The sequence below is a fragment of the Podarcis gaigeae genome (genome assembly GCF_964106915.1).
Source record: "Podarcis gaigeae genome assembly, chromosome: 1".
Classification (NCBI taxonomy): Eukaryota; Metazoa; Chordata; class Lepidosauria; order Squamata; family Lacertidae; genus Podarcis; species Podarcis gaigeae.
Window position 1 is genome coordinate 12,287,993 of NC_139678.1, and position 257,278 is coordinate 12,545,270.

General features: G+C 44.8%; 5 protein-coding genes and 1 long non-coding RNA gene across 8 annotated transcripts in view; 4 read left to right on the forward strand and 2 right to left on the reverse strand.

The window, feature by feature from the left end:
• The window catches only part of LOC310842933 (inverted formin-2-like), a 30,219-nt gene extending 16,447 nt beyond the window's left edge, over window positions 1–13,772 (forward strand). The window contains exons 9-14 of the mRNA XM_083735263.1: window positions 1,918–2,025; window positions 4,360–4,430; window positions 5,778–5,898; window positions 8,861–9,025; window positions 10,931–11,030; window positions 13,107–13,772. Coding sequence (XP_083591389.1) covers window positions 1,918–2,025; window positions 4,360–4,430; window positions 5,778–5,898; window positions 8,861–9,025; window positions 10,931–11,026 — 561 coding nt within the window. The 3' untranslated portion in view covers window positions 11,027–11,030; window positions 13,107–13,772. The remainder of the gene's footprint in view (window positions 1–1,917; window positions 2,026–4,359; window positions 4,431–5,777; window positions 5,899–8,860; window positions 9,026–10,930; window positions 11,031–13,106) is intronic.
• Window positions 13,773–18,408: 4,636 nt separating this feature from the next.
• Window positions 18,409–44,855, forward strand: ADSS1 (adenylosuccinate synthase 1). The gene is made up of 13 exons (XM_083736202.1): window positions 18,409–18,737; window positions 26,800–26,902; window positions 27,850–27,912; window positions 29,725–29,775; window positions 30,818–30,884; window positions 34,051–34,158; window positions 34,523–34,604; window positions 35,605–35,731; window positions 36,515–36,669; window positions 38,197–38,321; window positions 39,229–39,326; window positions 39,993–40,142; window positions 41,102–44,855. Exons 1-13 carry the CDS (start codon window positions 18,537–18,539, stop codon window positions 41,152–41,154), a joined length of 1,383 nt encoding a protein of 460 aa, XP_083592328.1. The 5' UTR covers window positions 18,409–18,536; the 3' UTR covers window positions 41,155–44,855.
• Window positions 31,173–33,657, reverse strand: LOC310845221. The gene is made up of 2 exons (XR_014564581.1): window positions 33,398–33,657; window positions 31,173–33,302 (listed from the first exon to the last, which is right to left on the reverse strand). It is a non-coding gene; the product is annotated as an uncharacterized lncRNA (long non-coding RNA).
• Window positions 44,856–47,664: 2,809 nt separating the features above from the next.
• SIVA1 (SIVA1 apoptosis inducing factor) lies at window positions 47,665–56,295 on the forward strand. The gene is made up of 5 exons (XM_083738633.1): window positions 47,665–47,977; window positions 52,053–52,244; window positions 52,948–53,104; window positions 54,194–55,779; window positions 56,020–56,295. The coding sequence occupies exons 1-4, from the start codon at window positions 47,860–47,862 to the stop codon at window positions 54,249–54,251; spliced, it is 525 nt and encodes a 174-aa protein (XP_083594759.1). The 5' UTR covers window positions 47,665–47,859; the 3' UTR covers window positions 54,252–55,779; window positions 56,020–56,295.
• On the reverse strand, window positions 56,185–171,978 carry AKT1 (AKT serine/threonine kinase 1). The gene is made up of 14 exons (XM_083735941.1): window positions 171,133–171,978; window positions 150,534–150,696; window positions 95,506–95,634; window positions 88,921–89,032; window positions 86,107–86,254; window positions 84,937–85,068; window positions 84,731–84,796; window positions 75,064–75,132; window positions 73,780–73,905; window positions 70,104–70,232; window positions 63,160–63,374; window positions 61,876–61,963; window positions 59,772–59,874; window positions 56,185–58,291 (listed from the first exon to the last, which is right to left on the reverse strand). Exons 2-14 carry the CDS (start codon window positions 150,577–150,579, stop codon window positions 58,212–58,214), a joined length of 1,443 nt encoding a protein of 480 aa, XP_083592067.1. The 5' UTR covers window positions 150,580–150,696; window positions 171,133–171,978; the 3' UTR covers window positions 56,185–58,211.
• Window positions 171,979–204,282: 32,304 nt separating this feature from the next.
• ZBTB42 (zinc finger and BTB domain containing 42) lies at window positions 204,283–216,364 on the forward strand. Of its 3 annotated transcripts, none has more exons than XM_083735514.1 (2): window positions 204,283–206,063; window positions 209,472–216,364. In XM_083735514.1, exon 2 carries the CDS (start codon window positions 209,486–209,488, stop codon window positions 210,923–210,925), a length of 1,440 nt encoding a protein of 479 aa, XP_083591640.1. In that variant the 5' UTR covers window positions 204,283–206,063; window positions 209,472–209,485; the 3' UTR covers window positions 210,926–216,364. The 3 variants fall into 3 exon arrangements, with proteins under 3 accessions (XP_083591640.1, XP_083591639.1, XP_083591638.1); XM_083735513.1 differs by lacking the exon at window positions 204,283–206,063 and adding an exon at window positions 207,012–207,698; XM_083735512.1 differs by lacking the exon at window positions 204,283–206,063 and adding an exon at window positions 208,272–208,805.
• Window positions 216,365–257,278: the final 40,914 nt, after the last annotated feature.

A 257,278-nucleotide genomic window follows, 5' to 3' on the forward strand; every position in this document is an offset into this window, starting at 1 on the left:
TTCTTTGTACGGTAGGCTAGTTTATACACACAGGTGCTTAACTCCTTTCTATTGTCCATCCAGACAGGGAAGAAAGAGGCATTAGGGGAATTCAAGGATGCATTCTGGCCAGGCAAAAATGCTTGGGCCACTGAAAGTTGTAGCCTGGCAAAATATTGCTCAAAAAATGATAGGCTAATATGTCTAGATTAAAATGTGAAGTACCGGATGGAAGAAAAATTAGTAAGGAAAGAATATATAGATGATTTGAGAAGATTGTAGAATGCAAAGATTATTGTAAATTGTATAATGTGAAACAAATCAAGTGGGGGCAGAGGGAAGTAGGAAGAAGGAGAAAAGAATAATATGATGGATTGAGGAAATGTAAATGTATGGGGGGATGGGGAAGAAATGGTGTTGGCTTTGGTACATCTGTATTGTAATGTAATATGTGAAAACCAATAATAAATAAATAAATGTCAGTGAAAAGGAGGAATCAATGGGGGGGGGGAGAGAAATTTGTAGCCTGGAGTGGGTTCTGTGGGCCACATAGAGAGGCCTGGAGGACTGCATTTTGTACACCCACCACACCTCAGGCCTGATGTTCCCTATCCCTGGGGTAAAAGGTCTGATAGTGCCAAGGTCACCCAGGAAGTTTCATGGCTGAACAGGCATACCTTTTGTTGTTGTTCATGTACTAGACTCCTCAGCAACTATAATTATTGTTAATAATTTATTTGTATACCGTCCTATACCCGCAAGTCTCAGGGCGGTGCATGGCATAAAATGGCCATTAAAAACCACAAAATACCTCGGGTTACAGATGCTTCAGGTTGTGCACCACACCGAACTCAGAAGTACCAGAACGGGTTACTTCCGGGTTTTGGCACTCACGCATGCGCAGAACCACTAAATCACGCTATGCGCCAAAGCAGCACTGCAAGTTACGAACGTGCCTCCTGCATGGATCACATTCACAACCCGAGGGTCCACTGTACATAATACAACCCAGTAACCCCCTCTCCCCAACACATTTTAAAAGCGCATTGGATTCAATCAGCCAAAGGCCTGGTTGAAGAGGAACATTTTGTGCCCGGCGCCTTAAAGGTGTATAATGAAGGTGCCAGGCGAACTTCCCTGGGGAGAGCATTCCACAGATGGGGAGTGATGCAGAAAGGGCCTGTTTTCGTGTTGCCACCCTCCGGACCTCTCGAGGAGGAGGCACACGAAGAAGGGCCTCAGAAGGTGATCTCAGGGTCCAGGTAGATTCATAAGGTAAGAGGCGGTCCTTGAGGTACAGTGGTATCGCAGGTTACAGACGCTTCAGGTTACAGACGCTTCAGGTTACAGACTCTGCAAACCCAGAAATAGTACATCGGATTAAGAACTTTGCTTCAGGATGAGAACAGAAGAGGCCCCATTAGGTAAAGTGGTACCTCAGGTACAGTTTCAGGTTAAGAACGGACCTCTGGAACAAATTAAGTTCTTAACCCGAGGTGCTACTGTATTGCAGTCCTGAGCCGTTTAATTAGCCTTGGAGATTGGTCCAAGATCACCCAGTAAGCTTTGTGCATGGCTAGGTTTTCATTTTTGCTGTTGCTCAAGTACAATGAGATTCCTCACTTATATTTTATGGATCCTTTAGGGATGGGGAACCTGTGGTCCTCCAGGTGCTTTTGGATCCTGTAATCCCTGAATCCTGGTTAGGCCAGCCCAGGGCTGATGGGAACTGGAGTGGTCTGGTTCTCCATTCCATAATTTCATTATTGGGCCCTTTCATCCCTTCGCCTTGCGTGCTTGGTTTGGTGGCTTCTCAAGATATCTAAATGTCTGTGTATCTATTACAGTTGCCATCCAGCTGTGATGACAAAGGGGCATGTTGGGTGTGCCTCTTTCTTGGAAGTGTGTGGTTGGCTCATCTCACATCTGATCTTTCAGGGGCGTCACAGTGGGAATGCAGGAGGCTTCAGAATCAGCACGTTGCTCAAACTAACAGAGACAAGAGCAAATAAAAACAGCATCACTCTGCTCCATCACATCCTGGAGGTACGGATGCATTTTCTGCTTCTTTCTTGCGGTTGACTTTGATTCTGAGAATACATTAGGAGCAGTATTGCTTTAAGACAAGACAAAACTCAAGCCCCCTTATGAGAACTGATTGCACTTTTTAAGACATCAACTTTATGATTATAAATAAGCTAGGGGCTGCTGGCTTTCCTTGCTCTACTCACCAACCTGGCCAAACCCTCCCTTTACACCTGAACACCCCCACCTGCTCCACTGAACTGAAATTTCAGCCTTCACGACATAGGAAAATGGCCAAGTAAACAGCTATTTTCGTGGAGGAGGGTCAAGATATTAACTGATATGCATGAAATTTCAAATATAGCTATATAATCCCCAGTGTCATAAGATAAGACCTTTGGAGCAGACATTTAAAAAAAAAAGTATTTTATGAACCGCCCTACTGAACACCCAACAAAGAAAAAAGAAGAAAACTCCCTGGAAGCTGCTTGGCTTCTGAAAATTGTTACTTCTGGGTTTTCAGTGTTCGGAACCAAAATGTACGATAATGGAGGCTTTCGGGAACCGAGGTTTGACTGTACACACATTTTAATAAACAAATTCCCCTAATGCAGAAGGTCCCAGGTCCAATCTCTAATATCTCCTGGTAGAGATAACACTTCCTCAAATCCTGGAGCAGGCCATGAGAATGTTGAGCTATGAACCCAATGGCCTGACTCAATACAGTGGTGCCTCGCAAGACGAAATTAATTCGTTCCGCAAGTTTTTTCGTCTTTCGAGTTTTTTGTCTTGCGAAGCACGGTTTCCCATAGGAATGCATTGAAAATCAATCAATGCCTTCCTAAGGAAACCGCCTTCAGTCCAGGTCCGGGGACAGTCTGTCCCCCGACCTCTTCTGAAGGCTGGGGGGGGGGGGACAAGGGCTTTTCTTCCCACCCCCAGCATTTTAAAAAAACCCGGGACAGCAGAGGACTTCTCCGCTGTCCCGGGGTTTTTTAAAATGCTGGCGGGCGGCAGCACTGCCGCCCGCCAGCATTTTAAGATCGCCCCGGACAGCGGACTTCTCCGCTGTCCCGGGGCGATTTTAAAGCCCCCGGGAAGGCAGGCGGGGGGGGGGGGAGCAAAGACTTTTGCCCCCCGCCAGCCTTCAGAAGAGGTCCAGGACCTCTTCTGAAGGCCGGCGGGGGGCGAAAGTCTTTGCTCCCCCCCACCGCCTGCCTTCAAAAGCCGTCCAGGAAAGTGGAGAAAGCGCTGCGTTTTTCCGCTCTCCCGGGAAGGCAGGCAGGGGGGAGCAAAGACTTTTGCCCCCCGCCGGCCTTCAGAAGAGGTCCAGGACCTCTTCTGAAGGCCGGTGGGGGGCGAAAGTCTTTGCTCCCCCCCGCCGCCTGCCTTCAAAAGCCGTCCGGGAAAGCGGAGAAAGCGCTGCGTTTTTCCGCTCTCCCGGGAAGGCAGGCAGGGGGGAGCAAAGACTTTTGCCCCCCGCCTGCTTTCAGAAGAGGTCCAGGACCTCTTCTGAAGGCTGGCGGGGGGGAAGTCTTTGCTCCCCCCCCCGCCTGCCTTCAAAAGCCGTCCGGGATAGCGGGAAGCGCTTCCCTGCTATCCCGGACCGCTTTTAAAATGCTGGCGGTGGGGAGCAAAGCCTTTCGGCCCCCGCCGGCCTTCCTGGACCTCTTCTGAAGGCCGGAGGGGGGGGGAAAGGCTTTGCTCCCCACCGCCAGCATTTAAAAGAGGTCCCCGGAGATTTCCCTATGGGCTTTCTTCTTGCGGAGCAAGCACATAGGGAAATTCGTCTTGCGAAGCGCCTCAATAAACGGAAAAGCCTTTCGTCTAGCGGGTTTTTCGTCTTGCGAGGCATTCGTCTTGCGGGGCACCACTGTATAAGGCTGCTTCCTGTTTTCTAGGGACGCGGGTGGTGCTGTGGGTTAAACCACAGAGCCTAGGACTTGCCGATCAGAAGGTCAGCAGTTCGAATCCCTGCGACGGGATGAGCTCCTGTTGCTTGGTCCCAGCTCCTGCCAACCTAGCAGTTCGAAAGCACGTCAAAGTGCAAGTAGATAAATAGGTACCGCTCCAGCGGGAAGGTAAACGGTGTTTTCGTGCGCTGCTCTGGTTCGCCAGAAGCGGCTTAGTCATGCTGGCCACATGCCCCGGAAGCTGTACGCCGGCTCACTCAGCCAATAGAGCGAGATGAGCGCCGCAACCCCAGAGTCGATCACGACTGGACCTAGTGGTCAGGGGTCCCTTTACCCTTTACTACCTGTTTTCTAGTGCTTCTAATAATTGGTTGGTGCTTTGTACAGATGCAAAAACATGATTATTACCTTTTTTCCTACTTTTTGTTTTGTTTTGTTTTAGGAGGTTGAAAAAAAACACAGAGACCTTTTACAGCTTCCCCATGACCTGGAGTGTGTTTCAAAGGCAGCTGGGTAAACTCTCCTCCCTTCTAACATTTGAAATAAAAAGGTTAATGTGGGTTTGTTAAAGCAGAATTAGAATACAGTCGTACCTCGGGTTACAGACGCTTCGGGTCACGTGATTTCGGGTTGCGCACCGTGCAGAACCTGGAAGTACCGGGATGGGTTACTTCTGGGTTTTGGTGCTTGTGCATGCGCAGAAGCGCCTAATTGCAACCCGCGTGTGCGCAGACGCAGCGCTGCAGGTTGCGAACGCTGCAGGTTGCAAACATGCTTCCTGCACGGATCACGTTCGCAACCCGAGTGTCCACTGTATGAGCAAGTGGAGAATTCTGTGGCATGCTGACCGGGGTGGGGGTGGGGACACAGAACTGGGCGACGGCACTGCCTTCCCCTCTTCTTCCTGTTACCCCAACACAACGTCTAACCAGTTGCGCAGTGGCAAATTCAGAAGTGCAGGGTCCCTTCGTGATAGTCACAGCTGTGCCCCGCACAGCCACACCCCTTCTAAGATTGCACAATAATATTATACAGTTGTGTCATAATAATAATAATTAATGGATGCACTGCAACCGTTAATGCTGGTGTTGCCTTTCAGATAGATCCGCTGTTTTCTGTGCAGGTACCTGAGCAAATGACTTGGAGCGCTCTGATTCCGTGTTTTCCATGAAGCTCTGCTGTACGTTGCAGAACTTGCACACCGTTGCCTTGAAACGGAAGCCCCTTGTGCAGGCATAGGCAAACTCGGCCTTCCAGATGTTTTTGAGACTACAATTCCCATCATCCCTGACCACTGGTCCTGTTAGCTAGGGATGATGGGAGTTGTAGTCCCAAAACAGCTGGAGGGCCGGGTTTGCCTATGCCTGCCCTTGTGTTTTCAGCATTCCTAAATGCTTAGCTTTGGAGCAGCCTGTGGATGAAAAGCTCCCCTTTCGTGCTGGATGGGGTAGCTGTAGGGCAGGCTTCCTCAACCTTGGGCCTCCAGATGTTTTGAGACTACAGTTCCCATCATTCCTGGCCACTGGTCCTGCTAGCTAGGGATCATGGAAGTTGTAGGCCAAAAACATCTGGAGGGCCGAGGTTGAGGAAGCCTGCTGTAGGGTACTGGGGACAAGGACTCTGCAGGGACCCGGCTGCAGAAATGTGATTCCTGTATCCACATTCCACTCAGGTAGAGGACCATTGATAAGGCTCCTTCCTTTGTCTTGCATACGTCATCTCTCTCACCGCAAAGACTCTCCTTCTGTGTTTCCCACTGAGAGATATATGGGGGTGGGGGTGCTGAGGAAGGGAAGCTTCCACAATGGGTTTGCCTACAGCTGCTGCTTGTCATTTTTTTTTTTACTAAACCTCTTCCAGAATCAATGTAAAAGAGATGCAAGTGGAAGTGGAAGGCCTTCTAAAGAAATTGTTGGAAATCGAGCAAAAGATATTTTCATCCAAGGATGATGTGAGAGTCCAGTTTGGGAAATCTATTAAAGTAAGCTACGTGGATTTAATAATGGTACTCAAGCTTCCTTTTATTCCAGAATGTTTCTTAGTTGTGTCTGCTAAATGGGTTTCACAGGTCCTTCCTATCTTTAAGAGTCATGGGTCACATCCACAACATGCATTTATTGTACATATCTCTCCCCCCCAAAAAACCCCCCACATAAATGGGAACTGTAGCTTACCCCTGATGGAGCTACAATTCCCAGTACCTTTAAACTACAGTTCTAAGGATTAAGGGAAGCCATGCTCTAAATGTGAACATGCAATGTGGATGTGTGACTATGGTTTTCCACAAAGAATCCTGGGAACTGTAGTTTGTTATGGGTCTCCTAAGCCACTGATGGCCAAACTTGGCCCTCCAGCTGTTTTGGGACTACAATTTCTATCATCTCTGATTACTGGTCCTGTTAGCTAGGGATGATGGGAGTTGTAGTCCCAAAACAGGTGGAGGGCCATGTTTGGCCATCACTGTCCTAAGCTCTCTGCACCATTAACAAACTACAGTTCCCAGGATTCTGTGGGGGAAGCCATGACTGATACAACTACTTTAAATGTACGGTGTGAATGTGAGTCAGAACAATGGTCCATATAGCTCAGTATTGTACCCTCTCTCCATGACCCTCTGAAGGTCCCAGGGATCGAACCTGAGATCTTTTTGCATGCAAGCTATGGGGACACGGGTGGCGCTGTGGGTTAAACCACAGAGCCTAGGACTTGCCGATCAGAAGGTCAGCGGTTCAAATCCCCGCGACGGGGTGAGCTCCCGTTGCTCGGTCCCTGCTCCTGCCAACCTAGCAGTTCGAAAGCACGTCAAAGTGCAAGTAGATAAATAGGTACCGCACTGGTGGGAAGGTAAACGGCGTTTCCGTGCACTGCTCTGGTTCACAAGAAGCGGCTTAGTCATGCTGGCCACATGACCACATGACATGAGCTGTATGCCGGCTCCCTTGGCCAATAAAGCAAGATGAGCGCCACAACCCCAGAGTCGGCCATGACTGGACCTAATGGTCATGCTTACCTTTACCTTTACCTTTACCTTTACCTTTACCATAGAGCTATGACCCCTTTGAAATGAAAGAAAACGGAGTGGCCCCTAACATGGCTCTGCATGCATGTGCTGGAGCACCTGTGGCTTTTCTTAGGATCATAGAACTGGAGAGTTGGAAGGGCCCTTGAGAATCAACTAGTACCACTCCCTGCAGTGCAGGAATATGCAGCTGTCCCATACAGGGATCGAACCTGCAACCTTGGAGTTAACAGCACCCCGCTCTAACTAGCTGAGCTATCCAGTGGTGCAACGTGTGGAATAACGTTTAGGAGAGACCACTGGTGCGTGATGGTGCAGGGCGAGATTAGCCTTATGTTTTTAATTTGTCACCCTACATTTATTTATATATTATCTTTCTTCCATCATGCAACTGGCAGCATACATGTGGTTCTCATGCAGTGGCTCACTGTCCAGACCCCGGGTACCTTGGTTTTTGCAAAGTGGGGCCTCGTGTGCCTGGGATGCAAACCAGGTTGCTCCCCTCCACCCCATTAAGAGATGAGATGAATGCACTTTATTTTCAGCTGGCTGAAAAGAACAAATCGACTTGCCTGGTTAATTTAGGCAGCCTGTCAAGCAAAATTCTGAAAGCAAGGCCCCTTGCTGCCAAGAGATTGTGTGCACGAGAGAGTGAGAGATTGACAAGATGTTTGCCCGCATTGTGCCTAAAAACCAGTTGGTTCTGTCTGCAGTAGAGTCGTCTTCTCCTTCAGTTGACGGGTTTGCCACTTTGCACAAGCATATTCCGGACAGTATTGCAGATTGCAGGGGTCTGGCTAGCTAGAGACAGACTCCTCGCAATAATGCGTTGTGAACTGAATGGTGCGAAACAGGAGATCCATCCAAAATAAAAAGTGCTTCGTTGAGAAAGAAGTTGGGATCCCAGGCAACAACTGAGAAAAGAAGCTTGTTTTCCCCTTCTCTGAAGGGTAGAACTTGAACCCGTGGCTTCAAGTTAGAAGAAAGGAGATTCCAACTAAACACCAGGAAGATCTTTCTGACAGTAAGAGCTGCTCGGCAGTGGAACGAACTCCCTTGGAAGGTTGTGGACTCTTTTTCCTCGGAGGTTTTTAAGCAGAGGTTGGATGGCCATCTGTCATGGATGCTTTAGCTGAGATTCCTTCATTGCAGGGGGTTGGACTAGATGACCCTTGGTTCTATGATCCTACGATTTACTAGACTAAAAGATGATTGGCTAGAAAGGGCTTTATTCTATTTATTTCAGAAAGTTGCTCACAAGATGCTAGAGAGCTCTTTTAGACTATTTTCACATACCCCCCCCTTGATTCTGTTTTGTTTTTAAAAAAATGTATACCTTACCTTACAATTACTATTATTTTCTGTGGCTGCTTATGATAATATTAGTAAGTAATGGTCAAAGGCCTGGAAACGATGCCTTATGAGGAACGGCTAAGGGAGCTGGGCATGTTTAGCCTGGAGAAGAGGAGGTTAAGGGGTGATATGATAGCCATGTTCAAATATATAAAAGGATGTCACATAGAGGAGGGAGAAAGGTTGTTTTCTGCTGCTCCAGAGAAGCAGACACGGAGCAATGGTTCCAAACTACAAGAAAGAAGATTCCACCTAAACATTAGGAAGAACCTCCTGACAGTAAGAGCTGTTCGACAGTGGAATTTGCTGCTAAGGAGTGTGGTGGAGTCTCCTTCTTTGGAGGTCTTTAAGCAGAGGCTTGACAACCATATGTCAGGAGTGCTCTGACGGTGTTTCCTGCTTGGCAGGGGGTTGGACTCGATGGCCCTTGTGGTCTCTTCCAACTCTATGATTCTATGATTCTAAGACCAACAAAGTACAGACTGTAAAAAACAGTCAAACAAACCTGCACCAGGTGCAATGTTATTTTGAACAATATTTTCTAACATGTGCAAATTGTGTTTGCAAGTAGGATAGCATAAATGCTTCCAAGGAACTGGGTGAGGAAATGAATGCCCTTGTGGAAAAGAAAGCTGAGCTTGCTGATTATCTCTGCGAAGATCGAAACACACACTCATTAGATGATCTTTTTAACACTATGAAAACCTTCAGGGATCTCTTCATCAAAGCTCTCAAGGTTTGCAATAATAAACAAGGTTTGATAATGACAAGTGGGACCTGCAACAAAATTTTGCTATGTGGAATGTTCCCCTTCAGGGTTCCTGCCAGCCATGCCCTTTCTCAATATATTCTATTTCCACACCACCCGGTTTTAATTTCCTCTACCTAGCGGCCAGCAATTATTTTGAAGGGTGTGTGTGTGTGGACTGCTCACATTTTGTTCTCATTGGGCTGTATATTGTGATTTCCCCCTCTTATCTCCCTGCCCCTGCAATCATTTTTCTATTGCTGCAAAACTCGGGGTTCCCCTGAACTTACTGGTTCTTCCCTCATGTTTGTGGGTGAATCTGTTTTGGCTACATAAGTAATGGCACTCACAGCCTGAAAATCAGAAATAAGGGGAATGTATTAAAGCTACCAGGGACCCGGGTGGCGCTGTGGGTTAAATCACAGAGCCTGGGACATGCTGATCACAAGGCCGGCGGTTCGAATCCCCGCGACGGGGTGAGCTCCCGTTGCTCGGTCCCTGCTCCTGCCAACCTAGCAGTTCGAAAGCACACCAGTGCAGGTAGATAAATAGGTATCGCTCTGGCGGGATGGTAAACGGTGTTTCCGTGCACTGCTCTGGTTCGCCAGAAGCAGTTTAGTCATGCTGGCCACATGACCCGGAAGCTGTACGCCGGCTCCCTCGGCCAATAAAGCGAGATGAGTGCCGCAACCCCAGAGTCGGTCACGACTGGACCTAATGGTCAGGGGTCCCTTTACCTTTACCTTATTAAAGCTACCAATTAATGCCAAAAATGCGTGAAACTACCATTGTGGGAATAAAAAATTCTTGGACTTCACAAAACTGCATACTTAGAAAATCAAGCCATTTCTGGTAGAAGGAACCACCAGCTGCTCCTTAGTCTTTGCTAGAACTGAATAGAATACTCAGATCTCTAGCTTGCATGCTTCTTGTGGGCATTTTGATACCAAGAAATTATGCACAGAGACACCTCCCCTAGACTTGCTGATAGCAAGCCACTTCTGAAATTCGAAAGAGGGAGCTGCAAGAATAAGTTTCAGTGTTTTGTGAGGGGTTTTTGTTTGGAAGGAGGACATAAAGAACCCTGTTGAGAGAGTCTTTGCATCTACCCAGAACTCTGCTTTGTAGCCTTTGTCTGGTATGAGCAGCTAAAGTAGATAACATGGTTATAATAAAGCACACACTACTTCTCTGCGCATGGGTTAAAATGCATGGAGCATGCAGCAAGCTGCTTTGACTATTTTTTTTGGTAAAAAACCCCAAGTCTTATACACGAAAAAATACGGTAATTACAACATACAACCAGTTACTAAATTCAGCAGCAATTGTACAACTCCCTGTTCATTTGACTCATTTAGTAACTGGTTGTATGTTGTAATTACCGTATTTTTTCGTGTATAAGACTTGGGGTTTTTTACCAAAAAAAATAGTTTAAAATTGGAGCTCATGTTATACACGGGTAGTGGTGAGAGGTGTTTTCTTAATTTGGAGTCCCCCTCAAATAGGGGGGCGTTTTATACATGGGGGCGTCTTTTACACTGAAAAATACAATGTATCCCTGCACATTTTGTGGCTGTGAATCCCAAACATTAATTCGTAGTTTCATGAAGCAGTATTTTCCTCCTTGCATGTCCTGAGCCCTCCGCCAGTCAAATTAATTTAAATTGCATGCCGTTGACTGCTCTGATCTCATACTACTTTCGCATGGTTTCCGCCCCAGGGGACAGTGATTTACTGTGGTGGTTTGTAAATTAATTCAAGGAATGTGTTGTTGTTTTGTTTAAAAAGTGGGCTACAATTTTCAAACTAGGTGGGTTTATTATCCATGTGGATTTTTATATTTTTTTTGTCAGGCTTCTATTGAATTTTAGATTTTTGTGTGTTGGAATGTAGGAAAATCAGGACAGAAGGGAACAATGGGTAAAGGCAGAAAAGAGGAAGAATTTGCTTGAAGAAGGAGAAGCAGCTAAGCGTCGGAAGCATTGTTAAAGAGGTATAACCTTTGGAAATAAGTTTTCCTCTGTTCCCCCACTTTTCATTTATTATCACAACCAGTTTGGGTATTCCTTTTTAAAATTTGATTTTGTAACACTGGGTCCATGTACGGGTTTAAACCACTGAGCCTCTTGAGTTTGCTGATCGGAAGGTTGGCAGTTCAAATCCGCCCAATGAGGTGAGCTCCTGTTGCTCTGTCCCAGCTCCTGCCAACCTAGCAATTCGAAAGCACGCCAGTGCAAGTAGAAAAATAGGTACCACTGTGGCAGGAAGGTAAATGGCATTTCCATGCACTCTGGCTTCCGTCACGGTGTCCCATTGTGCCAGAAGCGATTTAGTCATGCTGGCCACATGACCCGGAAAGCTGTCTGTGGACAAACGCTGGTTCCCTCAGCCTGGAAAGCGAGATGAGTGCCACACCCCATAGTCGCCTTTGACCGAACTTTACGTTTTTACCTACCTAGATGCCTTCATGATTTCAACAGCTAACGCCGGTTATTAATTTACTTATTTACTGCTCCTTAAGTGTGTGACGCTGTGGCCTAAAATGCCCACCATTTCCCTTTTTATAGCAAATGTAGGACTTTTGGGGGGGAAGAGGAGAGAAACGGAGAGAGGCTGATCACAAAGGAGGAAGTTAAAAACAAATAAACCTAAAAATGGTTCCATGTTCCACATTGGGACTAGTGGTGGTTGGGTTCCGGGTTCCAAAAAGATTGAAGGTTTGGTAGATGCTGAACTTATGTTAAGATGGTTAAAGTAAAGGTAAAGGAACCTCTGACCATTAAGTTCAGTCGTGGCCAACTCTGGGGTTGCGGTGCTCATCTTGTTTTATTGGACGAGGGTACAGCTTCTGGTGCACAGCTTCTGGGTCATGTGGCCAGCATGACTAAGCCGCTTCTGGCGAACCAGAGCAGGGCACGGAAACGCCGTTTACCTTCCTGCCACAGTGGTACCTATTGATCTACTTGCACTTTGACGTGCTTTTGAACTGCTAGGTTGGCAGGAGCTGGGACAGAGCAACAGGAGCTCACCCCGTTGCGGGGATTAGAACCGCCGACCTTCTGATCAGCAAGTCCTAGGCTCTGTGGTTTAACCCACAGCGCCACCCGCGTCCCTCAGTTAAGAAGGTTAAGATGGGTTTATTTTCCTTTACTGTCTCAATTTGGCCTCCTTTTTTTTAGTGAACATTCCCATATTAGGAGAAGTAGCTTGTTGAGAGGTGGGGAGGGGCAGGCAAGGGGATTGTGATGGAAGAGGGGCCCTCCAAAGACCAGCTCCGGATGAGGAGCTCCCTGTACAGCCTTCTTGACCCCATAGATCCCTTAGGAACCCTGATAGAGCCCCCACACTGGGTGACAACAGCAGATACCAGTTCCGACAGCTGCCACTGTCACCTGCAGAAATCCCCCTACCAGCATGACAGCTTGTTCCTGTTCACTCAATGTTTTGCTCCCTGCTTCTTGATTTGGGGATGTGGTTAAAAGCAGCATTGAGAAGGGAGCACTTAAGAACTTTCTGCAGAACTTGGAGACTTCACCAATACGTTTTAGGGCTCCTTCACAGACCATATTTACGGCCCTAATCTAGAGGCCGGCAACCTTTGGGGCCAGATCTTGATCCACCCCAGTGGACCAACTTTGAGAGATGGGCAGGACTCTTCATCTGTCAGGGCATCCTGACATCATGATGATGCCAGGTGACTGATAAGCGAGCAGTCCTACCCACATGTCAGAGTTGACTGGCAGGATGGGGTAGGCTGGTAAAACATGCTGAATAGTAAAGCAATGCCCAGCAGGATTGAACCCTCTGCCTGCCAGCTGATGAACAGAAGGTTTAGTCCTGCTGGCTGCAGGGGTCTGGTTAGCCAGTGTAATGTCTGCAGGGAACATGCTGCCAAAGCAGCACCCAGCAGGACTGAACCCTCTGCTGATGTACATAGACTCGGGCTATTAGTCATTCTGTTTTTTAATTCAAAGGTGCTGGTATGTATTGGCATGATTTCACTGCATACAAATGTGAGGCATGCTCTCTCTCTCTCTCTCTCTCTCTCTCTCTCTCTCTCTCTGCATAGCTTGAAAATGAGCTGCAACAAAGGAAGCTGGCATCTCTGATGCTTTGTCGGGGAAAGGCTTTCGGTTGTGGGAAAAACCATCAATTCCTGGAAACTCTATACAGGAGCTGTCTTAAAAAGAAAGAAAGAAAGAAAGAAAGAAAGAAAGAAAGAAAGAAAGAAAGAAAGAAAGAAAGAAAGAGAATCCTGCTCTTTTGGGGGGGGGCTTGTACTTCAGTTTACTTTCTTAACTGGAAATAATAATACTTCATGTCCAACCAGTTATTTCCCCCTCCCCAACTTATCAAGTGAGAAAATTGAATTATTATTATTTTATATAAAAAAGAGGAACTTGATAGTGGATGCTTGTTTAGATTTCTGTGCTTTACTTAATAACATATTTATTAATTTATTATTTCCATTGTGTCAGTTTTGGTAAGAACAATGCCTTTATTAATTACTAAGCTGAACAGCCTATGGAAGAAAATAAAAAGCTATAATATGACTCCTTGTGGAAATTTTGATGTAAATTACCTGTCTATTGCACATAAAAGGAGGAAAAGGAATGGAGTTAGGTAACAGAGTACAGAAATCCCACTTCTTACTGAAATTTCTTGAATTGCATGGGCACTGATTTAAACTGGTACAAAGCGTTCCCTGTTAGGGAAAAATGCAGGAAATAAATGTGCAACAACAACAATTCAAATTAGCCTAATTAAAGTTACTGTAGGAAAATGTGTTGGTGCCCCCCCCCCCATTTTTTTCTTGTAACTCTCTGCCCACCCCAAAACATTTTTTTAAAAGTTCCTGCTTAGTGTTTAATACATAATATTGTGTACTCTTTTAATTACAGGACTAGAGCACATATCTATTTGTTTTTTATTCAAACTTTATATAAAGTACAACTTTCGCCCCTGCAGCACCCACTACTGGGGAGACTAAATGTTACACTATTTTGGCATTGGTTTGAGGCCAGCGGTGTAATATATGCAGTCAATTTTATTTAAATAACTGAAAAGCCAGAAATGAAATAATGTAATGTTTTGGAGCAAAGCAAATATTTGAGAGCCAGCATACTGGGCTTGGAGTGGGTGGCCAAAAGGGTTCAAATCACTGCTCAGGCATAAGGCTGACCTTGGGTTGGTCATGCTTTTGGGTTAACTGCTTCCCTGACAGGTTTGTTGCACAGCAGATAAAATGGGACAACGCCTGTGTGCATTCTGAGTGCCTTGCTGGTTGCACAATATGTAATCTGTCCCTCCACCCCACAATGGCTCTATTTCTAAAGGAAAGGGATAGCAGTGTTGTGGCAAATGTCACCACCTCCGCTTTGGGGGGTGGGGGGGAAATGTCAGCCAGCCGCTCATTTCCCTATAAAGCATGCCTGCTTTATAGGGAACATGCTCTGCTTAAGTAGCATGCCTGCCAGCTGCCTAGTGAACTTCGCCTGCCTAGCCTTTTGCTTGTTATTCCCTCTATGCTGTCATCCCTGTGCTCTGTGGAGTGGGAAGGCAGAAATAGTCGTGAATTTGACATGAGGATTTGCCTAATTCTTTCCAGTTTTTTTGCCTTGAAACTGTAGAGCATGGGGAACCTGTGCCCTGCTAGGTGGGTGCCGCTGAGTGGTTGTGCTTCTGCTTTCCAAGCTACCAAGGTTCAGTCCACAGGAGATCCAGGAAGGGCTAGGAGAGCCTGTCTGGAGCTGCCAATCAGTGCAGACAGTAATAAGCTAGGTGGACCAGCGATCTGATTCTGCGTAAGGAAGCTTTCTGTGTTCTGTGGACTACAATACCCATCGTCCCTGGCCAGCCTCAGACAGCATGGCCAATGGTGGGAATTGGCCAACAACAGCTGGAGCACCACTGGATCCTCACCCCTGATTCAGATGAAAGGACTTGCAAATTGTTGTTTCTTTAAAATCAAAAGCAACTTACATGCATCAATGCAGGACTGTATATGCATTTATTTAAATATATATATAAAAGTGAAAAATTAATTTGCTTTCTCTTCTTAAACTCCTCTGTCTCACTACAGTTTCATGGTAAAGAAGGTATTCACAAAAGTACCCCCCTCACCACTAAACCAGGTGATCTAATGCCACTAAATATGTTCTTACCTGAAAGGATTGTTCCACAATTGTGATGGAAGGTCTAAAGTTACTTAAAAATGAACTTCTTTAAAAAGTAGAATGATACTTGGGAGAAAATGGTAATGTGGTTCTCTGGATTTTGGAAATGAATTATTGGCAAGAAATTGTTTGACATTTTGCCACATTGATGGACAAAGCGACTAGAAAAAAATTGTAGATATAAGATATACTATTCCTTCCTTCCTTCCTTCCTTCCTTCCTTCCTTCCTTCCTTCCTTCCTAAATTTTTCTGCCGTCTTCCCTCCCAAAGGAGCCCAGGGTGGCAAACAGCAAAGTGGTAAACCAATACAATTAATTGATGTGTTTATTGTCAGGGAACTGACATCAGAACGAGAGGTGGAGGCAAGGCTCCAAAGCGATGCAGGAGAGGGGACCAGCAGGGGGGAAGGAATTCAGCGTAACACCGGCAGAGAAGGGAGGGAGATGGAGGATCCGGAGAGGGGTCTCCAAGACCCTTCACCCGAGACTAGTGGGGAGAGCGCGGACACGCCTCTGCCTTCCCCTTACTTGCGCAGACGAGTTCTGCGCAGGGAGAGTAGGAGGAGACTTGGCGTCAAACAGCTCTTATGCTAGAAGAGGTTCAAGAAACACCCACTGACGAATTCTGCAAGTGACTGAACGGCCACGGAGTGTGGGCTGTCAGCCAAAGCATGGTTGGCCAGGCAATCTAACCAAAACTGAAGGAAACTTACGCACAAATAACCCCTTACAACCATTACATTTATTTTAAAACAGCCACATCCCATCATAGGTAACAACTTCAAGGTTACCAAGCACATTATCTTTCAGCCATTAAGTACCTGGGTAAATGAATATTTCTAAGTTGCTCTTGAATTATTTTTTTGAGGGGGGAAGGGTCCCCTTAAGTCTGGCACCAGCCCTGCATGCCTGTACCATAAGATTAACCTCTCAGTTGCCATGTGCCTCTGTCATGCTTTGTCTCCCTCAACCTTCTCAAAATTGTGCATACCACAGACCATCTCATGCATCTCTGGCTGTAAATGGAGTAGTTGAGGGAGTAGAGCTCTGGAACTTTTCTCAGGACAGAAGTGATGCAGTAGCATGTTCCAAAGTTCCAGGCTAATTGATGGACCCTCCTTGTTTTGGCCAGTGAGGCCTTCAAGTTTGTGGCAATTAGCATAGAGGAAGTCAGAGAACGAGGAAAATAAATCAAGCAGATCCTTCTTTCCTTCCTTTGATGGGAGTCCCTAAACTTTATAAACGGTAATGCTTTTTGCAAGACTACATTTCCAATGAAAAGATAAAAGGTTGCATTTCGGTTGACTGCTGAGCAGTGGGTGGAATCTTGCAGTCAGAAATAAACACCGCTGAATTCACTGGAGCTTACTCCGAGGGAACTGTGCATAGGAATGCAATCAAGCTGATGTTAATAAACTGGGTTTTATACAATACACCTTTGCTCTTTGGGGTATATGGCACAAAAATGCTGCTGGCATTTTTGGACTCTCCTTGGACACGTGGTTATGAAGGGCAAACCATGGTAGCTCCTGCCATTTATATGTCACCACGGCACTCTAGTTTTCCTGTGATGCAGGCCAGTGTAGCTCTCTTCATATTGAGGCCGGGCAGGCCCACAGATGAGATAACCGCCTCAAGCGTCAGAAGCCCCAAAGGCAGCACCAGTGTTGCCCACCCCACCACCTCTCCAGCTGTACTGGTTTCCAGTGCTTTGTGGGTGCTGCCACACCACACAAGTAACAGAGGTGGGGTGGCAACAGGGCTTGTGGCAGGTTGCTGTTTCGAGATGTGCTGCTCCTGGGTCAGAGAGTGTGTGCATGTGAACATGTGACGCTAACAAACTGGCTTCCCTTAGGTCACTTCCACACCATACATTCAAAGCACTCGACTCCCCAGAGAATCCTGGGAGCCAATGGTTAGTGTTGGATAATGACCAGTGCTATTTTTCTAGAAAATGAGGTGCCGGCGCTCACCAGGAACAACTTCTTTGTTGTCTTAGAATGGCAATGACACCCACCTGAAAAAAGCCCCAACTGTGACCTGGGAGACCAGGGTTCGAACCCCGACAGCTCACTGGGTGACCCTGGTCCGGTCACTGCCTTGTGGCCTAACCTACCTCACAGGGTGGTTGTGAGGATGAAGTGGGGACTAGGAGAACCATGTGCCACCACCTTGAGCTCCTTGGAAGATAAAGGTGGTATTTAAATGTAATAAACAAACAAGCAAGCAAGCAGTCATTTACTCCTCACAGAACTGTGATTCCCAGCACCCTTAATAACCTATAGTTCACATCAGGGATTATTTTGGAGAATCCATGGTGTGTGGTTGTGTCCCATTGGCCTGAGGTAAAATTCAAGCCAGGACTGTCTTGACTTCAGTGTGCTATATGAACTTTCATACACAGAAATGTCTTTAAAAGTTTTCATCTGGGTTTATGTAACATTTGCAAGATATGTTTACATTCTTCAGGGGAGCGAACTCTTAGGTAACAAAATGCATGGTTTTAATAGTTATTTCAAATGCGTCATGTGTTTAATTCCACATTTTGGTTTTTCGGTAGATGCACAAATAATATTTGCATTAACCATTATTTGATAGGCATCCTATGCCCTTTTAAAGTACACGTGTGGGAGGTTATTGGGTTGTTGTTGTTTTTATTTTTATTATGTATTTTGTGGCTTTATATTCTGATTTTATTTTGTGAACCACCCTGAGCCTACAGGTATAGGGCGGTATATAAATTCTAATTCTTTAATAGTAATAACAAAAACAATAATAAACACCTTTCTATTTAAAAGTAAATAAATAATCTTGATTTCAGTGTGCTATGTGAACTTTCATACGCAGATTTTTATTCCTTTTTTATTTTTTAAGTTTTCGTCTTGGTTTATTTAACACTCGCTCGATAGGGTTACATTCTTAAGGGGAGAGAACTCTTAGCTGACGGAATGCTCGGTTTGAATAGTTATTTCAAATGCGTAATGAATTTCATTTCAAATTTGGTTTTTTTAGGGAGGGTAACGGCTTCTAAGCCCCCGCCGCCTCCTTCGTCTGAGGAGAGCCGCCCTTTCCCCTCAGGAACGCTTCGCGCGCCCTTTGGCGACGCCCGTAGGCCCGCCCCCAACTGCTTCCCCCGCACCACCTCCAGCTCTCAGACACCCAACCCCGCTCCTCCCCTTGTCTAACGTCACTGCTCCGACCGCCGCGATTGGCCGAGGGCCGGCACAAAAAGGCGAAGAGCGGGCGAACGGGCATTCGAGGTGGGCTCGTGCGAGCAGAAGGAATTCCTCTCAGGCCGCCGACAGAGCCGTCCAGCCAGCGTCATGTCGGGCACCCGGGCGGCGACGGCCGCGTCCAATGACCGCGCCCCTCACCCAGCCGGCGCCGGTGGCCTGAAGCGGCTGCGGAGCGAACCGGGCGGCAACCGGGTGACGGTGGTGCTGGGCTCGCAGTGGGGGGACGAAGGCAAAGGCAAGGTGGTGGACCTGCTGGCTACGGAGGCCGACGTCGTCTGCAGGTGCCAGGTGGGTGGTGGCACTTCAGCCCTTTTGAAGTCTTGCATGAAGAAATAATAATAATAATAATAATAATAATAATAATAATAATAATAATAATAATAATAATGTATTATTATTTATACCCCGCCCATCTGGCTGAGTTTCCCCAGCCAATCTGGGCGGCTTCCAATCAAGTGTTAAAAACAATACAGCATTAAATATTACAAACTTCCCTAAAGAAAAAGGCTCGCTGCCACTTTTTCAGTTGCTCTTGCATTTGTGACCTTTCTATCCTGTCCCGCTTATAAGTGGCTTATATGGTGGCGATGGTAGTTGCCGCCGTTTCAAAACCTTCCACTCTCCCTTTCAAAACTTTAGCCTTTCCCCGGGTTTCCACCCTCTTTTTATCCGCACAGCAACCCTGCGGTGTAGGCTAGGCTGAGAGAAGCAGGACTGGCCCAAGGTCGAGGCCACTGACTGAGTTTCATGGCTGCGTTGAGATTTTAACCTAGGTTGAAATTTGTATGATTGGAGATTTTATGAAAAAAATTAATAAAAAAAATTATTATAAAAGAGATTTTAACCTAGGTCATATTCATCCTCTCATCTCCTCTTCCTTCCCACTTATTTACTGTTATTAATATTATTAGCTGCTGTAAATCTCCAGTGGTTTGACCTTACCCCAGATGATGCATTCTTCCCTTGTCTCTTGAGACAGATGGATGCCAGCAAGGAATTATTATTATTATTATTATTATTATTATTATTATTATTAGAGTTGCAGGTTTGTTCCCGGCATGGGATAGCTGTCTATTCCTGCCTTGCAGGTGGTTGGAGATGATCCTCAGGGTCCCTGCCAACTCTACAGTTCTATGATTTTGGTGCATTAACCCTTATTATTCCCCCCCACACACCATATTTCTCCTTCTTCACTTTCAACCCACCCACCTTACTTTGTGTCCTCCCTCGCTGCTACAGCACAGAGGAGGGTGGCTTGCTGCAGACTGAATGCCGCTTGGGAAGAGGAAAGTAAGCCTGCACGCCTTGAGCTACAAATAGAAATAGCTGACCCTTGGCGATAAATGACATAAGATCCCGAGATCTAGACAAGCATGGTCTCAGTGCCAGAACCTGTGTGTCTGGACAGTAGTGAATCTGCTGGGGGCGGGTATTTGCAGCAGGTGTCAGGTGACGGCCTTCTGCAAGGGAAGGTTGCTGAAGGTGAAAAGTGCAGCCCAACACTCACACATAGTATGCTATCCGTGCATTATCGTGGGCCAAGCTAAATGTGACGAAGTTAGCTGCGTTTCTTTATTCTTCTGCCTGCCTTCTCCAGTCACATATTAAGAGTCTAAGGGTCTAGAGTCGAGGGTGGCAGCGGTAGTATAGATTTAGGATTGGGGAGAAAGGGGTTCATAGCCATTATGCCAATTGGAGTAGTCACATTTTCTGTCTAGCCTGTTTCAGAGGGTGGTTGTGATGATAAAATGAGCTGTGTGTGTGTGCACTCACTTGAGGAATGGTGAAATAAACCAGATATATGAAATGCAGTTGTGTATTGTCCAGTTCTTTCCACTATCAGTCTTGTTGTGGGGTTTGTGAAAATGTCACTCTGAGACTTGGGAACATCTTTCAACTGCAGTTAGTAATCATCTAGTGGCTTCTGTCTGAACAAGCGCCTCCTTCAGCCAGGTTCGAGGTGTTATCGTTGGCATATAAAACCCTTAACGGCTAGGAGCCAGTATACTTGTGCGATCGCCTTACCCTATGTATGCACTCTTGACTGCTTTGGTCTGTGGAACTGTCACTGTTACAGGCACCACAAAATACATGTTTTGCAGTTGTAAGAAATCAATCTAATAAAATGTAGGCAGTGTCTGCACTTCAGAACTCCCTGCCTGTTGACATCAGGTGCCTTTGTTGGACTCTTTTCAAGGTCTGCTCAAAACCTTTTTTTTGAAGGAAACCTATCCAGGCACGTCGCTGTTGAAATGTTTTACTCCCTTTTACTACTACTGTAATTTTATTTATTTTTAAATGCTTTGAATCATTTTGAAGTGGTATTTAGTTATAATTTTAATATTTCATGTGAACCACTTAAGAGGTTTTATTACAGTCAAGCGGTTTTATAAATTTTGTTAAATGCAAAAAAATCCGTAGACGGGTCCTCTCCATGGCACTAAACAAATTATTCTGAGAATTTCATGTTGCTATCAATTAATTGTTTTCTGCCTGGGCATACTTTCTAACTAACCAGAGCACTTCATCAGTTTATTTAAAATATCTGTCTAGTGCTTTTCATAACATATCACAAGGTGGTTCACAAAAACCATGAAGTACAAATAAAAGATAAGATCATCAACATATCAACATAACTGGTCAGGGAAAAGGCCTCAGAGAACAGATGGCTCTTTAGCAGGCATTGAAATGGCAGCCTTCCTTTCTTTTGGAGAGGAGGTTGTTCCACCACAATGGTAACATCTGCAGGTTTTGCCATGACCTGGGAAAGCTCAGTAGAAGAGCTTAGTGATTGGGCAAGTCTGTATGGATAAGACATAGTTGGGTCAGACTATTGGCCCACCACGTTTAGCACAGTGGCTGGACCTATGGGAAGCCCCACAAGCAGAAATTAGTGGAGCAGCACTCTTCCCACTTGTGATTCCCAACAACTTTTATTCAAAGGCATATTTTCTCCCAACAGTGGAACTAGTATATAGCTTTCATGGCTACTAACCATTGACAGCCTTATGCTCCATTAATTTACCTACCCCACTTTTAAAGCTGGTTTTGCCAACTGTTTCATCTCGTGGCAGTGGATTTCTCTGTGCGCTGTGCTAAGAAATACTTCCTTCTGTCTAAAACCTTCCAACATTCAGGTTCTAATTGTATGAGAAAGGGAGAAAAACATACCTGCTTTCTCTTCGCCACACGTCATCTTATACACCTCTGTCATAACCGCCCTGTTCACCTTTTTTCTGAACTAAAAAGTTCCAAATGTTGTAACCTTTCTTATGGGGAAGTTGTTCCACTCCTGATAATTTTGGTTGCCTTTTTGCAACATTGTGTAGCTACAGTAACCTTTTTGACATGTGGCGACAGTTCAGACTCTGTATTATATAGGATTTATTTTTTTTGTTTCAGTGTGCATCGCTTTGCACTTGTTTACAGTGAATTGCAGTTGACATTTTAGTGCCCATTCACCTAGCTTTGGGAGATCCTTTTGGAGGTGGTCCCAAGTTGTTTAGGTTTAGGGCTTTGTAGGTTAGTATTGAAACCTTAAACCTGGCCAAGAAGCTGATTGACAGCTAATGCCTTGCTTTTAAGAGCAGTGTTACAGGTTCGTGGTAAGAACCTTGGCACCTAGTGTTCACCACATCCTGTATCAGCTGGACCAAGAACAGTGCCATATAGAACACATCTGCAGTAGTTCACTCTTGAGTTTATCAACACCTGTGTCACTGTATCCAGAAAGTGTTGCAGCTGTCATACCACCTGAAGCTCTTAAAGGTGCTTCCAGCCACACAGCTGCTTGTGTCTTCAGCGACAAAGATGTATCAAGGAGACCCCTAAACTACATGTCATGTGCTTCAGGGGAAGTGCAATTCTTTCCAAATTGCACAGCTCCCGGAATGGTGGACTGTCTAGCCACAAGATCTCCAACTTACCAAGATTCAGCCTCAGTATGTTGGGCATCATTCTGTAGCATCCAGACACTTATCTAGAATTTGCATGGCCACGCCTGTTGCAAATGCAACTGAGAAATAATGCTGGGTATGAATACTGATTATACCGTGCTTAAAATCCCTTAGTGTCTACTCTCAGTGGCTTCATATTAAGGCTGGAGGGAAGTTGATACCATAGCAAGAACTCTCAGGTTATTTCTTTACATTTTTTAAAAGCTCAGGTACTGCTTGCATGCTTCCTATAAACATCTGGTTGATCACTGTGAGAACAGGATGGGTCACTGGCCTGATCCAGCTTGCTCTTATGATCTCACTTTTAAATCTTATGATAGTTTTTCAATTGTAAAACTGTTAGTAATGATGTGGAATTTTTAAATAGTTCGTTTTCCGTCAGTGAATTTAAATTTCTCTGTGTTTTTCATACTTCTCTCCCCCACCCCACTTTATTTTTACACATTTTTCAAATTACATAAAACATACGCGGGTGGCGCTGTGGGTAAAACCTCAGCGCCTAGGACTTGCCGATCGTCAGGTTGGCGGTTCGAATCCCCGCGGCCGGATGCACTCCCGTTGCTTGGTCCCAGCGCCTGCCAACCTAGCAGTTCGAAAGCACCCCAGGGTGCAAGTAGATAAAAAGGGACCGCTTACTAGCAGGAAGGTAAACGGCGTTTCCGTGTGCTGCGCTGGCTCGCCAGATGCAGCTTGTCATGCTGGCCACGTGACCCGGAAGTGTCTTCGGACAGCGCTGGCCCCCGGCCTCTTAAGCGAGATGGGCGCGCAACCCCAGAGTCGGACACGACTGGCCCGCACGGGCAGGGGTACCTTTACATTTATATTACAGTACATCCATTCATCACCTTATAGTAAGTAAAGACTTCCCGACTTATCTTTCATTGGCATCCTAGTCTATATTCTTTAGTTTGCTACATCTCCTTATGTTTTTATCCTGTCCCTTTCTCCATCCTTTCTAATCCCTTGTCTAGTCAACTACTGATCATAAGCTTATCCCACTCGCCAGTTAACCCTGATACCTCTTTTTAAAAAATATTCTCCCAAATATTCCCACTCCTTGTTTTCTTTTCATAGTTCTCAATTTGTTTAGATCTTTTTTCAGTACAGTCAGGTCCGTAAGTGACTGTGGAGGCCAATTCTGGACCCACACGTCCTTTCACAGTGGGGATCTTGGTTCCCAGGCAGGAGTTGATTACAGTGGGGATTTGCCAAGCAAGCCTTCCTCTTAGCACATTTCTCCCTTTTGTCCTAAGAGCGTCTTCAAAACACATGACACCTTTGGTAAAGGCTGTTCTCCAATAGGAGCGCCTGCAAGCCAGTGTTTCTTAGTTCTCGGTGTTTATACAACGTACTTTTTTAAAAAAAGATTTGCCTTGAGAGTCTTTGAACCTCTTTTGTTGACCACCAGCATTACGCTTACCATTTTAAAGTTCGGAGTAGAGTAGTTTCTTTGGAAGACTATAATCAGGCATCTGCACAACATGACCAGTCCAACGAAGTTGATGTTGAAGAATCATTGCTTCAACACTGGTGATCTTTGCTTCATCCAGTACACTGATATTAGTTCGCCTGTCTACTGTATGCTTGTGAAACATGGACCACTTACAAACACCATCTCCAACTTGAAAGATTCCATCAACGGTGGTAAAAAATAAGCAGCCAGTGGTAGGGTAGCTGTGCTCTCCTGGCTGCAGGTCAGTCACTGCTGCTCATTGGGAAGTAGATGGGGAGAAATGTCGTGTCCCCTTGCACCTCTTCTTGCATCAGCTGGTATGCAGCAGTGATGTGACTGATCGGAGGCGAGGTGTTTCTGTCCCACTGCACTGTTCCCTACTGAAATAAGCTAAAGCCACAATCATGCACTTACCTGGACATAACCTTTCGTGAACACAGTGGGGCTGCCTTCTGAGTATGCGTGCATCCCCTTTGATACAAATAACAACCTTTATTGACATCCTTTTAATGCTATCCCATTATCATTAAATGGTCTCCCTCAGGAGGTTGTGAACTCTCCATCCTTGGAAGATTTTAAGCAGAGTTGGATGGTCATCTGTCATGGATGCTTTAGCTGAGATTCCTGCATTGCGGGGGGGGGGGGCAATTTGGACCAGTTGGGGGTCCCTTCCAACTCTGATTCTATGAATATCTGCCACTTTAAAACTGGCCCTTTCATTACCCAGAGTGAGGCAGCCTGTCTAGTAACATAAGCAAAGAAAAACAAAGCAAAAACCCCATGAGTCCTGAGGAAGCTTGCTTCTGACAGCGTGAAAGACAGAGAAAATAAAATGAGTAGTGAGGGGAGATGCAGATATGTAGAATCATAGAGTTAGAAGGGATCCTGAGGATCATCTAGTCCAACTCCCTGCAATGCAGGAATATTCAGCTGGCCCTTAACGGGGATTGAGCCTGCAACCTTGGTATTATCAGCATCACGCTCTAACCAACTGGAATATGATAGTTCCATGATTGGTTTTGTTTCAGTCTCTTTCTTAGGTTTTGAACGTGGGTATCTTAATTTATTTTTACATCTCAAAAGACTAGAAAGGTTGTTCGTTAATACATTTCAGAGGCAACCTTGTTTATTCTTCTTTGTTTATTATATCTATCTCCCGGGCATCTGTTTGCATCTGAAGAAATAGCCTCACTTATGGGAGTCCTTACATCTGTGGAGGATTTAAAACTACATGGTGACATTGCTATTTTAAACTTGGGCTTCTCCTTTGGGTACTGATAAAATCGCTCCAGGATCACCCGTATTATATGAGAAGGTCAAGTTTAAAGTTACCAAAGCTCTGTAAGAAAACAAGGCTGGCTTGCAGTGCCCTCATCAAAATCTTACGTTTATTATCCTGGGTAACAATCAAGTCAGTAACTGAAAATTAAGTTCAAATGATACTTGTTTTATCTTCTTTGTTGTTTGAATTTATGATACTTGCAGGCAAGTTAATAGCAAAGTTCACTTCCTTGTATAACTTGCCTGGGTGAGTGGGGTGTTAATATTGTATTTCTATAATTTGATGAAAGGGAACAGAGGCAATTTTACTGTCTAATGCCTTTTAATCTAGACTTTTAATCACTGCAGTCTTTTTTTATAATTGTAGACACAGAAAATACAAAGGGCATCTTATGAAATTTGTCTACATAACCATAAAAAGACCTCTTGGGCTACTTGTGTACAAAGCACATGCTGCACAGCTCAGTAAATATGTTTTGCTCTTTTCCCTCTTAAAAGTCACATTTATTCCCACATCACCTTGATGATTGTGTGCATACGCATTGCAAGTGTTTCTTATTTGAAATGGAGAAGGCACCTTTAATTAGAATTAAGGTGTCTTGTGAAAAGGCTAACAGCTGTAAGAGAAGAGTAGGAAAAACAAGCTTCGCATAGTTTTTTTGTATAGTTACTGAGTAAGAGTAAATAAATAAGAGAGATTCAGTAATAACAGCTGGACTCACTTCTACAGTAAGTGCATTCCAGATCCTAATGGTGTCAAAATGCAAAATGTCCATGGATATTTTTCGGAGAGGAGAATCTTACAAGAAACTATATTTTGGTTACATTAATGTAATTTTGTTTTGCTTGGTAAGTAAAATGTACATAAATTTGCATGTGTGTGTGTGTGTGTAGCACATTACCTGACATTTACAGAAGGTAAAATAAAAATTCTTTGGTTTTCTAAAAGCAAGATTACGTAGACTTATCAATCTAAATGTTGCCCGGTAGTCACAAAAATAGCAGATTTGAATTTCTCACACCCAAGCATATATTTTTAGGACCCCCTCAATGAAGAAATTTGCGAAAATTAAGTTTCAGTTAGTAGCTACAGCTGAAAGATTTCAAGGAGCAGAGGAGCCAAAAGTTAGTGTTCTTGCAGTAGAGTTGATGAAGCCATGTAGTCCAGTTTTTCTCTGATGGAATGGTTGATGTGGATAACAGTTGTAGGAGGAGCCTGGCAGAGCTGGTCTTAACAACAGAGCAGATGGAAAAGCTCTGCAGTCTGTTTTATATGACCTACCTTAGTACAGTAAAAAGCAAAAAACGAATATTGAAGTACAGTAAATGAATTACAGTAAATCAGTTACAGAGTAATCCTAAGTGGTAGTAGTGGAAGTAAAGTGACTTGGGGGGGCACTGGTGCTGTTTTTCTTCATCTTTTGTCTTGGCAGATCTCCATTGTGTGACACCCTCCTCCCCACCCCCTCTGAAGCAGATGAGCAGTGAATAACAATATTAGTTCAAATCCTTAATATAGTTAGGCTGAAATTCAGTTAACTATGAATGTGATTAAAAAACATGAACACATATTTTCAGTCCAAATCAATAGCATTCTTTGCTTATAGTAAAAACAGGTTAACATTATTTAAGTAATCATTTTTTGTATTTCTTTTGGCAGGGTGGAAATAATGCAGGCCATACCGTGGTTGTTGATGGGAAGGAATATGATTTTCACCTCTTCCCTAGTGGTATAATTAATCCCAAGGCAATTTCTCTAATTGGTAAGTATAAATGTCTTGTTTGGAGACTTGAGATTCAAGTTGGGGAAATTCAGCTATAAATGGATTCTTTATTGCGTGAGCAATAACATTTATTGCTTCCACTACTGCGGCTTGAATCAGGTTAAGTTTAAACAGTAAGACAAGATTAATCACTCAGCTTTTTCTTCCCTCCTTTGATATCACAGGTGACCTATTGACTGTCACTAGTATGGAAAATAAGAAATTTCCAGAAGATTCAAAGAGAAGCAATTGCATAGTGGGTTTTTTGTCAGGGTGGGGGGGTGGGGAGTGTTATTGGGAACAAAAGGAACAGCTGTTACCATCCCTCCACATTTCTAATCCTCCTGTATCTTCAGCATGATTGCCATTGCTCCTGGAATTTAATTAGCAGCTTTATAAAAAGTAATAGGAATTCACGTATCAAAGCAGCTGCTTAGAGCTGAGACTATAGAAGATCTACTAAGTTTGGACTTGTATGCTTGTTTGAATGGTCCATTCAGTAGCATTCCAAGTTAATGCATTGAATTGATACAGATCAGGCATAGGCAAAATTGGCCCTCCAGATGTTTTGGGACTACAACTCCCATCATCCCTAGCTAACAGGACCAATGGTCAGGGATGACGGGAGTTGTAGTCCCAAAACATCTGGAGGGCCGAGTTTGCCTATGCCTGGGTACAGATCTTATGTTTTTATATGTGTTGAGCCACCCAGAGTGGCTGGGGCAACCCAGCCAGATGGGCAGAGTATTGTGGTGGTGGTGGTGATGATGATGACTGATTACTTCAGTTAATGGAGTTGGGAAAGCGTTTTTGACCCAGTCCATTGTCAGCTGGTCTGACTTAAGCATTAGGACAACTGCTAGTACCCTAGTGCTTTGTGCATTACTTTGAAAGATGACTGTTTAATGGTTTGCTGTCACAATTACACATTTCTATGTCTTTTTTAGGGAATGGGGTAGTCATACATTTGCCAGGCTTATTTGAAGAAGCTGAAAAAAATGAGAAAAAAGGTTTGTATGTAATGTTTTGATTTTCTTTAAAAGCAGTGTATTTTTCCTATTGCAGGTAATTTCACATTTATCAGGGAAATTTACAGGTCATGGTTATAGTATGCCTAAGCCTACATGCATTCAAATAATAAGATGCTTTAGACATACTATTATTTAAACATGACATCCAAATCACAAGTAAATAAACAGATTGTATGAAAGTTGCTAGAATGTTCACCTGATAAGGAGCTCCTGAAATTTGTTCCACACATTGCCTGCCACAGCAATATCCAGAGGAGGTTTCCTCTTAATGTAGCATATCCTCATTTGCAAATCACAACTGAGTAAATATGCTGTCACAAAATTGAGATCCTTGAATGCAAGGAGGAGTAATTAATGTTACAAACAAACAAACAAACAAACAAACACAAACAAACAAAAACAAACACAAAACTGCTTTCTATCTTTGCATTTTACAACTCCTACTATGAAAGGTTTAAATTAAATTAAAAGACGCCTTCTCCTTGGGAGAAAGGCAATGGCAAACCTAGACAGCATCTTAAAAAGCAGAGACATCACCTTGCCAACAAAGGTCCGTATAGTTAAAGCCATGGTTTTCCCAGTAGTGATGTATAGAAGTGAGAGCTGGACCATAAAGAAGGCTGATCGCCAAAGAATTGATGCTTTTGAATTATGGTGCTGGAGGAGACTCTTGAGAGTCCCATGGTGTAATGGGAAAAGGGGGCTGCTCGTGTGTAAGCGTTTAAGTCCTCCAAGCTTTACCATCAGTTCCTAAACTTTCCCAGTCCGAGGAGCCATGGGTGCGTGGCTACCTCAATCGCTGGCAGAATCCGTCAGTGGGCGTTTCCGGAATTTACGCCAACATAAGAGTTCCTTGACAGAACTCTCCTTCTGGATTCTCTGCGTGACAGTTTCCTCCGTGGAGTGGGCGTCCCCAGCGGAGGTCCTGAGCCCTCCCCGCTGTTCTCACTGGAAACATCTTGGAGCCATTCCTCCGATTGAGTTTCTGCAGAAACTCTCCCTCTCCCCCTACTGGTTCCTTCCTCCGCATCCGAAGCTCTCCTAGCCTCCTTGAGCCCTTCCACCACCTGACTCTCCGATGGCAGTTCCCTGACACATGGACTGCAAGAAGATCAAACCTCTCCATTCTGAAGGAAATCAGCCCTGAGCGCTCACTGGAAGGACAGATCCTGAAGCTGAGGCCCCATTACTTTGGCCTCCTCATGAGAAGAAAAGACTCCCTGGAAAAGACCCTGATGTTGGGAAAGAGTGAGGGCACAAGGAGAAGGGGATGACAGAAGACGAGATGGTTGGACAGTGTTCTCGAAGCCACAAACATGAGTCTGACCAAACTGCGGGAGGCAGTGGAAGACAGGAGTGCCTGGTGTGCTCTGGTCCATGGGGTCATGAAGAGTCGGACACGACTAAATGACTAAACAACAACAACAACTAAGAAAGGAGGTAAAAGTCACTCCTGGAAGCCAGAGCATGGCTGTATTTTTGTGCTTTAGTTAGCTGAATATAGCTGTGGAGGCAGTTGTGTGTAAAAAAACAACAACCCAACAATCTTGGGGGCTCCTTACTATGAACTTTGCCCTCTTAACAAAAACCACTCCATAAGGAGCACATATTGATTTGGTTTTGGTTTTGCTCACAATACAATACATGTGTATTTGCTGCATTTGATGTGTCTGCGTTTCTTTTCTTTAAATAAATAATTTTAAACTGATGGGACAACTGAATAAACTTGTATCTCAGTGTTGTAGCCTCTTGGGAACAGAAACCTAACTGGCACCGCATTTCTTCTGACAGGTTTAAGAGACTGGGAGAAAAGACTCATCATATCAGACAGGGCACACATTGGTAAGTGGCAGTCTGGTAGAGAAAGTCTTTATATACAAACAAATTATAGGCACTTTGCATTTCCAGGATCTTTGTTGGCCATCCAAACCCATTATTTGCACTGAGGAGAGTTTGTGTTTCATAACACAGATGGCGAGTAATCTCTATTTGAATATGCTCAGTGCGATAATTAAGAATAAAAAAAACCCCACCTCCCCCTGCTTAATATCTACGGGGTTGGATCAATACTTCCCATGAGTTGAGTTGACCGGAGGTGGGGAGGTGATTCTTGCCAATTACTCCTTGCTCCTGAAGCTCCCTGAAAACCTGTTACGGGTTTTTGAAGCAGGGGGGAAGTTCCAGAATAGCTGCAGGGGGGAGATGGGCTCTGCAAAATTTGCCTTCTCCTTCCCTAACTCCAGCAGGCACGTCTGTTGAACTAGTCCCTTATGTGAATGCCAATATTGTGATTAAGCTCATTATACAACAAAATTAATACTAATAAATATATATGTGTATATATTTAGCATAAGTTGCTAACTGCTAGATATCAGTAGTACTATGTATTGATAATATAACAACATCCTTTTATATGCATCAATTTCTTGTTAATAACTTTCAGTATTAAAATGCCAAGTGTGGTGCAAAAGCCTATTACTTTTAATAGAACTAGGAGGGAGCATTTACCTGTACCTTCCAGTAGTAGAAATTATTTTTTATTAAGATACATCTAAAAGTTGCTGGCAGTTTAGTATTTAGCATTTAATGCTGCTGTTTCTTGAAAATAAACCCCAGATATCGTCCAAAATATAAATAGCTTACAATGTTAACAAGGTAACAAAACAAATGTAGACACAGAGGCAGTTGGAGCAGGCACTCCATAAACATCACGGATCCAATGTCTGGATCCGATCCAGTTGCTTGACTCTCAGAAATAATGTTACTGAGAATCACAAAGGCTTATTTAACTTGGTCTCTTTGCTACTCAAATAATGTGTGTGTGATACTTGAAAGCCAAACTGGTTTTTTTTGTCTCCTTTGATTCTTCTCCTGTGCTGTACAGTGTTTGATTTTCACCAGGCAGTGGATGGACTTCAAGAAGTGCAGCGGCAAGCGCAAGAAGGGAAAAAGTAATTATGCATCTTAGTATACCTGAATTCTGCTACATAGATATGGCTTAAGTCTGTAAGAATAGGGTGCCCTGTATTTGATCTCCTCAGCATATTAATTAATAAATAAAAATTATAAATACATATTGACTTCCAAGAGAGCTCTGCATGACCAAACTCTGGATTTACAGGGACCACAGGCCACATGACAGCACCCTTTGAATTCCTGCATGGAGTAGAAATTATGCTGTGGGATGCTGAAGAGAATAATAGGGGCCCAGACATAATGGAAGCTCCTGCTCAGAAAAGTCTGATCCAGCAAACTTTTAGTTTTAATTGCCCTTAAGTAATTACCAAAATATCAAGGGTGTAGTATATGTGGTGCTGATCTCACAAGAAGTCTGGTTGTTTCTGCTCTAGGCTACTTCAGTGCTGCCAAGGCAGTGGTCTTTCACAATCACTTGGAAGCAGAATTAAAACAGCAGTTCCACGTGACAATATTGTGCTTTATTTCCCATAAAAATCCCACAAAGCCTGTTGCTTAGTATGTTTTAATTGAAAGTAAGTCTTGCTCAACAGTGGTTCCACTTACTCACTCCTAGCCCTTTAATTGTTTTCACATCAGCCATGGTATTTCTGAATTGAACTTTCAGTTCTTGGTACCTACTGGCATATAATTGTGTGTTTTTTTTAAAAAAATAAACAATTTATCTGGCTTAACAGAATAAATAAGGCAAGGATCAGTTCAGGAAATCATAGAATCATAGAGTTGGAAAAGACTTCAAAGGCCATCTGCCATTGCATGAAATCAGCATCAATGGTAGGTGCCCCAAAAGATTGGGGATATTGCAAAAAAACAATGGAACGAGGCATTTTGACATCAGGGTCATCTAGAGTCTATAAAAAAAGGAACAAATTATTTCTGTTCTGGATAAAATAGCTGGTTTGTTAGCAATGCTCATGAGCTTGGTTAGGCTGAGGATGGTGGCTGTCCCTGGGTCAATAGCCACTCTTCTCATTAGCTCTTCCACCTCCATGCAAGTCCTGCATCTTAGAACATGGTGGCTCTTCCTTCGTAACACTACACAGAAATGGCAACATGTTGCTTCCTAGTTACGGGAAATTTGGGCACTATTGATATCCTGTACAACTTGGACATTAAAAAGACATTAAGTTGTCCGGAGGCAGATATAATGGTGTTGGAATACCAGTCTGATTCTCTATGTGAGCTATATATTAGAGGTAACAAAATTGATGTATGGCAGTCTCTCCTTCTGCACTGCCCCTTTGTTCAAGAGGTTTCCCTTAATAAGGAAGTTGACTAGACCAAAATATATTTGCAATCTGGTCTAGTCAAATTCAGCACTCTTTGATTGATTGGTTTAGGGCTTGGAGAAGCAACTGGAATTGGGGAAAAGAGCAGCTGGGATTTCCCCCTCTCCTCCATTATATTTGTAGTTACTGAAGCTACTGCTAATCCTGGATCAGATAAGGTGTAGCAATATGTGGGAATCTGCCCTCATGGTTCTATGGAAATAATGTTGCATACACACCCTGAGACTTGATAAAAAATGCAGCAAGTAGTCCAGCTCGTAGCTAGTCTCAGCCCACCCAGGCAGGCCACAGAAGGAGATGCATTCTTTTCTGTAGTTGGAATCTGACCCAACAGTGTTCCCTAGGCATATCTCCTTCATGAAGCTTTGCAGTAGTTTATCTTCCAAATAGGTTGTATGTATGCCAGAATCCCACAGTGTCTGAACAGCATGTGAAAATTCAGCTTCAAGTAAAAGTGAATTCCTCATTATTAGGAGCAAAACCCGTCTTCCACTCATGATGGATGGCAAAGGTTTCCAGTATTTTACCAGGCTATGCTTGCAGTCATGCTTCTCTTCCTCCCAGTCCAACCCTGTCATGCCCCCGTAATGGCTGTTATAGTAGATAGGTCAGTGAGCTGGAAAGTGATACCTTGTCGACCTATTTAGAACAGCTCTGAAAGATTTGGCAGTGCAGTAATGAAAACAAGCAAGCCTACTGGCGCGTAGGAAGTTGGCATATACAGTTCAGCATGAAAAGTCAGTTTTATGTACCCTGCTTTCTGGTCCTGTGCATTGTTTGTTGTGCAGTAGTGTAAACTTTGTTAATAATGCCCTTGCTGAAAGAAATCACACGTAACAGTATGTAACTGAAGCACAGACTCAAAGAAGGGTGACTGACCCCTAGTGGATGTGAAGTCCAGAGAAGGAAGATTGGGAGCATATTGGAAATTAACTGTGATTTAACTGGGTTTCCCCACAGCACCACAAATCTGGTTAGCAAGTATGTGACGGAATAGCAACATAGAACTGGAGGTCAGGGAACTTATTTATATCTTACCCATTATGCTTATTGTTTATATTTCTGTGTCACCTTTTGTCAAAAGGGCTCCAGAATAAGAGTGCCCTGTAAGGGAAAACAGACAGGGTGATAGATAGAAAGGGCAGAGCTGCCATTTGGGTACTTTGAAAGTGAGTAATTACTTCTGCCACTGCTCCCACCACTGTTTCATCCACGTAGTCAGGCTTCAGGAGTGCTTGGTCTCAGTTCAGTGTGCCATTGGTCTTCAACTAGTGAGTCAGGCGCTAACTTAAGAAGTGGGGGGTTGCATCTGTGGTACTGCCACTATTTTCTTTATTTGAAATGGAGAAACAAGAAAGAGAGTATGATCAGGCACAAAGGACAGCATTCATTTATCTTTAGTAATTGTATAGAAGGTTGTATTTTTGTGTGTGTGCATGGCCAGCTTCTTTGGGGAAAATACTGTGTTTTTCCGTGTATAAGACTACGTTTTTTCCCTTAAAAAAGGTCAAAAATTAGGGGGCGTCTTACGGATACATCTCCCTCCATTTTCTTAAACCTGAATCCCCCAAAATAGGGGGTGTCTTATACATGGGGGCATCTTATAGACAGAAAAATACAATAAATCTTAATGACTATTAAAAATACAGGAGCCCCACGTTCCTTTACATCTCAGCCAAAAGAACAGAAACGGGCAAATAAATGGAGGAGGGTCTTTTTTAATGGTTTTGGTCATCAAGCAAAAAGTATACTTTCAACCAATTTCTATTATAATGCATTCTAAAAATGTATGTGTCTCCGTAAGTCTTCTTAGTTCAAGACTTGATACCACTCATTTGTCTTCTTTCACTAGTATTGGCACAACAAAGAAAGGGATTGGACCAACCTATTCTTCCAAAGCGGCACGGACAGGACTTCGGATATGTGATCTTCTTTCAGACTTTGATGAATTTTCTTCAAGGTATCCTACTGAAGCACACAGCAAGAAGTGGGTGGGGATTTTTGCTTAACGTGAAATATTTTTCTTACTGCTTCTATACCCCTTAAACACAGGTAGGGGGAATTGGGAAGCTATAAGGAATAGAGGTATATAAATATTGTCATTTGTGATTTCAGACAAACTGGTGCCTGGACAAGAGGTCTCTAGTTGGCTTTAACAGGGTACTGCTCAGTCCATCTTCAAAGGTTGAAAATGGGTCTCCCGTATCTTTTTTAGATAATCCTTTCATTTTGTGGCATTCTGTGTGACCTATAGACAAAGGTCGTTATATAATAAGACTCAACTTTAAAAATATGTGTGCTAGTAAATTGTTGATATTTTACAGATTTAAGAATCTTGCTCACCAGTACAAGTCGATGTTTCCTTCTTTAGAAGTTGACACAGAAGGACAACTAAAAAAACTAAAGGTAAACTAGTAATACTTCAGTGTTTAAGACAATAAAGCAAGGTTATATAACTAAATTATATAACTGATTTTTATTTTCTATAAATAACAAAGACTATGAAATAGAAAAGTTTGAAATGGAAATTTGAAACTGATAGAGTATAGTGTATGTGGAATGCAGTATATTGCTTTTCATTGATCTCAAGAGTATTTAAATATTTTACCTAGAAAAGATAGTACACTGTACTGTAATACAGTGGTTGAAATCTTTCACTGTTAAAATACCCAGGACCAGCTTGCTTGTTACCTGTGGTCACAATTCACTAGGAACCTTTACTGTGCAACCCCACAATATGAATGGGAGTTGCGCAAAAACACTTTGGAGAGACTGTGAGCGGACACTTCCTAGACATTATGGTTTGGCTGAAAGTTTGGTTTGGGGCCATTTGCCTCTGTAGCGATGTATGTAGCCTGAATTGTCCTGCCTATACTTGGGCTTAGGGATACTTGGCAGAGGGCATAACAGTGAATGACAATTGTTGGCGTTCATGAGTCTTGACTGTTACGGGGCTCCAAGGAGCTTTCTGCATATGTGCCAGCTAGGGTTTTAAGGCATAGTAGAAAGGAATATGCATCTGTTTGATGGATATGTGGGATTATGTCTGGCATGTTTAAATTTCAGAAGATGAAAGTACACTTTAGTTTCACCAGATATAATGTTGACAGTATGAGTTCCATTGAAAATGATTTGTGAATGCAGAAGACCACTTTCCATACTTGGGTTTTATCCCTTCTGTCTGTATAGCAGTTTGGGCATTACACTGAAAATGTGTGACTGTCCTGGGTAAGGTGAAACCTACAGGAAACTACCCTGATTTTATTCTTTATAGATCCCTCCACCTAGTTAACAGTTTAGAAATGGTTACTTTCCAGTTTGCCTTTTGGTATGCTTTTATTCTTGACTTGCAGCCAATCTTCTAGAAACATTTGATTTAACCTTGTGCATGTGTTGGATCTTGCAGGGCTATGCTGAAAAAATAAGACCAATGGTCCGAGATGGTGTTTATTTTATGTATGAAGCGCTGCATGGCTCTCCAAAGAAAATTCTTGTAGAGGGTGCCAACGCAGCACTGCTCGACATTGATTTCGGTACGCCTCCCTGTACAACATAATACTTTTCTGCCTCCATAAGATCTCCTGTGTGTGCAGAGGTAGGAAAGATTTTATACCTATTTCTCAGGTAAGGTGAGACAAAACTTGATATACCTTCACTGAAATCTGGCTGGCCAGTGTGGGAAACAAGATCCTGAACCGGATAGGCAGAGATCTTCTTCCATACGCACGCCTGCTTATTTGTGACACCTGCATGAATCTTCAGGCATATTAGAAGATGTCTGAGATGTGACATAATTTTTGTGTTGGCTTGAGAGAAGTGCACCAAATCAGAACTTACTAAAATTTGAGCGAGTTAGGATACTTTACACTGCTAAAGGTTCAGCTAGCTGTTCTTACCAGTCAACTAAACCACCTGTTCAGCCTCTCCCATTCTGTAACAGGGTATAGTGCAAGGGCAAGGGGAACCTGTGTCTCTCCAAATGTGTTAAGAATCTACCTTTCATCACTCCCTGCCAGCCTGGGCATTGGTCCAGAATGTTTGGAGTTGTAGTCCAACAACATCTGGAGGGCCACAGGTTCTCCATCCCTGGTGTATGTCCTTTTCTGTCAGCGTATATATGTGGAATTTTGCTCGTGCTTCATCTTCTGTGCTGTGCATTCCTTCATCTTCCTTGATATGACCAGGAGTCCCTTATCCCCATATTTTAAAGCACCTTGAAGTATCTAACAATGTACATGAGAAGCCATCTTGAAATAGAATAAGCAAAAGTCATTTGTTTTCCCCCATGCGTAATTCATCTTTCTTTCATTTGGCAGGCACATATCCCTTTGTGACGTCCTCCAACTGCACTGTGGGCGGTGTGTGCACCGGGCTTGGTATTCCTCCCCAGTATATTGGAGAAGTGTATGGTGTAGTGAAGGCCTACACAACAAGAGTGGGAATTGGAGCCTTTCCCACTGAACAGATAAATGTAGGTTTAGTGTTACCAAAGGCAAAGACATAAGGTCAGTGGGATAAAATGTCGTAACAAGATGATGGTCTCCTGCTAATGCACACATGTCTAGACTATGCCAAGGGGCCGTATTTTATCTTGGGGCCGCAGTAGATTCAACACAAATCTCAAGCTTCGTTTCAAAGTAAGAAATGCACCTATGTGATAACTTTACTCTTCTGACTGCTTTAATCTTCTTATATATACTGCTTATGTACTCTCATAATTCTGCTGTTTTAGGTAGCCCTGTTGCCAGGGTCATCCTTGATCTGAATCTAAAGTGATCTGTCAGTATCCTTGCAGAATCAGTATTTCTTTCAATTTGGAATTTTTGTTCTGTAGGATTTGTCTGCTTCTGCAGCTACTAGTTGGTGGATGCAATAGTGCTGGGGGGGGGGAGAACCCCCTCCCCCAAAAAAACCATATTTGGAGACAACTGTATCAAAGGCAACTGATTAAAATGAGCTGCTAAAAACAGAATCATTACACAGTGGTACCTTGGTTCTTAATCCGTTCTGGAAGTCTGTTCGAATCCTGAAACATTCAAAAATCAAGGAGTGGCTTCTGATTGGCGCAGGCACCCTGGAAACAATAGCTGACAACCACATTGGACGTTTGACTTCCAAAAAACGTTCGAAAACTGGAACACTTCCGGGTTTTTGGCGTTCGGGAGCCAATTTGTTCATCAACTAAGCCAGTTGAGAACCAAGGTTCCACTGTATAAGCTCAGATACTCTAAAACTGGTGATTTGGTATATGGTGAACAAGGTGACCTCCTTCCCATTCCTCTGCTCTTACATGCAGTGTTCCTCTGTTTCCTGTGATGTGCAAACTGGCAGAAACTGTACTTTCAAAAGGGTTTCTGACTCTGGTTTGGAGGGCAAATGCTAACTAAGGTTTGCCAAACTGAATGTTGGGGTAAACTCTGGTCATTGCAGAAGAGGATGCTCTTTTCTGATCCTCCAACTTTCATTTGGAGGCAAGGATTATCTGAATTGAGCATCCTTTATCCTATGACCTCTCAAAGAATTTATGTTAATAGTGTGGAAGACATATAATAAAAATAAATAAGACTAAGTGATTGATGAACTAATATTTTTTGACTCAGAAAATAATTTTACATATCCATTCTTAATGTTGGCTTTCAACGCTGTATGTAGTGTTTCTCCATCTTTTCTGTTCACATTCTTTTGAAACCCTGGTAGGCAAACATGCAGTGATGTCCATCAGATTTCTCCTTCCTGGACCAAAATTCAGGCATCTCATACAGCCCAACATCCTAATTTGTATTGTTCAATTAAGCAGAAATTTGGCGATAAAATATACAATTTATAATTCAGATTAAAAATACGTACCGGTAATTAGTATGGAAATTAGATTTCTAGTTCTGGTTTTTAGTACATCACACACCTGTTGAGTTTTAAATAAAACAAATATGTTACATTGATCGCCTGATGCTTAGGATTAATGTTGCAGAAATCTCACCTAAATATTTGTCTCTGGCAGGAAATGGGAGATCTCTTACAGTCCCGAGGCCATGAATGGGGAGTGACCACAGGCAGAAAAAGGCGCTGTGGCTGGCTTGACCTTGTCATATTGAGATACGCCCATATGATCAACGGATTCACTGCGTAAGCATCACAGATTTTGAGCTACACTTGGAACTCATAACTTTTTATCCCGTGGAGTACAAATATGTAGGTAACATTAAGATAAGATTAGCTTAGCAAAGTGTTATGTTTTGTGCATTGATAAGAGCCAATTGCTCCAGGTGTCATAAGGATGATAATATCAGTCTATATGGAATTGCTGACAGGATTGCAATATACACTGCTCACAATGTTTAGGAGGAGTGAAGCAGTCGATAAGAGCCAGGCAAAAGGAAACCGTGTTCATGGTCAGGTGAACATGGAGTTGCTTGGCAGTTTGGCAAGATTAAGGGAGGGGATACAACACTCTGCACTGCACAGTTTAGCTAAGCTGGAACAGCGATTAGCATTAACCAAGGTTCATAGGCTGCTGACCTAACCAAAAAACATGGTGATGAGAATGCTTGCTTGAGAGAGGAGGGTTTTGAAGCAAGAGGGCATGCAGTTCCATGGTCTGCCCCTAACCCCTTAGCCCAAGGGTCAAGTTGCATTTGCACTGGCCCAATGAGCATGCCATAGAAGTGGTTTCCTAGTCTGCTCTTGAGGTTCCAAATTTGGGTTGGTTCCAGCAGATCAATAAGAAATTTAAAAAATCGCCCCCACACTGCATTCAGGTTTTTAAAATGCATTTGATACTTACAAATCGTACCTAATCTTTAAAATACATGCATGTAATGCTTGACTTCATATTCTGCGAAGTTTCTGAACATGTTTATTAATGTACCTATAATATGCCTATTTATTATTTATTCCGTGATTACTCGTGTTCATATTTATTCATTCAGTTTGGCCGAATGAATTCAGATGAAGACAGATGGAGGGGATTAAAGAAGGTGTTGACTGAGGATTTGTTTTACATGTAATTTTACCTCATGTTTCTTTTGGGCAGCCTGGCATTAACAAAACTGGATATTCTGGATGTATTTGATGAAATCAAAATTGGCGTAGCTTACAAGCTGGGTGGCAAAAGAATTCCATATTTTCCAGGTATGTATCGATTGCTTAAATAGTTTCTTAATATCAGGCTTCCTCCCCTTCCTCCTTTTAACTGCTACATTACAAGTGTATGCACACAGCTCTGCTGGTAGAGCATGAGATTCTTAATCTCAGGGTTGTGGGTTTGAGCCCCACCTTGGGCAGAAAGATTCCTGCATTGCAGGGGGTTGGACTAGATGACCCTTGTGGTCCCTCCCAACTCTACAAATCTACGATTAGTGTCGTTGCTTGTGTCAACAGGTCCCTAGAGTTGACTTCATATCAAATATGACTTCATATTTGTTTTAAAAAGTGCCAGAATTTGGTAAACAGAACCAAATGCCCTCTCCATTATTCCCTATGTACATATTCCCTATGTACATAGGAAGTTGTCCTTATATAAAGACAGACCATTGGTCCATCTAGCTCAGCACAATTGACTGGCAGTTGCTCTCCAGGGTTTCAGGTTGGAGTCTTTCCCAGCCCTCCTTAGAGACTTCAGAAATTGAACCTAGGAATCTTTTTGTTTGCAAAGCACATGCTGTACCTCTGAGCTGCCAGACATGTCTCATGCTATCTAGTTTAAATTTAGCCAATTACACTTTGAATTTTGTTCATGCCAGTTGATTGCAACCATTGAGCTCATAGAAGCATCCTCACTTTGTCTCATTTTTGAAGCTAACCAGGAAATACTGCAGAAAGTGGAGGTGGAGTATGAAACGATGCCAGGGTGGAAAACCGACACAACAAGTGCCAGAAAATGGGAGGAACTTCCACCTAAGGCACAAAATTACATTCGGTTTGTGGAGAACCACGTTGGGGTGGCAGGTACATATCGTTTTGGCACTCTTCCTAGGAGGCATTCCATGTGTTCACCAAACCATGCAAAATTATTTCCAGTTGGGCAGAAAAGTTGTTCCAGCTCTGGGGGGATTTGACTAGATCAGCGGTTCCCAAGCACTGTTTGCAGTACTCTAGAAAAACCTTGTAGTGATTGACCCCTCTCCTATGCTTCCCTATTCAATATTTAGAGCCATCCATGCTGAAGTCCTGCATTGGACTGTGCCCCCCCAATCCAAAAGGCACCTGCCCCACAACATGTAAAAAGTAAATAAATCCCTGTGCCAGCTTTGAATATTTACAGGATCTGAACTGGCAGTCACTGACCAGGAACAATATATATTCAAGGCACACGGGATACCTCCATGAAGATGTCAACCCATTGTCCAACTGTGAAAAACGTGAATTTCTTGTTAGGAGTCATTAGGAAAAAGACTGAAAACAAAACAACCAATATCGTAATGCTGTTGTGCAAATCTGTGGTATTGCCACCTTTGAAATATTGTGTGTAGTTCTGGTACTCTTTCCTCAAGAAGGATGTTGTAGAATTCGGGGGGGGGGGGGGAGTTCAGAAACCAAAATAATCAACGGGAGGGAGCAACCCCATTTGAGGAAAGGTTACAGCATTTGGGGCTTTTTAGTTTAGAAAAGTGAGTAAGCAGGAAGCTGAGATGTATAACATTCACAGGGTGGGGGGAAGTGGGCAGGGAGAAGCTTTTTGTGTGCCTTTTAAAAAATGAAGTAGGTCTGTACAACTTCAGAGGCAAATCACAAGAATAAATTGTTAAATGTTAAAATGTCTATCTGCTACTACACTGCAGTTCTGAGTTCATTTGCTCTTGAAGACTCTGATCTACACATTAGGATTACATCATAAAATAGATTCCATTATGTTGTTTACTCCCCAAGTAATTGTTCTAATAATTTTTTATTTCTCTCCTCTTCAGTGAAATGGGTTGGAGTTGGAAAATCAAGGGAATCGATGATCCAGCTCTTTTAAACACACAAAGAACATATGTGCCAAGAAGCAGTTTATTGTACATTTGTTCCTTTCTGTACCCAAACAAAGATGAAGATGCTGTTCTTCCTAGACTATGATTAGACATGCCTTGTACTTGTCATATTCTCAAGTAAATGTATCCAAAAATTAGGAACACAGAATAAGAACAGAAATATTGGGGAGGGGAATCTTAAGGTCACATTTAAAAAGTGCCAAACCTGCACTGAATTATTTCTTCAACTTGCTACCAGTAGTGAAGTTTATTCCAGATTGCAGAAGGTGTAAGGAGGAGGTTCCAATTCATATGTCAGGAAGCAATAATATGGCAGTGTTCAATGTATGTGGCATTTAAACTTGTGCTGGTTATGGAGCACTGCACTTGTGTAAAAGCCAGCACAATTCAGTAATTCTCTTTCAAGCCCAGCAGTCAAAGCGACTACTTATTTTAGAAATAAAAGCTCTTCAGATATAAAGGGTGAAGAGATGCAAAAGAAGTTATGTCATGGGAGGAAGGAAGGCCATAGCTTAAGTCCTTTTTTTTGGCAGTGGGTCAAACTGAAAATAGCCGACAGACCTAAGGGATAAAGAGCTTCCCTTGAAATATTTCCCAATAGGCACTCCACATGAAGTCCTTCAGAGATGGTGCTCTCTTGTGCCATTGTGCAGTAGGCACAAGGACAAAGAAACCACAGCAAAGTAAGAAAATGCCCGGAGAAGCCAATCTTTGCAACATCCTGAAGTGCATCACTACATGGACACGGTGTGGCTTCACTACACCCTTCATTACAGCCGAGTAGATCCCTGGTCTTGGACCCTATGTTGCCAAGCCATAGCACGGATTCCCTTCCACCAACATTACTTGCCACTGTGCTGCTTGATCACCAACAGAATAAATAGGTAGATTTAAAAGAGGATTAGATAGATTAATGGAGGATATCTATCTATCGTCATCTACTAACCCTCATGGCAGTGTTCTGTCTCCACTTCTGAATACCAGTTCTGGAGTGGAAAGTGTCTGTTGTACTTGGGTCCTGCTTGTGTGATTCCTGTAGGGATCTGGTTGGCCACTGTAAGAACAGGATGCTGGACTGGATGGGTCACTTGCTTCAGCCAGGGGGCTCTTCTTATGTTCTTAAAACAAGTTAACTAGAGCGGCTCCTCATCAGCCTTTCAAATAATGAGTACAGAATGATAGTGCTTTTTTCTATGGAGCTGTGCTATTATGGACTGTGGAGCAATTCTTTTAAATACAATGAATGTCTCCAATCCCAGCAAAATAAGCAGTGTGTATGAAGGAGGAATCCTTTTGGTTCATGGAGAATAGCAGTGTGGTTTTTATTATTTATTCTGTGTAGTTATCCATGTGAAGAAGAGGGCCTAGGGCTTGGATCTGTTGCTGCTTGCCTCCATTTAAATAAATAATGATTAATTGTGCCATTGCAACCACATGTTCCCCATGAATATGAGTGTGTTGTGGGGCAATGAAGTGCCAAGCTGGAATGACATAATGGTGAGTGTTGGTCTGGATGCACTTTTAAGGTCACTGCTTCCAGTAGCAAAGGTTGTGTCAGCCTCTGTCCATCCATCCGTACCACAGAGGATACTTGCCTTACAAGGTTGTTTGAAGGATTAAAACTAGATATTGCCTGTGAAGTGCCTTGAACCCTACAAAGGGCTTATATAGATCCTAATATTGTGATTCTGACCTTATTGAGGCCATAAGGTCTACCATTACGCAGTGAACAAGTTCTAAAAGAAAGCAGCCAAGGTGTGTTGCAACTGGGTGCCCCTGAATTGTTTTTATTGTGGGGGATTGTGGCCCCTGCCCCTTGCAATACCATTGCCTTGGACAGCTTGGAAATGGAGGCTATAGTTTAGTTATTCATAACTAATAGAAACTCAGGAACAGAGAGCACTGCGTTGACTCTCACTGCCTTCTGCTTATTAGTTAATGGTTACAATTCAACACTGAACTAAGCACACCTAAGCTCAGTGAAAAGCAATGAGCTTTGGTGGGTTGGACTGTGACCATTGCCTTTCCTGGGATCCAGAGTAGTGTGTGCGCTTGCACAAAGGTGTCTCTTAATTTTTCCTTTTGGTGGCATCCTCTCACGGAGACTGCTGCCAGGAGAGCTGAAAAACCTTGTGGACAATCTTTTACAACTCTGGATCTTAGTCCTTATCTCTGCCTTAGTTTTGCCAGTTGTAACATGGCAGGTAATACTTGCTTACCTACCTCATGTCGACAAAGTAGGCTCTAGCCCGTACTCAACGATACACTTGTTAGTCTTTAAGGTGCCAAGGGGTTCTTTGTGTTTGCTGCAACAGACTGCTCTGGAATAATTTTTGTATGTTTTTATGAGAATGACGGTGGGCCTCACCCATTTGAGAAGACTAACTTTCTGATTCACAGATTATGTTGACTTAACTTTGAGACTTAAATGTTTTGTTAAATAATTTGTAAAAGCGCTTTTGATTGACAGGAGGACCACTGCCAAGTCAGTTTTCGTTGCTGTCACAAATAGCCCAAGAATTCTTCCCTCAAGCCATGGTGCCTTGGCGTATATGCATTTGGACAAAGTCCACTAAAGTGGCCTTTTGCCTTGCAGTTATCAAGCTTTGCTCTATAATCACTTAGGAGTGACTGGCACCTTGTGGCTTGCTTACTGCTTTGTAATTTGAAATGGCACTGTTGTCCATTATCTTTGCCCATTTGACATATTTTTTTTACACTACTAACAAGATGCATACAGAATTGTAAGAGGAGGAGGGGTCCTTGTAGGCCATCTTGTCCAATCTCCTGATTGCAATAGACTATCCAGAGCTAGTGGATCCTCAATAGATAGAAAGCTGCTGCAATAGAAGAAAGCTGCTGCAGTCTTGCAATATAGGATGCTTAAACTCTTTCCAAAGTCTGTGTCAGTTGAGCAGCCTAACCTGGGGCAACATGAACCACAGTCTACTGAGAAGTGTTCCCGTGCAACATCCAGTGAAATCAATGTGAGCTGTGCAAGACCTTTGCTTTGATAAATCACATTCACTTCAGTGGAGCTGGCATGGAAGAACTCACTAGCACATCAGGCCCAATGACATCAGGCTTTTTAGTTTGCACTAAATCACAGTTGACCTTTTGTTCTGTAGCCTTATTCTGTTTTAACTAATCTATGAGGAATGTTATTAAGTTATTTTAATTGCAATCTGTTCTCAGTAAGTAATAGCACTGAATAAAATTCAATTTATTTTTATTTATTAGGGAATCATGTTACAGTGCACAGTGATTCAAAGCAGCATAAGAAATGTGTTTCTGTACAATGCATGCTACTCTCTTGACGGTATCCTGTTAAATATTATATTGAACATTCACTTGAAATTTGTTTATAATTAGTTTCACAGGTTACATTTAATATTCATAACCTGAAGCAAATTGGTACGGTTGAATTAATAGGGTTGAGGACAGCATGGCAAGACAGTGAAAATGTCTTAATTGTGCATCACAGCAAGGACTACAGTAAAAAGGTCAGGTTCCATGCATAACACTTTTATGATGCTCTATATCACACTTGCTGATACTAGCTGGGTGCACACAGTTCAACAGATGCACTAGAAGTGTTCTCTTGATTTATTTTTGTATATGGTCAATAGGGCTGTACACTTTTATCTTACAGCTCTTTCCTTTGCTTTATAAAGCCTTACAAGAGTAAGAATTTGGTCTCTTGAGTCTTCTTTTGCATTCACAGAAAATCTTGATCAATATTCCACTGCTGTTCATGAGAATCTGTGGCAAATTAGCTAATGTATGTCCAAGAGGCAGTTCTGGCTTTTACATCAACTTGGTTTGTGTGTGTGGTAGAAGAAAAAGGTCAGTGAAACTCTTTTAACCTGGTCCCAAAAGCTCAGCTGAAACCTCTTTGGGGAAAGGGTTCTACAACTGGGCAAATCCACAGCAAAGGCCCTTAATCTCTGAAGGAGTTCTTAATGACTGGGCAGGTCCATATTTTTTTACTCAAGTTTCTTAGATCGTGGCCTTCCTCCCATCTTGAGTTCAGGGTAGCTAGTAACTAATAGACAATCATGCAAAACAACACATAATATAAATCACAATATTGTAACAGTAACAACTAAGCAGCATAAAATATCAGTAAAACCACACCTGAAAATAGTTTACCCCAGTATACAAATGCCTCACCAGTATAAAAATATATATGCTGCAGTCTGTAATGTGGAGCAGATAGTCCTTGATCTAATCTACTACCTACTGTGTTTTAAAGAAAAAACAGAATCCTGAATTGTACCTTAAACAGATGGGAGATCTTTTAACAGTGGTTAACATTGGTAAAATGTATGTTCCATGTTGCTGGTTTCATTAAATAATCTTAGCGCCAGCCTTTTAGAACCCAAGGGCACATTTGGAAAACTAAGAATGTCTTGGGTACCACCTCAAACTGTCTGCCATCAGGTTAGTAGTGATTGGCGTTTGTGGTAGACAGCCAAAAGAAGACAGCAGAGGAAGAGGATCTAGGAAGACAAAAAATAATGGGAAGGCAAAGCGGCACAATCCCCCTACAGTCATTAGAGCAGCATACCCGGGGCTTCAGTCCTCAGCTCTCCAAAGTTCCTGCCAGGGTAATTCCGCTCCTGCAAAATAAAGCCATTGAGTAACAGCGGCAAGAATATTAATGGCCCAAAAATGGAAACAAGAGGAGCTACCGACCCTTGAAGAGTGGAGAATGAAACTTATGGATTACGCAGAATTGGACAAAATGACTGGGAAAATTAGATACCAAAGGGATCACAAGTTCATCGATGACTGGGGAAAGTTTACGGGTTATCTGAAAAACATATGTGATGAACAGACAACGCTAGTGGGTTTTAAAGAGGCTTTGTGATAGTTAAAGGTGTATTGTAAAAAAGAAATAGAGATGAAAGGATAATATTAATTGGCAATATTATATATAAAAAATGCGTAAAGATAGAAAATATGGATGATTGGTGGAAGAGCTGGTGGAAGTACAAAAACTGGAAATCTGAGAACATGGTTGTGTTTATCAATTTGTAAAGGAAAAATTTAATAAAAATTATTATTTAAAAAAAAAAGCCATTGAACTCCAGAAACTTCAGGAGCAGCAGGATGCCAGAGAATGTGAAGTGGCTGCCACCTGGCACACCTCCACTGCTCATCATAGGGAATGCTTTGCAGGTGAAGACCAACAACCTGACTCAATACCTGGTTATGCTGTGCTACCCACACCCCTCACGCTCACCCCTTTCCAAGAGGAAGGCAAAGCACCAGCCTCAAGTCCCCCTGCCCCCGGTTTCCTAAGAAATATGCCGATGTGTTCCCTGCCGAGTTCCCCAAAATTCAAGAAAAAGCACAAAAAAATTGTAAAATAAATAAAGATTGGGAGGGGCAAAGTGCTCCCCAGGTCTGGCAGAGATTCCAGATTTAGCTACTGTGCCTTGCACCAGTTGACGTTTCTGTATAGTTTTCAAAGGCGTACAGTTTACTGGCCAGTTACCAGTTACCAGGGGGACGCAGGTGGCGCTGTGGGTTAAAGCCTCAGCGCCTAGGACTTGCCGATCGAAAGGTCGGCGGTTCGAATCCCTGCGGCGGGGTGCGCTCCCGCTGCTCGGTCCCAGCGCCTGCCAACCTAGCAGTTCAAAAGCACCTCCGGGTGCAAGTAGATAAATAGGGACCGCTTACCAGCGGGAAGGTAAACGGCGTTTCTGTGTGCGGCTCTGGCTCGCCAGAGCAGCGATGTCACGCTGGCCACGTGACCCGGAAGTGTCTCCGGACAGCGCTGGCCCCTGGCCTCTTAAGTGAGATGGGCGCACAACCCCAGAGTCTGTCAAGACTGGCCCGTACGGGCAGGGGTACCTTTACCTTTACCTTACCCCTGCCCTGGTATGTATGTTCAAGAAGGGGTTGCAAAGGGAACCTCAATCTAGGTTTTTAATTTGAAAGCAAGGAGGGGCAGGTATGAGCTCACACGGGCACAGTGTGGTTTTCTAAGCACACAAAGAGATAAGTGCAGGAGAAGATGGCTTAAGAAAGGAGGAAGCCGCGTTTGGGAATAGTTACTTTCTTGCTGCAACATTTTGAAGAGTAAACTCCTTGGTGAGGTTCTTCTCACCTGTACGCAGCTGCGCCCTTTAATTAAATGAACATCTCACGAAATCAGCAACGCAACAAGCCAAGCCCAATGAAATAGAAATGTTTATTTTATTATTTTATTTTTCATTTTATTAATGAAATAGAAAATTCCATAAGCATTTATTCAGCGTCTGATCGTAAGAAAAGCCAGAAAACGGTTTACAAATATATATATATATATAGCAACGGTACGACTTACCTTACACGGAAGAGCCTCGGCACCACCCCCTAGCGGTGACATCAGGGCTACGGTTCCCCTGCTTTGAGCCCCGCCCACATACCCTGTCAGAAATCCCGCCCACTGCCCCGCCTACCTGTGCTTTCAACGCCGCTCTGCGTCCTTCCTTATTGGCTGACACGCGCCGTGACGTTGCAGTAGGCGGGGTGCGTGGCGGCGAGATCCGAAAGAAGTTTGTTTTGCGTCGCCGTCGCCGCAGCTGCTGTTTTCCCGCGCGGGAGGGCCCAGCCAGCTACATAAAAAGCAAGCGCTTCCCCGCCGGCGTCGTCTTTTGGTTCCGCTGGTCTCCTTGGGCGCGTGGCGTGAGGGGAAGGGGATGCCGAAGCGCTCCTGCCCGTTCGGGGACTCTTCCCCGGTGCAGCTGAAGACCCGCGTGAGGCTGAGGGAGCTGAGCCAGGGCGTCCAGGGCGAGCGCTACCGGCGCGAGGTCTTCGGTGAGGAGGAGGAGGAGGCGGCGGTTGGGCGCGAGGGAGGGTCTCGGAGCCGTGTTCTCGCGAGGACGAAACTTTGGTCAAGGGCGCCGTTGCTTGACCAGTGTTTCACTCTCGCGAGAACTGAGTTCATTCTCTCGCGAGAACTGGACGCTTCAGCGGGATGGGGGGGGGGAAGGAGCAGAATGGAGCAAAATCCCCTTTTATTCTGGAAGGGGGAGTTGTGTGAAGAGATAACTCGGTCACCACATCTCCCAGCCTTTGCTAAGCACACAGCTCAAGCCTGCCTGGTGTATGTTTCTTCTGAAGGGAAAACACTCTGCACATGCCCAGGGGCAGTGGTTCTTTCCTGGAGGGCGTTGTTTGAAGAGATCTTCTCCCTAATTAACCTAATTAAGCCTGCCTGGTCTCTCTTTCTGCACATGTCCAGGGATCAGTGGGTTCTCTCTTGAAGCGGAGACCTCCCCCCCCCCGCCTCCCAACATTTCTAAGCATAGAGGTGCTTGACCTTGAACCTTCCTGCTTTTTCTTATGAAAGGAAAGCACTCTGCACGCACCCAGGAATTAGTGGTAATAATAATAATAATACATTTTATTTATACCCTGCCCTCCCCAGGCAAGGCTGGGCTCAGGGTGGCTAACAACCAATAATAAAAATGAGTTGAATGAATACAGCTTAAAAACAAGATAAAAATACATCATTAAAATAATTAACATGCAGCCTCATCACAGGAGGAGAAAGGAAAAAGAAAGAGGGGGAGGGAATCAAATTGGCTCCAAGCCAAAGGCCAGGTGGAACAACTCTGTCTTACAGGCCCTGCGGAAAGAAATCAGATCCTGCAGGGCCCTGGTCTCATGAGGCAGAGCGTTCCACCAGGCCGGAGCCAGAGTTGAAAAGGCCCTGGCTCTGGTTGAGGCTAATTTTAACTTCCTTAGGGCCCGGGACCTCTAGGGTGTTGCTATTTATGGACTTTAAGGTCCTCCGTGGGGCATACCGGGAGAGGCGGTCCCGTAGGTACAAGGATCCTAGGCCGTGAAGGGCTTTAAAGGTCAAAACCAGTACCTTGAACCTGACTCTGTACTCCACTGGGAGCCAGTGCAGCTGGAAAAGCACTGGGTGAATATGCTCCCATGGCAGAGACCCTGTAAGGAGCCTCGCTGCAGCATTCTGCACCCGCTGGAGTTTCTGGGACAGCTTCAAGGGCAGCCCCGCGTAGAGCAAATTACAGTAGTCAAGCCTGGAGGTGACAGTCGCATGCATCACTGTGGCCAGGTCGGGGCGGGAAAGGTAAGGGACCAACTGCTTGATGCGGCAACTGGTACAGTTCAGCGATTTTTACACTCCAGACTTCTCTTAACTGCCTTCGCCTCTTTAGGATAGGAATGGGCATTGTGTGTTGAAACACATGGCAGACCAGCTCTGCTGTGTTTTGGGAGGGAGATTCCTGACTGCTACCTTGGTGCTCTGGACTTCTACCCCAAAATCCTCCCTTGGGGGCACTAGCCCTTAGGTAATGCTATTGTGCTGCTTGCCTTGCATCTTCTGTGGATGCTGAATCGGGTTCTGTTAACAGGGCCTTTTTACAAGAGGGAAATAGGATTAAAGTACTACTCAGCAAAGGAGCAGAGATATATTTTTTCTCTCTTTAACCTGTCAAGGAAGCACAAGCAGTTGCTGGGGAGGCTGTGACAGCCTAGTTCCCCTTGCTTTGGAAACCACATGCATTGAAATGGATAGAAATAAACATTTCCGTAAAGCTGTGGTTGCCGCTCCACTTTGAAGTTAGGCTTGAAATGAGCATTCTATTTTAACCAATAGAATAAGTTGTGTACTTGATTGCAAGTGTGTGTGGTGCCCAAGGTCCCCCCAAAGTTGGTGACTCCTGCTGCAGAGCCACTCTGCCTTGCACTCTCTAACTTTAATCCTGGTTATATTCTGCAGTGTGATCTCTCCTGGTAGATTCTGCAATGTAATTTTAAAATTTCCAGCTCCTTACTAATTAATTTGGTTTGATCTCCATTGTACCTCACTTTCTTTTTATTTGCATGTTTATTCATGCGTCTTTATCTACATCGCACATTGGTGTGCTTTTGTGTGTGAAACCACACAGCTTTGCTTTTGTGCACATGCATCTGGTGGAAGGTGCATATATCCTCCCGCCCTCCCTGTACACAAATATTCTGTCTCTGCCTCTCATTTTCACCCTACGCCGCATTTCCTATGCCCTAATTTTGCCACAGTGTTCTTTGTGCCACAACTAACACAGCTGCAGGGATCTGTGCAACATAAAAACCTTTAAATGTCAAAGCTGGTATATCTATTACACGTTTAAATCTAAGAATGCAATGCATGTTGGGAAATCAGGTTCTTATTACTGTATAAGCTGTTGCTTGGACATAAAAAAAACCCCTTGACTTTAAGTAACAACTGGTGGTCGTAAGAGTTTGTGGTATAATAAGTTGATAAAATACAAAGTGCAGATGAGTTGCATATGTTTGTTTTTGTTCCTGTGTGAGAGGAATCTGGGGTCAGTGCTTTATCCTGTGAGTAATGAGCAGTGACTGAAATGTGGACTGGTGTTCTCATAATGGGGGATTGAACTCTGATGGGGATAGAGTATTGGGAAAATAGGGTCTGTTACTTGGGTTGTTGCCATCTGGGCAAGTTGTGAGCTACTTCACATTCTCAGAACCTAGCAAGGGATCTGTAGATAGCATAAAGAATCAGCCTTCCTTTCCTCCTATGATGTGGTCATAGAATTTTAAAGTTAGAAGGGACCACAAGGATCATCTAGTCCTACCCTCTACCCTCTGCAATGCAAGACACTTTTGCTCAATGTTGGACTTGAATTTACGACTCTGCAAGTGCTCCAATTGGAGCCTTTAAATAATAATAATAATAATAATAATAATAATAATAATAATAATACCCTGCCCTCCCTGGCCAGAACCGTGCTCAGGGTGTCTAGCACCAATAAAATTTTAGTAAAAACATAATAAGAAAAAAGAAAAAGAACAATTTAAAATACAGGTTAAAATGCAGTTCAAAACGCAGCCTCATTTTAAAAGTCAAAATCATAAAGGGGAGGGAAACATAAGGGTCAGACTGAGTGCAAACCAAAGGCCAGGCAGAAGAGCTCTCTCTTGCAGGCCCTGTGGAAAGATGTCAAGTCCTGCAGGGCCCTAGTCTCTTGTGACAGAGCGTTCCACCAAGTTGGGGCCAGTACTGAAAAGGCCCTGGTCCTAGTTAAGACCAACCTAACCACCTTGTGACTTGGGACCTCAAAATTGTTGTCATTTGTGGACCTTAAGGTCCTCCGTGGGGCTTACCAGGAGAGGTGGTCCCGTAGGTACGTGGGTCCTAGTCCGCATAGAGCTTTAAAGGTCAAAACCAAAGGTGTCATGGGCTTTGAAGACACTCAAACTCAGGACGAAAGGGAGAAACGTGCTAAGAGGAAGGCATACTTTGCAAACCCTCACCATTATCAACTCCCACCCGGAAACCTATGTCCCCTCTGTAGAAGAATGTGTGGATCCAGAACTGGCCTCCACAGTCACTTACGGACTCGCTGCCAAAACCCTGCTTTGGAAGACAATCTTACTTGGCTACGAGTGGTCGCCAAAGAAGAATGCAGGACACTTTTGCCTAATGTTGGGCTCAAACCTACAATCCTGTGATCAAGAGTCTCAATGCTCTCCTGACAGAACTAAAAACTGTTGCTGAATTGCTTTGGGGGAGGGGATGGAAATGTTTAAGAAATTTGGGAGAAGATCCTTACTGCTGGTAGTTATTACTTGCTTGGATTATCATCATGCATGACTGTGACATCTAAGAACATGCCAGGTTCTGGATTCAGTCCTTGGTGTCTGGGCAACTCCCATAAACTTTGCTGAACTAGGTGGGCAGCTTTGTTCTTTGCTTTCCTCTGAAATGGAAGCCCATTTCTGGGTAGGAGAGCATGTCATAATTTGATACAGCAGACTTCTTTCTTTCTTGGGGAAGATGATATTCAGTGGAGTGGGAAACCAGTTCCGAGATAGTTTTCCGTTACCATTCCCACCTTCTCCTTTTTTGCAGAGAAAACGAAACAGCTGCTCTTCAGGGGTGCCCAGGCATACATGGATAACACATGGAATGGTAGCACGGTGGCAGCACAGTCTCCAGAGCTGCTTGCAAGCAGACCAGAAGCTTGCTCTCGGCTTAGTTGCAGCGGACAAATGTTAATTGGGCAGGATGGAAAACTTCTACAGCCCTGTGCAAGAGAAACAGGTAAGTAAATGTAGCCGGCTGTCAAGTACCTGGTGCAGGGGATTCTTTTTCTGTTTGCTTTTCTTCTATTGCTTTGCAATGTTAAGTTTGGTTGTAACTGTGATATGCATGCACAGTGGTACCTCGGGTTACATACGCTTCAGGTTACAGACTCCGCTAACCCAGAAATATTACCTCAGGTTAAGAACTTTGCTTCAGGATGAGAACAGAAATCATGCTCCGGCGGCATGGCAGCAGCAGGAGGCCCCATTAGCTAAAGTGGTGCTTCAGGTTAAGAACAGTTTCAGGTTAAGTGTGGACCTCCGGAATGAATTAAGTACTTAACCCGAGGTACCACTGTATAGAGCAATTGACTTGCTCCAGTTGGGCTTCTCTGAAGGGAGGAACTGTAAGCCTTGATATTTGTGTGGCGTAGGGAGCAAACTGAGGCTCACGGCATATTCAGGTGGTCTGCGGCATTTCTGTGAAGAACAGCAGGCACAATTCCTCCCTTCAGAGCAGCTCAATAGGATTCCATATGTACCATCTAGTTTAGATTTTGGCATCGCAGAACCTTGGACTTGATGATCCTCAGAGTCCCTTACAACTCTACAATTCTACGTAGATGGCTTGAAGATTGCCATCTGCTTTCTGAAATGGGTGCTTTTTCTGACACTTGATGCTGAAATCTATTCTAACATACAATCCGTATGTTTCTACACAGCTCTGCCGGAATGTGTTTCCACGGCCTGCTCCTCGTGCGTAAGAACAGTTGACGTCAAAGAAACTTGCTCTCAGTGCGATCGGCACATATGCCACAATTGCAGCAAACTCTGCAGCTGTTGCCATGTAGTTGCTTGCTCCTTGTGTTCTGTTACAGAGTAAGTGTCCATGCGGACCAGGCATGAGTTAAAACTTCCTTCAGTTGGTTTGGGACACACTGCATGCTGAATGTAGCAAACTGGTTGGTAATAGCATTCCCCGCAAAATTGGTTGGGAGTGAGACATATGCCAAAAGCTGTAAGGAAGCATTGGCCGATTGTGTCATAAATGCAGTGGCCTTTGAACCTTGGATTGTAGTTTGAACCTAGGTAATTAAGAAAATTGAGGAGAGGGAAAGGCAGTCTAGCTTAGCAGAACTCCCTGCAAATATTGGCATCAGAAATTTTCTCATGCCCTGGAGCGGGGCTGGAGAACCACTTCCAACCACCAGTGAGCCGTCCCCAGCCCTTCCAGGCTATTTTAACAGTGTGGCAAATCAAACTTGCGAGCAAAGGCACAGGCCGTTGCAAGCACTGACAACCAGCTGATTAGCACTGTGTGCAAAATCCCTTTCTTTACCTGGCCCACAGGTAAAGGGCAAGAGATGGGCTTGGCTTTGGCATCAACAGCCTCGTGGGCCGAATAGGGAGGCTTCCCAGCCTGGGCTGCTTTGGGATGAAAAGAATATACATAAATAAGCTCTCCTGCAGCCAACATGAAATTGAACCATGAGTAAGCATGAATGAGTTTGAATGATTTCCCCCCGCCTCCAAATACCCACACACTATCTGTTCCTGCTGTTGCTGATCTCCCTGGAACTAAGCAGGGGAGGAGTGAAGCAGGCTTATGATGTTCCTATGAGTATCCACACACTTTGTTTAGCCATGCCTAGCCATTGTATGGCTTAGCATTGCATGAGAACTGTGCCATTGTTTAATTTGTTGCAGGAGTTCACGGTTACACCTGCCCACCTACATCTCTTAAAGCAGTTTCCCACCGTAGCTAAATACATCCTGCGTGTACAGGTTATTCTGGTGTGGGCCTCGATTTAATCCAGCAAGGTGATTCTTTTGTTTTTCGGCTTCCCCCACAGCTTAATTTATTCAGCCTCACGACTTGCATGTGGTAGAGGTGGAGCTGGTGTTCTCTTCCTAAACTGTACAGAACCGAAAGATGCACTGAATTGCCTTTTACCTTCTTTCTTCTAGGTCCAATGACGTTGGCGAGCGAATACTTTGCAATGGCTGCTCCATGTTTGAGGACTAAAATGCTTGAAATGACTTAAGTTTTAAGGACATAATTATCTCCAGGATCTGTAAAGGAACTTGTTTGTTTAAATAGCCGGACAATTCCCGCCCCGCCCTCCGTCTTGCTACTGTGACATTGTGGTGCCGCTTTATAAATAGTGTATATTTCTATAACTAATTTTAATAGAATAAACTTTTTATATTATCTCTCATGGAGGGTGCATTTGGCTAGCCTTGTTGGCATCTGTTCTGATAGGCGGAAGAGTTTTATTCAATTACATAGAAAAGCAACGTAATAGAAGGCTGAAACTCGAGGGAGAGCTCATTCTTCAGATGCGGAGTCTGGTTCGATCCGTGGCTTTTTTAGATAGGGCTGAGACAAATGGACAACTGTTGCCAGACAGTGTAGACAAAAGTGAAATACAGGGGCCAGTAATCTGACTGAATAAAGCATCTTCCCGTGGCCGTAAACTTTGAGGTGGTCAGAATTTGATTCAAACTATTCACTGTAAAACCTCCTTTTTCGGTGGCTTGAATCATTTAAGCATCTCGTGTTTGCAGCATCCAATACTACTTCTAAACAGACTGTCCAGATTCAGTTTGTTTCTCTCTATTCCCCAGTTCTTAAATAACGCTTTGTTAGCAGTAAAGAAATAAGCCATCTCAATTGTTTTATATATATTTTTATAAACCTACTCATATGACTTATTTTAACTCTCTTCCTTCCAAGTAAGAGTGTTTGGGTATGCATGAAAAGCTGAAGCAACCCTGCTCACATAACCTTCAAAGAGACTCAACCACAAACTTGTAGACTCTCCTGATACTACACTAAGTGGTCACGAGTCATATCATAAATGATGCCAAGTGGTGGTTCATGACATAGGGAACAGGTAAGTAGGAAACTTTAGGTACTTTGAACTTTTAAAGATCAGTTTCACATTGGACACCCATCAGGAAAAAGTCAAGGCAGAAAATGCTGAGGGAGAGCAAGTTATAGCAGGCTGCATTTTGGGATTGGTTAATTATCAGAGTATCTTTATTTCAAGCTAGAGCGGCCACATTTATGTCCAAGTAGTAAAAACCCACTGTTGTAAAGCAGGTTTTGGATCTGAAAGCTTGCCGTGTGTGTTTAAAAAAACCCCTTATGCTGCTCTCAGCCAGATTTTATTGCACAAGTGAACCCTTTGTAGCAGCTTTTCTTTGGAGAGACTTTTTTCTCAAGCTTCGGCCCTGTTTTCCCTGACCAGCTTTCCCCCTTCCCACCCTCCTCCTCTCACACTCACTCGCTTGATCTCAGCAGCATGGCTTCTCGCACATCTCTGTACCAAGCCTGATCAGTCTCCTGGTCGTGGGATCTTTGTGACAAAGACCTGCTAATGAGACGCTCCTTAAACACTTCCCATTTTGTATTTGCTGGAAACAAAGTTCTCATTATGGTCGAGCTCTCGCCTACCCCCACCCCGACTTTTATGGCAGGTATATATATTTTACTTATAATGTAAAATCAAACACACGCCTCGGTCTGCTCCTTTTTCTACCGTACAGTGGTACCTCGGGTTACATATGCTTCAGGTTACGTACGCTTCAGGTTACAGACTCCGCTAACCCAGAAATAGTGCTTTAGGTTAAGAACTTTGTTTCAGGATGAGAACAGAAATCGTGCTCCAGCGGCGCAGCAGCAGCAGGAGGCCCCATTAGGTAAAGTGGTGCTTCAGGTTAAGAACAGTTTCACGTTAAGTACGGACCTCCGGAACGAATTAAGTACTTAACCCGAGGTACCACTGTAGTTTCTTGGCAACAGCTTGTGTGCCCCACCTTCTTATAGCAGGCTGATAATTCAGCCTTTAGCAAGGCTCTCCCAAATCCATTGCACAGCAGGCACAGAGAAAAAGGTGCATCGAGTTTTGCTCTTTCAAAAGTCTGCATTGTTCCACCAAAGGCAAGGCCCGAGCTAACTTGTTAAAGCACATTTTATTGAAGTATTTTGAGGGAAACTTTCATATCATAAGTAAAAATACTAGAGTTGAATGTTGTAAAAAACAAACAAAAAAGAACACACAAAATGATGGGATTTCATGTAGAGGGAAAACTTGAGGGTACATTCCCTTTCAAATTAAAAAAAAAAAAGGTGTTAAGGAACTGCAGTATATTCAATCAACTTTTTTGCACAGATAAGAGAACAGAAACAAAAGCATATCTAAAAAGAACATAAAGCCACAACTGAATAAACTCATTCGCGGCACAAGCGAGCGTTCAGAAATCCTGGCCCGTGTCAAAAGGCAAAGAGACAATTTAGTTACAAACGTCCGGCAGATTCAAAATGAGGTGGCTTCTGTGAAAATGCAAAACGAAGTGATAATAAAGGGCAGGGCATGGGGGAAGAGAGCTCGCTTTTCGAACATGTGGAAGTTTCACCCAGTGTTGTTGTTTTTTACACCCATCTGCAACTGCAAAGGGCAGAGCTTCCTCCTCACCAGGGATGGGGAACTTGCAGACGCATGAATGTTGTTGGACCGCAATGCTCATCGGCCCCTGAGAGCGAGCACAGCAGCATCCAAAGGGCCACACATTCTCCACCCCTGGATCCAAGAGCTTTCCTCCCCACCCCCCTAAAAATAATCATTAAAAATGTACACTGCAGCAAGTGACGGAACACATGGATGTAGTAATTTCAACGTGCATTTCACGTTCCCATTTTTAGAACTGCCTTTTATAAATATACAAACAAAGCTATGGCTTCGGTGCCTGAAATTTGACTTGTCAACTCGTTTGGCAAGGTGTTTCATTGCTTAAGAATATTGTGCGGTTGCTGTCGGCATTCTTCCCCCCCCCCCTTCCTTTTGTCATTTAATATACAGGCATGCCTGCCCACCCCTCTCTCTGCTGATCAATTCTGCAACTAAGAAGCGTTTGGGTTTGGGTGTTTTTCCCCAGTTGAAGTTGGTAAAACTGGCTCGTTTCTCCAAGGCACAGCTAGTAGGAAACTGGAATGAGAATATAGTCTGGGAAGATGAGTGCAGAAAGACCCTTGTACGACTTCTGCTGGTTTCAACGTGGCCCATGGCAAGAGAAAATGCCCGTGGATATCTGCTGGTATTCAGCAAGATTAAACCTAGATAAATACACTCAGATGGAATAATTAAAACTCGCTGCCTTTAGTAGACTACCCCCCAGTGCACTGCAAAATATGGATAAAGTTCCATACAGCTCCATTTGATATGTAACTGTGTACTGTCTTTTAAGAAGGCGTGGTAGCATAACTATCAGTTCTGATTTTACCTCATTGAGGCCATTAGTGCCATTCCTATAATTAGTATCTTAACTTTGCTGACATTTTTTTGTTTCGTTTCTGTCCAAATAGCGGCTGAACCTATTGTTATCTCCAGAGTTTGTTCCGGCTATTTTTGCATTGTTGCTTGTATTGCACTACCTAAATCTGTCTCTCATCCTAAATATATCTAATTATTCAGAGTGCAGGTTCACTACTTACATAATGAAATGGTATGCAATAAATTAAAAAAAGAGGTTTTCTCAAATGGTCACTGCTGCTGCTAGGTTGAAAACCTTAAACTTCTTCTTTTTTTAACTTTTTAATAAAGTTTTCCACAAAAAAAACCCAAAACCAAATAATAATGGAAAATCTGAAACTGCTAGAAAGAAAACAGTTTTGGTGCATATTCTTAAAAACCAAAAAAGGTCGTTTTTCAGAAGAAAAAGCCTTTTTCTTACATTTTTAATTGCGCTCTATGAGTGGATCCTTTGTCTTCCTTCCTCAAAATTGCTTCAGAGATTCCGATTCAAAAATGCATCAGGATTGTTTTAAATACACAACCTGTGAGGCTTCCTACAAATTCAACTAAACTGTAGTACAAACATAGTTTGCAAATCATGTATCGTAGAGAGATCTCTAGTGTCCGTCGAAATTATAAGGTCCCCAAAATGCAGTCTGATTGGTTCCTGTGAATGGATAAATGAAACACTAAGCCGTTCCGCTGGCCGAGTAAGAGAACTGAGGGAAGTGCGGTCGTCGCTCGCTATCGACGTAATCCATATTGTCATCTGGAAGCAGAAAGAAAGCATTCTGTTAATCTGCCAAGATACCAATGCGTGCAATGCTTTACAAGCAAGGCTTTAAAGACTTCAGACTTGTCGGGTCTACTTTGTTTTAGTTTGTTTTGGTTACCCAAGACGTACTAACCAGAGCTAGATGCAAAAAGATGTGTTGTGTTACAATTAAAAAACAGGGTCCTCTGAGCATATTCCGAGCTGGGAATCATTGAACTAAACTGAGCTCACAGTCCTTTCACACAGGAGTTAGCTCCGGGTTAGGGGCTTTATGCAGAAAAGTCCCAGGTCCAATCTGTGCCATACTCAGGAGAGACCCCTTGCCTGAAAGCTGAGAGAGATGCTGCCATTCAGTGTTCACTACACTGAGGAAGATGGACCAATGTTTTGACTTGGTCCAAGGCAGCCTCCTATGTTCCTAACCTTTCTTTACCTTAGTAGCCTAATAAAGTTGCAAAAAGGAGTTTTGTGGTTGCAATTGTTAGGATTCAGAAACGCTTGTCCGTCTACTTCAAACATCCCAGTGATCTCCAAGTAGCTCTTGTTCTATCTTGTGTCCACTCCTAGTTTACCGGGTAACTTCAAAACACACACTGTGGCTCCCTGTCTCAAGAAGCTAAGTCTACACAGGTTGTCTAGCCAACGAAGGGGAAAGAGAGAGGCAAGAATAATGGAAGGAATGGGGAACTGGGGACCCTCCCAGGGCACTTCCATCATCCATGGCTCTTGGCCATGTTGGCTGGAGCAGATGGGAGTTGGGAACAGGCAGGTGAAGCCAAACGAAGTCTAAAGAAGGGAGCCTGCAGAACGACTTTCAACCAGCCCAGCATTCCTATTTGGACTTCGTAAAACCAGAGGTTCAAACAGGAGCTGGTTGAAAAACCTTTATTTTTGTAGGGGATTTCAATGCAATATCCTTCCTGAATCAGGAACAGGTTTGCATGGGATCCTGCTCAGCTAAGGAGGCGGGGGTTAAATCATGGCTGACTTGGTCGGGGGAAAAAATTCCTTCCAGTAGCACCTTAAAGACTAACTAAGTTAGTTCTTGGTATGAGCTTTCGTGTATCTGAAGAAGTGTGCATGCACACGAAAGCTCATACCAAGAACTAACTTAGTTGGTCTTTAAGGTGCTACTGGAAGGAATTTTTTTTGTTTTGACTATGGCAGACCAACACGGCTACCTATCTGTAATTGGTCGGGGAAAGATGTGCATAATTTAGCATCCTCCTCCTCTCCTCCAGTTGACATCTGAACCACTCTCAACCACTGGGCTGATGTTGAGCCCTCATAGACCCCCTGGTGGGCTGAAATTGGCCTACAAGCCAGAGGTTCCCAACCCTTTTGATAAAACTACAGAGAACTAGATTTAAGTCTTTGCTTTCTGGGAGATACCGGCTGAATCCATTCATTAAGACAAACCTGGTGATATTGAGTGATGGTAAGTCTTTATACTGACAACTGCAGCAGTTTTTACCTTGATCAGGAGGGGTGATAGTGATCATCTGTGCTGTGAATTCTTCATCAAAGTAGCGCGTGTCCGTTTCAGATGTCACCTGCGGTTTAAATGGTGGTATGAGCTGGAAGAAAGGAAGAGGGGAAAAACCATCAAAATTTACCACCCTACCATCGGCGGGTGTGTGTGTGTGGTTTCGCTCCTTTTAAAATGGCTAACTGCTGATTTCACTTAGCATAATGTAGTTCTGGCACCTGATCTGGCTTTTCACCCACTTTCTAAATGATTGCCTAGTGTACTGAAATTGAGAGAATGGGTGGGTCGTTTAAGAGCTCAGGACCCCCACAGAAAAGACAAATGGACCTTAAAGCTTGATGCTGACCAATTTAAATACGTCTATGTTTTAATTCACAATCCGAAGCGATGGGAAACAAGGTTATGATGCGCACGATTTAGGGGCAAAAAGGCAAGTGATTATACTGCCAGTTTTAGAAAACAGCAGAACTAGTTTATATATAACCACCTGCTCACATAACACTGCTATGTCCCAGAGCAGGCCACACGGATCCATTTATGGCATAATGCTAAGCCAAGAGTAGCCAATGTGGTGCCTTCCGGACTACAACTCCCATCATCCCTGACCACTGGCCATGTTGGCAGGGGCTGATGGGAGCTGGAGTCAAACAACATTGTGCCTCTCCAGTGGTAGTACCGCCTAGGGCTAGTGGGGGCTGGCAGGGATAGAGAACCTCCAACATTGCCGTGCTACAACCCCCATCCTCTCTTGAGCACTAGCCATGCTGGCTGGGGCTGATGGGAGTTGTAGTTCAGCGACGTCCGGAGGGCCACTGGTCAGCCACCCCATGATCAAAACAGTATTGCCCATTGGCATCAGATGGGCAAAAAGAGAAGAAGCCTATGCAGAAGAAGATAAAGCTGGAGCACAACTATTATGTGTTAAGAAAAGGTCAATGGGGGGGGGTTCTTGGGGGGCGGGAGAGGGAATTCTGCCATTATAATTCTGTTGATTGTGCGTGCCTGCATGGAATAAGAGTACTTTCCGTACTCATAAAAATGCTGGACCACTTCCCAACGCAACCTGAGAGCCAGCAAGGCTTGATCTGAATTCATAATGACGAGGCATCAACCAGGAGGACAGCTGAAATTTTGGTTCCACGGTGCGTCGCAGGTTACCTACACGGGAGACTACTGGCGCCCAGGAAGTTGAGCAAAGGCCTTTCCCAAGTGCAAGCAATGCAGCTGCACTCCTAGGAGTTCTTGCGTGAACGTGGAGTTGGGGGTGGCGGCAGCGGAGAGAACAGTCCGTTGCAAAACTATTCTGGTCTGCTAGAATGGGCTGCTGCGAAAAATATTAAGGCTTCAACCTGAAGCATGCTATGTAAAGATGCAGAAAGATTGGTCTTTTAACACTACGGCACCGCAGTGCGAAAACTCCTGCAGGGCAGCGACCAGGGGAAATAGTAGATAGACTTAAGCTATTAAAGTGTTCAAATTCCATGTGAAACATTCAAAAAATGCAACAAGACATGGAGCCAGTTTTTTAAAAGAGATGCATAGCGGAAATGGAGGTAAATGAGGGCATGGCTGGCACTCACTGAACCTGTCTCACCCCTTCTGTTTGGAGACAAGGGAAGCAGGATAGGCTCTGGGAAGTTTTATGGGCTCTGAACAGGGACAGGAGGAAGATGCTGACACACACGGGGCAAATGCAACTGTAAACCATCTTTCCCATCTGATTGCACAAGGCCTTTTTAATTAACCTGAATGGCATGATACTTGGAAACGTCCATTCTGACAGCAACGTTCAGTGAAATGTTAATCAAGGAACCATCCTCAAGGCCGCTGAATCCAACAGCCGTCACTAGATGAGCCAAAAAAGCCCATTTGTGAGCCAAAAAAGAGCCCATTTTGATTGACTAACAGCTATAAACTTGTGTGGGTGTTGAACACTAGAGGGTGGCAGAGAGCCACACTAGCAAAGCCATGGGTTATGAGGAAGGGGGAGGGGGACCGTCCTACGGTTCCCAATCCCTGGTTTACATTACTGCCTCCAGCTGTGAAGCACCAACAAATCACATCTTCCAACATGCAGAACTCTGAATACCTTTTTTTCATAGACATCTTGCCATACGATGCCAGCAAAAAATTTGTGTTGCATAATCTCCTTGGCGTCATCCTGTCCACCACCTAACCTGTGGGGAGAAAAATACCAGCGCCACTTTAGCACGGTGCAAACGTCTTGTGTTTATACGCGGTTTTATAATGGTGCTCATTTGGCCTTTGCGAAAATGACTCGTTGCTAAGTGACGATGCAGAAGTGTGTGGATGGTGCCTCTACCAAGTAGGCCCTGCGCGACCTTGAATGCTGATTGCGCCACTTATTTATTTAACAAAATTTATATACCACCTCGGAATAACCCTCTAGTAAACCTCTAATAAAAAAGCCGGTAATAAAAACTTCAAAATAGTTTAAACGATGTTATTAAAATTATCAGTTAAAAGCAATTCAAATGCATTTAAAAAGAATTAAAATGAACAGCGAGAAAAGGATAAAACACATCAATAACTACATGCCTGGACAGGCTTGCCTAAAACAAACAAACAAAAAACCTTAAGCATGCATTTCACAGAAAAACATTCAACAGCTTTGAAACCAGGTCAAATAATCACCCTGAACTGCAGTGTAGTCTCCAGATTGGGAATTTGGGTGGGTGGGGGGAAAGGAAGAAACGCTTTGTAATCTTTACTTGCTCTGTGATGTTCCATTTTCCCACATTCGGACACTGGGATGACACACAAGGCGTTTCACTGCTCATTTTAGAGGATGCTCTAGGCACAAAGGGGAACTCTGACTTAAACAATCCAGGAAATTACAGCACTAGAACCGACTGACAGCAGGAGAGCACAGGAGAACAAAGAGCACAATGGCCCATCTAGTACGGCTGGGCGGTATCTGGTTTTCAGCATCACGACATATCAACCACCCTGGAGTCTGAAATAAGGATGGAGCTATGAAGGGGCATCGGCTGGCTTCACGGTTTTCCCCGCACTGTGATTTTTGCTGGTGCCTGCTCTTGTGATTCGCTGCCCCCTGCATGAGGCCGGGGAGAGCTGAGCTGGCGGAGTTAACAGGGGCTACAGGAATCGAGAGAGGCATCATCAGCTGGCTTCCCCCACACTGTGATTTTTGCATAGCACACCCACCATGTGATTCGCGATACATCGCCATGTCAGAAATTACGATGCCGATATCACGATATGGACTTCAAACCAGTTTGGGATGATACCGTATTTTTTGCTCTCTAAGACGCACCAGACCATAAGACGCACCTAGTTTAGGGGTTTAGGAGTCGCCTGCATCGGAAGACCAGAAATGCCAAAGCCTCACCTTTGCTTCGGATCCTTCTTCAGCAAGCCCGACAGAAGCGACTTTGCTTCGGGCGATAGCGTGCGTGGGAACCGGATCTCTTCGCTGAGAATGAGCTCGAAGAGCTTCTCGTGGTCCTGGTTGTAGAAAGGGAGCCGACCGCACATCATTTCGTACATGACGACTCCTAAGCCCCACCAATCCACCGCACGGCCGTAGTCGTTGTCCTCCAGCACCTGCAAGAAGGCCAGAGCTTTATGTCAATGGCGAGTCTAACTCATCCATGGGTCAGATAAGCAGAAGGAAAAAATTCCTGTTCTGTAACAGCCTGCTGGCCTTTTGTTTCCTGCCCAGCATCCAATTAGGCCAGGGATGAGGAACCTTCTCCCCATCTCCCATGGGGTCTTAGTAAGACACAAGCTTAACCTGTCCACAGAGTGAGGCAGCAGCAAAAAAAGGCTAGTGCTATTCTAGTGTTCAGATCAAGGGAAGCAATAGTACCATTCTATTCTACCTTGGTCAGGTACCACACTTGGAATACTGTGTCCAATTCTGGGCACCACAATTTAAGGAGGAAGTTGACAAGCAGAGGAGGGCAACCAAGATGACCAAGGGTCTGGAAACCAAGCCTTCTAAGGATTGGTTGGGCATGTTTAGCCTGGGAAAAGAGGAGAGGTGATAGCCATCTTCAAATATCTAAAGGGCTGTCACATGGAAGATGGAGCAGGCTTGTTTTTTCCTGCTCTGGAGGGTAGGATCTGAACCAATGGCTTTGAGTTACAATAAAGGAGATTCTGACTAAACACCAGGAAGAACTTTTTTTATGGGAAAGAGCTGTTTGACAGTGGAATGGTCTCCCTCGGGACGTGGTGGACTCTCCTTCCTTGGAGGTTTTTAAGCAGAGGTTGGATGGCCATCTGCCATGGATGCTTTAATGGAGATTCCTACATTGCAGGGGGTTGGACTAGATGACCCTTGGGATCCCTTCTAACTCTAGAATTCTATGATTCTATAAGCTTCCATCATTCCTGATCTCTGGACATGCTGCCTGGGAGTAATGGGAGTTTGAGGCCAACAGCATCTATAGGGGCGTAACAGAAACCTGGTACCCAAGGCAGTCCGTATGTTTACGCATATGCAAAAAGAGGTTATTCTAATGGGACAAGAAATGGATGAAAGGGTTTATCATGATGGACCATGAAGCCAGTATTTAAAATATGGGTAGATGCACAGGAATACGTATAGAAATGGAGATTGTTTTGCATCCAATGAAGGGATTTACTGTTGCCATCATACAAAAGAATTACTGAAGTACAGTGGTACCTTGGGTTAAGTACTTAATTCATTCCGGAGGTCCGTACTTAACCTGAAACTGTTCTTAACCAGAAGCACTACTTTAGCTAATGGGGCCTCCTGCTGCTGTTGCACCGCCCGATTTCTGTTCTTATCCTGAAGCAAAGTTCTTAACCTGAAACACTTTTTCTGGGTTAGCGGAGTGTGTAACCTGAAGCGTATGTAACCTGAAGCGTATGTAACCCGAGGTACCACTGTACTTCAAAGCCGTGACAAATTCCATCATCATAATGGCAATTGAGAGCATTTTAACCCAACTGGCCAGAGATGTGAAAGCTCTCCAAAACTCCCCCAGACCTTTAACTATTCTGTTGACAGTTGTGCCCCCCCACACACAACTGGGAACTCTTAACGGGTTTGTTTTTAAATGCAGGCTAAGAACTTCGTTAGAAATTGTCTTGCAAATTCCACCCATCTGAAACAAAAATAAAAATCTATGAGGTTTCAACACTGGGGGGCGGGGCAGAGGATCACAAATACAGTTACAATACCCAGCATAAAGAAACAACATCTCACAGCAGAGTTAGGAAAAGTACCCCTCTCCCCTACCCTACACAAAGAGAGACATGCGGATGATCAAAAACAAACAGCAGAGATCAAGTGTTATGAAGATCAGTTTAAAAACTTTGTGTGTTTAGCTGGGGGAGGAATTACAGGGGAAGGGGTGAGCGCAGTGGGGTGTGCAGTGAAACAACAGAGGGTGCAAACTCACAACATGCTCCCAACCCCCTAAGAACGACTGCCTTATTGTTATTGCTACCGATATGCACCGTGCAATAAATTGCGCAGCAGGATTGCTGCAGAGGTTTCTACAGTTCTAACACTCTTGCTGTTAAGGCAGTTCATGTTCCTCTGTTTAAAAGGCTGGCCAAGAACAACCGCAATTTGGCCTCCCTCACCCAGAAGCGCTTCTGCTATGAGCCTTTCCACCAGGCTGCATCTCAAAAGAGAGACAGTGAGCGCCACTTGGTTCGCTCTCCTTGTACCTGGACATTTTAACCATCATGTAATTTTATGGAATACCTCTTTCTTTTAAACCACCCTGAGAGCACTGGCAGAAGGTGTTTTATGAATGTAAAAACCAAGTACAAATAGTCATGTAGACGGATGGAATTAGTCAACCTCCCCACAACACGGGAATTACAAAAAATACAATACAGTGGTACCTCTGGTTACGAACTTAATTCGTTCCGGAGGTCCGTTCTTAACCTGAGGTACCACTTTAGCTAATGGGGCCTCCTGTTGCCGTCGTGCTGCTGGCGCGCAATTTCTGTTCTCATCCTGAGGAAAAGTTCTTAACCCGAGGTACTACTTCTAGGTTAGCGGAGTCTGTAACCTGAGGTGCCACTGTATAAAAATAAAGGAAGCCTGTCTTTTCAATGCCCTCTTCATATCAGAATAGTGCCATTTTAAAATGTCTGGGGTGAGGAACCTTCGGTCCTCCAGATGTTCAATTCAATTCTCAACTCGGCCGTGATGTTCACTGGGTGAGACCCTGGGTCTGTCACTGCCTCTCAGCTGGAGCCTACCTCTCAGGGTTGTTGTGGAGATAAAATGGGAAGGACCAACCACGCTGAGCTCCTAGGAGGAAAAGTCGGAGAGGTGTGCAATAAACAAACCGACACACAGAACTACTTAAAAGCAAGAGGGTTAGAAGCTTTAAACCTCTGCAGCAATCCAAATTATTCTGCCCTGCTTTATGGAACTAGCCTTACAACTCAGAAAAGCAAGCTGGTCATGCCTAAGGTCTACTGAAGTGCCTTCCTTAAGCACAGAGATCGTGGAGAGAGCTGAACGATGATGAAGAGAGAGAAAAACCGAACATCAGAGAGTTTGCTCTTCTCCCTGCTTCTCCCTCCCATCCCTTTAGACTCATGTCCAAAGTCCATTTCGGGGGCCTAACGTGGCCTGCCGGTCAGATCATCCCAGCCCCTGTGGCAGTTTATTTCCTGGGGTTAAATCCTTAAAAAAAAATCAAAAATCTCAGCAACTGTGAGGGGAAAAGTCCCCCCAAAAGCTCAACAATTTCAATCCTAAAAAAAAGCTCAGCAACCTTGAGGTAAACTCATTAAAAAAACCTCAATCCTAAAAAAAGTCTCAACAGCTCTGGTCGGCCCTCACGCATGTTCACTTCATCAAATCTGGCCCTCTTTGGAAAAACTGTGGACACCCCTGCGGGTCTAGAGCCTGCTAACTGCTTAGTCCTCTGGTCTGAGGAGGGGTGGGGGTGGGGGTAGGACACTGGAAGCTGGAAGTCGGCCTGCAGCAAAAAGCCAGAGGCTGCCAGGTATTGGATTACCCCACGCAGGTCTATTTACAGCCTGCCTCTTGCCGTATGATTCGCACCAAGCGACAGCTGGCTCTGCAGCTGCCCCCATATATGTAGAAGACCAACACAGCTGCCTCGTCTGCCAGGATTCCAGGAGCCAGCCTCATCATCCTTTACGAGCAACCGGGACAAGGGCGGGGGCACGGGGGGGGGGGGGGCTTTGCACGCGGGACTGTGTGACAATGCAGAGGTGCCCTTTCCCGACAGCACTTTCTGTTCACACTTCTCAAGGCCCCCTTGGAGCAGCTGCAAACAAGAGCAGAGACTTTGCTATCGCGGGAGATTCACAGAATCGCAGAATTGTAAAGCTGGAAGGGACCATGAGGGTCATCTAGTCCAGCCCCGTGCAAAGCAGGAATCTTTTGCCCAATTATGGGACTAGAACCCACAACCCTGAGATTAAGAGCCTCATGCTCTAACCACTGAGCTATCCCAGGTCATCCATGCAGGAATCATTGGCCCATTGTCGGGCTCGGACCCTTGACCCTGAGATTAAGAGTCTCATAGTCTACCAACTGAGCTGTGCAGTGAGAGGAGAAGAGAGGAAGGCTGCTCTCTTTTTTGTGGAGTTCACCAGGTGAACTTGGGTCAGTCACTCACTCTCAGCCTAACCTACCTCACAGGGGTGTTGTGAAGATACAAGGAGGAGGAGGAGAACTATATCTACAACTTTAATGTTGTATTTTAATCTTGTTTTTAAGTTGTATTTTAATCAATTGTTTTATACTTGGTGTTAGCTGCTCCCTGGGCTAGGGAGGGCGAGGTATAAATAAAAATTTATTATTATTATTATTATTATTATTATTATTATTATTATTATTATTAGCCACCCTGAGTTCCTTGGAGGAAAGGTGGTATATAAATGCAATAAATAACAACAGGAGGAGGAGGAGGAAAGTTTCTGATCACAAGAGATCACGCCATATAACAATGCTATTCTACACGTTAAAAAATTTGGTGTTGAACCAAAGCTGAGATGTTAGGAAGCTCTGCAAACGCCAACTTGGTAGTCAAGAGAACCCCACAATTAGCTGGTAGTTGTTGCAGCAGTGGACTCTCATATATCTACATTCATTTGCTTTGATGTAAGCAAATTGGTTTGAGTTGATGTTAAATCCTTATCTGTGGGCTTTGGGTGCTGGGCTCTAAGCCCAGAAAGGGGAGCTATCTGTTAAGACTTGGGTATCTGCCACCTATGCCCTCATCTGGGGAGGTGAAGGGATGGGAAGTCTCAAGACAAATTGACGTGTGCTGCTTTGCGTATACAGGAAAAGCCATCTCCTTGCTGCGGTCTCTGTCCAGGGTCTGTAAAGGCTGGGAGACCTGGCAGGCTGCTTTGCTGCAAGTCTACGCCTTCTTTAATCAAGAGCTAGAACTGGCCCTTCCGATGTTTTTAACATCCTTCTTTGGTATCCCTGTGGTTCAGAACGTCTGTATTTGGAGTGTATCTGCAGCAGCACCACTGGGTGCTTCCATCTGCCCCTGCTGCAACAAAACATGTCTCCCCCTATCAGCCTCTACATTCACAGCAGGCGTTGCAACCGTCCAACAGTTTGACTTCACCTGCAAAGGTGCACTCCTGCAATGTCTCCTGAGACCAAGGCTTTTCCCCCCAGCCGGAACTCACTGAAACCGAGTTCTGGCACCCCTGAAGCATAGTGGGGCCATTCTCCAGACGCCCTCATCTGCCCCACTGAAATATGTCTCTCCCATAGCGGTCTCTGCAACCCCACAATGGCTGGACCTCACCCCCCAAAGGCTCACTCCTCCATTATCTCCGGAGTCAGATGGATGCCAACACCATCAAAAACAACACCTTTCTATTCGTATTTAAGGAATTATTTTCCAGCCACGATTTATAATAGTAGGTGGGGGGTGAGCAGAAGGCCAGAGGATAAAAAAGGTCATTTCACTTAAAATAAGTGGCTAGTCAGGTTGGGAGCCAACAGCTCTGAACAGCTGCACGGGTGGAATTTACAAGAGAAGGCACAACAGCTGTAAACACCTCGGCGACCGATGCACCAGGAACATCAAAGCCGGCCGCTGCCATCTATGTCCCAAATTCCAGCGTGACCCTAAAACAACTATGCAGCAACTGTACAAACAGGCTCCGAGGCCGGGCTCCGATTACAAACAGATGACCGGGATGCCAGCAGCACTGCTCCTTTTCTCTTTTAAGAAAGGGCGAGCAGCTTCACCGACGCAAGGAACCCGCTCACTCACAGACGCTCTCCGGATTGCTCAAATGCTAAACCGCCCCGCTGGGTGGCAAAAAGGACCGTGCAGAACCTAACGCACACGCACACACTGCAAACCGGAGGACAAAGACTGTGTCCGAGACGGAAAGCAACAACCGTCCCTAGCACTCTCGAGATAGCTCAAGTCACTTCCCGTACATCTCAGTCATTGTCTCAACACCCCCACATTGTGTTTCTGCCCTCATGGCAGGTTTAGGGAACCAGTGAAGTGGTCAGGGTGTTGGGTTATGGCAGGGATAGGCAACCTAAGCCCCGGGGGCCGGATGTGGCCCAATCGCCTTCTCAATCCGGCCCACGGACAGTCCGGGAATCAGCGTGTTTTTACACGAGTAGAATGTGTCCTTTTATTTAAAATGCATCTCTGGGTTATTTGTGGGGTCCGCCTGGTGTTTTTACATGAGTGGAATGTGTGCTTTTATTTAAAATGCATCTCTGGGTTATTTGTGGGGCATAGGAATTCGTTTATACCCCCCCCCCCAAAAAAAAATAGTCCGACCCAAGGCTGGAAAAGGTTGCTGACTCCTGGGTTATGGGGAACATACTGTGGGGGACATTTTTGGCTTCACGGGCCAGATCCTTATCAGGATCATTATGACACCCCATGATTGACAGGTGAGTGGCCTGCTAAAATGGGGGGGGGGTGCTTCAGCAAGTGGTTTGCTAGCATTGGCCAACAGTCTCTATTATTAATTATTATTATTATTACTACTACTACTACTATTATTTACATTGCTATACAGCCCTTTATCCAAAGATCACAGTTCACAACACAAAAACACGTATCATAATAGCAACAAAAACAATCCCTTCCCTGTTTAAAAGGCCATAGATTGTTTAATTAGCCAAAGACCTGGGAGAAGAGGAATGTTTTAGCCTGTTGCCCAAAGATAGGTACCAGGAGAGCGTCCCTGGGGAGAGTATCCCATAAACGAGGAGCCCCCACATGATGCCTTATGAACTGCTCTATTTTCTGTTACAGGAAGCGTTGCTTGTGATGATACAATCAAGGGCTGCATGAAGAGTACCTCTGGCGCAAGGTATTCCGGGGTGCCACAGAAAGTCTTCATCGTTGCTCCGTCTTTGATCCCTTCTTTGCAGAGCCCAAAGTCTGTTATTTTTACGTGCCCGTCTTTATCCAGCATCAAGTTTTCCAACTTAAATGAAAAATCAAATTTAAAGAGAGAGGAACAAGTCAATCATTTGAATAGTCAGTGCAGAATCTTCTTCTTTTTTACAAAATTGCCCATTTTTTAAAAAAGAAGTTTCTCCCTTCTCACTGCCTTCCCATTGTTGTTTATTTATTTAAAGCATGATCACCCTGCTCTTCAGCTGAAAAGACTCCCAAAATGGCTTACACAACAAGATAGCTCCTGCCCTGAGGATTACAATCAGAAAGACACAACACAAAAGGAAAAAGGGATGGGGAGGGAGAAAGAAAACAAGCGGACCTGGGCACCTGTTATGGCTCCCTTTGAACTGAGCTGAATAGGCTTTTGAGCTAATAACAATAATAGTAGTAATAAGGATTTCTGAAGTTATTTTTGAGTGTTCAGTGTGATGCACAACACATTATTGAGAAAATCCATGTAACAGCCTTGTCAGGTAGCCCGTAAAATTCCTCATTATTGTTGACAGCTGGGAGCCCAAGGCAGAGAGAATAGTGGCTGCATGGGGAAGGTCAGCTGAAGCCTGTGGGTGAGCCAGTCCGGACCAGGAGGCTCCCTAGCTTACACTTTTAGGGACAAACTGGACAGGCAAAGGAAATCCTTCAGGAGAAGACCTCTCCTCTCTCTGAATCTCTGCAAAAAGCAGACACAGTTGCCCAGCTTAGTTTAGGACTAAAGCAGAGATGGGAAGGACTAATGTTTTGGCCCTACATCCTTTTCTCAACACAGATCGTTCTCCAAAACTGCTCTTTGCCCCACTGCAAAAATATGTATGACATACCGTATTTTTCACTCTATAAGACGCACCAGACCAGTTTTTGGAGGAGGAAAACAAGGAAAAAAATATTCTGAATCCCAGGAGCCAGAACAGCAAGAGGGATTGCTGCTTTCGCTGCGCAGTGATCCCTCTCGCTGTTCTGGCTTCTGGGATAGCTGCGCAGCCTGCATTCGCGCCATAAGACGCACACACATTTCCCCTTACATTTTTGGAGGGAAAAAGTGCGTCTTATAGAGCGAAAAATACGGCACTTGTTTTCTCTTATGGGGAGAACGCCAGTGATTGGGAGGAAGAGGGGATTATCCACAGGAAAACAGCACGGGGAGGCGAGAATCACACACAGACCCCCTGATCAGGCCACAGGCTCATCTAGTCCACAGTGGCCAAACAGATGGCCCAACACAAAAGCCCTAAAGCAGGACCGGAGTGCATCAGATGCCCAGGGTGGGTGGGTCCTGGGCCTGCAACCTTCTGCATGCAGAACAGATGTCCTGCCACTGAGCTATGGCTGCTTCTACCTGCTTCTTGATCATTCTGCCTGCAGGACAGGAGCTGGGGGTTTTCTCTATGCAAAGCAACGAGCTTCACCACTGAGCTCTGTTTGCTCCTGTGCAGCCGGCAGAGAGACCGTGTTGTGCATTAAACCAGGGGAACTGCCACAGAGGTTGCTTGCACACCTCCATCCTCCTGGGCAGTCCCAGCACCTGAGAGTGGTTAGATGGCAGAGGTACGGAGAAGGGAAAGTGGGGAAAACAGCAGCAGGGCAAGCAGAGCGGCGGGTGGGCCTGCCTCCTCTTCAGCGCTTATTTCCAAAGCTGGCGAAAAGTATCCATGGCCACCAATGGCAATGCATGAATAACTCAGGTGTTGTCTGTCTTCCAGGAAAAAATTTGCACAGCGTTACCAGGTGGGAAACAAACACACACACAGAAAAGGAAGGCAGCTGGGAGGGAGGGGAAGAGAGGGACCCTTTTAATTCATTTATTTAAGCAGGCAATATATATATTCATGCCCCCAATTAGCACATGTTATTCAGGACTGTCAAGAGCAGCGGTACTTCGGTTAAGTCATTTTTAAAATCCAACCTGAACCTTCCAATGTTCGCCCAGTGCAATTAAATGCACCGATTCAGCGCAAGCATGAATGACTAACTAACTAACTAACTAACAACCATTTTGCCACACAGCCTTGTTTGTCCATCTAGCTCAGAACTGCCTACTCTGACTGGCAGTGGCTCCCCAGGGTCTCAGGTAAAGGAGCTCTCCATCATCATCTACTACCTGATGTTTTAAAGTGGAAATGCCAGGGGCTGAACTTGCTGCCTTCTGCATGCCAAGCAGGTGCTTGGGCACTGATTTATGACCCATCCCCATCTCTAATCCATGTGTCTGTTTTAACACACTGCAGAGCACCTGATAAAAAAATAAGGGCCACAAGCTTTTAAGCACAGGAGTGTGGAGCAAGCTACCAGGGGCTCATCCAGGAGCTTTAAGAGCACACCAATTAATTTTATTCTGAGCCCAACTTTGAAACTGGTGGGTTACTGTAATACAAAGTGAAAAGGAAAAAAACATTGCCTTCTGCTACTGAATATATTTAAAAAAATTATCAAGCTATTACAACACCTTTCCTTCAAATGCACGGAAAGGCGCCTCTATTTAAATATCACTGATCTTTAAATCAGTTAGAGAGAGAGGCAGGTAAAAAGAAATTATATAAGAAATATGTAACTGTGCGGTATAAAGTAATGGATAGATAAAGTACAGCGAGATTAATTGGAAGTCAGTTTTAAATTTCTTCTCTATAAGTTTTATAATTGTGTTCAGTATCAGGAATATATATGATGATAATTATATTAATCTTCTTGTATCTTATAGTGTGGTGGTTTGTTTGATTTTTCTGTTATTTGTTTGACTATGTTTACTTGTATGTACGTCTGTTTTCTCATAAATGTATTTATTTTAAATTAATAAAGATATATTTAAAAAGAGAGAGAGAGAGAGAGAGGCAATTAAACAACTAAAAAAACTTTAATTGGAGAATTGCCTGAATGAAAACCAACAGGATTCCAAAACGTCTCAGCCACCTAGCCCCTTCCTGTTTGCTACAGTAGGTGACTCTGCCCATGCAGGGAATTAACAGGGCTGCTCATATGTTAATTTGAGGAGCTATAAATTTTAAAAGCTGCTGCTTAACTAGAGGCAAGGTGAAGAAAAGAACAAAACAAGTATATCCCCAACATCTGGAGGGGGTGAGGGAAGAGAGCAGTCAACCCCCTCGCACGCTGGATTGGACTTTACCACTGAATTGTGTTGCTGGGTGGGTTTTTACTGCTGAGCACCTGCCTGTTCTGATTTTCTTTAACGCCACCACCATGTGCCATCTAGAAAATGTGTCTTTTCCCCCCAGCAGGGACTCAGTTCTGCCACCTCTCCAGTGGGCTCCAATGCCATTCTAAGAGAACAAGGGAGGCGTTCATTGTGAGTTCCAGCACCTCTTTTTCTAGAAAAATAGCGCTGAAAACGAGGCTGGGGGACCTCACGCCCCTGAGGGCCGAATGCTGCCTTCGATTTTTGTGTCCGGATTTTCACTTCTTGAAATATGGCACCCCTAAGCAACACAAAGTTTGAAACGGATATACCCCGCCAATACTCCAAATGAGATTTAGCACCATGAATCTGTTCCAGAAACGCCCTTTTCTTGAGATAAACGAGAAAAAGGCTGGCCTCCCAAACTCACCAGCTTCTGCTCACCTACCTTTAAATCTCTATAAACGACGTTCTTCTCCGAGTGCAGGTAGTCTAGAGCCGATACAATCTCAGCCCCATAGAACCGGGCCCGGTCTTCGGAAAAGACGCGCTCTCTCGACAGATGGAAGAACAGCTGGGAGGGAAAAGCACTTGTTAGCCTAAATTGGCACACCACAGCATTTAATGGAGACCTGTAATTAGGGAGGGACCACGGCTCAGGGCTGGAGCACGTGGTTTGGATGCAGGTTCAATCCCAGACATCTCTTCATTAGGAAGGTCTGGAAGCAGATAAGGGGGAAAGGAAATACTGGACGAGGCAGGCAAACAGATTCACTGGTATACCTCTGGGTCAACAAATTTGGCCCACCAGGCCATTTTGATTTAGACTGAGAGGACCATCTGTAGCCACTTTGGCAAGCCAGGAAAGCGTCGGTCTCTATGCTGCTTTCATAGCACCGGGGAGCAAGAGGCCCAGTGGGAACCAACAGCTACTTCCCCACCCCATTCAGAGGACAATAGGACTTTCTACCTGGCACGGACTACAACCTCTGTGATTCTTGAGCTGCATACCCCTTTCCTCACCTGAAGTCACTTAATGCAGAGTCAGGCTATCAGTCCACCTAACCAGCATTGTCCATAATCTAGGGCAGCCTTTCTCAACCTGTGGGTCCCCAGATGTTGAACTACAACTCCCATCACCCCTAGCTAGCAAGGCCAAAACTCAGGGATGATGGGAGTTGTATGTAGTCCAACAACATCTGGGGACTCACAGGTTGAGAACCACTGATCTAGGGGATTAGCAGTCCTCCTGCACTTCAGGTCTTTCCCTGCCCCACGGCCTGAGATTTATGAAATTATTAATACTAGGACTGGTTCTGAGAACTTCTACATGCCAACCATGCCCTCTACGACTGAGATATGCCATGACCTTAAGAAGCTCTCAGAAGGTTGCTGTGACAAACTTTGAAGATTCTCAACGCACCAAATGTCAGACTCCAGGCCAAAGGTGTCTCTCCAAAGATGTCCACAACCCTCACCCAAATTTACTTTGCACCCACTTTTAGCGCTTCCCCTGACTGAAGTTCATCACTGTAATGCTATAAAGTCTGGAGGGAGAATGGAGAGGTTTGTGTGAGTGCAGAACCCAGGGACTCGTGTGCGGCTGAAACGCAGCCCAGTGAAGTCATATCTATTCATCATCTTCCTTTTCCCTCTAAACCCAGCCACCACTGGAATGTGGCCCTCAGAAAGCACACCATTAACATTCAACCGAGGTGAATGCGATCCTTACCTCCCCTCCGTTAGCGTACTCCATAACAAAGCATAAGCGGTCATGCGTCTGGAAGGAATACTTCAAAGCCTACAAAAAGCGAATCACATGTGAGCAAAATGTGGTTTTATTTAACATGCAGTTCTTGAACCGCTTCCAAATTGACATAGCAGAGCAAGTTACTAACACAGTTTTTTTTTAGCTGCTATTGTTTCTACACTATGATTGGGGTATTAAGGTGAAGCCAAGCCCAATCTTTTATCACAGTGGTTTTAAAACACTCTGTCCCACCCACATTGACTTGTACTGTTTTAATCTGCTGTCGAATTGTCTTGGATACCACCTGATTGAAAGACAGCATCTACAATCTTCGACACACACACACACTGTCACACACACTTTGCAACCTGGAATCTGCCTTTTGAGGATAATCCACACCCTGCTTCCATCAGTGGGAGGTGTGATATGGATAGTACCGCAAGACAGGGCATTCTTGGTGGTAGCCCCACATTTATGGAACTCCATGTCAACCAGCTGAAATCAGGCCATGTTTAGGTGAACTCCTAAAACCTATTTGACATTTAACAAAGTGTGTGTGCTGTTCCAGACTTGGCTGTGTTACAAGGGTTGGACTAGATGACTTTTGGTTCCCTTCCCACTCTGCAATTCTGTGATTCTATGTATTTATATCGCCTTATGTTGTAAGCTGCTCTGCGCTCCCTTGTGAGAGGGAGGGAAACAAATGCGATAAAATAATAAAAGCCATGAAATAATCTTGGGACACCTCATCATCTCATCCCCTACCCTTACTCCTAACTCAAGCTTCAAAAAGATATTGGGTTTCATCTACAGAGGAATACTGACACCCAATTCCTGATCCAGAAGCCGGATGGGAAAAGCATGAGATGTAGCTGGCTGGATTTGCTACAGCGGAGGTGGGGAAATGGATCTGGCTAGAAGAGCGGAGCCTGGGTCCCCTTAATCCTGGTAGGCCACGTTTCTGGGGAACTAAACCCAGCAGGCTTGTAGTCACTGCCTAAGTGTTGACGGGCAGCAACACGAAGCCTCTCTTCCCAATCCACAATTGGGAGGACTTGTAGAACACAAGTCATCGTGGCTAGCAGCCATGGACAGCCTTATCCTCCATTCATTTATCCAATCCTCTTTCGAAGCCGTACAAGATGGCGGCCATTGCAAACATCTTGTGGGAGTTATGCAGTTCCGCACTATGCGCTGTGTGAACAACTGCTTCCTTTCGCCTGTCCTGAATCTTCCAAGGTTCAGATTTGTTGGGTTTCCCCTCCAGAGAACAGGAGTTAGGACCCAGGATGAGCCGAGAGAACCCATGGTGAGGAAGATGGGTATTTTCAGCCTAAACGGCCAGGACAGATATTTCCATTAGGTCCAGTCATGGCCGACTCTGGGGTTGCGGCGCTCATCTCACTTTATTGGCTGAGGGATCCGGCGTACAGCTTCCAGGTCATGTGGCCAGCATGACTAAGCCGCTTCTGGCAAACCAGAGAAGCACACGGAAACGCTGTTTACCTTCCCGCCGGAGCGGTACCTATTTATCTACTTGCACTTTGACGTGCTTTCGAACTGCTAGGTTGGCAGGAGCAGGGACCGAGCAACGGGAGCTCACCCCGTTGCAGGGATTCGAACCGCCGACCTTCTGATTGGCAAGTCCTAGGCTCTGTGGTTTAGACCACTGCGCCACCCGCGTCCCTTACCCCCTACCTTAGGGATATTTAAAACTGATGCACAGCCATGACTTAGGGCTGTTTTGAATCTGAACGGCCTGCAACTTAAGGGGATGAAGGACCCAGATTGAGCCGAGAGACAAAGTGCATACAGTTCCGCCTGAGAAATGGGGGTCTTTCCACGGATAACCCTATGATGTGTGGTGGCACTTGGTCAATGCAGGAAATCCTCTGCGGCTCACTGTGAAATTTGCCGCTCTCATCCAGAAATCATCATTTTTATCCAGCTCTTTGCTGCAGTTCCATGGAGGGCAGCTGCCCAGCTGAGGCATTCCATCCACATAAATCCGCTCTCAAGTCACTAACTTGGAAGGTGAAAGAGGGATTGGGGAGGGGGCATCTCTCTCCCCCTCGTTCGTCCTCCCCTCCCCACTCCACTCACAAGGGCTGGTGCCCTTCCCTCACGTCACACGCATTCCTACATCATGAGAACCGCTAGCTTGGTTTGACGTACAGTCCATTTTGTTTTGCTTGGGCTGCAGCCCAGAAGTTACAGATGGGTTTTAGAGCCAGAGAGGGAGTCACTGCTTTGGCTTTAGATAAAAATAAACATCTCCATAAATAATAACGGGTTTTACAGGCACCATTTTTTTGGGATACGTAACAAGGCTTAAATATATCTGCCTATCCATCTATCATCTATCTATATCTATATCTATCTATCAATCATCTATCTATCTATCTATCTATCTATCTATCTATCTATCATCTATCTATCTATCTATCATCTATCTATCTATCTATCTATCATCTATCTATATCTATATCTATCATCTATCTATCTATCTATCTATCTATCTATCATCTATCTATCTATCTATCTATCTATATCATCATCTATCTATCATCTATCTATCTATCTATCTATCTATCATCTATCTATCTATCTATCTATATCTATCATCATCTATCTATCATCTATCTATCTATCTATCTATCTATCTATCTAATCTATCTATCATCTATCATCTATCTATCTATCTCTATCATCTATCATCTTCTATCTATCTAGCTATCATCTATCTATCATCTATCTATCTATCATCTATCTATCATCTATCTATCTATCTATCTATCTATCTATCATCTATCTAGCTAGCTATCATCTATCTATCTATCATCTATCATCTATCTGTCATCTATCTATCATCTATCTAGCTATCATCTATCTATCTATCTATCTATCTATCTATCTATCTATCATCTATCTATCTATCTATCTATCATCTATCTATCTATCTATCATCTATCATCTATCATCTATCTATATCTATCATCTATCTATCTATCTATCTATCTATCATCTATCTATCTATCTATCTATCTATCTATCTATCTATCTATCTATCATCTATCATCTATCTATATCTATCATCATCTATCTATCTATCTATCTATCTATCTATCTATCATCTATCATCTATCATCTATCATCTATCTATCTATCTCTATCATCTATCATCTTCTATCTATCTATCTATCTATCTATCTAGCTAGCTAGCTATCATCTATCTATCTATCATCTATCATCTATCTGTCATCTATCTATCATCTATCTAGCTATCATCTATCTATCTATCTATCTATCTATCTATCTATCATCTATCATCTATCTGTCATCTATCTATCATCTATCTAGCTATCATCTATCTATCTATCTATCTATCTATCTATCTATCATCTATCTATCTATCTATCTATCTATCATCTATCTATCTATCTATCATCTATCATCTATCATCTATCTATCTATCTATCTATCTATCTATCTATCATCTATCTATCTATCTATCTATCTATCTATCTATCTATCTATCATCTATCATCTATCTATATCTATCATCATCTATCTATCTATCTATCTATCTATCATCTATCATCTATCTATCTATCTATCTATCTATCTATCTATCATCTATCTATCTATCTATCTATCTATCTATCTATCTATCATCTATCATCTATCTATATCTATCATCTATCTATCTATCTATCTATCTATCTATCTATCTATCTATCTATCATCTATCATCTATCTATATCTATCATCATCTATCTATCTATCTATCTATCTATCATCTATCATCTATCATCTATCTATCTATCTATCTATCTATCTATCTATCTATCTATCTATCTATCATCTATCTATCTATCTATCTATCATCTATCTATCTATCTATCTATCTATCTATCTATCTATCATCTATCATCTATCTATATCTATCATCATCTATCTATCTATCTATCTATCATCTATCATCTATCATCTATCTATCTATCTCTATCATCTATCTATCTATCTATCTATCTATCTATCTATCATCTATCTATCTATCTATCTATCTATCTATCTATCTATCTATCATCTATCTATCTATCTATCTATCTATCATCTATCATCTATCTATATCTATCATCATCTATCTATCTATCTGTCATCTATCTATCATCTATCTATCTATCTATCTATCTATCTATCTATCATCTATCTATATCTATATCTATCATCTATCTATCTATCTATCTATCTATCTATCTATCTATCATCTATCATCTATCTATCTATCTATCTATCTATCTATCTATCTATCTATCATCTATCTATCTATCTATCTATCATCTATCTATCTATCTATCTATCTATCTATCATCTATCATCTATCTATATCTATCATCTATCTATCTATCTATCTATCTATCTATCTATCATCTATCATCTATCTATATCTATCATCATCTATCTATCTATCTATCTATCTATCTATCATCTATCATCTATCTATCTATCTATCTATCTATCTATCTATCTATCTATCTATCATCTATCTATCTATCTATCTATCATCTATCTATCTATCTATCTATCTATCTATCTATCTATCATCTATCATCTATCTATATCTATCATCATCTATCTATCTATCTATCTATCTATCATCTATCATCTATCATCTATCTATCTATCTCTATCATCTATCTATCTATCTATCTATCTATCATCTATCTATCTATCTATCTATCTATCTATCTATCTATCTATCTATCATCTATCTATCTATCTATCTATCTATCATCTATCTATCTATCTATCTATCTATCTATCTATCTATCTATCATCTATCATCTATCTATATCTATCATCATCTATCTATCTATCTGTCATCTATCTATCATCTATCTATCTATCTATCTATCTATCATCTATCTATATCTATATCTATCATCTATCTATCTATCTATCTATCTATCTATCATCTATCATCTATCTATCTATCTATCTATCTATCTATCTATCTATCATCTATCTATCTATCTATCTATCATCTATCTATCTATCTATCTATCTATCTATCATCTATCTATATCTATCATCTATCTATCTATCTATCTATCTATCTATCTATCATCTATCATCTATCTATATCTATCATCATCTATCTATCTATCTATCTATCTATCTATCATCTATCATCTATCTATCTATCTATCTATCTATCTATCTATCATCTATCTATCTATCTATCTATCATCTATCTATCTATCTATCTATCTATCTATCTATCTATCTATCATCTATCATCTATCTATATCTATCATCATCTATCTATCTATCTATCTATCATCTATCATCTATCATCTATCTATCTATCTCTATCATCTATCTATCTATCTATCTATCTATCATCTATCTATCTATCTATCTATCTATCTATCTATCTATCATCTATCTATCTATCTATCTATCTATCTATCTATCATCTATCTATCTATCTATCTATCTATCTATCATCTATCATCTATCATCTATCTATATCTATCATCATCTATCTATCTATCTGTCATCTATCTATCATCTATCTATCTATCTATCTATCTATCATCTATCTATATCTATATCTATCATCTATCTATCTATCTATCTATCTATCTATCATCTATCTATCTATCTATCTATCTATCTATCTATCTATCATCTATCTATCTATCTATCTATCATCTATCTATCTATCTATCTATCTATCATCTATCATCTATCTATATCTATCATCTATCTATCTATCTATCTATCTATCTATCATCTATCATCTATATCTATCTATCTATCTATCTATCTATCTATCTATCTATCTATCTATCATCTATCATCTATCTATCTATCTATCTATCTATCTATCTATCTATCTATCTATCATCTATCTATCTATCTATCATCTATCTATCTATCTATCTATCTATCTATCTATCTATCTATCATCTATCATCTATCTATATCTATCATCATCTATCTATCTATCTATCTATCTATCTATCTATCTATCATCTATATCTATCATCTATCTATCTATCTCTATCATCTATCTATCTATCTATCTATCTATCTATCTATCTATCATCTATCTATCTATCTATCTATCATCTATCTATCTATCTATCTATCTATCTATCTATCATCTATCTATCTATCTATCTATCTATCTATCTATCTATCATCTATCTATCTATCTATCTATCATCTATCTATCTATCTATCTATCTATCTATCTATCATCTATCTATCTATCTATCTGTCATCTATCTATCATCTATCTATCTATCTATCTATCTATCTATCTATCTATCTATCTATCATCTATCTATCTATCATCTATCTATCTATCTATCTATCTATCATCTATCTATCTATCTATCTATCTATCTATCTATCTATCATCTATCTATCTATCTATCTATCTATCTATCTATCATCATCTATCTATCTATCTGTCATCTATCTATCATCTATCTATCTATCTATCTATCTATCTATCTATCTATCTATCATCTATCTATCTATCTATCTATCTATCATCTATCTATCTATCTATCTATCTATCATCTATCTATCTATCTATCTATCTATCTATCATCTATCTATCTATCTATCTATCTATCTATCTATCTATCTATCTATCATCATCTATCTATCTATCTGTCATCTATCTATCATCTATCTATCTATCTATCTATCTAGCTATCATCTATCTATATCTATATCTATCATCTATCTATCTATCTATCTATCTATCTATCTATCATCATCTATCTATCTATCTGTCATCTATCTATCATCTATCTATCTATCTATCTATCTATCATCTATCATCTATCTATCATCTATCTATCTATCTATCTATCATCTATCTATCTATCATCTATCTATCTATCTATCTATCTATCTATCTATCTATCTATCATCTATCATCTATCTATATCTATCATCTATCTATCTATCTATCTATCTATCATCTATCATCTATCTATATCTATCATCTATCTATCTATCTATCTATCTATCATCTATCATCTATCTATCTATCTATCTATCTATCTATCTATCTATCTATCTATCATCTATCTATCTATCTATCTATCATCTATCTATCTATCTATCTATCTATCTATCTATCTATCTATCTATCATCTATCATCTATCTATATCTATCATCATCTATCTATCTATCTATCTATCTATCTATCTATCTATCATCTATATCTATCATCTATCTATCTATCTCTATCATCTATCTATCTATCTATCTATCTATCTATCTATCTATCTATCTATCTATCATCTATCTATCATCTATCTATCTATCTATCTATCTATCATCTATCTATCTATCTATCTATCTATCTATCTATCTATCTATCATCTATCTATCTATCTATCTATCTATCTATCTATCTATCATCTATCTATCTATCTATCTATCATCTATCTATCTATCTATCTATCTATCTATCATCTATCTATCTATCTATCTGTCATCTATCTATCATCTATCTATCTATCTATCTATCTATCTATCTATCTATCATCTATCTATCTATCTATCTATCATCTATCTATCTATCTATCTATCTATCTATCTATCATCTATCTATCTATCTATCTATCTATCTATCTATCTATCTATCTATCATCTATCTATCTATCTATCTATCTATCTATCTATCATCATCTATCTATCTATCTGTCATCTATCTATCATCTATCTATCTATCTATCTATCTATCTATCTATCATCTATCTATCTATCTATCTATCATCTATCTATCTATCTATCTATCTATCTATCATCTATCTATCTATCTATCTATCTATCATCTATCTATCTATCTATCTATCTATCTATCTATCTATCTATCATCATCTATCTATCTATCTGTCATCTATCTATCATCTATCTATCTATCTAGCTAGCTATCATCTATCTATATCTATATCTATCATCTATCTATCTATCTATCTATCATCTATCTATCTATCTATCTATCATCTATCTATCTATCTATCTATCATCTATCTATCTATCTATCTATCTATCTATCTATCTATCTATCTATCATCATCTATCTATCTATCTGTCATCTATCTATCTATCTATCTATCTATCTATCTATCTATCTAGCTATCATCTATCTATATCTATATCTATCATCTATCTATCTATCAATCATCTATCTATCTATCTATCTATCTATCATCTATCTATCTATCAATCATCTATCTATCTATCTATCTATCTATCTATCTATCTATCTATCTCTGGCCCTGAGATCTGCTAGTTCAGGGGCAGTCAGTTTGTGCTGGGTCACATGTGGATCTTAGAGCATTTCATGTGGCCCTTGCCTTAACTTCATGCGTGTGGCAAGGAGGAGGAACATCAAGGGGGAAAGGGGTGGCAGAGAGAGTGGGGGTTTGCTAAGGAGGTAAGTGGTGCCTTCTTGGATCAGGCCAGCATCCTGGTCTTACATTGGCCAACCAGACACCTGTGGGAAGTAGGGATGGGCAATATCTGGTTTTCAACACTGCGATATATCACCAGCTAAACATCACAATATACTGATATATCACAATGTCTGAAATAAGGATGGAGTGATGTTGAGACACTGGCTAGCTTCACATTGTGATTTCTGCATCTCTCTCTCTCTCTCTCTCTCTCTCTCACACACACACACACACACACACACACACACACACACAATGATTCACAATAAAGGAGCAATAAAATGAGAATTAAAAACCATGCAGCGTCTAGTACAGTGCACCATAACAGGCTGTCACAGCAGGCAGAAAAAAACATTAAGGCAAAATCCCAATTTTCAAGTGGTCAATGGGGGGGGGGTGAGTTTAGGAGCCGCTGTTCTACCGTGTGCATGTGAAGTACAACAGGCAAGAGTGGTCAAAGTGCTGGTTGGCTGTAACCAACAGGACCTTCACGGCCATCTTTGGAAGATCAAACCTTGGCTTAATAAACTGAGATATAAACAAGTTTTTCGGCCAGGCGTGCAACCCATTTAATGCCGTCCTGAAGGGAGGCACGAGCAATCCTACTTTAGCTCTACTTCCCAGTTTTGTACAAATTGGGCAACTACAGTAAACGAGTCTGAAACAAGCCGGAATATTTAGCTGCAATCTGAAGTTGACAATATCCTGACTTATCCATCGTTTCCCAGTTCAGATGAAACTGGGAACTGTGGGTAATAGAAGGCTTCATGGTTCGCCTGTTCTTGCTATAAAGGGAGGAACAAAGGGGCTGAATGGTTGGGGGAGGGGGAGGCAAGATAATAACTCAAGATTCCTATGCCAAGATTTGGTTGCCTGAATGAGGCCTGTGTGTTTAAGAGAAGGCATCTTCCCCTTCACATTTGGGCGCTTAGTAGAGGGAAATATCCATGCAGCTGTGCTACGCGCAAAGCAGTTCTGAATCCCATTACAATCAACGGGGAGATGGTTGGCATGCCATCAAGTACTCAAATCTACCATTCTCTGATTTGGAAAAACATATGGCTCCAAGGTTCCTATTAATTAAAACGACCAAGGCACGCACACGCACACCCATCTCACAGATTATGGGCTGCCCTTAAGAGAGAACACATACCGTTAAGAAAGGATGTCTAGAGTTCTGCAAAACACGGTTTTCTGTCAGCGTATGAGCCACTTCATCCTGAAGAACAACCCAGTAAGTTGTGAGTGAACAACAGCTATTGGACTGATATTACTTTGGTGAATATATAGATGAAACCTGTTACTGTTATAGCCCTCCCCCAAAATTAATCTAAACATTTTAAAAAACAAAGCGCTTACCTTTGCGACAATGACTTCCTTCTTCAGAATTTTCATGGCGTAATATCGCCCGGTGGCTTTTTCTTTTACCAGGATCACCTTTCCAAAAGTACCTTTCCCCAGAAGCTTAAGATACTCAAATTCAGTCATAGTCTGTTGAAGGCACGTTTGAAAGGTGGTTAAGAGGCTTACAGGCCAACGTCCCGAAATACTTGAACAAAGCAAAATGAATGACAACATTGAGGAATCCTTTATTTATATATGTATGTGTGTATATACAGGCAACTCCACGTTTACGCTCATTTGAGCCGCTCGCAACCGCGCATTGCCGCAAACCTAGAAGCGGCACTTGAAGGGGCAAAAATGGCCCCCAAGAGTGTGAGAATGACAAAAATGGCATGAAAAAAGCATCTGACAATCCCACGAGCCTTTGCTAGCGCAATCCCAGGAGTGCTGCTGGTTTTTAAAAGGGTTTATCAAGGGTTTCCCAGAGGTTTAGAAGGTGCTCGCAGGTTTTTCCAATAGAGCTCCCAATATATGCGATTTCGCTTAAACACGTGATGCCTCGGAACATAACCCTCATTTAAATGGGGAGTTGCCGGTATGTTTGTGTGGAGACTTAAAGGAGAGTCTTTGCCAACCACCATCGAGAAGACACAGATAAATGATGGCCCTCTCACGAAACAGTGGGATCAGCTTTAGAAAGAACTCAATTCATGGAGACAAACAAAAATGCGCCTTAACTCTGAATGATTATGGCGCTGTGTGTGGTGCTGTCTCTGAAGATTGTTCACACACACACTCTCTCACACACACACGTAAAAAAATTCAGCAGCCAGATTGCTCGCTGGGGCAAGGAGGTTTGAGCATATTACACCAATCCTGGCCTGACTGGCTGCCGACTATTTTTCAGGCCCAATTCAAAGTGCTGGTTTTGACCTATAAAAATCCCCAAACTGCTCAGGACTGCAATACCTCAAGGACTGCCTTCCCATATGAACCGACCTGTGCCCCCTCCACAAGAGAATGGGCATTTTCTTCAGTTGTTCCCTGACCACTAGGCCATGCTAGCCAGGGATGATGAGAGTTGGGAGTCCAGCAACATTTGGCTACCTCTGGCTCTGTAGCAACACAGGCCATAGGGAATGTTAATGCTTGGGCGATAAAACCCACCCCAACCCCAATACTTACTACTTTGTGTTTTGGCTTTGTCATAGAAATTTCCATTTCTTCGGCACCTGAATTATCGCTGGGCGAACCGGATCGAAAATCCATTATTTCCTCTTCTTGTTTCTTAAGGCTGTCTGCTACGGTTTGGATGGCTTTTGTCCATTCATCCCTAAACGAACAAGCAGTCACAATTGAGATTCCTGCCCACCACATGCATATCCTATCGTTGCTTAAAAAGCTGCTAAAACACAGGTGGGTTCCAGGTATTTTGGAAAAGAATGCTGGCATAAACACAAACTCATGCAGCCACAGTTCGGCAACATCTGGGGGGCCAAAGGTTCCTACACCTGGCTTAGATCTACACTGGGGTCCCCCAGTTCTCCCTAGTTGGCTCATGGGGTGGTTTTCATGCCCCCATTCCTGACATCATGTCAGGAATGAGGCAGGTAAGGATAGAACTTAAAGCTCCTGGCTATTCCTTTATTTATTACATTTATATACCACCATTTTTCTTCCAAGGATCTCAAAGTGGTGTACATGGTTCTCCCCCTTCCAATTTCATCCTCCCAAGAACCCTGTGAGGTAGAGGTTGTTAGGCTACTGGTGTTCGGTTTCACCTAAACAGATACGTGGAGCTGTTGTATGTCTCATGTCTGTTTACATTCCAGCACAGCTTGCTGGGAACTTCTGTTTGTGTATAGCTTTTGCTTCCTCTCTTGGACATGAAAGAGAGCAGACATGTTTTCTTTGTCCTGATCTATGCCGAATAAACTGCTTGTAAATATGCTTTACATATGCCTCTGTCCGGCCTTCTGTCGCGAAGAGTTTCTTATCTCTGCTGGCTTGCGTGCTCAGCTTCTGAAAGCTCTGAGTCGTACTTTTGATGCAGAACCGAGGACTGGAGTTTGACCGGCTGCCGGCCGGTGGGCTGGAGCCAGCTGGGGGGGGTCCACCAATTGCCCCCATTCCCTTGGACGCATCACAACAGAGGTTAGGTGAAGAGATGGTGACTGGCCCAGGGTCACCCATTGAGTTTCGCGGCTGAGTGGGAATTTGAACCCTGCGCTCCCAAGTCATAGTCCGACATTCTAACCATTATGCCACACAGGCTCTCCCACCCACCTATCAGACGATGGGGGTGGGAGCACCCCTTATTCAAGGTTTTGAAATAATTTGTGGTACTTAAGTTAAAACAGAAAGTATAAGGGATAATAAAAAACTAAAAAGGAGACAGTTTACCAAAAATTGAAGAGAACTATGTTGAGGATGAGGGAAGTCAATTGGAATAAAAGAAGAGTTGAAATATGGTACAGTGGTACCTCGGGTTAAGCACTTAATTTGTTCCGGAGGTCCGTTCTTAACCTGAAACTGTTCTTAACCTGAAGCACCACTTTAGCTAATGGGGCCTCCTGCTGCCGCCGCGCCACTGGAGCACAATTTCTGTTCTCATCCTGAAGCAAAGTTCTTAACCTGAAGCACTATTTTTGGGTTAGCGGAGTCTGTAACTTGAAGCATATGTAACCTGAAGCGTATGTAACCCAAGGTACCATTGTATATATATTTCGTGGTCGGGTTGTTTTGTGTAAGTTTCCATATGTTATTAAGTTTCCCCCCTTTTTTTGTTCTGTTGTGGTTTTTTTGTTTGTTTTTTATTGGACATTATTATTTTTATATAAATAATTATATAACTTATAACACTTTTATAAGTGTATATGTGTTGTAAAATAAACTAAAAATAAAATGAAATGAAAGGCATCTCGCTCTCCTCTCTGCATTTCTCCTTCAAAGCTCTGCAGTGGTACAGATGGGGAGAATTTGAAGAAGTGCTCCCACCTGCTCATTACCTGATAAAATCAGAGAACTGCAGAATTAGAAGGGGCCCCTGTGGGTTATCTAGTCCAACCCCCCTCCATGCAGGGATATCATCTATGGCTCCCCGTTTGTGGAATGCTCTCCCCAGGAAGGCTCAGCTGGTGCCTTCATTCTATACCTTTAGGTGCCAGGTGAAAATGTTCCTCTTTAGCCAGGCCTTTGGCTCGTGAACGTCTGATGCCCTTTTAAATGTGTTGTGGAAGATGGGGTTATTGGTTTGCTTCTGTTCTTAATTTTAGCATAAATCCTGTGCTTTTTATATTGAAGCGTTAATGTTGTAAACCGCCCCAAGATCTACGAGTATAGGGTGGTATAAAAATTTAATACAGTGGTACCTTGGGTTACAGACGCTTCAGGTTACAGACGCTTCAGGTTACAGACTCTGCTAACCCCGAAATATTACCTCGGGCTAAGAACTTTACCTCAGGATGTGAACAGAAATCGCACGCCAGCGGTGCGGCAGCAGCAGGAGGCCCCATTAGCTAAAGTGGTACCTCAAGTTAAGAACAGTTTCAGGTTAAGAACGGACCTCCAGAACGAATTAAGTTCTTAACCCGAGGTACCACTGTATATAGTAATAATTATAAATAACTCAAGTACCCGTGACAGGTGGCCATCCAACCTCTGTTTAAAAACCTTCAAGGAAGGAGAGTCCACCACCTTCTGAGGGAGCCAAACAGATGGGCCTGGAGGGGAGAGCATTTCTGGACTCCCTGCCCAGTTCATCTCCAAATTTGTATGCATGTGTGTACACACCCACCCGCCCCCCAATCAGTCCCTTCTGCAAGAACCTCTAATCCACCCCCACCCAAGTGGGAAATGAGACTCTTAAAACCCACAGCACCAGAGCTCGTCATAAGCAAAGCAAAGCTCTGGAGAAGAAGGCGCGCTCTTAATAACGCTGAACGTTTACATCTGCTTTTTTGCAAGTTGCCTTTGTATTTAAGTCTGAACGAGACATACCGCTCCTCTGGAGTCTCCACATGAAACGTTCTTTCAATTACTGTAGTCCACTGCAGGCACCGGATGATGAATGTGTTTGGTTTGGGTCTCTCCGTCTTCATCAACTGGCACTCTAGCACAGATCGAGGGAGGGAAGTCATGGTACGTAAGCAGGTTTAAATAATCATTTGTCTTTATTCTTATCTAACAAACTGTTGCGATTAATCAGGCATGGAAATCTCCGCAAGTAGCTCTTCGGGAGAGGGGCAGCCGCTGGCTGAGAAGAGCAAACAGAACAGCCGGGTGGATAGGATGCCTTCAAGGATGCTGCACTCTTGACAGTGCAGAATACGGCCGCTGGAAATTCTGCCCGGCCAAAGATTAAGTTTGGCTGGTGTTGTGCGTTTTCCGCAATCTGCAGGACAGAAGTTTAGCACGGCGCAGAGGAAGTGCCCCAGATTTCTGCGAAGATTTAACGCCTGTTCGCGTGCCATGCTTTAAGCTCAACACACACACCACCCCCACAAAAAAAGAATTCTGTGCTCACAAAACTGAAATTCTGCACCAAGAAAAACTGGATTCTGCGACTTGCATAAAATGAGCTGGCACAATTTATCCTGGGTCTACCCACCAGGAGGCAGGGATACAAAAAGTTATGTTATTCATTAAATAACAATAATTTTATTATTTATACCCTGCACATCTGGCTGGGTTTCCCCAGCCCCTCTGGGTGGCTTCCAGCACATATAAAAACATAATAAAACATCGACCCTTAAAAATGTCTACCTCCAATGGAGACTTTTTTCAAAGCCACCCACCCGGCGTCTGACATTTCGGCCAGGCACTGCCCAGGCACTTTCACACATACCCTTGGTGTGTGGCCTTTGGAAGGCTGCCCAGCTGAGAACATGGCCCTTGAGTTGAGTGTCTTTTGTGCCATTCATTTTTCTTGCATCCCGCTTTGTGAGAGAGCGGCCCCCAAAAGCAGGTTTTAAAACATTTCTGAAGTTCCCTACCCTCCCTCTTGTAGTGTGCAGTGATTATTTTTTTAAAAGTGTGAGATCTCCAAGTTGTGCATTGTGCCTATGTCACTGGCAGCCAACAAGAGATTTGTTGTTGTTGTTTAAAAAAACTAAACAATTCCCCCACCCATTTCATTTTAATACCACACGCTGAATTGACTTTTGCTCCAGCAAAGCACTCTTGCTTACACAGGGTGCTTGAAACCTCAAGAGTATCCATGAAGATATGAACACAAATCCGCTATCAAGAGAATATAACTCACTCAACTTGCAAACCACTAGCTCTTTGGATATGTGCCATGCGCACACTCTGGCCAAGGGTGGTTCTATTAGTGTGGCAACTTAAAGAGCACGCCTGCTTTTAAAACTAAAAGCTTTTCATTTGCACACTTACAGCTAGATTAAATACTTATTGCCATTGGCTGAGTTTTCTCCACAACCCACCCTCCGCCCTTTCATCCTCCTTTAGATGCTGCATTTTGGACCGTATAGTTTATGCCTCATTTGCTGCTGAAATTGTGAAGCTTCTCAACGAGTACTTTTTTTTAATGGCAAGATCATCTAGTTTTTCATTCACGGCACACCAAGGTTACATGGCGTCCTACTAAAGAGAGTGCAATTAGGTTTTAAAAGTGCATTAAATGAGTAATGAAGAATGAAAGGCGCGCTTTAATGAGATCAGCACACAAATGCCCTAATTCTGCTAAATCTGGGAGTATTAAAAACTGGAAACGCAGGAAGAGCCAGAGACGCTGTCATCACCTGTGCTTTTTTTCAGCGTGTCAGAACCAGCACCTCCTAGGTGGGTGCCATAATAAGAGAATAAGGGAGGTGTTCCTAGTGAGTTCTGGCACCTTTTTTCCTAGAAAAATAGCATTGCATTTAACTGACCTGCACCAGAACCAGGGGCACCAGCATCTGTTCAGGGCTGCCCCAGCGACTTACTGTAACAAGCTCATGGTGAGTTCCGGCAATTATTTTTCTTGGGAAAAAGCACTGGTCATCACAAGTCTGCAGTCGTGGGTGTCACCTCACCCACTCAACAGGGCTGCATACAAATCTCCTTCCAGGGTTTTCTTGACTCTGGACCAGTGGTTTTCAAGCAGAGTGCGGTGCCACCCTGGGCTGCCTTGAATGATGGTCAGGGGTGCCGTGGGAAACACTGGCCTCTGTCCCTCTTTCCTTCCCTCCCTCCTCTGCTGCCCTCTCCCATCTCTGCCTCCCAAAGGCTTGCACAGCTGTTTGTTGCAGCAGCCCTGGCTACAAGCTCCACAGGCGAATGGTGCCTCTGGGAGGCAGCTCTCTTTGGGGCAGGGGGGACAGCTCAGGGGCCAGGGATGGCAGCAGCAGCTGCCCGGAGGACTCTCAAGGAGAGGGGAAAGGAGGGGAGGCTGAGGGAACACCCCACAAGGGAGTGTTTGAAAAGGGGTGAGAGGTTGCCAGCTCGGCAGGCAAGGGGTGGCATAACTGGGCTCCTGAGCCTCACTGGGGGGGAGCACAGGAAGGATGTATTTGGTCAAGGAAGCTGTGGACTCAAAAAGGTTGAAAACCTCTGCTTAGAATGTCGGTCCATTTACAGCCAGCTTGGGACTCTCAATGCCCCAAATCTACTACTGCCCAATCAGGGCTTGGGAAAATTCTGCCACGAACCAATGCCTTGCGTTTGTTTTCTTCCTTGGCTTGATGGATAAACGAGGCGGCCATTTTCCCAGGTGCAAAGACAGATGGCACCTGCTAGGGCAGCGTTCGGCAACTCTGGTTTAGACTACAACTCCCATCAGCCACAGGCAGAACAGCTGTAGTCCAAAATATCTCAAGAGCACCAGAGCTAGCGAAGGCAACTGTGGAGACAAGACACTAGGCACTCCCACCCCCTGCTATTTGGCATTGGGGGGGGGTGAAGACACAAAAGCCAAGATTAATCAGCCAGTGCCGATCCCAGCTTGGACTAAAACATGCGTTGGCAAAAGTGTGGAGAGCAAGACAGGAGGAGGAAAATGCGGCAGCAGTCGAAATTATTCTGACCTCAAGTATGACACCCTATTATTGCTTTTCGATACAAGGAAAGGAATGAGGCCATTTAGAATCGACACGTTTCCTCTAAATCAGCGCTGCCCCATAGATATTTGCTAAGCTTGCTGATCCAGCAGTCTTTAAAAGCACACAGCAAGATGAATAATAGAGATTTGTCAGTTAATAACCACTATAATTCAAGTATGTCACGCAGAAATGTTTTGTTTAGTGAACAATATGCTGTCTAATTACCCTGCTCAATCATTACAGAATGCATCAAGAAGGGGAGAAAGCTTCGTTTGAAAACTTGCACGGTACTTTAAAAGAAAAAAAGGGGATGGGGTGGAATTATGCCACTTTGTTGTGCTTCCTGAACTACAGCCTCACCCCACCCAATTAAACATCTTAAGCGCACTGGCAGTAAGGAAACTTGCACTGCGTTGGGGATTCCGAAGGATGGCTGTGTTGCTTCTGGAAGTATTAATTAGGAGAGGCCTTCGTTAGGACATCAAATGAACCTTCTCCTGGGCTTCACATTGGAATCCAGTTGGCCACAGTGAGAACAGGATTCTGGATTATTTGGGCCCTTGGCCTGATCAAGCAGGGCTCTTTCCAATGTTCCTGGGACGATGCTACATCGGGCATTCTGAGACATGGTGTGATTTTATTTTTAAATAGCTAGCAGCTTTCCAGCTGCAGTTGCCACGTAAGGCTACAGCTTGGGACACCAGGACGAGAAGGGGAAGGTTTCAATGCACCAACTACCTGAACCCCAACAGCCACTAAGGATGGCGCATACTGATGTCAGGATTCTTGTTCCCAGCAAGCTCTTTGCAGTGCAGTTGTGTTACGTTTCCAAGCGAAATTCAAAGTGTTGGTGCTGACCTTTAAAGCCCCAAATGGCCTCATATACCTGTATACCTGAAAGAGCATCTCCACCCCCATCGTTCTGCCTGGACACTGAGGTCCAATGCCGAGGGCCTTCAGGCAGTTCCCTCCCTGCCAGAAGTGAGGTTACAGGGAACCAGGCAGAGGGCCTTATTGGTAGTGGCGCCCGCCCTGTGGAACGCCCTCCCATCAGACGTCAAAGAGATAAACAACTACCTGACATTTAGAAGACATCTGAAGGCAGCCCTGTATAGGGTAGTTTTTAATGTTTGATGTTTTATTATGCTTTTCCTATTTGCTGGAAGCCACAAAGATTGGCTGGGGCACCCCAGTCAGAAGGGCGGCATATACATAATTAATTATGATGATGGTGATGTTTTTTCAGTACATCGAGATACAAACTTATGCCACTTTTCTTAAGGGCCTATTCTGAAAAAAACAATCCCAGAAACCAAAAACAAAAAAAAACACCAACCCAAACCCACCCCTATTCCTACCTTCCATTTCCTCATGCAAAGCAGTTAAATGTTAAAACTATGACTTGTTTGTGTTGGTTGGATCTCTGAAGGGTACCGTATTTTTCGTCCCATAGGACGCACCTAGTTTTTTGGGGGGGAAATAAAGGAATTTCCCCCCTTTATTTCCCCCCCAAAAGCAGGTCGGGGAAACCGAACCAGGTCGAGAAACAGCGGGATGGCGGCGCTGCGCCTCCCTGCTGTCCCCCAAGCTTGTGGGGCTGGCCGATGTCTGCCCGGTGCAAGGGGCGCTCTGCTTCAGGGTGCCGCGCGCGCCGGGTGGCAGGCTGCTATCCGCAGCATGGGGAGCCCTGCGGGGAACTCCCGCAGGGCTGCCTAGGCTGCGGATGTCTTCCTGAAGCCTGGAGAGCGAGAGGGGTTGGTGCGCACCGACCCCTCTCGCTCTCCAAGCTTCAGCGAAAGCCTGCATTCGCCCCATAGGACGCACCCAGATTTCCCCTTCATTTTTGGAGGGGAAAAAGTGCGTGCTATAGGGAGAAAAATACGGTAGGTTGGACGGTGCAAAAATACGGTGTCAAACTGGCTCCCCCTTTGATGACACTGAGATCAGCGAGAAAGGATCCTTCAATCTCCTGTTTGTCACTAGAGGGTTTTCTAAGGCAACTGGGGGAGATGCAGGAGTGATGCAGAGAAGGCAGTTGGGATACCAGGCTGCTTTCAGAAGCACAAAATAATGGGTGAAATCCCAGGACTACCAGCCATGCTGCTTTATTAATTACATTTCCTTCTGGGTTCAGGTGCAGTTTGGGTTGCCCTGATGGATGGCCTGTATCAAGGGCAGGACAGTGACTTCATATGGATCTTAAACAGCACTGGGGACAAGATGGCACCCTTTTCTAGTAGCCTGTTTGGTTTCTATGCTGAGCACACAGTGGTCCATTTCTCCACCACCGGCCAGTTCATACGCATGCATGAAATACCTGGTCACCGATTGTACCAGAAAAGCACTATAGGCGACCAGGAATTCCATGTAGGAGACTGAAATAAAAGGCAGGTTTTGTTGCAGCAAAACGAAGAGAATGATAGTCATATGATTCCTGGTCCTACGATCACTGAGTGGCCTTGTGGATTTTTTAATCAGATTTTATTTTTCAACAGTTCGTCTGGAAGGAGTTTTTGTTATGTCTCTGTAATGGTTCTAGGGGTTGCTCGTGCGTAAGTTGCTGCCACTCCTGGCTAGGTTACCTGGTTGAACCCTTTCTGTCTGGACAGCCCTTCACTTCGTGGCTGTCTCAGTCGCTGGCAGAATCCGTCAGTGGGCGTTTCTTGAACTTCTTCCAGCAAAGAAGTTCTTTGACGCCAAGTCTCCTCCTACTCTCCTTGTGCGGAAGTCTTCTGCACAGGGAGGGTGTGGGCAGCGGAGTACCCGTGCTCTCCCCGCTGGTCTCCGGTGAAGAGTCCTTGAGCCTCCTCTCCGATTCCCCCATCTGCCCCCCTTCTTCACTGGTGTTACGCTGATTTCCTTCCCCAGCAGATGGGCTGCCTCTCTCCCTACTGGGACCCTCTCCGGCATCCCTCTGGAGCCTTCCCTCCGCCTCTAGCTCCGATGGCAGTTCCCTGACAGTCTCTCTTGACTTTTTGGTTTGTCAGCTGGAAAGAAGCCCTTGCTCACTGGTGTGCATGTTGTTGTTTTTTTAAAAAAAGAAATTAAAAATAATAATTCATAAAATTTATACACCACTTGATTGTGAAACAACAACAACCCTCAAAGCAGCAACTGAGAGATGACATGGTCCCAATATGTGGGGTGACAAATACAGTGGTAGGTACCTTGGAAGTCGAACATAATTTATTCCGGAAGTCCGTTAAGACTTCCAAAACATTCAGAAACCAAGGTGCGGCTTCTGATTGGCTACAGGAAGCTCCTGCAGCCACTCAGAAGCTGTGTCAGATGTTCGGGTTCCAAAGAACATTTGCAAACTGGAACACTCACTTCCGAGTTTGCAGCGTTTGGGAGCCAAAACGTTCGACTCACAAGGCATTCGGGATCCAAGGTACGACTGTATAACTAAATAAATTAAATATGTCCATGGTACCAAGTCTGCAACAAACCCCACAGACCATCGAATCAGATAAATTACGCTTCAAATAAGTTTTAGTAAGCAAGCAAGAAACACTAATAGGATGGTTGTTGAGAAAATACTCACGAGCCACAGAAAAGTTATTTAAGGGGGATTCTCTTTGGTCCACATCTTGCGGCCGCTCCTTGTAGCCGATGAACGTTCCATCATTTTTCAACAGGAAATACCTTGGCCTCCATGTTTTAATGTACTCCCCTGGAAAGGTTGATGTCAAGAAAAACAAAACAGTAAATGTGGATAATTGTATTCGTTTCGTTTCAACCTTTTCTACGCCACTTGGCACCACAGTTTTTAAGCAGTGCATAAGGATGAGGTTGCAGTGGAGACTTGTAAGATACAACTGGCTAAAATGAAACTTGGAAATCAGATAATCTAATTTAAAATGCCCAGTGAAATAAATAAATACTTCGCTGAAGCCAAAAGCCTTGCTGCAGGTGAACAGCGTGTGTTGCACCTACCAAAGTTCAATTCTGAGTAGACCTGTGAAATGATACCAAGTTAGCCACATGCAGAAATTTCAAATAGTCCACCCTACACAGGAAAATAAACACCACCAACTTGACGGTGAACCCAGACTACGCCACGTAACTTAATAGTTAAATTATTCTCAACTTAATAATTAAATTATCCTTTATTTCACTTATCCTGTTGTTTTGGGGCAAGAGCTATATTAAGGTTACCAGATTTTTTCCAATGAATCCGGGGACACTTTTCAACTTCAGTAGGAATGATAGAATTTTGTATGGGGACTGATTTGTAAATCCAGGGACTGTCGCCGGGAAACGGGGACATCTGGTAACCTTAAGCTATATCCCCAAATGCAGCAGGGAATTGCAGCAAAGGCGAAACATGTCCCCCAAGCTTACCTAGCACACTGAGGGACTCTGCTCATGCCAACAGGAAACCTGCAGTTGTGTGCAATGACACAGTGTGACCCATAGGGGGCCCCCCTCCACACAGTCACAGAGCGTTTTGCTAGAAAGCATTTTTGATGCATTACTGTATTTTAATATTTTGTTGGAAGCCGTAGTAATATTATTATTATTATTATTATTATTATTATTATTATTATTATTACAAAGGCAGGTATAGCACAAGGAAGAATCTTGCGGCACATTAAAAGGCCAACCAGTTTTTATAATGGGATAAGCTTTCATGGACTTCTTCTGCAAGTTGCAAATATACCTGCAGTTAGCTTTTCTTCTGCAGCTGCTGCATAACTGCCTGTTTCGTTTCTTATATTAACAATTATGAGAATGGGGAGATGGAGGACTTCTAAAGCAGCGAGAAAAACAAAGATTTGTTGACAACTCCCCAAGTTTTCGGAATGCAGACCCATTTCAACATCCCCCTCCCCTTAATATATATATATATTTAACTACTTCAGAGTAATAAATAAATAAGAATAAAAATGATTCACAAATCACAGCAATCACAACTTGTCCTAAAACTGTTCAGAGCTTCTAGAGATTCACTTTCCAAGCAGAGAGGAAAGCGCATTTCCCCCCACTCAGCATCAAAGCCCATAATAATAAATGCAATAAGTCACCTATTTCATCCCCTAATTGCGATGCTTGACTTGAAAGAGATGGCGTTCTCCCCACGGTCCTTTCCTAACACCGAAAAGTAATCTTTACTCTCAGTGTTCTTGATCACAGGCCATGTTTATTTCCCAAAACTCAGATCTCTATTTAAGGCAGCTTATTTTTTTTTTAAGTACTACTGCTACAACTACCGTGAGTTATTGCAAAAAACAAACAAAACCTTTTAAGCAGTGAGGCGCCGGACAAAGAGAAAAGAAATAAAACAACTGCTATGTTTAAAGGTGTTTTTTTAATGCAATTTCAACAAAAATAGAAAGAAACGATGTTTACTTTGTGCAATTAAAAATAAATGTATTTAACCACCTTGGAGTCCAGACAACTGGACTAGAAACCAGATTCCAAGAGAAATTCTACCCATATACACCAATTGTTGCTGGAATCTGTCTCGAGAGACAATGGAGTGCGCCTCTTGGGGGGTTAAATAATAATAATAATAATAATTTATTATTTATACCCCGCCCATCTGGCTGGGTTTCCCCAGCCGCTCTGGGCGGCTTCCAACGAAAAACTAAAATACAATAACCTATTAAACATTAAAAGCTTCCCTAAAGTCAAACTGCTGCATTAGCAGCACCAAAGTGACCTCCTTGGGGTGCAAGCCCGGGCAGTATGTGTGTATGGAGGGTCCTGGGCTGCCCAGCCAACAAGACCCCCCTCTCAACCTCGCTGATGTGGTCCAAAGGAAAGCAGGGCAACACGTTTGGTGCCAGCTTGGCTGCAGGAGTTGCCGGAAGGAGACGTACAAGGCGCCATCCAACAGTCTTAGAGTTTGGAATTGGATTTGATATCCTGCTTTATTACTCCCCTTCAGGAGTCTCAAAGCGGCTAACATTCTCCTTTCCCTTCCTCCCCCACAACAAACACTCTGTGAGGTGAGTGGGGCTGAGAGACTTCAAAGAAGTGTGACTGGCCCAAGGTCACCCAGCAGCTGCATGCGGAGGAGCGGAGACGCGAACCCGGTTCCCCAGATTACGAGACTACCGCTCTTAACCACTACACCACACTGGCTCTCACTCTTAGGAACCACTCTTAGGAAGTTCACTCTGGATTTGTGTAGGTCTTAGCCTTTTCTTCTCCCAAGGCAGCAGAGTTTTAGGACCAGGGTTTTCCTTCTCCTAGGCGGGCAACCTTCCCAGGTTGATGAGCCCCATCTGCCCCTCACTCCCCTCTACAGCACATACAGAAACCGCCTTCTTGACCGTTGGACCCACTATTGGTCTCGTTTGTTCAATCCCCTGGAGCCTGTCTTTGCATGCAGAGGAAAGTCCCTAACTCACCAAGAGTTTGAGACACATTAGCCACCCTCACTTGGCTTAGTTGGTCAGTTGAAGACGTCCCCAGGGTGTGGCCTCTATCGCACACTGACAACTTCTAGGAGCCACAAGTGAGAGCTGAGTGCAGGGTGGGGGACAGGGCCGTCTTAAGAATATCCGGCATTGTGGTGCAAAGATCCCTCCGGCGCCCCCACCTCTTCCCATAAATTTTTAGGGAGGATGGCACTGCCGGTGGGGCTGGAGGAGGCGGGCAGCGGCTGGAGGGTGGCTCCTCTGGTGGGGAAGAGGCGGAGGATGGACGCGGCATCTCCCGGCTCAGCTGGACGCTTCGTGCCACAGTGGCCACGGCAGACGGAGGCTCCGGGCGTGACATTGCTTCGGCACAGCATAGGGGAGGCGGGCAAGGGCAGTGAGCTGATGCCGGGAGGCGCCGTGTCCGGCTTCCGCCTCTTCCCTGGCGCCCTCCAGAACTTGGCGCCCTGGCGCCCAGCGCCACTATGGGTAAGACGCCCCTGGGTGGGGACCAAAAGGTGGACAAACTACAGTGGTACCTCTGGATGCTAACGGGATTTGTTCCGGAGCCCTGTTCGCATTCTGAGTAGAACGCAACCCACAATTGCGCATCTGTGTGTGCACGGGTCATGCTTTGCCGTTTCTGTGCATGCGCGTGACATCGTTTTGAGCACCTGTGCATGCGCGAGTGGCGAAACCTGGAAGTAACTTGTTCTGTTACTTCCGGGTCGCTGTGGAGCGTAACTTGAAAATGCTCAACCTGAAGCATATTTAACCCAAGGTATGGTGGCGCTGAGGGGACACAGGTGGCGCTGTGGGTTAAAGCCTCAGCGCCTAGGACTTGCCGATCGAAAGGTCGGCGGTTCGAATCCCTGCGTCGGGGTGCGCTCCCGCTGCTCGGTCCCAGCGCCTGCCAACCTAGCAGTTCGAAAGCACCTCCGGGTGCAAGTAGATAAATAGGGACTGCTTACCAGCGGGAAGGTAAACGGCGTTTCCGTGTGCGGCTCTGGCTCGCCAGATGCAGCTTTGTCACGCTGGCCACGTGACCCGGAAGTGTCTCCGGACGGCGCTGGCCCCTGGCCTCTTAAGTGAGATGGGCGCACAACCCCAGAGTCTGTCAAGACTGGCCCGTACGGGCAGGGGTACCTTTACCTTTACCTTTATGGTGGCGCTGTGAGTTAAACCACAGAGCCTAGGACTTGCCAATCGGAAGGTTGGTGGTTCGAATCCCCGCAAAGGGGTGAGCTCCCACTGCTCGGTCCCTGCACTTGCCAACCTAGTAGTTCGAAAGCACATCAAAGTACAAGTAGATAAATAGGTACTACTCTGGCAGGAAGGTAAATGGCGTTTCCATGCGCTGCTCTGGTTCGCCAGAAGCGGCTTAGTCATGCTGGCCACATGACCCAGAAGCTGTATGCCATCTCTGTTGGCCAATAAAGTGAGATGAGCGCCGCAACCCCAGAGTCGGTCACGACTGGACCTAAAGGTCAGGGGTCCCTTTACCTTTACTATGACTGTACTCCAGATGTGTCCCCCACCAGAGGTACTACCCCTCTCATAACACCCCATACAATCCCCTAAACCAGGGGTGGCCATATTCCAGGAGACTGCGATCTACTCACAGAGTTAAAAACTGGAAGTTATGTGCCCCCCTTTTATTGGGGTTCAGGTCAAAGTTCCAGAGATCAGGTGAAAATGCAGGGAGGGGAGATGGGCCGGGGCCAGGTGCTCTTAGGCCAAAGGAAAAGGAGCCCACGATCGACCTGTTGGACATCCCTGCCCTATACCAATAGTGAACTCACGTTCCAAGTATGTGTCCCTAATGGGGCACCCTCACACAAGGGGCTGGGGGTAGGATCAGGTCTGGGGAAAAGCTCAAAGTGCAGAAACTGATAGGGTGGAGAGTCCAAAAAGACTACATGTGGTGGGGTTGCAAAAAAATAAATAAAGAGCCTTTGGGAACTTATAGACACTGATTTTTTAAAAAAACTGTTCAAAATGACATTGAATAAAAAACCTGAAGCCTTCCTATTAGGCATAATGGCACCAGACATCCCAAGGGAGAAAAGAAGGATGTTTTTGTATGCAACAACTGTAGCGAGGATGCTGATTACCAGGGGATGCAAAGGAGATAAAACTCCATCAAAAAGAGGAATGGCAAGTAAAAATGCTTGAATACATGGAACTAGCATATATGACGGAAAAGATCAGAGATTATTCAACCCAAAAGTTCAAAAGGGAATGGGAAATCTATAGACAATATTGAAATGAACAGTGTCGCCGTACAAAAACTTTAGAATGCTTTGAATAACTCTCGGAACTGATTAAGGTATAATGAAGTCAAAGAAAATTTAATAAGAATAAAGTTTATTGAAAAACAGAGGCAAGTAATTAAGAAAACAAAAAACTCATATCGAGGAAGTTGGAAGTTGACAGAACATTTTTGTGAATTTGTGACATATTGTTCTATTGGTTTTTTGTCTGTAAGAGATGCATTGGGCTTTTGTCTCGTTTTTCTTTTCTCAAGTTTTTGTTGTGTGTGTAAGTGTTGATTTAAACCAATAAAGATTATTATTTTTTTAAAAAAAAAAAAGCTCAATGAGAACTGAGCATGCTCAATGGTTGCAGAAAGCTCGTGACTGTTTCGGGGAAATGAAACGCTTGGGGAAGAAGGGGTAATAGAACGGAGAGTATCGTGGGAAAAGGCAGAACTTGCTAGCTGGAATCCTGAACAGCGAACATTCCACATTGCAAACCTTTCGTTGCAAGTCCCACTAGTGTACCCCGAACCACAAGAATATAGGAATGAAAACAATGATCTCTGAACTGAAGGTGAGCAGTACCTGGAGAGCTTTTTTTGTGCCTGTATTCCTCACATGATAGAAAATTATTTATGCAAAGTGGTAGGTAAAGGTAAAGGTACCCCTGCCCGTACGGGCCAGTCGTGTCCGACTCTAGGGTTGTGCGCCCATCTCACTTAAGAGGCCGGGAGCCAGCGCTGTCTGGAGACACTTCCGGGTCATGTGGCCAGCGTGACGAAGCTGCTCTGGCGAGCCAACACCAGCACAGCACACGGAAACGCCGTTTACCTTCCCGCTATAAAGCGGTACCTATTTATCTACTTGCACTTGGGGTGCTTTCGAACTGCTAGGTGGGCAGGAGCTGGGACCGAAAGACAGGAGCTCACCCCGCCACGGGGATTCGAACCGCCGACCATGCGATCGGCAAGCCCTAGGCGCTGAGGTTTTACCCACAGCGCCACCCGCGTCCCGTATATGCAAAGTGGTGCTGCACCTATGTTTTCTAGGTTGACCCAACTAGTGGGGCTCTGAGTGCTTGGCCAGATAATCAGTAGCAGCAATAGTGCTGAACTGTGTTTGGGGTTTGGAAGTGGGAGGAGGAACTATGGATTTTCTCCCCCTTATTCCCTTCACAAACAGGTGACCAGGACTTCCAGCAAGGATGCAACTGGCTTATGCACAATAGATATGGCCAGTACAATAGCTGCGAACTCCCCTTGAAGCGGTGCCTGGTATGAACGCAGCAAACTAAAATCCAGAAATGCCAAAGACAGAATCACTTTAGCGTTTCTTTCCAATGCTCGGGTACCTGGCATTTGCAACCTGTGATTTTGCACAGAATGTTCACATTGAAACTAACAAGAGATTATTTTTTAAAAAACTGTTCCCATATGTCAGGTAAGGTTTTAGACCTTTTACACATGGTGCTAACTACCAAAAAATATCCCATTAAAAAAAATGTTAAAACAGCTCCGTTTTTCTTCTTGACCAGCTTGCAATTTAACTTTTGAATTCTACCATCATTTGCCTGGAGTGCATTTTAAAACCCTGCCTTCAGAAGAAAAAAAAAAAAGAAAAGGGGGGGGGAATAAACCACAGCAGATGTCCTACATATTATTTTTCTGCTATTGTCATTTTTCATAGTGACAAGTGGAGGTTTTTTTTTCCATTTACATTTTGCAGTGCAAGTGTTTTAAAACAATGGTTTATTTCACTAATTAGCCTGCTGTTTTCTCAAACTAACAGTCGGCTTTAAACAACACACCAACCTGACCTTCCAGGGCTTGGCTAACACACTATACTAAGCACCCTTTTTAAAAGAACATGGTTTTAATAAGGGTCGCACACTCCTTTTTGTAGAAGGAAGGTCCTTCCACGTCCCAGAATCAGCCCCTGGCTATGTGCTCCCCAAAGGTGTTATTTACTGTAAACAGCAGAAGCAAGAAAGAACAGTTGAGGAAGCAGATGTTGAGCTGCTGAAGGGAGGAAAGAGGTAAATCCACTCTCCCCCATGAACCGTGCTCCAGGTCTGGATTATACTTATTTTCCTTGAAAAAGATAGTGACCAAAGTTCAGCATGATTTCTCTTAATGTAATTTGCAGTTTGCCTCCTCCCCGCCACATTTCAGAGCATCACTGTTGCTCCGTAAAGAAATGCTCCTCAAACCTGGGTGGCAGCTGTGGTTGGACTACAACTTCCATCATCCCTAGCTAGCAGGACCAGTGGTCAGGGGTGATGGGAATTGTAGTCCAACAACAGCTACAGACCCAAGTTTGAGAAACGCTGCCTTAAATCGGGCCTAGGCAAACGCGGCCCTCCAGATGTTTTGGGACTACAACTCCCATCATCCCTAGCTAACAGGACCAGTGGTCAGGGATGATGGGAATTGTAGTCCCAAAAACATCTGGAGGGCCGAGTTTGCCTATGCCTGCCTTAAATTATCTGATGGTGGAGCACAGGAGATCTGGCACTGGCAGGATGCTGCCTCTTGGTGTTCTGCCGCCTGAAGCAGCTTCCTCAGCCTGCCTCATGGTCTGGCTGGCTCTGATGCTCAGGTTCCACTTGCAGGCTTCCCATTGTAGCATCTGACTGGCCGCTGTGAGAATGGGATGGTGGACTTAGACGGACCCCTGGCCTGAGCCAAACCAAAGAAGCCAGGAAGAAGCAAAGCAACCAAAAAACCCCCAGAATTCTACAAATATTCAAAATACTAGGAACAGAATGAAGAAAAAACACAAAATACCAAACTTTGCATATATCTATCTATCCATATATGCATGAGCATGCAGATTATCTTTATTTAACTTATTAAAGAGTAATTACTAGGACACTAAACAACAACAACACTAGGACAGGAATTGGGGTTCGGTTTCTGTACTCCTTGTATAAAACTTAGGACATTTTAAAGAAGTAAAGTCTGAGATCAGTTGTCATTTTTAGAATGCTTTCAGAATGTTCATTATTAGCTGTTGTTATTATTGCTTAAGGCTAATAATAATAATAATAATAATAATAATAATAATAATAATAATTTATTATTTAACATGGCTTTCTCTAAGGCAGCATTTCAGCCAACATATATCGTCCACGTGCAATGCCAGCTGACACTAACCGCACAGGAACAAATGAGCAGCAACCATGTATTCTTCCATGGGCAAACGCTTCACACATGGATGAAACCAACTGACAGCAACTTTGCTTTCTCGGGAGTCAAGTTGCCAGGGACTCTTCCGAGCCGTTGGAAAGTCCCCCAAAGTTTACTTCCCCACCCAAAACTTTTTCGATTCCTCTCTTGCCAACTCTGGGCGAGGTGGGTCCTTTCAGAGGGAACACCTTGGGAGAAAGAAGATATTTAGGTGCTTTCTGAAGAGCAACTTGTAAAGGAAGAAGAGCAATAACTCTTCTTACAGAGCGTCGTTTCCCCAAGAGTCCGTTCCCTTTCGCGCTGGAAACAGGAAAGGGGAACACGCATGGAGAAAGGACATAAGAGCATTGTTGGCCTATCTAGACATAGAATTGTAGACTTGGAAGGGACCCCAAGGGTCATCTAGTCCAACCCCCTGCAATGCAGGAATAACTAGCCCAGCATCCTGTTTTCACAGTGACCAACTAGATCACAAGTGGGACGCAAGCACAAGCAAACTCTCTTCTCCTGTGGTTTCCAGCAACTGGCATTCAGAGGCATTTACTGATACTGCCTCTGACACTGGAGGCTGAACATGGCTATCCTGGTCCAGTAACTGTTGATAAGCTTTGTCCTCCATGAATTGCCCATCTAAAGCCATCTAAATCAGTGGCCATCATTGCCTCCTGGGGAAGTGAGTTCCACAAAGTAACCATGCACTGTCTGAAGAAGTGCTTTCTATTATCTTCTGAACGTCCAGCATTGCTGGATATCCACAAGTCCTAGCGTTAAAAGAACAGTGTTAGAAATTGGGCAGGTGTGTTTTGCGACTGGCATGGGTCCAATGGCGACCACGTGGAGACCTCTGGGTGCCAGGGTTGGTGACTAACATCTCCATCTGGCTGGCCACTCCTGCTTCTCAAGCAGGTAAGTATTAGAGATTATTTACTGCATTTATATCCCACCCTTTTCTTCAAGGAGTACTGTACAGTGGTACCTCTGGTTAAGAACTTAATTTGTTCCGGAGGTCTGTTCTTAACCTGAAACTGTTCTTAACCTGAGGTACCACTTTAGCTAATGAGGCCTCCCGCTGCTGCCGCACCACTGCCACACGATTTCTGTTCTCATCCTGAGGTAAAGTTCTTAATCCGAGGTACTATTTCTGGGTTAGTGGAGTCTGTAACCTGAAACGCCTGTAACCTGAAGCGTCTGTAACCCGAGATACCACTGTACATGGTTTACCTCCCTCCTCAGTGAATCCCTACAACAGCCCTGTGAGGTAAGTTAAGGGGCTGCGACTGTCCCAAGGTCCCCCAGTGAGCTTCATGACGGAGTGGGGATTTGAACCCTGATCTCCCAGGTCCTAGTAAGACACTCTAACCACTACACCACACTGGCTTCCTAGATCACTTCTGCTATGGGGCAGCTCTATACATTAATAGGTAAATAAATAGGGAGGAAGTAGAATGTCACTTCGAGAAGGATCTGAAATATTTTCTGTGAAGCTTGAATTTGTTTAATTCTGGATTGATTTTTTAATGCCTTGTAAACCGCTTTGAGTTTTTTCTTTAAAATACAGAGGTACAAAAATGAAAATAATAATAATAATTCCACCAATAATAAAAAAGCGCCTAGGCAGTCCATTGTGGCGACCGTAATCTAGGCTTAAGGCGATGAGCTTATATCTCTGAGTTTCTAGCACTGCGAGAGAAGAACTTTCCTCTATTCCCTTTCTGCATGCCCAATGTAATTTTATAAACTTCCGTCATGTCACTGTTCGCGTGCCTTTTCTCTATCTGCAACAAAACCCACAGAAGACATATATATCTGCAGTGGGGGTGGGGATCGATCCCATGACACGGCCCAGGTGAGGTCTATCCATGTCTATCTTCCTTTAAAAACCAGTAGGGGAAAAAATGGGGGAAAAAATAAAAAAGGGGGAGCAACGTCTCTGCCATTTACTGTGTGGAACAGCTATCCATTAAAGGTATCCACACACGAATTCGAAAATGATGCCCTGTACTTAGCAGACAGAACTTCCAAAGCGCTTCTCTCCTCCCTTATGCCTTGCCCACTCCAGCTGTTCTATCCTCTTCCAAGAAATGTCTCCCCTGAGAACGTGGACCCTGTCCCGGACACTCCCCTACAGATGGTGCTCCTCCGTCCCCCCCCTTCCTACAGACCTCCCCTCCCTCTGTTGGAGCCGCCTGCCACCGATTCTTCCACCTGCCGAAAGGCTGTTTTGCTCCTCATCAGCGCTGACCCTCCTTCTCCCTGCTCAACGCAAGGAACCAGCTGGCTTCCCTAGGCTCACTCGGGTATCACAACATTAGTTTTGCTTCTGAATTTTTTAAAAAGAGAAATAGCCACTGCAAGCGTTTCTCTTCCCTGTGTCTTTGGGGGAAGGGAGTGAACGAAGCACCAAAAATGGGGGGGGGGGGGCTGTAAACAAAAGAAGATACACCACGTTTATTTCTGGTTGCTTTTAATTCTTCTTAGTAAGTCCATCTTGCTGGTAAGAATACGAGAGACAGAAATCTCAAGATGTGCCAACACTCCTGTTTCATTTCACTCCCACCACCAGTTTGGGAAGTGTTAGTCACAATCCAGATCTATTCTGGATCTATTCTGTCCTATAAAATATTGCTTTTTGATGCATCCTTCCCCAACCCAGCTTTGATCCAAATTGAGAAGAACACAGTTGCATTTTAAGCTCGCAGTGCGTGTATTTGGGGTCTTCAGGGAAGCAACATAAGGATTCACTGCATCTCAAGTGTTGTTGTTTTTAATTCCACACACCTCTCTCCCTCTCTCTCTCTCTCTCTCTCTCTCACACACACATCCCAAAGACAACCATGTTTGGCCAAGCCAGCTTCTGCTGGGAAAAGGATGTCTTGGAAGGAAACGAAACAGAAGGTTGGGATGGGCAAACAGCAAATTTGGGCATGGTAGGAAAGAATGAAGATAGAGGGGTGATTCTTGCAAGGGGCAGGTGCTGCAAGGGGGCATTTCCAAAAGTGCAATACAAAACATTTTCCTGTTAGTTTGCTGCAGCAAAAGCAACAGAGTCTTGTGGCAGCTTTTTTTTAAAAAAAAAAAAACACCACAAAGTTATTAGGGCAAAAGGCACAAGAGCTTAATACCATAATAAAGCTGCTTGTTTTGAGTCCCACAAATTCTACACAGAGGTAAGTTCCACTGTATTCAATGGGGCTTGCTTCCAAGTAAGGGTGTTTAGAACTGCAGGCCAACAGCGGTCCATGACTTTCACAGAACCCTAATTCAGAGGTTCCTAAAGTCCATAGACCACCAGCCTTCATTCAGGTGCTCTACAGCATGTCCACATTAAACATCCACTTTGATTGTAAATTGCATTTTACTTGCTTCTTTGATTTCTTCCATTGTACCTTAATGTACAATGTAAGAAATGTGAAGCTGAGGCTCCAATACTTTGGCCACCTCATGAGAAGAGAAGACTCCCTGGAAAAGACCCTGATGCTGGGAAAGATGGAGGGCACAAGGAGAAGGGGACGACAGAGGACGAGATGGTTGGACAGTGTTCTCGAAGCTACAAACATGAGTCTGACCAAACTGCGGGAGGCAGTGGAAGACAGGAGTGCCTGGCGTGCTCTGGTCCATGGGGTCACAAAGAGTCGGACACGACTAAACGACTAAACAACAACAACCTTAATGTGCAGTACAGGCGGCAACCATTTTGCATGAGGGTTCCATTGCTGCAAATAGTAATAACAAAATGCAAATTGCAATAACAAAAAAGTAGAAAGTAAGAGGTGCGGGGAAGCAATAAAAATACAGCTAAAAATCATGCAGCGCCTAGCACAGTGTATGACAATTGCTAGCAAAAATCAAGCAGTCCACTAAGACAATGAGCAATTTTCAAGTGGTCTGTGGGGGAAAGTTTGGGAACCACCGCCCTAGGCTTCCCCATCTGCTTCTGCTCTCCAGAGAAATAACCAGCCTTCCCAAACTTGAGGCCTTCCAAATGCTTTGCACTACAATTCCCATCTGTCCCTGCCAGGACAATGGATGGCGGCGCTATTTTCTACCAATCCCTTTGGAGCACAAGTTGGACGTGTAAAAGCTTCATCAAAATATCCAATGAAACCAACAGCCACACAATTCAGAGGTGCGAAATTCAAATCGAGATAGGAAATTATGACGGGACCACAACTCAGTGGCGGAGTAAAGGTCCCAGGTTCAAGTCCTGACATCTCTAACTAAAGTAGATCAGGTAGCAGGGGATACGGAACAACATTCTCCCTGAGCGTTTGTGGACAGCTGCTGCCAGTCAAGAGTAGGTAATTCTGAGCTAGGTGAACAAATAGGTATACAGGACAGCCTCCTTATCTTTCTAGATCTGTAGAATCATGAGCACCTTAATGCAACAAATATTCTAGGGTTTTGAAGGGGTGCACAGGAACCTACCTTTGCCATCCTCACATATTAGTGATCTATGGGGACACGGGTGGCGCTGTGGGTAAAACCTCAGCGCCTAGGACTTGCCGATCGCATGGTCGGTGGTTCGAATCCCCGCAGCGGGGTGCGCTCCCGTCGTTCGGTCCTAGCGCCTGCCAACCTAGCAGTTCGAAAGCACCTCCGGATGCAAGTAGATAAATAGGGACCGCTTACCAGCGGGAAGGTAAACGGCTTTCCGTGTGCTGCGCTGGCTCGCCAGATGCAGCTTGTCACGCTAGCCACATGACCCAGAAGTGTCTGCGGACAGCGCTGGCTCCCGCCTCTAGAGTGAGATGAGCACACAACCCTAGAGTCTGGCAAGACTGGCCCGTACGGGCAGGGGTACCTTTACCTTTACCTATGGGTCATATCCTATTGAACAGAACTGCACGTGCAAGGACTTCCATACGTGCAATGGAACTTCTCCCTCTCCTCTCCCCACTGCAGCCTCCCCAAATCTGCTCTGGAGGATTGGGGGGAACGACTAGAGCAGATTTAGGGGTGTGCAAGAATAGGAAAGGGAGAAGTTCCACTGCACAAGCAGATATCTATGCATTAGTTCAGGGGTCAGCAAACTTTTTCAGCAGGGGGCCGGTCCACTGTCCCTCAGACCTTGTGGGGGGCCCGGACTATATTGTGGGAGAGATGAACAAATTCCTATGCCCCACAAATAACCCAGAGATGCATTTTAAATAAAAGCACACATTCTACTCATGTAAAAACATGCTGATTCCCGGACCGTCCACAGGCCGGATTTAGAAGGCGATTGGGCCGGATCCTATGTACCACATGATAGTAAAAGGTAAAGGGACCCCTGACCATTAGGTCCAGTCGTGACCAACTCTGGGGTTGCGGCACTCATCTCGCTTTATTAGCCAAGAGAGCCGGCGTACAGCTTCCAGGTCATGTGGCCAGCATGACTAAGCCGCTTCTGGCAAACCAGAGCAGCGCACGGAAACGCTGTTTACCTTCCCGCTGGAGCGGTACCTATTTATCTACTTGCACTTTGACGTGCTTTCGAACTGCTAGGTTGGCAGGAGACCACAGGATGGACATGCTGGTAAATTGCTAGAGCAAAGTTTATAAGAACACTCCAAAATATCAAACTGGCCACCCAAAACCATCCATGGGTAAAGAATTGGGGGTCTACTTTAAATTAAACCTAAGTTATTTGCTTTATATTGCACTGTTCGGCTATGGAACTCAAGGCGGCACAGGAAGTCTTAAGTAAAGGTAGAACCTTGGTCAGATCATGCCCTGCTCAGCTGTGTCAATATCACAGGTCTTCGTGCACAAGTCTGTTCTGCACCCTTTCTGCATCAGTCTGTGAATTACGATTATTATTTAAATATCTCTACAAAATGTAATATTTACATGTGTGGTGCGGTTTTGTTTGTTTGTTTACTTCAACAGACATTTTCAACTCAACACACACAATTCCAAATACAGATTATCCCCCCCCCAAAAAAAAGTGCATCATTAACCGCTGTTTGGGCAGAGCGCTGTATTGGAAAATTTGGAGCAATGCAAAATGCAAAGGGAAACTGCGTCCCTGCCCATCTAAAACTCCAGGTGGAGTGTATCTGGTTAGTTCCCTTAAAAATACAAAGCAAATGAAACTCATCCCTTTTTCCTATAGCTCCGTATCCATTCAGATCATGCATGCCCAGAGACCCACCAGTACAGTGGTGCCTCGCAAGACGAAAAGAATCCGTTCCACGAGTCTCTTCGTCTTGCGATTTTTTCGTCTTGCGAAGCAAGCCCATTAGCGGCTTAGCGCTATTAGCGGCTTAGCGGATCAGCTGATAAGCGTCTTAGCGGCTTAGAAAAAGGGGGGGGGGACCCGCAGGAACTTGCAAGACATTTTCGTCTTGCGAAGCAAGCCCATAGGAAATTCGTTTTGCAAAGCACCTCCAAAACGGAAAACCCTTTCATCTAGCGGGTTTTCCGTCTTGCGAGGCATTCGTCTTGCGGGGCACCACTGTAATCTGTTTGGAGGGATGTGGAAAGCCTTAGTGGCTAGAACTTTTTGGCTCTTTAAAAAAGCAAGACTGACTATTTAAAGCAGGAAAATCTCTGTACTAGAAAAGAAATAGGCTACCAATAATAGGGGGGGAACTGCTGCTTTTTGCTCACGCTCACTCCAGAAAGCACCATCAACCAATGCTTATACAGCCAAATCAGCAGTGCCTGCCATTGTACTTACAGAAGTTGATCAGTTTAGCCAACCTTGCAAAACAGAGTGCTTCCATCCAGTCAGCGGTGGTAGATAAAGATAGTATCGTAGAGTTGGAAAGGACCACGAGGGTCCTCAAGTCCAACCCTCTGCAATGCAGGAATCTTTTGCTCAACGTAGGGCTCTTATGTGTGTGTGTGTGTGTGTGTGTGTGTAACACATACGCACTCACACACACCACACACACAAAGGCAGCATAAAGGATTAACCCTGCTATCACTGTGCCCAGCCACAACACATCAACCCCTAATTTTATATTGCACTGACTTGCATCATCTTTTAAATTGGTGTAGAAATTCCCTATCATATTCTCTACCCCCACCTCCACAATCTGCTGCATGAAAAACAGGCAAGGCCGTTTGGGTAATCTGGCAAAAAAAAGAGAGAGAATAACAGCCCCATGCACATGACAAGATGGGGCAGCCACCCCACCCCAACCCCAAAGTCCTCACTCTACTTCTGCTTAAACAACATCACACATCACATAAGAGCCTTGAGCACAGGAGATTTAGATGAGCCGGTTGCAGACAGCAGAGAAAAGGGCCAGGCAGTACTGAACAAAGACTGGAAGCATCCATGAGGTTTGAGACGAAAGGGAGGACTGAGAGCTGCGCTTCCAGTTACTGGGGTGTAGTGCAGGAGAATGGGGGTGGGAGAAGAGGGGAACGAACGGAATGGGAGAGTGGAGGAGTTCATAATAAGGAAGGCCTTGTGCTTATATTTTATTTGCTTCCCTGTTTCCTTGCCTTCATGAGTGGTAGAAGCTTGCACACCAGGACTGGTAAGAACACAAGAATGTGCATCCAGAATGCACATAGGCTATGATGAGCTGCAAACTGGCCACTCAAGGAAGGGCCCACAGCTCCAACATCAAAAACACAAAAGCGAGGATGGTGTTCAGTTTTGGCAATGTGGGAAGGACCAGGGCTGGACCACTGAGCAAACACGAAATACAAACATAGCCATTAAGTTCCTCTTCTAGTTGTAAACAGGATCAGAGGGGGAAAGGGAAGTGGGAAGCCCTCTTTAATAACTATCACATTCCCAGGAGAAAAAAACAGGTTTTAAATTTGAATGTTAAGCAATCTACTTCTGCATCGTTTTGTAACCGTGCTGCTATGCTTCATGTTTTTTTGATGCAATCCATCATAAAGGAAGACTTATTGAAATCAATATTGCAATGTTACTTCCACAGCAGAAGCTGAAATTTAGCACATGCCCTGGCAAGATATACTAGAAGTGTCTGAAGTCAAGGCCACAGCACAAAAGTCTTTCTTTCACGTGTCGTCTCTACACACACCCAAGTGTTGGTGTGAATGAGTATATACTGGCTGATTTGTACAGACCAGCTAACGTGCATTCAGACGGTACAGCTGTCAAATGTTATGTGTGAACAACTGTACGAATCTACAGCTCAACTCTTTGCGTACACAAGATTGTACACTCACTGAGTGGAAATGTGTGAAGACACCTACAGTGTACTGTATCACACCCCAGCACATAGCTGCCCAACCCACACCTGTGATGAGAGACTAGACAAATGTGAGAGTATCCCTTTCACAGAGGAAAGGATCTGCAATAGGTAGCCAGAACGGGTGGTGCTGTGCTTCACCTACTGGGCTCCTCCCAACACTTTTATTACATCTTCCCTTAACCTCCTCTACTCCAAGCTAAATACACCCAACTGCTTCAACCGTTCTTCAGAGGGTTTGGTTTCCTTGCTGGTCCAGTCTCCCTCTAATCTTCCCTTCCTCTAATCTTCTTCCTCACCAGTTCTTGCCTTTGTATGCCAGCAAATGTCTTTATTTCCTGCCCCACTCCCCAAATGTGCATCATTGCACCTATGAGCGCTGCTGCTTTAATGCACGCCACCAAAAGAGGCAACAACACAAACCAGAACCAGGTCATTTTGGCCGCAGCTGCACTGCAGGATAACTCAGTTCCATTTGATGCAGCACTGCGCCTGCTATAAGCCTGTACTCAGAGACACGACGGCGTTGCAGCAAAAAACATACATAAGCCTTCACACTCTGCTTGCTGTTTTCAATACAAGCAGTCTCACTACTGAAGGGGGGGAGGGGAGAGACCGCAACATTACTTTTAAAGCCGACATTTTAATTGCACGAGTAATTTATCTTTTATTATATATTACTACATTTTTTAAATCTTGTCTTTTTTCCAGGAAGTTCAAGAAGGGGTAGCTGTTTCTCCTGTTCCCACCCACCCCGTTATAGCATCCAAACAAATTTGTGAGCATGGTGTCTGCACCCCATGAACCACAATCCCATTTTTCATTTTTAAACCTCCTAGCAGACACCTGAGATATGAGACAGAATGTGCAGACACCATTGTTCCCACTAGTCAGAAACTAGCCTGCTCCTTGCTTTCAGTGTCTTCCTTTGCTGCCCCCCCCCCCCCAAATAAAACCTGGGGAAAAGTCCTGCAGATGCCCATGTTTGTGCTGTGAGATAGTGACTGGTCCAAGGCCAACTCATGAGAGCGCCATGGTTGAGTGAGGATTTGAACTCTTACCTTCCTGGTCCCAGTCCAACACTCTAACCACACACCACACTGGCCTTGCATGTGCCATCTCTGGATTGTGGCCACTGCATTGCAGCTGTTGCTGCGATTGTGGCAGTTTTAGGTCTGCCCAGCCTCCATCCCCTCTGATAATCTCATAAGATGACTTCCCTTTTACAACATATATGAGTTGCTTTGTCGTCTGAAGTGGAGTCTCAACATGGTACTTCTGACCTCCTAGAGAAATGGCTCAAAGCTGAGCTTGCATTATTAAACAAAAACACAGCTCAGTACTGTAATAAGAGGAAATATATTTTTGCATGGAGAAGATTCCAGGTTTGACCCCTGGTATCTCTAGGAATATAAAAGGATCAGAGAGCAAGTGATGCAGAAGACCTGCGGCTAAGATCCCGGAGAGCAGTCAGCTAGAGCAAACCAGGCTACTGACAAGCATTTCATGGATCTATTCTTGGCTCATTTTCAGAATTAAAACACTAACAACCATAACAAAAAAAATTCCTTCCAGTAGCACCTTAAAGACCAACTAAGTCAGGTCTTTAAGGTGCTACTGGAAGGAATTTTTTTTGTTTTGACTATGGCAGACCAACACAGCTACCTTTCTGTAACTAACAACCATGTAAAGGAAATTAACCACCCATCCCCCCCCAAAAAAACCCTACAAATGAGATGAGTGATAATTTTTAGGTTGTAAAATGCTTGTTTGAAATCTACTCCGCTTCCAACTTGCCTGCTTTTAAACAGAAGATTTAAAATCTCCACCGACAGCAGCAGTTGCCCCAAAGCAATTTTCGCACCACTGTTTCCACGAATGTACACCCGTGCAAAGCACAAAAAAGAGATTTAGCTTCCACTCTTTCTCCTACCCCATATGCACACAGCACATTAAAATTCTCTGTACATACTTACTGCCAGACTTGCTATGCCAAAAAGAGAATGTGCTACCCCCGTCAAATAAGTGTATACATGCACTTAAATATTTCAGAACAGGAAACTCTTTCTGTTTCATGAAAAGTTAATTCTGCAGAGAATTGGACAATAAAATGCAGGGCTGTGTTGTGTTCCCTTCCACCCAACTTTACACCACAGTGTATTAACCAAATTGGGGAGCTGTCTACAACTGATGGAGTGCTGAACATCAGAAACAGCTGCCACTCCCTGGGAAGTAAGTAGAGAATAATGAACAGCAAAGCACCAGCAGAACAAAAGGAAATCCATCTTTATTTACCAACTGCTGCAAAGCTTGTTGCTGCATCAAGCCGATTTCAAAGCCAAAACCGCGCCCTCCAATTCGCAGCAGAGTACATTTGAGCAAGAGTCACTTAACAATGATTTTACCATTACCTTGGATATAGGATCCTTTTTTTTCTTTTCTTTTTTACTCTGCAGAAATATAGAGCAACCAATAAAATCACAAATTATTCCATTACTTCTATTACTGCACTGGTTTGACCTAGCACACTTCAGTAGAGCAGGTGGAAAATCAGTGGTGATGAGCATGAGTTGCTGCTGTTGTTGTTGCTGCTGTTGCTGTTGTAAAATCAGTTGTGAAGAGCATGAGTTGTTGTTGTTGCTGCTGCTGTTTTGCCTGTTGCAATTTGAATACTGGCTGCCCTTGGTTAAAGGCATTTCTTCATTCCCAGCCTTGCCTTTTAGGTATGCTGGACAGAATATTTCGTTCTGTAATTGTTTTGACTCCCACACCATCGAGATTTAGGCTAGAATTCAATATACACAGTTACCTGGCAGGAAATGCCACTGAACTCAACAGGATTGAACAGATTGCACTGTTCCACCTTATTCATCTCATTACAAGTGACATTTAAAAGTTCAGCTAATGTAAAGACCTATACACAAAGCTCACAAGGTTATGCTTTAAACATTTCCCTTATTAATAAACAACAACAATGTCCTTTGGGGTTTCAAATTGTCTAATGCAGTGGGACCTCGGTTTACGAACTTAATCCGTTCCGGAAATCCGTTCTTAAACCGAAACCGTTCTTAAACTGAGGTGCGCTTTCCCTAATGAGGCCTCCCGCTGCCACTATTCAGCTTCCATTCTTAGACCGAGGTAAAGGTCGCTAACCAGAACACTACTTCCGGTTCATATACCGAATAGTTCGTAAACAGGGCTGTTCTTAAACCGAGGTACCACTATATGTCCTGCATAGTTCACTAGGTTATTCTACCAATCTTCTTTTATCTTCTTTGGCGGTGGCTTCTTCCTTCTATAGGGATGGGCTGGTCTTGGCCTGGCGTCCACTCTCAGGTGCAGGAACAAAGTCTTTCTCCCAGTACATCCATTAAGTCCTGTACCTTTCAAAATGATAGCTTCTATTTTTTGTTTTTACAAAAGTCATTTTCAACATTCTCTTCAAATCTTTATACAGTGGATGCTCGGGTTGCGAACATGATCTGTGCAGGATGCACATTCGCAACCTGCAGCGTCGCGTCTGCGCACGCATTCAGTGCTTCTGCGCATGCACAACCGCCAAAACCCGGAAGTAACCTGTTCCGGTACTTCTGGGTTTCGGCGGTCTACAACCTGAAAAAACACAACCTGAATCATCTGTAACCCGAGGTATGTCTGTATGTTGCCTCCCAGGCCTTCTTAATAATTTTACATTGCCACCACATATGGTAACCTCTCATACTTTTTGCTCTCCCTTTCTGTTTCTTCTCTATCACAGTCAAAGCTTCCCAAATCGTTTCACAGGGGTACAACTTTTATCTGTCAAAGCCTCCCAGATCAATTCACATGTAGTGCCACTTTTACCATGAACCACATTTACTTTCGCTTGCATTTTCCTCACGCCTCCCACCTCTACCGTTCCCACCTCAGTGGTTTGTATGTTCACCTCTCTGAGTTGTGCCACAGCCTCTGAAAGTAAATTAGTATTTTCCCGAATTTGAGAGGCTGCCTTATCAGCATTTTCCTTTATCTTGGACAATTCTCTTTTAAATTCTGACAGCAAATCGTATAGTTGGGTCTTTTATATTCCTTTGATTTACAGCCTTGCTGGTTTGTTTCAGCAGTGGGATATTTTTCTTCTACCGTTTCTAATTTAAATTGGAAGAGCATGAGCTTTCACCAGGGAAGACCCCAGTTCAAATGTCAGTTCATCCAAGAAGTTAATCAAATGGTCTTAAGCAAGCAACCCATCATCTCTCTTTAATACAAGCATTACAGTAACGGTCTACCTTACAGGGCTGCTTTTAAGAATCACTTAGGGAACATCTGCAAAACGCTTTCAGCACTTAGGAAGATTGCTACATGAATGTTAAGTACAAATGCAGAGCTGAAAAACTGCTCTCTGCAGTGCCTGTTCTGTGTATGCTCCCTCTCACAATACTATTAGCAAACTACTCCTTCGCTCACAGAGATATCTCTTAATGATAGTCTAATAGTTGACTTTGGTTGCAAAATCACTGCTTTTTTCCCTTCTCCATTCCCCACCACCATCTAGGATCTGTGGGCTGCTAATTATTTAAGCTTCTTAGCACCCCACATGTATGTTTCTGCTACGGGCTGGCATAAAGTTGCATATATATCTGAATCTGGACCCCATCTTTGCTAAACACAAGCCAATCCTCGCTTATTGAAGAGATAGATTGCAGCTGTCCACACTCCAATACTATACACAGCAGCTTTCCGGGGTTTCAGGAAAAGGACATTCCTACCCCTTCCTTGGAGATTGTACTTGGGATGCTTGGTATACACTACCACTAAGCAATGGCCCTTCCCCAAATTGACTTCCTCCCTACCTTCACATATAAAAAAAGCACAGCCCCATCGCCTTGATGTCTAGCTTGGCCTTTCATTCACAGCAGAGGTAGGACTTGAACTGGGGATTCCCTAGTTCCCAGCTAAAGGTTTCTTCAACCACATTGGTAGAAAAACAACAACAAAAACTACAGGAATTCCTCCTTGCCGTCAAATTTACACTGCTATTTTGCACTTCTGGAAAACAGAAGGGCATGCCTGCATTTCCTCCTAGGCAGTACAGGAGTATCTGGAAGGAAAGGGAGAAATTTGCAGCACTATTTTGCTCAGGCAGCTGGAAACAGGGAGGGGGACGGGGGCAGCTGGGGGGGAAGAGAACGAGCAAAGCACAAAATATGCTAATGCTACTCCAAATATGCTGCCGGAAAAATGAAGAGTCCTGGGCTCACCTATTCACAGAGGCAGACACACACACACACAAAAGTGACAGTCGTATGATTCCACCTCCCCCTTTCCTCCCCCTCCCCCCACTCACAGCCCCCTTTTCGGGCCTGTTCACCCCCTCTGGATTCTCGCTGAGACTTTGCCTCCAGCGGACAGCTGCGGACGCCTGGGCTGTGCTCCGCATTTCAATGAGCCCACCGAGACTGCTGTGGAGGGCGCTCCCCAATAGAGGAGGTCAGGCTGGAGTCAGCAGACTGTCTGCACCCGGAGCCGGTCCTTCCCCAGGCTTAGACGGCCTCTTTTGCCTTTCTGGGAACCAAACACAGGAGCCTGCTGTAATAACAGGCTAACTTGGGGGGCAAGGCCAAATTTACACATGTGTTTGTGTCTGTGTGTGTTGCTTTCCTTTCGTTTTATTTGATGCATTTTCCCATAATGCTGCATAAGGGCTAGAGACGAACCACCCTGACCGCATGCGCCTTAACTCCCGCCCCTCCCCGATTCCAGCCCGCACAGCAATGATTGACAGGAACGGCAACAGGTTAAGAAGAATGGCCCTCCAACCTCATGGGCGGCACCGACTCTTCTTCTGAACCGACTGCTGTTTCTCACGGCCCGTGGAAAGCTAACAATATACACGGCACCTGCTTCATTATCATATCTTCAGGGAATTTGCAGGCGGGGGCGAAGGGGGAAAGAGGGATGTTAGGGGTAGGGGGTGATTAAAAGCAGGCTCATGTTCAGAGCAACGTTGTTTATAAAGGGGGCAGATGGGGGTGGGCTTTTTACACTGTATTCAGAAGCAAGCTCATGAAGAAGAAGAGGAAGAAGAAGAGGAGGACAAAACCCATCTGGTCTCAGCACACATCTGCATCTAAGAAGATGGTAATTACCCTGGCTGAGTCAGGCAAAAGAAAAGGAATGAATGAAAGATCCATCTACTCCAGCATTCCGGTTTTCAACTGTTGACGCTAGGCATGGTCCGATTTGTCCCTTTCACTTCTCTCAGTTTCTCATTTTTCCAGTCTTGAATTCGGTTCTCCACTTATACTGCAGCAATCTGCAATATTTCTTCATGGAAATTCATTAGCGTTTAAGTGTGAATTTACACATGCAGTCCTGACCAATGCACAAATTCTTGCAAGCAATTCCCCTAACAAAATGTATTTTTCTACACTACATTCAGTTTCTTCCCATTTTAGAAAGGGGGGGGGGTATAACCATTGATTGGCGTATGGAATCGCAAAATTCAGAGGTGTGCAAATTTCAAAGGGCAGCTGTGTTTCAGTCCTCAAATTGTTTTGAAAAGTGTGGATTAAGTAGTTTCACCCTTAAATGTGATCTTAATCAAATTTCATCCTCATTCTTAGTTGCCACTTGGATGTTTCCACAAAAGGAAAAGGTCCCCTCTCCTGTTGTTGGACCCAGCAGGTGGTATTCAGATATACTCTCTCTGAAAATGGAATCTCCATTTTAACTGACAAGGACAGCAAACCCAAATTCTATATGGATTTGTAGCCATCCAAATTAAGAGATCCTTGCTATACAAATCAAGAACGACCTAAATTCATCTTATGTCACCACTAACCAAACAGAAGCTTATCAGTCAAACAAGACAACAGCAAAGTATGTTTAAAAGTATGGATTAAGTTTTGAACAATTAACAAGGGATGGATCTAATTTAATTAGCCTTTGGCTAATTAAACAATCTGTGGCCTTTTAAACTGGGGGGGGGGGTATTGTTTTGTTGGTTATCACATTGTGTATTTTTTGTGTATTTATACTGTAAACCACTCTGTGATCCTCAGATAAAGGGCGGTATAGAAATGTAATAAATAAAACAAAATTAAAAATTAAAAACAAAACACATGTGTATGAAAAAGGGATATTAAGCTGTCTTTCAGATAACCTGCCAGGAAGTGTCAAAAATGGAGGGAGGGGAGAACCACTTTGGGGAACATGATAATGAGGAATCCCCCTCCAAATGTCCAATTTATGACTCAGGTCTGTTTTTACACATTTAGAACAGTCTTTGCCACCTTGGTACTTTCCACATATTTTGGACTACAACTCCCATCATTTCACTGGCTGCGGAAGCCTTTCATGCAAATACATCCCACAGCAGCTCACAATAAAATTTTACAATGAAAGACAATTACTACCATTATTTTTAAAAAAAGAAAAATCACTTTTCAAACTGACCACCATTTCCAAACCAATAGGCTGTGCCTATGACGTAGTGATGGTCCCATCACCTCCTGGCAAATAGAAGGGGAAGAAATGAAGGCAGTGAGAGATTTTACTTTCTTGGGTTCCATGATCACTGCAGATGGTGACAGCAGTCACAAAATTAAAAGACGCCTGCTTCTTGGGAGAAAAGCAATGACAAACCTAGACAGCATCTTAAAAAGCAGAGACATCACCTTGTCGACAAAGATCCGTATAGTAAAAGCTATGGTTTTCCCAGGAGTGATGTATGGAAGTGAGAGCTGGTCCATAAAGAAGGCTGATCACCGAAGAATTGATGCTTTTGAATTGTGGTGCTGGAGGAGACTCTTGAGAGTCCCATGGACTGCAAGAAGATCAAATTTATTCATTCTCAAGGAAATCAGCCCTGAGTGCTCACTGGAAGGACAGATCCTGAAGCTGAGGCTCCAATTCTTTGGCCACCTCATGATAAGAGAAGACTCCCTGGAAAAGACCCTGATGTTGGGAAAGATTGAGGGCACAAGGAGAAGGGGACGACAGAGGACGAGATGGTTGGACAGTGTTCCCGAAGCTACTAACATGAGTTTGACCAAACTGTGGGAGACAGTGAAAGACAAGTGCCTGGAATGCTCTGGTCCATAGGGTCACAAAGAATCGGACACGACTAAATGACTAAAGAACAACAACGAGGTAGTACTCAAGGGAGAGAGGCCAGGTGGTAGCCAAATTACTCCCACTCAGAGTAGACCTATTGAAACCAATAGACAAGTATTTTGTTTATATGTCACTAGTCACACAAAAAATACCCAAGTGGTTTACAGCAAATGCACGCAAAAACCACACAATAAAAGCAACCTTTTATTCCGGCTTGTTCTTATAACTATTGCATCTTGTTGTTATAATTATTATTGCATTTAAACTGGTGGTCCATGACTGTAATAAAATGATTGATGGGTTGGCATTAAAATCAGAGATCAGCTGACTATTACAGAAGGATAGCTGCATAGGTAATAGCAAAGTTTTCAGCAGGCATTTAAAAGTTGAAGCAGGAGGCACTAGCAGTGAATTTCTACTAGCAGTGAATTCCAGACAGCTGGGCCAACAGCACTAAAGGCCCAGTTTCTTGCTGTTGCCCAAATAGGCCTCGCCAACAGTTTTAACGCCACTCATTTCATAGTGTTTTTAACTTTGAGCATGGCTCTGTTGGATTCCGACCTGTGCCTTTGGCAGACTGTGACTTCTTTCTGAAAAGGCTAAGCCACATCCTTCACCTCAGTTATCGCCCCCAAACAATCCTTCCTGACGGGTGGAGGCAAAAACCATTTGGCCACTGTACCAAGGGCAACCCTGATGACCGGCGCTCCCTCGCCATGTCAGAAGGAAACAACTTGGCTTTCCCAACCACAAGTTAAGCACAGGCATGGGCTCTCTCCCCCAATAAAAGTGGTTTGCCTTGCAACGTTTATGCCAGCAATTGGCAGCTGCCCTGTTGCCTCTCACGTTTGTGGTGGGGCGGTGGCAGGCTTGCCTGCGGCTATATCATCTTGCCCAGGCTTAGGCAAACTCGGCCCTCCAGATGTTTTGGGACTACAACCCCCATCATCCCTATCTAACAGGACCAGTGGTCAGGGATGGTGGGAATTGTAGTCCCAAAACATCTGGAGGGCCGAGATTGCCTATGCCTGCTCTTCCTTAAAGCGCCACTGAAAGGAACCGTAAGCATCTACTGGAATATTTTTCGGCGTAGGGGAAAGTTGAGGGGAAGGTAAAAAACACTGAAAGGGGCGAGTGAGCTGGTTTCTGACTCAAAAATTAAAACATAAGAATAGGGCCTGTACATTTTGCTGTGTTTTTAAGGTTCTACAAGGACTAGAGAGGTGGGGTTTTAAAATAAAATAAAACAAAAGCTGTGGAGGATAGAGGTTATCAAGGGAAAGCAATTTATTGATCAATCGATGGTATTTATATCCTGCTTTTTCCTCCAAGGTGCTCAAGGAGGCATAAGTGGTTCTTTCCCCTCCTCATTTAATCCTCACAACTACCCTGTGAGGTAGGTTAGGCTGAGAGGCAGCGAGTGGTTTAAGGCCACCCAGGGAGCTTCAAGGCTGAGTGGGGATTTGAACCCTGGTCCCCCAGGTCCTAGTTCAAAGCTCTAACTGCTACCTGACACTAGCTCCCCCCTTTAAAAGCACCTGTGGAAGAAACACCACTCAGGTGATCTACTAATTACTGATCCAAAGTCATCTTTTGAAATCGGGCCAACGCCTTCTGGGGCCAGAAATCAGAAGAATTGCCATTTCGTTATTTCAAAACACATGTGCATACCGCATCACCCATAAACATGGCATCTTAAGGAGTTGTACAGGCAGCATAAGGCAGATCTCTGTCCCCAAGCCTAAAAATGCAGATCTAAAATAGGCAGTGGTAAAGCAACAGAAAGGAAGGAACAGACAAGATAAGCGAGTGGGGAGGGGTGAAGGCAAGCGAATGCCCTTACATGTTCTTAGAAGTTTTGTCACGGCTGGGAATGAGAATTAAGACAGTAAACAGAATGCCAAACACTGTGTGTGCGTGTGGTGCAATTGCTTTTGAAGGTGGCCTATCGTTTATAAAAAAACAAAACAAAACAAATACTAGACTACCATATTTATGCGCACCGCAGTGATGAGGCAGCATTGATAGGCTTGTGAATGGCTGACCACTTGGTCATTTCTGGGGAGTAAGAATCGCTTCCTGGCAAGCAGGGTGAGAGTTGGTTCTTTATAACTTTGTTTAGTCCAGCCTTGCAAATAAGCCCATGGAAGTTACTAGCCTGCTGAGGGCTGGCAGAGAACGCAGTGAAAAGTAGTCCCCCTCCTGAAGCAGCACACTGTCAGGCCGGGCGATATATTGAAATATCATCCAAAATGGGTTTGAAGTCTATATCTCGGTTTCATGATTTTTGACCTGGCATTGTATCGCGAATCATGGTGTGTTTGTGTGTTATGCGAAAGTCACAATGTGGGGAAAACCGTGAAGCCAGCCAATGCCTCTACATAGCTCCATCTTTATTTCAGACATCGTGATATACAGTGGTACCTCGGTTTAAGAACAGCCCTGTTTACAAACTATTCGGTTTATGAACGCCACAAAACTGGGGGTAGTGTCCCGGTTTGCGAACTTTACCTCGGTCTAAGAACGGAATCCGAACGGTGGAAGGGCACCAGCAGCGGGAGGCCTCATTAGGGAAAGCACACCTTGGTTTAGGAATGGTTTCGGTTTAAGAACGGACTTCCGGAACGGATTAAGTTTGTGAACCGAGAAAATCAGATACTGCCCAGCTCTAGCACACCGCTCCTTTCCTCTGGAGTGTATTCAGGGAGGAAACTGTGTGTGATCTAATGCCCTGTCCAGAACAAACAAGTAAACTAAACAATCCAGTAGCTGTGGCAATTTCTGAGCAGGAAGAGTAGGACTGGCAAATGAACCAACGGTCTTTGGATCGATCCCTGCGCAAGGAAGGCCTACAGTATATCTAGGCACCGCCATTTTTAAAACATGCCATTCTACATTTTTTGTCTGTTGGTTTTGGTTCCAGTGGATCTTATGCCGACAGTCTCCCTGGATACCCTTTGGGGAGGAAGGGTGGGGTATAAATTAAATAAGTAAATATGATTTCCCACAAGTGTGTGTGTGTGTGTGTGTGTGTGTGTGTGTGTGTATTCAGGAGGAGAGAGAGGAAACGCCGCCCAAAGCTGTGCCAATTCTTGCCATTCAATCCAGAATCACCTTGTCTTAATTGAGTCTAATCACGCTGTTTCAAAAGCAAATAAAACAGATCTGAGGGTGTGTACATGGGTTGCTGTGTTGTGTTGCTGTTTTCTGCAGTGCTTTGGTTTAGAAGGTCAAACAAACAACAACCGCTGCCATATTGCTTACAGCAATCAATTCTCACCAATGCTAGATATTCCCAAAGGGAGTGAAAGGGAATTAAATCAGCATATAGAACTCCTGACGTTTCCCTTTGGCAGAGCTTACGCAGACTAGTCCTTAACCTACAGCTGCCTCTGGTGGGAAAAAATGCAAATGAAGAAGCCTCATTAAGCACTAAGATCTTTACAAGTTGTTCTTCCCTTTTCCTTTTCCTTTTTTTTTCACAGGATAGCTGTAGCTCTTAAAAACAACAACAAGTTTCCTCCTTTTTAAAAAGTAAGCCTGGGTGTCAGTTTCGCCTCTTAATAACATTGTGGCTGGAAGAATCACAAAAGACTACTATAATATCTTCTTTAGAAAAAGGTGATTGAACATATTCTTCACTTTAGCCTAATGGTTGCCATCAATTTGATTTGAATTAATTTTATAATGGAATGATTTTAGAATGTTGTACTATTTTATTGTTGTTAGCCGCCCTGAGAGTGGCTTCAGCTGGGGAGGGCGGGATATAAATAATATTATTATTATTATTATTATTATTATTATTATTATTATTATTATTATTATTATTCAGCAGCTTCTACAGCATACAGTAATGTGGAATCTATGCAATTAGATGCGTGGTCAATCGCTGTTCAAATATATCTCTACTGTGACTGTTGATTTGCATGAATGCACATCAAGAATGCAAAAGGTTTTCTTAGGCTGAGCCAATCCATTGGTGTGCCTAAGCTCAGTACTGTCCACATTGGCTGGCAGCAGCTCTCCAGGAGTTCAGCAAGGGAACCTAGGAGCTTCTGCAATGCTTTGGCACTTCCCATCAGCGGGTGCTGAAAGTGGGGAGAAGGGAGCAGAAGCCATCTGTATTATTTTGCAAATATTCCTATGATTTTGATAGACTCCACAGGTATTTCTCCAAGGCAGTTTCAGTTTGTTTTGCTTTTTAAGGAAAGTGGGGCGCCGAAAACTATTGGCGCTGCTTGAAATAAATAACAGTAATTCCAAAAAGGGGTGCATGAGAAGCTCACATGGCAATGACAACCAAAGAGGAAAAACTATTCTCTCCTTTGCCTGAACTACATAGCATAGCTCAGCCTTCGGCAACCTGGCACCTTACGGGGGTTTCAGGCTACGAAAGAGGGACAGAGAAACACAGAATCATAGTATTGCAGAGTTGGAAGGGATCACGAGGGTCCCTGTAATGCAGGTATCTTTTGAACTCATGACCCTGAGATTTAAGAGGGCTCAGTTCTTCAGACACAAAACATTCCCTTCTTATTGCTCTGGATCCATTTTCTCCCCATCTTTCTCTCCCCCAACCTCCCGCTGCTGCAGATGCTCAAGGTTTTTGCTGCATGGGTCAAGCTGACAGAGGCCACCCTGAATAATTCTGCTGGTGCCAGCGACTTCGAGGGAGGGAAGTAACACTCAACGAGAAAGAGTAAAATTGGCTGCTGCTGATGCTGCTTCCACAGCTGCAATCGGCTGCACCAGAATTCTTGCTTCCACTGCTGGAAAAAAACAAACAGGGGGCAGCTCTAAGGAGAAAACCAAGCCCCACCCTCGCAGACAAATGGACATTTCTGCTGCTCCCCTTGCAGGGATGATGCCGCAGCAGCCACTGCTATGAGTGGAAGCTGGGAAAATGTTGTCTGGCCCTCCTAAGTCATCCACTTCCAGTAACATGAAAGTCTAACTCTCTAGATTGGGGGTTGAGAAGTCTTTTTCCTATTTGAGGTCCACATCCTCTTCTTGGGGACCACGTGCCAATGGTGGGAAAGGGCCAGGAGCGAAAGCAAGCAAATAATGCAAATTTTACCTAGGCTAGCTTCTACAAACACTAAAGCAGCCTCAAGAACGTAAGGGCACAAGAAGAACCCGCTGGATCAGGCCAATGGCCCATTGTGGCCAGCATCCTGCTCTCACGGTAGCCACCCAGGTGTCTGCAGGAAACACGCAAGCAACATGAGCACTCTTCTCACCTGTAAAGGTAAAGGGACCCCTGACCATTAGGTCCAGTCATGACCGACTCTGGGGTTGCGGCGCTCATCTCGCTTTATTGGCCGAGGAAGCCAGCGTACAGCTTCCGGGTCCTGTGGCCAGCATGACTAAGCCGCTTCTGGCGAACCAGAGCAGCACACGGAAACGCCGTTTACCTTCCCGCCGGAGTGGTACCTATTTATCTACTTGCACTTTAGGCTTTCAAACTGCTAGGTTGGCAGGAGCAGGGACCAAGCAACGGGAGCTCACCCCGTCACGGGGATTCGAACCACTGACCTTCTGATTGGCAAGCCCAAGAGGCTCAGTGGTTTAACCCACAGCACCACCCGCGTCCCTTCTTCTCTCCTGTGCTTTCCAGCAACTGGCACTCAGAAGCGTTGCTGCTTCCGATGATGGAGACAGACCACAGCCATCATGGCTGGTAGCCACTGCTAGACTTCTCCCCCAGGAATTTGTCCACCAAGCTGGTGGCCAGCGCAAGGAATTTTGGCTTTGCAACAAAACTCCCCCCCCCCCGCCTGCACATACCCTGCACCCTTCCCCAATGTTCTCCAGAGGTCATGAACACCCCCCAAACAGATTTAAAGGACGCATGAGGAGAGGAGTTGGAGAAGTCCACTGCACACCCATAAATCATTGCACTGGCAGAATGAGTGCACCAAGTACTGACCGTTGTTTTTACTGTGTTAGGAGACTTTGATCAGCAATGTGGGAGGGAAGCAAAGGAGCCCCAAAGGTTCATTTCACGCAAGCATGCAGTGACATACCTGAATTTATCCCTAAATGTTCCCGCAGCACAGGACCCCAGCCAATTGCAGCTCCCTAACAGATTTATGCACGTAGTACGCAGGTTCCTGCAAACAGAAGCTTATCCACACTTGACATTTCCCAGTGTGGGCTTAAGACATCTTAGGTGCACACCTAAAAGAGAGTGATGTGTAAAGCAGCTCTTAATTAGATTATAAACAGGCTACGCTGGTAAGCTTTCAACCAGCACAAAACTACACAGAGTCGGGAGGTGGGGAGACAGCATTTGAAGAATGGAAGAAAATCTCCCACTGGAAGATTACCACCAGAAACGTGGTAATGCTGGCATAATTTGAATCTCAAAAGGTTCCTTATAACAGGCACAGAACAGGGCAGAATAAATAATTTAAAAAAAGCAGCCAGTTGATATATTAGCAAAGCTGGTGTTTACATCTGAAGGCAGGCAGGCAGGCAGGCCACAGAGCCCATCGGAAACCAGCTAGACACTATTGTCAAGGATTTAGACAGCTTGGCGTCACATAGTTTTGAGAATAAAATTTCATGCAAGGTGAATCATGCCAGTCTACCACTAGGCCATGGATGGGGAAAACTGTGGCCCTCCATATGTTGTTAGACTACAACTCCCATCATCCTTGACCAGTGGTGAGCTGGGAAGGCAACAACTCCAAAGAACGCAGGCTTCCCACCCTGGGACTAAGCTGAGACAAGGGCCACATCTGCACGAAACACTTTAAGCACGCTTGTGCCCAAAGGAACCTCAGAACCGCAGTTTGTTACAGGTGCAGTTGCTAGGAGACCCTTACTTGTCTCACAGAGCTACAACTATCAGAGTGCTTTGTCGACCAATCTCTCCTCCCAGGGAGGCTCTAGCAATTGTAGCTCTGGGATCGTCCACACTTCTGCATGTCCTGTGTTTTCTAAGCACAGATCCGATGAGCTTTCCGTTTGCTTCCTGCCTCCCAAGTGATTTTCCCTTTGGTCCCCCACTTTCCCTCTGAAAATCTACTGCTTACTGCTCAATCGGAGCAGATGTCAACCTGAAGAAAACCGGATTGAAGTTAGTTCCGATTCAGGGGTAAATACCAGATTTCCCAGGGCAAAAGGGAAAAACAAGCAGAAGCAAGCCCTCTGTGAGACCTCCTAAGCAGCGTTCAAAATTTGCAAGGCACCAGGCACACCAGACCCCTGACCATTAGCGGACCAGTCGCAGACGACTCAGGAGTTGCGGCGCTCATCTCACTTTATTGGCCAAGGCGGCGTACAGCTTCCAGGTCATGTGGCCAGCATGACTAAGCTGGCGAACCAAAGCAGCGCACGGAAACGCCGTTTACCTTCCTGCCCGAGTGGTCCCTGTTTATCTACCTGCACTTTGATGTGCTTTTGAACTGCTACGTTGGCAGGAGCAGGGACCGAGCAATGGGAGCTCACCCTGTTGCGGGGATTCGAACCGCGACTTTCTGATCGGCAAGTCCTAGGCTCTGTGGTTTAACCCACAGCACCACCCATGTCCCATTTAAGTGTTATAGTGATGCTTTAAATGCATGGGGCAGACGTGGCCAAGGACCATGAGCAACTGCAGTCGATGGAGGTCACTTTTCTGACCAAATTGGAACCCAAATCACAAAGGAGGATGAGAACGGGACAGCCTTCTGCTTTTTCCTGGCAAATATTACAATATTGGGACAATAAACCTGGGTAAGGAAAAGAGGAAGAGAGGAAGAGAGAGAGAGAAGGTTATGATCCGTTTGAATGAAGGTTTGGCAATAAAAGAACAGCCAAAAAGAGTGTGTGTGTGTGTGTGTGTGTGTGTGTGTGTGTGTGTTGTACTGCGACAAGAGTTTTTTGATGGCTCGTTTAAAAAACAGACAGGAAACACACAAATAAGCAAATAAAAAAACCTAGCAAACAGCCATTGCTCCAATCCCTCCTTCTTCCTTATGGGAAGTTTAATACACATTATCACGGAGCTACCAGTGTTAAGAAAATTGCTGGGTGAACACTTGTGCTAAACCCGGCAGAATGGCTCCGCGCCAACCTTAATGCCAAACTTCCACAGTTGCGAAATGAGCTGTTTTTACACAGCAAAGTAACCACGCAGCAGGCCTGTGGAGTCTGAAGACAGCTGACAGAGATGACTGTGGCTGTCCCCCTGTCGAACAGACATCCATCCAAATATCAACATCTGCTGCACTACAATTTACTTTCTACACAACATTTAGCAAAACAGCGCCTCTCGACTGCAGCGTCGTTAAGAAGGAAGGAACAACAAATAAATCGCTAAGATGCGGGTCCCATCAGACAACCGCAAAATTAAAGAGTAGCTCTTCTTGTGTGAGCTGAGCTTCGGTTCCAGATTTATTTGACTTCTGAAGTCATGAGCAAAGGAATCTATTTTATTATTAAAAAGGGAAGAGACCTGAAGTGTTTGGGGTTTTTTTTGGAGGGGGGGGGGGTTGAGAGAGAGAAAAGCAGGAAGGAGAAACCAAACGCACAAGCCAGATTCGTCTCCACCATGACAAACATAATCCATCATTACAGTGAAAATTACAGTTTGGAAGAGAACAGGGTTGATGCAATAGGCAGCAAAAGCAGATGTCGCCGAGGCACCCCAGCCGGCCCCAGCACCAAAACGATGAAAAAAAGATTACATTATGCCTTGAAGCATTTTTATTTTGGGAGGTGGGGTGGGGAGAGAGAGAGACAATAGCATTTAAATGTCTATCCTTCTTCTAAAGCAATCCAAATGTTTGTGCAGTAAGAAATCAGTATATTAAGGCCAGAGAGAACTCTGAGCTTGTGCACATCCTCCGCACATGCTCCAAGGCATGCGCTCCTGTGTGCATTAGAGTCAGTTGTGTGTATATCCTTAGCATCAATGCCAAGCAGCCGCATTTTACTTTTTGCACGCATGGACTGGCAGAAACGAATCGGGCACCTGAAGAGGAAAATCCAGCAAGGGGGTATGCATGCATGTCCCTTCTTCTCCCCCATCCCCACCAAAAACAGAGATGTGGTGTGGGTCCACAAAAATTGTGGTGCACAGAAATATTGGGGGTTTGAGCATTGCAATTCTAACTTCAGATACACCCAAAACTAAAACCAAACAAGCAGTTCTGTGCAGGCTGATAAATCAACTTGGTCGCCCTGTGATTTTATCAATATGTCATATCACTGGGACAATGAAAATTAAGGGCATTGAAAAGTAAACTGGTTTGGGTGAAGATGGTGTGAGTTTACGTTCAGGCAAGTCCTTCTGTTCCCATCAATTCTCCACAGGCAGCCCTGGAACATGTCGAAGTTGAGGGTGCCTTTGAATATTGTCTTTCCATATCCAGAATCCATTCCTTTGCATTTCTCTAGATTTCTTTATTACTTTTTTTTAATACCCAATATCAGAACTTCCTGGCTTGCAGCAAGTCACATCTAAACTAGGGAACTATTGTTGGCGGGGCAAGCCGAAGTCACAGTCTGTCTGCTGGTTTGGGTGTAGTAGCAAATTACGGTTTGCTGAAAACCAGGAAACAATGGTTCAGCATTCCATGTGAACCCAGCATGTCTCGTACTGTGCCCAAAGAAAAAACTGAACAATATTATTGAGGAAGACTCTAAAGGAGTCAAGAGAGGAAAAAGAAAGGATTTTGATACTCAAACCATCTTGGAAAATTATCTTCAAGTAATTTTTTGGGGGGGGGAATCAGGTTAGAAAACACATACATGATGGGAGCTCGGACGATCATATCTCGGTTTGGTAAGCCAAGATATGAATGAGCATTTGGGGCATATGCTCATCAGGTTTTGCTTTTTCCTTTGCACAAAACAACAAACAACCCAGGAAGCCCTTTATTAGCTAGTTTCCCAGGGAACTATGGTTAACAGTTTCAGAACAAGCAAGAGTATTAACTCCATTTCAAGCCACAACTTCTTAACTTGTTCCGAAGGCGTTAACCAAAGTTTCTTGGTATGAATAAAAACAAGAAAACTGGTTAGTGGAAGACTTCCTGGTTTCCTAGCATGCTTGAGCAAAGGGGTTGCATATACCGTCAAAAGGCGCGCTCATATCTTGATTCAGTAAGACTTGACTCGGGGCTGCTCTCAGCCCCAGAGCCTATTTTCCCATAATATCTTGGGATATTACTACATGCAAGGAAGTTTGTTCTGATTTATCTGCTGATGCAAATGTGATTATGAACTACACATTTCTGGTTTTAATGCATTTTGGTGATTCACCAAGGAAGGAGAGTCCACAACCTCCCCAGGGAGTTGGTTCCACAGTCACAAACCTCTTAAAAATGGGTAAAGGGACCCCTGACCATTAGGTCCAGTCGTGACCGACTCTGGGGTTGTGGTGCTCATCTCGCTTTATTAGCCGAAGAAGCCGGCGTTTGTCCGCAGACAGCTTCCAGGTCATGTGGCCAGCATGACTAAGCCGCTTCTGGCGAACCAGAGCAGCACACGGAAATGCCGTATACCTTCCCGCTAGAGTAGTACCTATTTATCTACTTGCACATGATGTGCTTTCGAACTGCTAGGTTGGCAGGAGAAGGGACCGAACAAAGGGAGCTCACCCCGTCGCGGGGATTCGAACCGCCGACCTTCTGATCGGCAAGTGCTAGGCTCTGTGGTTTAACCCACAGCGCCACCCACAAAGCTCTTAAACTGTCAGAAAGTTCTTCCTGATATTTAATTTCAGGAAACTTGAAGGTCTTTCTACTACAACCACCACACTGCTCTCTCACCCACTCCCAATCCAAATACAACCGTTTGAAATGAAATTGTTCATCCCTGTGACGATGTGCTCAAAAATACTTACAGACTAACAGAGTTGTTCCCAGACTTTTGCTGCTCACCTGTGGGCTGCCTGAATCTCACTGACGGTCATGGTGGACCACTTAATGATTTATTTATTTATTTTGCTTTTTGCACTGCACTGTGGTAGGTGCTGTGTATCTTTTAATTGCATTTTAATTGCTTCTTTTATTTCTCATATATGGTATTTCAACTCTATTTTAATTGCTTTTTTTAGTTATTATATATTGTACAGCTATTCAATTGTATTTGTATATGGAATTCAATTTGTAATACAACTGTCCAACATTCAGCTTACTTATAGATACACATGCATTCCATCACAAGAATAAAAGCACTTTTAAAAAAATAATTTTAAAAAGCTTCTTTCAAGACTGCATCTCATGGCAGGAGGCAGGGATCAGTATCCTGGGAAGAACAACAAACCCCCTCACCTGCCACTGTAAAGACTCCTCTCGCCAGGAGAGTTTGAGCCAGGAGATCAGTAGAAGCTGTGTAGATACGGTCTACTTGGGTCTCCTTCCAATCAGGAGGGGTGAGATCTTCTAGGAAAAGAAGACTCTCAAACCAGTTAAAAGGGGTGTGGTGACCCCCAAGGTCTGTTATACTATTTGGAAATACCTCAGGAGTGGGAATGTTAAGTGGTTGGGTAACTGACAAAAAGTGGCCCTTGCTCATGAACCAAAGCTGTGAAGGAAGCTGTGCTGTGTCGAAAGTATTTTAACTGTGACATCTGTCATTAACTAAGTAAAGGAATTGAGAGCGAAGTGACAGAAACTGAGTTAAGCATTTTGCCACCAATTGTAGAAACCTGAACATCAACTGAAGGGTAACAATCAATTTCCCCTTTCCTGCTGGGTTGCAACCCCTGGAAAGTTGGCCCAGGAGGGAATGAAGACCATGGAACCAAAATCATTGGAGAGCCCTGGTTTAGACAACTGCTGCTTATACTGTGGTACCTCGGGTTACAAACACCTCGGGTTACAAATGCTTCAGATTACAGACTCCACTAACCTGGAAGTAGTACCTCGGGTTAAGTACTTTACCTCAAGATGAGAACAGAAATTGTGTGGCGGCGACGAGAAGCCCCATTAGCTAAAGTGGTACCTCAGGTTAAGAACGGTTGCAGGTTAAGAACGGACCTCCGGAACAAATTAAGTTCGTAACCAGAGGTACCTCTGTACAGTGAATGCATGCAGTAGAGTGCAGGATCAAGGCAGAAAGCACAGTTACGTTGTGCATAGCTTACAAAGGACAGAGCCTTTTTTGAAATGGCTCCCTATCAGTAGGATTCTCTCCCCAGACAGTCATTTAGACACCAGCTGGAAACATTTATTTAGCAAAGCTTTTTGAGTTTTTAAATATAGCGTTGGGGGGGGGGTTGTTGACGATCTCATATAGTTTATTTCTTATTAGCTGTGATGGTGATGGTGATTATTACTATTACTAGTGGTGACAAGAGTGTGATAATACTTGTACTGATTTAAACAAATTGTGGTAAACTGCCTTGAGGACGAACCGGCAGGATTTAAAAGGTGCTAAGATTAAAACAAAACGACAGGCAGGGAAAGAATTACAGTGGTCAAAAGCGACAAGCTGCTCCGCTTCTTGCAGATGTTCAGCACAAAGGCAGCTGCCACCGGTGGAGCAAGATGGAGCAGACTGCCCTTGCCCGTACCCGGAGAAACTACAGAAGAGGGTTTTTTGTTCTTCAGCAAAGCTCCCCACCCAAGTTTCACAGGCCCACGCTTGCTCTGCTCTTCCAGTGACAGCAGCGGCTCGCTTTCTGCAGGAAGTCCAAAGGATTTACCCTGCAGGGCAAAGACCAACAACAGTATGTTTATGTCCAAACTAGCTGCGTCATGTGAATGGCCGGTTTCGTTTTAGACATGAATGTTTGCCTTGTCCGTTGGCTGGGTACTTTTTGTTTTGTTTTTTTAAAAAAAGGAAAAAGGAAAATAAGCTATTCTACTCTCGTGGGCTTTTAATGCTGGAAAAAGTTGTAACAGAGGACGGAACTGTTCCAGAAGCAGGAAAACCTACAAAATTCTTACCATAACTTTGGCACAGCCCACTTTTCTAGTGTCACAAAAGCCGATTATACTGCAGGGTTACTTCATTTCCCTGCTCCCAGTTAAGTTCTGCATTTAATTATTAAGCTAGAATGTGGGGTGGGGGGATAGAGAATGTGGAAGACCCACTTCTCACTGAGCAATAATGCTCAGTGGCAGGCTGCTATCTAAACAACTTTTAAAAAGTGGAACTGAATTATAAGACATTACTAGAAGCAGGATCCTGGTTGAAGTTTATTTGCAGATAAAAGTGTCAACACTTGCTTCATTCCATGAATCTGGAAAATATGAATACAACAGCAATTACAGAGCTAACTCCTAGGCACTGGCAATTCAGCTTAGGAACGTTTTGTAGAATTCAGCTCTAAATCTGTATCGGGCCTGGTTCCTTATTTGATGTTATTGTGTCACTGAACAGCCTCTTGACCTAGTGCAAGGGGATCCCCCGGTAAAGTCCCCAAATCTCCTTTGAAGGGAAACCCAGAACAGATTTAGGGATCTATGGAAGGAGGAGATGGTTTCATCATGCAAGAAAAAAATAATTGCACCAACAGATCCAATGTTTAGCCTTAGCACGACCAATGTTTTAGATCACTGGTTGTGCTCCATCCAATTAAAAAAATATCTACATTTACTTTAGTTCATATTTAGATATTTTTTCATAAAAGCTTTTTATCTTGGGGTGGGCTTAAGAGGGTCTGCAGCTGAGCCAAAGAGATAGAGTGGGGATACCCCTGGTCTACTGACCACGCTTATTGCCCAGCATGGCCCACTCTCAAGAGAGCAATGGAACCTGACATGTTCCTGAATGCTCAGGGGGAATTTTCTAGTTACATAGTTCTCCTCATTTTGCCCTCACAACAACCCTGTGAGGTAGGTTAGGTTGATAGGCCGCGAGATTATGCGGAACTGGATAAATTGACTGGGAAAATAAGATACGCTCGAAACCAAAAGTTCATCGAAGATTGGGGAAAATTTGTAGATTATCTGAAAAATTTATGTGATGTACAAACAACGCTGGTGGGGTTTCAAGAAGCACTGTAAAAGCTTAAGTGTCAAAAGAAATATAAAAGGGAGGGAAGATAAATGGCAATGCAATTAAAGGAATGTGTATTGAAGAGTAATTACGGGTGATTACCAGAGAAGCTGAAGGAAGTCTAAAAAGAGTAATTTGTTAAAATCTGTTAAGATTTGGAAAATAATTGTATGATTGGAAAATTAATAAAAATTTATTATAAAAAAAAAAGGTTGACAGGTCGCGAATGGCCCAAGTTCACCCAGTGAGCTTCATCGCCAAGTGGGGATTTTCAAACAAGATGAAAACACGCCTGTTGTTTAAAACATGGAAATCTGGCCAGCAAGAATGTTCAGTATTTTTGTTTTCCAATGCATTTCTCATCAATTAAAAAATACACATTGTGGTGTTTTAGCTTGGTCTTCTGGACCAGTGTGAACGAAACCAAACTTTAGATAAGATTATATCGTATTTTGTTAAGAAGTGCTGGCTAAGGTTAGTAGGAAACCCTCAAAGCTGATACAACACCAGAAAACCAAGCGCAGTGAACCCAAAACAAAACCAACTAAGTTTTCCCAGCAGACATGACCTAATGAATAGCAGCAAGCGATCGCTTGTGAAAATGGCTCCAATAAATTTTGCAGTACTAAAAGGATATTTGGAGGTAGCTCTACCTACAGGAAAGGGACGCGGGTGGCGCTATGGGTTAAACCACGACTTGCCGATCAGAAGATTGGTGGTTCGAATCCCCACGCCGGGGTGAGCTCCTGTTGCTCAGTCCCTGCTCCTGCCAACCTAGCAGTTCAAAAGCATGTCAAAGTACAAGTAGATAAATAGGTACCACTCCGGCGGGAAGGTAAACGGCGTTTCCGTGCGCTGCTCTGGTTCGCCAGAAGCGGCTTAGTCATGCTGGCCACATGACCCGGAAGCTGTATGCCGGCTCCCTCAGCCAGTAAAGCGAGATGAGCACCGCAACCCCAGAGTCGTCTGCGACTGGACCTAATGGTCAGGGGACCCTTTACCCTTTACCTTTTACTACTTACAGGAAGAGTGAAGAAGCCACACACTACAGACAAAGAGCTTATTTTGCCATCTGCTGCAGACACTGTTGAAAACAAGTGAGAATCCTGCACTGCAGGGAATTGGACAAAATGACCCTTGGGATCCCTTCCAACTGCACAATTCTATGATTCTAAGTCTTAGGAGAGCACATGGTGAGCAAGATGCATGTCATTCCTCTTTCGAATAATGCCAGCAGTCATCGAATTTCTGCAATGCTAGATACAGTTATACCTCAGGTTACAGATGCTTCAGGTTGTGTTTTTTCGGGCTGCTGAAATCTGCAAGTACCGGAAAGGGTTACTTCCGGGTTTCGGCAATAGCTCATGCGCAGAAGTGCTAAATCGTGCTTTGCGCATGCGCAGAAGCACCGAATCACAACCCACGCATGCGCAGATGTGAGTTGTGAACACTGCGAGTTGCAAACATGCATTCCGCACGGATCACGTTCGCAACCCGAGCATCCACTGTACTGGGAATGAACAGTTAATCGATATATGTTGAAAACTACTTTGCAATACAGTTGAGATGACTCAGCTGATGTTGCAAATTGCTCAACACTTATGATTTAGGTACGCTTTGTTAATCCTGTCAAGGCGGTTATTGAGGAAGCAAGTTTCAGAGATGCCAACACAAACCACGGAAGAAAAATTCTCAATTGTTAAGAGACGTTTGCAACTGAAAGTGGTTTGGACTAGTTTAAGTGTGTTGGTGCCACCACAGATGGAGTGGCAGCAAAGGCAAGTCAACATTTAGGGTTAGTACGGCGAGTTATAAATGTAGATCCCAATGCTGTATCTTATCACTGCTTCATAAATTGCGAAGCATCGGCAGCCAAAGAGCTAAATGCAGTACTTCATGCAGGACATAAAAAGGCGTTGGCAAGCATAAACTTTATCAAAGCCAGTTCGTTTCAATGCACTTTTATGTGACATCTTACTTTCACACAGAGGTTTTCTGGCTGTCAGAGGGGTCAGAGACTCGTTCCAAGTCATTTGGTCAACACCAGGATACCTTGCCAACACGTTTGGTTAAGCTGGATCAGTTGACGAGGCAAGGACGGAAACCTCTTTACTCGCGTAGCAGAAGTTGGGAGTTTTCATGATTAAAATGGAGCTCTGGGCAGTTTGGGTTTGAAAGGGAACAAGAGATAACTTTCCCATGCGTGACAGAACTTCATGTTTCACGGGAAGATAAACCGTATGAGATTAAAAGCTAGCATTAAGCAAACAAGCATTAAGCAAACAACCATCAGCCACTTGGGATTTACTACATGGGAAATTTGCCTACTGGTTTCTGAGTGAGTGCAAGCAAAACCCAATTGCAACTGATGTCATGAATTTGTCTTTGTCTGCAAAAAAAGAAGGAACTCATTGAATTGTCGTGCACCTACAAAGATAAATTTTTGGAAATGCGGTTACCAAATTTTAGGTGCTACCACGGAGTACCAGGAGCTTGCTGATGGAGCAGTATCTGTGCTGCTGACGTTTGATAGTACTGTACATAATTTTACAAAACAGGTTTTCCAGCATTGACTGCTACAAAGACAAAATACAGCAGCAGCAGCAGCAGCAGCAGCAGCAGCAAGAAGAAGAAGAAGAAGAAGAAGAAGAAGAAGAAGAAGAAGAAGAAGAAGAACAACAACAACAACAACAACAACAACAACGAGTACATCTGACAGCAATCTGCACTAAGGTATTTGTTGGCAAAATACTATCTCAGCCATTCAGCTGACACTTGCCAAAATAGACTTTATCAATAATAAAGATGTTTAAAATGTCAACAGCTCATTATATTTAACACTGCGTAACTGCATGTTTTTAGAATAAACCTGTAACTTATTTATTTATTGCATTTATATCAAACCTTTTCCTCCAAGGAGCTCAAGGTTGTATACATGCCTCTCCCCCTCCTCATTTAATCTCCACAACAACACAATTTATGAAGGAACATCCTGCATTCAGGTGGTTGCTGTTCTCACACTTTGAGAAATGGAACGGTGAATAATTCTGTAAGCGCATATTAACAGGGGCGCTAAGAAAGTTTTTGCTTTGAAGGCTCAAGTAACGGTTATAAAATAGGGCCAACTAGAAGTGAAAATGCACCAAACACAGCTGCTGAAGACCTGAGGTCCACAATTCACATGGCAATAATCTGGTGAGTCATCATAACAAGCAAATTTGGATTTGTAGGTTGCCAGACCAAATAGGTTGAGAATGAGCACTTGCCTAGAGCAGCCTTCACTAACCTGGTGCCCTCTGGATGTTTTGAACTACAACTCCCATCATCCCCAGTTCGAAACATCTGGAGAGCACCAGGTTGACAAAGGCTACTCTGGAGTTTCTTCCAGAACTAATCTATAATCCTGTCTTAAAGGAAGAGGTAAGACTACATAGAATCACATACAGTGGTACCTTGGGTTAAGTACTTAATTCGCTCCGGAGGTCCGTTCTTAACCTGAAATTGTTCTTAACCTGAAGCACCACTTTAGCTAATGGGGCCTCCCGCTGCGCCGCTAGAGCATGATTTCTGTTCTCATCCTGAAGCAAAGTTCTTAACCCGAGGTACTATTTCTGGGTTAGCGGAGTCTGTAACCTGAAGCCTATGTAACCTGAAGCCTATGTAACCTGAGGTACCACTGTAGTTGGAAGGGACCATGAGGATAATCTATTATAGCCAAACCCGCTGCAATGAAGGAATCTTTCGCCCAAGGTGGAGCTTTAACTCACGACCCTGAGATTAAGAGTCTCATGCTCTTCTGACTGAGCTATCCTCTCCTTGGCAAGGCACATTCCAATTCTGCACACCAAAAGGAGAAATTGTCAAAAGCTGGAAAGTGAGGTTGGAATTCAACGTCACACAAATGCTTTGCCTTTGCAAGCTTATCAGCTTGCCAGACAGAACAATCTCCCCCCCCCCCTTCCTGTGCACTGTCCTGGGGGTTTTATTGACTCCTAAGAGCCATATTCGGACCCCCATATTTATTGAGCCCCAAGAAGCAATTCTGTAGGGGAGTTGCATGAAGGGAGGGAAATGGGGGGGGCCAGTTGCGCAAGCAGAAGCCCTTGCGTAGAGCTTCCACTGACAGAATTAGTTAGCTGAATCCCTCCTCAAGTATGTTTTCCCTATTAAATCTGCATTTCACTAGCTTAGCTCCCCATTACCTACCTGCCTACCTAGTGATGTATGGAAGTGAGAGCTGGACCATAAAGAAGGCTGATCACTGAAGAATTGATGCTTTTGAATTATGGTGCTGGAGGAGACTCTTTAGAGTCCCATGGACTGCAAGAAGATCAAACCTATCCATTCTTAAGGAAATCAGCCCTGACTGCTCACTGGAAGGACAGATCCTGAAGCTGAGGCTCCAGTATTTTGGCCACCTCATGAGAAGAGAAGACTCCCTGGAAAAGACCCTGATGTTGGGAAAGATGGAGGGCACAAGGAGAAGGGGCCGACAGAGGATGAGATGGTTGGATAGTGTTCTTGAAGCTACCAGCATGAGTTTGACCAAACTGCGGGAGGCAGTGGAAGACAGGAGTGCCTGGCGTGCTCTGGTCCATGGGCTCACAAAGAGTCGGACACGACTAAACGACTAAACAACAACAACCTGCCTTCCACTTTCTGACAGGGACTGTATCCTTTAACTTAAAAAGAAAAGCCACAACAGTTTCACAGCATTTATATTCTGCCCATCCACAATGGAGTGTAGAGTTGAGTCCCAGTTGATCTGCCACCCAGATGCTAACATGACCCTTAGTTTCAGTAGGGCAGCTGCACTGTGTATCTTCAGAACATATTCTAGGGCCTTTTGACCACTCCTTCGCTCTCAAGCACTGGAAATGTTGTTGTTGTTGTTGTTGTTGTTGTTGTTGTTGTTGTTGTTAGCAACAAAATGTATACAGCTAAACTCATCCTTCGGTTTCCAAAACATGCTGGCCGCTCTTCATTTTCCTCCTGCAGTGATGGCCAAACTTGGCCCTCCAGCTGCTTTGGGACTACAGTTCCCATCATCCCTGACCACTGGTCCTGTTAGCTAGGGATGATGGGAGTTGTAGTCCCAAAACAACTGGAGGGCCAAGTCTGGCCATCACTGCTCTAGTGACTGCCACTACCCAAACATTTACCATTAAATACATTCTGCAAAAAACAAAACCCATTAGCATGTTAAAAAACAACAAATAGGTAGCGCAACTACTACCATACTTGTAGTATAGTTGTATAATAATCCTGTTTTCAGATTATACAATGCATAGATGCAAAGGAGTCCTATCACACGTGAGGTAGAAAGTTTACCACCAACTGCGAATAAAATATTAGGCAATATTGGCAGTTTCAAAGTTGTACTTAATGTTTCTCAGGTAATCACCCCTAGCATTGTCTTTAAATGTTCACAAGCATTCTAATAAAATTGTCTACGAAATTTAACATTTAAACCTTATTAAGCGTGCCTTCATTCCCCTGCCCCCCCCCCAAAAAAATTCATATGCTTTGTGCCATATTGGTGCAAATAAAAGCAAATATAAATTAAGATGGTGTGCTTTATTTTTAGCTTTGTTTACCAAATAAAAGTAAACCAACATGCTAAATAGTTCACTCTCTAAGGCAGCAGAAAATTTTCCAATGCAAACAGAAAACCTTCCAATGCAAATTAGCCTAATTTGCACAAGAATATATTCCAATCCCATTTTGTTTGTTTGTTTGTTTTAAAAAAACAAACCTCACATGACTACACAGGCAAACAGAACTAGGCAATTTATTCCTTCTCTTCACCACCCATGCCCCTTCCAGTTAAGGGCACGTGAGCAGGAAAGGGCTACCGTGGTCATGTCTTGTCTGCAAGCTTTCTGTAAGTATCTGCTTGGCCACTAGAAACAGGATGCAGGGCTAGAAAGGCCTTGTGGTCCAGTCTTGCCATCAAGAGGTTTCACCTTGCATTCAACCAAGATCTACCCCTCCTGCAGCTTAAGCCCATCAGATGTAGCCCTGCCCTCTGGAACAGCAAAGAAGACATCTTTATCCTCTTCTATGTGAAAGTTCACTAGGTTGTCTCTGTGTTGCCAAGCCCAACATGTCTAGATCCTTAGGAAGCTGTCAGACCGTTGAACAATCTAGTTCAGTTTTGTCTACACTGATTGGCCAGTGGGTCTCCAGGACTTCAGACAGAGGTCGCTCCCAGCCCACTGAGCTACAGCTCTTCCAGACTGTTAACTATTCACACAAAGCTCTTGACATTTGCTGCATTAAGTGAAGTGCAATGTGCTAAGAGGAAGGCACGCTTGGCAAATCCACACCGTGATCAACTCCTGCCCGGCAGCCAATGTCCCCACTGTGGAAGGATGTGTGAATCCAGAATTGGCCTCCAGAGTCACTTACGGACTCATTGTTAAAACCGTGTTTATGGAAGACAATCTTACTCAGCTACGGAGGATCGCCAAAGAAGATTACCTCAGTGCATAACCCTACCAATCAGCAAAGGTTTGATCAGTGTTGGAAACTCAGATATTATATAAGCTGGGCGCAAAATGGCTCCTTAAACTAAGGTTACAGTCGCCAAAACAGAACGTCTAGTTGTCATTTTGGGACAGGACAACTCTGAAGTCCTATTTTAAGACTGAGTGTGATTGATTCTCAGTTAACCATCTGGCTAGTTCAGATGCCAACCTTAAGCTAGGTTAAGAGCTTTGAGAACTTAAAGAAGAAAAGTCACTTGATTCAGGGACAGTCCACATACTTATTGCCCAATTCTGACCTCTTTTTTCTTAATGGTGACACAAGACCGTTCATAACGTTAAGAATATTCTTCACAACTGTGAGCAAGGCAGTGGAGTGAAGACAAGCGACAACTATAACGTTGCTCACCGCTCTTGTTCCAGCTGCACAGGAAAAGCATTTTGGTACCTGAAATTCATTCCGATTGTGCAGATAAAATATAACTGATAGAAATCTACAGGATGTGGTATTTGTGTGTGAAAACAGTCCTGGTCCAATGATCCCCAGACATGCACCTCCAGATGGTGGAGATGTCCCAGCACCCAGGAATCTTCACTTGGTCGCAAGTGGTCGATAAGCAGGTGCAAAATGCGCCTGGCTAATTTCGAACACTGAGTGAAGTGTAGTGCCTTATGTTAGTGCATAACCCTACCGGTCAGCAAAGGTTAGGATAGGATGAGCTGGTAGATCTCTGGGTGGCTTGCATTCGATCAGCAAGGGTTTCTGACTCCAAAGCAAAATAACTCACCCCTCAGAAAATTTGTTTATTACAATCACTCATCTACTGCCAGTCACGCAAGTGTCCCCAGATGGTGTACAATAACAAGATACACCAAATAAAAAATACAGGACGATTAAAATCAGAGGACATCCAGCAGTCATAAGGACAAAGGAACATAGGAAGAGCCCTGCTGGATCAGACCAAAGACCCACCTCTTCCAGCATCCTGTTCTCACGGGGCCCATCAGATGCCAATGGGTAGTCTGCAAGGAAGGAGACTTGAAACCATAAACCGTTCTTAAAGACAAAAGCTAAGCTGGAACAGGCTTCTGTGAGAAAGGACAGCGAGCTGAATTCTCTTCTGACACTGAAAACAAAACCCTAGGATCAGAATGCATTTGAAGGCAACCTGTTCTTTAATTCTAACTCTCCAGCTTTTGCACCTGGGGTTGGTAAATCTTGGGGTTCTAGAAAAAGGCAGAGAAAATCCAACATGTCTGAAGTGTACCCATCCCTGCCCTTAGTGCCTCAACACTGACTCCAAAACCTTTTGTCTCAGAATTGAGGAAGACAGTGTCTATTGATGGCTGTCCTTCATCTCCCTCTGCGTCCAGTATTAAATGTTACCCTCAGCATCAGTTATTTTGTGACTTAACTTGCTCATTTAAGCCTTAACCTATCCTATCTGACTGTCTTCTTCTTCTTCTTCTTCTTCTTCTTCTTCTTCTTCTTCTTCTTCTTCAAAACTATTACTTAAATGCAGTTGCAAAACACAAATGTTTATGTGGTGTGTGTTTTTACATATGCTCTATTCACATGACTGTTTAGGAATAGTATTGTGCCTTTAAATGGTGGTCTTCATGATGTAGAGCCAGCTGTTTTTCAACTACAATTCCCATCATCCCCAGCCAACGGTCCTGCTAGCTAGGAATGATGGGAGTTGTAGTCCAAAAAACAGCAGGAAACCCAAGTTTGGGAAACCCTGATGTACAGGGTGTATACTTTCTTTGGCCCATGACATAGTACCAGCCAACTGGGGAAAGAAGGAATTACGGCAAAACAGATAAAAGAGAAAGATCCATTGGCTCAGGTCATAAGACAGGGATAGGGAACCAGATGTTGTTGGGAACCTAACTCCCTACATGCCTCAGCCAGCATGGCCAACAGTCAAGAGATTATGGGATTTGTAGTTCAACAACATCTTGAGGGCAAGAGGTTCTCCATCCCTGGTGCAGATATTACTGGCACCATATGCTACTGTGGTCCTCCAGATGTTGGACAACTCTCACCACCCTGATCACTAAGGGCCAATGGTTACCCACCCCTTCCATTAGGGGTATTCATAAAGACAGGAGTCAAGGTGTGTCCTTGCCAACATCGACTACCTCCAATGGTTAAGCATAAGTTTTTGACAAGAGTTACCCTTCAGCACAAAACCTGATGCATCAAGCCAAGCCATGACCAGAGCATTCTGTGATCTGGCCCTCAGTTGATATCTCCCAGCATCTTGCCTACCACCAAAAGGTCGATTTGACGGTTGAAACAGAAGAGCAACAAAGCCACAAGATCAAACTATTCTACTGCATTCAGCGCAACTCTTCTTCCACCCACACTGACAGGTTCTCTGCCCCACATACTGACTGAAGAATGACCTCCCCACCACCCCAAGGGTCCCACCCACCCGTGAGAGTCAGTGTTGCTACAAGGAGATCTTGGGGTGATGAAATCAGCTTATCATGGTTCCCTTGCATTTGCCACAACCCTAACTGTTGCATTTCATTATATTATTCCCTACGCGAGCTGTTAATTCCAGGTCTTTGCTTTGTTAAAAGATGGCATGGGCATTTTCACTTAAACTCAACTTTGATGTCTCAGTGCCAGACTAGCACATGGTCGCCAACCTTTCTGGACCAATGGGCACGTTTTGAATTTTGAGAGTGTTCTGGAAGTGCCAATCATAAAATAGCTGCTATGCAGCTGGGAGGGCGGGGGCAATAACACAAAATGACTGCTATAGGAAGTGTGTCATAACACAACATGAGACACACATCCACCCCTATCAACCTTATGCTTACCATGGTAAGTCAACTATGTCCTGCTGGTTCTGATTGTGGAGATCACACAATATTGATTTTGCACACTCTCACAAACACATGGAGAGATGCTGTTGCTAATAGCAACAAGGAGAATTCTTCAGCATCAGGATTAGACCCAGATTCTAACCACCACTCACTCTAATGAAGGCCCAGCCACTATCACTCAGTCTTGCCTAGCCTACCTTGCAGGGGTGTTGTCAGAACAAAAATGGCCAGAGGGACCATGTTTACCAGCTTGAGCTCCTTGGAGTAAAGGTGGGATATAATCTAATGAATGCTGCTTTTGTTTTTGTTTTGTTTTGTCTTCTTACTATCACACAGTATAAAAACCTTATGAAATAAATAATGCATTCAGCCTCCCATTACCACCTTTAAACTTGTCCTCAAAACATTCTGCACCTACCATTCTCCACCACCATCAAGCATTTGCCTAATTTTTTTACTGAACTATGTTTTTGATTTGCAGAGAGTTTACATTCGAAGAGTGTGTCTTGCTGGTTAATTAAATTGTAGCCCACCTTACGAAAAATGCTTCCAATGCACTTTTTAAAATGCTTAAAACAAAAACCCAACACTAATATGGAGTGAAGACTGTTGGTTGATCTAGTTCTGTACTGTTTACACTGACTGCGTTCAGCTCTCCAGAATTTTCACCCCTACTTGGCAATGCTAGAGATTGAACCAGCAGCTTCTGCCCACATAACACCAGGGGCAGCAGGAAAAGGAAGCCGAGAACTTATCCAGGGAAAACGTTCCAACATTTTGGTGCCATCTCAAAATATGACATTGGGATACATAGGACTGTAAAATCAAACGCAGCACCTCCAACCATCACCACACCTCCCTCTTACCGCGGGCATTATTTTAGGTAATATGCACATAGTGACACAGAGAACTGTTTTCCCCGCAACTTGTGGTCATGACAAGGAAGAGCTATTGCCCAGTTGCAGAGCAGGCCCTTTGCACACAGAGGCTCACAGGTTTAATCCCTGGAGAGCGTCTGCCAGTCAGTGTAGGTAAATACTGAGCTAAATGGCCCTGCACAAGACAACATCCTATGCTCCTGGCAATGCTGACCCTCCCTTCCCCTTGTCACAGCTTCTGCTATGCGCTTTTCTTGCGCTCCGCATTCCCCAAGAGAAACAGAGGAAGTTATTGGTAATAGCTGCTGCCGTATTTGCAGATGACTAAACCCCGGGCTATTGCAATTAGGGTCACAGGGCTACTCAACACCCATTGAAAGCTGAAGAGTTCATTCATGAGATCTGCAAGCTTCTGGCTTGAGGTCAGGGAGATGACTGGTCTTTCCACAAACGAAACATCTGCTGTCCTGGAAGTAGCACTTCCTTTAAGTGACTGACTCATGCCTCTGCCAGGAACTACCAAGACAGACATAGAGGAAGGAGTCTCATTTCATTTCTCCATTTAGTGCAGGGGGAAAGCACATGGGAGGCCGCAGTGGAAACCTCTTAATACGGCTATGCTCCGAAATATAATTCTGCAATGTGCTTAGAGGTACACAGCCACTGCATTCCTGAACTCAGATATGAAATTCACATGGCTGATCAATCTTCTGGCAGATGGGGGCAAGTCAAGTTGTCCAATGAGTTTTCAACATACTAACTTGAATAGATGGACCAATGGGTATGAGTAGCCCACTCTCACGAAAGCTTAGAAAATAAAAAAGTTAGATTTTACAACACAAACAAACATCCTTCCAGTGTACTATCCTAGATTTTTGAAGTACAGTGGTACCTCAGATTAAGTACTTAAATCGTTCCGGAGGTCCGTACTTAACCTGAAACTGTTCTTAACCTGAAGCACCACTTTAGCTAATGTGGTCTCCTGCTGCCGCCGCACCGCCGGAGCACGATTTCTGTTCTCATCCTGAAGCAAAGTTCTTAACCTGAAGCATTATTTCTGGGTTAGTGGAGTCTGTAACCTGAAGCGTATGTAACCTGAAGCGTATGTAACCTGAGGTACCACTGTAACTTGCACAACAATGAGAACTAGAAACTTGATGAGGCTCCAGAGAGGAGCTTGGGAAACATAGTTTGGTCCTGAAGCTTGTATGTCTTTGAGCCACATACTAAAAAGTAATTTTTTTAAAAAAGTGAGTTCCGCATGCTAGTCCATTAAGTACCAAAACTCATGTGGAGAACATTTCGCCCTCCAAATGTTGCTGAACCAGAACACAGGTTGTACAATGACAATAAAGATATTACTATTAACTGCCATCAACCCATGCTGGCAAAGCCAATGGCCAGGGATGATGGGAATTGTAGTTCGGCAACATCTGGAGGCCTCAAGGATCCCCACATCTGCCCTATATACAAAAAGCTTAAGTGCCTCCCATTCACAAGAGTTCCAAAGCATTTTGCAACCCAAATTGTAAACCGTAACAGCTCTCTAAATATAGCTGTGACTGGATGAAGAACTCAATTAAAACAGCAAATACGCTGTACTGTTCAGATGAGGGCATCTTAAAAAAATGAAACACAAGTGGCTCAGTTCACTGGTTTGTTTTCCTTTCAAAGGGAAATAATTTTAACAAACATACAAGAGTTGCAGCCAAGTAAGTTCTACCCATTAATTCTAATGGAACCGAGTTAGCCTTGTCCATTCATTTCAAGTGGTCTACTCTAAGCATGACTAACACTGAATACAACCCACAGTTCATAATCTGTATTTTCTTTCTGTAAGCTTTCCTTGTTGTAATTATAGCCTGAACATGTTTCACAAGCTCAAAATATCAGACACTGGTTTTGGAAACATCCTGTGGTCGGTGCACTTGAAAACCTTGATGCTCTTTTCAAAAGCCAGCCAGGTTCTTGTTTTTGTTTTTTTTGCACTCCAAGTATATTTTTACACAGCCATTGTTGTGAACGGAAAGCCGCTATTAAAAAGGCACACTCAGAAAAGCAGCCGAAAAAACAAAACAAAAGGTAAACGCAGGCCACAATTCCTTACGGTGTTAGCACAAAATTTAGAAATCGTATTGCAAGACAAGTTGTTGCTGAAACCAGGAACAAGAGTTAAGCGAGCATCATGTGCCGTCTCTAAGGCAAAGTTTGGGGAAAAGCAGAAGAGCATAATACAGTAGAGAGTGCGCTAGATCAGGACTTGGAAAAACTGGGTTCAAATCCCACCCTAAAGTTCATTAACTCTCAGAATAACAGCTCACCATGGGTGTTGATAGCCACCTATGACTTAATGCTGGGTTTTCCATAAACATGCGGTGTTAGAAACTCAGATATATAAGCTAGGTGCCAAACAGCACCTTAAACGTGGGTTACGGTGAACACAACGGAATGCCTATTCGCCAGAGGGTTAGACTAGATGACCGCTGGGGTCCTTTTTTCAACGCTACGATTCCATGATCTCAACTACATTGCTTGACTGTAGCTTGCTCCTGCAACAATTCAGTATGCAAGGAGAAACACAGTGGAAATGGAAATGGTATTAACAACGACTAAGGCAGAGATTTTTAAACTGTGGCCAACAACCTGGCGCCCAGAAATCTCCACGTAGCCACAGGTGGACCTCTGCCAGTAGCAAAACGGGCCTGGGGAATTTTGAACACTGGGTGTTCTGTGGGCAAGAGGTGGGCCCCTTTCCGAGACAGACGACGCTCCATAGAGATAGTCAACCCAGCTATCTGAGGCCAACCAAGGCTCCTTGACACCCAAAACCAGAGTAAAGCACACGTCCACATTCTACATATCAAGCAGTTGGTCTCTTACCTTTCTCGCCCTGATCTCGCCACAGTGATACATGTGACGGTCACGGCTTGATTACTGTAACTCGCTCTGCGCGGGGCTGCCCTTGAAGCTGACCCAGAAACTCCAGCGGGTCAGAATGCTGCAGCAAGGCTTCTTACAGGGTCCTTGCCGCGGGGTCACATTCATCCAGTGCTTTCCCAGCTGCACTGGCTCCCGGTGGAGTACAGGGTTAGGTTTAAGGTGCTGGTTTTGACCTTTAAAGCCCTATGCGGCCTTGGACCCTCGTACCTACAGGACCACCTCTCCTGGTATGCCCCGCAGAGGACCTTAAGGTCCACAAATAACAACACTTTGGAGGTTCCAAGCCGCAAGGTTGTTAGATTGGTCTCAACTCGGGCCAGGGACTTTTCAGTACTGGCTCCGACTTGGTGGAATGCTCTGTCACAAGAGACTAGGGCCCTGCAGGACTTGACATCTTTCCGCATGGCCTGCAAGACAGAGCTGTTCCGCCTGGCCTTTGGTTTGGTCTCAGTCTGACCCTTATGTTTCTCTCCCTTTATGGTTTTGATTTATGGACAACTATTAAAATGAGGCTGCATTTTAAATTGTATTTTAACTTGTATTTTAATAAATTAGTTCCCCCCCCATTATGTTTCATTGTAATTTTATTGGTTGGGGTATTATTATTATTATTATTATTATTATTATTATTAATAATAATAATAATTAGGCATCTGTTTACAGTGCCGGTTCTGCAGATGAAAGTGGTCACTCTTCCCCATGCTACTCATTTCTAAGTCCCTGACTACTGCTTGCTCTAAGTCTCGGGGCCATCCAAAGTGTTCCCCTTCTGAACTTTCTTGTTCACCAATGGTTTCACACTAGACAACGGACAGGGAGCTAGTGGATTCTGATGGGACTACAATTCCCATCTTCTGTGACCATTGGCAATGCTGGCTGCGACAGATGGGATTTGTAGTCTAGCAACATATGGAGGGCCTCATGTTCTCCACTCCTACTCTAGGTAAAATTACAATTAACACCCCTAGCGTTTGTTCTCCCGGATCAAAAAGGCCAGGCTGAGACTTTAAAAAAATAAAAACAGCAGTAAGAGAGAAATATAGACACGAGGCACAAACCTCCTGTTATTCATCTGCGGTTGCCAGTACTTATAAATGTGCCTGATTTACTGAAGGAAAAGTAATAGAGCTTCTCCAACATGTAAGAGGAAACTTTCCCTTTCCTTTCGTTCCAGCTGCTTTTAGCTACCTGAAGGTGTCATTCGTATGAACGACTTCAGCAATAAACTATTCAGGCTAGTAAAGACTGACTTTTTGCTGGGTTTACTGGGTTAGTAGAATGTAGTTTGGCAATTTGATTTAATAGATTTTAGATAAAAACTTAAAATATTTCACTTGTTTACTGATTCAAGACCCTATACATTCTGTAAAGTGCCTTGGGTATCATGTGATGGGAGACGCAGGTTAAGAATTAACATTTTCATAAGAGATAAAATCGCTCACTTCCCTTAATCATCAGCACAAATTGCATCAGGAGTCAACCAATCGACAAAACTCATTTACAAACCTGAATTTTTAAAGCATTTTCTCCTGTTAGAACATTCCTCATCAACTCAACAAAACTGTCTATTTTTCTTTCATCATCACAGGTATTATTTTGTACAAAAACCTACTAATCTGGGTTTTGAAGTGACCAAGACCCCCCAACTGCACCTGCAAATGTTTGCAAACATCCTGTGTCTTTCCGATCGCTTGTGGTCATTCTTAATCAAGGACATTTACATGACTGCTTATTCTCCCAGGAAGAACTTTGCAAAATGCACTGCTGAAATATGCCCTCAGCACTAGTTATGGGTCTCCTTCAAAAGAGTCAACGAAGTCCTCATATTGGATTATCGGCTGCAGCATGGAACTATGTATGTAAGAGAGAAAAGTATCTTTCCCAGTGCACAGTCTGTCAGATATGCTTACCAATGTTCCCCCACAATGCTTTGCGCCAAAGGAGACATGTTACAACGCATGAACAATTAGAGCCGTTCAAAGGAAGATGCTATTCAAACTCACAAATGTACAGCCAAAAATTCTGGACATTGTGCATTTTGCGTATGTCAGTTTTCTAAAAAGCAACAACCCAAAACCTGTAACCATTACATACAGAACCAGAAACATCCATCTTTTGGTGAGCTCCCTTCACATAAACATTTGGAAGCCTCAAAGGTAGGGCTGCCATATGTTCCAATTCCCCAGACATATCCAGAATACTGCCGTCGCAAGCAGAGTCCGGGCAGAAATCGCCAAATTGTCTGGTAAAATACGGATGCACGACAACCCATGTCAGAAGTCTAGAGCTTGACAAATGTTTAAAAAAATAGCTCAAAAAGCTGCATTATTTTTTGTGCTTTTGCAGAAAAAGCCCAACAACTTTGTCCCCCCAAAAAGCTGCTAAATAACTTTTGTTGTCTGTTCCCCTTTTCTACTGTCTATTTCAGATTTTAACTTTTTGAAATATGGCAACCCTACTCAAAGGCCCCATCCACATTGTACATTTAAAGCAATATCATACCCCTTTAAACAGACCCAAAGGAGCTTGGGAACCGCAGTTGGTTAAGGGAGTTACTAGAGGAGTGCTCACACAGCTACAATTCTCAGAGTGGTTTAACAATCAATCCTTCTTCCCAGGGAATTCTGGGAAATGGGTTCCCCATACAACTCGCAGCACCCGTAACAAACAACAGTACAACCAGAATTCTCTGGGGGAGCCATGACTGTTTTAAATGCATAGCGGGGCCTACACTGGGTTGCTCAGATAGACCATGTTTCTCCCGATTTTGTTAATTTACCGTATTTTTCGCTCCATAAGACGCACTTTTTCCCTCCTAAAAAGTAAGGGGAAATGTGTGTGCGTCTTATGGAGCGAATGCAGGCTGCGCAGCTATCCCAGAAGTCAGATAAGCAAGAGGGATTGCTGCGCAGCGCTCCCTCTCGCTGTTCTAGCTTCTGGCTTAGCCCATCAGTCCCTTCCCCCACCTCCCGGAAAAGCCCCCAAGAGCCGCGCTCCCTTTAAAGAGCAGTGTGGAGTTTGTGTGCGGCTCTTGGGGAGTTTTGTGGGGGCTTTTCCCTCCTCAAGGAAAAGCCTGCAAGCACCGCACACATGCTCCACGCAGCTCGTGAAAGGGAGCGCTGAGCAGAGCCTAGGATGCATACAGGCTCTGCTTAGCGCTCCCTTTAAAGAATATTTTTTTTCTTGCATTCCCCCTCTAAAAACTCGGTGCGTCTTATGGTCAGGTGCGTCTTATGGAGCGAAAAATATGGTGTTTTCTTACACTGATGTCTCACTTTCCTATCGTCACACACCTCAACCAAAGAACCCAAGGCAGCTTACTTGCAACTTGCATAAGTTATCCCACATCCAGGCACTGATCCTGAACTACTTAGCTTCAGCAAAGGTGAAGGGGAGGGGGACAGCACTTACCTCGTTTGTGGAGCCAGCCCTCTTTCACTATTGCAACTTCATTCATAATGGCAAATTCCTCCTCGACCTAGCGATGGAAGCCAGACAGACGTTTGCCCACAGCAGTGCACAGAAATTGAATTCTTTCCTCCCCGTCTTCCTCTTTCCCCTTTCTCAGCTATTCCTGAAAGATAAGGTGGGGGGGTGGGTGAATAATAACACAACGTCGATTAATCCAAACAGGTTATAAAAGATGCAAAGACGATTATAAATACAGAGCCAGGACCAAAGCTCTTTTGGTTAAACAAACACAAACACGCGAACACACACACGATGCAATGGAAAATACACACGAAAACAGAGAAGGAGAACAGCCCCAATGCAAACAGGGGAAGCTGACATAATTGTTTGGGGATTCCTGCGTGTTCAAGCGGTCAGGCAAAATACAGAAGCAGCCTCGATACGAGCACAGACTGTATCAGCCAGAGAGAGAGGAGACCTCTGGAATTAAGACCTTGTACTGGAAAAAGCTATGGTTTTCCCAGTAGTGATGTATGGAAGTGAGAGCTGAACCATAAAGAAGGCTGATCGCCGAAGAATTGATGCTTTTGAACTATGGTGCTGGAGGAGACTCTTGAGAGTCCCATGGACTGCAAGAAGATCAAACTTATCCATTCTGAAGGAAATCAGCCCCGAGTGGTCACTGGAAGGACAGATCCTGAAGCTGAGGCTCCAATACTCTGGCCACCTTATGAGAAGAGAAGACTCCCTGGAAAAGACCCTGGCGTTGGGAAAGATGGAGGGCACAAGGAGAAGGGGACGACAGAGGATGAGATGGTTGGACAGTGTTCTCGAAGCTACCAGCATGAGTTTGACTAAACTGTGGAGGGCAGTGGAAGACAGGAGTGCCTGGCGTGCTCTGGTCCATGGGGTCACGAAGAGTCGGAGACGACTAAATGACTAAACAACAACAACTGGGAAAAGTGCATATTTCCCTAGGAACGAATTTTAACATTGGCCCAGCATCCAAACTTTGCCAAAGCAAATGAGAAATGGTCAGTAATGCTTGCTCAGGGCTAGATTCCTCACTCACCCAACAGGGCCACCAACCATCAACTGCCCTGCTGGAAGGATCCCGGTGCGTTTCAAATCACAGAACCTTAAGAGTTGGAAGGGACCCAGGGGTCATCTAGTCCAACCTCCTGCAATGCAGGAATCTCAACTACTGGCAGATGCCAACGAAGTGCCCTTTAGGCAGCACACTGGAGACCCATAGATTACAGAGTGGGGCAAATCAGTCAGAAGGGCACTTGCCTAACCATGCATCCAATTCTAGTCTTTCACAAAGCAAGGATTTGCAGGGAGAAGCATTCAGACCTGAAGCATCTCCTCTCCCCTCCCCACCCCCGTGGGTTAAACCACAGAGCCTAGGACTTGCTGATCAGAAGGTCGGCGGTTCGAATCCCCGCAACGGGGTGAGCTCCCATTGCTCGGTCCCTGCTCCTGCCAGCCTAGCAGTTCGAAAGCACGTCAAAGTGCAAGTAGATCAATAGGTACTGCTCCAGCAGGAAGATAAACGGTGTTTCCATGCACTGCTCTGGTTCGCCAGAAGTGGCTTAGTCATGCTGGCCACATGACTCGGAAACTGTACGCTGGCTCCCTCGGCCAATAAAGTGAGATGAGCGCCGCAACCCCAGAGTCGGCCACGACTGGACCTAATGGTCAGCGGTCCCTTTACCTTTACCCCCCCCCCAAAAAAAGAAAACAAAAAATGCAAGTCTCTTTGGAGAAATGAATGCTACCCTGTTGGCAAAAACATTAGGTCAGAATCCGTCTCCCTGATGCGTTTCAGCTGCCAGGTCCCTTTCAGTAATCTACTGGGAGGTAGCCCAGTCCCAATATGACTACGATGCAACTTTATTCTTTCTGTACTTGGAAATAGGGAGGTAAAACAATGCCACTGAAGTTTCAGCATCCGTTGTCAGCTTGTGATCTTATCCATTAGGTGCTGCAAAGCTGTCAACAGTCATGAAAAATTTGTTTTCAGAAATCGGCTTAAGAAACAAAACAAAACCCAGAACCCTCACCTGCCATTCAAAGCCACACAAAAACCAAGCAATGAGTCACTTGCCACATTAGATAGCATATGTTTAAGCACAGCAGGACTGCTTGGACTCTGTACCAATAGAGCCCAGAAACATGAAGATTAAACTAGCATATATTTACTTTCGGCACATTGGCAAGTGCAACACACACACACACACACACCAATGAGATTCCAAAGTCAAATGATTTGTCTTTTTCCCCTCTGGGATGGAATTGAGGAACAGATCTGGAGAGGTGAATCGGCACAGATACTGGGAACGGGCCGGGGTGGGGAGGAAGGTGTGGACAGTGGAGACTTTGAAGAACACCCAGATTTGTGTACAAATGTGCACTACACATTGTTAAAAATACACTAGGAAAGCTGGGACCCTGCAACCTGTTTGAATGTGCAATGATTCCCATATGCTTGCTGACTTTGCACAAATCTAATATGCTATTATGACTAATTTAATATTTTATCCACTGAGGGTTTTTCTAATTTTTACCTAACCTACTTAGAAATTTGGTTGATAACCACTTAGAAAGATGATAAAGCAATATGAAGTGTGTGTGTGTGTGTGTGTGTGTGTGTGTGTGTGTGTAGGCGCGCACGCGCACACACACACACACACACACACACACACAGCATCTCCCTTGCAAGCAGAAGATCCAGGGTCCAACTCTGGCATCTCCAGGGAGAACCTGGATGGTAAAAGGTAAAGGGACCCCTGACCATTAGGTCCAGTCGTGACCGACTCTGGGGTTGCGGCGCTCATCTCGCTTTATTGGCCGAGGGAGCCGGCGTACAACTTCCGGGTCATGTGGCCAGCACGACTAAGCCGCTTCTGGCGAACCGGAGCAGCGCATGGAAACGCTGTTTACCTTCCCGCTGGAGCGGTACCTATTTATCTACTTGCACTTTGACATGCTTTCGAACTGCTAGGTTGGCAGGAGCAGGGACCGAGCAACGGGAGCTCACCCAGTCTCGGGGATTCGAACCGCCGACCTTCTGATTGGCAAGTCCTAGGCTCTGTGGTTTAACCCACAGCACCACCCACGTCCCAACCTGGATGGTGGTCTGTCTTAAATTCTGAAGAGCTGCTGCCAGTTGGTGCAGACAGTACTAAGCTGGGACGGACCAAAGGTCTGACTCAATGTTAAGGTAGTTTCCTACGTTCCTATAAATAGTTGAAATAAATAATTAAAAATATATTTTTTTCTACTGTGATTCATGGGGAAGGGCAGGAAGCTCTGGTAGCTCCCAAAACACCACGCCCTGACCACCAGAGTCCTTGCTCGGCTGTTTCCCACCCCACTCTTTTTGGTTTCTGAGATTCCACCAGGAACTGTCCCCGTAATTTTAAGTCTACGTACAAAGGCTTAAAGCAGGCAAAGCCACATCCATCTCCTCTGATTTGCGAGAAAATCATTACTGTACTGAGAGAGTTGTTCTCTAAAACTGCTTAAGGCTATGCTCTTCTCCCATATATAAAAATGTGTGACATTTTAGTGTATTTTGGGGCTTTGTTGGAAGCCGTCCAGAGTGGCTGGGGAAACCCACCCAGATGGGTGGGGTACAAATAATAAATTATTATTATTATTAACCTTCGCATTCATGGTTGTCCAACACAGAAGTGTTATGGGCACTAAATCCATCCTAGCTAGGATTGTCTTCAACATCTAACAGAGCCTTGTCAGTGGTGGCACCCTCATTCCCATACTGCCGATGGAGATCAGAGGAAAAGTGGAGCTGGTTTGCCCTGGACAGAGATAGGGAACGTGTGGCACTCTGGATACTACAACTTCCCTAAGCCCCAGTCTGCATGGTCAGTGGTCAACTCCCAAAGATGATGGGAGCTGGACTTCAGCAACATCTGGGGGGCCACAACTGACCATCGCTAGCCTACGGCCAGTGATAAATTCAGAAGATTCAAACCCTGAGAGGCTGGATTCAGCCTTGTCAATTTAGGCTGGTATCCAATCAGTTCAATTATACCTTGGCTGAACATTTTCTGAAACAGAAACTTTTCTAGTGGTGCTTTATTTTTCCACTGGCAATTTTCCCATTTTGTAAGTTCATTGGTGACAATGCATGGATGCCACCCGCGAAGAAATATTAAGAGAGTTTGGCGGTTTCAAAAATTTTAAGTTTTGTTTAAGCTAAGTAAGACAGACATGCTAAATTAGATCATTGTACGTCACCAGAAAGCTTTCCAATACACACAAAATAACTGTTTCTGAAGTAAACGGCTCTAATTCACACAGGAAAATTTCCCAAATCAAAATTTCCTAGGAAATCCCCATCACTGCTTAACAACGAGAAATGTCAAGTGTGCTGCTATTAACCTAGAAAATTTGCAATCAACCAGAGTTTCCCATTGTGTTAGAACTAAGAAACTGTGGTTACCAGATTCAGAAGCAAGCAGGATTTTTAACCAAATTTAAACACTGGTTTAAGATGTTCTGGGACTTCCCGACTTTTTGCGGCACTCCAAAAAAGAGAAGGAGGAAATGGGTTGGAGGCAGATGAAGCACATGACAGATGAAGCACCATGCCAAGGTACGATAATCAGAAACGGCCATAGTCTATAAAAGGTTCTGGATTTTGCAGATGGTACTGGACTGGTTGCTTTCATTTTCTGCTGCAGGCTGTTACAAACTGCTTGTTGTTATTACAGTGGTACCTCTAGTTGCGGACTTAATCCGTTTTGGGGTGCCATTTGCACCCCGAAAAGTCCGCAACCAGAGCACCTCTTCTGCGCATGGTGCGATCAAGCACTTCTGTGCGTGCGCAAATCACTTCTGCGCATGCGCAAAGCGCACAAATCACTTCCGCGCACACGCAGGCAGCGAACCCGGAAGTAAACACTTCCAGGTTTGCCGCATTCGTAAGTTGAAAATCCGTAACAAGAGCGGAACGCAACATGAGGTATGACTGTACTGGTGTTTTTAATGATTGGTTCCAATTTGTATGCAACATTTACGATTAAAAGTCAGTACAGTTTAGAACACAGCCAGAACAGAGAAAGAGGATCCTTTCCCATAGTTACTAAGTCAATATGACGTTTCAAAACAAAACTAAGCACACATAACAGCACCTTAGCAACTCCCAATTCCTGGCTCTAGCTGTAGCTGTAGCTAATTTTCCTATAAGGAAAGTTGGCACAAGTGAATGCAAATGTATGCAAATTGATTGAGGAAGAAAAACAAAGTCTGTTAGGAAGGCAGAAAATGTGTGCACACCCCTACAGAGAATTCAAACTGTTTCCCACTCTTTCCAAGCTCTTATTCTCAGTATCATTCCCCCACATTTTTTTCATTGCACTGGTTCACCCACATGTGTTCACCGTCTGAAGACCACAACAACAGGTCCCATTTGCAGAAACGAACAGTGACGTCCACCCAAGCTATATCAACCAAATCCACTCAGCTACAAGTGAATTCAAGTGATGCATTCAAACACTAGGTCTGGTACCCATAGGCAAAAAGGAATTGCATGCAGGCCACTTAGCAAGTAAACTCTCGGCCCCGAGCCACTGAGGCTACCTGACCAAGATGGATTCAGGCACCCCAAAACCTGTTCTTTCAGAGGGAGACCAACCCCATCCAGAACAGGCAACTGGCCAATCTCCCAGGTGCAGGCACCCCAAACCCATAGTGCCTCCCCCTTTCCAAGGTTCAAGCTCAAGTTTATTGGTCCTCATCTCGCCCAACACTGTACCCTAGCCTAGTAAAAACCCACAGCAGTCACAGTCTTTCCTGCAAAGCTAGAACCAGCAACCTGTCTCTCCCGTGCAAGTGGGCCATTCAAGCTACTCAGACCAGGGATGGGGGAACCTGGAGCCTTCCAGATGTTGCTGAACTACAGTCCATGCTGATAGGAAGGTGGAGTCCAGCAACATCAGGAGGGTGGCCAGGTTGGAGGAAGCTGTTCCTAATTGCTTTTAAAAGCCATCAGTGGTCACCATCACATCCCAAACGCCTGTGGGGCCAGAGCAAAGGCCCACAAACGAAGTCCAACATCCTGTTCTCACATTGGCCAACCGGACTGAACACACCAGCAGGGTCAGCTCAGACACAAATGGCAGAGGTGTGGGGTACAAAAAGTTCCAGGGCTTTTATTTGGTGGGGGGGTGATTCCCCCACACACGCAAATGTCATGAGCTAATTAGTAACTGTGAACCTACTGCCAATGCAGTATTAGGAAATCATTGCCTTTTCAAAGCTTTTGGCTTTACTAAATATAAGCAAAATAAACATGCTAAAATAGATTTCTTGCAAGGGCAGTAGTCCACCTTTATAGACTCACCTTCAACCAAAACATACCGTTATTTTCTGGTGTATAAGACACCCACGTGTATAAGACGACCCCTATTTTTTAGAAGCCAACATTAAGAAAATAATATTTTTGCTGAACTTTTTGGGGGTGAGATATCCCTTGAGTGCTTGGGGGGGGGGATCGCCACCGCCAATCGCTCACTCACCCCCCTCTGCATTCACTATCCATGTATAAGACAGCCTCCAATTTCTGCCTACATTTTAAAAGCAAAAAAAACACAGAAAAATACGGTTACTTTGGGGGATCCACTTCTCTCTTCTTTTTTTATCCCATATTTGTACGTTGGTAGTGCTGCTGTTGTGACCCACCTCAAATCCTAACCCACCAGCCAAAGGCCAATCAAGGACATCAGAAGAATTTCCAATGAAAGTTACTCTGGTATGCGTGGGAATTTTTTCCTCCAGGAAATGTTTCAATTCAACATTTTCTGAGAAGCCCACATCACAGGGTTGGACCGGCACAGCGGTTGAGAGGCGGCGAGATTTGGAAAGCAAGTAGAGATAGAAAGCAGGAATGAGATGATAATAACCACCTGTTTCGAAGAAGCCAGGGCAAAGAGAAACCATCTCTTGAGTTCCACCCAACCTGTGAGTCCATGTCACAGCTGCAATTCGGAAGTGTCCCTTGAGCCAAGACTGACTCTCGTCCTGGGTTCTCCAAGAACCCTCGCAATGAAGTTACCCCCGAAAATCAAGGAAAATATTTACTTTGAGATAACATTGGTTTGTGTCTCCCGCAAAGATTCTGACTGTTCTCAAGAGAAAACAAATGCGGTTTGAAAAGCAAGGAGGCAGGAAGGGTAAGTGGTCTAGCTAGGCTACAGAGCAGGCATACGCAAACTCGGCCCTCCAGATGTTTTGGGACTACAACTCCCATCATCCCTAGCTAACAGGACCAGTGGTCAGGGATGCCTATGCCTGCTACAGAGGAAACCTTGGCCCCACATCCCACCCATGGGGCTTGATGAACAAGTGACATGGGGTATTCCAGAGAGTCAAATAATAACCAAATGCCTGAACCAACTGGTGCCCAATTATAGGAAGGTGCCCAATTATAGGAAGCAGACTTTCTGATGGGCTTTAGTTGTAATTCTGAAAAGGTGACCTCGTTAAGGGCAGGGCTGGGCAGAAGAGACATTGAATGTTAGTTCAAAGGCCGAGTTGTTACAAGTTTCAAGACTGGCTTCATACAGCGTTCAGTGGCAAAATCATCCATGAAAGGCCTTGGGCCATTCGGAACTTACAGCCTGAGACGTCCTCTGTGCAGAAAAAAAAAAGGAAGGCGTTTCACAGGAATTGAAGATTCAGCCTTAGTCCAATTACTGGCAGAAGGTGACTGCCTTGTTGTTACAGCCCAGTTAGTCAATGCTAAACAAGGACATCTACTTGCATTAGGTTGTAGCAGAGCTTCCAAGAATTAATTAGGCTGCACTCGCAGGATCCATCATTGCAGGGAAATCCCCCTATACAACAGGTAGTATGGAAGGGCTACAGTGGTACCTCGGGTTACATACGCTTCAGGTTACATACGCTTCAGGTTACAGACTCCGCTAACCCAGAAATAGTGCTTCAGGTTAAGAACTTTGCTTCAGGATGAGAACAGAAATCGTGCTCCGGCGGCGCGGCGGCCGCAGGAGGCCCCATTAGCTAAAGTGGTGCTTCAGGTTAAGAACAGTTTCAGGTTAAGTACGGACCTCCGGAACGAATTAAGTACTTAACCTGAGGTACCACTGTATTTGGCAAGAGCTTCCCAATGGGATAAAGCGAAAGTAAGCTCCCATTCTGCAGAGTCCCATTTGCACCAGGCTTTTTGGTGGCAAATGGTTAACTAGAATCTTACTTCATTGACTTCTATGGGATAGATTCTATGGATACCGAGTTCTGTGGCCACTGTCGAGTTTTACGCTACCGCGGGATTCACGCAGCCTAACCCAACCTTAAGGCTGCAGTCTTGTGCACACAACAAGTTTAACTGGGTGCAGCAGGTCTCAGTTCAGAGTACCACTGCTAATCTGTTTGCACCAGAAATCACGGTTCTAGGCTAGAAAGAGAAAACACATTTCTAAGAACCCCTGCTCCCAATAAAATAGGTTACGAGGGTCAAAGCAGTTCGCGGTTGAGAAGGAACAGCTTCAGAGCAACAATGCTGCGGAATCAAAGCAGCGTGCCAGCCAAGAGCCATTCCTTATCCTGAAAAGACCGCATAAAAGGACAGTATGTTAATGCGCTGCTATGCAAAATCTAAGCCTGGCCTTGCAGCGCACGATGCGTTTCCCACACTGCTTGAGAAAAAAGTTCTCACCCCTACAGTCATTTATGTAGAAAGAAAGGCGAGCGCCTTTGCCGGACGAATGGAGGGGCAAATTATAAAAATAAAATGAACAAATAAAACCGGGCTGGAGAGTGACCTCACTTGGGAGCAGTTCCTAGAGTTACAGTGAATAGGGGTCACCCGAGGTGGCTGTGGCCTGCTTGTCTAGCCACTGACCACGTGACTGAGCTGTGCCAAAGATATAGAAGTAAATCAAAATCAAAACGCGCAGATATAAAACTCCTCCTAGTTTACTCAGCACCAAAAAAATGCAACCACTGTCTCCCCTAGTCTCGCAGCTCAATAAAGAACAGTCAAGAAACTAAGCGGTGCTTATGCCTCACTGCAGTTTATACTGTGCTAATTTATTCATGTGCTGACCAAAGCATTCAAGCTGCGAATACACCACGGAGTGTTATTTTGAAGAGACAATCCGGACTGCAGAATCTCAGTCTAACCATTTCAATGCAGAGAGAGAGAGAGAGAGAGAGAGAGAGAGAGTTTGCTTTACCACCACCAATCTGTCTACTCAAGCAGGGGTGCAGCTGGTTGCACTCCAAAAGGTAGCAGTTTTTGTTTTTAAACCTCTTTTTGGGGGGGGTTTCTCTCCAATATGCTGATATGCTCAGCAGCACACTTTCCCAACCTTTAGCAGAAATGCATGGCAGAGACACGGGAGGTGTAACAGGAAGAGAAATGCCAGAAATTGCACTTAGCAAACTTTTCTGGGTCGGAACAGTAGTGTCCCTTTCACTTTAAGCTGCAAGAACAAACTTTCTCTTCTTTGTTCTAACGAAACTTTTTATTAATGTAAAATCAAAATATAAGCTGGGGGGTGGGGAGTTACAAAGCACAGGAGCAGCGCAGAGGTTGCATTAAATAAATAAAAAATCCAGACAGCAGATTAGGTAGAAAATTAAAAGCAGCAAAACAGATAATAAAATCCATGAAGGTGGAGAACATCTGGCCCCCAGGTCCAATCAATGAGGCCCCCAGGACTCTTCCCTTGGTTACTCCACCCAGTGCTCCCTCTGACCCATATCCATCTCCTGTGCTGAGCTACAGTCCTTCTCCATTTGATAGCTGCTAAAAAATATCTGTGGATTGCTATAGCTCTGTCCTCCATTGGCTTGACTTCACCCCTGAAGGTGCCCTCCTCAACTGTCTCCCAAGACAAGCAGATGCCAGTCCTACCTGGAGATGCCGGGATTTGAACCCAGAACCTTCTGCATGCAGAAAGGTCATATCGCTTATTTACCAAGTTGATCCCTGCACTCTGCGGGCGAGGGCTTCCTACAGGTACAATCTTGTTCCTCACAATCTAGGAATCAGAGGCCTTTTCTAGTGTTGCAGCACCTGCCCCTTTGGAACGCCCTCCCATTCTAAATATTAGGCAGGTGCCATCTCTTGTTGTCTTTTCAGTGCCTCCCAGTACGTTTCCGAGCACAATTCAAAGTGTTGGTGCTGACCTTTAAAACCCTAAACGGCCTTGGCCCAGTATACCTAAAGAAGCATCTCCACCCCCATCGTTCAGCCCGGACACTGAGGTCCAGCGCCGAGGGCCTTCTGGCGGTTCCCTCGCTGCGAGAAGTGAGGTTACAGGGCCTTCTTGGTAGTGGCGCCTGCCCTGTGGAATGCCCTCCCAGCAGATGGCAAGGCAATAAACAACTATTTTACTTCTAAAAGACAACTGAAGGCAGCCCGGTTTACGGGCATTTTTAATGTCTGACGCTGTTTTGTTTTTAATATTCGGTTGGAAGCCGCCCAGAGTGGCTGGGAAAACCCAGTCAGATGGGCAGGGTATAAATAAATTATTATTATTATTACTACTAGTAGTACTAGTACTACTACTACTAATACTACTACTACTAGAAGATCTTTCTCCCAACAAACCTTATAAGCTGAGATTTCTTTCCCAATCTGCATCTGTAGGTGGAATTGTTCTTACGCAGTGGTCGGCAACCAAAGACCCATGGGCCACAAGCGGCCCTTGGGGGTCGTTTAACCGGCCCCCGAGCCGCCCCCGAACTGAGCTGCCCACTTGCCGAGTCCCTGCACGCTGCGCTAAACCAGTACAGTGCGGGGACTCGCTTCCGCGGCACCAGAAATCGTGTCTGCTCAGACACAGATGCCAGAAATTGTGTGCATGCGCAATCCGGGCCACGGAGGGCTCTCCGGCTGGAGTGAACTGGCCAAGGCAAGGTAAACCTTGCTGACCCCTGTTCTTACGGTTCTGTTCAATTTTGTCACCTCTTGTTTTTGACACCTTGGTCTCCTTTGGGACAAAGCACAGAATGCAAATTTAATAAACAAACACACACACACACAACGCATTTTGAAGGTATATGCGGAGCCTTCGCTATGTACATGCCAGGAATATTCATATATCGTGTGAATGCGAGAGTGAATGCAACCAGGGGATGAGTTGGGAGGAGACTTGACTTTCACTGCTCAGCTTAGCAAATAATTAATAATAATAATAATAATAATAATAATAATAATAATAATAATACTCCACCCATCTGACTAGGTTGACCCAGCCACCCTAGGTTTCCAGGGTAGAACATTATGAAAGGAAAGGAAGCCCTTTCCTCTCCCCTCCTCAGCACTGTGGAATTTGGTTCCACGGCTGAGTAGGTATTAATCAACAGGCGCAGTAGCTCCTGTTCATGCATCATATATGAGCCTCCAGGGGCCTGCTTTCGAGAAAAAAACCACGCTTAATTGAAACCACCGGATTGTTCCTAGGCTCATTCCAGCTATCAAAATCCCATCAATTAAAACGTGGCAATTAATGTAATTTCCTAGCTGCCTAGCCACCACTGCCAAAATAAAGCCCACAGCCACCGCTCTTTACACCTATGCCACTCTTGCTTCTGGTCTGGCAACGGATGAGGCCAGCTCCTGCTTACCCTATGGCCAGGTTTGGCTTTGGGGCAACCAGTTGCTAATCAAGGACGGTAACCCAGCTCCCTCTTCTCATCAGCACGAGGGTTCCCGCCTGCACAACAGAACATCCTCCCTCTTCTCTCACCATGCTTGCCCTGCACCCTCTCAAAATCTGCTCCAGAGAATTGGGAGAACCCCCACCCCAAGAACAGATTGGGGGGGGGGGTTCACTGTGCAAGCAGAAAACCACATGCTGACAGCACAAGAAAGTTAGCGCTACACTGGATTCCACCCTTTGTGATCTGGCAAGACTTCAATAATTGAATTTGGGGAGGGGGGACCTTAATGAAGCCCGTTCCCTGAACTTCTCTACCGTTTTATTTCATTTTTTATTTTTATTATTGGTTTTCACATATTACATTACAATACCGATGTACCAAAGCCAACACCATTTCCTCCCCATCCCCCATACATTTAATATGCCTAGATTAAAATGTGAAGTACTGGGTGGAAGAAAAATTAGTAAGGAAGGATAATAAGAATATATAGATGATTTGAGAAGATTGTAGAATGCAAAGATTATTGTATAATGTGGAGGAATTCAAGTGAGGGCAGAGGGAAGGAGAAAAGAATAATACGATGGACTGAACTTCACTACTGTTGTCGTTATTTCCCAAATTGTGCAGACTTCTAAGAACGGTGGCTATACGACAGTTCATGAAGGTAGAGGGAGAGTGGATCCTGCCGTCACCTGTAACCTGAGCACTGGAAGACATCGGATGCTTTCAAGGAGAAATCAAGCTCCCCAGATAGAGCAAGAAGGAAGTTTGCATGTGGATGTGACATGAGTTCGGAATAGAAGACTCAGGTATGCATCAAAAGCTCTTGTTCGTCTCCTCTCCTCTCCCTGCAGCCCCATGTGCACTCTCAAGGCTGAGGGACCCTCCAGAGCAGATCTGGGGGAGGGAAGGTGTGCAAAGCAAGGAGAGGATGTCCCATGGCACAAGCAAAGCTCAGCTGATCTGGACGCAACCCTATGAAATGGAGCTGTTTCCGAAAACCAGAGATACAGTGGTGCCTCGCAAGACGAAATTAATCCGTTCCGCGAGTCTCTTCGTCTAGCGGTTTTTTCGTCTTGCGAAGCATCCCTATTAGTGGCTTAGCGGATTAGCGCTATTAGCGGCTTTTAGCGGCTTAGCAGATAAGCGGCTTAGCGGCTTAGAAAGGGGGGGGGAGGAAAAAAGCCCGCAGGAACTCGCAAGACATTTTCGTCTTGCGAAGCAAGCCCATAGGAAATTCGTTTTGCGAAGCACCTCCAAAACGGAAAACCCTTTCGTCTAGCGGGTTTTCCGTCTTGCGAGGCATTCGTCTTGCGGGGCACCACTGTACTTCACAGAGTTAGGAGGTGCCTGTATTGTGCAAGTGTGCCAGGCCAGCAAAAGCCAGACTCCTTTGCATATTTTTGCTGCCGCTGCTGCTACTACTTAAGAGCCAATTCACAAGACCTGGTTTAAATACCACGTTGGACCAAACAAAGAAAGTCTCATCCATATGGGGCACCACACCTGCCAGCATGATCAATCAGACGGGGAAGTGCTTCAGAGGTAGAGCGTTTGTTTTGCTTGCAAAAGGTCCCGGGTTGTGCAATCTGCAGCATTTCCAGGTAAGGCTGAAACCCTGGAGAGCGTCCGCCATTCAGTGCAGACAGTTCGGAGGCATATGGACCAAGGGCCTGACTCTGCATTCAAGGCAGCTTCCTGTGTTCTTCCTAACATGTTTTAATGTTAACAAACTCGGGGATGGGAAGCTAAGGACGATGCTACGTGCACAGGCTTCTACACCCTGGCTGAAACAACCAGGACACTTATTTATTTGTATTTATTCAGCAATATTTATAAACTGGTTAATTAAAGAGCTCGCAAAAAAGCGGGTGTAATAGGATGGAGAAAGCAAGCTAAAATCCATGAAGCGACTAAAAACCAAACCATCATCAATGATAGGTAAAGGTAAAGGTACCCCTGCCCGTACGGGCCAGTCTTGCCAGACTCTAGGGTTGTGCGCTCATCTCACTCTATAGGCCGCGAGCCGGCGCCGTCTGAAGACACTTCCGGGTCACGTGGCCAGCATGACGGAGCTGCAACTGGCGAGCCAGCGCAGCACACGGAACGCCATTTACCTTCCCGCTGGTAAGCGGTCCCTATTTATCTACTTGCACCCGGAGGTGCTTTCGAACTGCTAGGTTGGCAGGCGCTGGGACCGAACGACAGGAGCGCACCCCGCCGCGGGGATTCGAACCGCCGACCATGCGATCGGCAAGTCCTAGGCGCTGAGGTTTTACCCACAGCGCCACCCGCGTCCCATCATCAATGATACACGGATACAAAATCAATACACCTCTAAAAATGAATCCAGGTAATTTCAATAAATGGTGACTAAGGGGCCCAAGAAGAGAAAGGCCACAGGGCTGGGAGTGTTGAAACCCTGGAAAGCCAAACAGTGCAGGCAATACAACTAGATGGACCTAATGGTTTGACTAAGTGTAAGTCAGATTCCTATCAGTGTTAGAAATTCCCCAGGCTCCAGGTGTGTCTTGCGACTGCCACAGGTCCAATTGCGACAATGTGGAGATATCTGGATGCCAGGTTGATGACTGACATCTCCACCTGGCTGGCCCCTCCAGCTTTCTTAAGCAGATAAGCAGAAGAGCTAATTTATTGCATTTATATCCCACCTTCTTCTCCCAAGGAGTCCATGGTTTAGCTGCCTCCCTACAACGGCCCTGTGCGGTAGGTCAAGAGACTATGATTGGCCCTAGGTTACCCAGTGAACGTCATGACTGAGTGGGGATTTGAACCCTGATCTCCCAAGGTCTTGGTCCGACACTCTAACCACTACACCACATGGGTTTCCTAGAACACTTCTGCTATGGGGCAGCTATATCAATTAAGTAAATAAATAGGGGGAAAGCAAAATGTCCCTTAGAGAAGGATCTGAAGTATTTTCTGTGAAGCTTGAATTTGTTTTATTCTGGATTGCTTTATTTGATGTTTTAATGCGTTGCAAACCGCTTTGAGATTTGTTCTTTAAAATATAAATAAGTACAGAAATGATATGCATAATAAAAAATTTCACTGGAAAATAAAAAGGTGCCTAGGCAATCTGTTATGACGACTACAATCTAGGTTTAAGGCACCAGTGGCGATTAGTTTGTATATCCAAGTTTCTAAAACTGCCTAGTAAAATATGATGATTAGTAAGAATGTAGGAGGATTCTGGACTTGCCATCAGGATTTATTCTGAATGCTTCTGCTAGTAAGGAAAAATCTCCCCGCATATAGAAAAGTAGCACATCAGGAAGGAAGTTTGAGCACCGGTCTCTCCCCTATATGCTAGATTACCACAAACAGGGGTCTTTTTTATATGGAATGTGTTTGTATTTACAGACAGGATGGCCATCTATGCCTGTTGTTCGATAGAACAGCCTCCGCTGTATAAACAGCCTTTCTGCTGCCTGCATAGGTTGAGTCTTGCAGAACAAGCCTTCAAACGGCCCCAGATAGCCAAGAATGAAGACCATACAGACCAACAATGAACAATAAAGACAGCAACAGACAAGTCAGAAGAGTAGAGATGGTGCAAGGGTAAAGCCAGAACGGCCTAGGAATAAGAAGAGGGACTTGGATGCGAAAAACTGTTCTGACAATAATAAAAGGGAGAACAGGTCCCAGACACTGGAGGCAAAATAGGTAGCGCATAAGAATATTCTGTTGACTTTGCTGGTGCTATCTTGTGCTGTAGGGATTCCCCCTGCATCCACAGCATGCGCACGCAAAGCACTGAGCATAGCAAGTGCTGCTCTAGCACATCACAAATCACGGCACCAAGCCAGCACTGCAGTGGCCCAGTGGAGGTGTCGCAGATACACACCAGGGCAGATTTTCAGAAAACCACTGTTGTACGTCTGCTCTCTCAAAATCACACACATTTGAGTGGTGGAAGTTAAGCCTAAAGGAGCTTCCAGGAAGTTGTGTTGAGTAGGAGCACTGGCCTGCCTAGCTCAATACTGTCTACACGGACTGGCAGCAGCTCTCCTGGGTTTCAGGTGCAAGGAGCCTTTCCCAGCCCCCTACCTGGAATCGCGGAGATCTGGGATCTTGTGCATGCACAGAAGGTACAGAGGGACTCACATCTGGTGCTCCAGGCTAGGGCTGGAAGATTTTTCCAGCCTGAGGGCCACATTCTGCTTCTGGGCAAGCTTTTGGGGGCCACATGCCAGTGCTGGGCTGGTCCAAGGGCAAAGGTGGCTGGAGTAAAAAGTGAATTTTACAAATGTGCGTTTTCTGCACATACCTCTCTCCACCCTCCACGCAGGCAAGCAAAGAGGCACTGTGAGAATTTAAGGGCACATTCTAGCCAGACCAAAAACACACAGAATGCAAAGCAGAGTCCAGTGAGGGTGTGTGGCTTAGGGACATGAAAGGAGATTCCGGCTACCCATCAGGAAGACCTTTCTGGTGGTAAGAGCTGTTCCAATAGTGGAACGTTCTCCCTAGGGAAGTGGTGGACTCTCCTTCCTTGGTTAGAGGTTAGATGGCCCTCTGTCCTGGAGGCTTTAGCTGAGATTCCTGACTACATAACCTTTGGAGTCCCTTCCAACTCTATGACTTTCTTAAAGTTCCAAGGGCCAGGTAGAAAAGGCTTGGAGGGCTATATTTGGTGGCCAGGCCTGAAGCTCCCCATGCTTGCTCTGAGTTGTGGGGGGCTTCGTTTTTTTGAAAAAGACGAGTGATGCTGGAATAGCAAAGAGGTGTTTTTGCTCAATTTTCCAGCTGGAAGGAGGGGGAAATAACTTTCCTAAACTCTGCAAAACTTCTTGTATAGATGAGTTGCAGTAATACAAACATAGGAATTCCACTACACATAGTGAGGTCATTCGGAGCCCAAAAACAGCTACTCCCACCGGCTGTAGCTCTTAAGACAATGATGGCCAAACTTGGCCCTCCAGCTGTTTGGGGACTACAATTCCCATCATCGCTGACCACTGGTCCTGTTAGTTAGGGATGATGGGAGTTGTAGTCCCAAAATAGCTGAAGGGCCAAGTTTGGCCATTACTGTTTTAAGAGGTCCCAGGCAAAAGTCTTGATCTATGCTAGCAAGTAATCTTTTAACTGAAGGTGCAAGGGATTTAACTTGGCATCTTCTACAGAGCGAACATGTCCTTTACCACCAAGTTGTGGTGCCTTTCCTAAGAAGTATACAATGTACAACTGAGCACTTCCTATGTACTGTATCTCTGTGCTGTTTGTGGGCATCGGGACTTCCCTAAATCTCCTCCATGTGTTGGGGAAGACTCGTTGCTCACCTAATGCGAAATCCCCACACGGTCTTCCTTGACCATTCTCCTTCACCGAGGAGGGTAGGCTAGCCTATGTGTATATGGGGCTTTTGAGTCACACGGGCGGCATGCAGAACTATTTAATTAAAATCATATGCTTTTTATTTACTCGGGCAGGATGAAAGACAAATCTTTTTAATCCCAAAATTACTCCTAGAGAAAGTAATTAGTCCTAGTAAAACCATACTCTCCCTAGCCTGAGAACGTATAGGGCTGGGTTCTCACTTTTAATTTTTTGAACTCATGTTAAGTATGAAACTTTTAAACAACAAGGCAGGTTGCAAACGGCACATTACATTGCTGGTTCTCTCCAGCACTTTTTGTAGCTTCCGCACATATGGCTGTGAAGTTTGGGGATCTTAAAGCGTCCCGTTCACAAGCGACGGTGCCATGCTTCTATTTTACCACTTAAAACTCTGGTTTTTCCTCGCACACCAGCTGAATATGTATGCTATAAAATAAACCAACACTTAAAGAGATTTAGCTGCCTCAACCTGGGTAAGTGAGGTGGCTCATTCAGGTCAGCGTGGAGGTTTTTTTGCACATTCCCAAACAAATAAAGGGAGAAAGCTTAATCATGCCTGGTAAACCATCTGCATGTGAGACAGCAATGTGGTACAATGGATAACGCACTGGACTTGGACTATGGGAAAACTCAGGATCAAGCCCCTGCTTGGATATGAAGCTCACTTTGGGACCTTGAGCCAATTACACTGTTTCTTCCTGCCCAAAATCACATCTAGATAAATCAGACAGACTTGACCTCCTTAGAGTTAATATGCCTTTGCCCCCACCTTACACCTAACTCCTTATACAGTGGTATAATTCATTCCGGAGGTCCGTTCTTAACCTGAAACTGTTCTTAACCTGAAGACCACTTTAGCTAATGGGGCCTCCCGCTGCCGCCAGAGCCCGATTTCTGTTCTCATCCAGAAGCAAAGTTCTTAACCCGAGGTACTATTTCTGGGTTAGCGGAGTCTGTAACCTGAAGCGTATGTAACCTGAAGTGTATGTAACCCGAGGTACCACTGTATTGCCGCTGCAGAAATTCACCTACTCCAAAAGCAGTAATTCCTGACACAAAGGTTTTTATACATTCAAAGGCCCGAGATAATTAAATCAAGCTATTGTGGGTATGAAGATGGAAGTTAAACAGCTACATTATACTGGCAACACAGCCTATTGAACACATTTACCTGTAAACAAATGCAATGGCGATAATTAACCTGGCCAGGCCTTGAAAAAAAGAAGAAAAAAAGAAGGGAAAAGATCCTGACTTTTAAATACTACATGATTACACAAACACGCAGAATGCAATAAGGAATCCATCCTTTTGTTTTCTCATGCCAGAGAAAAGACAAAGGGGGGGGGGACTACCTAAAAGTGTTAACAATGCTACCCTACCCTCACTGGGAAGCGGGTCCCATCGAGTTCTGAAGGGCTTACTCTCCTAAGTAAGTGGGTACAGGATTGCCACTTACAAAAAATCTAGACACAGTCATAGTCTGTTCACACAGCAAGGTTTTTCTCCAGATAAGTAGAGGCCTGTCCCTGGCCTTTCTTTGGAGTATGCATTCGCATGGGAAAATGTAACTTTATTACTTATTTTTTTTATTCGGCCCTTCCTCCAAGAAACTTGGGGCAGAACTGGCAGCCCATCACACCACCGCCACCCACATAAGGCAGGCAAGATCAGGCCAGTGGCCCACAAGCCACAAGCAGGACCTGAACACAACAACGCTCTCCCTTTCCTGCAGTTTCCAGCAACTGGTATTCAAGAGGCACTGATCTCTGTCTCCTTAAAAAGCCATCCAGGTCAGTGGGCATCCCTGCCTCTTTGGGGAGCAATTTCCGATTTATCCTCATTAACAACCCTGTGAAGTAGGTTAGCTTGAGAGAGGCACCCAGCGTTGCTGTCCCATGCCGAGTGAGAATTTGAGCCCATGTCTCTCTGCTGCTACTCCAACACCGCTCTATCCCACAACACTTCAAGTTCTCTCATGTCCAACAGGCAGCTCCATGGAAATGCAGCAGTATTCCCTGCTACGACTGTTGCGCTTCAGCCACATTCATGTGAGACCGCCAAGTTTGCGCATTACGTTTGTCCGCACAAAGTAGTACCTAGAAGCTGTCAGGACTGCCTGAGTGGACAGAAGAACACAAGACTATGAACAAGCTCTAGAAACAAAACCACAGATCTTACAGAGTTACACCCAAGTGGATTGTGTGAAACTCACTTGGGCCTATTAGTACCTCGGGTATAACGTGCCCAGGGCAGGTATTATGAAGCTTCTAGATATTGCAGAAGGATAGTAAACAAAACCTATATAGCATCCGCTGCAACCAATCCAGCTTAAGCGAGGGAGAGAACCCCCAGGAAACTCCATTTAGAACAAGTTAGCCAAAAATCTAAAGTCCTTCATACTTTTTGTTTTGTTTTGTTTTAAGAGAGAAAACCAGCTATTTTCATTACCTCCAAAAGCTAATTAGGAGGCTACAGTGGTCCAAAGACCTGGGGGTCTGCAACCGAATTGAGCACCTCACGAGGAGCCACAGCCAACGTGGGGGCGCGGGTGGGGTTCTTCTGTCAATCGTTCCCCCCCAAGTGATTCGCTGTTTTGACTCATTCGCTCGTTACTTTTTTTTTAGGTGTACAGTAAAAATAAAGTAATGTGTGAATCAGCCCTGCATGTCTCACATAAAAGATTTGGTTGGTGAATGAGAAGGTGAGGGGTGGGGTGGCAAAGGCCTGGTTTTTATGGCACTGGGTTTGTGAGGATGGGGGGGGGGTTGTTATAAGAAATATAAAATAACCCAACGCCTGGAAAGCGTTGTATACATTGCTGGTGGGTAGGGCAGGAGACCCAGTTATCTCAGAAGTGGAAGAAGGAGGGACCTGAAAACCTCCTTCCTCCTCCAACAGCTGTGGGCAAGCAATGGAGAAGCCTGAGGTAAACAAACACCGCATAGAGGAAAGAAGGGGGGCGGGTTAGAGAGAGTAAAGCAAATGGAGGGTGCAAACCCAGGACCCACCACAAGACCCCTCACCCACCTGACACCCCACAACGCAGCGGACGGAAAAGGAAAAAAAAGGGTTGGAAAAGGTGCAAGTTTTTTCCACAGGGGGAGAAGCCCCCCCCCCCAGCGCGCACCCCACCCCAAAGGCACGCACAAAGAGCCCATTCCCCTCCTTCCTCTCTTCTCCCACCCCTCTCGCTTTTGGGGAGCAGGCGTTTCCAAAGCCCAGGCGCATCTGCAGGCAGGAGCAAAGGGAGCCGCCGCCGCCACTGCAATGCACACAAAAAAAGGATATTTCAAGATATTATTTAGAGAAAACACACACACACATATCTCATCTAAGGCCTGCAAAGGAGGGTCACTTTTGCAGCGGGAGGTTTGCAAGCAAACAAGCCGCCTCGGAGGAAGGGCGAGAGCGCCGCGCCGCTCCGAACAGGCGCTCCAGACAATGCACCAAAAAAATGGGGCGCCCCCCCAAAAAAACCCACACGCGCGCGCGCGCACCCAAGCCAAAGGGGGCTGAGCAAGGCCCCCGCGGGTGCTCCCTCCCCATCCGAGGCCCGGGGACGCCGGCGGCCACTTACATGCCTGGGAGGGTGCAAGCGGAGCGGCTGGCCGGAGCCGAGGCCTAGGCGGGTTGCTGTTGCTGCTGCTTGCTGCCGGGCGCCGCCGCCGCCGCCGCCTCCTTGCTGGTCTCGCAGGGAATCAGCCCATTGAGCTCCCGCCTGCGAGGGCTATGAATGGGGAGGCGGCCGGCGGCTCCTGGTCTCTCCTGCGGGGCTTCCTCGGAGCAGTGCGGCTGCCCGGGCGTCGCGAGCTCGACGCGTTGCCCTTGCGGCCGCTGCTGCTGCTTTTGCTGCTGCTCCCAGTTCCTCCAGCCTCCCTTCCTTTCCCCTCTTTGAGTCACTCGCGCGCGCACTCACACGCTCACGCGCACAAACACACACACGCCGGCTCTCGCCCGCGGGGTCCTACTGCCCGGCATGCTCCACTCCCAGTTTCCATGCAATGTTTTTTTTTTTTCCCCCAGGACGCTGGAAAGACACCCGCGCGTTGCATGCATGCTCTTCCTCGGGCAATTCAGCGCACGCGACACAACAGCGCGCGCACCCGCTCAGCGCACTCTCAACCCACCCACCCCCAACATGCACAGGCGGCACACGCATGCACTTAGCACACTGCCGCATCCAGCACACGCTGAACACTTCACACGTGCCTCCAAACTCAGACGCTTGCTCAGCAAAACCAGCTCTCGAAACGTGCACTCTCTCGCACGCAACACGCCCAAAGCACACGCGTGCACCTATTCAGCACGCTGACACATTCAACACGCACGCATGCTCTTACTCAGCATTCTCATGCACTCAAAACAGGCGCAGCGTTTTGTTTTGACATACATAGGCTTTACTCAGCAGCTTCACACACAGCACACTCAAGACATACACATGCGCTTGCTCTGAGCTCTCACATACATAGAGCACTCGATACACTCGCATGCATTTACTCAGAGCATACACACACAATCCTCCTTCACTCAAAAGCGAATTGTGCTTCTCTCCCCACCTCTGGCCAGAGGGGAGAAGAGTCTGGACTTCATCTTAAGAGGCGCCCAGGACTTGGTTAGAGATGTAAAGTTTTGCTGGCCTCACTGGGGATACTGAGCACAGCCGTAAATTGTAATTCAACATACATGTTAAATGGGCTGTGGCTAAGAAAGACCCCCGCACAGTCATACTGGACTTGGAAAAAGGAAAGTTGCCCAAAATGGTGAAAAGGAAGCTGAAGGATGCGAAAGTCAAGGGCAGCAGGATGAGGGAACTGGACCAAGTTTGACAGATGGGAGGGGCTGCCCGCCTGTCAATCATTTCATGTCAACAATGATGTCAGCAGACCTTTCTCGCCCAGCAGTGTGAAATCGGGTGATGATCAGTATTTGCATAACCCATTGCATAACCCAGTGCACACAAAACACCATTAGGCCCAGCTATGTCTTTACCTGCTGCATAAATGAGGTCCAGTGTAGTAGTAGTAGTAGTAGTAGTAGTAGTAGTAGTAGTAATTTATTTATACCCCGCCCATCTGGCTGGGTTTCCATATGTTGCAGCTTACAACATATAGAAAACATAATAAAAACACCAATCCTTAAAAACTTTCCTAAACAGGGCGGCCTTCAGATGTCTTCTAAAAGTCAAATAGTTGTTTTTTCCTTGACATCTGAAGAGAGGGTGTTCCACAAGGAGGGTACCACTACCAAGAAGACCCTCTGCCTGGTTCCCTGTAATTTTGCTTCTCACAATGAGGGACCAGCAGAAGACCCTCAGAGCTGGACCTCAGTGTCTGGGCTGAACGATGGGCTCCTCCAGGTATACTGGGCCGAGGCCATTTAGGGCTTTAAAGGTCAGCACCAACACTTTGAATTGTGCTTGGAAACGTACTGGGAGCCAATGTAGGTCTTTCAAGACCAGTGTTATATGGTCCCGGCAGCCACTCCCAGTCACCAGTCTAGCTGCCACATTCTGGATTAGTTGTAGTTTCCAAGTCACCTTCAAAGGTAGCCCCACATAGAGCACATTGCAGTAGTCCAAGCGGGAGATAACTAGGGCATGCACCACTCTGGCAAGACAGTCTGCAGGCAGGTAGGCTCTCAGCCTGCGTACCAGATGGAGCTGGTAAACAGCTGCCCTGGACATAGAATTGACCTGCGTCTCCATATGATTCCCAGGCTGTGCACCTGATCTAGGTGGGCACAGTTTGACTTGACTGAAACAGCCTTTTGGCCTAATTAGGTCCACCAGCCAGAGCTTCCCCTTACTGATCGAAAGGGTCAAATCTTTCTAAAATGCTTGGGGAAGCTGTTCAAAATTACACTAACAGAAGCGCAGTGAGTATGTATAGTACTACAGGCCAGGGAAGTTACTGCCAAGAGGATGCTGGCGTGGTTAACAAGTAGAGTCAAGGAAGTTTATCGCAGAACGGTTTTCTTTAGAAAGCAGAAGTCTTGCCCATACAAGGAGAACGAAAAGAAACACACACCTTTGCAAAAGAAATGAGGCAAATAGAAAGATTTCAGGAAGCACACTACAAAATACAAGAAGACCACCAGCAACAACAGCTTTAAATATACAGATAGATAGCCGTGTTGGTCTGCCATAGTCAAAACAAAAAAAATTCCTTCCAGTAGCACCTTAAAGACCAACTAAGTCATGCACACGAAAGCTCATACCAAGAACTGACTTAGTTGGTCTTTAAGGTGCTACTGGAAGGAATTTTTTTTGTTTTGAGCTTTAAATATATTAGAAATTGGCTAGGGAGGTGACTAGATGTTTGGATGACAAGGGGGGGGGTTATTGGTTTGTTTTTGCTTTCTTGTGTATTTTGTGTTCTAATTTTGTATTTTTATGTTGTGAACCACCCTGTGATCTGCGGATGAAGGGCACTATACAAATTCAGTAAATAATAATAATAATAATGACGACGAGCCAAAAGAGAAATAGGAGACTGAAGAAAAGCTGAATGATCAGGGAAAGATCCGTGTACCTAAACTGATTTTCCCAGGAAAGGAATTTGAGGAACTGAGGCAAATAGTGGTGACAAGGCACAAAGTTCTAGGCCTTTGTGACAAATTAAAAATGAACAACTCACAGGGTCTGGATGGCACTCACCAAGAGCTTTTAAAGAACTCAAATGTGAAACTGAAATTCTTCTAACAAAACTATGTACTGTAATGCAACCTTAAGCTCAGCATCCATATCCGAGGACCAGCAAGTGGCCAAGGAAACACCAGTTTTTTAAAACATTGAGAGGGAGAGAAAGAAAATTGCAGATTGGTTAGCTTTATGTCTTTCCTGGGAAACCTGTAGAAATAATCATTCAAATTAGAATTTTCAAGCATTTAAAAGCACAACTGTTTCTGAAGCATAGCCAACATGGCTTCTGCAATAGTAAGTCGGGTCTAACTTACTGTTTTAGAGTTCTTTTAGAGTACCAATGAGCATAGGAATGGGGGTGATGCTGTAGAGGATTATAGCAATATGCACAATGTACATAAGCTGCAATCTGTATGGAGAGAAAGAGCTGATGTCAACGGCATATTGGTGATACCTCACTGCATATCTCCAAATGATCTCCCCCACTGGCTTCATATAGATCAGTGGTTCTCAAACTTTTTTCCCTGGGACACACTTTCAGAAATTTTCTCATGCCACGCCATACATATTATCGATACGAAATACATTGGAAAACAAAAAGAAGCAATTCCTAGCGGTGCTTGGTTTATAACACAGAACACAACTACCTTATAATATGATCGTGGGACATTCAGGAAGTGCACAACAATGCAGCTTTATAAGCAAATTAATCATTCCCAAAATATAAATGAGCCTCTTATATGTATCTTAAGTATGTCTACAAAATCAATGAGAGGTATGAGCTTGCCTTTGCCAGGAAATCTCATTTATATAAGGTTGAATTTGAGACAAACCCTCATCTCATCAACACAAAGAAGCCTTTCTCTTTTCCGATCTTTCATGTTTGTCAGAGTTGAAAATCCCATATTCTGCAAAAAAACCCCACAACTTTAATACTCTACTATACTACACTGAAATGTTCAAATGTTTCATTGCTCTTGAACCTTCCTGCCATGCTTGCCATCTTCTCCTGCCACACCTGTGTGGAGCGCCACACCCTTTGAGAACCACTGAACAGATGTTAACAAGCATGGGCAATAAGGTGAGACCATGGGGGACCCCACAGTACAAACACTGTGTGGAAAAGCAGAACTCCCCAAATGCTACTCTATGCAAATGGTCTTGCAGTGTTGCCATCTCCCACCTTGCAAAACCACGCTAGGAGGTTGATGGTATCCAAAGCCCTCAAGACATGTAGGAGAATCTAGAGTCATACTCCCTCTCTTGGTGTAGGTGATCAACCAGGATGACAAAGGTTGCTTCAGTGCTGAACTTAGGCCTATAGCCCAATTGAAAAGCGGTCTAGATAATTCATTTCTTCCAAGCATGACCGAAGCTGTCCAAGCCACCACACTCTTCACTACTTTAGGCAAAAAGTGATATTTGCCACTGGGCTGCAGTTGTCATTAGGGATGGGTAACTGTGTCAATTCCTATTTCTTTCAGTTCCTCGTTTTTCCAATCGGAAGTTGAGTTCTCCACATCGATGTGTGACTATTTCCCCCATGAAAGTTTACAGACATTTTAATGTGTAATGTTAGTTGTCATTTATCTCAGGCAACCTCTCAAGGTCCTGGCCACCTCCTAGACTATAGAATATTTTCCCACAATGCTGGGGGGAGGGAGTGAATCTTCTCCATTGCTTCTCTGTGAAAATATTCCTTGTTGCTAATGTTCAAGGATGCAGTGCCCCAGTTTTCCTTCCTTCCTTCCCTCCTTCCTTCTTTCTTTGTATTCCCTTTTACAGTTTTGTAGCTGCCTCACTGCTCTTTCCTTCATTATTTTATTGCTGCAGTATTGTCTTGTTGCTGGGCCCTTTCTAGAGCCTATCATGAAATGTTTATTTTATTTATTGTCCCCAAGGAGCTCCAGGTGGCATAAATAGTTCTCCTCCTCACAACAACAACAACCCTATGAGGTAGGATAGGCTGAGAGTTAGTGACTAGCCCAAGGCCAGCCAGTGAGATTTATGGCTGAGTGTGGATTTGAACCCTGGTCTCCCAGGTCCTAGTCTGACACTTTAATCACTACATCACACTGATGTATATTTCCCCACAGTAGTACGGTTATACCTAGCCCAGATCATCAATTACTGTTCCTTGCGTAATGAATAGCAGAGGACAGACAAGCAACTTTTGTTTTCTTTCCTCGTATGGCTCCAATGATTTAAAAAGCCGAGCAAACAGCAGAAATTTATCAAACGGCACTTTTCTCTTGACTTGCATTGGCAAAACGCTGACAAAAGCATCACCTGATGAAAAGTACAGTAGTCCTACTAGCAAAAAATGTCTGGTAATTCTAGGTAACTTGCCTGTAGCAGAAGGAGTATATTCCGCTCCTTTTTAAAATGTGTACACCTGTTTAGGGCAGAGGGAGCACACATTGCTCAAAGAACAGAAGCAAACAAAAAATGTTATGCGAAAGATTAATAACAATCTTATTGGTCTTTGCCATTCGTTCACCAAGTGTGCGGTTCAATGTATCTCTATTCAGAAGCGAGCACCACTGAGTTCATCGGGTGTTATTAAAAACACAAAGCAGTATTCAGCTAAATAATTGAACAAGCAGAACGGCTTTCACTTGCACAATGAGACATTCCCTCGCCCCCCCACCTTGCATTCCACACTGTCCCCAGATGTGCTCCAGAGTTGGGGGGACCCCTGGAACAGATTTAGGGGGCTGCATGGGAAAGAGATGAGAAGGAAAAGTCCCTTTGTGCAAGCAGAAGCCATTATGTTTGTGCAAGTTGCTGCTTAGTGCTACTTGGAATGCAACCGATAAGATGCATTTGAGATGACCTGCTGACTGAGCATTCATCCTGATTAGTTTGCAGGGAGATTATATGATGGTGGTTAATTAAGGAGTGTTTGTCATGAGTCCCATGGAGGTGTCCTGGAGGAGATGATCAGATGCTCAGGGAAGCGATGGAAGGAGGAGCTCAGAGAGTTGGAGCTGGAGGACTCTGAGAAGGGCCCTAGGCAGGGTGTGGGAGTGGAATTGGTACCCCTAAAAGTGTCTGGTTCCAAGGAGGGGTCAGTGGCCTGTAGGGGATGGAGATCTGGATCCAGGAAAGGAACCAAGACGGTTATCAGAAGAGTGCCTCACTCCTACGACATCGGACACTCCTTACGTCAACGAGGAACCTCCCCATTCCAAGGAGGTGACTGAGAATAAGTCAGATGCTTAGCAGATTCCGACTCCACCTCTGTCTCTTTAAAAAAAAATTATTTGATTTTTAAAAATATAAACATACAACAAAAACATTTCAAAATTCAAATATCGAGATAGCTCTGAATCTCCTGATTTCCCGCCTCCCCCCCATCCCTTCCATGGGTCCTAATGGTAATGTTTACAACTGCGTGTCATTACTTATCCAAATTTTTAACCTTCTAAATTGTCCATAGTTTCTGTTACTTTACAAGTGTGATTAAAATCCTGCCAATGTTTTAACCTGCTTACAGTGGTCTCGTATATAAATTATAAACTTTCCCCATTCTTTTTTAAAGTTCTTGTTTTCTTTATTTCTGATTTCCCAGTTAGTTTTGCCATTTTGGCATAGTTCATCAACTTGGTTTGCTATTCTTCTCTGGTCAGGGTTGTCTCTTCCTTTCATCTCTGGGCTAACAGTATCCATGCAACTGTTGTCACATACATATAAACAATATTTTCTGGTCCTTTGGTATCTCAGTACCTATAATTCCTAATAAGGAAGATTCTGGTTTTTTTTAAACAAAAGTTATTTTAAACATTTTTTTCATTTCATTATATATCACCTCCCCGCCTTTTTTTTCGTTATTTACACATCCACCACATATGATAAAAGGTACCTTCTTTTTCTTTACATTTCCAGCAAGTATTTGTGCTCGCTCTGTACATTTTTGCTAACTTCACAGGAGTCAAATACCACCGGTGCGATTCCACCTCTGTCTCCAAAGACATGGAGACACCAGCAGGAACAAATCTCACAGAGCCAACTCGCTTGAAGGAGGCCTATTTTGCTTGCCCAGTCCTAAGACTCCAGCCACTTGCTGCACAAATACCTGTGCCAACCCCACTCTTCAAAAATAAGGTGTATGGAGCGTGATACTTATTGGATTGACAACTCAAGTTGCACTTAGCCATGCATCCAAACTTCTTGTGTACCTGCTGAATTTTGTAACCCATAGTTTGCTCTATGTACTAGTCTGATTTGAGCATTAAAGACTTTAGCAGAACTAGAGCTGGAAGTTTGAGTTCTTTGGCAGGCAGTGAGGGCCAGAACAGGACTCATCCTGTTTTGTTTGTGGGGAAGTTAGATGACGTTGCCTCAAAACAAATGTTGTCCTACACTTTCTGGCGCTTTCCCTCCTGACTTGCCTCTCCGATCTTTTGGAGAAGTGGGCTTGCTGCAGAAGACCTTCCAATCAACTTTAATTGTGCAATCACCTGTTTGTGATTGAATCCCACCCAAAATAGCTACAAGCTGGGAGTGCCCCTAGACCTGTGTCCTGCTCTCAACAGCAGCCAACCAAATGCTTATGGGAAGCCTGCGAGCAGGACCTGAGTACAACATTGCTCTCCCCACCTGAGATCCTCAGGTAAGTACACCCTAAGGGTCAAACTGGACATGATGCACTTTTGGTTTTTTGCTTATTTAAATAACAGCTAAGGGAAAACCTAAATAGCTGGAGGAATCTGGCAGGGATATAAAGCTTAACTCTTTATCTCCCTGCCATGGTCCTGACTAAAAATGGCCACTTGGAATTTGCTATTTACAGTTGTGAGGAAGTTACCATTAGAGAAGGCCTTCAGAGCTCAAAGCAACTTTGGGCACGAATCAAAGCACATGTGAGGGATCATGGCTGAGTCAAGCGTCCTTACACTCTTCTCTCTTAATAATCTTTTGGATGTCCAAAGCTGTACCCTGGCATCCGCTGGAGGTTCATGCCTGTGGAGATAATGACTGCCTTTATGGTGTGTTCGCTCCCTTTTGTCATTGAAAGATTTATTTCCCTGCAATTTTTTGTTAAAAAAGAAACCTTGATTTGTTTGCCAGAGATGGATCTGAGGCTTGCACCTGCGTTCAAGGTCAACTGCATTTGGCAGGGCTTTCTCTGCCGCAACAAGCTCAGCCCAGGAGAAAAGTACAGTGCACTTTGCCCTATTAAAATAAGCTTTCCTTGTATGCAGCCCAACTTCTCCGGTCCAAAGCTCTGTATGACTTCCAGCCTGTTGGCAGAGGTTGGCTCTGCTCTTCATTTAAGCTGGCTTTAAGCAGCGGGATTAGCCTTTAACACACACTTTTAAGTAAATACAGGTAACTGGTCAGTGGAAAGATGGAAGACTATATGACAGAGGTGGCAAACTCCCAGATCAAGTTGGCGGCTTAATCCACCAGTGTCCCCCAAGATATCCCCCCCCCCCCGTGCCCCTCCACGTCACTGTAAATGAAGGAGCAAACTGCAGCATGTTCCTTGCCCTCCACCAAAGTAAAAGCTTAGCTGCTGCCTTTGGTCAAAGCACAAGCCCTTGCTAAGTAATACAAGATTTCATTAACTCTCCCCTGACTCATCTTTCACTCCCAACATTTTTACTACATGCACAAATGCAGACCTTATACATTCCTCTTGGAAATAATAACCGTGTGGTTCTGGGAATCTAGTGGCTGTCATCAAACTGCAGAGTCAGGCCTGGGGGGGGGGAGTTGCGGGGGGGGGGGAGATACCAAAGATCTTAGATCACTGTGCTGAGTCACTGCTTAGCTAAAACTTTCAAATTTCTCCAGTGATTGTGCTAAATGGCCAGTCACTACAGCTCTGCAATAATGGAAAACGCTGAAGTTTTCTTTCTTTGTTTAAAAACGACAATTTTTACAGGCAGGCACGCACACATGCACAATCCCACCCCCTCCCCTTCTTTCTCTTTTGCAAAACCCTGTGTGGGATTCCAACTGCATCTCTTCCATCATTGCATCTCTTCCATCATTGCATCTCTTCCATCATTGCGGAATCATTTCACTGAATTAGCCTCCCTGAATTATGAGATGCCTGGGAATTCCCCACCCCACTTCATACATTGCCTTGGAAAGCTCATCAACATTCTGGTCCTACTCTTCCAAGTGCTGAGAAAGGCAGATTTCACAACACCACAACTCCCCAGCAAGGCTATATCTAACTGTCAGTAACTAGTGGCAGCAGCCCACTCTAAAGGCATGCAGAGAAAATGGCAGGCATTGGAGCTGGCTAGATTTTGAAACAAAAAGCGCAGAATAACTACTGAAATTCAACAGGTCAATCCTTCCCTGCCATGCTGGTTAAAGCTGCACAGCTTGGGATTTCTGCATGTCCAGCAGCTGTCAAAAGCAATGGAGTGTAGTTGGATATTATTTTTCTTCACAGAGAAGAATTTTGGGATTAAGATGGGTGGAGGCAGAATCAGGCAGGGCTCTGGCATTTTTTAAAGTAGTTGTTGTTGTTTAGTCATTTAGTCGTGTCTGACTCTTCGTGACTCCATGGACCAGAGCACACCAGGCACTTCTGTCTTCCACTGCCTCCCGCAGTCTGGTCAAACTCATGTTGGTAGCTTCAAGAACACTGTTCAACCATCTCTGTTGTCCCCTTCTCCTTGGGCCCTCCATCTTTCCCAACATCAGGGTCTTTTCCAGGGAGTCTCTCTTCTCATGAGGTGGCCAAAATACTGGAGCCTCAGCTTCAGGATCTGTCCTTCCAGTGATTTCCTTCAGAATGGATAGGTTTGATCTTCTTGCAGTCCATGGGAGTCTCAAGAGTCTCCTCCAGCACCATAATTCAAAAGCATCAATTCTTTGAGTAGTTGTGCGGAAGGGGAACTTTTGCGTTCATTGAAAAGCCAAAGGCGACTAAAGGCAGACCTTACAATTGTCTCTATTTTCTAGGGAGATCCCTGATTTAGAGAACCCATCCTGGTTTCTGATTTGATCCCGGAATGTCCTGCTTTTCCTTAGGATGCCCCTATTTTCATTGGAGAAATGATGGAGGGTATGGAGTTATCCGACCCCCAACTGCCTGAAGGCAATCCTGTATAGGGAAGTGTGGGTTTTTTTAATGTTTAATGTTTTCTTATGTTTTTTATATATGTTGGAAGCTTCCCAGAGTGGCTGGGGAACCCAGTAAGATGCGTGGGGGATAAATAAGTGGTCTGAATTATCAATGACTGACCAGGAAAAGAAATATTGGTGCTGAGGTGAATAGCTCAGTGAAGATGTTACCTCAGCCTGTGGAAGCTGTGGAAAAAAAAAAGGCAGATTGCGTGTTAGGAATCATTAGGATACGGGACTGCTTGCCTCATAAATTCACATCTATGGTGTGTGGCCAAACATGAGAGTACTGTGTTTAGCTGCTTTACCTTTACCCCACACTTCAAAATAGATATTGTTAGAGCTGGAAAAGAGAAACTAAAATGAACATGGGGATGGAATAACTCCCTTATGTAGGATTAGGAACATTTCCATAACTTGCTTTAGAGAAAGTGGGGGGACATGATAGAGGCATATAAAATTTTGCATTCTACGAAGGAAGTCAACAGAGAGAAGATGTGTTCTTCTTGTCATACTAGAACTCAGGGTCATGTGAGAAGCTAAATGTTCTGGACAGGCAGAAGGAAGTACTTCTCCACAAAGTGTGTGTAGTTAAACTATGAGATTCACTGCCGCAATATGCAGTCATGGCCCCTGAGGAAAAACCAAAATTTTATGAGGTAAACTTTAAGTAAGAACACTGTTGTCAGGTAAACAGTGTTTAGTATGTAAATATAGCGAACTGTGGAAAGCAGGAAATCCTTGTCTTTTACTCTTGCCTAAAGCTAGAGAAGAGATAAATGGCATATGAGTTCTGCTGGCATTCTGCCACACGACTGTCTAAACTGCCCCAGTTGCTCACAGTTGCTTAGTTGATGGTGAGGCACATATGAGATTTAAACTTTTATGTTCAGGGCATACAAAATGGTTGGTTTATTCAGTGTTCATTTAGTAGACATTACATTGAAACCTACTGGTCCATAATAATTGCTAGTCTCCCTCAGTGCCAAGTTTTTTCTAGAGAAAGAGGTTCCAGAGCTAACCAACATTCCAACGTTCTCTTACAATGGCAATGGCGCCCACCTGAGAGGTTCCGGCAAGTTCCGGCTGGGGGGAAAAACCTCTGGTCTGCCTCACGATTAATTTTTAATATAAAATTTAAAACATTCGCCTCTGGCAAATATTGCCCTGTTGTCATGGGCAGATCCCTCTGTGGTGAGGTTTGGATTGGCTAGGACTGATTCCCACCGCCCCCCTCGTACTGCAGTGGTAGGGGACCCATTAGATTAGTTGCTGCCCCCCCCCGGCCCCCCGCCGAGGCTGATGGATTCTGAGGGATTTCCAAATGCTCTGGGGGAATTTTCCAGTTGGTGTGGCTGGTGCTCCTGTTGAAGCTCTAGCTCAGGGGTTGGCAAGGTTTACCAGCCATGGACCGGATCACTCCCACAGAGATCGTCCATGGGCCAGACTGGCGCAGTGCGACGCTGGAAATCACATCTGCGCATGTCCATGGCGCCAAAAATCACTTCTGCGCATGCCCAGATGCCGAAAATCACACCTGTGCAGAAGCGATTTTTGGCATCTGGACATGCGCAGATGCGATTTCTGGCACCGCTCAGCGAGTCACCGCGCCGTGCTGCGCCGATTTAGCGCAGTGCGCAGGGGACCCACCAAATGGGCAGCTCGGTTCAGGGGCAGCTCATGTGCCGGTAAAACGGTCTTTGTGGGCCACATCCGGCCCATGGGCCGCACGTTGCCGACCCCTGCTCTAGCTTCATTGTGGAACAGTGAGATGGAAATGCCTATTGACAGAATCTCTCATAATTCCTCTCTTATGGTCGCAGGGAATCTGGGAGGCTCTAAGGAGCTCTTGGGCAACGAAGCAAGCTGGGACATGCCCCCCATGCAGTTTAGCTACGATGTCAGCTAAGATAAGGAATCATGATGAGAAATTGGTGAGGGAAGAGCATACCCTCCAACATTTATCCAATGAAAATAGGGATATCCTATTCCATAATGAATTTTTTTTTACTATTTATACCCCACACATCTTAATGGGTTGCCCCAGCCACTCTGGGCAGCTTTCAACATATATAAAAACATAATAAAACATTAAACTTTTTTTTAAAACTTTCCTACACAGGATTGCCTTCAGGAGGCTCAGGGGGTCGGATAACTCCATACCCTCTAACATTTCTCCAGTGAAAATAGGGACATCCTAAGGAAAAAGTGGGGACATTCCAGGATCAAATCAGAAACCAGGACAGCTTCTCTAAATCAGGGATGTCCCTGGAAAATAGGGACACTTGGAGGGGCTGGAAGGGTGGAAATACTTTGGAGAATATTTATCGAGGAACAACAACCAGCTAAATTTCCAAGTAGGGATACATAATGTGAGCAACAGTAAATAACACTTAGGATATTGTATAGAATCAAAATGGGTGGTATAAACGAATATGCAGCATAACAAGGATCAAGTAGAAAGCCATGGAGGGATGGGCGGGGAAGTCTGGAGAAATGAGACAAATGAAGAGAATTGAAAGTTGTATGTATTAAAATTTGGAAAATGCATCTGAAGGCAGCCCTGTTTAGGGAAGTTTTTAATATTTGATGTTGTATTGTTTTTAACACTCAATTGGAAGCCGCCCAGAGTGGGTGGGGAAACTCAGCCAGATGGGCTGGGTATAAAATTATTATTTATATATATATATATATGCTTTCGTAGATTTTCACGGGTACAGGAATGCAGGTTTTGGTGTCCTCGGGTGTCTTCCCGTGTAAAAGTTGGGGTGTCTAGGCGACGTTTCGACGAGGTCTCACTCGTCATCTTCAGGCTGGAGCTTTCGGCTTCTTGTTACTGGAACAGAGCGGGATCTCAATGTTTGAGTTCCTATAAATACTGTAGAGGGGGTGTGGTGTCTAGCCTCCAATGTTCTGGGCAGAGAGGAAGTTCCCAGGCTAGTGTGCCTTTTCTTCTTTTGTTCCTTAATTACTTGAGAGATACCTTGAGTGATTTCTTGAGTGATATCCTGAGTACCACTTAGGTGGGTCATTAGGTGGGTCATTAGATGTCTGGAAGCCCTCCCCACAAAAACTGACACCAGATCCAGAGGCACACAGAACGCCAACACCAATCAACCACACCAGACCCAAACCCAGACCCTCTCCACAGATGAATTACTGACACCATCCAGTAGCCAATCCATGGTGGCACCTCCGGATGCTGCACCCCCCTGCAATCCCTACACAGATCTGGCTGACACAAGCCACAAAACCACAGCTCGCCCCTATACACGAAGCCAAGCCAAAGCACAACTAAGTGCAATACAGCCATCTTCTCAGGAAAACTCTTCACAAAGTTCAAGAGGTCAAGACACAAAGACTTTAGCAACTAATCCACACCTAATGACCCACCTAAGTGGTACTCAGGATATCACTCAAGAAATCACTCAAGGTATCTCTCAAGTAATTAAGGAACAAAAGAAGAAAAGGCACACTAGCCTGGGAACTTCCTCTCTGCCCAGAACATTGGAGGCTAGACACCACACCCCCTCTACAGTATTTATAGGAACTCAAACATTGAGATCCCGCTCTGTTCCAGTAACAAGAAGCCGAAAGCTCCAGCCTGAAGATGACGAGTGAGACCTCGTCGAAACGTCGCCTAGACACCCCAACTTTTACACGGGAAGACACCCGAGGACACCAAAACCTGCATTCCTGTACCCGTGAAAATCTACGAAAGCAAATATATATATATATATATATGCTTATATATACATATATTAGGGTGGCGCTGTGGTCTAAACCACAGAGCCTAGGGCTTGCCAATCAGAAGGTCGGCGGTTCAAATCCCCGCGACGAGGTGAGCTCCCGTTGCTTGGTCCCTGCTCCTGCCAACCTAGCAGTTCAAAAGAACGTCAAAGTGCAAGTAGATCAATAGGTACCGCTCAGGTGGGAAGGTAAATGGCATTTTCGTGTGCTGCTCTGGTTTCGCCAGAAGCGGCTTAGTCATGCTGGCCACATGACCCAGAAGCTGTACGCCGGCTCCCTCGGCCAATAAAGCGAGATGAGCGCCGCAACTCCAGAGACTGGACCTAACAGTCAGGGGCCCCTTTACCTTTACCTTTACTTCAGAGTAATCCAGCATAGGCTTGTACTGCCAATCACCTTTAGTGTGCAATGTTTTGTATTTTAATGAGTTGCTTCCTTTCAGTTTTTAGCAATTCACTGTCATGAAGTGTTGCTGCCTGTTCAGGATGGAAACAGTTAAAATACTACATTAATAACGATATATTAACTATAAATAAAGGTTTACAACTTTCCCCTAGCTCTCCCCTTTTATTACTGACAGATGTTTCGACTCGATTCTGCCGGAGCTGGAACTGCATCCATCAGATGTTTTGCCAGATGTTTGTATGGAGTCTGAAAACATAAACGAAGCTACTCTGAATGCGGTCAGACCTTCTCGAACCATGGGTGATCGTAGCAAAGGTCTATTCCTTCCTCCTTGCTGATGAGCCAGAGAGCGTTTTAAATCACTGTGTTATACCCCTGGCTGCGAACACTATTTTCAGAACAAAAAATGGCAACTGGAGCCACTCGGTTCACAGCAGAGGCCGTGGAATGACCCCATGGCGGTTACAGGATGGATGGAGAGCTATATTCCCACAGGCAGTCACAGGACTCCGTCCATCTGGCAATTGCACTCGCTGGAATAGTGCCCTGGTTCTGCAACAAGGTCACAACTTGTGTCTGTTTCTGACATTAATTTTAATGTCAGAGAAATCATTCAGTGACCCGAAGATAGCTCCCTGGGGGGGTGACCAGATGAGAACACCTCTAGTACTTATATTGAGGAAAGCAGCTGGGCAAAAACATCTGGGCAGGTACATCTTGCCACACAGCAGTGAAAATAAGAAGCACCAAGATAATAAAAAAGTTTTCGGAAGAAGCAGCAGCAGCAGCAGCAGCATCTATAAAAATTTGTCCTGCTATTACAGGTACCACTGCCTTGTACACTTCCAACACTTACCATTTGAAGATGGGGTTTAATTCTTTGATGGTACGTTTCCTCCAACTGCTTGGCAAAACTACCCAATATGGCTTTGTTCTTTCTTTCTTTTTTTGTCAAATTATTTTTTTTACTGAATTTGTGATTTTATACAGCTTGCAGTCATAACTAATAGAACAATACAAAGAAAATTTGCAACAGTCACAACTGGGGAACAATTAACAAATTAAAATAAATGTGAAACTTGCTGAGTCAACGTCCGTACATATTGTTAGGTGTTTTAGAGGGGAGGAAGCAGGCTGTGTGCAAGATCCTTTTACAGTGGTACCTCAGGTTACATACGCTTCAGGTTACACACTCCGCTAACCCAGAAATAGTGGTTCAGGTTAAGAACTTTGCTTCAGGATAAGAACAGAAATCGGGCTCTGGCGGCGCGGCAGCAGCAGGAGGCCCCATTAGCTAAAGCGGTGCTTCAGGTTAAGAATAGTTTCAGGTTAAGAACAGACCTCCGGAATGAATTACGTACTTAACCCAAGGTACCAATGTATATAAGGCAGGCTAGCTTCCCATGTTGAGGTGATCACATGGGTGATGGGCCATTAAGAGAGCAAAGGAAAGAGGGCTCTGTGCCAGATAGTAAATGGGTGGGGCTCCTCCTTCAACTCATAAATGGTTAGAAGGACTAAGCCTAAGTTTAGAGTTGAGTTGCAATGATATGACCTTAGAAGCAAAGCAGGAAGCTGGAGAGTCCGAGCAAAGTTTGAGAGCAGTGTTCGATTTCTGCGGCTATGGGAGAAACAAGACCCTATTGGGGTGTTAATGATGTGAACCCCTCCATTGTAGGCTCAGGTTGTATATATGTGTGAATAAACCATATATTATAAAGACACCACAATCTCCGCTGTGCATCATTCCCAAAGTAAACACGAACCCCGGGTAAACTCCCGGAAACCCTTGTGCCGCCCGAAGACCGGGGGTAGTGTGCAACCATTATCATCAATGGGAAGTTTTGTGGCCTGTGGCTGCATATTAATGGGCAGTCCATTATAAGGTCAGTCTGAAAGCAAGAGGGCCAAACAAAGCAAATGAATTATTTGTAGTATAGTTCAATCTTATTCAGTATGGAAAAGATGGTTCAAACAATCTGGTTGATTTGACAAAGTACAAACAACATCCCTGTACTCCTCCTCTCTCTCTCCCCATCCCCCAATGTGCTCTCCATATAGGTAAAGGTAAAGGTACCCCTGCCTGTACGGGCCAGTCGTGTCCGACTCTAGGGTTGTGCGCCCATCTCATTCAAGAGGCCGGGGGCCAGCGCTGTCCGGAGACACTTCCGGGTCAAGTGGCCAACGTGACGAAGTTGCTCTGGCGAGCCAGCACCAGCACAGCACAGGGAAACGCCGTTTACCTTCCCGCTATAAAGCGGTACCTATTTATCTACTTGCACTTTAAGGGTGCTTTCGAACTGCTAGGTGGGCAGGAGCTGGGACCGAACGACGGGAACTCACCCCACCGCGGTGATTCGAACCGCCGACCATACGATCGGCAAGTCCTAGGCACTGAGGTTTTACCCACAGCGCCACCCGCGTCCCGCTCTCCATATACACCAATGTATAAGCTCAGAACATGACTCTTTATCCTCCTTTTTACTATTACGAAACATAAAAAAAAATGCCCCCAATGCTACCCTCCCTGCCCCCATCCCTTGTTTTACTGTTTCTACTTATCCTGTTGCATATCTCTGTATCTTACATTCTGGAACAAAGTGCTTTTTCAGAACATGTAAAACTGTATCAAACATTTATTTTCTACTTTTATATTCCCTTAAAAACCTTTAAAAAAAAAAAAAAGGTCAGTCTGAAATCGACCTCCAAAACAAAGTACAACTAAGAACAGGCACAGGCAAACTTGGCCCTCCAGATGTTTTGAGACTACAATTCCCATCATCCCTGACCACTGGTCCTGTTAGCTAGGGATGATGGGAGTTGTAGTCCCAAAACATCTGGCAGGCTGAGTTTGCCTATGCCTGACTTGGAACCTTAAATTTCACTGAATCCAAACATTTACATTACCTGGCGCGATTTGTTGTCGATGCGTGTGTCTACATTTGTATAAGAAACAAAGTTAGACCAAATTGGGGTGGGGGGAACCCCCAGGAAAAAATAACCCGTCTCTGGTGTGTTGGCCTCCAAACACCCAATCTCACTTCTGTTGACTCCCCTCTCCCAGTGCACCACCAAAAATTTAAGCTCCAGCTCTGTTCAGATAAAAACTGCTCACTCCCACTGTGGTTTCCAGGAACTTGTACAGTGGTACCTCGGGTTAAGAACTTAATTCGTTCTGGAGGTCCGTTCTTAACCTGAAACTGTTCTTAACCTGAAGCACCACTTTAGCCAATGGGGCCTTTTGCTGCTGCCGCCGTGCCACTGGAGCACGATTTCTGTTCTCATCCTGAAGCAAAGTTCTTAACCCAAGGTACTATTTCTGGGTTAGCGGAATCTGTAACCTGAAGCGTATGTAACCCGAGGTACCACTGTATTTGGAAGCATTCCTGCCTCTGTAGTTGTTGTTAAGTTGTGGGTGAACATATCAGACGACACAGCGATTCTTCAAACAGCTCTTGTTTATTCACAGGCCAGAACAGAACTGAACTGAAGGGTTCAGCCAGCCTGCTTATATAGAGCTCCAGTACAATGTAACTGTAACAACTTTCTGTAACTATCCAATCACTGAACGTCACTTCCGATCCCTTATTTGCATATGTGGACCTGAACTATCTACAGTATCCCCCTGCTGGCCCAGGGTGAGAACTTCAGTACATATCAGAAGTGTTCCTAGGATCCCCACACCCAAGGAGCTGTATCAACAGTGGTGCCCCCACAGCTGAAAAAAAACACTTTACCGCAACAGCCACATTATAAATTACTACATTTTATGCTACCCAAGTACTCAAAGTGTCTGGAGAACAGTGGTGTAGCGTGGGGGGTGCAGGGGGGACCGGCCGGCCGCACTGGGCGCAACATCTGGGGGTTAGGGTTAGGGGGCGCAAATCCACGGGTTAGGGGGCGCAAATCCACGGGTTAGGGAGCACAAATTACTTGCCTTGCCCCGGGTGCTGACAACCCACGCTACGCCACTGCTGGAGAAAGGGCAAGGTGAATAGGAAGGGTGAAAAAAATCGCATGCCTTTGTGCTGTGGTGTGAGAAGGATGGGAATCTTCTCCTGCCTTGGATCTCACTGTGACCGTGGCAGCACGTCCCCCCCACCCCAAACACATATATATCACACACTCCACAGCCTGATAGATTATTTTTGCACCCCTCCTGGGCCTGCACCCCCAATGGAAGCTCATTTTGCCAACCCCTTTGTACCGTCTAATAAAATTGGTTTATTGTGCATAGCAAATCTTAACAGTTTGGTCCTGTGCATGCCCACTTTGTAGTAATTTCCTTTGAATTCGGTGGGGTTTACTTCTGGGTTATTATCACACTTGTCTGGGTGTCAGTCCCTCTGACCTCAGTGGAATTTACTTCAGATTAGGCTCTGTGAATGGTCTGTTTTGAAGCGTTCTTATTTCTTGAAGGTAAGCTCCTTTGATTGTCATGAAAACCAAACCCTGATTTGTTCAGCCCTTGGCAGTGTATTCCAGTTTTTGCCTATGATGGTCAAAGTACAAAAATGGTCCACGGTTGTTTGCAGAGATCAGCCTTCTGCTGAGCTATCTTTTCTATATCGTCTGAAATAATTACTTCTGAAGCCTTCTGAATAATTACAGTCCAAAGGCGTCCCTCCTGGTTGGTCTTCGTTCTCCTTGGTTTTGTTTCTTTACAATGCCATGGGAAAGGTTAATGGGTCTCCGATGTTTCCCATCTCCTTGAGTCCTGTTTTAAACTACGGCATTAATTTCTAGCTCATCAGCCATCCTCTGGTCGATTTAGCAAGACACTTGGACTCTTTGTCTTTAACCCTAATAAAGAAGATTGAAAATAAGGTCAAATGGTCTCCAACTGCTTGACTTTAGGGTTCGGTTCTCAGAGCTCATTATCTTCATTTAACTTAATTTCAGGAATGTCTTGTATCGCATCTGTCATTTAGGAAGTCAAACGGCATGCTTCAGGAAAGTAATATCCAGCGGTTTTACACTCACCTAATGAACTCTACTCAGCCAATTATGCCATTCTAACCTTTATTTGCCTTTCTCTTAATTAATCCATCATATTTGTTTAAAGGCCACTTCCCTTCATATTTTTTCAAATAATATTATTATAAGCAAGCCAAGCCCTCTTCAGACAGAGGTTTTTCCAAACATTGCGGCCGTCCTTTGGGTGGAATTTTAGGAGGATATTTGTACACTCAGGGTTTTGAAAGACTCAGTGGGCTTGAAACTTCAAATGCAAATTTGGGTGAAAGACCAGTTAATCATAATTTTCCAGGTTGTTGATACGACTTTTATTTTTCATATTTGCCCAATAGCTAGAAGATACATTTAGGTATTTGAAGGCACAAGCCTATATTCAATATCCACTGGATGAGGGACTCTAGAGAGCCAGCATGGTATAGTGGTTAAGAGCGGTGGACTCGTAATCTGGTGAACCGGGTTCGCTTCCCCGCTCCTCCACATGCAGCTGCTGGGTGACCTTGGGCTAGTCACACTTCTTTGAAGTCTCTCAGCCTCACTCACCTCACAGAGTGTTTGGGAAGGGAAAGGAGAATGTTAGCTGCTTTGAGACTCCTTCGGGTAGTGATAAAGCGGGATATCAAATCCAAATCCAAACTCTTCTAGGGAGTGGAGGAAGTCCTGCGTTAATTCACAGAAATTTATACATGAATTATACATGTCATATTATAATGGCCCTTGATCAACAACAACTGCTACTACTACAGCAAACTTTGCAATGTTAAGCTGATTGTTTTTCACGGCTGTATAAAACTGTAACCTCAAAAGGTACAACGAAGAGTGGCTTTCGAAAGTAATGGACTACGCGGAAATGGCAAAGCTGACAGCGAAATTAAGAGATAAAAATGATGGACTTTTCATAGAAGAATAGAATAATACTATACCCAAATGATGAAATAACTGTAATAGATAATTTTTTTTGTAATAGATAAAGATACAATGCAGTAGAAAAGGTTTGAGTAAAAACACTATGAAAGTGGAGGTGAGAAGTCAATTTATGAAACAATGTAATTATTTCATATTAAGATTATTGTAAACATGTTTGGAAAATGTAATAAACAATTTATGCTATAAAAAGGTGCAATATTTCTGGTGTAAATTATCATTCAAAAATTATCAAAAATTCCAACTTGATGCCATTAACCTCTTCCCAGCTTTCTCAAAACTAGCGGTCGTTTTCCATACCTGTCCAGGATTAAAAGGCATGGACTCAGTGCAGATTTAAGCAACAGAACATCTCATCTGACATCTACTCTCTCTCTCTCTCTCTCTCTCTCTCTCTCTCTCTCTCTGTATTTGGTGGTTTCTAAATATTATCATAAATAAAATAAATAAATAAATAAATAAATAAAGCATTGTAAAACAGTTCCACATTTTCCGGGAGGGAAGCCACATTAGGTCTGTCATACGATTTCCAAAACAACCTAAATTAGGGAATTAAGCTTGGTTTAATTATCATCCCTTCTCTTTTGAGATCCTAAAATGGTCATGTGGGGTTGGAGGCAAAGGCAAAGAATCCCTAACAGGATTCTCTGCATCCTCACAAAACCACAATTTCCCAAGATTCTTTTAGGATAAATCATGAATGCTAAATTCACAGCTTTTTTTTCAGCCAGAACTCACCAGAACTCAGTTCTGGCACCTCTCAGGTAGGTGCCTTAGTGATCGTTTCTGTGAAAACCTCCGCTCTTCTCATGCACACAGACTTTGTTGCTCCCTCTGTTAAGTTGTGGGTGAACATATCAGACGACACAGCGATTCTTCAAACAGCTCTTGTTTATTCACAGGCCAGAACAGAACTGAACTGAAGGGTTCAGCCAGCCTGCTTATTTAGAGCTCCACTACAACGCAACAGTAACAACTTTCTGTAACTATCCAATCACTGAACTTCACTTTCAATTCCTTATTTGCATATGTGGATCTAAGTGAAAACTATCTACAGTATCCCCCTGCTGGCCCAGGGTGAGAACTTCAGTACATAACACCCTCCAACATTCACACCTTGGCATGTGCAACTGGTTCTTGCATCCTTCGAAGGAGACCTGTGGAGAAAAACACTTTTGCCCAGCTCTGTTTTAAAACTGCTCTCTTGATGGCTTCCTCCTTTTGTTAATTTCCATTATTGGTGCTCAGTTCTCCTCACAGCTGCCTCCTGTGCCCTTTTCATGAAGTGTCCTGCCAATTTTTTAAATTTTTTTTTTTGGGGGGGGAATCTAAGTAGTTTTAAAATATTTGCCAGAATAGCTCTTTTGGATAACACCAATGGAAGGACAAGCAGGAAGGTGGGGACATAATCATTGAATTTTTTTGTTCTTTTCCATGTATAAAAGTGAAAACTTCACTTTCTCCTGAGCTTAGCTCAGTCAGGGAAATGATGGCCCAGTGCTAACCCTAGGCTAGTCGCCAAAACAACTCATAGGAGTTTGCCATGGTAATTGTTTACTTAGGAAAAGAGACTTCCCTCTGCTGACAGAGAAAATACATTTCCCTCCTGGCCCAAACAGTTATTTATTAATAGTCTTCATGAATTGACTTTCTGCTCATGAGGCAATATAAAAACAACCGTAATCTTAAAATAAAAATATAAAAATGAGCACCAACTACTGTCTCCAAGCTTGACGGCAAAAGGTGGTTCCGTGATCTCAGGAACCTTCAAGGAAAATTTGGTTAAGTGGTGTCCAAATGCATTGCAAACAATTTGTATATACTGTTTAACTATAGGGCTGCCATATGTCCAGAATTTCCCAGACATAGCTCACCCAGTTGTGGGGATTCAAACTGCCAACCTTCTGATCGGCAAGCCCTTCTGATCACCCGCATCCCCACTTTTCCTTAGGATGTCTCTATTTTCATTGTAGAAATGTTGGAGGGTATGGAGTTATCCGACCCCAGAGCCATCTGAAGGCAATCCTGTACAGTGGTACCTCGGGTTAAGTACTTAATTTGTTCCGGAGGTCTATTCTTAACCTGAAACTGTTCTTAACCTGAAGCACCACTTTAGCTAATGGGGCCTCCTGCTGCGGCCGCGCCGCCGGAGCACAATTTCTTTTCTTATCCTGAAGCAAAGTTCTTAACCTGAAGCACTATTTCTGGGTTAGCGGAGTGTGTAACCTGAAGCGTATGTAACCTGAAGCGTATGTAACCCGAGGTACCACTGTATAGGAAAGGTTTTTTTAAAAAATGCTTAATGTTTTATCATGTTTTTTATATGTTGGAAGCTGCCCAGAGTGCTGGGGCAACCCAGAAAGACGTGTGGGGTATAAATAGTAAAATTATCGTTATGGAATAGGACGTCCCTATTTTCACCGGATAAATGTTGGAGGGGGTGATAGAAGTGGGGGAACCTTGGGAAAATCTTGCTTTGTTTTGTTTTGAAAAGTGTTTATACTAGCTGATCGAAAGGTCGGCGGTTCGAATCCCTGCGGCGGGGTGCGCTCCCGCTGCTCGGTCCCAGCGCCTGCCAACCTAGCAGTTCGAAAGCACCTCCGGGTGCAAGTAGATAAATAGGGACCGCTTACCAGCGGGAAGGTAAACGGCGTTTCCGTGTGCAGCTCTGGCTCGCCAGATGCAGCTTTGTCACGCTGGCCACGTGACCCGGAAGTGTCTCCGGACAGCGCTGGCCCCTGGCCTCTTAAGTGAGATGGGCGCACAACCCCAGAGTCTGTCAAGACTGGCCCGTACGGGCAGGGGTACCTTTACCTTTACCTATTGTCAGCTACTTTGCGGAGGCTGTCTGCCTCGAAAAGTAAATAGCCAAATAAGCAAACAACAGTTAAAGTCACAGTGACATTGCAGGTCATTTCTATCTGGGCCAGTCATTTGACTACCTTGCCCTCTGCTTTGTCTTCATGCCAGGAAAAACTTCCCCCGATAAATAACTGCAGCTGCTGTTTGAAAAGCACAGAAACAGGGTGTTTTTTTAAAAAATAATAATAATGAAAGGAATAACAAGCAGGAGACCTCTAATTGGTTCCTTGGTGTCATTTTTGACCTTGGAAAATCTGACACCTGCCCTTGTAACTACTGTTTACGTCTCTGTTGTAGCCGGTGCTTTTTAATCTTTGAAACCCAAATGACTAAATAACGAAAACAGAGGTCTCATTTTGCAACTTGGGGTGGGCAGGAGGAAGACGCAACACCCAATGAAAGCACAGCATAGAATAAATCAATAAGCAAAGAGAAAGAAAAACAAGGAAGAAAGCTTCTCTCTTGGCAGGTGGCTCCCAAGTGAAAAAAGTTATAAGGAGCCCTGCTTTCATTTTCAGAACTTTGAATGCATGGAGCCTGGATGGGTTTACCTGAACAGGAAAGGAGCATACATGCAGAAAGTCCCAGGTTCAGTTCCTGGCAGCTGCAGTTAAAAGGATCAGGGAGATTTGAGACAATTATATTAATACAGTGGTACCTCGGGTTAAGTACTTAATTCGTTCCGGAGGTCCGTTCTTAACCTGAAACTGTTCTTAACCTGAAGCACCACTTTAGCTAATGGGGCCTCATGCCGCCGCTGCTGCACTGCCGGAGCACAATTTCTGTTCTCACCCTGAAGCAAAATTCTTAACCTGAAGCACGATTTCTGGGTTAGCGGAGTCTGTAACCTGAAGTGAATGTAACCTGAAGCGTATGTAACCCGAGGTACCACTGTAGTTATATTTCCAAAGAATGGATATTATATATTTGAACTTTTCAATCTCGGGTGTGGGGGTGGGACCATTCAAAGGTTTCCGAAGGAACAGAGAACCCAAAAACATTCGAAAGCCCCTCCGGGTGCAAGTAGATAAATAGGGACCGCTTTCTAGCGGGAAGGTAAACGGCGTTTCCGTGTGCGGCTCTGGCTCGCCAGAGCAGCGATGTCACGCTGGCCACGTGACCCGGAAGTGTCTGCGGACAGCGCTGGCCCCTGGTCTCTTAAGTGAGATGGGCGCACAACCCCAGAGTCTGTCAAGACTGGCCCGTACGGGCAGGGGTACCTTTACCTTTACCTTTAGGGCTTCATACCCTACAATTCTGCACAACTGACCCTATCCGTGCCAGTTTATGAAATTTGGTTGTCTTAATGGTTCCTTCTGAGGAAAGTCTATTATACAGCCTTCGTATTGCGATGTAACCCCTGTGGTCTTTACTTGAAATGTTTTGTTTGATGGTTCAATTCTTTTGTTGCAATCCAAATACTAAAAAATAAGTTTGTTCAAGGTAGGTGTTGGGGAAAATGTCTGCCTGAGACCCTAGAGAACTTCTGCCAGTCAGAGTAGACATTATTGGCACAGATGAACAGATAGTCTGTGGGTTCATGGCAGCTTCCTATACTGAAGGTCCGTAGCTCAGTGGGTAGAGCACATGCTCTGAAGGTCCCATGATCAAGCCTTGCCCATCACTTTAAAAATCATATCAAAGATGATGGGAGGTGCTTCTGTGGAGAGGTGCTGCCAGACATGACTGGAGATGCATAATAATAATAATAATAATAATAATAATAATAATAATTTATTTATATCTTGCCCATCTGGCTGGGTTTCCCCAGCCACTCTGGGCAGCTTCCAACAAAGTATTAAAATACAGTGGTCTGTTAAAAATTAAAAGCTTCCCTAAACAGAGCTGCCTTCAGATGTCTTCTAAATGTCAGGTAGTTGTTCTACTTTTTGACATCTGGTGGGAAGGCGTTCCACAGGGTGGGCACAACTACCGAGAAGTCCCTCTGCCTGGTTCCCTGTAACTTGGCTTCTCACAGTGAGGGAACCACCAGAAGGCCCTTGGCGCTGGACCTCAGTGTCCGGGCAGAATGATGGAGGTGGAGACGCTCCTTCAGGTATACGGGACCGAGGCCATTTAGGGCTTTAGAGGTCAGCACCAACACTTTGAATCGTGCTCGGAAACGTACTGGGAGCCAATGTAGGTCTTTCAAGACCGGTGTTATGTGGTCTCGGCGGCTGCTCCCAGTCACCAGTCTAGCTGCCGCATTCTGGATTAGTTGTAGTTTCTGGGTCACCTTCAAAGGTAGCCCCACCTAGAGAGCATTGCAGTCATCCAAGCAAGAGATAACTAGAGCATGCAGCACTCTGGCGAGACAGTCCGCGGGCAGGTAGGGTCTCAGCCTGCGTACCAAATGGAGCTGGTAAACAGCTGCCCTGGACACAGAATTGACCTGCGCCTCCATGGACAGCTGTGAGTCCAAAATGACTCCCAGGCTGCACACCTGGTCCTTCAGGGGCACAGTTACCCCATTCTGGACCAGGGAGTCCTCCACACCTGCCCGCCTCCTGTCTCCCAAAAAACAGTACTTCTGTCTTGTCAGGATTCAACCTCAATCTGTTAGCCGCCATCCATCCTCCAACTGCCTCCAGACACTCACACAGGACCTTCACTGGTTCTGATTTGAAAGAGAGGTAGAGTTGGGTTTCTTCCGCATATTGATGAACACCCAATCCAAACCCCCTGATGATCTCTCTGCACTAAGGGCTTGATGCAGTGGAAGGCCACTTCCAATGCTCCTGTACTGTGAAGATGAAAACAGGAATTGGTATCATTGTGTAAGTTGCACCACCATTAACCCCCCCCCTTACATTTACTGATCCTTATCAGGTTTTAACTCCGGGAAGCATTTTAAAAAATGGGATTCTGCCCTTGCAGTTTAAATGTCACAGTCCATTTGACCACATCAGGACTCTGCTGCCTCATGTATAATAGATCCAGGCTGAGTCTACGAGAGGGTTTTCAAAGGGCAGTGCGGTCTCAGCATCCGCACCAGGTGACTTCAAAGCATGCACCTCTCAAAAGATCATGTCATTCTCCAACGGCAAAACACTTACTGACAGCTGAACTGCTCTGCGTACACCTTCACGTATTCCATCCAGCCTGATTCTTAAAGAACGCCTCCCGGGAATTGTTAACTTGGTGCATTATGCAATTCTTTTAAATATAGCAACACCGGTTTAAGAGCTCGTCTTTCAACAGAATGCGCTCCTCGTGTCTGTTTTTATTACATAGCTGATCCACACATGTTATGGCTGTATAACGTAAAGAGGCCTTTGATTGCAATGTGTCTGGCTTGAGATGGCAATCGTTACTGGAAGCTCCAGCCGCTGCAGAATGCATGGCAAAGGGACTACAGGGGTTCCTGGAGCTTATCCAAAGTTTTGTTTCCTTGGAATGAAGGTCAGAGAGGACCATGGTGTCTTCAGGATATATGGTTTTATTTTCACATATATACAACCTGAGCAAAGGGACGTGGGTGGTGCTATGGGTTAAACCACAGAGCCTAGGACTTGCCGATCAGAAGGTCGGCAGCTCGAATCCCCACGACGGGGTGAGCTCCTGTTGTTCGGTCCTAGCTCCTGCCAACCTAGCAGTTCGAAAGCACGAAGTGCAAGTAGATAAATAGGTACCGCTCCAGCGGGAAGGTAAACGGCGTTTCTGTGCGCTGCTCTGGTTCACCGGAAGTGGCTTAGTCATGCTGGCCACATGACCTGGAAGCTGTCTGCGGACAAACACTGGCTCCCTCGGCCAATAAAGCGAGATGAGCGCCTAGAGTCGGTCACGACTGGACCTAATGGTCGGTGGTCCCTTAAGCTTTACCTTTACCACCAGAGCATAAGATGTAGACACTCACAGCATTCACACCCTGACAGATATTGATTCTCCTTTTGCCATGGTTTTGGATCCAGCACAGGACAAGCATGTCTGTCTCCAGCTTCCAGGCTGCTTTCAGTTCAGCTCTCACATACTATCCTGGCTATTGTTCTCCTACCAAGAGGGAGGCATGGAGAGGTTTGGGGGAGTCCCAGTGGTTGCAAAAGTAAAAACAACAACACACAGTACAGGGGATCCTCAGGCAGGAACAGCCCAATGAGATCTGAACGTGCAAAGCTATACAGTGGTACCTTGGTTCTCAAAGGCCTTGGTACTCAAAACGACTTGGAACCCAAACACTGCAAACCTGGAAATATGTATTCCGGTTTGCGAACTTTTTTTGGAAGCTGAACATGCTCCATTTTGAATGTTACACTTGCGATGTGAGTGCCACACTTCCATTTTGAGTGTTACGCTGAGGTCCGTTTTTGCTATTTATTTTGAGTTTTTGTGGCTCTTTTTGTTTCGTTTTTGTGACTTTGTGGAGCCCGGTTCAGTTACTGATTGATTGATTGTGTGACTGCAGTACATTGTTTATTGCTTTCATTTTATGGATCAATGGTCTCGTTAAATAGTAAAATTCACGTGAAATCGATGTTTTAGGGGTTGTTGTTTTTTAAAAGTCTGGAACGGATTAATGCATTTTGCATTACTTTCTATGGGAAAGCGCGCCTTGGTTTTCGAATGCTTTGGTTTTGGAACAGAATTCTGGAACGGATTAAGTTTGAGAACCAAGGTACCACTGTATGGGGGGGGGGAGAATGTAATCCTGAGTGGCTGCAGTCCATGCTGCAACTTTTTACTGCAGATATCCCTTGCCAACAGTAAAGACCTAAGCAGCCCTGGGTCCTGTAGATGTTCACTCTGCCATTGCCTGCTTCATGAAATAACGCTGGGAGAGCAGCCTGCACTGAGTCCCAGCCAGGGCTGGTGTTGGGGGTCGGTTTCACTGAGCATCTGCTGCCAAACCCCCAAATGCTGCTCCCGCCTGCTCCCCTCTCCTCCCCAAGTGAGCGAGCCACGAAAACAGCAAGGGGGGAGCAGCAGCCTCTGCTTTGCCTTGCCCTCCCCCTCTTGACAGTGGAGCAGACCAGGACCCAGAGGAACAGGACAGTTGTATGAGCAGCAGGAACAGAAACAAGGTGGGGTTACTCAGTGAGGACTTGGTTGAATGGTGCCCTAAGATTGTTTTGCCCTGCTATGAATCACTTCTTTACATTTAATTGCATTTCTCATTTGGCTGCCCATTCACTTGGTTTGGAGATATCCCTTGTGGAGCTCTTCAAAATCTCTACATTTGTGCTCTGAGGCTATTGGCCAATGAAATATACTCGGAGTCGAGAGTGGATTTCATGTTCTTTATTCAGCTCATGGTGGTGAGGAGGAATGGAAATTCCCCCAGAATGTCTGCTTTATATACATTATTTACACAATGGGCCCGACATGATTGGCTAATTCTGGGATTCACTTGTAGGCCAATCAGGTTGCGGACCTGGAGCTGGATTGGGTGGCTCCTTTGGACCAATCAGACTGCTGCATTCAAGATCCTATTGTTCTAGGACCAATCAGACTGCTGCATTCTGAATCCTATTGTTCTAGGGCCAATCAGACTGCTGCATTTTGGATCCTATTCAACTCAGTACATAACAGCCAGGAATGCAATTACCATAATAAATAAAAACGAGGGAAGGAGGCAACCCTCTTTAGTTCCTTGATATAACGTGAGATGCGTGGAAATTTAGATTTTTTTCTTATGTTGGATGTAGAAGGGGAATAACGGTAAAGGTAAAGGACCCCTGGACGGTTAAGTCCAGTCAAAAGCGACTATGGGGTTGTGGTGCTCATCTCACACTCAGGCCAAGGGAGCCGGCGTTGTCCGCAGACAGCTTTCCGGGTCAAGTGGCCAGCATGACTAAACCGCTTCTGGCACAACGGAACACTATGACGGAAACCACAGCACACGAAAACGCCACTTACCTTCCCGCCGCAGTGGTACCTATTTATCTACTTGCACTGGTGTGCTTTTGAACTGCTATGTAGGCAGGAGCTGGGCAGAGCAACAGGAGCTCTTCCTGTCGTGCAGATTTGAACCGCCAACCTTCTGATCGGCAAGCCCAAGAGGCTCAGTGGTTTAGACCACAGCACCACCCACATCCCTTAGAACGGGAATACGTAGCTCTCAAGGCGTTTATAAATTTAGGGTCAAATTCACAAAGTGAATGAGTTTTAGTAAAAACTGCCAACTGGCGTAATCAAAAGCCTTAAATAAATTTGGAGAAAGTCAGGAAAGACCTTATCACTCTGCTGCATTTCTGTGTAACATAGCAGTGTGTGTATTACAACAGTGTAATACGTTCTTGTTTACTTCCACTTTTGCTTTCTATTTATACACACCCATGAAGCGGTTCCACAGAAGGGCGGAGCGGGTCCCCAGGCAACAACATGTTTATGTATTTAGTACTAATTAACAGGGTTGCAATGCATTAAGGAAGACAACTGTTTTCTTTTAAGTAATATCTGTGGTTTGACCAGTAAATTATGTTCAGTGTAGCAATTTCTTGCTTAGTTCCACTTCAGTATTCTCTTTATATACTCATGTAGTTATACAGAAATGAGTGGAATAGAGCCTCAGACAAAAACATGTTTATGGATTTCAGATTCTGGAAGTTATCAATATTATTTCTCTACCGAAACGTCAAGTGCTGCCATACTATTTTTTGTTCTAATTTAGAATTTTTTTTCTAGTTTATAATTTTTTTTTAATTTAGAAATATTCCCCCCCCCCCCATAGTTTAGAAATCCAGTAGAAATTTGTCCAGAATTCTCATTTTTGACCAAAAATAAAAATTTTAAAAATAGGATTCCCCCCCCCAAACAATAACACTTCCTCTTTTGGGTGTCTAAAAGAAGTCTTATATGAAATGCACATTTAAAACAGCATAATTAGCAGCATAATAAAATATTTTCATAAGTACAGAACATATCAGCTGCTGTTGCTGCCAATATTGCCAGCTGTGGTTCATGGTGGGCAGCGGCTGTGGAACACTCCAGGACCTAGCACTGAACTAAGAGGCAGCAAAGAAGGTCTTTGAACTCGTCAGCAGCTTTCGTTTTCGTAGCTGGAGTCAGTCACAGTCCAGCCCTCCATGGCCAGGTGAGAAAAGGCCTGCAAGGCGGGGAGCAGGTCTTCCAGGTTATCATAGCCAAGATCGGGATTATCAAATTTTTACGTCAGGGCTAGTAATAGAATCATAGAATTCTAGAGTTAGAAGGCACCCCCAGTCATCTAGTCCAACCCCTTACAATGCAGGATTCGTAACTAGAGCACCCAGGACCGATGGCCATCCAACCTCTGCTTGACAGCCTTTAAGGAAGGAGAGTCCACCACCTTCCGAAGGAGTCCGTTCCACTGTCAAACCATAGGCGCCGACTCCATGGGGCCTGAGCCCCCTCAAAAATTCGTTTGGGGGGGCTCAGCCCCCCCAATAATTTAAGAAAATTATTACCGTAAACTTCGCTCTATAACACGCAGATTTTTTCTCCTAAAAAGTAAGGGGAAATGTCTGCGTGTTATTGAGCGAATGTGTGGGCAAAAATAGGCAAAAATCAGGCAAGAATAAGATCGGGCGTTGGGCGGAGGGAAGGCGGAAGCTGCTGCTTTCCTGCATTCTGCCTCAGGGTCTTACTGCCCACCCGCTTCTGTTGCTGCGTTTGCTCAAACTCAACAAAGAGCAGGGAATCTCCTGCCCTCCTGGCAAGCAGAGGGTTAAGGAAAGGATCGAGTCCTTCCTTCTAATTCTTTCCTAGTCACACTGCGTGCAGGCTCCAGCCCACCACCTCCCCCTCTCCGTGCTCTAGGGACTCGCAGGTGGGAGAGAGAGAGGGCTGGCTTGGGGGGGGGGCTTTTGCCTTCCTTTCCTCCCCCCCACCCCGTTAAACTCCTCCCCTGCATTCTTAGCCAGCTGCTTCTCCGCACACCCCTCTTGTGCTTCTTGTCCCTTCTGTGGTTTTCCTTCCCTCCCCATTTAAAACGTGGTGACAAAGCACGGATCCACATGGATCCTCAGGATTTTTGCACTGGGTCACCCCAAATTCACCATCAGATCACATTACATGTCCATGGCTACAGTCTGTACCAAAAAAATCACGCACCCACTGTTGCCTGGGGCTGCAATGGTGCAAAAACGTGGTTACAAAGCATGGATCCACAGGATCTTTGCACTGGGTCACCCCAAATTCACCATCAGATAACATAGCATGTCCATGGCTACAGCCTGCACCAAAAAAATCACGCACCCACTGTTGCCTAGGGTCACAGTGGTGCAAAAACGTGGTTACAAAGCACGGATCCACATGGATCCTCAGGATTTTTGCATTGGGCTACTCCAAACTCACTGTCAGATATTAAAAATCTTTATAAAATAGAGAATTAAATACATACAGAATGTTAAATTTTCAGTTTCGAAATATTAGTACTAGTTTAGTACTGTATTTCTATATTACTATAGTACTGTATTAGTTATTTTCAAATACTTAAATATTTTTAGGGTGTAAGACCCAATTAAAGCCCGTTATTTACATACAGTATTACAGTATTTACATACAGTATTAACTTTATTAACTATTAAAGCATTAACTTTGAGATATTATTTTTATTTAATGAGCCCTCAGCCTTATTCAAAGTAAGCTTAAATTAGCTATTTCACTTATTAATCAAAGTGCTATTACTGTGCGACAGCAATATTTTATGTTTTATTCTTTTAATGATAGTTTAGGATTTATTTAAATATCATTTCAGTCTTTTCAGAGCTATATATTCACTGCTCTGTAATAGTCTATAAGCATAATTGTTACTGTAAATTAAATTAGCTTTTTACGAAAATACCGTGCGTGTTTTTGTTTTGCTTCTTTTTTCAAAGCCAAAAAGTGTTTCAGGCTTGTCGAGTTTCCCGGAGTGTGGAGTTATAGAGAGTCGAGTTTTCGGGGTTCTAATGTTGATCATATGACTCTAAAATACTTTTAAAAAACTTTAAAACTCACTTCATCTAAAATTTAGAAAACTTCCCGGGGCATACAGGCATACGGTATGGGCCCCCCCAATATTTTTTATAAGTCGGCGCCCCTGTGTCAAACAGCTCTTGCCATCAGAAAATTCTTCCAGATGTTTAGTAGGAATCTCTTATAGCCCCAGACCCATTTTCTTTACCATACAGTGGTACCTCAGGTTACATACGCTTCAGGTTACAGACTCCGCTAACCCAGAAATAGTGCTTCAGGTTAAGAACTTTGCTTCAGGATAAGAACAGAAATCGGGGTCCGGCGGCGCAGTGGCAGCAGGAGGCCCCATTAGCTAAAGTGGTGCTTCAGGTTAAGAACAGTTTCAGGTTAAGAATGGACCTCCGGAACGAATTAAGTACTTAACCTGAGGTACCACTGTACTTACCTGTAAACTGAAGCTCCAGAGGGACCTCCCCAGTACAATCCTGAAATGCATTTTAATTTTATAAAAAATTGAATTTACAACTTTCTGGATTTTCAGCTCAAATTGGATGGAGTCCCAGCCTTGTGTGTTTGCTTCCCTCCTCTCCCCAGCTCTAAGAAACAGATGTTTATTATTCACTTATTGGTTCATTATTGCTGTTTGTTCATGTTATCTATGCACTTCATTAGCTATTCACTTGAGCCGTTCCCTGGTGTTAAATCAGCAAAATGTTGGTTGCTTAATCTGAGTTGCATGGAGAAGGGTAAATAAGCCAAAAGCCCAGGTCTCAACAGGTGGAGTTTTAAAAGCCCCACTCCTTTTAATACTTAATCATTCTGCTTAAAAAACAACAACTTAAAAGTAAAGGCTGTTCATCGGACTTTCAGTTTTGTATGCTAACTTTACCAAAAGAGACAGCAGCCTTTATCTTTCATTTCAGCCTTCCCATTCACTGGAGCTGCCCTAATTTTATAGTCTCTTGGGAATTTCACTGCAGGATTAGCTGAAATTTGATGCTTGGAAACATGGAGGAGTTTCCCCAACTTTCTGATTCAAGGAAGTTATCAGCTGATAAATGCCAGGTGCCTAGGGAATTTGTGCAGACAACATGACCTTTTTGAAGATAATTCGACTTTCAGATCCACTGTAGTCCTATGAAAAGGATGGACCCATTCACACATTCACTTGGGGTTTCTTTGAGTTCTCATTATGCAGAATTTTGTCAGGAGGATTCAATTGAATACCAGACATTCAGTGCAATTAATGTGCTCTGTGGCCAGGGTACAATACAGCCACTTTTCTTTTTTTGTGGGGGGGGGGGGGGAAGAAATCCTAACTTTTTGCAGTTAGAAAAGTGATGGAGAAAATATGGGATGAACAGGAGGTTAACGGGGAGGTATCTAACCACTTTGCAAGCCAATCAGGATGACTGTTCCATATAACCTATTTGCAAGCCAAACGGAACACACCAGCTACACCTGTTGAATTTCCAGTTTTAAAAACACTCTTAAATGGGCTCTGCTTTTGCATCTGTCCAGCTGCCTTACAGGCATACGATCAAATGCACCTAGCTTTATTATGCGGCAAATGCATAAAATACGCAGGCAAAGGAAACCCACCGCGATGATCTCATCCTTGCGTCATGCTTATTCTCGGGCGCACATGCAGGCGAGCTGGCCCTAGTCCCAGCCACGTGGCCCGTTACAGATTTGAGGGACGGCTGGGGCGCGTCTTCGTTCCCAGCCGAGGCGCCCGCACGGTTTAGCCTCGCCGGGGCCAAAAAAAGCACGGCTCTCCTGGGTCCTGACGAACATCCACGAGGGAGACGAAGGAGGGGAAATGCGAGCAGGGCTGGGCGGGCGAATGGCGCTTGCTTGGCAGCCTCGCTCCTGTTTCCTCGGCGGGAGGACACAATGGAAGTGGCCCAACTTGGCACGTTGCAAAGTTGTTGCGTCTCGCAGATCTGCGCGCACCCGGTGGAGAGACCCTTGCAGAGTTCTCGCTGTCCGGCTGCATAACGTGCGGGCGCGTGTGTATGTGACACTTTTAACACTCTGCAGCGGGATCCGAAGAATGCTTATTCGAGAGTAAGCCCCGATGAAGTGAATGGGGATGACTCTAGAGCAAGTGAGTATTAGGATTGCAGCGGGCGCAGCAAGACGCAACGCGTGTTTCGTTGAGAAGCAAATCGTGCCCCATTGAAGCGGCAAGCACACCTAACCTCACTATTCTGGGGTGGGGAAGAGTCTCGTGGGGGTTTACTCCCGAGTAAATGTCCCTAGGATCTTGCTGTAAGCAGAAGGATTGCAGTCTAGCCGCGATTTCACACACGTTTCCTAGGAAACAATAGTCAAACCCCTGAAAAAATAATCACCGAACAGGAGTGCCACAACTGGGTGTCCCACAAATTTGTGGGTGCCTTCATGGGGAATTTTGTGAGTCTTGGGGCACCAAGGAAGTTGGCACCTATGCCACCAAGTAAACGGGCGATTCAAATTCAGACGAGTTGTCGGAAGTATTTACAAATAATTATTTTTGTGGGAAATTATTGAACCATAAAGCTAATCTCTTATTAACTAACATTCTCTCTATTAACAAGCAATAAAGCCCGTAAACTGCTTTATCTCTTATTGCTAGTTTTCGCAGTTTGTCTACTCGGAAGTAAACCCCATTTTCAGTGGTACTTACTCCCAAGAAAGCGCATTCCAGGTCGCAGCTTAACGCAACTTTTCACCAACGCAAACCGGATCGGGCATTACACAAGGCTTTTATATACGTATTCCGGAATACTTCCAAGCAGGCACGCATCGGATCGGGTCTCACGGGTCCCCGCCTCACATAAGCTCCCATCGTTGCAGCGCGACCCGATGTATGTTTACTCGGAAGTAAGTCCCGTTGTGTCGGATGGGGGCGGGGCTTCTTAGCTAGGTGTGCACAGAATCGGGACCTCGTAGTGCAACCGTAGCAAGCAGCTCCCGCCGTGATCAACGAGGCGTGTTTCCAGGTAAGTATACACAGGGTTGTAGTCATAAAAAAACCTTAATTTTGCGGCATGCCTGACTTCGGTAAAGTTTACTTGTCCAAGCAAGCAAAGTCCGTCCCCGGACTCGTTGGCAAAGACCATCCTTCTCGTTTGTATAGTGGTCACTTGAAAAGGAGAAAAACCAACAGAAAGCAGAAAAGTGCATTTCTGGGCAAGGCGACCCCTCGAGCATCTTTTCCCAGAGGCAAGCCCCACACTGACTTCCCGGAGACTGCCTGCAGGATCATAGCCCTGGAGCCAGTAGGCACCTCCCTTGCATGAGAAGCCGACTCGCGAGTAAGCGCGCTTAGCGCCTTGCCAAAACAAAACACAGTCTCCCGCGCGCAACGGCTCCGCAACTGGTTCCCCAAGAAGCGAAAAACCGATGGAAAGCAATGCGCCCAAGGAGAATCCCAAGGCTCAAATTCATATCGCCGGCCTGTGTTATTTCGCCGCACGTTTTCTTGCGGTTGCTTGCTAATGAGGGAGCGTGTAAGAGTCGTCTTAGCAGTTGTCTCCTTTCATTCTCGCTTGCAGGCTGCGCCCACTTTCCTTCCAAAGTCTCTGCAAACGGAGTCCAGTCCCGCCCCACTTTTTTTAAAGTCCGGACAGTGTTGCAAAAACAAATAATTTGCATACTGCAAAAAAAAATATTTTTTGCATGCTTAAAGAGGCCCCCTCGGTGTTTTTTCTTTCCAAAACATTGCCGAGGGACTCCTCGCTGTATTTTCTTTCCAACCCTCCCCACCTCCTTTTCTTCAAACTCCCCCCCCTTTTTTTTTGCTAAGCTATAGCAGAGAGTTTGCATTAAGAGAGAGCGCCGCTGGATTTCTGGACGCGCCGTAGCCGCAAGGACACAGCAAGCACTTTCCTCCTCCAAGCCTCTGCTGCAGCAGCTGGAGAGTTGGGATCGGGACGCGGGGGGGTAAAGGGAAGAAAAAACAAGGGAGGGGGGGAAGAGAGCGAGCGAGAGAGGAGGATTTACAAATGCAAAGCAGCAGCTGAGGACGCAACAGCAGCTGCTGTTGCCGCTGCCCAGAACAGAAGCCCTGGCAGTCTGGCGACTAAGGCGGGGGGAGGGAGGGAGTGGAGTGGCTGGGTGGGGGTTGGATTTTTTTTTTAATGTATTTTTTTCCGGGTTGCGAGCAGCAGACAGCGGCGTCCACGGGGCGCGGAGGCGTCAGTCGTTGCAGCCGCCGCCGCCAGAGTGCTATTGTGTGTGAACTGGGGGGGGGGGGGAGAGAGAAAAAGAGCACACAGAGTTAAAGGGAAAAAGAGACATATGCACACACCAGCATGCACACAGACACACACACTCCCCCATATGCAGGGAAAGTATCGCGAGAGCGCTCTGGCTAACAACCTGCTTCGCAACACACACAGGAGCGCTGCACCGCTGCCGGGTTGCCAGCAACAAGAAACAGCGCGCGGAGCAACCCGGACGGTGGGGAGGCGAGGCGCGCGCACACACACACGCGCGCGCGCACACACACATCTGGGGGGAGAGAGGCTTGGAGTTTGGGGAGCGGAGTTGTCGGGGTGGGGAAGAGCAAGAGGGAGAGAGCGGCGCACATGCAGATCTCCAGCGGCACCCCTGAGCAACACCCAGCCAGGCTGGTGAGTAAAACGCTTGCTTTGCTCTGCGCGTGTGTTCTGTTGTGGTTGCTGCACGTTCTCCATTGCTTTTAAAGGCCGGGGGGGGGGGGAGGGAGCCTGCGGCGGTCTGGTGGGTGGCTCGAGATTTCTCCCCCCTTCCTCCGCGCATTCCACCTTTTCAAAGCTAAGCAGCCCCCTCACAGCTTTTCCTGGCAGCTTGGATTGCACGCGGATCCTTGCGCTTTGGGGCTGCGCTTCGGAACACAAAGGGGGCTGGGAGCTCAGCGGGTTGGCTTTAAAAAGTTGCAAAGAAGTCTGGTGGCGGCGGCGGCGGCGGCGGCGGCGGCTATGGGGAGAGCAGCCGAAGGAATTCCGGATCTAAGATATATATGTGTGTGTGTGTGTGTGTGGTTTGCCCCCCCCCTTTGACCACCCCCCGAAAAAGTTTTCAAACTGCAAGTGCCGAACTTTCAGCTCCTCCGGCTGCTGCGCCCCGCACCTCTCCAAAGGTCAAGCGGTTATGTCCTCCATTTCGAGTAATACGATTTGTTATTTAAGTAACTTTTCCCGGGGTGGAGGAGGGTAGTGGCGGCGGCAGGATTTTGAAGAAGGGAAGGACTCGCTCAGTTTAAGTTTGAGATTTAATAGATGGCTATAATTGGGGGGGGGGGGCGGTTGTTGGAACTTTAAAAGGCAGCAAGCTGTGGTTGGCTGGTAGTTAGATTTGAAGTAACATATGGCATTAAAAGGGGCACAGCTGGAGGTTGCATTTCCATCGCAGTGAAGTCAGAGCAGCTGACTTTCCAGCTTGCGGTGTAATTAGCAAACGGAGCACTCCCTCCCATTCGCTCCTCGCTCCTCTCTTCTCTCCCCCCCCACTCTTTTTTCACACACATACAAGCTTTCTTCCGTTACTGGCTAGCAGAAAACCCCTGCTCTTCCCAATCCCTTGGGTGATCACCCACTTGAAAAGGCAAAGGGGGGGGGGGGAACAAAACAGAAACCCAAACGAGCTTGAGTTCTTCCATAACTCTTTTTGGAGGGACGTGGGGGGGGGGAGAGAGAAAGGAGACTGTATTTTCTTTCTCCAAATGAGCCCTTCAACCCCCTGCTCAGCAGCTGTTCAAGGTAAGGTGTCTTAAGAAACTACCTACCAACTTAAAGGAGTCTTACTGCGGTTTGTTTGTGGTGTGTGTAGCTGCCTTTTGCTTTTAATAACTTCCAGGGCAATCTATAGATAGATAAGAAATGCTGGTGTGTTGTTGTTTTTTTAAAGTGGGAAGATCGGCTTTTTGTTAAAAAAAAAAAAAGACAGTATATGTAGTAGTTGCGGGTGGGGGGTGGAGGGTGCAAAATGCACTTGTTTTTGTAAAACTGTGTGTGTGTGTGTGCATGCAATACACACTTTTAATATATAAAATAGCTAATGGGGGTGTCCCAAAGTTAAGATTTCCAGGAATGCACAAAAAAGCAAAGTCTTCTCTCCCTTCCTCTAAAGCTGATTGCTGTTAAGACAAAGGTTGGGGGTGTTACTTCCTTTAGAAGCTTTGGTTTACTTAAGAGTCAAGTTTTTCCTGTTTTTGAAGCAGGTGTTCTGGTGTGGGAGGCATCTCTCACTCTCTCTTTTTAAGCAATTCAAACAGAAATGATAGCCGATGAACAGTTGAACTGTTATCTCCAAGGCTCCAGTTTACCTCCCCCCCCCTCCAGTCACTCTTGTTTGTTTGTTAACAGCTGCTTCAGGAGGCCTGTGGCTTTTATAATAGTATTCAAGTTTTTCCTGTTTTTGAACAGGTTATGAAGGAAGAATGGAGTTTCCAGACCATAGTCGGCAGTTGCTGCAGTGTCTGAGTCAGCAGCGTCACCAGGGCTTCCTGTGTGACTGCACTGTTTTAGTTGGAGACGCTCAGTTCCGAGCCCACAGAGCGGTCCTCGCCTCTTGCAGCATGTACTTTCATCTTTTCTACAGGGACCAGCTAGACAAAAGGGACATTGTGCATCTGAACAGTGACATCGTCACCGCCCCGGCCTTCGGCTTGCTCCTCGAATTCATGTACCAAGGCAAGCTGGAGTTCAGCAGCCTCCCGGTCGAGGATGTGCTCGCCGCAGCCAGCTATCTACACATGTACGACATTGTGAAAGTCTGCAAGGGCAAGCTGAAAGATAAGGAATTGTGCGTGGACGAGAAGATGAACGGCAGCAGCAGGGCCCATTCGGAGAAGGACGCCCGGGTCCTGGATGACGGAGTACCCTTGGGGCACGGCGAGTTCAGCCCCGGAGAGAAATACAAAATGATTGCTGCAGAATACGAACGTTCTGCTGGAAAGGATAAGGGCAGCAGTTACCCAGGCTGGTCTCCTGATCTCGCCGGCTCTGTGTTAGGTGAGGCAGAATTGGACACCGTGGCAGCTGAAAAAACAAGGGTGAATGTCAGCAGTTCGGCGGGACCTGCGTCCCAAAGACCTCCTCGCCACCCCTTGGCTTTGAGGGAGGCCGAGTGTGCTTTAGACCTGTCCTTCAAGCCCCTGGCAGGGCGAGATGGCTTCCAGCCTTCCTACATCTTTGGGCAGCTGGCTGCTGATGGGCCACCGCGGCAGGGGAGCGAGCCTTTTGTCAAAGATGAAGAAGAGTCTCTGTCGGACGGGGAAGATGGCGAGGAGAGGGGCCTAGAAAGCCAGGGCTTTGGGAATTCTGGCCAGAGCCTGGCCCTAGGGCTCGGGACCATGTTTGTTGCCAGCAATGGGGACGCTTCCGTGACGCCGGAGGAAGACGTCGACCAGGAGCGGGAGGTGAGTGAGGACGACATGGCTTCTTCCGATGTCTCGTCCTCGGGGGTCGTGGTGCCAACCGGGCACATTTGCATCTGCCCGCTCTGCAGCAAAGTCTTCCCCAGCCCACACGTCCTGCAGCTCCACCTCAGCTCCCACTTCCGAGACAAGGACGGCTCTCGGACCAGGCTCTCTCCGGACGGGTCGGTGCCCACCTGTACTCTGTGCGGCAAGACCTTCTCCTGCATGTACACGCTGAAGAGGCACGAGAGAACTCACTCCGGGGAGAAGCCGTACACCTGCGGCCAGTGTGGCAAGAGCTTCCAGTACTCCCATAACCTCAGCCGCCATGCAGTGGTTCACACAAGAGAGAAGCCGCACGGCTGCAAGTGGTGCGAGAGACGCTTCACGCAGTCCGGGGATTTGTACAGACACATCCGCAAATTTCATTGTGGCCTTGTAAAGTCGCTGGTGGTTTGAGGGAAGTTGTTGTCGTTTCAAAAGACACCCGTCTGCTCTTCATGCCGGTTCGCTTTGGGTAAATGATAGGGGAAGGAGGGTGGAGAATAATGTAGGTCTACATTTCATTGCCGGGGGGTGGGGGGGGAGAGAGGCAACATTGGTTCTACCCCTCCCACCCTGGCCCTCCTTAGGCCAGCGGCGACACTTAACGTTCTGTTGTTTTTCTGTGTGTGGCAGGTAAAATGAATCTGAATATGTAGATAGCTTAATCCAAAATCCTTTGGATAGAAGCTGATTTAATCCAGTTGATTGGCCTAATTGGTCTGTGCCAAGTGGGTTGTTCTGATGCTACAGGTATGTTTTGCCCTGCTGGTTTTGAGGGTGCGCTCTTGCACCCTCTGCAAGTTTAAAAGGAATTGGAGAGAGAATGAGAGAGGTCTGAACTTTGATCCCAAACGGCAGTTTAGGTAGGACAGAGTGTGCTGCCTATATAGGAGCCGCCTTCTCCCCCCCCCCAAAAAAAATTATCATTCATCTCTGTGTTGCAGGTGCATCAAGTAGGCAGTTTTGGAACGCATTGACCTGAGTTTCTCTCCCACTCTGGATGTAACTTTTTTGATTCAACCGTTTTAATATACTCCAGACAAATAGAACTTCAGGCAGTGTGAAAGTGATAGCTGGGACAAAGGCTTGTGCTTCATGGGGACTATCTAGAATCCTTAGACTAACTTGGCTCTGGAATAATAACAACAACAACAACAACAACAACAATTTTATTACTTACATGCCACCTATCCAACTGGGTAGCAGAAGCCAATCTGGGCGGCTCCCAACGTACTAAAACACAGTAGAACAACAGTGGAAATCAATGTAGTGCCATCCTGCAAAATCTCTTGACTATTACAGCAAAAATGTTCTGTATTTGGAAACTGGTCCTACTAACTTAAGCTCTCACCTTGCTGCTCTTTTCCCCCCCTTCCATTTTTTTTAGGGGGGGGTTGCAATTCTAGTGAATGGTGCTGAAATATTTCAACCTGTGGGGGCGTCATCTCTCAGGCCTGGTTCACAAATGACCCCAGCATGGAGTGGGTGTGCCCTATGGCTAGGTGGTCTGGAGGGAAAGGATTTGAAGCTCTTGTGCCTTTAATAGTTGCATGCCTCTGAAATTCCCCCTTCTACCCAACTATTAAAGGAGACCCTCTCCTCCTTTGCATCTTGTGCAACCCTACCTGTCGCTCACCTTGTGCAGAACTGTGAATTTAAGCGTTGCCTCCTTGCAGAGAAGCCATTTTTGTGCTACGAAAAAGGAACAGGCAGGTGTTTGGCTGGGGGCTGCCTGCAAAGGCCTCGATTCATGAAGTTTTGATGTGCCGTGGGAGAAGATACTTAGTGAGGTGCAGACATCCTAACCGTGCCACCTTAGTAAAAACCGCATCCCTCTATTAATAAGAGCTCTCCAGTTTTTGCTTCTAACGAAAGCTGCTTTCTTGCAAGTAAATGCCCTCTTGGATCAGGCCTTGAGAAATAGGCTGTTGTTCCCCTTCCTGGGTGCCCAGTGGTCAAAGGCACCAGTCCACCAAAAGACTCCATCTTTTCCATTCCTTGGTGAATAGCAGGCATGGTTTGTGTAAGGGAGAAAGATGGGGAGCTGAACAGCCAAAGTGCTATTGAGCTTTCCCCATTCTGTGATGGTGGCATCTTCTTGTGAAAGTAGGTAGGGATACCTGAATCTCCACCCGTTTCTGCTTGCAGTTGCACCTGCCTTCCCTTGGGGCATAAGTTGGGGGTGCCACCTGTGAACCATGCCTCCCCATGTAGCTGCCTCATGCACCTGCAGTTTCCCCTACAGCTGTTAGCACATCCTTGGCCAACTGGGCACCCTCCAGATGTTTAGGCCTGCAGTTTCCATCAGTCCCAGACAGGAGTGGTCCGAAACATTGGTGTGTCAATTTAGCCAAGAGTGCGTTATGAGCTGGTACCATTTAACTCCTGCCACGAAGGATGAATTAGCAGTTGCTAAAGTTTAGCCCATGCATTTCAGACTTACGGTTAAAGGCATAGGAACAGAACCGGTCGTTCTGTTTTTAATTATTATTATTATTTCCGTGGCTCACTTGCCCCTTTTCCAGATTTGAGCAGCAAGCTAAGCCGGTGAATGTACTGCCCTGCACACTTAATTGTTTGCATGCGTGCAAATGCTCCTGTTGAATGCACAGAAGCATGTATATTTGTTCTTGTGTGCTCTCTCTCTCTCTCTCTGCTTTCTCCCTTTCTTTTAGCATAGGGGGGTTGGCTCCTTTAAGAGCATCTGCAAGTCAGAAATAGGACACTAATCAGGAAACAGAGCTCCGCTTTTTATTTCTTGGTTTTCTTTTCATCCCTCCACCCCGCGCCCTTGAACTCACCGGGCCTCGCTTGACCCTTGTAGAGAACACATCTGGTCAGAACAGCTGGTGGGGGGAAGCGTGGGGAGAAAGGGTGGGCTCAGATGGGGCCCAGAGGAAGTTTGAATCAGGGGGTCGGAGTAAGGGAAGGTGCCATCACTATCATTTCTTCAAGGGGGGGGGTGGGAATGCTATTTAAGGGTGGTGGTTGTTTTTTTGCAGTGTGCAGGCAGTTTGAAGGACCGTTTCTTGAAAAAGAAACACTTAGCATTTCAAAACTACTAGGATGTCTGCCGTCTTTTTGTGTGATGCACGTTCTTGTTCCATAGAGTTGGAAATGGCTTACACTCAATTAAGGATTTACACTATGTTAAAAGTTTTAAATCTCCCCAATGTTTTTTCTTAACATTGCTTTTTTGTTTTGCTCCTGGTGATATTAACTATTGGTCTCCATAGGGTAAGATTTAGCCAAGTTCCACTTGGCCATTCACATGGTTCACTCCAGACAAGCAATTCTTTGTCGCATTGTTTTGGGAGTGCGGGTTCCTTTTTCCTTTAGTTAAGAGAGATTGAAACGCTGTAGAGTTGGAACAAATCTGGGGTGTTACTTCAACATATTTCTGCCTAATTCAAGAATGTCTTTCTAGCAACGTCATTACATATCAGGTTATGCCTTCTTAAATCCATTCAATGTATATTTTTGCCTACGCGAAACTTTGAAAAAAGAAAGAAAAAAGATTGCACTTGAATGTAATTCTGTGGCATTGGCATCTAGTGAATGGGACTGTAGAAGGATTGCCAAGTCAAATTTACGGATGTTTTCGGATTCTCTTAAAGTGAAAACCATCTCATTTGGAATTTTCATGGGTTTTCTTTAATATTATGGAAGCACTGAAATAATTTGCCCTAAAGGGCATGTTATGTTATCCTGCAGAATGAGACAACATAGTCCTGCATTTCTGATTAGTGGGATACCACCACCCCTGCCCAGAGGGCACATGACGCCACGGGAGGCGATGAGGTGCTCACCCAAAGCCTTCTTTGATTTTTGCCACAAAAGTTCTCACTACTGAAGAGACAACCCTCTGAGATTTAAAAAGAGACTCGCCTCTTCAACTACCAGAACAGATGCATAGCTCTGTGCGTGTGGTTTTCTTTCTCCTGTACACATGTCTTCCCTGTTAGTTCCTATCCAATGTATTTAGGAAGTTATGCTATGAAGGAGCAATATTAATATCATTATAGAAACACTAGTTGAGGTAGTGTGGTGGTGGAATTGTGAGGGAAGCAACTCCCTGTTCTTCAGATAAAACTGACGGGTTGCAGTTCCTTTCCTATTCCTCTTAAATTACGAGTGCACATATAATGTGAATTTTTACTTCTATTTATAAAACGTCTAAATGGAATTCATTTGTTACTGTACAAATATTCTTGCTAACGTATGTGAGGCGTGTCAGAGCAGTACATGCCTGAGATATGTGACTATGGTACTGTGGTCTTACTTCATGTTTCCCCCTTCCCCCCCCCAAAAAAAAACTTGGATTGGAAATAGCACTGAACAAAACTTTCAAAAATTAAGTTATTTCTTTTCTGTTTTAAACTTTTAAGTTATATAAATATATTTTTCTTCCTCCTGATGATACTTGATACGGTATTTATTAGTTTTTTTTTTAATGGAATGCTTACTTTGAGCTTCTTTTTTTCAGAATAACAGGCTTGAAATCTCTGTGTAAATTTAATTTTATTTCTTTACATGTTTAAGAAGCGAGAACGTGTGAATCGGTGTGTAGAATGTAGGGCTGTTCATTTCCTCATCCCAGTGAGAATTCCAGCGTGCACACGGAATCTTTGTTAACTGCAATAGCCAGCCTGCTGCTCTGCAAAAGTTTTGGACTAGTTGCAGTCCTAAACATCTGTCGGCTGAGGTGAGATGCTTCTTCCAAGTGGATCTCCACCTCCTGTTGTAATGAACAGAGCAGCAGTGAATGTGCCTAGGTCTCTGGATTGGGGTACATGTTTGCTTCCTCCTCCTGGTATTTTTGTAGAAGGATTTTAATTTTAATTTTTTTTAGAAGTGCCATATGACACCATTGGAGTCTGCTGGTATATTAGAGGGTTGAAAAGAGTTTGCATCTGAGTGTTGTCTAGGAATCTTGAACTTTTTAGCAAGGGGCATGCATTGGGCTGCAGCAGGGAGGGGATAAATGAATTGTCGAAGCATTGTCTTTTTTCTCCCAACTTTTCTGGGTTGGTGTTTTATTTGTTTTGTTTTTTTAAAAAGAAGTTTGCACTTTTGAGATTACTTCTGTTTGTTCTTTGGGTTGTTTTTTTTTAAGGTTGCAATAGTTCTGAGCATGTATGTTTGTTTGTTTGAAAAAAATGTTCCTTACTCTACAGGAAAGTACTAAAACCTTGCACATTGAGGTGTCTTCATTATTATGCAGCAGCTGTTCTGCCTTGCAAAGAGCATAATTGGAAAGTCCTTTTCGACTCCCATTCTCGGTTTTGATTTCATCCCGAGTCAGGATTTTACCACGATAAACTGCTTTACTTAAACAAAACACTGGATTTGTCTTATGCTCCAAACCGATACTGTGAAGAAAAAAAAAACGTTTTGAAAGAAGAAGGAAAAGAGAGAAAGATAAATCAGTTATTTTTAATTGCTTTTAATTTTGATGCAGTTCAGAGTCAAATATGTATATTTAAAGACACTAATTTTTTGTGGGAGAGTTTTTTATAGTATACAGTATGTAGAAAAGCTATTGGAATGAGCTATATTTTATATAAAAAAAAAGTTCTTTCACTGTTTTATAGTGAACTATTTCCCCCACCCTACCCCCAGTGTTAGGTCTATGCTGTGTTTAGCTTAGGTTCGACAATCGCATATATATACAAAAAAAGGCGTTGACAGTTTTCCCTTCATGTTTAGTTTCCGTGTGGAGTTTTTCTCTCAAGTTTTTTTTGCAATTGTGTGTTGATATGTGCTGTTTTAAGAAAAGGAAAAAAAGAAACTGTGACAATCGTGATTAGAACTGTCTTTATTAAATAAAACATGTTAGAGTTATAAAAGAAATCCTTTTCTTCTTGTTCTAAAAATTCATGGCGGAGAAGAAATTATGTTGGAAGGCACTTGGGATTTAACCAGCATTACCCTCCTTACTTTCCCCACTAAGGATCTATTTCAATTTTGGGTCCCCAGATACTGTCAGACTGCAACTCCCATCATCCCTGGCCACTGGTCCTACTAGCAAGGGATGATGGGAGTTGTAGTCCAATAATATCTGGGTACCCTAAGGTTGAAAGAGGCTAATCTATGTGTTTAACCTCCCCTCAAACAATATGTAAAGATGGAGCATTTCACGTATTATGCTGAGGCAAGGCTAGGTTTGTTCCTGAGCATGCACTTTCAAGAACTGAGATGGCTCATTCTGTAGAGCATGAGACTCTTGAATTGCAGGGTTGTGGATTCGAGTCCCATGTTGGGCAAAAGATTTTTGCACTGCAGGGGGTTGAACTAAATGACCCTCATCATCCCTTCCAACTCTGATTCTAAGAAGCTAGAGCCACCTGTAGCTCCCTGAATGATACATGTGATTGCAAAATTGCCTCCCTCTCTCATTCTTGATGTATGTGTACAGCTAAAGAGATGGGTGAAGCGATGCCCTTTATCTTGTTCCTGTCTGCAAACAAAACAAACCTTGAACCTTTTGAGTCTGCCTTATTCCTCCATTAAAAAAAATTCACAGTGGTGGTGCCGTTGGTATGAAATCCATCCTGGGTCACATCTGGGGTTGTAATAACCATTTGAAGACCAATGGGCTTTTGTGTCTCATGGCAGACTTTCCCTTTGTTTACCTGTCTGGTTCAATAGAATGATGCCCTAAATTCCTCCCCTTTGTCAAACGAAATTCCAGCCACAAGTTACATAGCTTAAGTTTCGTTACCTTCAGCGAGTGATTTAATACTGTGGTTACTTTCCTTGGGGCCAGAAGTTTTCACAATAATAAAATTAATATGCAAAGTACAGTGGTACCTCTGGTTACGTACTTAATTCGTTCCGGAGGTCTGTTCTTAACCTGAAACTGTTCTTCACCTGAGGTACCACTTTAGCTAATGGGGCCTCCCGCTGCTGCTGCGCCGCCAGAGCACAATTTCTGTTCTCATCCTAAAGCAAAGTTCTTAACCCGAGGTACTATTTCTGGATTAGTGGAGTCTGTAACCTGAAGCGTATGTAACCTGAAGTGTATGTAACCCAAGGTACCACTGTAAAATAGAAACAGTTCATAAAATCAATTACAGTTTTTAAGCAAGTAAAAGGGAAAAAAAGGGGTAAAGGACCCCTGGATGGTTAAGTCCAGCCAAAGGCGACTGAGGTTGCGGTGCTCATCTTGCTTTCAGCCAAGGGAGCTGGCGTTTGTCCACAGACAGCTTTCCAGGTCATGCGGCCAGCGTGACTAAACCACTACTGACGCAGCAGGACACCGTGACAGAAATCAAAGCGCACAGAAACACTGTTTACCTTCCCACCGCAGTGGTGCCTATCTACCTGCACTGACATGCTTTCAAACTGCTTGGTTGGCAAGAACCGGGACAGAGCAACTGGAGTTCACCCCATTGCAGAGATTCGAACTGCCGGCCTTCCGATCGGCAAGCCCAAGAGGCTCAGTGGTTTAGACCCCAGCGCCACCCGCCTCCCTGCACGTAACACCCCATGCACACACAAACAGGAGAGTCCCGATGCCAAACCCACAGCTGGTGATGCTGCAAAGATGTGTAACTGTTGGAATTATACCCTGCTATAATAGTTCCATATTGTTTGTACTGCTGCACATTGAGTGGCCTTTGGATACAGTTTGTTAGACGCTACCATTAACATAAAACACAAGGGTGAGGCTCCTAATTTGGCAGTGACCTATAAAGCCCTACCCAACATAGAAGCAGGCTACTTTTCTCCTGTTGAGCCTGTTCATGCACTTGAGATAATCTTCTAAGGCCCCTCTGGCAACACTTTCTGCAGTAGGGAGTTACAGGTAGGTCGCCGTGTTGGTCTGCCGTAGTTGAAACAAAATAAAAAAATTCCTTCCAGTAGTACCTTGGAGACCTACTAAGTTTGTTATTGGTATGAGCTCTTGTGTGCATGCAAACCAATAACAAACCAATAACAAACTTTGTTGGTCTCTAAGGTGCTACTGGAAGGAATTTTTTAATTTTGCAGTAGGGAGGACAGTCTTGTCACTGGTGAAGTACTCTCCACAAGCCACCTTTCCTACTCCCCTCTGTGATGTTAGTTCCACGTTTAAAAGATGCCTCCGGAAACGCTTTACAGTCATTTGCTTTTATTTCCTACTTTGACACCTTATTGTCACCTATTGGGAATGTGCATTGGCCACAAACTTCATTCTGGACCCGGGTTTGCCACCTCGGAAAACAACATGATTCGCTTTGGGCAGCTTGGGGGAGGGGGCTGCACAGTCCAGGGAAAAAGCAAAGCTTTCTGCTTCCCTGTTGACTATCGTGGAAATCAAGTGGCTATAACATTGTTTTAAATAACGGTCTCTATAATGTTTCTTCTTGGCAGGATTGGATGAAATTTGCAGGCATGGTATCACTATGAAGAGGAAGAATACTGCCAAAGCTCAAAAGGGCAGCTACAGTGGTTCTCCTGCAAGGACCCCCTTTTCCATTTGGGGGTGATTAAAAAAGTATTCATTTTATCTCCATGTTTTGTGTGCAACGTGTATGAAAATAGCATACGGTGGCCCTTGATAAGAAAGTTGCCAAATTTCAGAAGATGCAAAGTGTATGTTTGCTGCACATTTTGAAAGTTTATTGCAGGGGGTGAGTCTGAAAAGGATTGGCTTCTCTCCCTGTAATTTTGTGGGCAATAATTTCAGTAAAATTAAAAGTATATGTACGTTGTAGAGTTTCTTCTAGTGAAGTAACTTGCAGAATTTCAGGAGAATAGTTGCAAGGGCTACGGAGTTACAATGAATGGGGTGGGGGCTGCTTCAGGCTTACGTCCTGCTGAATTGGTGCCAAAAGTCACAGAAACGTGAGCGTAAAGCTGACTTGACAAAGAGTAGATGTTCGGGCACGTGGTACGGAGACAGAAGGAAGTGGATGCCCTGCATTTTCTAAGCAAGCATCACTAACTGAACTAGCACAAAATCAGACAAGAACAAGGGGATAAATTACTTCCCTCCTCCAAAGCACCGTGATTGGAGAGCCCTGATACTCTTGTTTCTTCTGCAAAAGAAAAGAAAAGAGAGCGCTATTGGTTACAAAACGAAATATGCACACAAAAGCCAGCTACCCTCCCCTCTCCTCCAACCTTGGTATTTTCCTCACAACCTTGGGGGGAAATGTTTCAATATTTTGCAGCCGAACTCTGCAATGATTGATTTGTTTTGGTCCTCACCACACCCCCCGCCATTCCAAACAGCTCACAATGTTTTGAGAGGCCCCAGGCTCAGTTTGGGGCGATTCAGAGGGAGGCCAGTTTGGCTAGGACAAGTCCCAAACCTCTCTGAATCGGTTAGGGATTCATTTGTATTTAATGCACCCCCCAAATCTTCACTGCTTCTGTTCTTGTAAGCAGCCCCTGGGGAAGCCACTCTGAGGGGCAGAGATAAATGTTTAAAATAAACGATGCCTTCGTTCACCCAGTTCCTTCTTTTTCTTCTCCCACAGGTCTTTCCTGCACATTATCTTTCCCCTCAGCATTTTTGGCTTCCCCTCAACTGTCACCACAATTTCCCTCCCTCCCCCTGTTGATCTTTCCCGCCATTTTGAGCATCTTCCTTTCTGAGCTACGTTGTCACTGACTTAGGCCCAGGGATGGGCAGATCAAGATCTACTGACAATCTGGAGTCGAACAGCAAGGGTTTCCAATTCGCATTTTTCTTTTTTTATCAAGGAAAATAGCAAAATGAGTCCCCCTACCCCTGAGAGTTGTTAAAGACACCCAACTGTTTCCCACAGAGAGCCACAATTCCCACAGTTTGCTGGGAAGGAAATTAATTGTTCAACCACTCTGAAAACTAGCTCTGTGAGGGGAATCTCCTAACATCTCTCAGCACCCTTAAACTACAGTTTCTTTGGAGGAAGCACTATTCAAAGTGCTTTAAGTATATAGCAAGGGTGAGGCCTAAGTCTTTCTCTAGCTGGTGGATTGTGGGGTTTTATTAAGTAAACCCAAAACTAAAGCAGACCCCACGATCCTGACGTCTCCTCATCCCTGTCAGAGGCACTACAAATAATTAAATATGGCCTGACGGGGGTCCATTTATAGGGAGATGGGGAAAGGTAGCTAGTAACTTCCTCCACCTGTTCATCCCTCATTCCCTTGGCTTAATGATGAAAACATGAAGTTAAGAACTGTGCCTTTTCCTTGCAGTAGTGAAGGCAGACAGGGCACATAGACCTCTAAAGAAAATACATAAAAGGGAACTGGGCAATGTGCAAACGGCTTCTTGCCACCGCCGTGAGGCAAGCACCACTTATGTGGTCTGTTGGTTGAGTCTGAGAAACCAGCAGGAAGCTGTGATTCAGTAGTGAGAAAAGCAGCACTCTGCACATGTTCAGAGCACCCCTGTCCCCTGCTTTCACTGCGTCTTCCAGAACTTACCCCTGCCTTTACAAATGGGCTCAGAGCTAAACCCCAGAGAAGCTTTCCCTGGATCTGTCGAAGCCCCGGAGGCCTAAAAACTCCTTTTATTATCTCGGAATATCGGGGTGGTTCGGCACTGCCCCCCAAATCCTGAGCACTCCACCGCTCACCGCCCTGCAGCCAGACAAAGGTCTCCTCAAGCGACTGACTGGCTTCTTTCATCCCACATTAAAAATATTTGCTAACCCGGTTTTAATTGAGGCGGGCAAAACAATTTGCTTATTGTAATCTTTCCCCCTCCCTGTTTGGCTCTTCCACCCCTCCTGTAGCACAGCTGCACACTTCTGCACACACAGCTGGCGCTTGTGTCCTTTCAGAGTGATTTGCCCTAGAAAATTAAGACTTGCCAACCTGGTTTGAACAAAACAACAACAAAGAAACCCATTAATATTCTCCGGGCCTTTTGTGTGCTTGCATGTGACAGCTTCTGCAATATCTCCATAAGAGGAGGCTGGCACAGTCCAGAGGAGGAGGAGGAGGAGGAGGAAAATCTGAGGCCGGGCCAGATTCCAGCCAAAAACAATTTCTGCTCGCCAGAGCTGTGACAACACTTGCAAAGGGTAAGGGGGTCACTTGCGACAAAGTTAACATTCAGCCACCTGCTTGAATTCACAGTGGGCCTCTTCTCCTATTGCCCGGCGCTGTGTGGCTACTTTTTTCTTCTTCCACTGCTCGATTGTTCTCATTCCTCCACAGTCTCCGGTTTGTGAAGCAAAGTTTGAGCAGTGTTCCTCCCCTTATTTCTTCCTCCTTTCCATTCCAGACTTTCCACTTTTCTTTGCACTTGGGTTGTTAGCACGGTAATGAAATTTAAACAAGCGTCGTGCAAGACATATGTATCAGAATGCCTTGGGAGACAGCAGAAATGGCTTGTCGCGGATGCCAAGTTGCTTTCTCTTTTTTTCTTCATTTTTAAAATTTATTTTCCAAAAAATTTTAAACAAACAAACATAAATCTCAACTGCATTTAAACCAATCTTAGTAACATTGTTAAGTGGCTTCCTCGAATCCCCCTAGCTGAATTTCAGTGTATATCATTATAACAGTTTTCCAAAACTATTTTTCTCATAAAATTAACTTAATCACTTGACATCTATCTTTCTTTCTATTTTAACTTTAAACATATTAATCTCTAACATTACATATTTAAATCCTAAGCCTATGTGGAATTTGCAAGTTTTTCCAATTAAATTAACTTAACATATTTAACTAAATAGTCCTTGAATTTCATCCATTCCTCCTGGTACTCCTCCTCCTTCTGGTCGCGGACTCTTCCAGTCAGGTTGGCTAGCTCCGAAAAATCTATCATCTTCATCTGCCATTCCTCCACTGTAGGGACCTCTTGTGTTTTCCAATTCTTCGCTAACAAAATTCTTGCTGCAGTTGTGGCATACAAAAACAGTTTCTAGGGCAATTCCAAACCTGTTATTCCAAGAAGAAAGGCCTCTGGTTTCTTAATAAATGTGTATTTCAACATTTTTTTTATTTCATTATAAATCGTCTTTCACTTTGGGGCAGGTCCACCACATATGATGAAAGGTACCCTCCTTTTCTTTACATTTCCAGCATAGATTATCACTGTAATGATAAATCTTTGCTAATTTTACAGGGGTTAAGTACCATCTATACATCATTTTCATAATATCTTCCTTTAACACCGTACATGCAGTGAACTGGACCCCTTTCCTCCACAATCTTTCCCAGTCTTCAAACATTATCTTGTGTTCCGCATCTCTTGCCCAACCTATCATCACTGATTTAATTTGCTCATCTTTTGTATGCCATTCCAACAATAAATTATATATTTTAGACATAAATTATACATTTTAGATCCAAGGTGGATTTTGGGCAGTGTGACCTGTTCTGCCACACTTGGCACTGAGCTGGGGGGGAGGAGCTAGAGGGGAGCCCAACTATGATATAGCGAGTTGAGCAGAACGAAAGGCAAGAGGTTGGGGGTGGGCGATGAATTTTGGCCTCTGAAATTTGAAAGACCAAAGTCTGCTCCTGCACCCGCCCCCCTTTCAGGGAAGAAAGGAAGTTTCAGAGCTTAAGCCCTGTCCAGTGAACCCACCAATCTAGCCTAATATGTTTGTGGGAAATAAAGGAGAACTGCTTCAGGTGTCTTCCTTTCCCTTGACCACCTTCCCTTTAAAACTTCCACAGAAAGCAGAACCTGAAGCCCTCTCCATTTTGTTGAACTACCACCCTCCCATCGTCCCCAAGAGTCCTGCCATTGGCCAGGTGGGAGCTGGGAGTCCCAACAACAGCAAAAAAAGAACCCCAGGTTCTTTGTCCCTCTGGTGGGAGTGAGTTCCCCGTCCCTGGTCCGTTCGCATTGAGGCGAAGGACTGCTGTTCTTAAAAAGAGTCCATGCTTCTGAAGAAGTCTGCAGGTTTGATTGCCATTTTATTTATAAACCGCATGTTCCACAAGTAAATCTGTGCTCAAGGTGGTTTACAGAAAAATCAAAAACAAGATGCAATAACAATGCACAATCCATGTATATCAATGAAATGTAAAAAAGTAAATAAAAAATCAGCAATTAACAATGTGTTAATACCTGGTGCTTATAATTAAATGGTTTGGGGAGAAGGTGATGGTGGACCCTTCCAAATCTACAATACTATGATTCTTTGAGCTCTTAGTCTGTCTGATGATGCTGATGCTACAAATCAGAGAAGCCAATGTTGAGTTACATACGCTCACAAACCGGCCTGGTGGAGGGCAGCTTCCCATTTCTCTCTCCCCCTGTGATCCTGTTGACTACTAAACTGGCCGTAAGGATGTACTGTGTGTTTCCTTGGCCTTCCCTGGTTCTCCTTTATGAATAAGCCCTTTAAACCACAGAGCTGCTCTATTCCAGTTCCCTAAGAAGTGCTGGCATCTGGACAGATTACATTCCTTTGGACCCTGTGATGGAAAGAATGAGGCTCAGGAACAAAGAGTCAAATGCTTAGATCTGTACCCAGAAATCGGATATTCAAGAAAGGGTTAGCCGGGTACTTGGGTCTGCTTTGAATAGGCAGACCTTAACTTTTAAAAGCTAAGGATGACATATACGACACCAACATCCTTCTCCAAACAGGCTGTGTGGTGCCCAGATCCTTTGGACAGTATCAAACAAGCCAGTTTGTTGATTCTGTTATTTTCCTTTAAATGAGAAAAGGGCTAAATATTCTCCAGTTTTGATTTTAGGGTAGAGGTTGTTAAATCACACTATGAATTCTAGCTCGGTGTGGGGAATAGGGGTTCCCTAATAACAACACTCTATACCATTAACCTTACCAACAAAGGTCCGTATAGTTAAAGCCATGGTTTTCCCAGTAGTGATGTATGGAAGTGAGAGCTGGACCATAAAGAAGGCTGATCGCCGAAGAATTGATGCTTTTGAATTATGGTGCTAGAGGAGACTCTTGAGAGCCCCATGGACTGCAAGAAGATCAAACGCATCCATTCTTAAGGAAATCAGCCCTGAGTGGTCACTGGAAGGACAGATCCTGAAGCTGAGGCTCCAATACTTTGGCCACCTCATGAGAAAAGAAGACTCCCTGGAAAAGACCCTGGTGTTGGGAAAGATTGAGGGCACAAGGACAAGGGGACGACAGAGGACGAGATGGTTGGACAATGTTCTTGAAGCTACCAGCATGAGTTTGACCAAACTGCGGGAGGCAGTGGAAGACAGGAGTGCCTGGCGTGCTCTGGTCCATGGGGTCACGAAGAGTCGGACACGACTAAACAACAACAACAATACCATTAACCAACAACAGTTCCCAGGATTCTTAAAGTGGTATGATGCAGATTTAAATGTTTAGTGCCGATGATCCCCAAGTTTGGTTACTGCATCTCTTTATATATATGAAAAAGTGCAGCTTTTACATTTCCTTAGGCTCTGGAATCCCTTATGTCATCACAGATTCTGATCTGCCTTGTATTTATGCAGGTGGAGGATTAAGGAGTCACCTGTAACACTTGTTTGTCCTTAAACAAAGCCATGCCTGGGAATGGCATCCTGCCATTGATTTCCTTTGCACAGCTATCCCTTTATGTTCCAGCTGGGCTCTTAATTTTTGTTTCCCCGCCCAGTGGGTGCAGTTACTATCATGACAGTTTAATAGGTTCAAACACCAGAGAAAGTCTTGTGAGATAGCATGTCTTTTGTATACTTTCCTGGGTTAACAAATGCAGTGTGTGAGTTTTGCAACTTGCATGTGATGTCGAAAACAAAGTTGACTTCTTCGACTCCAGCTCAGTTCTAGCAACTGCAGAGAAGCCTAATAGGCAGATTGAAAGGGCCTGCTTGGGCAGCACAGTTTTCCTCTTTACTCCCCATTCCCTTTTCCTTTTGTGTTGTGTCTTCTTGGATTGTAAGCCTGAGGGCAGGGGCTGTCATTTTAATTGATTTGTAAGCCGCTTGGAGAGCTTTTGCAGCTGATGAGTGGGGCTTAAATACTTTGAATAATAAAGAAAAACACAATGATGGCTTTGAATAGGCCCATATCTATCTATCTGTCATCCATCCATCCATTTATTTATCCATCCTTTGTATTAGTCACATTCTTTATACAGTGGAACCTTGGTTACCGAACATAATCTGTTCTGGAAGACTGTTCGACTTCTGAAACATTCGACAACTGAGGCGCAAAGGAAGAATCTCAATTTTGATGGTGAAAATAAAAAACATGCAGCGGAAGCCGTTTGACTTCTGAGGCGCATTCGAAAACAGAAGCATTTACTTCCGGGTTTTCGGCATTTGGATTCCGAAACGTTTGTCAACAGAGACGTTCGAGAACCGAATTCTGTATACAGAATTCCTGAAGTGATGCGAAACCTATAACACTGAAACCATAGCATCATTCTTCAATAAATCATTCAACTGGAAAATAAGATCAGAATTCAGTGAATGTAATGAAAGATCCATCTCTGCACAAACCCCTTTCCCTCTCCGCTTAAGAAACTTTCAGTGCCCAGAAGCACATCATAATCTAGGAGAGAACAAGTTCGTATCCAGCGCTTGGCATCAACCATGCAAAGGAATGTTTTCCTCCTGTTTGGCCAAGCAAAATAAAAGCAGGTGTTTTGTTTTGGGTTCTTTTTAAAAAAACAACTAGCTTTTTAAACATTAAGAACATATGAAGAGCCTGCTAGATCAGACCAAAGGCCTATCTAGTTCACTGCCCTGTTTCAACCAGATGTTGCTGGCCAGCCTCATTGACACAAGACCTGGGAAGAATCGTGGTGACCGCTATGCTTTGATTTCCTTGAATAAAGAGTTAACCTCACTGACACTGGATGTTTTATAGCCGACTCCAACTCCTGACACTTAGCCCATGGGGCGGTGGGGTGGTTGGGAAAGATAAAAGTAGATTCAAGTCCACAAGCACCACCAGTTTGAGCAACTTAGAGGATGAACAGAAAATGAATTACAAAGAGCCCCTCCAAGCTTCTCTGCTAATGTGTGTTGGTGGTGCTTTGTGCTCACTATGGTATCAGGGCGGTTATACAAATCCCACTGTTTGCACCTGTGAAAGGTTTGGGGCAAACGTACCATACTGCTTTGCTTCCAGCCAGTGCTTGTCCTGTAACTTCCTGCTGAAGCCTGTAAACTTTTCAAACCACACAGGTTTGACCCAAGCAGGAAGGGGTATGCGTGTCCATGGCTCGCCTTTATTGCGCTGTACCTCCAGAGTGCCCCTCCAGATGGCAATAAGGCAGCAATATTTGGGAAGCGTCTCATAACAAACTAAAGCAGGACGATGTGTGGATGGTCCAGTATAAATCTGCCTTGCCAACAAAGGTCCGTATAGTTAAAGCCATGATTTACCCAGTAGTGATATATGGATGTGAGAGCTGGACCATAAAGAAGGCTGATCGCTGAAGAATTGATGCTTTTGAATTATGGTGCTGGAGGAGACTCTTGAGAGTCCCGTGGACTGCAAGAAGATCAAACCTATTCATTCTTAAGGAAATCAGCCCTGAGTGCTCACTGGAAGGACAGATCCTGAAGCTGAGGCTCCAATACTTTGGCCACCTCATGAGAAAAGAAGACTCCCTGGAAAAGACCCTGATGTTGGGAAAGATTGAGGGCACAAGGAGAAGGGGACAACAGAGGACGAGATGGTTGGACAGTGTTCTTGAAGCTATGAACATGAGTTTGACCAAATTGTGGGAGGCAGTAGAAGACAGGAGTGCCTGGCGTGCTCTGGTCCATGGGGTCACGAAGAGTCGGACCTGACTAAATGACTAAACAACAACAACAACACACTATGACTGCATCAATGTCATGCTGCAAATTTCACCTGCGAAAACCCCCAACCACCCACCAGTCTGCTGGGGGCCCTATATCGCTTGGTGTCTTTATCCTGGCTGGCTGACATAAGACAAGATCTGAAGTCATTTAACCTTGAGTATAACCATTAGTTAAAGCAATTAAAAGAAGCAAAGGGTGAGTTAATGGGCAGTGTCAAGCATCCTGAGAAACATCTGGCATAATAAAAGTCTGCATTTTCACTTAATGAATAATTGATTCCCCCTTTCTTTGAAGAGAGGTTAGTGCACAAGTGGAGACAGGTGGACACAGAGTGGGTCGCCCCCCCCCCCGCTCTCTCTGCTGTCACCGTTCTCCTAAGGGATGTAAATTCTGCTTGAATCAGGCAGAAGATGTAACTTACTGAGCTTGAGGCGGGGAACATACTCCCAGTGCTGGTTTTCTAGAAAAAGAGGTGCCTGAGTTCACCACGAACACCTCACTTATTCTCTTCGAATGCCAACGGTGCCGACCTAAGAGGTGCCAGAACTGATTTCCCGAAAGTTCTCGGTGGGGAAAATAGTCCTGGTTACTCCTGTTTGTTCTGCTTCCAGTATCCTCCTGGTTTGCGAAGCTGCGTACATGCAATGGCTTCATCCGCACTGTCATTTAAGGTGGATTGTATTCTTCCTGTGTCTCCATCAATTCTCTGCTGCCCGTATGATGTCCTCATCTACATCACCGCATTCCCCCAGTCCCCCCTTCCTCCGTTCCGATTTTCTGGCAAGTTTTTTCTTTTCTGGTCTCCTCACTTCCAGCAACAGGAAAGGGAATCCAACCAAGAGCAGGCAAAAGGACTGTGCATCTCGGAAAGGTGAAATGGTAACGTAAGGGGAAAGGTTAAGGATCCCCCTGGACAGTTAAGTCCAGTCAAAGACAACGATGGGGATGTGGCACTCATCTCGCTTTCTGGCCGACGGCGCCTGCGTTTGTCCCCAGACAGCCAGGGCTGGATTTAGGTTTGATGAGGCCCTAAGTTACTGAAGGTAATGGGGCCCTTTATATGTTCAGCTGTCCTTTGTCAACAACAAATTGTCGCTGTTTTTTGTGTTGAATATATGCTGTATGGTAATTTATGCACCTAATAGTTATCTAAAGCCATTTGCACATAACAAATAGGAGCCAACACAACACAAAACACTGTTTTTATTTTATTTGTTTTTTCTCTTATATTTTGGAAATGAACATCCAGGTTTTTTTCCTTTAAAAAAATTTGGGGGGCCCCCAAGAGAGTGGGGCCCTAAGCTATAGCTTGTTTAGCTTATACATAAATCCGGCACTGCAGACAGCTTTCTGGGTCATGTGGCCAGCATGACTAAACCGCTTCTGGCGCAATGGAACACCATGACGGAAACCAGAGTGCATGGAAACGCCATTTACCTTCCCGCAGCAGCGCTACCTATTTATCTACTTACACTGGTATGCTTTTGAACTGCTAGGTTGGCAGGAGCCGGGACAGAGCAACGGGAGCTCACTCCATCATGGGGATTCAAACCGCTGACTTTCTGCTCAGCAAGCCCAAGAGGCTCAGTGGTTTAGACTACCGTCCTACAATCAGAGGCCAAGGGCCAAGCCTGACATGTGCATATTACCAAGCCCACACTCATCGGATATAAAGTGACTCACTCACACACACACACACACACACACCTTCACCTTCATACACACAGCACTCCTAACTGTGTCTGTTGAGATGCAAGTCCCATTCAGCCATCGGAAACAGTGTCCAGGTGGAAACTTGCTCATTTGTTTGAGATTTTTCAACCCTACCCAAAATGGGATGTAGCCCTTGTAATGGAGAATACTAAATCCCAGGGAGGGGTTGGGTTGTTTATGAACTCCATGTGAGCAAGTCATGTTAACTCTTTTTATTTGCATAGCATTAGGAACTGGTTTTTCTTTCTTTTTTGCTTTTTTAAAAAAAGCTGAGTCACTCTCCTCGCTGCTGCGCATTATAAGGTATTGGAGTGCCGAATGCCAAATCATGCTCATGACTCAAATTAAATCACTGACCAGAATGAACGGAGTGGAAAGTTTGGCTGCCGGTACGTGATGCCGACAAACAGCTTCCGTAATGCATTGAAAGGAACTCTGTAAATATCGACAGGAAGTGAGTCACGGAGATGATTTGAGAGACCATTTGTCCGAGGACTGCAAAACTCAGTAAGAGTCAAGCTTACACAGTCTTCTTTCTTTCTTTCTTTCTTTCTTTCTTTCTTTCTTTCTTTCTTTCTTTCTTTCTTTCTTCAAAATTTCTGCATCGGTAGTAGTGCAGAAGCAGGTTGATTATACAACCTTCTAAGAATGTACAATAATTTTATAATTATGCAATAATAGTTAGGGATGCAATCATCAATGCAGATCTCTGCGTGTTGCCTTTCAGCTAGATCTACTATTTTCTGTGCACGTGATTGGATCAAGTTGAATATTCACCATGTCAAACTGGGGACTTGAGCATCTCACACATGGAAAGTTCAGACACTCATATCGTGGCTGAATAAACAGTTCCCTGACTGTAAGAGGTGAGGTTACAGGGAACCAGGCAGAGGGTCTTCCCATCAGATGTCAAGGAGATAACCAACTATACAACCTTAAGAAGACATATGAAGACAGCCCTGTATAGGGAAGTTTTTTTAATGTTTAATATTTTATTATGTTTTTGTTTGAGACTCCAATTGAGTCTCCAATACTTTGACCACCTCATGAGAAGAGAAGACTCCCTGGAAAAGGCCCTGATGTTGGGAAAGATGGAGGGCACAAGGAGAAGGGGACGACAGAGGACGAGATGGTTGGGCAGTATTCTCGAAGCTACCAACATGAGTTTGACCAAACTGCGGGAGGCAGTGGAAGACAGGAGTGCCTGGCGTGCTCTGGTCCATGGGGTCACAAAGAGTTGGACATGACTAAACGACTAAACAACAAATGTTTTTGTTTATGCTGGAAGCCTTCCGGAGTGGCTGGGGCAAGCCGGAGTGGCTGATGGGCGGGGTATGATGATGATGATGATGGTGGTGGTGGTGATGATGATGAACGAGCTTGTTGGACATTCCTTCAGTAAGTTCCCCCCTGCACAAAGCACAATAGCAAAATACTCCAAGACCGTTTCCCAGAGCCGTCTTTCCCATTGGCTTAGTGGTGCGTTGCGCCAGGGCGCTGGCCTCTCAGGAGCGCCCCAGCGAGTGAGGGTGCTGTGCAGCTTTGCCAGTGGCCTCCCCTTTCCCTGCATGCCTGCCAGCTGCACCCCACCAACCATATGGCTGGCAGGGGTGCAGCTTCCTTCTCAAGCCTCTGCAGGAGGAGAGCGAACCCCGCAGAGGTTAGCGTATATCACCTGTGCTCAGAGATCTGCTCTGTTTGCCAGTTTGCTACTGGGGCCAGATTCAAAGTGTTACTATTAGTATATAAAGCTCTTAACAACTTGGGGCCGGTTTACCCATGAGATAACAATCCTATATGCACCCACACAACCACAGCGATCGGCAGAACCGGCACTCCTACAGGTGCCACATAATACCTGTTCTGTATTTCTAAGAACCTGATCGTTTAATTCGTCTGTGATGCAGGATGTGGGACACCTGTTGGGACATGGGTAGCGCTGTGGTCTAAACCACTGAGCCTCTTGGGCTTGCCAATTGGAGGGTCAGCGGTTCAAATCCCCATGACGGGGTGAGCTCCCTAACCCTAACGCTGTCAGTAGATTCCCCCCCCCCATTAGACGCAAGGATTTCACATTTCGAGGAAAGTGAAGAGAAGGAACATGAGAATGCAGGAGAAGCAGCATGCGAGGCTGAAATCTTACAGCTGCTTACTTGGGAGTAAGTCCAGTGGTTCTACTCCTTAAAAAAAGTCGACAACTATGGGAAACGGGGGGAGCCGGAGGGATCTTTGCACCACGGCACCAGATATGCTTAAGATGGCCCTGCCTCTTCTAATGTATAAGCAGCAGCAATCGACATTTACAAGCATGGCCCATGGAAGTTAATTACCACCATCGCTATATTAAATATGTTCATAGCCTTCTTCTCTCCCAAGCTGGAATTTGAGGTAGCTTGCAACATTTTAAAAAACATGATAAAATGCAAAGTAATAAAAACAAACTAGTGAAAAACAATAATTAAAATGCATCAGAACACCTTTAGAACCGGCCATTAAAATACAGTTTGCCTTGACAGGAAGCTAGCGGTCACCACTGTCTGCTCCTTCACTTTCAAAGGCCTGTCTGAACAGGAAGCTTTGGACCTGCTAGCAGAAGAATAACAAAAAGGGAGCCCGTCTAACTTCTATTGGGAGGGAATTCCACAATATAAGCAAGAATTGGACTAGAAATGTCTTTAAGGTCCTTTTGAAGACTTAGCAATGATGGAGCCGTGTAGATCTTCCTACATGGTGTGCCTGAGTTTTTGTTATTTTATATTTTTATTGCATTTATTTATTGTGCTCTGGTATTTATACTTACTGTAGGTTAGGTTTTTTGTATTTTCTTTTGCCTTAATCCAGTGGTTCTCAAACTTTTTCCCCTGGACACTTCAAACATGTGGTCACCATTGCTGGACTACAAGACCTGGACTGCAGCATTTTTCAATTACAACTACCATTTATTATGGTGTGGACAGACCATTCTCTTATGCGAAAGAATGGGGCAACAAATTGCACAGTCAAGAGAAGACGGCGGGTTCTGAAAACGTCCTCGGAGCCAAAGGCCAAAGAGATAAAGCAGAGCCTCTTCAGCCCAAGAGGGAATGTACATAATGAAGTTGTCAGAGGCACCCATGTGGGGCGGGAATTCTACAGTCTGCCATTGCCCCAAACTTCTGAGAGCAATAGACCACCAAGAGGGCCCTCTCTGCCAGTCTTAACAACCAAGAAGACTTGCAGGCAAGAAGATGGTATTTCTCAGACCTAAGTCATTGAGTGCGGGTGGCGCTGTGGGTTAAACCACAGAGCCTAGGGCTTGCCAATCAGAAGGTTGGCGGTTCAAATTCCCGCAACGGGGTGAGCTCCCGTTGCTTGGTCCCAGCTCCTGCCAACCTAGCAGTTCAAAAGTAAGTCAAGGTAAACAGTGTTTCTGTGCACTGCTCTGGTTCGCCAGAAGTGGCTTAGTCATGCTGGCCACATGACCCGGAAGCTGTATGCCGGCTCCCTCGGCCAGTAAAGCGAGATGAGCACCGCAACCCCAGAGTCGTCCGCGACTGGACCTAATGGTCAGGGGTCCCTTTACCTTTACCTTTAAGTCATTGAGGGCTTTGAACACTAGAATTGAAACCAGAATATACACCAGTGTTGCTAGTTTGGGGCAGCGCTGTCCAACTTTAATATCAAAGGAGTACACAACAGTACATCCAGAAATAATATTTTGTTCAGTTCTTTTTGTGTAATCCCAATCAACCATAAGCCTAGGCATTTGCAGAGGAATATCCCACAAAGACCAAAGCTTCCCTCATCTCATATTTACATCAGATTTGATACGAAGTTTGATCCCATGTTCAGGTAACTTGCAACCCAAGCGATCTCTGGCTACATCGTCCAGACCCTGCAGTGTTAACATTTTAAAAGCAGACTCTAAAGCAGCTTCCCTGAGTTAACCTGGTGACCCCCAGATGTTTTGGATTCCAAATCCCCTCAGTCCCAGCCGGCACAGGCTGGGGTTTATGGGGGTTAGAATTCAAAACATCTGGAAGGCACCAGGTTGGGGGAAGACTGCAAAAATGTAGCTGGATTTTGTTGGCAAACATCAAACTAATAGTGTTTAAGCTGCAAGGATGCGCTTGTCGGAACCCTTCATTATTTTCACATTATGCATTTATTTGCTTGACTGTAAATGCATCTGATTCTATTAATCTCTCTCTCTTGGAAGCTTGTTAAAGGCACGTGCAATTTGAGCAGCCTGAACAGGAACTTTGTGGCTTAATGGCGACTCAAGAGCACCCTCTTGTGTCTTTTTGTTGCCATTAAAAAAGATCCTCAACCTTGTCAAAACGGATCACATTTTGCACCGCAGCGTACTCTCAAAAACTCCTGATATGTCAGAGAAAACGTATAGGAAATCAGACCATTCCGTCTGGTTTGGTCTGGGGCAAACATGGTTTTCTCCAGATGTTGTTGGAGCAGCAACATCTGGAGGTAACTTGGTTATTCCTGGATAGCTGCAATCTCTTCTGGGTCACAGGCAGAGCAGGGCTCTTGCTTTTACCTGATCCTGTTGACTGGAGGTGCCAGCAGGAACCAAACTGGTGTCCTTCTGTATACATAGTATACACATGGATAGTCTTGTCCCCCATGAATTTCTCTAATCGTCTTTAAAAACCATCCAAGTTGGTGCCCATCACTGCGTCTTATGGAAGTGAGTTCCATTGCGGGTGGCGCTGTGGGTTAAACCACAGAGCCTAGGACTTGCTGATCAGAAGAAGGTCAGCAGTTCGAATCCCCGCGACGGGGTGAGCTCCCGTTGCTCGGTCCCTGCTCCTGCCAACCTAGCAGTTCGAAAGCATGTCAAAGTGCAAGTAGATAAATAGGTACTGCTCCGACGGGAAGGTAAACGGCATTTCTGTGTGCTGCTCTGGTTCGCCAGAAGCGGCTTAGTCATGCTGGCCACATGACCCGGAAGCTGTATGCGAGATGAGCACTGCAACCCCAGAGTCGGCCATGACTGGACCTAAAGGTCAGGGGTCCCTTTACCTTTTTACATGAAGAAGGACGTTATTTCATCTCTCCCAAATCTTCCAGTATTCAGCTTCACTGGATGTCTATGACTTCTAGCCTTGCATTAAAAGGCTGCATCTAAACATTACAGCATGGATATTTCAGTTGATTAGAGCTTGGTGTCGATAATGCCAAGGTTGCGGCTGCATGTTTCTCCAGGGTTCCTTCCAACTCTGTGATCTGTCTCTTGGCCACTGCATCCAGGGAAGCTCCTCTCCATTTCACAATTGAAGAATGGTTCCCACCATATGTATTTATCAGCTGATGATTTAACAGTATTGAAGGATGACTTGTGTGTTTGTGAACGGTTCATCCTGGACAGAACTTTCCTTTGACCTCAGGCCACCCAGAGTTTAACCTAAGGCTCCTCCAGATGTCAAGATTATTCAGCATTCGTCCTGATTTGCTTGCACAGTGGAGGCTAGATTATATTGCGGTTTCATTTCATTTGCGGAGCGGTTATATGACAACAAACATCCACTCTGATTTGTTTCTGGGGTGTTCCACGACTTCCCAGGAACAATTTGTTCATCTCACGCTTTGCAATGCAATTCCTAATCACTTTCCAAACCTCAAAATGCCGTAGTGATTTTATTCAAAAAAGTGGATTTGTTGTTCTAGGTCATGGGTAGGCAAACTAAGGCCCAGGGGCTAGATCCGTCCAAATCGCCTTCTAAATCCGGCCCGCGGACCGTCAAGAAATCAGAGTGTTTTTACATGAGTAGAATGTGTGCTTTTATTTAAAATGCATCTCTGGGTTATTTGTGGGGCAAAGGAATTCATTCATTTTTTCCACCAAAATATAGTCTGGCCCCCCACAAGGTCTGAGGGACAGTGGACCGGCCCCCTGCTGAAAAAGTTTGCTGACCCCTGCAGTAGGTTCCCTTCGCTGCCACCCGGTGGTGACTGGCACTCATTGGCACAGCTGGCTGGAAGGCAGAGAGGGGGAGACGGAGCCAATGGCAGGTCAAGCCAACTAATTTTAAGTTAGAATCCATGGGGAATTTCGAAAAACCAGAGAAATTGTCACAGCTAAAATGGCCGCTGTTTCTTTCATGCTTAAAAAGCTGGGTCAGCATGAGTCAGTGGCCTGCACCGGGTTGTATATATAGAGTGAGAAATGTTAGTTTGGTGTTGGGTTGGTTGGTTGGTCAGTGAAAGCTGGTAGTGTTGATGTGTGCACAGTTGGTTAGTCGCTTTTGCAGAAAGACTTTTAAGAATAAAAGCAGAAAGTACTCTGCAAGGATACTTTTCTCGTGGACTCTTTTATGCCGACAAGGGTCCGAGGACCAGGCTGAGGCAACAAAGGGAGGTCAGAACCCTTTCCTTTTTTTTTTTACAAACACTGATAGGTTATGGGCCCAGTGTTTCTGAGCATGTGCAGAGTGCAAAATGACTGACAGCATCTCAGCAGGGAGCTGTTGAGTCCTGGTGGTTCATGGAGGCAATGGCTGCGCATTTGAGCAGTTGGTGGCAAGCTGTAACTGTCTGCAGTGATGCTGGAGTGGCTAAGATCTGAGGATCAGGAAAGCACTCAGCGTCGGCTACTGGAACAGTTTGAACTGCTACAGGACCACAGTAGGTGACTCACAGAGCGTTGCAGAGTCCGGGATTTTGCCAACAGAACCGGGAAGTGTTTGTTTGAGTATCAACAACTTTTGTGTCTGGATTTTTTACTTCTTGAAAAATATGGCAATCCTACCTGCAATGCACAAACCCAGTGCTCTCCCCCCAAAAATATTTCAGGCTACTCTCATTTTCCTACTCATATTGAAATACCGCCCCTCAATGAGGCCAAACTAAGATTCACAAAATGTTTAGGGGTATGTATACCCCTGCGTACCACCAGAAAAAAAGCACTTCATGAATCTTTTGCACAACTTGGGTCTCAAACCCGCAACCCTGAGAGGAGGAATCTCATGCTCTACCGACTGAGCTATCCCAGCTATAATCCTGATGGGTCATGCAAATTTCATTACAGATAATAATAATAATAATAATAATAATAATAATAATAATAATAATAATTTATTTATACCCTGCCCATCTGGCTGGGTTTCCCCAGCTACTCTGGGCGGCTCCCAAGAGAATATTAAAAACACGATAAAACATCAAACATTAGAAACATCCCTAAACAGGGCTGCCTTCAGGTGTCTTCTAAAAGTCAGATAGTAGTTTATTTCCTTGACATCTGATGGGAGGGCTTTCCACAGGGCAGGCGCCACCACCGAGAAGGCCCTTTGCCTGGTTCCCTGTAACCTCACTTCCTGCAGTGAGGGAACCACCAGAAGGCCCTCGGCACAGGACCTCAGTGTCTGGGCTGGATGATGGAGGTGGAGACACTCTTTCAGGTATACTGGGCTAAGGCCATTAAAAGGTCAGCACCAACACTTTGAATTGTGCTCGGAAACGTACTGGGAGCCAATGGAGGTCTTCCAAGGACTGGAGATATATGTTCTTGGAGGCCGCTCCCAGTCACCAGTCTAGCTGCTGCATTCTGGATTAGTTGTAGTTTCCAGGTCACCTTCGAAGGTAGCCCCACAAAGAGCACATTGCAGTAGTCCAAGTGGGAGATAGCAAGAGCATGCACCACTCTGGCGAGACAGTCCGCGGGCAGGTAGAGTCTCAGCCAGCATACCTTTCACTACCACCTCTGGCCAATTTATTTATTTTTTAGTGTCAATATATTTTTAAATCCCTAAAAGGCACACACACACAAAACAACAGAGAACAGTACGTTAGGAACAGTAAAACAGCATTATAAAACAAAAAATGAGTAAAACTAGGAATTCTGAAATAACGGGGTCTTTATAGGTCAGGGAACTCCTGGGCAAAAAGCTAGTGCTTCCTTTCACAGCTGAGATGGAGTGAGGACAAAAGAAAGGAATATAGTGCAGAACTCTGCACACAGAATCACACCGTGGGTAAGAATAGCCTTTTCACCTTAGGTAGCTGATTTTGGGTCTTGCGAACAGGTCTCAGAGGCTAGGTCTGCTACCCAGTGGATGTGATGAAAGGTCAACAAATGGCCATTTGGTTTCTTATCATTGCACCTTGACTGCCAGGGAGCAGGTGGATTTTCTGCTTCAGGTACCAAAATGACTTGATTGGGCTTGGTTACTGCACATTGAATATATTGACTTTTTATTTTTTTTACTTTTATGGGTGGAGTGCCTGATTGTACCCCAAAAGGAATGTTATACAGCTGCCAGTCCCCACCTTTATATAACTGCAAGAGAAGACAGACACAAAATGTCCTTTATATAATTTATTATTTATACCCCGCCCATCTGGCTGAGTTTCCCCAGCCACTCTGGGCGGCTCCCAATCAGTGTTAAAAACAGTACAGCATTACATATTAAAAACTTCCCTGAACAGGGCTGCCTTAAGATGTCTTCTGAACGTCAGGTAATTCTTTATCTCTTTGACATCTGATGGGAGGGCGTTCCACAGGGCGGGCGCCACTACTGAGAAGGCCCTCTGTCTGGTTCCCTGTAGCCTCACTTCTCGCAATGAGGGAACCGCCAGAAGGCCCTCGGCGCTGGATCTCAGTGTCCGGGCTGAACGATGGGGGTGGAGACGCTCCTTCAGTTTTACAGGACCGAGGCCGTTTAGGGCTTTAAAGGTCAGCACCAACACTTTGAATCGTGCTCGGAAACGTACTGGGAGCCAATGCAGATCTCTCAGAACCGGTGTTATGTGGTCCCGGCGGCCACTCCCAGTCACCAGTCTAGCTGCCGCATTCTGGATTAATTGCAGTTTCCGGGTCACCTTCAAAGGTAGCCCCAAGTAGAGCGCGTTGCAGTAGTCCAAGCGTGAGATAACTAGGGCATGCACCACTCTGGCGAGACAGTCCGCGGGGAGGTAGGGTCTTAGCCTGCGTACCAGGTGGAGCTGGTAGACAGCTGCCCTGGACACAGAGTTAATCTGCGCCTCCATGGGCAGCTGTGAGTCCAAAATGACTCCCAGGCTGCGCACCTGGTTCTTCAGGGGCACAGTTACCCCATTCAGGACCAGGGAATCCTCCACACCTGCCCGCCTCCTGTCCCCCAAAAACAGTACTTCTGTCTTGTCAGGATTCAACCTCAATCTGTTAGCCGCCATCCAACCTCCAACCGCCTCCAGGCACTCACACAGGACCTTCACCGCCTTCACTGGTTCTGATTTAAAGGAGAGGTAGAGCTGGGTGTCATCTGCATACTGATGAACACCCAGTCCAAACCCCCTGATGATCTCTCCCAGCGGCTTCATATAGATATTAAAAAGCATGGGGGAGAGGACAGAACCCTGAGGCACCCCACAAGTGAGAGCCCAGGGGTCTAAACACTCACCCCCCACCACCACTTTCTGGACACGGCCCAGGAGGAAGGAGCGGAACCACTGTATGACAGTGCCCCCAGCTCCCAGCCCCTCTAGACGGTCCAGAAGGATGTTATGGTCGATGGTGTCAAAGGCCGCTGAGAGATCCAGCAGAACTAGGAAACAGCTCTCACCTTTGTCCCTAGCCCGCCGGAGATCATCAACCAGCGCGACCAAGGCAGTTTCAGTCCCATGGTGAGGCCTGAATCCCGATTGGAAGGGATCCAAATGGTCCGTTTCCTCCAGGCGTGCTTGGAGTTGTTCAGCAACCACCCGCTCAATCACCTTGCCCAAGAATGGCAGATTTGAGACTGGGCGATAGTTGGCCAAATTGGCCGGGTCTAAAGATGTTTTTTTAAGAAGCGGTTTAATGACCGCCTCTTTCAGCGGGTCTGGGAAGGCTCCCTCACGGGGGAAGCATTCACCACCCCGCAGAGCCCATCGCCCAGCCCTTCCCGGCTCGCTTTTATCAGCCAGGATGGGCAAGGATCAAGGAGACAGGTGGTCGGTTTCACTCGTCCAAGCAGCCTGTCCACATCCTCGGAGGTAACAGATTGGAATTGATCCCATATAACAGGACCAGACAGAACTCTAGCACTCTCCCGCCCTGGCCCTGCTCCCACGGTGGAGTCTACCTCCTTCTGAATCTGAGCGATTTTATCTGCAAAAAATTTTGCAAAAGCATTGCAGGAGATCTTGGGGTCCCTACCAGGCCCCGGTGGTACAGGTGGTTCTGATAAATTGCGAACCACCTGAAAAAGTCTCCTGCTGCTGTTTTCTGCAGATGCAATGGAGGCGTCGTCGCCATTGCCACTTGGTAGGCTCGATGTTGAGCTCTAACCCGTGTCCGGTCTGATTCAGAATGAGTTTTCTGCCACCGGCGCTCTAGCCGTCTCAACGATTGTTTCATCACCCTCAGCTCCGGGGAAAACCACGGGGCTGTCCGGGCTCCATGCAATCGGAGAGGGCGCTTCGGAGCCAGACAGTCAATAGCCCTGGTTAACTCCGCATTCCAGCGTGCCACCAGGGAATCAGCTGAAAGGCCATCAACTTGGGATAAAGCATCCCCTACCACTCTTTGGAAGCCTATTGGATCCATTAAGTGGCAGGGGCGGACCATCCGAATCGGTCCCACCTCCCTGCGGAGGGGAAGGGTTGCGGAGAAGTCCAGTTGCACCAGGAAGTGATCTGACCATGGCACTTCTTTTGTTTCGCTTTTAGTTAATGTCAGATCACCAACATCTGTAGAGGTAAACACCAAGTCTAAGGCATGTCCGTGGCTATGAGTTGGGCCAGACTTATTCAGGGACAGCCCCATGGAGGCCATGCTTTCCACGAAGTCCCGGGCGGCCCCTTGTAAGGTCGTGTCGGAATGGATGTTAAAATCCCCCAGGACAACCAAGCTAGGTGTCTCCAGGAGCATATCCGCCACGACCTGAAGCAGCTCGGGCAGGGAATCCTTGCAGCGGGGAGGTCGGTACACCAGTAGGAATCCTGTACTGCCCCTATTGCCCAACTTCCAGAACATGCACTCAGAAAACTGGGTCTTCCCAATAGGACGCATGGTGCAGACTAATGACTTCCTAAAAATCACTGCAACCCCCCCTCCCCGCCCACATGACCTGGGTTGCTGTGCGTAAGAGAAACCTGGTGGGCAAGCAGCGGCAAGGACAGGCCCATCTGCTTCATCCAACCAGGTCTCTGTCACACATGCCAGATCAAATCCTCCATCCACAATCAGGTCCTGGATGGCAGTGGTTTTATTCATCATTGACCTGGCATTGCACAGCAACACTTTCAGGTCATGTGGGTTTCCCTTGCTGATTACTGTATCCTTCCGGTCAGGACCAGACCTGGAGGCAGGGATAGTCCTCAAACAACGACTAAACCTGCCTCCTCGGTAATGACATGGTCTGGTCTTAGCATAACTCCTCCTCCTGCCCGTGATCATTGAGATCGGGTGTCCCAATACATCTCCCCCTGTGGAACCTGCCCCACCCAATCTATTGGCTGAGGCCCACTCCCAGGCAGCCATGACCCTTCCCCTTAAAAGGCAAAGTACAAACTATATAATAATTTAACAGAATAATAATAATAATAAAACAAAACAGAACAAAACAAAACAAAGCAAGAAACAATAGCGCTGACTAAATGCTTATCCCACCCCAAGCAAAAATAAAATAATGAAATAATATAATATTTTATATTAATGCTTTAATGCTTTATTTTCAATTTCGCTGATTAATGCAGTTCTTGTAAGCAAGGCTTCGTGTTGGTGCATACAGTGTGCACAGCATTTTTTTAAAAATCTGTTTTGCTTTTCTTCTTAAAGGTTAAGCAACTCATATACAACAAAAGAAACCCTCTCCTCTTAGTAATTATGATGCACCACTTACGCTACACTTAAAAGAGAAGAGAATGCAGATTATCCAACGCAATGAAAGGAAAACAGCATTATTCTTCTTTGGCGATCACTCGTAGTCATGTAAACTTGTCTTTCATTAAGATGATTTTAACAGTTAGTCCATAGGTGACTGTGGAGGCCAATTCTGGATCCACACATCTTTCCACAGTGGGGACATAGGTTTCTGGGCAGGAGTTGGTCACGGTGAGGGTTTGCCAAACACGCCTTCCTCTTAGCACATTTATCCTTTTCACTCTGATTTTGTGTTTTTTTTTAAATATATGTTTTCATTAATTTTTAGCATACAAAATTATTAAAGACATACCACACAAGTTATTACAGACATATCCTTATTTGGACTTCCCTCAGCACCTCTGATAATCCTCCGTCTTAATTATTTCTCCTGCAATTCTTAACTTAATATTGCCTTTACATTTTCTAACAGATCATTTCTCCGTTTCCATTTTTACAATATTTCTTAAATTACTCCTCACAGAACTTCTTGTAATCTTACTTTGTGCTTTTTCAAAGTCCATGACACCTTTGGTAAAGGCTGTTCTCCAATTGGAGCACTTGCAGGCCAGTGTTTCCGAGTTGTCAGTGTTTATACTACATTTTTTTTTTTTACCTTGAGAGGGTCTTAAAACTTCTTTTGTTGACCATCAGCATTATTCTTTCCATTTTTAAGTTTGAATAGAATAGTTGCTTTGGAAGACGATAATCAGGCATCCAAACAACATGAAGTTGATGTTGAAGAATCATTGCTTCAACACTGGTGATCTTTGCTTTTTCCAGTACACTGGCATTAGTTTGCCTGTCATCCCAAGTGATGTGTAAAAAGTGATGTGTAAAAATTTTCATGGACACCATTGATGGTATCTTTTGAGGAGTTGGAGATGGCATTTATAAGTGGTCCATGTTTCACAAGCATTCAGTAAGATTGGTAGTACAGTAGCTTTGTAAACGAGCATTTTGGTTTCCCTGTGAATGTCTTGGTCCTCAAATACTCTGCACTTCAATCGGGCGAAAGCTGCACTTACAGAGCTCAGGCAATGCTGGATTTTGGCATCAATGTCAGCCGCTGTGGAAAGATAACTGCCCAGGTAGGAGAAGTGATCAACACTTTCCAATGTTACACCATTGAGTTGGATTTTTGGCACTACAGAGGGGTTGTTTTTTGGCTGTTGAGCAATAGGCCAAGCTTTTTGTAAGCTTCTGCAAAGATATTTAGGATGGTTTGGAGGTCATCCTCTGAGGGTGCACAACACTACCTTGTCATCAGCATACTGAAGCTCTCAAACCAGCCAGAAGGTTTTAAATGCTAGGAGGACCCCTGTTGTCTGTCTTCATATTTACATTAAAACAGTACCAGTTTTTAAGCAGAGGTTGGATGGCCATCTGTCATGGATCCTTTAGCTGAGATTCCTGCATTGCAGGGGGTTGGACTAGATGGCCCTTGGGGTCCCTTCCAACTCTACAATTCTATGATTCAATTACTTATTCTGCTATAAACTTGTCTGTGATTTTTTTCTTTCCCCTCCCTTGTCATTTTTAGCTTATTTGTAAATTGTCCATTTAAAGAAATCTGCCACGTCACTTGCTGTCACCCTGTTGTGAGAGTTGCCCCTTCCAAAAACTGCCAACCACAAACCTGGCCGCAACCAGTAAATATCCAATTAATGGTTTAAAGTGAACATGCAGGTTTTCACCTTGAAATAAATTCAACAGGGCTAGCTCATTGGTTTTCTGAAAGCGTTGGGCTTTGATTTCACAAATCTCTGCGAAGATGAAATCCCCAGGAGACTTTGTCGCATTGCCACCACATGTGGAGGAAGGTTCCCTTAATTTTGCTCCCGCTGCAACACAGTGGGGCATTGGATTAATATGCTGCAGGCATAAGATGCCATTTCTGAATAGTTTTCAGTGCAATTTCTTTGCATGAAACTGAGATTGCTTTGTAGGCGGGGTTTTGTCCACATGCACACAGCATCATTCTAATAATCTAACGGTGCTTTGACTTGGGCGGAGGGCAGGAGAAATGTTGGTTGCTGCTCTGCTTCAGGCAGCAAAATGTCTTGGGCTGTTCCTGGGTACTGGCCTATTCATCCTGTGTCTACTCTACCTCTCTGGCTGCTTGACACCCATGTTTAAAGTGGAGGATGCCAAGAATCAAACCTAGGATCTTTTACATGCTGAGTACGCACTCCTCGTCCTCTCAGTGACTGCCTTTCCCCATCACAATGCAAATGGTAAATTATAAGCAGTGACTTCAGGCTGCATTTGCATCCATCTTTCCAAGCTATCTTTTCGTTCTAGGCACTAAATAAGCAACTAAATTGCATACCGATGGCTTTTTCAATGGAATGGATTCTACTTTTGCTAGCTTCAGCAGCAATCAAAAGTGCTTCGGCTTCCTGAGCTGTCTGCATGGCTGCATAAGTAACTTGTCTTATACAAGGTCAGGCAAGTTGCCCCCTCCCCAAGCAAACTGTTGGGGAATCTGCAGCCTTCCAGAGCCAGCTCCCAAGACCCCCAGCAGCCAGCATGGCCAAAGGTGATGGGTGTGGCAGGGCATATTCAAATCCTACATTCAAAGCACTATGATATACTCTAAGCAGTCAAGGTTTTCCCCAAAGAATTCTGGGAGCTGTAGTTTGTTAAGGATGCCGAGAGTTGGCCAGAGGCTCCTATTCCTTACTCAGAGTCAGAATTTCATGAGCAGCTTAACAATCCATCTCTCTTCCCAGGGAACTCTGGGAATTGTAGTTCTGTGAGGGGAATAAAGGTTAAGGGACGCCTGACTATTAGGTCCAGTTGTGACCGACTCTGGGGTTGCGGCGCTCATCTCACTTTATTGGCCGAGGGAATTGGCGTGCAGCTTCCGGGTCATGACTAAGCCACTTCTGGCGAACCAGAGCAGCACACGGAAACGCCGTTTACTTTCCTGCCGGAGCGGTACCTATTTATCTACTTGCACTTTGACGTGCTTTCGAACTGCTAGGTTGGCAGGAGAGGAATAGGGACCTTTTAAAAAGCCATTTACATTGGTAGCCATCACTCCTTCCAGTGGGAGTGAGTTCCATAGTTTAACCATGTGCTGTGTAGGTCTGAGCGATTTCTGATTTACAACATAGCAATATACTGTATCACCAGTTAAACATCACAATATACCAATACAGTATATCACCATGTCTGAAATAAGGATGGAGCTCGGTAGAGGCATTGGCTGGCTTCATGGTTTTTCCTGCATCATGATTTTTTTCTTGCGCCTGCTCTTGTGATTCACTGCCCCCCCCCCCCCGCAGGAGGCAGGGGAGAGCTGAGCTGGCAGAGTTAACAGGGGGCTGCAGGAATTGAGAGGAGCATTGGCTGGCTTCACAGTTTCCCTTACATTGTGATTTTTGCATAGCACATCCACCCACCCACTGTCACAGTCCAGTTCACAGGCGATTGAAGTCCCAGCAGGGGACATCAGGACTGGGGGTAGGATGGCGGAGTGGGAGCAGGAACGGGGGTCCAGAAGCCAGGAAGCCAAGAGTCTGAGGGTCAGAGAGCCAGGAGTCATGAGGTCAAGGGTCTGAGGATCAAGAAGCAAGGAGTCAAGAAGCCAAGGTTCAAGAATCAGGAAGCAAGAAGCCAAATGCAGCAAGGTAGAAAGTGTGTTGCTGTGGCAAAGAGCCGAAGGGAAATGCTGACCTTATATCCCGTCCCAGCTCTTGCCACCAGGTGCTGTGAGTTACCAATCGGCCTCACCTGTGTGGCCACACCTTGCCTCTTCAGAACAAACTTAGGAATGCCCCAGTCCTGCTGGGGGCCTGGTCACAGGGCCTGGCTCCTGCATACACTCCTGACACCCACCATGATTCGCGATATATTGCCAGGTCAAATATTATGAAACCAATATCACTATATGGACTGCAAACCGGTTTTGGATGTTATATCAGTATATTGCCCAGCCCCAGGGCTCTGTGTAGAAGTACTTTAGCTGTCCTGAATCTTCCAACATTCCTCGTTGTTGGATGTCAATGAGTTCTAGTGTTATGAGACAGGGAGAAAAATGTCTATACGCTTTCCGCATGCCACACATAATTATATATACAGTACTTCTAGCATGTCACCTTTTACCTGCCTTCTCTCTAAAGTCCCAAACACTGCAAACTTTCCCTATAGGAAAGGGTGGCGCTGTAGGTTAAACCACAGAGCCTAGGACTTGCCGATCAGAAAGTCGGCGGTGTGAATCCCCGCAACAGGGTGAGCTCCTGTTGCTCAGTCCTTGCTCCTGCCAACCTAGCAGTTCGAAAGCACGTCAAGTGCAAGTAGATAAATAGGTACTGCTCCGGTGGGAAGGTAAACGTGCACTGCTCTGGTTTGCCAGAAGCGGTTTAGTCATGCTGGCCACATGACCCGGAAGCTGTATGCCAGCTCCCTCGGCCAATAAAGCGAGATGAGCGCCGCAACCCCAGAGTCGGTCACGACTGGACCTAATGGTCAGGGGTCCCTTTACCTTTACCTAAAGCTCGTCCAGGGGCTCCACTTGTCTTTGGCTCTGGCGCCACCTACTGTTGGCCTCCTTGATTTTTGTCCCACTAGCTCCAAACAGCAACGACCGCCGACTTGCCCTGTGGGCTGGGCAAGATGCGCCCTGGATTTGAAACAGGCTTGGACTTACGACCAGGGTCGCTCAGAATCCTGCCAGCAAGTGAACCAGGGTTCTCAGATGCTCGACGTCTTTGCAAGGCAGCTTGGGAGAGGCGGATGGGTCCTGACAGATAGCGGAAGAGCGTATGTCGAGCATGACCCATTTTCCAAAGACGCCTGCGCTGGGTATCTATGGTACGATGAGCGACTGACGGAACAGAGAGTGACACGGACCTTTAGCAGCTAGGAGCTCAAGCTCTCACTCGAGGGCAGAGCGTATGCAAAATGAAACACTGTCAGAAAGAGTAGCAGAAGAAGGGAGAGAGAAAAAGATTCACGGAACAGGATTTAGAGGGGAAAGCCTTGCCTGCCTGCCTGCCTGCCTGCCTGCTACTCCTGCAAAAGTGCTTAGCTCTTTATGGTGTCACCCTAGAAAAGTCTGTATGAGACTCTTAATCTCAGGGTTGCGGGTTCAAGCCCCACATTGTGCAAAAGGTTGCAGGGGGTTGGACTAGATGACCCTCGTGGTCCCTTCCAACTCTACAATTCTAAACTGCTATCTCAAGGCAATTGATTTATTCATTCATTTCATAAAATTATATACCGTATTGCTTGATTGTAAGAAACCTCAAATTCCGTCATTCTAGATATCTGAGTAGGATAAGGCAATCTCTCTCTCTCTCTCCTTTTTAAGGCAATATCATGTAAGAGAATAAAAAACTTAAAAGCAACTCTGTGCCACAGAGAACTAGTAGGCTCCTTACTGACCGTGGAACCATTAACGATCTCTCAGCAATGGAAGAACCGGACTGAAATGCCCCTGAACATACGTATGGGAAAATAATATTTGGGATACAGCAATGTCTGAGCATCTTACCAGATACAGGAGATCAATTAAAGGCATAATGAATACAGACACCTTTCTGGACACCTTTCTTTAACTATGTTAATGGCCAAAATCAAGACCTTCCTATTCCAACCGCTCAGTATTCTCAGTGGAGAGGTTACATTAAGTAATATGTTTGAATGTTGACTGTGTAAGTGTATGTCTAGAGACAATGGATAAAACAAACACCATTATTGGTGCTGCTGGATAAGTGTTTAATGAGCTTCTGAGATCTTTGGATGACGGCCACCACGTTGTGGGGTTCTCCTATGCCCCACTGTGACTTCATTTGGGGGGACCCTTTTCATGCTAAAGTGCCAAAGTTGTGGTTAAAGCATTCCTGGGAACTTCTGAGCCACAGGGAAGAAATATCAGCCAATTTTCTTTCTGGGCTTGGTTACCTGGTGCCCTGCAGCCCAGTGGGTGGACCAGGACTGCATGATTCTCCCAGCTGTGTTTTTCCATGACACAAACCAGCCTGTTTGCTTCTGTTATGTAAATGAGGCTGTTGTACTTACAGAGGCCTGGTCTTTGGTCTCCTCCCAGCTTCTCACAAAATATGAGTCATCTTCCAGCTGAGGACACTGTTACTTGTTCCCTGCCAAAGTTCAAGGTGCTCTTTTTGATCTTCATGAAGTTAGGGGTGGGGAATCTTTTTCAGACTGAGGGCCGCAATTCTTCTGGGCAGTTTCTGAGGGCCACATACCAGTGGTGGACAGGGCCAGACCCTAAAATGGGATTACATTTTACCTTTTGTACAGTGAGCTACTTGCTACTAGCACTGAAATATTTTACACATCACTTGGGAAGATAGGCGAACTAATTCCAATGTACTGGAAGAAGCAAAGATCACCAGTTTGAAGCAATGATTCTTCAACATCAAGTTCGTTGGATTGGTCATGTTGTTCAGATGCCTGATTATTGTCTTCCAACGTACAGTGGTACCTCGCAAGATGAATGCCTTGTAAGACGAAAAACTCGCAAGACGAAAGAGTTTTTCGTTTTTTGAGTTGCTTCGCAAGACGAATTTCCCTATGGGCTTGCTTCACAAGACGAAAACATCTTGCAAGTTTGTTTCCTTTTTCTTAAAACCGTTAAGACTATGGGAATCCGTGCTTCGCAAGACAAAAAATTCGCAAGACGAAAAATTCGCAAGACGAAAAAACTCGCAGAACGAATTAATTTTGTCTTGTGAGGTACCACTGTAATCATAATCATAATCATAATCATTTATACCCTGCCGATCTGGCTGGGTTTCCCCAGCCACTCTGGACGGCTTCCAGCAGAATATTAAAATACAATGATTCATCCAGTATTAAAAGCTTCCCTAAACAGGGCTGCCTTCAGATGGCTTCTAAAAGTCCGATAGTTGTTTATTTCTCTGATATCTGATGGGAGGGTGTTCCACAGGGCAGGCGCCACTACTGCAACTACTCTATTCTCAACTTAAGAATAAGCAGTGATAACTGGGATACACTGGCCTGCGAGTGCTCCAGTTGGAGAACAGCCTTTACCAAAGGTGTTGTGGTTTTTGAAGAAGTACGAACTCAGGGCAAAAAGGTGAAGCGAGCTAAGAGGAAGGCACGTTTGGCAAACCCTCACCGTGATCAGCTCCCGCCCGGAAACCTCTGTCCCCACTGTGGAAGGACATGTGAATCCAGAACTGGCCTCCACAGTCACTTATGGACTCACTGTTAAAATCGTTATCACAGAAGACAATCTTACTCGGCTACGAGCAATTGCCACAGAAGAAAGAAGAACTAGGACTGTGCAACAAATCTGTCTGAAGAGGCTGGTGTCTGGGGATGGAAGGTGGCTGAAATTCACCTTCAGAAGCCGGTAGATATTTGTGGGTAGAAGCTTGGGAATAAATGTGAATGGAGGTTTTGTATGTGGCAGAGGCAAAATGTGTGTGCCTGAGCGTGGAAGGGATATGCAAAGCGAAATTGGTTGATATTCCTGAATAGATCACCATCTTTAATTTATGTACCACTCACATGCCCAAATGGCTTTTAAGCGGCTTATATGAATAATATTGGTTGTATGTGTGAGCTCTTGGGGTTCTTTTCTTCCTCTCAGAAGAGTTACTCAGAAAGTCTTCCTACATCTTCACAGCAGCAGCAGCAGCAGCAGCAGCAGCAGTCCACCCCTCTCTTGGTGGATTCCCGTGACAGGAATAACTACCTCACTCATCCAATTTTTTCTCTAAAGTCTTTATTATTTACATTACAAGTTGCAAAACAGTAGTGGCCTGCGGAACTATGTACAGATCTCCTGCTCCCTTCAGCCATCTGGCCAGAGAGAGAGAGACTCACAGGCTTATTATGGCACACACTGACCAACCCTGACTGCCTCACAATTCACAGTATCTCCTCCAGATATGCCCTGATAAAGACGTCTGTGGCTGGGGAGTATTCTCATGGCTAAGCGGATGTTTTAGGCGTGCTTCAAGGCTCGTTTCAAGTTTATTTTGGCAATACTCCAACAGTATGAAACCCTGTGGAAGTTGGCTGGCAGAAGTTAGTGGGTGAAATCACTGGGTGAGGTTTTCTGAAGACCACCCGAGAAAGCAATTAAGACAGCTGTACTGGTTAAGCAAGGCAGCTTATATTTATTATATTTATTTCCGTTATTTTTCTTCAAAGACAGGTAATAGAAAGGTAATACAATATACGATATCTTTATTGTCACTGTCCCATGCAGAACAATGAAATTGAAAAACTACATAAAACATTAAAAAAACCCTAAAAACTCTGAAACCCCATTTTAAAATACAGTATACTATAGAGACCCCTTATGCTGTGTTTAGAACCAGAATTGCATTTGCGTAGAAACTGTTTCTCAGGCGGCTAGTCCTAGTCTTAATAACCCTGTACCTTCTTCCAGAAGGCAGAAGCTGAAAGAGATCATTTCCGGGGTGCGCGCTATCCTGCACTATCTCTGCCGCTTTCTTATGGCACCTGGAAGCATAGATTTGATCCAAGGTAGGGAGAGTGCACCCAATTACTCTCTCTGCAGTCTTTACAACCCTGGACAGCATTGTTTTTTCCCTGGCCGTGCAGCTCCCAAACCACACAAAAAGACCATAATGGAAGCTAGCATCAGTACATAGGGCAGCCAAACGTTCAGATTTTCCTGGACATTACCAGGAAAGGTGGATTTTTTTGGGTGTATTTGTAAAAAAGAAAGAAAGAAAAAAACCTCAACAACTTTCTGGGTGTCCCAGTTTTTACTTTTTGAAATATGGCAACCCTATCATTATATAAAATGTACATACCACTTGATTGGGGGGGGGGGGAGTCAAAGCAGGTTACAAAAATAATATGCCACCTCTTTTGCTAAATTCATGCCCTTCTCTTCCACTTGGAACAGCTTTTATGTGCTTTATTGTTGGAATTATATATATATATATATATATATATATATGCAGGTTTTGGTGTCCTCGGGTGTCTTCCCGTGTAAAAGTTGGGGTGTCTAGGCGACGTTTCGACGAGGTCTCACTCGTCATCTTCAGGCTGGTGCTTTCGGCTTCTTGTTACTGGAACAGAGCGGGATCTCAATGTTTGAGTTCCTATAAATACTGTAGAGGGGGTGTGGTGTCTAGCCTCCAATGTTCTGGGCAGAGAGGAAGTTCCCAGGCTAGTGTGCCTTTTCTTCTTTTGTTCCTTAATTACTTGAGAGATACCTTGAGTGATTTCTTGAGTGATATCCTGAGTGATATCAGGATATCACTCAAGAAATCACTCAAGGTATCTCTCAAGTAATTAAGGAACAAAAGAAGAAAAGGCACACTAGCCTGGGAACTTCCTCTCTGCCCAGAACATTGGAGGCTAGACACCACACCCCCTCTACAGTATTTATAGGAACTCAAACATTGAGATCCCGCTCTGTTCCAGTAACAAGAAGCCGAAAGCACCAGCCTGAAGATGACGAGTGAGACCTCGTCGAAACGTCGCCTAGACACCCCAACTTTTACACGGGAAGACACCCGAGGACACCAAAACCTGCATTCCTGTACCCGTGAAAATCTACGAAAGCAAATATATATATATATATATATATATATATATATATATATATATACACACACACACACACACACACACACACATAAAATAAATGCATAAAATAAATAAATAATGCAGTTTTACAAGCAGGCCACAAGAGGCCAGGACGACCCCAGGGAGTGTGCTCAGGAACACCAGATGACTGTCAAACACCGGTCTACTGCTCCTTGAAAAGAAAAGAAAAAGCAACTATGATAAACCCTCAGCATCCTCCAGCTGCCTCCAAAATGATGCATGCAAAGCAGAATGCATTTTTAAAATCAGGCTCTCCCATGCATGAACTTTTGATATTGTAAATCCCACTCATTATCCTCAAGAAATGTAAGTAAATAAATAAATAAATAAATATGTGTGTGTTGGGGTGGAGCCGTTGTTTCTTGGGTGTGTGTTGAATTACCCTAGGGAAGGGAGGAGATACCTGTATTGAAGGGCTAGACAATAAATAATGAATGTTACTCAGTGGCCTCATCCTGGTTTGCACAGACGGCCTTGTCCTGAGTGATTATGACCCTCGGATGTACATGCATGATTAATGATCTCGTTCCCTACAGGCAACCATAACAGGAGGAGGACTATGTCAAACCTGTTTTAAACAAAAGCCAGGCGTCACTCTGCAGCAGATTCTAGGATTACCGCCCACAAAATGACTATCCTTCCAGCTGGGTTTTTACACGGCAAGTGGGATCTGCAACAAAATGCTGCAGCGTGGAGTGTTCCCCAATCAGAATTGCTGTCTCTCCATCCCATCCCCTGCTTTTTAATTTCCTTTTCCTTGCTGACATTCCATGCCCACTGAAGCTGGTCCAAAGGCTCAGGACCAGGTGACTTTAACTTCAGGAATAGCTCAGTTGGTAGAGCACGAGACTCTTAATCTCAGGGTGTTGGGTTCGAATCCCACATTTGGCAGAAGAATCCTGCACTGCAGGGGGCAGGGCTAGATGACCCTTGTGGTCCCTTCTAACTCTACAATTATATGATTCTGGCAGCACCTTCACCTCCTTTGCTTCAGAGGAACACCACCAAATAGCCCTCGTTGTTCAGGTTGCACCTGAAGCAGATACATGCTTCCTTCTAAAAATATTTATTGGTGCTGAAACTTCTACACTGGCCAGAGTTGTATTATTACACTTATTGTAATAATGCAAATTTATTCTTGGAAATTTTATTTTATGGGGGGGGCGGGTATGAAGAAACGAAAACAATAAATAGATCAAAATAAACAAACCCCTCTGGTGCTTTTCCAGTTTCTACTCTACCCATCAATTCCAATTTGAAACTGCCCATTGCTGAATGAGAAGACTAAATTAAGCTCAGCTGGGTGGCAAAGCCTGTTTAAATCCAGTTAAGCGGCAAGCAAAGTGGCTCCAACGTTGGATAAAAGGAAACTGCAATGGACGTGGTGTGCTAATGGAATAGCGAGTTACTACAACATCATCACCATGGCTCACAGGGAACTGGGTGGTTAATGAAAGGTCTGAGAAATGGAGAGTGTGACAGGCAGGTCAGTGACTCAGGACAGAGGTGGTAGTCAGCAGTATCTTGGGAGATCTGGAAGAAGCAAATGAAAGATGTCTGGGAGGTGGGAGCAGCAAAAAGCAGGGCAGGCTCTATTGGGCCGAGTGAGGTTGGTGCCACAGGTCTTGGGCACCTGGCAGGGACGGCACTGCTGAATCTACAAACTTAGCCTTCTCTCCCTAGAGAGACTTGCCTGGCTCCCACACTGCAATCCTTTAATGCCAGGTGAAAACATTTTTGTCCTTCACATTCAAAGCACATTTCTCTTCTCAAAGAATTCCAGGCACTGTAGTGTGTTAAGGTTTGCGGGGAACGATAACTGCAAGTAAACTGCAATGCCCAGAATTCTTTGAGGGGAAGAAGAATGTGCTTTGAATGTGCTCTAAAAGTATAGTATGCACACTGCCTTAGCTGCTCAGCCAGGTATCTCCTTTCTGAACGTAGAGGAATTTTTTAGGCTGGGGGAAAACAACCACCTTGGTTCATGAATGTTAGGAGCAAGCCAGCAACAAATCACACAGAGTACGAAAAGTACATTCTTTATTAGAAGAAACAAGGTCTTCTTAGGAGTGCCTAATGAGCACAGCAACTCTTCTTTGGTAGGTCCCGCCCCTGTGAGGCAGTTGTGGAGGCTGAAGGTCCCCACCTTCACACAGGTGCCTAAATCTGCTCCCCCCGGTCCTTCCCAAGAGCCAGTGTGGTGTAGTGGTTAAGAGCGGTGGACTCGTAATCTGGGGAACCGGGTTCGCGTCTCCGCTCCTCCACATGCAGCTGCTGGGTGACCTTGGGCTAGTCACACTCCTCTGAAGTCTCTCAGCCCCACTCACCTCACAGAGTGTTTGTTGTGGGGGAGGAAGGGAAAGGAGAATGTTAGCCGCTTTGAGACTCCTTTGGTTAATGATAAAGCGGGATATCAAATCCAAATCCAATCTGAGACTACGCTGGCACACCTGCCTTTGCTCCTACCACTTCATACCTCTCCTGGACCTGGAAGACCAGGCGTGAGGGTAGCTGGTCGCAGCAGGAGGGGGAGACACCCATGCTTCTTCACCAGCCTGACTCATCTCTGCCTTTTGGCTTCCCTATTTCAGCTTCTACCTCTGATTCTTGACTTCTCTCTGCCACAGGGGCGTAGGAAGGGGGGCGGGGGGGGGGGCGTTCCGCCCCGGTGCCATCATGGGTTGGTTTTTTTTGACAAATTATCAAGGAACGATTACTGCCCTACTAGGGCGGTTCATAAAAAAACTTTTTTTAAAAAAAAATGCCTTCTCCAAAGGTCTTATCTTACTACACTAGGGATTATATAGCTATATCTGAAATTTCATGCATATCAATTAATATCTTGACCCTCCTCCATGAAAATAACGGTTTACTTGGCCGTTTTCATATGTCACGAAGGCTGAAATTTCAATTCAGTGGAGCCAAAACACAATCCATCCTGTAGATTTAAGTATCTGTCCACAGTCGCCTACTTGTTATCAGGGGCCCAGAATCCACATCCCTTTGTAAGAAAATATGAAATGACGTAAAACCATTTTTGCAGGCCAAAACCCCCCACAAAAAAACCCCACAATGTGTTGGGGGCGGGCTGACAAGAAATTTTCCACACCGGGTACCACCTGACCTTCCTACGCCTCTGCTCTGCCATAGACTCTTCCGGCTCTCTAAATCCTGTTACCTCTTCAGCTTCCAACACCTCCTTCCTGGGTTCTGAGCCTTTCCCCCTCCGTATCCTGCCAGTCCATGACAATGAAGAACAATTTGTTTTCAAATGTATGCCACCCCAAGGGCAGAAAATTACTCTTGTTTATGTAGTGGTGTTAATGAACGCCAGTGATGCTGTCATGCATATCATCGGGAATGAATACAAGAGGTGTCCTTTTTTTAGGGGGGGGGGGAACCAGATTTCAGTTGCCTTTAGCACTTCTCTGAGCTTCCCTGACAAACTGCACTACATGACAATGAGAGATTTGGTAGGTCAATTTTACCATCCACAGACCTGAGATCTTCTGGTATCAAATGACCATCTTCTCTATCTTTCACCTCCCATCAGCCAACACAATCTCCTCAACATGCAATCTCCTCAACAAAGGATTTATTGACTAGCCACTTAAACAGCATTAAGGAAGCAATAATTTGATGATACGCCTTGATGTTCAGTGGGGTTTGGCAAACCAGAAAACTGCAGAAGACTGCTCTAGTGACTGTTCATTCTTAAAGCAGGTGCTAAACCCAGACCCTGAGAGACATTCTCTAGTTTGAAGGGTGCTTCCAGACAGGTATTTATTATGGGATTATTAGGATGCGGGTGGCGCTGTGATCTAAACCACCAAAGTCTCTTGGGCTTGCCAATCAGAAGGTTGGCGGTTCGAGTCCGCGCAACGGGGTCTTGCTCTGTTCCAGCTCCTGCCAACCTAGCAGTTCGAAAGCACACCAGTGCAAGTAGATAAATAGGTACTGCTGAGGTAGGAATTTAAAACAGGGCTTCCATACGCTCTGGCTTCCATCATGGTGTTCCGTTGCGCCAGAAGTGGTTTAGTCATGCTGGCTACATGATCCAGAAAGCTGTTTGTGGACAAATGCTGGCTCCCTTGGCCTGAAAACAAGATGAGTGCTGCACTCCATAGTTGCCTTTGACTGAACCTAACTGTCCAGAGGTCCTTTACATTAACCTTTTACCTATGGGATCAGTGCTCATCATGAACGCATGGTTTGCAGCATTTACATGACCTTGTTGGCTTCAAAATGGCAGCACATATTTTCCTCCCATTTAATCCAGATTTACCCTTGGGGGGCAGAATCCTATACATATACAGTGGTACCTTGGGTTACAGATGCTTCAGGTTACAGACGCTTCAGGTTACAGACTCCGCTAACCCAGAAATAGTACCTCGGGTTAAGAACTTTGCTTCAGGATGAGAACAGAAATCGGGCAGCGGTGACGTGGTGGCAGTGGGAGGCCCCATTAGCTAAAGTGGTACCTCAGGTTAAGAACAGTTTCAGGTTAAGAACAGACCTCTAGAACGAATTAAGTTCTTAACCCAAAGTACCACTGTATATATATAAAACCTAACAACAGTTGCTAAGAACCCACTTGTGATATCTCAGTGACCCCTCGGCAAATTAAGCCCTTGTCTAGAAACTCCCTAAGGGAGAAGGACAATGCACAGTGCAAACCAATGCATGTTTACGAGGAAATGAGTCCACTGTGTTTTAATGAGGTTTACTCCCAGGAAAGTCTGCAGAGAGTCACTGTTGTAAAGAACTCTTGGCTGTGTTGGCTTCATCTTTACCACTAGGAAGCAGGATATAAACAGCCATCTCAAGGAGGACATTTGCCAACACTGCAGTTCATTTTAGGGCTTACTGAGTGACCTTGGCAGAGTCCCTGCCCCTCAATCTAGCCTACCTCACAGGGTTGTTGTGGGGATCAAATGAGGAGGAGGACAACCATGTGTGCCACTTTGAGCTCCTTGGAGAAAACAGTGGGAAATAATTGCAATCAACCAATTTTCAACGAATGCCAGCAGAGGCTCAAAAAATTAATAATAATACACATGAACAAATGAGTTACTTACAACTATTCCCTTTGTTATAAACATGGCATCTTTGGTTAATGAAGTATTTGCATAGATTTGCAAACCCCAAAGATTAGCCCAATCCCTCCTTGATCGCTGTTAAATACATTCCGTCAAGGAGTATCATTCCAAGTGATTCTGTCACAGGGCTCGGCTAAGTAACTTGATTTGAGAGCAACTCCAACCTGCTCAGCTAATCCCTGCACCACATCACTGGGCCCAAAAATATTCTCCTAATTAGCTGGATGGCAGCAACATCAAGGCTGCCTACTTGGTACACTACGGCACTAAAGGAAATCAAGGCGCTGCGATAGTCAGCAAAAGGCCCCTCTGAATGGAAAGGTGATGTGAAAGCAAAGTGCACAATCCCCAATAGAAAAGTCAATTATCTAAGCTATCTGATTTGGCTGTGGCTCATACGAAGCTGGAACTGAAGATGCCAGGGTGTTAGGTAAAGGTAAAGGGACCCTTGACCATTAGGTCCAGTCGTGGCCGACTCTGGGGTTGCGGCGCTCATCTCACTTTACTGGCCGAGGGAGCCAGCGTAGAGTTTCCGGGTCATGTGGCCAGTATGACTAAACCGCTTCTGGCGAACCAGAGCAACGCACAGAAACGCTGTTTACCTTCTCGCTGGAGCGGTACCTATTTATCTACTTGCACTTTGACTTGCTTTCGAACTGCTAGGTTGGCAGGAGCAGGGACCGAGCAACGGGAGCTCACCCCGTTGTGGGGATTTGAACCGCCAACCTTCTGATCGGCAAGTCCCAGGCTCTGTGGTTTAACCCACAGCGCCACCCGCCAGGTTGTTAGGCACATGGAAATGCTTGAAACCACTTTTCTTCGATTTCTTCAGGTCCTAAAAAGCTCACTGGGTAATCTTGGGCTATTCACTACCTCTCAGCCTCAACTACCTCACACGGTTGTTGCAGGGTTCCAATGAGGAAGGGAAAAGCCATCTACAACACCTTGAGCTCCTTGGGAGCTCTGGAGGTGGTGGACTCTCCTTCATTGGAGGTTTCTAAGCAGAGGTGGGATGGCCACCTGTCATGGATGCTTTAGCTGTGATACCTGCATTGCAGGGGGCTGGACTAGATGACCCTCAGGGTCCCTTCCAACTCTATGATTCCATGTGGAAGGATGCCAAGCATGCATTTTAAGGAATGATTAACCACCCCAGCTGATCCATAGATCTTTTGGCACCAACTTTTTCTAGGTCACAATACCAACTGCAATGGTAGGGAGCGGTGGCGCTGTGGTCTAAACCACCGAGCCTCTTGGGCTTGCTGATCAGAAGGTCGGCAGTTCGAATCCCTGTTGCTCTGTCCCAACTTCTGCCAATCTAGCAGTTCGAAAGCACATCAGTGCAAATAGATAAATAGGTCCTGCTGCGGTGGGAAAGTAAACAGCATTAACATGCACTCTGGCTTCCATCATGGTGTTCTGTTGTGCCAGAAGCAGTTTAGTCATGCTGGCCACATGACCCAGAAAGCTGTATGTGGACAAACACCGGCTCCCTCGGCCTGAAAAGCAAGATGAGCGCCTCAAGTCGCCTTTGACTGGACTTAACCGTCCAGAGGTCTTTTACCTTTACTTTACCAAGTGCAACACAAAGTGGTGTGTAGAATTATTAACAGGTAGAAAGGTTTGCTTACTCGGCCAAGAGACAATTCTTAGCAGTGTTCAAAGGTGAGAGCTACACCAGCCCTATTTATGATGGTGACCCACCACAACCGATGCATGTATTGGGAACCAAAAAGGCTGCTGGGTTATTCCTGCACACCCTTTCACTGACCTGGATCATCCTCCAGTTTTCTGGTGACTAGCCAAGGGGGCCGCATCCTGGTTTTCATAATAGATAGATAGAT

Coding starts and splice junctions, on each gene's coding strand:
- ADSS1 (XM_083736202.1), top strand. CDS start 18,537: ATGTCGGGCACCCGGGCGGCGACGGCCGCGTCCAATGACCGCGCCCCT. Junction 30,885..34,050: donor CAAGCGCAAGAAGGGAAAAA/GTAATTATGCAT, acceptor TTCTTTCACTAG/TATTGGCACAACAAAGAAAG. Junction 35,732..36,514: donor ACTGCTCGACATTGATTTCG/GTACGCCTCCCT, acceptor TTCATTTGGCAG/GCACATATCCCTTTGTGACG.
- ZBTB42 (XM_083735512.1), top strand. CDS start 208,769: ATGAGCCCTTCAACCCCCTGCTCAGCAGCTGTTCAAG. Junction 208,806..209,471: donor CTGCTCAGCAGCTGTTCAAG/GTAAGGTGTCTT, acceptor GTTTTTGAACAG/GTTATGAAGGAAGAATGGAG.
- AKT1 (XM_083735941.1), bottom strand. CDS start 150,579: ATGAATGAAGTTGCAATAGTGAAAGAGGGCTGGCTCCACAAACGAG. Junction 95,635..150,533: donor GGGCTGGCTCCACAAACGAG/GTAAGTGCTGTC, acceptor CAACCTTTCCAG/GGGAGTACATTAAAACATGG. Junction 89,033..95,505: donor AAATAACTTTTCTGTGGCTC/GTGAGTATTTTC, acceptor GATCTGTGCTAG/AGTGCCAGTTGATGAAGACG.
- SIVA1 (XM_083738633.1), top strand. CDS start 47,860: ATGCCGAAGCGCTCCTGCCCGTTCGGGGACTCTTCCCCGGTGCAGCTG. Junction 47,978..52,052: donor CTACCGGCGCGAGGTCTTCG/GTGAGGAGGAGG, acceptor CCTTTTTTGCAG/AGAAAACGAAACAGCTGCTC. Junction 53,105..54,193: donor TCCTTGTGTTCTGTTACAGA/GTAAGTGTCCAT, acceptor TCTTTCTTCTAG/GTCCAATGACGTTGGCGAGC.